Genomic DNA, 288,358 nt, shown 5'->3' with positions numbered 1-288,358 from the left:
GCGGGCAGAACTTGTTACTATTTTTAAGTGAATGTAATTTACATTCATTGAAAAACATAGGTAAGTTCTGTTCACCCTGGTTCATCATGCATAAGAGGTACAGATTTGAGTTTTCGACAAAAGTTGTAGTTAATATCAAAACCTACAAAAGCTGCATACACCATTACATGGAATTCTGTTGATGAAAAAATTTAGAGGCAAATGAATGTAAATGAATGCACGAAATGAATGTAAATAATTTGCCTTGCCTGATGACAACAACAATTCGCCCAATACTATGCGCCTTGTTTTGATTTCCTTAAAAGTGTCGCCCCTTACTTTCATCTTGTTTACATTTCAGCTAAAGATGAAATCTATTTCCGCTTTTTTTTTTGGTAAACAACATTGATTTCGCTCGTTCATTGCGCCCTGTACTATCGTAAGCAAAGAAAAGAGCGTGATCCATTTTAAGCTTGTTTAGAAATAAATTTTGTTTCACCTTTCGCTTTGCACGGATTTTTCAATAGTCGAACATTAAAAAAAAAAATTGTTTGTTGGTCTTTGTTGGTATGTAGATCTTTGCCTGCTCCGTCTGATTGCTGTAAAATCTAACGGAATAGAGCAGGGTTGTTCTCGTTAGTGATTGTTGTCATTATTTCTGTCGAAGCACGCACCCACCACTCATCGGCCCGCGCTTTACTAATACCAACAATCAATATGAAACTATCGATTTGAAATTGGTTCACTACTTGACTAGCCTATTGGTCCCAAGCAAATAGATTAACGTATCCCATTATAGTCAAAATTCTAGTACTACACAATGTTTGTTTTGATTTGCTATGAAAGTTTGACAGATAAAATGAGGGGTTAATCGATTTTCCTCTGTTTCGAGGGGTGAATCGATTAGCTTGGGATCGAAGATAGTACCAGAGCTGAGCCAAAAGTTGAGCACGTTTCTTCGGGACCTACTAGTCTTAGAGTTAACTCTATGGTATAACGGTACGTATTGAAAGGTAAATAAATTTAGCAGTAATCTGTAATAGGACCGTTATTTATTTTGTCAATATCGTTCGAAATATGTTATAGAAATCAGATCTTAGCCCTACATGAGAGAGTGACTTTAAAAGCGCCTTCTTCCGTTTATAAAGCTGCACGAGGGCCCTACGCTTTTCTAGCCGGATTTGCCGGACTCCACAAATACATCGGCATTGTGACCGTTCGAGAAGTAATGTGCCATTATGAAGCAGAAACTTCGTTAACATCCCAGTCAAAAATCTCGATCAACAATTGAAAAGGGTCTATCAGCTTTTGTGAACAAAACATTGTAAGCCTTTTCCTCACAAACAGAAGGCCACCCACGCAAACTAAAGGCATTCTCCTACCCGTACGTAATTATTTTTTTTCGGAGCGGTGAACTTCCTTTTAAAAAAAAAATGATAGGCTCTTTTCAAATGTTGGTCGATAAATGATCGAGAGATGAAGAAACCATGAAACAATAATCAAAAACTAGAAGGGACAGCCCTATGGGGTTGCAGGCAATGGTTACGTAGGACTACGTGGTCTTATATAATAAATGTTATTTGTTAACTGCAGCAGGAGCTTGTGTTTTGTGTAGGAATAGGAATCGAGCGGGGTTCTCTCTGTTTATACTCTTTAGCATGACTATGATTGCCCTGAAAAGAACCTTTTGTTCGTGCAAGCGACATTTACCGCCTTGACCCTAAGTACATTATATCAACCTTAACAATACCACCACCAATAACTGTTTATCTGTAATGTGCTGTCTCTGAATTACGAATACAATAAATATAACACAGTATCATCTGCCTCTGCCATGGCAGGACGGTCGAAATCATTATAGTCTTTTATTTATCAAATCACAACGTAGGAAAGGGTCCTGACCGTGCGCGATCACCTTTTGATATGAATTTTAGTTGGGACATGTTCAGAAACTTTGGAAAATGTTGGTGGCCCTGAAAATGGCCGAAATATTTGCAACTGGACATGGCTTCAAATTCTTCGGAGGCAACTAGTGTTGGTGGATCGTGCGTGGACTTAATTTTCGTTCACAACGTTCGCCTTGACCGGTTAAAAGTACACTTTAAACCATCGCCCAATTTTGTCACTTTTAGAGTTGTAGGCTTTTAACTCAGGGCATTTATCATCGTTGCCAATGTGCACCGTACCGGAGTGTGAGCCCACAGCAAAGCCATGCTGCGTTCTTTAGAACTCATCTGACAAATCAAACGGCCCTTTTCAGGGTCACAAAAGCTTTAAGCCTTAAGAGTTAATTTGAATTTCTATCTTCTCAATGTAATTCTTCAATGCATTACGTGTAATTATTTACATCATTGATAAATCTTAGGTATTCATGACGTTTAGATCTTTGAAAACAACGCGAATGAAGAAAAAAAACCTACTGCGTCAGAATCTGTCATGATTACCTGAGTTTTGTAAAAAAAACGTAAATATTTATGCTGTATGCAGCAAAGAATAAGCAGTTCTGTAGTTTTGTGTCAACCATATGATATGATCACCATAAATACTTCTTTTGACCCGGTGGTTGGAAAGGTAGTGAACTTCGCTACGAGAAATGGGCACTCAGAGAGTCGGCCCAGTTGCTTCAGGATTAGAAGCTTGGTTGCTACCATTTTGCTGGTTCCAGGAATTTCATTCATGCCATGTTTAGTAGAACTCCTAAGCCATCTTTTTTGAAATTAGTTATTGGCCCTGAAAAGAGCCGTTTCAGATAGGGAAAATGAACGAAGCTTAACCTCCGAAACCATACAGGGTGCGTCCTTGACGCTTCAGAGCGTACACTACGTAACGGGTGTTCAATGAAAAATGAGATTTTTTTCAGTCATATGCTAGTAAAACAAAAAAAAAACCCAACGAATTCAGTATTTTTTTTATTGAAAATATTATGTTTATTCTTCAAAAAACGTCAATGAATATTGGAGAAGGGGCCCTGGTCAGCCGTACGACGCAACTTAAAGGGTGATACGGTCAAAATTTGGTCAAGGGAAAACGCGTGTAAATCGGTGAAATCGTTTATTTAAAAAATCAAATTAAATTTCTTTTTCAAGTTCAATTAGTATAAAATTCAGGAAAAATATTCAGTTAGGCTTCCGCTTTTCCAAATCCGAATTGCCGGGCCTTACGCTTGACCCCTGCCATCAGATTTTGTACAGCCACCTTGTCCACCTTCTTCGCCGCAGAAAGCCAGTTTGCCTTGAACTGCTGCTCGCTCTTAGCATTTTTTTTTTTTTTTAACTTTATTATAGAGATTTTTAGCCATAGGCTAGTTCATCTCTTACGCCCTTAGCAGTTTTTTTGGTCTTCTTTAGGTTCCGCTTGACAATAGCTCAGTATTTCTCAATTGGGCGGAGCTCTGGCGTGTTGGGAGGGTTCTTGTCCTTGGGAACCACCTGCACGTTATTGGCGGCGTACCACTCCATGGCCTTTTTACCGTAATGGCAAGATGCCAAATCCGGCCAAAACAGTACGGAACAACCGTGTTTCTTCAGGAAAGGCAGCAGACGTTTATTCAAACACTCTTTCACGTAAATTTCTTGGTTGACAGTCCCGGAAGCTATGAAAATGCTGCTTTTTAAGCCACAGGTACAGATGGCTTGCCAAACCAGATATTTCTTTGCGAACTTTGACAGTTTCATGTGCTTGAAAACATCTGCTACCTTTCCCCTTCCTTTTGCCGTATAAAACTCCTGTCCCGGAAGCTGCTTGTAGTCGGCTTTGACGTAGGTTTCGTCGTCCATTACCACGCAGTCAAACTTCGTCAGCATCGTCGTGTACAGCCTCCGGGATCGCGCTTTGGCCGTCGTATTTTGTTTATCATCGCGATTTGGAGTCACTACCTTCTTGTAAGTCGATAGTCCGGCTCGTTTTTTGGCTCGATGCACGGTTGAAGACGATACACCCAGCTTATTTGCGGCATCTCGGAGAGAGAGGTTAGGGTTTCGCTTGAAACTACCGGCAACTCTCTTTGTCGTCTCAGCGGCTTCCGGTTTTCGATTTCCCCCCGATCCAGACTTCCTGGCTGTCGACAAAGGTTCCCCAAACACTTTAATTACATTTGTAACGGTTGATTTGGCAACTTTTAGCGATTTTGCCAACTTTGCGTGCGAGTAGCTCGGATTTTCGCGATGCGCGAGCAAAATTTTGATACGCTGCTCTTCTTGCTTGGACGGCATTTTGACAACTGAAGAGTGAATTCCAAAATCAAAATAGGAGCAATATTCTACACACACACACCTTCAAAATGGGGGGTGTTCAGGTTTTTTAAATGCAAAATTGAAAGAAATACGTCAAGTTGATATTGACCAAATTTTGACCGTATCACCCTTTAGTCACGATGCTCTCACAAGAGCGCTGGACGGCACTGAAATCATTCTCATTTTTTATTGAACACCAGGTACATTGCGGTAACGGTCTTCCGCTTGGCGTCTTCAGAGTAGGTAACAGCGTGAAAAATTACGTTTTCCAGCAATACCTCCAGCACACCTCGGGTTTCCTCGTAGATCAGACCGGAGATACGCATTATCACGACGAGCCTGACGATGGTCTTGGAAATACCTTGTAAGTTATCATGCATTACCTTACGATGACGCTTGGCTCCTCCTTCACCGAGTCCTTTGCCACCCTTGCCACGTCCAGACAATGTTTAGGCTGTTTAAGCTGTCTTTGGGTACGGTTGACAGGAAATGGATGCGAAAAACTTTCCATATAACTCTAGAGAGCGAGCTCAATACACACTGATCTGCTTGACCATGAATACCTCTTTTATACCTACTCGAAGGAAATTCTTCTAGTAAGTTGTATTTTTGTTCTTTCATCGTTTATGATTGGTTGAACATAACAAAAGTATGTTATTAAATAGAGGAGAAAACGGTTGAAATTTGTATTCAACGTGTTCGATTCATCGTATCTGCACCGTAACTAAGCACAATATGGCTCGTACCAAGCAGACCGCTCGTAAGTCCACTGGAGGAAAGGCTCCTCCTGAAATCGCCCAGGACTTTCTAGACCGATCTGCGCTTCCAGAGCTCGGCCGTTGCAGGAATCCAGCAAGGTAATCTGGTCGGTACCAACCTGTGCGCCATCCACGTCAAGCGTGTCACGTTTATGCCATAGGACATTCAGCTGGCTCTTCGTATTCGTGGTGAACGCTCTTAATTTAGCCATCGAAATCTAACAAAACTGGCCCTTTGCAGAGCCATCAAAAGATTCCACAAGAGAGTTGGGAAGGAAATTTCTGCTGCTTTCACTGATCGCATCACAGTGAATCCTGATCCTGAATCCTGATCCAGGAACCAAAAGCGGTACGATGCTAGTTTTCATTGCTGTGACGACGACTGTAAGGGGCTTACACACTTAAAATTTTTTGCCGAGATTCCAACAGCCGAGTAGTTCTGCAATTTATTTTGCTGAGATTCAGTAAAACAATTGCCGAGGCTCAGCTAACAAATATCATTTTGCTGAGATATCAGCTAACAAACAGATATTTTGCAGATATATCAGCAAAAGTAAATGCCGAGGAAATCGGCTATTGGAGATTTTACCGAGCTAGATTAAGTGTGTAGAAGCAGAAGGGTGAATTGTGTGATCACCATGGCTTCACTAACCTATTTCGCACTATTTCTGCTAACGGGTGTTCAATAAAAAATGAAAAAAATTTCAGTCATATATCCAGTAAAAAATTTTTTTCAACGAATTCAGTATTTTTTTTTTATTAAAAACATAATGTTTATTCTTCAAAAAAAAAAACGTCAATGAATATTGGAGAAGGGCCTTGGTCAGCCGTACGACGCAACTTAGTCGTGATGCTCTCACAAGGGCGCTGGACGGCACTGAAATCATTCTCATTTTTTATTGAACACCCGTTATTCTCTTCTATCATCCACAACAACAATGGTATCAATGAATGTTTGCCGTCGAGTTAACGTTATCCTACCTTCTTAGTTGCTACTCCGTGAATGATCTACTGATCTAATCTACTGGCACTGTGCGGTTGTTACTAAAGACCGAGAATTCCTCAACATCTCCACGGCTGTGTCGGGAAGGATAGTTGTGTTAGTGAGGTAGGTTATTATTAGATCAGGATTCACGTGGTAAGTGATGCGATCGGTTAAAGCAGAATTTGTTTTTATTTAAATCTAGTGGGGATAGGATAAAAGGCAAAGTGAAAATTGCAAGGATGGGGACGGGCCTGGGATTGAACCCCGACCTTCTGCTCAGTAAGCAGAAACGGTAACCACTGAGCTACCGAGCCTCGTCGTAATGCTACATCGACATGTTTCGTCTAGGAATGATTCTCTGATGACTGTGTTGGGAAAGCAGCATAAGCATGTACGTAATTGGTCGATTTATAAGTTAATTCGACGCTTTTGGACAATGCTGGATATCACCAATTTTTCAATAGTTTCTTGTTGAAAATCAAAAGTCGGAAGCAATGCTTTCGATGCGTGGAAATATTGCTGATCGATTGGTGATAATTTTTTTGAAATTGGACCAGGGGCAGCTGAGTTATTAACGTTAAAAATCTTTCACAATTTTGTTTCATGTTCCATTTTTGGTTTTCACAAAGTGTACCCCGATATAGAAATCACAGACGTAGTCCTACGTAAAAAAATCGGTTCTGACGTTGTACAATATCTTATGGAAGGTGTAAACGGTAAAGTGCGGCATTTCAATTCGGAATTGAAATAAAATAGTATTAAAATTACAAAACTCGGTTAACATATGTAATTTCCTTTCCCCAATGTTTCATGGCAATAATTTTGTTTAACGCAATTTTATCGTGGACACCATTATCTCAGGAGATGTTTATAGGAAGGTTGTCACCTTTACCACCTAGTTACACATATTTAAAGCTTCACGTTGTTCTTATAGTTTTTAAACACTTACAGTTCCCAATAAGTTAGTCTCAGTTAAGGGCAGCAAATGGAGCTTATTGCTATGCCTCACTTGGCCCAATCATGTGAAGACAGTGGTAAAAATTTCACCGTAAGTCTCGCATCAATTAAGTAATCCCACTAAATAACACAATTAAAATGTTGAATTTAATTCAAATTCGAGCACAGTACTTTTTTTTACTAAGCTCTTCTCATCCACAGAGTGTGCAATAACTCGCATTCGACGTCAGTGTTTATCATTCAAATAAAACACATCGACCTAAAAAATTCACCACCGATTACTGACACCATCTGCTGCTACAATCGCCATTAATTAAAATAAATTGTAATTTGTAAACCTGTTCGACACCGCAAGCCCACCATTGTCATAATACGATCCGCTGCACTGCTGGCTGGTACCGCACAAAGTAACATGCATACAATTGGAAAAGAAATAAAACAATAGCCTCTCATTTGACTGCACTTCCCGTGCCCGGTCCTACGAGCGGACTGCGAGCAGTGTCACTGCACGGGGATAAATTCACAATCGAAATAATAATTAATAATTTCCCGATAATAAATAAAATAAATTTAATGAAGAGAGAGGGTGATTTTATTGCCCAATGCGATTTCGTTTGCCAGGGTCGGGCAAGACAACCCCTCTCATTGCATTGATGAATGGCTCGAGTGGGTATCGTGCGGGGGTCACCGAGCGAGCCACCACGAGGGTGCAATTTGGTGCATCAACATTTACAAATTATTAATTTGCCAAAGTATTTTTTTTGCTCCGGAACAATCGCTTGTACAATTATGCTGAAAAAATTGGGTTACACACAGTTAATTCACATTTGTGCATGTTTATTTATTTAAATGCACTGGAAATTAATTGTTATTGAAAATTTGGAAAACAATGCTTCTTGGGATGAATAATCCCGGAAAAAAAGCATTCGAATACAGGAGGGGTGTGTGATACTTTAATCACCACCAAGACCCATTTCCAGAATTGACTTTTGTCGGTCGGTCGGAGAATCGATTTGTAGGATGTAAGTTATTTTTTGACTTCGTAACAGTTCACCACTGTTTCCAATTTGGGCACTGGCAGTTTATAAATATCGTGCAGTAACTTCGGAACACACGTGAAGCCCCCGAAAATGATACTCCGAAAATGGACTCACTCGGTGAGAAAAGCATTTAATATTGTGAATAAAATTATACTATTCCTTAATCTATTATTTCCCTGGAGTGCGATAAAATGTATTAGCTCGATTCCTCACTCCTGAGTCAAGGTACGGAGTCTTCTCGTTTTCGGTGGCTTCGTGTTCCGTTTTATCCCGGATATATTTAGCTCGTAACTCTTGTTTGAGCTACATATATGTATCTGTTTTGCGACGCTACAGGTGCGGGGAGCGAATATCTGCCAATAGATGGCTTGCGTGCCCCAATGAATGGTGTTTATAGAGCCCATACCAGAGCATTGTGCTCTTTCACGCGAGTTGTTTTATTTTAAGAAGAGTCTATTTTGGAATTAGAATTCTCGGTATTATGAGTGAGGTTCATTTAAATACGAACACTAGCATTGAGCTACTAGTTTTCACAACAGCTTGCTATTTTGAGCAAAGTTGAAAAGTTTGTTATTTTGATTCTATCGCAAAAAGTGTGGCTTAAAGTATTTGCTGTCTAATTTTTCTCCAAATAGTAATCTATATCTTTAAAACTAAACGAAATTTACCGTTGTGGCAAAGGATCCTCTTATATTTTAAAAAGCACATTACAATCGTTAAGATGAGGAATAATCAACCCTGCTCTGCATATGATAATAAAAGGCAGCTGAGGAAAAAACTAATAAGAGGTCCTATACATTGCAATTTCATTAATTTAGAATGTGCGCTTCACTTCTCTCAAGCCACCTTACAAAATAATAATTTTTCCCAGCACATACCCATCCCATGCATATTTCACAAAACCTTTCAAATCTAATGGTACAGAATGTTTACCCCGAAACGCAATCAAGATAAGACAACAGACAGTTTATCTTCCCAAGCTATAAAGCTAAACTCTCACCTTTGGAGCACGCCCGAAGGAAAAAGTATTATCCACTCAAGATTATTAATCTGATGAATATCAGATGTGAGCGAAACGATTCTGCCAGCGACTGAAACAACTCTAGCAATAAATTTCCCTCCCAGTTCGCCCCGGCTCTACCGTTTGTGCCACGAATGCATCAACAACAATACACCAATCTTGTCTTGCGTTATCCAGTCGTATTTTTTTCTCCGTATCTTGGTATGCAAGGGGAGGCTAATAAATAAATAAAAATAACATCCAATTTGCATACGAAAAAGCAAACCGTCAAGGATTGTGAGCTCCATATACGCGCATGATAAGGATAATGAAGAAGGATGAAATCGCGGAGTTTCCTCCCTCTACCGGGGGTAGGTAAATTTATGCTCTCGGAAGATTTCTCCTGATACCGGTCGTAGCCGTGGCATCTTAATGTATGCATAAACATATTGTCGAACATAAAAAGGAAAAGTCGCGATTTGCGTAGGCACTACGTGTGTGGGCGGGAAAATCACGACGATTACCATTTTCATTCGGTAACTCTTGGGCGAATGATTTTTGCTGCTGCTGCTGCTGTTGTTGATGATGATGTTATACGTTCGTTCTGATTGAGAGCTAACGAAGCATGGGAGGTAAAGTGGAATTATATGGCACTTGGGTGTTTAAGGAGGCTGACACAGGCTCGTATACAGATAATAAAAATTAGCATAAGAATAAAATTGCTACTCGTTTCGGAGTTTTGGCAAGATGAGTATTTGAATGAGAAAACAATGTCAAAGTGCTTGTAATAATTGGATTTGTGCGTAAAATTGCGTAACGAACTGGCAATGCCTGAACAGTCCTTTTTTTTGTGTAGCATCGAAATTTAAATCGAAATTTACATCGTTGTATAGCTGCGCACCATATGCAGTCTGTGTATTGATATTGGTGTCAGTTTTAGCCTCATATATAGAGATTAGTGACGTTTAACGCACGCACACTAGCGGGAGCAACGCCGTGTAAAGTTGTTTATTATTTTCCTCTGGCTAACCTAAAAAATGTATTGAAGTAGATCTGTAAAATGAGTTTGATATCGATTTGTTATGTATTTTCCTCGGATATTCACTAACACGCTCGCACAGTGGTACCAAGGGTATCAAAACGCGCACTTTTTATTTACGCTGAAATGGTTGATTAAAATTACTAGATGTCTTCTGAGAAGTTTCTTGGGTTACAAAACTCCTTCTTATGGTAAAAGAAAATTGAAGATTAATCCACCAAAAAGTGAGATGCTATTTTTGTTTTTAATATGATGAGATACAAAATAATTGTGTCTAACAAAGCTGTAGAGAACATTACTGTGAACAACTTTGCTCAAGACCAGGGCGTCACAATATCAGCTTCAATCGACCAAATCGATGCGACGAAGAGACTGCTGGCTTTCTTTTTCTGTTAAAGTCGAACAGCTTCGCAGCATTCTAGAACCTCAGTCGGCGTGCACAAACAAATCTAGATAGAGCTGGAATTAGGGCGAAACAGCTTTTGTAAACAATGACTTCTATCGATGATTTCTAGGAACTCAAGGCACGCCCACGCAGACCAATATATCCATCGGATAGGGGAAGTCTTTCCCACCTGATGAGGATGTTGGTTTGCGTAGGTGAGCCTTGAATTTCTAGGAATCATCGATAGAAGTCATTGTTTACAAAAGCTGTTAGGCCCTAATTCCAGCTCTATCTAGAAATGTTCAATCGCTTGTCTCTCTTTCTCCCGTCGCTCCATTGGTCGTACTTTCAAGCTTCGGTGAAACGGATGAGCGAAAGAGCGCTCGACTTTGATAGTTTTCTCTTTCATGAAACACATCAACAGAGGTTTCATGACGTATATGACGGAAAATGAAATAACACATTTAAAGCATTTCTCACGTGAAAACACTTGAAGATTACACGTAATGTTTTTAATTTTTCTTCCATCCATATATTTATCTAAAAAAAATGATCGAAAACGGGACATAACGCATTTTAAACAAATTGAAAGAGCGGTGATAGAGTGTTCGTGAAAGGGGATTGAAAGCCATAATGAGGTTTCATTTAACTAGAAAATCGACGTTAGTTACATTGAAAGCGATGAGCAAAGCAACGACGAGAAGTTCCACAGCCAGCCTTTCCTTCTGCTTTTTTATTTTCGTTTCTTGCTGATAGTCTAGCTGGGCGTTATAGAAATGAAGCGTCGAACACGTATGTATGAGAGAAACAAAACACGAGTTCATTTTAGAGCTTCGAAAATGTAGAGACCTGCTCAATACTATAACTTTCTTGCTCTTATAACTGCTGTGATATAATGGTTTGTTTTATGTGGAGACATCGTTAAAATCAGTTTAGTATCTTTTTCGGAGACTGCAAATTGCTATCATTAATATTTGAAAAGCTATTTACATTTTTTGGTTGAAAATTACCCAACTTCCAATACCAATAACTTCTAAACGGGCAGAAACGACCAGGCCGTTATTTGAGCAATTGAAAGTACATGAAAATGCAATGAAATGGCGAAGAAACCAGACCGCCCCCACGTGACCCTTAACCGAAATACTTGCATTGAAACTTGTCACTTTTCAGAATTTGAAATGGCGATTTTCTGAAACCACGGGACTGTTATCGAGTAGGTGTGAAAAGAGGCATACAAATGGACAACCAAGCAACCTGGATTATTTCTAGTGACTAAAAAAATGACCAAATGGAAAACTTACTTGTGTGGTGGGTTCTGTATTGCTTGGTAGCTTTGTTTCTGCTTCCCTGGGCCTCTTCAGTTAGTTGCCCAATGGGTATTAGGAACGAAGAAATCACTTTCGCCCCGTGTATGAACACTTTATGAACAGACACGGGGAGATAGTAACATGGATATAGAGCGATTAGTTTACAAGCCGTTTCTATTCCGGAACTTTCGAGCTTCTCGCAGTTGATTTCGTAGCCTGATAATAGTATAAGAGTTATTAGTTGAATACACATATCAAGCGTAACTACTATTCAAATCGACGTATCTGATTTTGTAAGCAATCACTTCAATCGACGATTTGTGGCAACTGCTAGCTCACATACAGAACCTAACAACACCAGCTAGTAAGAGAAAGACTCCCCTACATGATGATGGTATTTGTTTGCATGGGTGAGTTAGAAGTTAAGACAAATCGTCGATTAAAGTGATTTTTACAAAAGCAGATACGTCGATTTGAATAGTTAAGCTTGATATATCCAAGTATTCATATAATTTATTACCTGACGTTAATTACCAACATGAGGGAACTACCGAAAAACACAAGTGAGGTGTGCTCCGGAGATGCTCTGCAACTTTTGGCCATCACAGATGACAACGGCGAGAACAGTGATATCGACGAAGAGGAAACTGCAAGCGCTCTTTGAGATTCGTACAATTTGAATCGGAACGTAATCTACATTAAACATGAATGATTTTGGTATTGTTTATTGACAAAATCGAAACTTTTTTAAATTACATAAGCGACTCAGTCAAGGGTCGTTTGGGGGTGGTCTGGTTTTGATCCCGAGTCATTTTATTAGTCACTAGAAATAATCAAGGTTGCTTGGTTATTCATTTGTATGCCTCTTTTCACACCTACAAAGGTACCACAGACAAACAGACGTAACTCTTTGAGAAAGTTTTTCTTGAAAACATAGTATCTCAAAACATAGGACCTCAGTAGCGACATCTTTCAGGCTTCTCGTGGAAAACAAGCTTGCTCGCTAACTCGCAAACAATATTGCATAAAAGTTCTATAGAATGTATAGAAATGTCAAAGTGATCCGATGCCAGCGCTGCGGCGAGTAGTTCGCGGAACTGATAATATTCAAATCAACCGTTAAATGCGTGAACGAAGATACACAATAAAGAGTTGCGTCTGTTTGTCTGTGACCGTACAATTGAGTATATAAAGTTGAAAATTTAAGTTGTTTTCAAAACTTTTAAATTTCATTCCTAGTTGAACACTCAGTCGGTTAACAACGTCCCGGTCTCAGTCACGCGGCATCTAGTTTTTTTCGGTGTTTTTTTTCCGCCCGAGCGGTTTTTTCACCCCCCCATTGGGTGCCCCAAGTGACCAGTGTGCAACAGAGGAAGTGGAATTCCATGGGCCGAGCCCCTTGGAGTTGCCATCCAGCTTTAGTTCACCCCGGTAATCCATCCGGTCGTCAAGCCATCATCGTGCCGACCCACCAACACCAATCATCACCACCAGCAGCAGCAAACGGACCATCTAGCTGCAACGGCTGATAGGTTGTTTACAACCGGCATAAGTATTAGACAATACATTTTGCAAGTCCATTGCCTCCCTATTGTAGTTTAATTTTGCCTCGTGGCGCGTGACTCTGTCTCTCACCCCTGGTAGGGGAGTATGGGTCATAGTGAGACAACTTTTTGCAAGTAGATATAAGTTTTTTTTTTTTTTTTTTTGTTTCGATTTTTTTTTTCTTTTTGATTTGTTCGTACGTCGGGCAAAAAATTTAATTACTAGTAATTAAAATTAATTAATTAGTGAAGGTTTTAAATTTTTTTTTTCCTTCTTAAGTGGTTGCGCACCGCTTTTGCGCAACACTTATGGCATCTTCCGATGCCTACGTTACGCGAACCAGATACTATGATCCGTCTTCGAAAGGACCATGGGTTGTCTTTTTTCGGCCCAAAAATAAACCTTTGAAAACTCTCGACATAACGAGAGATTTGCTGCGTAAGTATCCGGGAATCTTGGTACACAAAGAAAGATTCAACAAACTGCGTGTAGAAGCACCGACTTATGATGTGGCAAACAAAATTGCTGATCATGAGCTTTTTAGTGTTGAGTATAACATCTACATCCCTTCTCGAGATGTGGAGATAGAAGGCGTGGTCTCCGACGCGAGTCTGACTGTCGAGGACTTGAAACATGCCTCGGGAACTTTTAAAAACTCGACATTCGCTACCGCGCTAGTGAAGATACTGGATGTAAGGCAACTGCATTCAGCATCTTTGCTAGACGGTAAAAAAGTTTATAAACATTCAGACTCGTTCCGGGTGACTTTCGCAGGTTCAGTTCTCCCAAACTTTGTTAAAATTGATGGTGCTTTTTTTCCCGTGCGGCTTTTTGTACAGAGGGTATATAATTGTACCAACTGCAAAAGGCTGGGACACTCGGCCAGCCATTGCGGCAACAAAACTCGTTGTGGCAAATGTGGTGAAAACCACAAAGAGGATTCTTGCCACAAAGAATCAGTAAAATGCGCTTACTGTGGCGAGAATCCTCACCCCTTGCAGGAGTGCCCGATGTACAAGCAGCACTCCGATAAAGTGCAGCGTTCAATCTCTGGACGCTCCAAGCAGACATATGCTCAAATGTTGAAGGCTGCATCAGCCGTCCAAGATGCAAACCAATTTTCGATTTTGTCAGCTGAAGAATCGGACTCTGACTCATCGGATGAAGGTGATTCTACGGTGGTACACGCACCTTCAAAAATGGACGGATCCTCAAAAAGAAAATGCCCCTCCCCGAAAGTGCGCCGTAAGAAAACTAAAGTCACCTCCAGAAGATTGCCAAATTCCCAGGGTAATGGGGATGAAAAAACAAAACCGAAGGCTCCTGCTGATCCAATCCCTGGATGCAGCAAGAATTTTCCGCCATTGCCCAACAAAGATAAAAAAAAATAAAAAAGCTGCTCCTCAAACTTCTCAAAAGAAATCCAAGTCCGAACGAGGTTTGCTAGCTTTTTCGGACATTGTGGAATTCATATTAAACATGTTCAACATACAAGACCCTCTAAGAAGCTTAGTTTCTGCCTTGCTTCCAACGTTAGAATCATATCTTAAGCAATTGACTGTTTCATGGCCCCTCCTTGCATCAATCATATCTTTCGATGGATAATTCGTCGAACGAGGTTGAAGATATGATCACGGTGCTACAGTGGAACTGCCGTAGTCTAGTGCCTAAACTAGACTCGTTCAAATTTTTACTTCACAATTCTGATTGTGATATATTTGCTCTCTGTGAAACATGGCTTTCTTCCGATAAAGAACTCAACTTCCACGATTTTAACATTATACGCCTGGATAGAGACGATTCTTATGGAGGAGTACTTTTAGGGATCAAAAAGTGCTACCCTTTCTACAAAATTTCCCTTCCTGCTCTATCCGGCGTCGAAATCGTTGCTTGCCAAATAAATGTGAAGAACAAAGATCTTTGCATAGCTTCAGTATACGTTCCACCAAGAACCTCCATTAGCCGTAGTCAACTCTGGAATCTAGTTTCGATTCTTCCATCCCCAGTATTAATTCTGGGTGATATGAACTCCCATGGTACTGGGTGGGGCGATCTATATGACGACAATAGAGCGGCTATTTTTTACGATTTATGTGACGATTTCAATTTGACTATTTTGAACACTGGTGAAGCGACACGTATAGCAAAACCTCCGGCTCGAGAAAGCCGACTCGACCTATCTTTGTGTTCAAGATCGCTATCATTGGATTGTCAGTGGAAGGTTATCAATGATCCCCATGGTAGCGATCATTTGCCAATCATCATTTCAATAAAGTGTGGCCCTCACTCTGCAGAACCATCTCGAGTTCCATTTGATCTTACAAGGAACATCGACTGGCAGAAATATGCAACGGCGGTGACAATCGGTGTCGAATCAATAGATGCGCTTCCACCATTGGAAGAATATCGATTCCTAGCCGATTTGATTTACAAAAGCTCACTGGAAGCACAAAAAAGAAAAGTTCCAAGTGCACCCTTTAAAAGGAGACCAGCCACACCTGGTTGGGACGAAGAATGCACAAAATTGTATGTAGAAAAATCTGATGCTTTCAAAGCTTTTCGTAGACACAAAACCTCCACTTACTTCGAGGAATATTCAAAGCTTGAGACAAAGCTGAAACAATTAATCAAAGCAAAAAAACGCGGTTATTGGCGCAATTTCGTCGAGGGACTCTCACGAGAAACCTCAATGAACACCTTGTGGAGGGTGGCTCGCAACATGCGTAACCGCTCATCTTTCAATGATAGTGAAGAATACTCCAACCGATGGATATTCGATTTCGCTAAAAAGGTCTGTCCGGACTCAGTTCCAGCACAAAATATTCTTCGAGAAGCGTCTCCTAGCGGCGGCTCTCTGGATAGACCATTCTCAATGCTGGATTTCTCTATGGCTCTTCTTTCATCGAACAACTCCTCACCGGGAAGCGATATGATTAAATTCAATCTTCTGAAAAATCTCCCAGATATCGCTAAAAGACGCTTGCTAGATTTATTCAATTCCTTGCTAGAAAACAACATTGTACCGCCTGAATGGAGACAGGTCAAAGTAATAGCCATTAAAAAACCTGGCAAATCAGCGTCTGACCATAACTCATACCGTCCGATTGCTATGCTTTCGTGCATTAGGAAATTGTTGGAGAAAATGATCCTTCGGAGACTCGATCACTGGGTCGAATCAAATAACTTGCTATCAAATACACAGTTTGGGTTCCGCAAGAGCAAAGGAACAAACGATTGTCTAGCGCTGCTTTCCACAGATATTCAACTGGCCTTTGCGCACAAGGAGCAATTGGCTTCAGTATTCTTGGACATTAAGGGGGCTTTTGATTCAGTTTCCATTGAAATTCTGTCAGACAATCTGCACAGATGTGGACTTTCTGGAATTTTAAATAATTTCTTGTACAATTTGTTGTCAGAAAAGCAAATGAACTTTTCCCTTGGACAACTGACAACTTCCAGAATTAGTTACATGGGCCTGCCCCAAGGCTCATGTCTCAGCCCTCTTCTTTATAACTTTTACGTCAAAGATATCGACAACTGTTTGGCAGAACAATGCACGCTAAGACAACTTGCAGATGACGGTGTGGTTTCCGTAAGAGGTCCACATGCCGTGGACTTGCAAGGACCATTGCAAAATTCCTTAGATAACTTGTCTTCTTGGGCTATGAATCTAGGGATCGAATTCTCGCCGCAGAAAACTGAACTGGTAGTGTTTACTCGAAAGCGGTACCCAGCCCAAATGCAGCTTAATCTTTTGGGCAGAAACATTACCCAATCATTGTCTTTCAAGTACCTTGGGGTCTGGTTTGATTCAAAGTGCACTTGGAATGCCCATATTACGTATTTGAAGCAAAAATGTCAGCAGAGGATCAACTTTCTCCGTTCAATTTGCGGCACATGGTGGGGTGCTCATCCGGGAGACCTCATAACGCTTTATAAAACAACTATTCTCTCTGTTCTAGAGTACGGCTGTTTCTGCTTTCTCTCGGCAAGAAAAAGTCACCTAATAAAATTGGAACGAATTCAATATCGTTGTCTGCGTATTGCTCTAGGCTGTATGCACTCAACGCATAACATGAGTCTCGAGGTTCTGGCAGGAGTAACACCCCTCCAGAACCGTTTCTGGGAGCTCTCTCTCAGAATACTAATCAAATGCGGAGTGACGAACACACTTATAATTGCTAATTTTGAAGAAATTCTTGGGTTGAACACACAATCTCGATTTATGAGAATCTACCACCACTACATATCATCAGATATGTGTCTTCCTTGTTATACTCCAGACCGTGTTCACTTCACCAATCGCAGTTCCTCAATTGAATATGATCTGACCATGAAACAAGCAACTCATGGGATTCCCGATCAACTTCGACCTATTATTATTCCGCGTATTTTTACTGAAAAGTACCAACAAGTCAATTGCATGAAAAGATATTTTACAGACGGGTCCCGTCTCAATGGATCCACTGGCTTCGGTGTCTTCAATGAAAACTCTAGCGCCTTCCGCAAACTTCAGGAACCTTGTTCCGTTTTTGTTGCTGAGCTGGCAGCAATCAACTTCGCATTGGGGATGATTTCCAACATGCCCGCAGACCATTACTTCATCTTCACGGATAGTCTCAGTTCGATTGAGGCTATTCGGTCGATGAAACAAGGTAGGCACTCATCTTATTTCCTTTCAAAGGTAAGGGAGCAGATGTGTGTGCTGGTCGAAAGATCATATATGATTACCTTTGTATGGGTCCCCTCACATTGCTCAATCCCAGGCAATGAGAAGGCGGACTCTCTCGCAAAGGTGGGCGCGCAGGAAGGCGAATTGTATGACAGGCAAATTTCACACGATGAATTTTACCATTTAGTGCGTCAGAGTACCCTTTCGAGTTGGCAAACCGATTGGGACACTGGAAATCTTGGACGGTGGTTACATTCAATTATTCCTAATGTTTCTTCGAGAGCGTGGTTTAAAGGCTTGGGCTTAAGTCGTGACTTCATTCGGGTGATGAGTAGACTTATGTCCAACCACTACTCGCTAGATGCTCATCTCAATAGAATAAACCTCGTGGACAGCAGCATCTGTCGGTGTGGAAACGGTTACGATGACATCGAACACGCAGTTTGGCAATGTACGGATAATGACGCCGCCAGAGAGCGACTTTTGTATACCCTCGAGGCCCAAGGAAGACAACCCTATGTTCCTATCAGAGACGTGTTGGCAACCCGCGATCTCTGCTATATGCAGTCCGTTTATGTTTTTCTTCAAATGTCTAGTATAAGAATTTAATTCCTTTTGTCTTTTGTCTCTCTTTATTAGTTTTTGTTTGTCTTGTCCCCCCGTCTCGATGAGTCTCATCGTCGCCCACTGGTCACCATAGCCGGTCGAACTCCGGACGAAGCCAGAACAGCACTACCGTTCATACTGGCGACAACGCTCTGATGAGACAACAAAACCCTACCCCAAGCTCCTCCCCTGATCCTATCCTTTGAAAATGTACCCTTCTAACCTCGAGTAAGCCGCGAGTAATCGGCCCAACTCCTACTAGACATAGAATTAAGTGAATTTTGTTACACACAGTGAACAATGAATTATCGGCTCCGTAAAGCTAACGCGATTGAGCCTTCCAAATAAACGAACTAGATAAAAAAAAAAAAAAAACTTTTAAATTTACGATTTCAGAAAATAAAATTTTTGTATCCTAAAGGCGTTATCTGGTAAGAGGGAAATTGATTGTCAAAGCCACTAGACCTTATTTTTTGCAGTGACAGATTTGACAGATGTCACTGCAAAAAAAAAGAAGAAGGTTAATTACTTAGCAATGGATACGAATTTCTGCCGAATTCAAATTTGTCTACCTCTGAAATCTCACAATCTTTTCCTAGTTCCAGGGAACTCGTCATTCCCAGTATCTCGATAATTTGTTCGGGATCATGCAGAATTTCCTAATTCCAATATCTCGAGAGTTTTTGTAAACCCCTATTTTATAAATTCTAGTTCAAAAGTCTTAGAAATTTCAAAATCCTGATTTTTTATATTATTTAGATTTTTAGATTTTTAGCTGTAGGCTATTTCATCTCCAAGGTGAAAACGTGAATATTTATCATATAAAAATTCAATAATTTAAATGAATTATTATAATATAATTCTAAAGATGTCTCATGATCGAAGAGCTGACAGCAAGCTTATATATCCATACATCCAGTATGCAAGAAAACTGAAAAAAAAAGTTTATTATTATTATGTAAATCTAATGATCATATATTCAAAGAGCTGAAAAAAAACCTTCATTATTTAAAACAATGGATCTAACCTGAGTGAAGGCTGAGAAAAACTTATCATTACGATATAAACCCAAAGATGTTCCGTCATCAACGAACTCAAAAGGTGATTCATCATTGAAGAGCTGAAAATAATTTTTAAATAATATTATTTCTTCGAGCTTGGGATTAAACCCATGATATTCTGCTCATTAAGCAAAATCGATCCGTCTAGGGTTATCGAGCTTCTCAAAACCACAACACTCCACGGCAAAATATGATTAAGTTTTCACTTTGTATGTAATAAACAACAGAGATACGCGATAATTCATATAGATTTAGCGGCTGATAATTAATTAATAAATATACTAACGGTATTGCCTACGGTGACTACGACAAGAAGGTTAAGAGGAAGTTCACGGCTCAATCACCGATGAGTTTTCAGGTTCAAAAATTCATTGCTTTATATTTTGGCGTAATTCATTGTTATTACTATTGTTTGTGCATCAGGGGTTGGAAAACTAACACAACATGCATAGCCATGATATCAATTGACGTTTGAGTGGTTTTTCTGAGTTTAAAGCTGGAATGATTTTTTGGCGTTGTGGGTGTGAGTGCGTGAATATGCATGAGAATCTCAAGCGTGAATTTTGTTTGCCGCATTCGCACGCGAGTTTATTCTCGCAGGGAGGCTCAATGAATGAGATTTGAGAATGATTTTCCGAACACTGGCTGAGGGTTCGTTTTTTTTAATGATGATGATGATGATAGTCCCACCTCTTACCCCTACAAAGGTTTGAGCTGGACATCTTTAAGATAATTAACTTTGAAAATTTAACCAGGTTAGCAAACAAAATCGAACTGGTTACAGTTACAGATATAAATTCCCTCTAGAGTCTACAGAGTCTACACAGCGATATAAACGTGGAAAAGCTCAGACGTCCACCTCTTAGTTCACCTTTTCGTCCACCTAAATATTCATAAGTATTACAAGCTAACTATTGATTTTTAATTAGGTAATTAACAAAGCATCCCATTACACTAGCAACCCCGCAATCTGATGCTATAATAATTTTCAGCAATGTAAGAAATACTCACGAACCTCCGATATTGGCCAGAAAACTTACTACTAACTCTCAAATAAGCTTCAAAATTGCATTTTAAATTCAGTCCTCTATATCCGTAATACAAATGCAAGGCTCAAACCTTTATAGACTATTTTTTTTGACGTAGAACTACGTCTTTGTCGACTATACTGGGGTACAAATCAAAAAATATGTGTGCTGAAATAGTGTTAGGATTTGAACGCTTGTAACTTTGTCATTTATAGATGCAATTAAAATCCAAATACCCCAATCGATAGGATATTACTTAACATATCTGCTGAAAAAAAAAAAATGCTTTTCCATTTTTTTATTAAAAAAAAAACCATGGAAAATGCGCAAATTAAAATTGTATCACTGTTTTATGAACTAAACGTTTTCGCCAAACCCAGTCATCATAAACGAATACCACTTGGTTGCACATCATTCTACTTGAACCTGAAAAGATATAAACAGCGCTGCTTTCCTGACTCTGCTCATTACCGCTTCGGACTGCTCATTACCGCTTATCTTCAACAAATGTTTGGAGCTTTGCTGCTTCCCTGCATGCTGGATGTTAGCCAAAGTATTCCAATACACAAGCCTGGCAAAGATCCTACCAGTGCCAAAAGCTATCGCCTCATCAGCCTCTTGTCCTCCATCTCGAAGCTATTCAAAAAGTTGATACTCAGCCGTCTGCTGGTGTTTTCAAATGATAATAACTTCTTTCTCAAAGAGCAATTCAGGTTTAGGAAAGGCGACTCTACCATCCACCAACTCGCACGGGTTAATAGCATCATCAAGCGGAATAAGTTCGTTTTCAATTCCATGGCATTGTTGGACGTCGAAAAGGAGTTCTACAATGTCTGGCATGATGGTCTAGTGTACAAGCTGCATCGATACAACTTTCCGATCAGATCATCAAAAACTACTTGTAGGGCAGATCATTCCAGGTCTACTTGAACAATGTCCCCTCAGATACGTTCAACGTTGATGCAGGGGTCCCTCAGGGTAGCCTGCTTGGGCCTATCCTATTCATCATTTTCACGTTCCTCCCCTGCCGGGTGGTGGTATCCTGTCAATGTTCGCAGATGACACCTCCATCATATATAAGGGTCGAGTGATCCGTGCCATGGCGAGTAAACTACAATCAGACCTGGATGTTCTGTCCGACTATTTCAAGAGCTGGAAGATTTGTATCAATGCAGCTAAAACACAGACCATTCTGTTTCCACACTCAAATTCACCTCGGCTTGTTCCGCTTGCTAACGTCAAGATCTATCTTGATAGCACTCCCATTGAATGGTCGAGTGCAGTAGTCTACCTTGGTCTCACCCTCGATATCAAATTGCAATTCCGATCCCATGTGGACAAGACATCCATCAAGTGTAACATCTTGATCAGGTCGCTCTACCCTCTGATAAACAGGAAGTCCACCCTGTCCCTCAAAAACAAGCTTGCTGTCCACAAGCAGATCATTCTGCCGGCTATTGAGTATGGTATGCCAATCTGGGAGAATTGTGCTAAGTGCCACCACCTAAAGCTTCAGAGGATCCAAAACAAGTTCCTCAGAATGATCCTTAACAGTCCACCGCGAACTCGTAATTCTGAGATTCATCACCTGGCCGGTCTTCAAACATTCGAGGAGCGAAAGACGTCCACGCTGGAAAGGTTCAGAGTCGCTTGTCTGCGATCAAACCACCAGATCATTCGTGATTTGGCAATCTAGTTCAAGTAGTTAGGTAGGTTCCTGTGCTCAAGTAGGTAGGTTATCAAATTTTTAAATTCAAACGAAAACAATCCCATAAAGGGTATTCTGTAAATTAGCGCTAAACGCAATCATCACATTAGAATAACCAATTAACTAGAACAAAGATGAAGAGCTAAAGGCTAATCAATTGAAATGTTAAAGCAAATGTTGAAACATAAAAAAAACAGAAAATAAACGGTAATTTTACTACTACTGTCTCTGCTCATTACCGCTTCGGACGGCGTGGCACTTGGTCCTGCAGGACCAAGTCAGCGGATAAAGGTGGATCACGGCGTGATCATCTGTCACATAATGAGGAATGAGACTTGGATATGCAAAATACCCCTCTCCCCGTCCCCGCGTTTATAACGTCAACTCAAAAAAGACATGGATTTGACGATCACTATTTTTCCGGGAAATTTTTAAGCAAACTACAATTATAAGTAAAAACAAAAGCCAAAATTTTCAAAACAATTGCTTAAGATGATACATACATCCGATACAGTGTTTTGTTTAGAGTGGCGTCTGGCACAGGCCTTGGCCTTCATGACGCGCTTCACTGAATAAGCCAAGGGGTTAAGATCGGGGCCAATTCTGCGTGTGGTTCGAGGTGTGGCATGGTGCCCCGTCTTGCTGAATGATCAGGTATACGGGATCTTGATAACTTTATGTTTTACGTAACTTCACACTATACTTTTGTTATATTACAGACGCTAATATTGGCTAAACGTATGAGACATAACGACCGTCTAACTATGCAGTCCGGTCTCAAATCAGCTATGAGCAACATGTTGTCCAGGCTCGAACAATTCTTTTCCATGGTGAAGTTTAACATGATATCAGGCAAAGGAAAGACTTGTCTAGTAAACACACATCAACGTGGCAAAGAATGATCTTAATAACGCTTCAAATTGGGCGGCTGCCGCAAATGCGACTCGGCATGCGCAATTTAGATTCGCTGGTCGCCATTGTAGGTCGTTGCTTGATAAACGTGCAGTTTAGGTAGGATGCAATTTAGATCGTCAACTAAAGATTTTGGACAATATGGGTGCTATGATAAAACATTGCTTTGGTGATGAACTCATGGATGCGTTCGAAAAGTGCATAGACCGAAATTCCATATTGTAAAGCCAAAGGGTTCGCCAGGATCGTGGGAAAAAACAACCGAAGCTGTTTATGATGATTTTTTCCAAACATCTTCTTCTTCTTCTTTGCATTTCAAGCTTATTATTTATCACATATTAGATTATTACGTGCTCTCAACTTAGTATTCTAGATGCACTTATTAATTGAGAGCTTTCGATGCCTGTACCAATACCACATTTGTATTAGTATAATTGTGTGGTAAGCAAAATCATACTCTTTGACCGAGACATTTTCCAATCCGAAAAATTCCCAGTCCAGACCGGGAATCCAACCAAGCCACCTCCAGCATGGTCTTGCTTTGTAGCTGTGCCTTTACCGACTGAGCTAAGACAGACCACAGTCATGGAGTAGCTATAAAGTAGCAGAAAATCATGATAAATACGGCGAGAATTTGTTCAAAGCGATGGTATCGTATAATAGTGCTCATTTGAAATAATCTCCTATTCATGGCAGCACCAAGTATTTTTTTTGTCAATCTTATTAGATATTTGTGTAAGGATTGATAAGAATTTATGAAACAGATTGAATTGATATTAGTAGTTAATGTAGAGAGTAAACCATTGTTTAATTATTATTTTAATAAAAAAATGATATCATGGCAAAGTCACGATATCTTACGGTACCGAAGAGGGAATCTTACTGTACCATTGAAACTTAGTATTTTGTCGACTTTAATCACTTTAATTATTTTGAATCATTTTCAGCTGAATGTGTTTCGATCCGTAATAGTTTTGTACCGTCAATAGTCTCTATTCGCCTTCATAAACGGCTAAGTAAACTTCAAAGCGCTTTTTCTAAAAAAAACACAAGTAAAAATATTTAAAAATCTTCACAGATTTAATAGTTGGGATCCATACTAACTCCCTGTGAAGAAAAAACTGAGGTACATGAAAGTTGCAAAAAAAAGTGCCTTCAGACATAGCGAGGGTCATCAGGCTGAATGATTCCAGCTTACCGAGACTCAAATAAATTTTGGCGATCTTCCTTACACAGTTATGTTTTTTTTTTTAAGATTTTAAACACATAGATATTTCTTGAGTCTTGGATTTGTAAAGCTTTTCGTGTGATATCGGATGGTGATTTTTCCAGAACAGAAAGAATTTCATACTTCCATTTGAAATTTGAAAGTTTCAAGTTTGGCACGCTTCTAAAATGCAATGTTTCCAAGTTTTTCCCTTCATTCAAACATGAGCAGCTCTTTTGAGTTTTACTGGCTTTTAGATTGTTGACAACACGAATAAAGTATGTAATTACAATAATTTTACTTTTATCAAAAGCTACTCGTTCTTTTATCACACCAATCTATTTGACTTATTTTTTTCGTTATTGAAGAAATTTTGTAATTTTGTGAATTTGGAATTTGGTAGGGAAACAAAATATTTTTTTTAGATTATTCCTTCTATTTAAAACGTAAGCAGTTCTTTCGAGTTTTACTGTTTTCGTGACGTTTGGTACCATGAACAAAATAAGCAATTATATTATTTCTACTTCTTTTAAAAGCGAATCAATCTTTTCTCACAGCAATCTAATTAACTGACTGATAGTTTATTTTAGCTAAGAATTATTTTCTTCACATGCAATTTGATTATCGCTTATCGAGGTGAAAATACGACGGAGGACTTTTTCAGACAAAGACATTTGACTAATAAAACTTAGCCTGTTCCACCAATACAATGAATCTGTATTCTATTTAAATTACAGAGTTTATAAAACCAGAAAGGCTTAAGCTTTACAAAGTTCTTACAATTTGGATTTCCTTAGGTCTAAAGTGTAAAAATAGATAGAATGAGACGCCTGGGAAGGTGTTGATAAACATTGAACAATTTGGGCTGTTTTGATATACATGTGATATGGGTCACTTTTATTAAAATCACTGGTTCTGCTAGTTCGAGACCTCTCGGCTAGAAATCGGAAACTCAGCAAAACACACCTGGCGTAACATTTAATAACGGCACAAAATACAATAGTTGTATTGGTTTGCGTGGGCATACTTCGGTTCGCGGGAAAATTTCCACCAGTCGATGATGTTGTTGGTTTACATGGGCGTTCTTCGGTTCGCGTTGTTTACAAATGCTTTTGTGCCGTTTTCAAATGTTACGCCTGACATGTTCTATTCGTTCGCTATGTGCAATCGCACCATGCATGCATTTCTGACCATCCTCGTTCGGTCGCGGTACGCGGTACTGTAATTCGTGATTCAATAAGTTTAAAAAGTCTATTAATGGTTGCTTTACAATACTTTTACTAAAACTTTAAAGTTACAGCATTGAATGGTTACATTTCTCCACTTCGAACGTAATCTCGAATCTTCCTCTTGATGGAGCCCATCAGCGCCCGCACAGTGAAAACGAACACGGAATCAGCGCATTTCTTCCATTTTGCCCGCATATGCTGACTGCCCCGCCGCTTCGTCGAAGTCGCTGCTTTGAAATTGCCCAGTATTTTTCAATTGGTCGAAATTCCGGGCAAATTGGAGGAATCATAAGTTTAGGGACAAAATCGATATTTTTCAGGCATTCCTCGATGTAAACTTGGAATGTCATCGTCGAGGATGTGATGAATACTGTTCTGTTTTCAGGCCAGAACTGCAAATCGCTTGCCAAATCATGGCTAGCTTTGCGAACTTGTCGGCAAACACGAACTTGAATCTTCCTGGCATATCCCCACGTCCAGCCGCGATGTAAAGGCTGGCGCACAATGGATAAGTTTTCAGATTTTTTGAAAGTTAGCCCATGCATTATCTGTAAAAAAAAAAACCCGGAAACTTATGCATTGTGTGCCAGCCTTAAAACTTTTGACCGGGAAGCTGGGTAAAATTGAGTTTGACGTATGTTTCGTCATCGATCAAAGTGCAGCGCTTGAGTTTCGTCAAAACACGGTCGTACAAGAGTCTTGCAGAATTGCCTAGCGGTTCGGATGTTTGCTGGCTTTGTACGACTTGTATCCTTCCCTGGCAAGGATGTTTCGCACAGTTTGAAAGCTGGCGTTGTACCTTCTGGCCACATTTCGGACCAAAAGACCGGGGTTGGCTTTAAAGTACCTCAACACCTTGCTGCGCAGATGACGATCCCTGGTTCCAGTATTTTCGTAGGTCCGCTAATTTCTTTCCACACTCAGGGTTTCCTTGTAGATTTTGAGCAATCGACAAACTGTTGTTTTCGGCATCTTCAACACTTTAGCCACCTCCAGATTTTCCAGGTGTTTGTGCACAATATTGTTTCTGCACTGTAGCCTACAGTTTTTATGCTATTTTTATATCAGCATTGACGACACGTATGCGTTAAAAAAATCTTGTGTGAATAATCATTTTTTTTTTTTTTTTATATTAATTTATTTGTACAGGCTCAATCGAATAAACTTTACAGAGCCGAGTTATCATTTGCATTATACATGATTAATGTCTTAAATCTAGAGTTAAAGGAATTGAACCGATTACTCGCGGTCGTCTCGAGGTTGAATAATCATTAATGAAACTTCAATTTTTCAAAATGTATGCCTAATTAAAAAAAATGTAATAAATGTTTAATTCCATCAAGTACGCGCTTGTTGAACATTTATCACGTTCAAAGTGTTTTTTATGTTACTTCATACGCGAAGTTAACGATTTTCAGAGTTGGTTGGAAATGCTAACATGAAGCTTTAGTGTGATGATTTATTAGCTAGAGAATGATCTTTAGAAGAGGGTAGGTGGATAGTTCCGTTAGAGTACGGCAGTATGAAAATTGAATAGAAGTTGAAAATGAGCGAAGGGCCATTAAAGCGACAGTTTTCAAGATAGACGCACATTTTTGCCTAGCCCGTACGATGTACGCGGGGACTTGAAGTATGTCTCCAAGTCCACAGGCAAAAATGTGCGTCCCTCTTGTTGCTCATAAACTGACTGCGGCTGTGGAATAGTTCTAGCGACGTTTTCATCACTACCTAAAGCCCCACGGTGCGAGAGCATTTCCAGTCGATGGTGTGTTATAATGCAGTTCTTCTTTACCCAACTATTGTGTTGCTCCTCTCGTCATGACCAACGTGATCATCTCAGAGAGAAAGCAGTAGGGTGGTTGTTGCGTGCTGTACCATCATCAGCATTGTTGACGGCTACTCCCGCCTTGAGTTGTTACATTCAAAGTGTTTTTTATGTTACTTCATACGCGAAGCTAACGATTTTCAGAGTTGGTTGGAAATGCTAACATGAAGCTTTAGTGTGATGATTTATTAGCTAGAGAATGATCTTTAGAAGAGGGTAGGTGGATAGTTCCGTTAGAGTACGGCAGTATGAAAATTGAATAGAAGTTGAAAATGAGCGAAGAGCGAACTTCTACATAATGTGGATGAAGCATAATTTCACAATGTTTGCATCAGCTGTCTTCGATTTGCAGATAATCGTGCCAAAGAACCAACAACTTTGACTTCAAACAAAATGTTCGTGGATGACGTTTCTGCCACCGGAGTGGATCGACTACTTTGATCAAACGCCAAAGTGGTTTGAAACAGTGGTTTTCCTGGTCCAGAACCAGTCGAAATTAGACAAAGAATTATGCGAGTTTAAAAAAAAAATACTTTTTGAAACTAGTATAAAGCAAAAGTTAGAACACCGGTGCCAAGGCTCGGTTTGGATCTGCTCCAAAAATTTGAACTAAATAAGTCAATTGGACCGCCACTAAAGATGGCCTTAGTGAATTAGGTCTGATTTCGTTCTTACAGCAAAAAGCAAAAGTATGTTCTGCACCATATTATTTTCGTACAGCAACTGACAGCAAAAGTCCAAAAGCATGCTCGGGATCAGACCTATTGTGATGTGAATAAATCTTTCTCCCTCCTGAACACCGTAAGCGACGCCTCCGACTGGACAATAGCCTCGGCCATATTGTGACTACTATGAAGACGAGCACTTGGTTGATGGTAGCTCCTTTGGATCATTGTTATTCTTCAAGCCACCCAGAAAGTGTCGGTAATGATTTTTTATCCTTTATTATTTATCATGTTTCCTTTCTCTAGTCGGGTGGTTGAATGACGAGGTGTTGGGTCTTTTTTATTTATTGTTGGTAAAGGTTAGATAGTCCCTCGGGGGAGCGAAGGATCAAATCGCTTGACTTTGCACCTGGTGGTTTATTATTTTCATTCTCGGTTTCAGTTACAGTTAGGTACAAGAAATTAGTAATTAATGGATATTTGAACATGCATTTTTTTGGTACCTACAAAAAACCACGTTGAGGAATATTTCCGCCATCGAATAATCCAATATCCCAATTGAAGATTATCTCATTGGCTTCTTAAAACCTTATGCACACAAAAGCAGAACCTATAATGCAAAAACAAGGGGGAAGAAAGAATTGGAATTTGAATATGAATTGACAGATGAGCTGGAAATTGATCCAATCTTCGATGAGAGGAATAGACGGAAATAGAGAAAAACAAACGCAGAGAGGGTTCCGGATCGAAATGCATTTTTTATGTCTTATTGATTGAAGCTGTAATTAATGGCATACATTTCATTTGAGGGATGATTCGTTGAATGAGATTGACAGTTTGGAAAGATGGGTTGGTTTGTGTATTTTATTTCCAGTCTAGGAAACTCATCCTAATCGGGCATTTGTTTGTTACGACAAATTTATCCGTTATAGCAGTATTCAAAACTTTTTTTGTGGAACGAAATCCTCAAAGAAGGGGCCACAGATAGCTCAAAACTCGCTACTTAAGCATTCATTTTTACTACTGCAATTCAAAGGCGAAAACGGTGTGACATCCGCCGCTGGAACCCAAGTCTTCCCATAAAGAAATGGCATTAAAAATTTATTAGATAAGAACGCGACTTTTGCTCATCTCTTCATGGTGCCTCATAGGACCAGAGGTCGTTTCGCTGCTGCAGTGCCGTACCGCATTCCCGCATATGTCCAAATACAAGGGGAGGTATCGCGCTCGAACGGTGCCAAGATGATTGTCAACCTGGGGAAAAGCCATCATTCGCTCGAGCCTACGGTTCATATTTTTTTTTACGAACTCAAAATTGTTTAAAGAGCCGTATAATAAATTTGTTTCCTCCAAGGAGTATTTTAATTTCGGGGCCCTTTTCTTTCCACGGGTTTTCTCTTTGCATCAATTGATAAAGAATATCTTTATCAAATGAATATCTACGAGAAGGAAAGCAGGGTGCAACATTCCAAAAGTGAGCCTTCGAGGTATGCATTCCGCGATACGCATTAAAAGTGATTACGCGAAATGTGTTTCCTATTCAAATGAGAAGATATTCGCCAATTTTATAATCGCTTTATGGCGTGTTGCGTAGCGATTTTTTTTTTTGCTCATTCGGTACCAATTTTTTTGCGATAATGATGCTTGTCAATATTTCAGATTCGCGGGGCGTTGTTGTTTTTGTCATCTATTCCCACCGGAGCGCTTCGCTGCGCCGCCGGATGGCGGTGGTGAAAATGTGCTGAAATATTCGCAACCAGAGCGCACGAACCGGTAAAAAGGGGATAAATCGCAGCGTTGAGTTTTCCCGATAAAGACAATGGGTAATCAACAGTTGTGAAGATAAAAGTTTGACAGTTGGTGGTTCGAGGCTGAATCACTGAAGCACCGTACCGGAGACAGGTGTTGTGGGAAGGAGGAACTGATTTTTAGGAAAATGGGCTGGTTAATTAGCTCGATTGGTTTCGTTCGGGACAATTGAAATGTGAACTACCGGGCGAGCTTGAAGTTTGGTTAGACAACAACGGATACGGTGAATATTTTAATGCAAATCACCTCTGAATGTGAAACATAATTACTTTTGTGAAAGGCCACACAAAGCAGAATTATTAGTAATTGTCGCAATAAATTATCTGAACCTTCACAATTATCCACATTTTAATCAATTTTTTTCACTCTTTAGGATGAGATATACAATCAACTGAAAATTTCTTCCAGTACTATACCAGTAAGCATAGAAAAAAAGAAGAGATTCATAACGCGGGAAAACCCAATTAACCCTGTAACGAAACACTCTTCGTTGAATTCACCCTCTTCAGCGACGTAGGCTTTTTTTCTCGTTTGAATGACCGCCCGTAGCGAATTCTGTCCTCACATATGTTAACTTATGCTGCTTGCAGTAGTAGCGAGAGGGACAACCTTTGGGCGAGTGTCACTCCCCTGTACCACTCGAAGCTCCCTGTATGTTTTGCTCAAAGTCAGCCCAAGTTCATTAATCATGAGAACCCCTCACTGAGTTCGGTATTTTGCAATGAGTTGGTAGCAAATTACGAAAAGGATACACGGTGGTCAGATGGATTAGTTAATTTTGCATATTTATGATATTTGTGACTTCCTCACTCACAGTAGACACAGTTGGTTATGTGTCAAACTAACTATCAAAGTTAGAGCCAATCCAGCAGTGCTTTTCTCGTTTTCATTGGCATTGTTAGAGGCCACTTTGTTAGAAGCAGCATGTTTCTAAATCTTCATGCCTCATAAATGGCCATACAAGGTTTGTTTACAAAATGGATTTGAGGCCTTTTCAATTGTTGGTCTTGAAGTGATAATTCATCGCTTATTTCATTATCCTATTATACATTTTAGTTTTTGCTTTGAATTGAAACTGCAAAGACAGTAATATCTTTAGATTTTCTTGTGGAATCCAATCATGCTTTTGCGCTTCCAATCATGGCTCAGCTCGATAACTCGGACATTTAACAAATAAATCCTGTACCATCATATTCTTCAGCAGTGATCCAAATTTATAGATTAGCCTATAAATGGAATGGATCAAGCGAAAACTGGACTGGAATTTCCTGGAAAAGAGTTAATACGGCTTGCGATATCCATTTGATTTCTCAGGAAAGCCCATAGGACTCTTCAAGACAGTTCCAAACTTCCCATGACTAGTGGGGAGACTTCCATCAGAATTATATCCTCGTATAACTTTGGCCTATGTCACTATCTGGCAAGAATTTTCAAGAGTTAACAGACTGCACGCACCGAAAATCTGCTAGCTGCATGTACATAAATAGTAGGTACTGAACAGCTACGGGGAAAGCTCACTACTTTCAATGCTTGGTTCATATACCTCGGTGGCTATATAAGCTTTTATCGTTCGGGAGCTAGAACCTCTACGTGGTGGGTAGTAATTTTGAAAAAAAAAACAACCACTTCCTCCCTTTGGTGGCACATCCATCCTTGAGATGACTAGCTGATCACTTGACGTATTGAGAGCGTCGATAGCGAAGCTAATTAGGCATTGAATTTTGTACTTGGTTAAAATTCGGTTGAAAACGGCCCGAGCTATGGTACCTTTATTTCAAATCGGTCCTGTCTACGCTGATTGTCGGTCGGAAGTTGACGGTTTCAGTTGATGGATTCCTATCCAGCGAGTTTTTGCGAAATCTGGAATCTCGGGGGCCCCAGATATTCCTCATATGCTTTAACGATATTACCCTCGTATTCAGGGTTCCTCGGCTATCCTACGTCGATGATCTTAAGAAATACCTACGGATCCAATTTATCGCTGATGCATTGCGCCTTCAAGAAGAACTCGACACCTTCATAGCTTGGTGCACATTAAATCGAATGATCGTTAATCCTGAAAAATGCTCTGTTATCTCTTTCTCTCGGATTCATCGACCACTCGTTTGCGATTACAAACTTCAAGGTACCGTTATTCAGCGCGTGCACACTTAGAAATAACTAATTCCACACGTGACGGAATCCGTCTTTGAAATAAAAGATGTAAAGTTAACAAACATCCCAAGTAACCAAAAGTTCCACATTCAATACTTCCAAGTTCTATAAAGTTCTAATAAAGTTCCGACAGAACTTTCAAGTTCCATAAAGTTCAAATAAAGTTCTGACAGAACTTTCAAGCCACATGAAGCAATCTGCACAAATCTTTTTTTGTGACAAAATTTAATGTACGTAAATATGAAATAATCAGTGGCCTGAATAAATCACAATTCTTATATTTATGCAACATTCAATAAAAAAAATTAAAAGTAATTTTGAACCCGTGTATTCGGCATGTGATCTACGATTGCTAACCACTGCGCCACAAGTGTGATGGAATACCATGCGGACAAACACCAATTTAAATTCATCAAGGTGTTGTGTTTCGTATTTAAGTCAGTCAGCTGGCTCAGAAAACTCCAACAATAGGCGGGACAACAGCTCACTTTAATATATTTCAGATGACGTAGTGGTTCGTGCTGAGACTCTCACGCAGAAGGACTGAGTTTAATTCTTCAAACAGCTCCATTACTACTACTAATGCTGATAAATCAACACACATTAATACCTGCCTTTAGAAATAACTTTCATAAAAGTGCGAACTAAATATAGAATTGGGGTAGAGGACAAAAACCTTTTTTAATTTATTTTCTAAAAGTTCCGTTCGAGTTCCGCCAGAGGCTGCTTAGAATGCTGTTCAATTATGGTGCCGGAACTTTCAAGTTCTTATAACGACTTAAAAATGAGGCTGCTTAGAATTCAATAGACCACCTTCAACCAAGGTGCCTAAGCCATAAATAGCCTTTTATCAGAACTTTTGGTTACTTGGGATGTCATGTAATATTAAGTGCTCTGAGACTGAAAAGTTCGTTGCTCGACAAAAAGTATTAAGCTATACTTCGCGTCTGATATGACTCAAATTTATGTCAAAATTTACATGATTTTTTCTAAGTGTGTGGACGACATCTCATGTAAATTTAAGCGTGTTTTTGCATAAACTATCAGTGTTGCATACAACTTTGTAAACAATTTCGTTATTTTTGCCGACTTTAGCATAAAATTAAACGATTTGAGATAGGGCTTAGATCCAATTTTGGGCCTACTCTATTTTTCGAGTATATTTTTTTTTCACAATATGGAATGTTTTAACTGCAGATGGCTTCTAAACTTATTGAACTTTCCAAATGTATCGAAAGTTTCCCGCAATTAAGTTTAGTTTAGTTTTAACGCTTGATTATTATTGCCAAAGGCCAAGGAAGAGCTTAGAAAATTTTGTTTACAAAAGCTGACAGAATCTTTTCAATTGTTGGTCGTGAACTTATATATTTTTTAACTAGGATTTAAACATGCATCGTTCAATTTGATAGCCATTTTTCTTAATAGTTACATTTCGGACTTAAGCTCTTTTCAATTGTCGAATTGCAGTGCGTAGGTTTTGCTTTTTGGAGAATGTTTTACGTATCCTTTCTAAATAGCCATTTAAAACTATAGTCGCTATATTCATAGTCTGGCGGATAAAAAAACCTAAAAAATGGCAACCTTGAATTTTGAACAAAAAAACTGGCACCACGGCAAAATATTGGAGCTGAACATGACTCTTTGAATGTTGGTGAAAAGGTAAACAAATCAGCTTTTTGCATCGTCGCAAAAATGAAATGCATCTATAAAAATTGCATCAGCAACTGGCGGATGAACATAAAAAACATTGCTTTATTTCGATTTCCGAAGAATATTATAGTGAAAAATAAGTGGATAGAGTTTTGCGAGTTGCCTTATGATTTTGCGGTGTCTGGAAGTTATCGACTGTGCAGTGTAAGTTAATATCAACATACAGAGCTGAAGCTTTAATTAATTTACGATTCATTCATATTTTCAGTTGCACTTCGATGAAAAGGATTTGTATTTGTCATCAAGTGGAAAAATATTGAAGTTAAGTTATGCAGTTCCTGTGTTGAAATCCGTTCCACAGTTTCGGGAGAAAAAGAAGCTGATATCCTTTACTGATGGTGATGATAAGCAAGTTCCGGAAAGCTTTGATGCAAGTAATCAGCATGAAACAGGGGGTGATTTTATTCCGGTGGACATCGAGTATACCCATGTAGAGTTTCTCAACGAGGCGTTTTTACACCCAGAGGGCCTGGGAGGCATGAAGTTAGATAAGCTACAAGTTGAAGTGAGCAACTGTGAAAATTGCAGCGTTAATCGAAGGTATTTTTGTCTTAAATGTTTTGAAATGCAATGTATCCTATATTTATTAATACATTTTAGTGCATCGGAAGAAAGCAAGGAAGAGAACCTGAATCTAAAAAGAAAGCTCGAGGATATGAAATGTACGACAGGAAAAGATCAGTACCATTTGCTTACCACAGGAATAAAAAAAATACGAAAATGGTCCAACGAGAGCATTGTCGAAGGATTGCGGAGCAGATTTGCTTGCGGTCATACTGCCTATGAAGCTGAACGGAAAAAACGATTTTTACCCAGCAGCAGAACACTTCGGGAACGGATGCAAAAGTTGCATCTCGAAAGCGGTGTTCTTGAAGAAGTTTTCGAGCTGCTTAGTCATAAAGTGGGCAGTATTAAGGATGCAAACAGGCATTGTGCGTTGGTGTTTGATGAGATGGCCATCCAACCCGGTGAAAATTTCTGCAACAACCTTAAGAAGTACGTTGGCAAGATAACCCTCCCCGGCCATGAAGGATTAGCAAACCACGTGATGGTATTTATGCTGGTTGGTTTGCGATCACGTTGGAAGCAAGTGGTAGGCTACTTTTTTACTGGTGATTCGATTCAAGACGGAACAATAAAATCAATATTATATAACATCATCCGAAGAACCGAATCGTGCGGTCTTCATGTACATGCGGTTGTTAGTGATTGTAGTGGTAATTAAATTTTATTGTATTTAAAATTGATAGAACGCTATACTTCCCATAAAAGCATAACCGTCACATGTTCGCTTGAGTTCCTATGATAATGGGACTGTTATGCGTTTATGGATAGTATACGCGGACTAATTAGGTCATCAAAAAAATTATTTTCATTTCCTTTCATAGGAACCAACAAAAGACTTTGGAACGACTGTGGAGTTCAGCATGCAAGAGGAAAAGTGTTGAGTAATAAGCCAATCCCTCATCCGGTAGATGCCTCTCGTACACTCGAACTGCTACCAGATAGTGTCCACGTATGCAAGTGTATGATACAAGGTTGGATTGCTAATCGTATCATCGAGTTGGACGAACAAGTAGCATATGAAAATGGTCTCTTCTCCAGGGTGGCTGACATTACTCATCTACAAGAGCTTGTTACTTACGAGCAAAACTGTGACCTTAAGATGGCTTGTGGACTAAAGCTGGAGGATGTAAATTTCGATCGAAACAGCTCCAACTTCGAGAAAATGAAAGTAAAGAACTCCACAAAATATGTGAATCATGGCGTAGCAGCTGCTCTGAGGGTTTTCGCCGAAGAAACCGGTAGGGAAGAAGTTTTGACCACTGCTTTTTTGATTGATACCATTTCCACATGGTTCACAATGATGAAATCACGATCTATACAGCTATCGTTTAGCAGGATGAATGAAGATGCGTACAAGAGCTCTATCAATTCGTTAATGAAATTTCGATCGATCATTTTCGGCTGCAGAGTCGGTGCGAAAATTCAAAGTAAACCTTGGCAATCAGCAGCAGTAATGGCAACGGATAGTGTATTGCGGCTTCAGGAGTACTTCTTGGAACATGAAAATTTTGACTTTTTCCTCGGTGGAAGGCTGACTCAAGATTCGTTGGAGAACATATTCTCTCAGTTGCGGAGTCGTCAAATGAGACCAAATGCATTGCAATTGAAAGACAACTTGAAGCTACTTACTGTTTCTCAATATCTGAACAGTGTTGAGCAGACTTCATATGAGTGGGAAAATAACAGCTGGCTTCTCGAATTTCCATCGTATTTGAGTACAAAAGCTACCGAGAGCAAATTGGTCAGCAATCGTACAGATCAATCTGTCATGTCAGTCAACAAATTCTGCGAAGAAGATGAGCAATCCAACGATAATGAAGTGATCGAAGAATGTGCTACACTGTGCACTCGATTTTCTGAGCAGAACGTGGTTTATTACTTATCTGGTATGGTTATGCAGAAGATAATGCAACGGTCTCAAGCTTGTAAAATATGCATCAATAATTGTCTGGCTCAGGATATGCCCTTAAGCGACATAACTTTTTTTACTCATCTTAAGGACTATACGGGAAGTGCTCTCACATACGTTAATATGAACACTTTTAATTTCTTCTTAGAATTAGAAGAGATTTTCAAACACAATTTTGATCGTCTTAAGATAGTTAACTCATGCTTGGACCAACAACTTTTCGAATTAATGAATAATGTTCCTGCGTTGCATATTCCAACATGTCATTCTATCAGGGAGAAGATTATTAAAAAATACATTTTATTTCGATTGCGCATTTCCCGTACAATAGTACAACGTGAGAAAAGACAGGACAGTAAATCTATGGCAATATGAACAGTATGCTCAATAAACAACTGATTACCAAAAAAGAAAATCAATTTTTTTTATTCAGATGCATTTAAAAAATACCAATTCCTTCACTTTTTTATTCATGCACATTTGTCATTCATCTATCAAATAAAATATGTCTAAATTCTAATTTTTCTTCTATACAGGGATGGAGAACCTATTCTCAGTCTATGCTTTTAATTTGAACTTAGCAGGCGGTGTGGTGGGGGGTTGGGGGTTAGGAGATTTGCTTCAAGTGCTCCATGTACATCTCACTCCTATCAGTCGGATGCTCATCAGTAGGACGGCAAAATGTTCGCTGCGCAGATCCGCCAAAATCGTCACCGTGTGTAAGAATCCTTGCGCCGTAAGCGGTACAATCCAAGAGGTGAAACCTTCCATTGCCGTGGTGGCACCACTGCCCCCTAAGGTCACCAGCGCTCCTATGAAACCTGCTCCGGCAGTCAGCATCTAAGTCTTGGCTGCGTCCCTCCGGCTGAACCTGGATGACATATGGAAGAGTTGCCTCGTGCGGCATATCGTGCACTGAAACAGAAGAGATCAATAATCAATATCAATACCAATACAAAAGATAGTATTACTACTTACAAAGAATGACGAACGTGGCCAAAACCCCGTGCCGAAAAAAAAAACAAAAACGATCCGGCCGTCGCCAATTCGTTGATAAATTTATCAATTAAATTTGCCATCAGATTCAGCCACCTTCTTTGTCAGTTCTTCTTTCTCTTTCGCAGCTTTCCCCGGCAGGAAGCATCCGGTGGTAGTCTTCGGTATCACTCACTACTGTATGACTGCTCTTTCCGGCAGCTTTTCACCGCTCTACCCCAACAAACAGGTGACAATGACGACGCACTTGGGCTGTGGATTTGTGTAGCCGGAAATTTCTCCTCGATGACAAAGCTGAGTAGAATTTTCAGGGTTTTTGATTCGGCGGGACCTTTGCACTACTTATCCTTGTCGTCGCCGATCGGAATGACCACCAGCGGTAGGATCCACCACAGTTCCGTACCAAAACAAAAATAGCTGTAGCACTCGAAAAAAAAAATACTACCGGTGTCAACAAAACACAAGAGAAAGACAGCATGACACGCTAAGAATGGTTTACCCAAATGTTGGTCAGTTTATCTATTTTTGAGTTCGATTGAATTACATATATTGTTACATAATTTATTTGTTTAGCTAAACAAACTGTTACATTTTTGATTCAAATGAACAAAATTTTATATATTTTTTTTGGTACGATTACAATACTCTAACTGCAAAATTCAGTACCGCTCAATTGGTTCCCCTTTTTGACAGTTCAATTGGTTCCCGAAATTCTATCCGCCAGACTATGAATATAGCGACTATATTTAAAACCTGTATTCGATGAACATGTTTTGTTTATTTCTTATTCATTCTAGCCCAAAATCAGGTATGTTAAACCTCTGTGTAACTTCATGCAAAACTGCGGACAAAAAGTTGATCCCTTTTTTGTGTTTCCTCAGTGGTATAACTGGTATAGTTGGACATCGATCTGTCAAAATTAAATTTTCGTGATTCGACACTAAGTCTTCATATGGGCCAAGGTCGGAAACGTAAGCAATTGTTTTTTTTCGTAAATATCTTGTAATTCAAAGTCAATCCATGTAACCCAGCAATTCTATCAGCTATGGGGACTTTCCCTAGTTCGTGGTGGCTTACTTGAGCGAGTTTTCGTTCTAACGAAATTCGTGGAAAAGTCAGTGTTTACGTTAATGACATTGGCGCTTATGAAAGAAAATCAGATATATGGTTGCATGCTCAGTACACGCTATTTGAAAACTATTCAAATTTGAGTAAAATCTATCCTGATCGGTCAAAACTGAATCTATCAAAAAACGGGTAAACTATGTTGGGAGTGACAGGTTAACACTTGAACAGGTAATGTCTAACATGTTTCTCGCACAGACTGACTTTTGCTTATTAGATTTTACCATACGAATAAAGAGTTACAGAATGACCGAAAAGGCTTATTGCCAAGGTAATGCGGCCATTCGTTTTTAGACTAGCTCTGGGGCACAGGGGGCCTATCAAAGGCTTTATTAACGCGTGCTTTCAAGTCGGTCAGAAGTCAACCAAGCACATTGTTAACCAGTCATACTGTAGCTAATCAGTCAGTAGGTCTTTGTGTTGGGATTTGTGCAGAAACATTCAATTTTACGCAGTTAAACCTTGGGTATTACAGGTATTAATAAGCGCTCGATTTCATTCGTCATCCTTCGCAAAATTCTTGTGAATGTGAAAGATTCAAGGTTAGCTCAAAACACTGCATATTTTACACAATATCTAGAGATTTATATCTGTTTTACGTATTAATTCCAAGAAGAAGAAGTTCCACTACAGCTATCAAATGAACAAGGCTTCAAAGAATCGCCAGCAAATATACTTCAATTTCTCAATGCACACTATGTTTTTTTTTTTCAATATTCAGCTCTTTTTTATACTGGCGGTAGAAGTTTGACAGCTTCTTAAGATTTGCAATACTTATATATATAAACCAGGACACTTGTTGCAAAATGTTGCTGCTTTCAACTGTATGCATCTAACTCCAAATTTGTGCAGTCGTATTTTTCCTCATACGTTACGAAATGAAATCAAAGTTTGATGCAACGAAAAATGTTAATGGAAAAAAATGGTGCATTCATTTATTATCTAAGATTATCATAGAAAGAAAGAAAATTGAAAAAGTGACCCACGCAAATTTGAAGAAGTAAACAAGTATTCGCTTGGAGCTTCCTCAAATTTTGATCATAATTACAGAAAAGCAATACGTATTGCTTTCATAATTGAATTGTAAACAGTTAACCCATGGCAGCTTAATATTACGTTTTTTAGGTGGTCATCGCTTAAAACATCTTCAAAAAATGTCTCAGTTTTTATGCAAACGATAATTTATAATTATAAATAAAGCTACATAACAAGGGGCAAGACAGCTCCTAATCATGAGCAATTTCAAAGTTGCTTTTGAGGCACCTCGAGTAACTCACATTTCTCAGTGAGCAAGATCACTTTCATTTCAAGACCAACAATTGAAATGGCCTTAACTCCATTTTGTAAACAAACCCAAAAAATGGCCTTACAACCATTTTCTCGCGAACCTAAACCTTCATTCGAAAACCCAAACCACAATCGGGTAGAGGAGAATTTTCCCTACCTGTTCATTATGTTGGTTAACCTTTGCGGACTTCGGTTCGCAAGAAAATGGCCTTACAATGTTTGTTTACAAGGCCCAAGGAAGACAACCCTATATCTCTATCAGAGACGTGTTGGGTACTCGCGATCTCTGCTATATGCAGTCGATTTATGTGTTTCTGCAAATGTCTAGTATAAGAATTTAATTCGTCTGTCTTTTGTATCTCTTTATTAATTTTTGTTTGTCTTGTCCCCCGTCTCGATGAGTCTCATCGTCGCCCACTAGTCACCATAGCCGGTCGAACTCCAGCTGAATCTAGAACCACACTACCATTCATACTGGCGACAACGCTCTGATGAGACAACGAAACCTTACCCCCAAGCTCCTCCCCTGATCCTATCCTTCGACAATGTACCTCTCTAACCTCGAGTAAGCCGCGAGTATTCGGCCCAACTCCTACTAGACATAGAATCAAGTGAATTTTGTTACAAACAAAGAACAGTGAATTATTGGCTTCGTAAAGCTAACGCGATTGAGCTTTACAAGTAAACGAAGTAGATAAAAAAAAGTTTGTTTACAAAATGGAGCTAAGGCCATTTCAATTGTTGGTCTTGATTTGCTTTCTCACTTTTCGCATCACAGCAACATATGGAGGTGCGACGACAAAAAGCTGCTGTCAAACAAAACAAAAAAAAAAAAAAAAAAAAATCGGGGGTTTTCAGCCTGGATCTCCAGGCGAGTATGATTGTGATTGTGAACTTTCGGTACCTAAATTTCCATCGCCTCCGGATTTATTATCAAAACGAGCGTGGGCTGAGGACTAAAATCGACTAGTTTTTCTTGGCTTAATATGGTTTGATCGTAGTGACGGAAACGACCAGATCTATTCATAACAACTTTCGGATCACTTTTATCAGTCTTCAGAACAGACCGATCTCCCCCTGAACAGTTAAAAATCACGCGGTGGAGGCGGTCTGATTGCTATCTCAACGAGACTAACCATCAGCTACCTAAGTAACTCGCCCATCGGTCTATTGAAACAGCTCTAAATTGTCGTGGAATTTCCACAAAACATTCTCAGGATAGGCACTGTCTACCTGCCTCCCGACCAAAAAAAAAAAAAAAAAAAAACGATTGCACGATCATCCGTGACCATGAGGAATCGTTAGGCTCGATTTCATCTCAATTGAATCCCCGTTCTACACTACAACCAAATTGGTTTGGAGGGGCGCTACCGCATATGCTGGTGGCTTGCTCTACTCTTTTGTACGGATTTAACTTGCACCGAATTGTCGATTGCTAGATCTCATCCTGCCAAATGATTCCGCATTACCGGGCACTTCTACTTCTAAGCCGCTCTAGCAACTGATCGGTCTAGATATTAATCATCTCTCGTCGGGTCATTCAGGTTACCTCCTCCGATTTCAAATAGACCAGTCTACCTTGAACGATTCTCTTCATCGACTCTCTCTTTCGTAAATAACTCGGCTACATAAACGTTTCCTGTCATCTTTGTCGAATTAGATGTGTGAGAATTCCCTCCCCATAAAGATGTGTGAGAATTCCCTCCCCATAAACTGTCTACGTAGTTAATGAACAGCCCCTAAACGAAGTAAGCCGAGGAGTAAACAGACAGAAAAATTGATAAACGTCAATTACATTTTTAGGTACATTGAGTTACTCGCGTGTTACTCGCTGCAAAAAGGCAACTCAGAATAAAGCTGTCTCACCCCTTGCTATATAATTAAAAATAAAGAACAATAGCTAGGGGAAATGTCTCTAATGTAGGCCTATGGATCTAAGATTGGGCCCATCGCTAAAAATCTGCTATTTATCAATTTTATCTAGATGAACGCGTCATTGGGATGGTACTAATGGATATATTTGGTTGCTATTGAAAATTTAGTCGATTGCTGAATTTATGTATGGGCTCAAATTAGGGACACTTAGGCTGACATTACCTGCATTTCCCCTATATAATTAAGAATAAAGAACGTTAATTATTATGGCAAAAGAAAGACATGAGTTTAAGAATTGGGTTCTTTAAGGGTATTGAGGTAAATTCGAAATCTGCGTTATAGTACGTTCAGACTACAGAGTTATAACATGTTATAGCGCTATCTTGATGGTGGTTTCTGTGTTGCAATTATTTGACAACCGTTATAACATGTTATAACTCTCCAGTCTGGACAGCGTTTTAGAAATGGAACCTAAAACCAAAAATTTCATCAATTTTGGTACACTGTAACTTTTTTTAAATAAGTACGATTACATTTGCAAAAAATACCTTATTAGTGCCCCTTGGTGTCACTTTCTATGAGAGCGAGCTGTCAGTTTGCCAGTTTGGTGTCAAACAGTGAAGTTATTATTTTGCTTTAAATCTTGATTTAAAAATCGATATGACAGTGTGTGGGTTCAAGAAAATTAAAATCGCTCTGCTCAGAAAACGAAGCTCTTTCAGATGGGTACACAGTGTGCCAAAATCAAACATGGGCACACCCGGGCGTCGTCATTGACGCTATTTGGCACCCATGGTTACAATTTTTATGATCTTTAAAGTTAATGGCAACACTGAACTTTTTCTGCGCTTACGCAGTGATACGATGATGTCAAAATTTGTTATTGATGTTGCCACAATATAATCAAATTATCTTCAAAACAACCGTGAAACTCCACCAAGTCTCGCCATGGATTCTCAAAATCGTTACACCCGTGACGATAGTCGCATCCACATTCGTTCCATCGTCCAACACATATAATGTTGGAGGACCGTCTTGGCAAAATCTCAAATAGTTCATCAAATTATTTGTACTCTTCTGCCTTTCTGCACTTCCAACTAAAACAATAAAAAAATATGATTACGAATCATAACATTAACTACACAGAAAAAGGAAAATCCTTTCTTTTCTCAGAAAAAGAAAGCTAACGTGTTTTCGATGTTCTCGTTGCTCCACGCACCGGTCATCTTCTTGGAGGAGTAGAAGCACAGCTTCATAATAAACGGGAATTTTGTGCATTTGTGATCGCGCTGTGGTTGCACTTCATGATGGCGTTCACCGCCAGGGCTACGCTCGGGAACTCAACCAATCCGGAGGAGGGAATTTTCGGTTTCAGCGGGAAGTCCTTGGTGGTGAATGCAGTCAGCAGCAGATCCTCGGACGGCGTATGGGTGGGGTACACGGATAGAAATCTCCTTATACCTTTTGGCAAATTTCCATTGCTGATTATTCATAAATTGTATAAGTCAACTAAAAAGCAGACGCCTTGCAAAAAGTTAATAAAGATCATGTGTCAAATGAAATGTATAAGCGGTCACACATACCTTTTATGCATTCTAATAGGACATATGTGGTTTGTCTTATGGAATGTATAAGGCTGATGCTTTGGCAAAAATGTATAAGTGAAACACATGAATTAAATAATTGATTTTCGTTTCGTGTATTGAAGAAGTGGAGAATGCGATTTTTGCTGGCCTGGGAAGTGATTGTTCTTGGAGGCGCTGTAGACCTTGAAGCTGATCGAATTGTCTGGCAGGGTGTACCTTTGACTACGATGGCGTCTCCCATCTACACCATGTTCTGACATTTCCATACGGGAAGAACAGATTGAACAGCTTATCGGTGTTGGCTGTGTTGTTATCGAGTCCGAAGACCATCATCACTGCGCCCTGTTGCTGTGCCGGTTGAATGAAGTTGACTGGTCCGTTTCGGGTCAGCGGTGCTTTCTTCATCAGTCCCATCATCAGTGCAAATGCGTTTCCTCCGCCGGCTCCCAGAAGGGCTGGTTAACTAATGATTGACGTTCGTTGTTGTCGGTCTTCCGCCGAAGATAGATGTTTTTGAAAACATTGAAAATCAAAACAAAAACAAGATCTGTTCAAATACCGGGTTGCCAAACAAGGCATTATTCACAAGCAAACAAAAGTCAGTTCAATGACTTCTTGGCACTGCCGATACAGCTGCGGCACACTGAGGTACACTGAGAAAAATGTTGGCGCAAAATAAGTGTGTAGAGTGACCACCCCTTGGATGATATATAAAAACCGATATATTTTTCAAAATTAAAGAACCCAATTATAAACCACATTAGAAATATTTTAATAGAATTGACAAAACCCTTGATCTCCTTTATCATTTTAATAAAAAAAAAATAAGCAGTGTCAGCCTTCCTTTTTTTTATGAGTTATAATGCCTTATGGAGTAAAATATTGTTTTAGTTTATGCCGAGACACTATAAAGTCAATGGTTTCGCAGTATTGATTGTAAGAGGTTATCATGCGGTTTAATGGCCCATATTTTGCATAATTTGTGCGATGATGTTTTAAGGCAAATAAATTTCGATTTTGGAGTTGCCCAGTAGGTGCATGGAAATTTAATAATGATAAAAGTTCTGTGGAGTCAATGCGCTTCGAAACGATATCGTTTACAAATGAAACCATTGCATATTCACGACGCTCTTTTAATGTTTGTATGTTTATAAGCATGCAGCGTGCTTCATATGATGGAAGAGGAAATTATGTCCAACCTAATTTACGAAGAGTGTATAATAGAAATTGTTTTTGTACGATTTCTAATCTTTCTTCGTGCGTGATTGAAAAAGAAGACCATACAATGCTGCAATATTCCAGTATTGACCTCACATAGGCAATATATAGTGTTTTAATTGTGTATGGGTCCTGAAAGTTATAACAAAAGCGCTTGATAAAGCCTAGCATGTTATTTGCCCTGTGAATAATTGTGTTGTAATGGTCTATGGAAGTTAGTTTAGAGTCTAAGATAATTCCTAAATCCCTAACTCTTTCACATTTTTCTACATTTTGATTTCCTAGTGCAATTGAAATATTTGAAGTTGTGCTTTTCCTGCTAAATGATATTAAGTTGCATTTTTTTTTACTTTCAATTCTAGTAGACTTTTTTTTGCACCATATGTAGAATATATGTATTTTATTCCGGAATATATTGATGTCTTCTTCATTTCTTATTTCCAAAAAGAGCTTCATGTCATCGGCATAAATAAGCAATTTAAGTTTTTTTGAGAATGAAAGAAATGTCGTTTACGTATAGAATAAAAAGAAGAGGTCCTAAATGAGAGACTTGGGGGGCGCCTGAAGTGACTTGAATTGGACTCGATTTCTTTCCGTTGAATTTAATTATTTGTTGGTGGTTAGTTAAATATGATTCAAGCCATTTTAGGAGCTCTGACTCAATTCCAATTTTTTGCAATATAAAAAGTAGTATTGGTATGTCTATGCTGTCAAATGCCTTGCTAAAGTCTGTATAGAGAGCTTCTACGTGGTTTCCATTATCCATTGCATTCAATGTCAGATTTTGACAGATCGATGTCCTACTATACCACTTGAAATCACTGAAATGGGATCGATTTTTTTTTGACTGAGTTCCACATATGTTATGTGCCAAAACTCAAATGTGTGTATAAAATTGAGCTAGACTGGTTACATTTTTGTGACTAGACTTTGGGCATGCCTGGTTTTTGGATCCGAGTCGTCGTCGCATGCTAGATGCGTTCTTTTGTCAACATTGTAAACAAGACGATTCCTAAACACTTCAACCTCACTTTATAAGTTTACAAATTCCAGTAAAAAAATCAACTATGACCGAACCTTCCATGGAGCAATCTCCACCCCCAGAAGCTGCTTACATACCATTCAAGAGCAAGTATCAATCTTCTCCATTTCATAGTTGGTAATTCCATTTTTAGAAACAATCTACATTCACCTCCTCCAGGTTTGCCCAGGGAGAAATTCAAACGTCTCATATCCTACTTTTCTCCCGACGATGAGGAATCTTTGCGCCAGCAGATTCCAGAACTTCCTCACCGAAAACCGCCTCCAGTTGGACGATTGGAGAAAGTATTTCCGCAGATCGGTGGGGCTTTTCTATTTGGATTTAGTGCAGGCGGCGCTTACGGCATCATGGAAGGCAGAGCGTCCATTCGCAGTCTTCAAGGCAGAATTCGACTGATGCAGTAATAATTTCTGTAACCAATCTTCAACGTTAGTGATCTGGAATTTTTCTTTGTCTATTCTAGGATTTTAAATAACTTTCTGAAACGAGGAAAATCGTGTGGCAATAAGCTGGGAGTGATTGCGTTGCTTTACTGCACGGTGGGAGTGCTCCTGCAATTAACTCGCTCGGGAGAAGATGACGCGTGGAACTCCGTTGCTTCAGGTGGGATAACTGGTATGATGGTAGGAAGTTCCAAAGGACTCCGACAAGCTGCTGCTGGTGGAGCTATCGGCATAGCACTTAGTTCATTGCATGTTCTGATCGATCGAATTGAATGTAGGAAACTTTGATAATTAGCAGTAAAATCGACAGTCCGTTTCACTGAACGATCCGATACACCACTCTTGAATCCCTGTGCCAACATGTGTTAACCATTTTCACACAACTTTTGTGGCCTATGGTCCATCCAGCGTCTCGTTTGTCGCATCACCTCTCATTGATTTGTCTACAGGGTACAAACCAACCGCATCATCGGTTTTGGCGGAAGCTCTTCCAAATTTGTTCCGCAAGCCAGTCGAGACAAATGATTCAATGTAAACGATGCTGACGACGAGCTCCGGCTCGCACCGAACCGGTAACCATGTTCTTCCACAGCATTTGTGGGTGCCACATTCGGTGTCGGTATTTGGGTATTGATGAATTTATAGGTCCCAGCGGGTGGGCCGTTTTTGCGGTCATGACTATCTAATGGGATTAATCAACCCCTTTTTTCAGCCGAACCCATTCCTTGCAGGGTCTGCTGGCCGTTTCCCACAAGAGTTTCACACCTACGGAACTTCGGGAAGCCTTGTCCGGATTGCTTAATCCTCTACAGTTGTGGCTACAGGGGGCTTCTGTTGTGCACACGCGGATGTAGAAAAATACAACTTTGAACTTTCGGGTCGTTGTTTTCTACCGCAGCAGGAGGAGCAGGGGTAGAGCCGGGGAATACTACTATCGCCAGTGGTGATTATCGCTTTAGCTTAGTTTTGTTGTCCTCCCGTGATGGGCCTAGGATGAGATAAATGGTTGTTTTGACGGAGGACGGAGAGGAGAAAAAAAACGGGGGGAAAAGTTTTCCAACCAGAGCTCGGTTTGTGGGTAGTGCGTAGATTGAAAATTTATAGCTCTGGACACAGGCCAAACTCTCCAGGGGTGTACCCGGTCTCACCGGGATGCGATGGATGTACGTGGGCTGACTGACCTAGTGTTGGACGTTTGTTGAGTAGGATTTAGGTTGGAGATGGATTTTTTTTTTATTTTCGAATGGGCAAAAAGAAAGGAAAGGTGTGAAAAGTTTTATTGCTGTTGGGTAGGACTTTTGTTCCGGTGATAATCCGTCTTGAAAAGAATGTAATTCGAAAAAATGTTACACGATGAATGAATCGTGATTAGCTTCTCTATTTTCTGTTTATTCAAAATTGGCAATGCGCCTTTCATTATATTCATATAATATGGAGAAAACGGTCCATTCTATTGGGGGTAATTACCCATTCTCAATCATTTTCCAGTGCAGCCTAAAGTCAGGAAATAATGTGCGATCGAGTTGGGTAAAATAATAAAACTTTCTGTTTTGGTAGATTATAATTATGTTGGTACAATATTGCTATCAGAACACTTTATATCTCTTAGAGCAGCTAACATCCATTTAGGCACAATCCTTAGTGAATTACTGTACTGCCCATAAAAACATAACCATCCTATATCTGCTTGCTTTCCTATTCATATGGGGCATTTATGATTATATTGGCAGTGCAGATCCACCAGCATTAGCAACGGTTGATATAGATCGATGTCGGTTACACAAGGGGGGGTTATTCCGATAGTCGAAGTGATTTTTGTCACTAGTGAAGTGAGAAAAGTCACGGTGTGGTGACGTGACTCTTTGTGCATTTCAAATGGAGAGTCACGTCACCACGACGTGACTTTTCTCACTTCACTAGTTGAAAAAGTCACTTTGACTTTCGGAATAATAGCGAGCTGCCCTTAGGTGGGTCATGGAATTTCAGACAACTTGGTCAGAAGCATTGACATTTTCTTGTACTTATTTTATATTTGATACTCTTAACGTAATTTTACTTCTTTTAATATTTTGGTGTCTTATCATTCACGGATTTCAATGCAATTTTAGCGATTTATGACGATTAGGTGACGATTAAATAAATGCTGAGGGCTGTCCTATCATTAAATTTCCGGATTGTTTTGTTGTTTTCAGGACAACTGAGGGATTTTAAGGCCATTTTGGCATTTCAATGCCAACGTTTAATTATGATTTTATGTGATTGGGTAATTGTTTGCGTCTTTAGGACCATTATTACATTTAAAGATTATTAAAGGAGCTGTCGCCCGTTTTAGCAATTTAAGGTCATTTTGGTCTTTTTAAGCTATTGAAGGCCATTTTTGTAGCCATGTTGGAGTTTTCAAGGTCATTTTAGCCATAGAAAATTTGTATTTGTGGGTCGCGAGCGTAGTACGGATTTCCGGATAAACTGACGAGATTGGGCAAGGCGACGATGGATCGAGTGATGTGCGTTGTTAGAGTATCGGGGACACTCTCGAGCCTATCTCGAAGGGACTACGGCGAGGTGATGGACTTTCGTGTCTGCTATTCAACATCGCGTTAGAAGGTGTGATCAGAAGAGCTGGGATAGATCTTCAGGAAGTCCATCCAGCTTCTTGGCTTCGCCGATGACATCGATATCATAGCACGGAACTTTGAGACGGTGGCGGAAACGTACATCAGACTGAAGGCTGAAGCTAGGCGGATTGGACTTGCCATCAACACATCCATCGAGAGACGAAATACATGAGAGGAAGAGGTTTTAGGGAAGACAATGTTAGCCTCCCACCCCGAGTTCAGATTGACGGTTACGAAATCGAGGTGGTCGATAAGTTCGTGTATTTGGGCTCACTGGTGGCCGCCGAAAATGATACCAGCAGTGAAATTCAAAGACGCATTAAGGCAGGGAATCGTGCCTGCTTTGGACTCCGTAGGACGCTCCGGTCGAATAAATTTCGCCGCCGCACGAAGCTGACTATCTCCAAGACGCTGATTAGACCGGTAGTGTTTTCGAACGGAAGGTGTTGCGTACCATTCTACGGTGGAACCATCCATCGTCCACATTGCAAAAATTGGGCGACTACGCTGGGCTGGGCACGTCGTTAGAATGGTTCTCGAAAACGACCCAACAGGAACAAGAAGAAGAGGTGCGCAACGGGCAAGGTGGATCGACCAAGTAAAAGGCGACCTGCGGACCCTTCGCAAACTACGAGGCTGGCGAAGTGTAGGTATGGATCCAGTAGAGTGGAGACGACTTCTTCGAACAGCAGCATAGTCGATTATGATTTTTAAGATATTCGTTTAATTGTTTGGATAGAATTTATTCAAAAAATTTCGACAGAGCACAAAGTATGCTAATAGGACGATAATTCTTTTCTGTAGCAGGATTGTCAATTTTACCAATAGGAACAATCTTAGCCACTTCCTAGTGGTTATACAAAAATTAAATATGTCTGTGATGTAAGGTAGAGTGACACGTAAATACATTTTCAAAATATGTAGACGATTGAGATCAGTACGCACAGAATCACATGAAGCAGACGCAAACTTTTCCTAAATATCGTTACTAGTAATACCTCTCAATACAAATTAGTAAATATGTATAACATCAGAATTCATTGATTTATTGCATTTTTTTGATTGAATTTATCATAAGTTATTACCTTTGTTACTAGCGTAACATAGGTATTAGAATCGATTTTCACACGTCTTGCCGTCTGCGCCCGATAACCATCCAAACAAGCTATCTCACCTGTATAAAACATTCCCAATCGATAGAACTCGGCGATCTGGCTCGACAGTTTGATTACGACATCGTAGAATCAAATTAAACATCAAAAATCGACCCGGCAAGGTGAAATTTGGTGATGTCTGTATGTGCGTCTGTGGACGCGTTTCATCTAGGCAAGCTTTTTTCGAGATGGCTCATCCAAACAATTTGGTTGATATCTTGTTTGAAAGGCCTTATTGCGCCATTGATCGCTATTGAATTTTTTCTCGATCTGACTTCCGGTTTCGGAAATATATAGGGCAGAATGATTTTAGTTAACGATTTTTTAAAAATCAGCGGTACATTTTATCAACATGATTTCTTCAACAGTAGAAAGACCTCATCTATATGTACTTGAGAAAAAAATTTCATACCGATCTGACTTCCGGTTCCGGAGATTTACAGCATAAAATGATTTTAGTTAACGATTTTTTACAAATCAACGGTACATCCCATCAACGTGAAAAAATTTCATACCGATCTGACGTTTGGTGTTGGAGATTCCACCTTATTACCTTTGTTACTAGCGTAACATAGGTATTAGAATCGATTTTCACACGTCTTGCCGTCTGCGCCCGATAACCATCCACACAAGCTATCTCACCTGTATAAAACATTCTCAATCGATAGAACCCAATCAATTCCCAATTTCATCTATTTAGGCAAGATTTTTTCGAGATGGCTTATTCGATCAATATGGTTGATACGTGCATGTCGGTTAAATACTGTTTTTTTTTTTAAGTCAGAGGAAGGCTTTATGTTTTGTTTGGGCGTTAGCATCAGAAGAAGAAATCCTACGCAAAATCGTGGAATATAGGGGGCCCATAATGCACCCCTAGGGTATAATGGCCCCGTGCAGTTTTTCGTTGCTTTTCCATTACTAATTCTCGAAATATCATGTGCCAAAATATAAATTCAAGCACTTAACTAGCAATGCTAATTGTTATATTCACGAATTGACAATCGGAAAGCCATGAAAAACAGCGCAGGGCCATTTTACCCCAGGAGTGCGTTTTGAACCATCCTACCCTACGTATTCCAATAGACGTTTTCGATGCTGAATCGTCTTTCTCTATCTATCACACATGTATGAATCTACGGTGTATTTTCCCACTAATGTGTTTCCATCTTGCTCGCACTCGTTGGATTTAAATTGTACAGTACACGGTAACCGCAAAATACCCAATAATGACTAAAAAGTAAGCATTTTTGAGGGAAACTGGGACTACCCATTAAATGAGTAAAAATAGTACCCATATATGAGTATTTGTTATTCAAAAATGAATACTAACTACTTGTTTTTATAGTTGTAATTACTCAAAAATGGGTAAAATTTTACTCATTTAATGGGTAGTCCCAGTTTCCCTCAAAAATGCTTACTTTGTAGTCATTATTGGGTATTTTGCGGTTACCGTGTAGTGTGCACCGATTAGACTTCGAGAAGCTCTATAAGACCAGTCAGATGTTGTCCCTTCAAATTTGTGCACGGCCGATGAGATCAACCCAAATAAAAGCCTCAATAATCTGCTGGAAAATGAGGAAAATTTACCAAAATTTTACAGTCTAGTAGTAGTACCAATAGACCAAGAAAATCCAATCGTAAGAACTCTGGCATCCTTGAAAAAGTGCGAAAAAACTAGAAAAACATGAAGTAAATCGCACTTTTTGCGATTTATGAGTAAAGTAAAATCAAATTTGGGTTGATCTCGTTGGCCGTTTGCAGAGAGTTTTTCCACCTAAACAATCCAAATTTAAGTAAGATCTACTCATTTCCATTAGAATTAGAGCTAAACAATATAGAGCGAACTAGATTGTAGCTGACAAGATAACAAATTAACATTCGGATTCAGGTGTTCATTCGCCATCTTGTCAGTCCCAACTTTGTTTATTCAATTTTGGGGGATATTAGTAGATTCTACTCTAATTTGGGTTGTTTAGAAATAGCGTGCATCCTGCAGTGTTTTGTTCGGGATAGTGTAACTGACGCTTTAAACCTTGGTCACCCTCATTTTTAAAAATAGCTATTAGAACTGGTACATCGTGAAACAAATCTGGAAACTCTGACCGATCGATTGATGACGAGTTCACGGGTAAACTTGTGTTCATCTGCTTCATCTGCATCTGCAACGTGGCCCTGTTTACTGTAAATGAATACCGGAATAATGATTGCGTAACATTTGAACAGGACCTATCAACTATTGTAAACAATTTGCTACACTGTTAAATATCGACACCTTTTTATTGGTAATTTTCCGTGTAAAATATCTCATGATTTTCATGTGTCCACACATAAACAGAGTCCACCCAGAAGTACACATGCTATTTATGAGTCAAATGATGTGTACACATAAGAACTATGTGTCCGACATATATAGATATATATCATTTGTTTATCACATTGCAAAAAATCATGTGTGGGACACATAAAAATTCGCATTGAATTTTTATTAGTGTAGGCCCTTTTCACAAGAACCGATGTACACCCTACCCGATGGTGTTGAAAGTTTGCGTAGACGTATTCGATTCACGCGAAAAGGGCTTAACAAGTTTTGTTTACAAAAGTTGATAGGCCCGTCTCAAATGTTACGCAAGTATTATTCATGTGTTCATTTTAAGAAAACAGGGCCCCGCTGTTGTGTCATTTTTTATCGAGTGAGTGAACTCAAATCCATCCGTGCACTCGTCTATTGGGGATGCCGTTGTTTGACCAATTGAGCGCGAACCAATTGAGCGCTAACCAATTGAGCTGTGAAATAGCTGTTTGGCCAATTGAGCTGTCAAATCACGACCAACAACATAAAAGAGCACATCAGCTATGGCGAACAAAACTTTCGGAACCCGTTTTCTCGTGACTTAAGGCTCGCCTACACAAACTAACACCATCTTTGGGGAAAATTTCCTCTATCCGATGATGCCGGTAATTTGCGTAGTACCATTTCAATTGTTGGTCTACAATATATTGAATTTGTTCCGCTTTTTGATAGATTGAAATTCTATCCGCCAGACTATAAATATGGCGACTATAGTTAACTTACGCCTGAATCAATACACTGATTGGGAAATTAATTAACTAGATAAGCCACAATTATATCTTAAAATTATTGTCATGTTAGGAAATTAATGTGAAGACATAAATCAATTGATTACACTAGTTTACAGCATTTTTGAACTCGGTAAGGTGATGATCATTTCCAATGCAGAATCCTACGCTGAATTCAATGCCGTGGTCAGAAAAAAATAAAGTAGAGCCATTTTTGAGATATACAAAAAATTTGATTTTTTGAATTTTGGACAAAAGTACGATTACTAAAATGTCAATATCTTTGGAACTAGTGCTTCAATTTTAAATATTTTTTTATGAAAATGAAGCTAAATAAATTTGCTATCGTTTACTAGAGTATTATGTCCTAATTAAAAATTTAATTTTGAAGTCATTTAAAAATTTACAGCATTTTTTTTTTATTTTTCCTGCGAATTTTCCATAAAAATCTTGTTTTAATCAACATTTTTAATGGGATAAAAAGATTCAAAAAATCATTCCATAATTTATTCTTAAAGTCCATTCAAAACCGGAGAAAATGAGCCTTTAATGGATGAAATCGGTTGGAAATTGTCGAAGTTATGAGCATTTTATTTAACTTCATTTTCATAAAAAAAGATTTAAAATTGGTGCACTAGTTCCAAAGATATTGACATTTTAGTAATCGTACTTTTGTCCAAAATTCAAAAAATCAAATTTTTTGTATATCTCAAAAATGGCTCTACTTTATTTTTTTCTGACCACGGCATTGAATTCAGCGTAGGATTTTGCATTAGAAACGTTGGTCAACCACTAAAGTTCACACTTTGTATGTTGTTTTGTAAACTAGTGTTATTGAATAAGAATTGCTGTTAAATTGAGCAGTGCAGAAACTGAGACCAGTAAAAATAAAGATATCCATTAAGGCCTCGTATATCTATGGATAATATCAAAAACGAGATTATACTGTGTAACAAAGGTTCTATTCACCTGCCCGGTGGATCAATATGGGTTTTTAATTTTGAAATTGGATTTGGTAGTCGGCCCTAACAAATATGATTTTTTCCACAAACATAGTTATTTAGCCTAATTAGCAGTAAGATAATTACAATCCATTAAATTCTGATCGGGAAAACTGTAAAAATATAATATGTAAAAATAGATATGTCTAATTTTACGTTAACGTTCATTTGAATTTCCCATATTTTGAATAATCATTACTTATACACGGTTCATCGTAGAATCAATGTTTTTGCGTTAAACAATAAGATTCCAGAAAAAGGACATATAGAAATCATAGTTGGTTGAAAATGCTATCTAACATGAAGCTTTAGTGTGATAATGTATTAGCTAGAGAATGGTCTTCAAAAGGATAGGTAGATACTTCTGCTAGAGTACGGCAGTATGAAAATTGAATAGAAGTTGAAAATGAGAGAAGGGTCATTAATGCGACAGTACTAGTCAAACTCACACTTCTTTACCTAACTTGTACAATGTACGAGGAGATTTTAAGTATTTCTTCAAATCTACAGGCAAAAACGTGCTCGTTTGATTAGGTCATATACTGTCTGTGGCTGTGGAATAATTCTAGCGACATTTCATCACTTCCTAAAGCCGTTGCGAAAAGTATTTCCAGCCATTTATAAAACATATGTTTTTCATTGACAATTTATCGAACAATGGTTGGTAGAAAAACTTTTACCATTAAAGTAATATGATAATGTACCAAAGTAACTATAGGCACGTTATTTCACCTTTTTGGCTATATACGGGCCCCATCAGAACCTGAAAACACTGGTATAGCCGTTTTTCAGCTGTATATAGCCAAAAAGGCGAAAGGTAATGTCTCTCTCTCTCTCTATCTTGTCAGCTAGGGCCATACCTCTTCCTCAGCCCAACATCCTAGTTATGCATATGCTGATTACAAATATCAAAACCATGTACTACTTTAGCTTCTGACTTACAACAAAATTTTGTTAACAGTCCAAGTCATTGTGAGTTTCCCGAGAAAATTTCATTCTTTTTTGTGTAATCACATTGGTTAAACATAATTTTTAATTCCTGTATTTCAAATGATAGTATCCCAGGAAGCTAAAACACAAAACTTTTACAGTTAATACCGTCGCGTTTCCATGATTCGCAATACAAATTTCATATTTTCAATTCCTGCAAAACCATTTTCATACTGTCAAAACAATCATTAATCATAATTCCCCTTATACCTACATATATCAGTTTACGCGTCACGGATTAACACCTCACTACACACACGCACAGGACTTGGCAGTCAGCCCAAAAATTGTTTCTACTCTCAAGACTGGAAAAACAGCAAACCCGGTAAACTCTTCCTGAATTACTAAGAAGGATTTCTTTTATCCCAGCCTGTCCCCCGTTCCTAAAAAAAATCGACACAACACCCGAAGAGAATGCATGTTTTGGAAATATTACCGAAAACAAGCGAAATCCTCCGTAAATCCCCAGGAGTTTTACCAGGAAGCCGGAGAACTGATTGTAACAAACGCACCACCCGAAATGTAGCATGCCAGCAAAGGCAAAGGTGGTGACGCCTCCACCAAATCGATTTCCCAGCCAACACACTGCTCTGTTCGGTAGATTGTGTTGGAACAGTAAAGCCATGATTTGGCACAAAACGAGAGAAAACAAAAAGTTACCGATAAGGTATGAGAAATTAAACAAATAAATACAAATTATTGGAAATCTACACACGGTGTGAATGGCGGAGAAAACCGAAGGATTAGGATCGGTGCAAAGCCGCCGCACGGAAGCAAAAAAGGATAAATTTCAAAGTCAAATAAGCAAACAAAAACACGGGACGATGACGGTAGAAGTGATGCAGAAAAAAATATCTTCTGAAGAGGTAGCTAGATTACAGCGAAAAGGTAAGTCCCGGCTGTATTTTTCTGCTTCAGCCGAATAATCTCTTGTAATTTGAAGGGATGAGCCGGAACTAAACGGGTTATTTATGGATTTATTACGGTACGTACTGCGGTGGAGATTTTTTTTTTATTTCGCTTTCAAGATTTATGTGGACCGGTCTGGAAAAGTGAATGATTGGCTGAGAGCTTTAAATTCGATAGAACCAAAGGCTCACAGATGTGTAAAAATCACAATTCTACGGAAATTATCATTACTCTATCGTCAATATCATAAATCATCGGACTGCTGCAAGATGAATGTGAATGCGGACGACATGTTTTACATAAGAAATTTTGTGATTGGATTTCACGTTTGCTTCCTGGAACCACACCAGCAGCTAGGAGAAGAAAAAAGGACCAAGTGGACGCAGATTCCCCCGGGACTGACCGCACAGAAATAGAGAAAATTGGATGTCGAAAGTTTGCGCTTGCATTGAAGGAGGTGTAGAAATAATATTCGCAGAAGGTTGGGCAACTGTTTTCGATTGTGTTTTGTTTCAGTCTCTGAAAGTGATTTTTTGTCAATATTACCTGCGCTTAAGATTGGCACATGATATTGAAATTTTCAACTACAACTATCTGGGAATTGACCGAGCGTAGTGGTTAGCATTAGAGATGTGCGATCCGCTTTCGAGCTGTTCTAAAGACTTGAATCACTAAAGTGAGCTGATAACCCGTGGTTTAATTTTTAGGAACCGCAGCTCATCAGCTCACTGATATAACAAATCTAAAACATTCAATCCGTCACTTGCTTTCACTGATATGGCAATTTTGCGTGCATTTTAGTTTACGCGTTGGTTGTTCAGTTGATGCGTTAGTGGCGATTTCAATTGAAAAGTAGAACATTGTTGCAAGCTACGGATTTATTGGTTTAGATTTCTTCTACTTTTTTATGTATTTTTAAGATATAGCTCTATTGGTTTGTGGTCACCAAAACCATTTATTTCTTTTACGATTTGAATTTGTGTCAATGTGAGCTGAAGAGCTGTTCAAAAGAATCAGCTCCCCTTATTGAGCTGGACGGATCTGATCAACTCAGTCAGATGAGCTGTTTTGCCCACTTCTAGTTAGCATCCATGTCTCTCATGCTAAAGTTCATGAGTTCACATTCCATCCCCCAGACAAGTCACAAATGACCTAAAATGTGTTGAAGTGGCGGTAATACAGTCAACTCTTCGTTACTCGATATTCTGTACCACGATGATTTTTTAAATATCTTCAATTTTGCAAGCAAGCTTCTCTCCCTAACTTGATACCTTCTGAATTCGATGTGTTTTATTTACCCCGCAAAGTCGATTGAATACTACTTTTTTCCGATAATTTTAGATATAAAAGGTGTACCGTTTAAAATCCGCACAACTTTTGATCCGTTGGGTAAATATAATTGAAATTTTGCGTTAACATAGTTTAATGTGTACTGTTTACTGTGAGCTGATTTCATCAGGTGCGCAAAAGTTTTCAAAATGGCGACGAAAGCACAGTGCGTGCGCGAAAAAGTTTTGCACGAGTACTTTGAGAATAAAGATCTGTCGCATCGTGCCATCGGAAAAAAAGTTGGGAATCGCAAATTCCACGGTGTCTGGTATCATAAAATGGTTCGAAGAACGATTGACTGCTGATCGGAAGCGAAGATCCGAAAAAAAGCTGTCAGGTCAACGAGAAGGATCTCAAACGCGTGGTTGGGGCCTTTAAACGGAAACCGAACGCCTCAGTTCGAGATGTGGCCAAAAAGTTGCATGTGGGCAAGACTTTCGTGTAGAATATCAAAAATCGAGCTGAACTACGTGCGTTTAAGGTTAAGAAGTCCCCAAACCATGACGAGAAACAGAATACGGTCGCAACAAGTCGTGCCCGGAAGTTGTACGATCAGAAGTTAACGAAACCACACTGCTGCGTAATGGATGACGAGACATATGTGAAGGCGGACTTCAACCAGATTCCAGGAAACCTGTATGTGACTGCCAAGGATAAGTGTGACACCTTTCGTTACCGCAAGCATCATGAATAGACAGGTGTATTTGGAAGAGTGTCTCCAAAAGCGGCTTCTCCCGCTCCTAAAGGCTTACGACGGTCCGACGATCTTCTGGCTGGATTTGGCATCATGCCACTACACGAAGGACGTGCTAGAATAAGGCGAATGATGTCGATTTCATGCCGAAAGATCTGAACCTCCCAAACACTCGGGAACTACGCCCAATAGAAAAATACTGGGCCATTATGAAGGAGCACCTTCTAAAACGACCTAAAACGGCATTAGGCTAAAAGAGTGTAGAATATAGAAGAAAAGAAGAAAGCATGGGTTAATATGCAAAAAATGGTCAATTCTGAGGTCGGCCCCCTATGGCTGGGGCTATGGCCAAGGTTCGCACATTCGGATATAAGGGCGAAATAAATTAAATGAATGATGCCTCCCTGGCGTCGGTAGCATTGGTGCTCAGCACGAAAAACAAGATCGACGGAAAGCAAATCAAAGGAAAAAAAATGCTTTGTTGTTTCTTTTTACACATTGAAAATTTAGGTAGTAATTAAACGGATGAAGGTGGGTCTCCTTCTTAACAACAGTTTGGAGCTCGTACCACCTACGACATTGTGCAACCTGGTTTATGCTACGCTATGCTATGCTATGCTATGAGATTTGAACACTTTAAGTCTATTTTTGAACACTTCTCTCGCCGAGTTACTCTTCAATTTAGATTGGGACGACTTATTGGACACCGTTGACATTGAGTCCGCCCCTCAAACTATTTCCAATGTCTTGGCATATATCACTGACAGACACGTTCCGAAAAAGATTCATCATGATACGACCCATCCACCATGGCATACGAGCGAATTTCGTCGACTGAAATCCAGAAAGAGAGCCACTCTTAGGTAGTTCACCAAGCACCGCACTCTATTTATTTATTTATTTAATTAAATCTTCAACATAATGTTGTACAGATATTTTCTAGGCTAGGTGTCGAATTCTATGTCTGTAAGTAGACTTACTAATGTTAAAATCATATACATCAAACGTTTCATTAAACACACGACAGCACAAAGTCCACAGTTCGTTGAATCCATAGTTGGTCCGATGGGTAGGTTGCCACAGAAGCGTGTAACTACGTAGAACTCTTTGAGGAGCATTGATGTAGATTTGGCTCACAAGAGAGTTGCAATCCACGTCACCGTTAAGCAATCCAAACACGCAGAGTCGCTGAAGTAGTTTCCTCCTTGCTGCCAACGTGTCCAGATCAATCAGCCTGCACCGTTCTTCGTAAGGCGGCAAATTTACCGAATCGTTCCAGAGCAGGACACGTAAAGCGTATCTTACGAAGTTTCGCTGAATAGCTTCGATTCTGTTAGCTTGAATAGCGTGGAAGGGTGCCCACACAACAACAGCATACTCTAGAAGACTGCGGACGAGAGCACAGTATAGTGATTTCAGCGCGTAGATGTCCTGGAATGCGTTTGTGTTTCGTTTCAAGAAACCTAATGTGGCGAATGCTTTAGCAGTTATCATGGAGATGTGCTCATTGAATCTGACTTTAGAGTCGATGATAACACCCAAATCCTTAACTGAAAAAACGAAGAGCAAGCTACTGAGTCCTATCCTATAGTCATGTCTTAAGGGCTCGCGTGAACGGCTAAAAGATATTGCGCAGCATTTTGTGACATTAACCTGCGTACCGTTCAATGTACACCAGCGCAAAAGGGAATCAATATCCTTCTGGAGTGCGCAACAGTCAAGTCTTGACTTAATTGTACGAAAGATCTTTAAGTCATCGGCGAACATAAGTTTCGAAGAACACAGTCGACTACACAGATCGTTCACGAACAGGATGAAAATTAAAGGCCCCAAATGGCTACCTTGGGGAACATCAGAGGGTATCTCGAAACTAGGCGAATTAACACCGTTAATGCTCACATAGGCTGAGCGGTCTTAAGTAAGACTGTAGGACAATGGAGTTGATCAGCGAGTTGACAAACACCATTAAGTTGGTTGTTGTAGAGCGTTTCCTCACGAAGCCGTGCTGATGTTCGGTAATTATTGGCCTAACCGCTTGATATACGACCTCATATACGATCTTCTCCAGAGCTTTTGGGAGGCAGCTTAGAATCGAAATTCCGCGATAATTTTCAACGTTGTGGATGTTTCCAGCTTTGTGAATAGGTGTGATGGACGCAACCTTCCACATTGTGGGGAAAACACCACTAACTAGCGAACGATTGAAGATAATCGACACAGGTGAAGCGAGAGATGCAGAAAATTTCTTAATGAACGATGGTGGCAAACAGTCTGGACCAGGGCCTTTAGAAGGATCTACAGATGAAAGAACTTTCATCACCTTTTCAACAGACGCATCCAACTGCGGCAAATGCAAGTTGTAATGAGCTATGCTGCTCATCCAGTCACGACGATCATCCGGAAAATGAGCGGAAGGGGTAGTCGAAAAAACATCCTTGAAGAATTTTGCGAAGAGATCAGAAGCTTCTTCCGCGGAGTCAGCACGAGCTTCTTTATAGGACCTCCATGTCGTGAAGTAATCGCCTGTTTTCCTCAGTCCGTTGAAAAGACGTTTCCTTGCTTTCCGTAACCTGTTTCGGAGGTTCCTAAGTTCCGTGGTCCACCATGGTAGATTGTAGTGAACACGGAGGCAATGTCGTCGAATAGGAGTATATTCGTGGATGATATCGAAAATGGCACCATAAGCCGAAAAACAGCATCGTCAACGTCACAATCAGTCAAAAGCGTCGTCCAGTCTATCGAGCCTATCCGGGCGTTGATAAGGGGTTCATTGCAGAAGTTGAAATCTTAATAACAGCGGTCCAGCCCAACGTTGTCAGTATTACGAAGGTAGTCAAATTTGATGATAAAAGATTTGTGATGAGCGTCGAGTTTTAAAATTCCACAAGGCGATTCGAAAAGTTCGATTCTGTCAGTATCACTAACGAAAGCCAGGTCAAGTAATCTCTCGTTTACGTTACGTACATCCTGAACCTGATGTAATCCACATGCACGGATCGGCTGGGTCAAAGCCATTTCTTGTTCAGATGAAGTGTTGGTCGGGATGTAAGAATTCATGTCGGCATCAAATTGCCATGATAGTCTAGGCAGATTATAGTCTCCCAAAACTATGACTGTATCGGTAGTTTCAGCAAGCTCACACAATTCTTGAACACAAGATGCATGATTGGAGTACATGGCGCAGTCCGAGTTAAGCCTTAAGTAGACGCAAAATATGTAGACCGACTGCATTGGCAACGAAACACACACGGCCACTTGCTCTAAACAGTTGGCATTAACTAGTGAAACCAACTTACGACGTAATTGCTTTTTGACACCGATCAGTACGCCGCCACCACGTAGCAGTTGAGATGTGGCTGGATTCCGATCGAGACGATAAATCACATAGTAAGACCAGAGTTCAGAGTTTAATATGTCGCTGCCAAGCCACGTTTCGGTCAGCGCAATGACGTCATAGTCACAAGATGCCAAACGAAGATCGCTAGTTTTAGTTCTTAATCCGCGGACATTCTGGTAAAACATTTTAAGGGGAGCGCATCTGGTGGATTCGGACGATGAATCGGACGAATTCGCAATTTTGCCTGCGTTGAAAATCTATTGAAAACTTCTCCGGTGAATTCGTTCGCGCACTTTTCACAATGTATACTAGGTATCTTAAAAACGTCAGGAGTTGAAAGGGTTACACTGGGAAGTTATCCGTGCTCGCCGCTAGATGGGTACAGATGATTGCCAGTACGACGTCGTGATGTATGATGCGCCTTCTGATTTACTTGTGCAGAGGGTGACGGGTATGTGTATGTTTCTTTCGGATCCGGAATGAAAACAACAGCAGGCCAACGATGTTTATTGATGATGTGCGATTAATACGGTACAAGAGATGACTTCTTAGGCAAATGATCAGATGATGAGGTATGCTTTTAGATGCGGCGGCCAGGAAATATGCGACTATATGCGGTACAACGGCTTTTTATGCGGTAGGTAACGGGGTATAATTGTTGAGGCAGGTGAGTGGCTTCGTGGCAGAGCGGTACGAGAGCGTGATGATGGCTAGTGGAGGCGATGGTTGTCGGAGGCAGATGGCGGTTTCAGGAGGAGGTGGCGATAATGATGGCGATGGACGGACAGCGCAAAATAATTTTTTCACGGTAGTTTTTGCACAATCCTACCTCTGTTTTATTCAGGATAGATCGAATTATGCGATGATCGGTGGCAGATCTCAGTTTTAAACGGTAAAACGGCAACTGGTGATAACAATCAGCACAGAATGCGAGACAACTATCAACACAAACAATAGAGGCTTTTATCTATCCCTTCAACGTAACTATGTCAGGATCAATCACGCATACAAACGAGTTGCGAAACGGTGCTTTCTTCAGTACCGACGTGGATTGCAGAGAAAGCTTAAGTCACGTCCCAAGCAGTTTTGTAAGTTTGTCAACGAACAACGCCATGAAGCTGGTATGCCATCGTCGATGATACATAATGGTAACGTGGCCTCATCTACGCAAGATATCTGTTAGCTGTTCTCTGAAAAATTTGCTAGTGTCTTCACGGACGAGAGACTGAGTGACGACCACGCCCGACTGGCTGCCAGTTACGTACCACTCTCTGGTCAAACTATGAGCAGAATTGACATCAATCCCGAGATGTTTTTCAGGGCTTCCTCGAAACTCAAGTCGTCGTACAATCAGGGTTCTGACGGAATTCCATCGGCGTCCTCAAAACGCACTTGGACAGTTTGTTGTCTCCACTGCTGCACGTTTTTCAACGGTCTGCGACCGTCGGTGTTTTCCCATCCTGTTGGAAGCTAGCGCATATGTTTCCAGTACATAAAAAAGGCAACAAACAGGACGTTGGCAACTACCGTGGCATTACTTCGCTCAGCGCTGTTGCTAAATTGTTCGAACTCGTTGTTATGGAACCGTTACTCGCTCACTGTAAGCCGTATATTAGTATCGACCTGCATGGTTTCATGGCTGGTCGCTCCACTGCCACTAACTTGCTGTGCCTTACTTCCTACCCTAGTATCACGCTTGTCACATATCGGTTGTTGAAACTTCTTTACGACTTATTTCAGTATGTCGGATCGTGCTCAGACGGATGTCATTTATACTGACTTATCTGCTGCCTTCGATAAATTGAATCACCGCAGGCTTGGTATCCACAGCTGCCTTTTGCAATGGTTTCAGTCGTACCTCACCGATCGCTATCTTACTGTTGTCATTGGTGATCACCAGTCCCGTACGTTCGCTGCCACATCCGGCATACCTCAGGGTAGTTACCTGGGACCGCTGATTTTCCTGACTTATTTCAACGACGTGAATCTGGTAATTGAGGGACCACGATTATCGTACGCAGATGACCTTAAACTCTACCTCCGAATTCACTCAATTGTAGACTGTTGCTTCCTTCAACGTCAGCTGAATGCTTTTGCTGATTGGTGTATTCTAAATCGTATGGAGGTTAACCCGTCAAAATGCTCGGTTATCTCTTTTTCGCGCAAGAAAGAGACTATTATGTTCAAGTATGTTTTGTTGGGCACTGAAATTGAGCGCGTCAGCCAAATTAAGGACCTAGGCGTGATTCTGGATACAAAACTCTCTTTCAAGCAGCACATCTCGCACGCCGTCGAGAAAGCTTCCAGAATTCTAGAGTTTATCTTCAGGATTGCCAGACATCACGGATATCTACTGCCTTAAATCGTTGTACTGCTCCTTGTCTCGCTTCATATTAGAATACTGCTCGGTTGTCTGGACTCTTCACTACAATAACGGTGTCGAAAGAGTTGAGTCTGTTCAGCGACGGTTCCTGAGATATGCGCTACGTAAACTTCCGTGGACGGATCCCTTCCGATTGCCTAGCTACGAAAGTCGTTTGCAACTGATCCATCTGGAGCGCCTGACAGTCCGAAGAGATACAGCAAGGGCACTGTTAATTGCGGATATTTTGCAAGGACGCACCGATGGCCCTGTCCTCCTTGAGCAAATTGACATCAATGTTCAACCCCGAGCCCTACGGAATAATTCAATGCTGCGCCTGCCCATACAGCGAACTAATTATAGCATGTTCGGTGCAATCGGTGGTTTACGGAGACTCTTCAATAGGGTCTCCGCTCTGTTTGATTTTGACCTGACTCCCCAGCTGCTTCGTCGGAGGTTTAGTTCGTTTTTTTCTAGATATGTTTAGTTTGTTTAGTAATGTTCCTTTTTTTTACGAGATGACTATCTATGTGCTTATTGATGTTTTGTTTTAGTACTTTTCATGTTTAGTTTAAGTTACATCATTGGGGCAAATAACGCCTGTTGATGTTCAGTTATATAAATAAATAAATAAACACCTAGATCATCTCTAGATGTGGCACTATTGCCCTGAGGATGTGTGGCCATTAGGCTGAACGTCATTAGGTTGAATGTACATTAGCCCAGATTTTAATAAATTTTGACAAACTTCCTTACACACTTATGTTTTTAATATTTTAATTATTCATTTAGATACTTGTTCAGACTATTCTGACTTGGACAACTTTCGGAGAGATTTCGGACTTTGATTTCTGTTGTATTCCGGAATAGAATGCATTTCATACTTCCCCTGAAATTTGAAAGATTCATGTTTGGCAAGCAATTAAAATGCTGTTTTAAGTTGTTTTAGCCTCATTTCAAACATTAGCATTTATTTCGAGTTTTACTAATTTTGTGATTTTTGGCATTAGACCAGCTCCACATCAAATAGCAAAAATATAAAATAAAATAAATTGACTTGACCTTCTCTGATTTTCATATTTCCATATTTTAAACATGACCAGTTCTGTCGATTTTTATAGTTTTCGTGAATTTTTTTTTTTCACCAAGAACAAAATATGCAATCACATTTGTTTGTCTTCTTATAAAAGTTGATCATTCATTTCTCAAACCAATCTATTTGAATGACTGATACCTTACTTCGGCTTAGAATTTCATCTGACTACATAAATTTGACTAAATAAAATTCCCTGTGTTTTCCACGTTTTTCCAGAACATATTCGGAAATACCTGGTTTATAAGAATCCTTTTTTAATTTAATTCGTTAAACATATGTTATTTTGACAAAAACAACAACTTGATTGCCTTTACAATATTTTTCCTCGATCTTGTATTCCGTCGATCTTGTATTCCGTGCTGAGCACCAATAAACCGGGGACCAACGGCTTTACTTCCCTTCCAAAGGAAGGTGTGATCAGATATTTTATGCCTCAGAAAATCCCGGCATCACCGACTGGGATTGAACCCAGGTCATTTGGGGTGAGAGACAATCATGCTTATTATTAATCATAATTATTAATCATGCCGCAATCAGCTTTACAATGAAAACTATCAAACGTTTAATTTTTAACGTTTGTATAACTAAAGTATAGTAAACCTAAGATATCAAAAAAATCAATTTCTTAAATTTTCAATGCGCCAGAATCTAAAAAAAAAATATTTTTTTTATTTTAAGTTCACAATTTTCAAAACAAATCAAAATTCTGCAAAACGAATACTTCTACTAGTTTTTGAATTTGAAAAGTTCTCATGTTCCAGAATCTTGGAAATTTCTTCATTTTCGGAATATTTTAAAATAAAACTTCCTGATTGCCTTAAAGATTTTTACCAGGATACATACAATTTTGTAAGCATGAAATCTTAAAATTTATTAATACATTAAATTTTTACAAATCCTAGATCTTGGTAAATTATAAGTCCAAGATTTCTAAAAAAATTCTATGTTGGAATCATCCTGATACTTTTAGAACTGTTTATAGGGTTTCTTCAGTATTTTCTGAAGAATTTCCTTAGAATCAATTCAGAATACCCTCCCGGAGATGAACCAGCGTCTGACCGAAAATCTCCTTAGACCACCCGCACCGGTGCGTTGCTATACATGCTGCTAGTTTGACAACTTTAGCCGTTGCTATTTTAGTTAGCAGCCAGGTTTCGCACCGGTCGTTGCTATCACGATTTTTATTTTATGTTTTTACCTTTCACATCGGTAGTTGCTAAATCTATCGTCAAACTTCGAGCTAAAACTGATCACAGAGCTTCGTGATTATAAGATCCAGAACATCCGTAAAAGTGGTCAATTCTAGAGTCGGTGTATAATGAGTCACGCCAAGAGAAAAACAGTTGAACTCGCATCACGGTTTTCGAAAGATTCCCTTTCTTTTCACTTGGCAACAGAGGACTTCTACATCAACTTCAAATGACTTCTAGCGAGAAAAAAAATAGCGGCTGTAGTAAATCATTATATCAGTGATTTAGTCAAATTATCTCAACCAAAAATAGTAGAAATTCTCATAAGTGATCATTACCAAACGTATCCCATGACAATTTGTTGCTCACTGCGAGTTTATGATCATTTCTTCGATTATATTTTATATTTTATTGCAATACCTTTCGTGGACCTTTCATAGCATCGTAATGTTTGTTTACTCTGCACGATAGGTAGCCGGTTTGACAGCTCAATAGGTAGACTTGGCTTCACTCTTGGCGTGACTCATTATACACCGACTCTAGTCAATTCGTAAAGATTGTCCTGGACTTCCGCGATTTTTTTTAATCACTTGTTGTGGGGCTGTATGGATGGGTTTAGGTTTGAAACCGGCAGGTGTACTCTGCCCTGCCGCGGAACGGTCATCCGGAAGATCTGGAATATCCTTAAAGGTGGTCAATTTGTTGAGAATATTATAGAGCTCCACTGTTTTTTTTTTATGCACTCGTTGTGATGCTGCATGGATTAGTTTGGATCTAGAACTAGCATGCGCACTTTGCTGGCTTTCGGAATATTAAGAATATCCGTAAAAGTGGTAAATTCGTAACAAAAGATGCCAGAGCTCCGCGAATTTTTGGTAATTTTTTGTGGTGATGCTTGACATGACATGAATTAATTTGATTTGATATGATATTTGTTTCAATCCCATTTTTCATATCGATTGTTAAATCAAGATTTCAAGCTAAATAACCACTTCACTGTTTGACACAAAACTAACAAATTGACAACTCGCTCCCATACAAAGTACCAACGAGGGGCGCTAAGACCACATTTACTGATGTTCAGGAGGACCGTCCCGTACATCTTGGTCTCGGATCCGGGTTCATCCGTACAACGTCGCAATAAGTTGTTTCGAAGAATCGCGGAGCTCTGGATTATTTTTTGCGAGTTGACTACTTTTACCGCTTCGCTGTCTCTGGTCCCAGATTCAACCTCATTCATGTATCATCATTGCAAGTGATTTTTAACAATTTTCAAATGAAAAACAAAAATGAAATTTCACTAATGCAACGGTTGGGTCGGTCGCTATCGCGTTATCACACTTGAATAGCAACCCCCCGGTGCGGTTGCTGCGTTATGGTGGAGGTTGCTAAAGTAGCTTTAATAAGGACAACCAACCAACCATAATACCCTCAGAGTTCATATTATACCTCCTTCTGGTATTCCCTTATAGAATGCTCCATAATACTCTTGAAAATCAATCTTTGAATTCACTCTGCAATGCTTTTCAAATTATTAATAATTCTTGCAGTATTACTAAGAACTCCCCGGAGATTTCTCCAGGAAAATTCACGTACAGTTCTCTTCAGCACTCACTTTGTATTCTCCAGAATTTCCTGTGGTTTTTTCAAGAAATTCCTTTTTCACTCTGCTCAGGGCTCCCATAAATTGTTTGAAATGCTCCGCACAAATCCCTTTGAAACTCTCCTTTTAATTCTCGCCGGAATATGCTTGAAATTCATTTGAAATGTTCCTCGAAATTTCGTTGGAATCATCATTGGAATTCAATTTTGGAATTCCCTCGCGATTACCTTGAAATGCTTCTCAGTATTAAATCCTTTGAAATTATTCTCAGAATTTTCATTGAATTCATTGCAGAATGTTCGTTGAATTTTATTCCTACCAATGGAATTCTACTCACCTTGAAAGTTTCCTACGAATTTGTTAGCAGTAAATTAACAAATTCCTTTGATTTCGCATTAAACATTATTTGGCATTCTTGTCAGAACTCGCTTGGAATTATTCTCCGAGTTCTTCTGGAATTATTCTTAGATTTTTTGTAATCCTCCTGCATTATCCCGAAGTATTCTCTGAAAATTATCCTCAGAATTATTTTGGAATTCTTCTTTGAATTTCCTTGGACTCCTCTTCAGAATTCCTTTGGAATTGGCGTTAGAAATTCCTGTGAATTTTCATTAAAATTTCCTTCGGTATTCTCCTCAGTTTTCACATAGAATGTGGAGTTCCTCAGAACTACCTTAAAAGTAGAGTGCACTATTTTTTTTTTCTTCACGGTTCTTCCCATAACTCCCCTAATAGAGCTCCGATGACCCTTATCTTGTAGACAATGGATGTATCATCTGCAAACACAGACAATGTTCCACCATCTGGGAGAGCCGGAATGTCGGAGGTGAACAAGTTGAAGAGAATGGGCCCAAGGATACTTCGTCAATAGCTTTGTGGTGTTTCAACGCTGGACTCATAAGCTTGAAGCCTTCAGTGCAAAGGCTGATGGTACATTTGAGTCCTTTACCAATGTAATAGTCTATTTTCTCCATCAATCCTGGTGGGAACCTTTTCACGAAGAAAGGCGGAAGTTTGATGCTCTAATTCATCTAATTATATTGACAGTTATTATAGAACATAGATAAAGAATATGATGCTTGGTGAAATACGAGAAAATTATATTTAATTTTACCGCAATGTTTTTATATTTGAATTAAGCCGCGTCTGGCTTCAAATCTCCTTAATAAAGACAACCAACCAACCAACAATTTAAAGTAAACCACAAATATAAATCCAGAAATATCGGGTTAAACTCATAGCGAATTTGTTTATTATTCAGTTCCAACCGGGATCGGGTATCAAGATCGGCTCTGCTTGTTTTCTGACAAACGTCAATTTGATCGTTTGTTTTTAAAACCTACCTCAGGTTGAGGTTCGCACTGACAAAAAATTCGGTTTCGCATTGTAAGCCGGCTCTCTCGATCAAAAATGTTATAAGACACAATCCACGTTACAACATTTTTCAAGTTCCGGAATCACGCATCCAGGAAGCCGTTCATCAACGTATCCCATTAATTACTCCGCATTGCTTTCCCGCAATCCGTTCCACCATCTACAGCGTAGGTTCATCCACTAAACAACAAAAGAAGGTGAAAAACAAGCATTCCCTTTAGCAATCCAATCATTTTACGATTGAGAAACGTTCCACCATCGGCCATGCAGAGGGAAAATTGAAACTACGGTCTTTGGTTATTCTGTTCAAGTCCAAGAAACAAAAGTTCGAAAAAACAAACATTTTTTCATTTACCAAAGTGCTTTGCAACGGGAAAAAAAAGCATAAAAAGAAAACTTGCTCACGCCTCCTACTTTGAGGAAACGACGGAAGAAAAAAGAATAACACGAAAAGTGCAACAAGTCACATGGTTTTAGTACTTTTACGAGATATAAACAAAGGCCCAGCTGCAGTGGGAGTGGAGTGAGAAAACTGTGCGCATCGTTCGAGTGAGGGAAAGAGAGCAACGGTTCAGCGGACTTCCCCTCTGTGCGCTTTTGGGTGAGAATATATGAGAACGTACGGACAAGAGAGTGAGAGTGTATGTAAACAGATTATGGCTTGGGGGTGGAGTTTTGGAATCCGATGGTTTGCGGTCGTTTGGAAACAATTCAAGTTTGCACAGTTTAGACAAACCGTTGGCTAGGTCAATAGGATTCGAGGATCGATTGAGGTGGAATTAGAATTGCTTTGAAGCACAAAGGTGACAAAGGTGAATGGATCCAGAGGGAGCGAACATTTCGGAAATTGACAGTTGTACTAAAATGGATCTGCTTTATCGACGGCGCTGTACGCACGTGGTACGAATGGTGAGAGCATGTCAAGTGAGAGCGCGTGACGAGGCGGAGCCTACTGGGACTGAGAAGATTTGACTCCGGAGATATCCTTTTCATACTGCTGGGAGTTCGCGCACAGGGAATTAGTACAGGGAAGTGACTGGAGCGGGTGAAGGTTAGAGTGAGAAGGTTAGTGCAGGAAGCTCAAAGGGATTGTAAATCCGACACAAGATGCTCTCTCCGGTCATGTATCCGGTGTGTATACGCACCAATACAGCTGTAAGCCCCATGATTCGCTCAACAGGGACACACGTGAAGCGCCCTCTGCGTAGAGGAGTGAGCGAGCTGGTGGGATGCTGGCACTGTCCCACTCTGGTGCTCTGGTGCCAGTGGTCGAATGGATGGATGGAAAAACTCAAAAGTTAACGTCAACCGGGGCCCCGGTGTAGTGCTACTGGTGTTCTGCACAGCTCTCTGGATATGTATGTATGTCAGAGAACAGACATCGCGCGGTCGGTTCGCAGCTACAGTAGGTACACCAGCGAGCAGTGTAAAACTCCGATCGTAACTTTGCGCTGCTGATTTCAGTTGGGGTTTAGCAGTCACACGGGACGAACGTTTACACTCTCTGGAGATCTGCCCGGAACAGGAGGGAAACCGTTTTGAGCAAATCGGACACTGGAGACCGGCACCTGTGCGTAGTTGTGATAGAAGAATACATGGTGAAGAAGTGCTATTGGCATAGTAGTGTGGCGACATCTGTGTATCGGAACAAGTGATTGGTGATTTATGTGGTTCGGGGGAGAAATTGGGTTCGATCCCAAGGCGGTTGTGTAAAGTGTCCATCACAGGAAAACCGGAAGTGACAAGCGTGTGTGAGAGGACGTCTATCTTTCGTTTGCTCAATGAAACGTGCCAACTGACGGATCGAAACTGAAGGTGTGAGAAGTGGTGCCGTAATTGTGAATAGATTTTGTGATAGCAGCAAGTGATCGTGACATTTCGAAACTTTTCTCCGTGCGAGCCTAAGTCAACTGCCAGGTTCTGGAAACCTGAGTGTGCGTGCTACTTTTCCTGTAGAAAGCGATCACAATAGTCGTCACGGTGTACGATAACGGACTAAAGCTGCGTTCGGACGAGACAGTGCCGGGCTTCAGCTCGGCATCGCCCTGGCCAACGCTCGAACTAGAATGGGGTCGCAAGCTGTACCCATCTTCGGTTCCTCGCGGGGCCGGTGGCATGATGTTCGGGTTGCCACCAACCGGGGCCGATATGAATCAACCCCGCGGCCCGATGACATCACTCAAGGAGGAGCCGCTCGGAGCTCGAGCCTGGATGCAACCGGCCGTCGATACCTCAAAGTAAATATTTCAAAATCCGCATTTCGACAGCATCTGATAAATCCTTACCTAGGAGAAGAACAACACCATAAAACACCGCAACCCAACAAACACACTATCATCGACTTTAATTGTGCCAAGAATTTACGACCAAGATCGTAAATCATACCACTCTTACCATATTTTTCCGGTGCCCGCCAAACGGGGAGCCTTTCACATGCGGCGGACGGCTATCAGCATGGTCATAATTAAAAGCGGCCAAAAGATCGCTCCGGCACGATAAGGACCGCGAACGAAAGCTGTCAGCAGCGTGCGAATTATCCAAAATATAACCTCTGCTGGTGCGCGCGGTTTCCGCGGATGTCATATTTCACCCCGTGTAAATTGCATTTCGAACGCGACAAACTCTCTAAAATCTAAACCGAGTGCGGTGCGATAAGCGCGTTCCTATAATAATGAAATAGTTATGCGGTTGTAAATTGTTTTCACCCAGCAGGGCACTCTGGTGACAAATTTCCAGAGATTTAAGAACACGTGCTAGGACGAAGAACGGGCCACTACTACTGGAGCGTGGAGCGTGAAAAATTCGTTTTACCAGTTTGTTTTTTATGGTTTCGAATTCGATGATGGTACGGAACGGATGGGGATGATGATGATGATGATGACGATGACGGTGGTAGGGATGGTGGCTTGGAGCGATAACCATTATCGTTGGCGCCTGGAAGTTATGCTCTACGCGATACGAGTTTTGCGATATTGTTCATAGAATAGTGGTTTTGCTGAACACATTAAATTAAAAATGGTTTAAATACGGTTGCAAAATTGCTGAAACGTTTACCGTTCGTATTAAATACCGAATGAATTTTACGTGGTGCAATGTGATTGCTTAGAAATGTATATTAATTGAATGTGGTTTTCAATTAACTAGGGCTTACATCAAACTTTGGCCTTTGGATGGATTTATTTGATGTTCTCTGCTCGATAGGCCCAAAGTGGTGCTCTATCGCCGATGTAGTGCTCTACCCTATATCTAATTTATTTAGTCTTAAATTGAATCGAAGGTATATGAAATAGTAAATTTAATTGATTTTATTTAGTTTGGTTTGGTTTATTTATTTGGTTGATTATGTTTATCCAGATTTAACACCGATAACTTCGTGATTCCCAGACGAAGACGGGAAGTAATAAAAAGACGAAAAATTCAACCACACTGGTGTTTTGCTGCTATAACAGCGATTTCGGATGGATAGGAAAGCGATAAACTTCTGCTAGAAATAGATTGGGTGGGACTGAAAGTTTGGCAATGGTTTGTACTGATGTGTAAGTTGATGCGCTGTGAATTTAAATCCCTTTAACTGTTCATTTTCAGTGAATTATATTTTCCATATTTAATGATCACAGATCTTAAAGATAACTTAAATTTGTCACCAGTTTTATGATTTAAAAAATTGCATCATGGTAGATTTTGAGCACTATCCCAAGGGTATCCAGAGCATGTTCGGGTGTGGCAGATGTGATCGGAAAACAAATTTCACTATTGTTGATAATGATTCAATATAGTGCGATATTTGCATGGCCAGCGGTGAAAACGAAGCAAATTTTATCAAAAGCACTCACAACAAAAATCCAGCTGAAAAGTTCAGCAGTAAGGAATCTATAGTTTCAACAAGCAAGGCTACATAGCCCAAACTCTCATAGATCGTCAACTAACATGTTGGTTATTCATTCTTTTTGCGTGGACGTAGTTTACCAAAATTTGAGTAGGATTATGTGTAAATTAAAGACAAAATTAATTACTCATTCGAGCAATTTTGGGGCGAACTTCTACGGGAGATTTCATGAAAATGACGCAATCACTGGATCACATCAGACGAGCAGTTTAAAAAGACGCTTCCTACCACTCTTACTTTACCGTGGACCAATATATGATTTTTTTCTTCTTCTTGAACCTCAAGAAAATAGAATCTTATTCATACTAAGCTAGCAAAATCTGGAATTTATAGCTCCATTTTCTAAAAAGCGCCGATAGAAGACCATCTCAAAACTGCCTGACAATATGATTAATTTTGATTTTTAGGCTTAGCATATATTAAACCATCTTTTTTCGAAGTTCCCTAAACATAAATCCCGTGATAAAACTCGTGGTGAAGTTCATGATAAAGTTCAATTGGTAGAAAACGTCATTTTAATCGTTATGCACGTGACGGAGTGCCCGGGTACCCAACTCTCATTAGAATAACACGATGTAGAAAAGCGCAAAAACATCCTCAAGCACATAAGGGTTAAACTGCTTGAATGGTGTAATTAATTTATCATATAATCGAGCAGTTTTTGGATGTTCTTTTATCAGTGATTTTAAGAAAATGAGGTAATCAATTTCGATTTTTTTGGCCAATCATGTGCTAATCGATATAATAACAGCGCATGTCGCATACAACATTGACAACTTTGACATGTTGTAACTGTGTGATGTAAAGATCAATTGAGCTGAAACGTTTGCCACAGAACTACATGTACAATTTAACGATTACAAAATACCAAATTTTTGGAAGCACCTAGGAAAAATTGTTCGAAATAATAGCAGTTGTTGATTTGAACATTTATGTACTGCAAATATTTTAAACTATTATGTACATTTGTTAATAGGGTGGGGATTGTTTGAATTTTGAGAAATGTAAAATTTAAAACATGAAAAATTGAGCTGAAACGCAAATTATTAAAACTGCTGTTATTTCGAACAATTTTACCAAACCAAGAAAGGAATACTAATTATAGCTATTTTTATTACAAAGAGAGGATACTTTTCGTTCTGCTTATTGTAATAAACTTCTTGGTAGTTATTGAATATATCCATACCATTTTTGAAACGTTGCATCTTAGAATCATTGTTTAACATACGTATGAGCAGCGCTCGCAATACCACTGCTGATAAAGTTTTTGAAAAGTAAGGAGATGTAATATGTATTACAGAATGATACAAGCTCATTTTAGCAACGAAAAAGTTTAAGTTATTTCATATCAAACGCGGAACTGATCCATACACGATTTTTCTTCTGCGAATATGTTTATTTTTCATCTATTCTAAGAAATGCTACACACCAACGAAAATGGAAACAAATTCGTTTTTTTAGAAAAATGATTGAAAGTAAAATAAAAATTAACTAAATCCACTAGGAAGTTTCTCCACCTAAAAACATTATTTTATGTTTGCGAAGTTCAAAAGAGAACGAATGTTTTTTTTCAGATCAACATAGGGGAAATAACGGTTTTTACACTTGTTTACCTATTATCGAAAGGGGAGTAAACGAAGTCCTTCAGCGCTGATTTGTGTTGATAAAGGTTCATCATATTCCAGAGCATCGTTTTACAAAAAACGAACACTCTAAGACTTCATTTACCCCAAATAGTTCATGATCAAAATAGATCATTGGAGTCTCAGATAGCCTTCTTTTTGTTTTTCTTCTGTTCGGGACATAAAACCACCAGCGACCAGTAATTTGATTTGACTATTGAGAAATGATGAAATATTCGGTATTGATAAAGTTGTGATTCTTGCCTTCATCGCAAGGAATCGATTCTAATTGAAAGGACACGCTATTTATACCCTTCGAAGAGTGAGATCACTCTCCAAAGGCACGCCCCCTTGTTAGTCAAAAATGGATTCCTTTGCAACAAAATTAAGGAATGACTCCGATAATGACCATGCATCAGAACCCTAGTCTTAACCACTTCAAACTAGGGATCATCGAATAGAATATTAGGAATCACATTGATGAAGACTAACTAACTCAATTTTCATGATCATCCGCGGTGGACAAAGCAGAGTCTTGTCACTATCAACAAGGCATAAAAAGTAACAAGGACTAAGATGTGTTCCTTTGCTAACTGAAAAATCCTGTTCCCCTAGTTTGAAGTAATCAGGATAAGGAATGATAGATCTTTCATCCCGTAACGTACCACGAGAAAGGAATCTCGAACTTTTGATAAGGGCTTAGTTTTTAATTGATCTTAAATGACAATATTTTCAAGTCTTTTTCTGCAACATTTACGTACTGTTGTGAATTTTACAACATAGGGTTACGGTATGTAATGTGGGTCTAGTCCTTTCATTCGGCCTATCACGCAAATAAATAATTAATTAAGGAATATTACACAAAAAATAAGGAAAATATTGATCACTGATGATTGATAAATGTGTACCACACACAAATCAATTTATATCACAACATTTCAATACATTTTCAGCTCTCGTAAGTAATAAAACTGGTTGAGAATATCACTCTGTTCGGAGTTTTTAGCCGCCATGACTTCTAAGGTTAAGATGGGAAGGTTGCACTGACGATCATCAAATGGCCTGATTATGGCATTTATTGAATGGAATTACCTGATAATACACACTAGACGTAAAACTCACAGTTACTGTTTGAATATTTTATGTTTATTTTAATTGTTTAACAACGTTTTCACAAGTAAATCATGGACCCAACTTTAGGGACACATTTCTTTTCTATGTTCCTAACTTTGGCCCATGAAATTCATTTGACAGCATATAGCAATAAGAGTAACGTCAACAATGTGGTTTGCATTTGGATGATAAGGAACGAACAGGAAGGGAGATTTTTTCTGCCAAATCTGTATAATGAACATCACAATGTTTTGATTTAGATATTCTGCGGTCGAAAGACGATAAGCGAAATTTTTAATTTTTAATTTTTAACTTGAGTGATTTAATGTAGTTTTCGTAAAATTTTCTCTAAGAAATGTTTTGAGGAATGAAGAGTATTAAGTTAACAGTGATAGTGATAAAAAAAATACATAAGAAAACGTTACCAAGAGCGTTTTTTTTGAGAATCAAACAGGATAGGACGAAGTTGCATCCATAAATAGACCCAATTTGGGGACAATAGACCGATATTACATACATTTCCCTGGTGAGTTTTTGTCTTAAAAAAAGTAAGTTTTTCAACTTTTTGCGGTTCCTGATAGCAAACGACATGATAAGCATATCTAAGCATACCATTTAGCAGTAGAATATCGTTTGCAGGTAAATTAATTGATGAGTTATGATTAAAAACGTAATCTATGGCTGCATATTAGACCGAGGTTAGGGACGTATACCCTAGCTTCCATTTCAATAAATGGTTATATTAATTCGTCTTAGTTTATTTCAGTTATAAGATACGTAACAGAATGAGTTAAAATTTTGGAATTAAAATAACTTTTGCGGGGACGACTCCGGCGTAGTGGTTATCATCCGTACCTATCACGCCAAAGTTACGAGTTCAAATCTCACCCCGGACAAGTCACGAATGACCCAAGAGTGTTTAAGTGACTATAATAAAAAAATAACTGGTAGAAACGGTATAAATTTTATTTCAATTTTTTTTATTGTTTTCTCGATATTGAACATTTTTTTTATTATTCGGCACTGCTATCATCACTAGCAAAATCTTCTTCAACTTCATCGACAGCTTCCATAAGTTCTTCCAATGCATTGCAGTTATCATCGCCGACTGTTGAGCAGTTTTCAGAATCTTCGAATATCATAAAACTTTTGACAATATCGGGATAGCTCAATGCTTTTTTGAATGTCTTCTTTTCTCCATCCAAATGGTATTAATGAATGGATCTGATTCATTCATTGCCCGAATTAAGACATCATGTAAATTTTCGACTCTGGATCGTTTTCTAGCATGTTGAGTTCGATATGTTTTCAGCTGTTTATGCTGACTTACTGCTGCTTCTTCTGCTAATATTCCAAGAGGAGCTGGCGAATGAATTGTTATTTCTCCAGCATGAACAAGTACTTTATGTCCGGTTGCAGGAGTTTTATACCAATCATATAAAGAAAGATAAAGTCAGTATGTGTCTTTGCAATAGGGATCATTTTTTCTGGATTAATTGGCTCCTGACTGTTGACAGTAATTAAAATGTATCGAAACCTCACCATTAATTCTTCGTCGATATTTAAAACGCTGCTTAAAAGATGAGGATTTGCAAATCCTCGTCGACAAACGTTACCTGTAGTGCTCGTACCTGTTCCTGCTGATTTTGGTCGATCAACTCTAACTCCAAATTTTTCATAAAGCTGCGCCGTTAGTTGTTTTGTTCTTTGCAGATACTGTTCTTTACATGGCTGTAAAACTTTCCATTGCTTTATATCCATACGATACGAAATATGCAGCAGACATTCAAAGAAGCGAATCCATGCATGAAGTGGAGACATACCATACATTAGGGTATCTACGTTGGATAGAAATCCTTCTTCTAAGTTGTCTTTGTTGTTCATTACGTTTGGAGTTGCCCCACAAATAGGACAGTTCTGCTTTGATGAACTACCAGAAATATATTAAAGTAATGAAATTGGGTTGTAAGTGGTAGGCTTTAATAACAAAATTAAATAAGTGGAATTAAATGGAAGATAACCTTTTTTGCTGTTTTATTTAAGCATTCCACTAACAACCCAATTTCATTACTTCATTATGAATGTGACCAAGCCTTTGGAATTTTTTCCTTATTAGAGAGTTGTATAGACTTTTCTCCTTTAGTTTACTTAAATCTTTGGTTTTTATTAGTTAGGTAGGTTCCGATTCAACACATTGTAGTTTCATTTTTATACCTGTGATCTTGACTTTTTCAATAGAATCAATTCTGCATATTCCAGGTTATTTGATGTCATAAACTCGTCGAGTTCCTTCTCAATAACTTTGATGATTCGTTGGACAGTATGCTCCAACAGAGCCTGTAGTTTAACTTTTATTTTGGACGCACAAAAAGTGAAATAATACTTTTATTATCCATGTGCACACTTGTGTTTAACCGTCTTCAATGAAACTAGAAACAGCCCATAACAATTTATATACGATGCTGAACGCAATGAGAAAAAATATAGGTAGCTTCAACAAGTCTTGAACGATAGGTAGGAATACTGGAAAGCAGATGCTTTATTCTATCTTGATACATAATAAAGCCTACAAATAATAGGTTTAAATATAAATAATCATATAAGCACCATCACAATACATTCTTAATACGCAATACGTTGTTTTGCTTTTCATATCAAAAATTAAATTAAGTCCGTTGTTCAACAACATATTTCAATATAACAAAACAGTTTCATCGTGCAAATTGAAAATAGGGTAAATGTTGGCTTCGGCACCTACGACTATTCTCGGCAACCCATTTTCTAGCGGTAATTGCACAGCAGCACTTCTTGTTAGATGTATTCAAACGATTTCTTGGTTAATCAGCTACAAATTGATTACATTTTGATGTCTAAACAAATTTGTCATGCCAGATTTTTACATAATGCAGCTAATTTAGATGTGCCGGTAATAGGACAACCGGTTAACACGTAAATCAAATGGAAAGGCTGTCGAAGAAAAAGAAGCTGCCAATAATTGTCGCACTCACCTGGGAAGTTTGGAGCGTTGTAAAAACGATTATAGACCATTTTGGACAATTAGGTCGATTGGAATACATAAATCAGCAGACAGCAAAAGAATGTAAACATACAAGGTCTTCAGTTGTGTGCATGACTGACGAGAATATGTAAATTCCTCTCTTACGCGAAAATAAGGTTATTACACGAAAATCAGCTAATCTAATCAAATTTTTGAAAACGCTCTATTTCCAAGATTTTTCTTCTGATCTCAATAAAATACACATAAAACTCGATCATGGAGCATAAAATTACCTGGGAATGTTTGGGAAAAAAGGCTGACCAACAAAAAATAAATTTTGACGTGGTTCTTGTTATTTTCATCGTTTTTTTTTATTTTATAGTTTTTTTTATTCTATTCCATCATATTATATTGCATTCTCATCGAAAGCTCTCTTTATAAGATTTCTAATGGTATGTTAAAACATAGGAATAACTGTTAAATACATTATAAAATAATATTTAAATGTGGGCTTGATTTTACAGCAAAAAGTGTATGATTTCAGCATTTTTTTAACTTTCAAGTTGAATATCTATGAAAGTACAAATCTTAGACACCTGAAATTTTGGGAACTTCTTAGTCAAAGTATTTACTATTGATAGAGTTTTCCAGAATCTGAGTTAGAAAAAGGAATTTTTTTTTTGTCCGCCTGATTTCCTATAGCGGAATGGTTGGTGCAGCCGAAATGCATCGTTATGGACGACGAGACGTACATTAAAGCGAACGCCAAGCAGATCCCCGGCCTGGAGTTTTTCGTCGGCAGGTCCCGCGTGGATGTTCCGGAGAAGTTTCGGAAGAAGAAGGTCGACAAATTTACCAAGAAGTATCTAGTGTGGCAGGCGATCTGTGGGTGTGGCAAATTCAGCAAGCCGTACACCCGAGCAAAGTAGAATAACAACCTGATATTATCTTGAAAAAAGTCTTATTATTCTAGATATCATTTAGTTTTCAGTTGTTATCGCATTACTAATTTAGTTATCAACCTCGAATAATTTTATTACTAACTTATTAACATGAAAGAATATAAATATGATACAAGGTTAGTTCAAAACTTCAAATATTATCCCCATGGCAAGAACAAAAAAAAACACTGCCAATCATATAGAGGAATTTACGTATTCTGAGCAACCTAAGCAGCGACCATCTTTCTATAGCCTTTCTCTCTCAGAAACGCGCACATATGCAGTATTGGTTTGTTTACAATCTTTTGCTGTCAGCTGCTCTAACAATTTCAGTCGAAATAATTATCGAAAACTGGTTTGAAACGCTTTTACAAAGCTCCAATCTTCTCTAGTGAGAGCGACTATTGTGGGCAACATCTTTTTATTCGGCAATCTTTCTATTTGAGCTGCGTGTTAAACAGCTGTGCTTTCATTGGTAATTCGAAATCAGTAGCATTTTATAGTGCGTGTGTTGCATTTCAAGAAAACCCTGCTAGATTACTTTTTCTCAGTGGTAAAAATATAATCAAATTAAAGCTAAAAGCCTAAACAATCGTTTGAATGCATTCAGGGAAGTGTTTACGTGAGAAAATCCAATGAAATAAGCGATTTAATTTGGGTTGCCGAAAATAGTCTGTCATGTCGAAGCCGTCATTTTCCCTATTACTTATCAGTGTTAGGCTTAAATACCAAATCGATAAATTAATTTGAAGTTTGTTGAAAAAAAAAATTGCATGGATCACAGGATTTGTAATCCAGATGTTTTTAATGATAACTAAATCAGTTATTTTTGTGATATCCAAGGAGTATTCTTTTGTTATATTTTTTTTTTGTTATGTCAATAAACAGCCATCAAACAAAATGATAACATGTTCAGTTATCAAATCTTGATAACCAGATATCAGAACTTGTTATTAATTTGGTATAATCCTTTGCTCGGACATAACGAGTCGTTATTAACGACCGGCACCATCAACTGCCAAAAATATAAAGAAGGATGCCTCCAGAATGTAACAAAACGGTGCTTTTGAGAAATAAGATGGTCATGGACTCTGAGGGATTCTCCGGTAGACCTTAAACATCCGTAAAACGAATTGCATCATATGTGTGTTTGAGAGAATCTTAGGAATTTTCTCTAGAACGATATCAAATTCAATAAGGGGTGGTCATAGACTCTGAGTATTCACTGAGTGATCTAGTGGAGGACACGGAACTTCTGTTAAACTGATAATATCGTGTATTTGGTCTTGAAATAAATGTATTTTTTCACTAGAATCTTACCAAATACAACAAAATATATTTTTCTTGATGTGAAGTCCGTTTCCAACGGAACATCCGTAAAAATAGAGTCGTATCAATAATACAAACGTGCCTTAATTTTTTCTACAACATTATAAAATGCACTAAATTCGCTAAAATTTTGAATCACAGCACATTCTGCATGATGGGCTCTGAGAGATTAGGTATATCCCATTATTCAGCTTCGTATGGCATACGTCAGGTATAGATTGGACTTCGTCTTGTGTATTGATGTTAGTTTAATTAGTAGACACTATTTAAACGTTGGTTCCGGTCGATTGGGAAGATTACCGAAATTACTTCTTTTCAGGTCAATGTCAAAATTAATGCTCTTCTGCCAAACAACGATCCTGTTTGGTCAATTAGTACTTCTATAATAAGCTTTTTAATAGAAATGAGTGTTAATCGATTCTAAACTTTATCTTACTTAACCCAAAACTCACATTTAAAATACTGAACCAATTTGTAATGTGTGTAAGTATGTATCATAAGCATAAAAAAATAGTTAATAATAAGTACCATAAATCACAAATGATACAAATCCGGAGTGATTTGAGATGTGGGCGTAATTGCTTTTGTAAACAAACACGTCAATCGCCGATTTCTCGTGAATAAAACCTCAATCTCGTAAACAAGCTACACCAAATGAAAGAGGAATAATTCCTTCACATAATAGTGCTATTAGTTTTCGAAATTGAGCTTTCGTTCGTGAGAAATCGGCGATTGACGTGTTTGTTTACAAATGCAATTACGCTCAAATCTCAAATCACTCCGGAAATTGGTTTCGATAGACTTTTGATAGGACGACCTTTAATCATATGGGATGAATATCTCTATAGTAGACGGGCCCACAAAATTAATAGTTCGACTGTTCCACGGGCCAATCCCTAGATTTGTGCCATTAGGTGAGAAAAACACTCTCTGAAAATTTCAGTTCATTCGGATGTAACACGAGCTGGCGCTTTTAGTTTGAATTTTGTATGGGAATTTTTTTATAAAATACATGAAAAAATGACACTCCTACACTCTATCGATCGTAAAAAAAGTTTCCTTATTATCGATTTGATTCAGATTTTCAAAACTTGTAGGTTAATTAATGAGTAACAACTTTGTTGAAGATGGCATCATGAATCCAGTCAGTTTTATTGAGATATTCGCTTTTGAATGTATATGAGTATTTTGTATATGAACATTTCAAAGAAATCTGCTATATGAACATTAAACATAAAGCGCCAGCCCGTGTAACGTCAAAAAGAGCTGAAACATTCAGAAATTGGTTATCGCACCAAAAGACACGAGCCTGGATGTTGGCCTGTGGAAAATATGAACTTTATTTTTAGTGGTAATCTAGTTGATTCGTTGCAAAAGCTGCCTGTATTTTGTTGCAATAAATATACGAGCATATGTGCACCAATTATGAACAACTATTTGAGCAACTTGTTGTCTGAGAAATATATGAGCTTTTCTCATGGAAACTCGACAACTTCACGAATTAGTTACATGGGTCTCCCCCAGGGCTCATGTTTAAGCCCCCTTCTTTATATTTTTTTTTGTAAAAGACATTGATGGTTATCTTGATGAAAATTGCTCGCTAAGGAAGCTTGTAGATGATGGGTTGTGTCCGTTATAGAGCCAAGTGCACCGGACCTGCAAGGATCATTGCAAAATACCTTAGGCAATTTGTCTACTTGGGCTATGAAGCTGGGTATCGAATTCTCTCCGGAGAAAACTGAGTTGGTTGTTTTTTTCTAGGAAGCATCATCCTGCACAGTTACAGCTTCAGCTAATGGGTAAAACGATCACTCAAAGTATTTGTTTTAAGTATTTAGGTGTCTGGTTCGAATCCATATGCACATGGGGAAAACATATTGCGTATCTGAAACGAAAATGCCAGCAAAGGATTAATTTTCTTCGTACAAGCCCACCTGCAAGATATGATCAGATTCCTGTCGGTTTTAGAGTACGGCAGCTTTTGCTTCCAATCCCCAGCAAAAACGCACATCCTTAAGCTGCAACGGATCCAATACCGTTGCCTTCGTATGGCGCTAGGCAGTATGCATTCGACTCATACGATGAGCCTCGAAGTACTCGCGGGTGTTCTCCCACTGACAGATCGTTTCGCTGAGCTGTCTTTACGGTTTCTCATCCGTTGTGAAGTAATGAATCCTTTGGTAATAGAACACTTTGAGAAGCTGCTCGACCGAAATCCTCAAACAAGATTCATGAGTTTGTACTATGAGTACATGACGCTGGAGGTTGGTCCTTCTTCATTAGTCTCCAATCGTGATTGCTTTCAAGCCTTCTATAGTTCCTCTGTAAATTTTGATCTGACCACCATTAATTAATATCTCCATAATACTAACTTGAATCGTGATGCTGCCTTCAGCAAAGTTTTTTCTTATAGTTTAAACTACGTGTGCTGAAATTCTGAGCTTAATCGCGTTTGGAATGTTACTTCTCCATACATTTCAACCAATATTCCCATATAAATTTTGAATCAAAAGTGCCAGCTCGTGTTACATGAGCTGACATTTTCAGAGAGTGTTTTTCTCACCTAATGGCTCAAATCTAGGTGTTGGCACGTTGAAAAAAAATGATAAAAAATTTCCCCCATATAAATGTGGGCCAGTCTTCTATATAGTAATCCAATAATCATCTGAATAATGATCAATCTCATTACCACATAAAAATTTCAAGAGCACATATATCAGCTCTCACAAAACATACGACAATGAAACTGGAACTTCACGTTTTCTGCAGTGGGAGTTCCAATTTTATGAGCGATGTTACAACAGCGTCTAGGATTTGTGCTCTAGAAATCTTGAAGTGGTAGGGAATATCAGCCATCATGACGACCATTGTTGGACGCTTCATACTTCATATTTATGATGTCCTGAATTTAACCAAGTTTTACTAAGTAGGAAATCCAAAATATGTACATACGACCGAAATCCTCGGTTACTTCTGCAGTATTTAAAATCAAAATCTAGAAAAAATGCACGAGAATTTCACTAAACAGCTTAACGTAGTCTACGTCAACCATGCGGTTGTGTCTTGTACACAACCCCATAATTTTTTCATAGCGTAACTCATTGCCATAGCAACAACATTATTCAAATTTGACAACGTTTGGACAGCTAGACCCAACATTAGAACGATGTTAGTGAAAGTCTAAAATCTTCTATAGCAATCCCCATTCTAACTTTAAACAATTTGTATAACCGCTAAACCTTCATCAATACAGTCACGTCTCCCTAACTCGATTCAAATCCAAACTACTTCGATCACTTTTACCATACACATTTCCGAAATTTACCTCCATAACTCGATGGTTCCTACAAATTCGAGTCAGTGAAAGTTGACTGTATTTACCTTTTTTTGCACAGGCTCATATTTTGGGGTTATGTATTGATCTGGGGGTAAAAGTGACATACTAGAGGGCCCATTCTAGATACAGATAAAGTTCCCAGCTTCAAAATTTCATTCTTTTCGTTTGTTCAGCAAACCCATCCTCAATTATGTGCCATTCAAGTATTCAGCAGTTGTAGGCACATGAGATTGGCAAGTTCCCCATTCGAAAACCACCTTCACGCTCCTGAAAATCTCCTTCCTTCCACAAGAGCACAACATTTCACTCGCTAGTTCGCTCACCTAGTTTTAAGCTCAAAAACCACGCAGTCAGTCGCTTCAAACAGCGGAAAAAAAAAACACAACCAAAAGCGGCAACAATTTTGTATCTGATACCGCCAATCTGGCGGCGAGGTACCCTCTGCTACCAGGATGGTTTTGCTACCAATATATTATTTTTTTCACTCCACTCTCCACAGTGACTGTAGCAGGAAAAAGCTAACAACGCCGCCAACGACGACGGGGCACACGCTGAATAAATTTTCTGCCCCGTACCCACCGCCGCCCGGTGCAGGCTGCGGCCCAGGTTTGTTGTTGAAGCCTGAACCGAAAGGGGTTAAACGGTTTAAATCGGCTCGTAGTAATCTTGACACCTTTTGCACCTCTTTTCGGCTGTTGTTGCTGCTGATTGTCTGTCTTATTTCTTTTCCGACAGGGATGGAAAAGGCAGGTTTTTTTTTTCATCTGTCTTCTTTTTCTCTGTGCCACATCGTTTGGCGTGCGTATTTTCATTTGTGTTAATTTTCCGTAATTTGTAGCAAGACGTTTTCACCTTGATTTCGGTGTCTGTTTTCCAAGGTAAGGAAAAGGTTTACATTCGGTGTCAAGATTTTGGGGTGATACTTAACTGGTTCGTTGAAACGGTGTTGGATTAAACAACCTCACGAACATGAGATTACATGTGATGATACGGAGGCATATTGTTGGGGATGACAAGATCTGAAGGTAGATAATAGGGATTAATGTCATTATTTGTTTCGGAACTGTTGATGGCGGAAAATTTGTTGAAGATGATTTTAAGAATTCATGCGTTTTATTAACGTAAAACCAATTGGCATTTTTTTTTCGTGTTGGGTATTTTGTTCACTGCGACCAGTGCTTAGATCTATTGTGATATATTCCCCGTTTTAATTTTGCATTATCAGCATGTCGTATCATCATTTTATGAAGCGACCGACATAGACTGACCGAAAGCATTTTCCCAGTCAGGTATTACATTTTGAATGAATTGCTCTACTTGGTTGGGAACTGAATTCCAAATATCAAAGGGTTCTGTCAGCTCCTTATCCAGAAAAATACACCTCTTATTGAAGATTGCTGTACAAGAGCATAGCAGGTGTTCAGAGCCTTCTTTTTCTATGCCACATAATCGAAACATTTCCTCTTGAAGTTTACCTATTAGCAGGACATGAACAGTGTCCTGTTATTAAACTATTGTACATACTGAGATCTTTCTTTGATAGTTCAAGAGTTTTGCTAGTCATTGAAATGCTCGGATTAATAAACCGTTTCGACTGCCTAGCAGTGAAAGTGTTGTTCCAATTGGTATCCACTTTCATTTTTTTTCCCAGTTCTTGAACTCCATTCTAAGAGAGCCAGTAGAAACTCAACAGAATGGTACTGGTTGAATGAATTGTTGAGATGATCCAAGCCTAGCTAGTGTGTCGGCTTTCTCATTCCCTTGAATCCCGCAGTGACCAGGAACCCAAAATTGGTTCACTTGGTTTAGGCAGGCCAATTTTTGGAGTGACATTGCACATTCCCATACAAGTTTAGAATTACATGTTGCTGATTTCAAAGCATTTAGTGCTGCTTGGTTATCAGACATAATGCAGATATTCGAATTAATTTCTACGCAAGTAAATTTTAGAACATTCAAGAATTGCTTGGACTTCTGCTTCGACTTGGAACATTGTAGGCAAGTAGTCCATAGATATTGAGATATTTATTCCTGGACCTGTTACCCCTGCTCCTACACGATTATCCAAACTAGAGCCATCTGTATAAAAGACAATTGATCCTGGACGAATGTTTGGTCCCCCATTGTCCCACAAATCGCGATCCGCATATGCTACATTGTAAAGACGATTGAAGTGATATTTGTTCTTCATCCAATCTTCATTTTGTATCACAAGAGAATCAATATTGAACATTTTTAGGACGCTCATATGTCCTCTAAGATCACCTTCAAGGAAGTGCTGTGACCGTCGGATCCTTGGTGCACTCCTTTCGGCTTCTAATTGAATAAATTGATGCAACGGAAGCAGATAAAGTAGAGCATCTAGTGCCATACTTGGTGTGCTGCTCATTGCACCAGTTATTGAGAGAGTGGCTAGTCTTTGCAGCCTCCCCAGCTTCTTCTGAGCTGATTTTTCATTTGGTTTAGGCCATCAAACCAATGATGCATAGGTTATTCTGGGTCTTACAATCATCAAATAAATCCAGTTGATCATTTTAGGATTCAGTCCCCATTTTCTACCAAAAGTTACCAAGAGTTACCAAAAGTTAGCTTTACTGATGACTTGCTCTAGATGCGAATTCCAATTTAGTTTGCTGTCAAGATTGAGCAAGGCATTCTTTAATTGATTTTTTTTTCGTGGTCGTGGTCATTGATCGTCTAGAAGCACGCGCACAGCTAAAAACAAAAGATTGTCACACTATTAGTCTTTTGCACTAAATTTGTTTGAGAGTAAGAGACCAGAGAAGCCACGCAAAAATTTGAGAGACGTGCAATGATGGTAGGAGCGCACATAAAAAGCACAAGTAGAGCTCAGAATTAGCACATGATAAACAGTTACAAAATCAATGTAAACATAAGTAGCATTTTGGATGCTAGTTCCGTAGCATGGCACAATATTATATTCAAATCAAACTTAAAAAAACTACAAGGAACAGTCCTATGGGGTTGTACGTAATGGTGACGTAGGACTACGTGGTCTGATATAATAAATGTTATTTGTTAACTGCAGCAGGAGCTTGTGTTTTGTGTAGGAAGTAGAATTTGAGCGGGGTTCTCTCTGCTTATACTCTTTAGCATGACTATGATTGCCCTGAAAATAACCTTTTGATATACATTTTAGTTGGGCAGTTAGGGGCAGCCTGGATAGCTAGCTGCTTGGCAGGGAGCCTTTCATTGTGTACTTGAGAACACCATCACTCACCACGCAGTGATTGAATAAACACCGTTCGGTTAAACCGGATGGAATTCAACTTTGAAATCTGTGTTAGGGAAATCGCTTTTCGCAGGCAATCAGTGATAATTTTAACTGTCATAGCAACAGTTGCACATTCGTGCAATTTTCAATAGTGAAATGATAAATTCTTAAATTTAACAGATGCGTTGAAATATATATGATCGATTGGAGAAAAAATTATTGAAATTGGTCGAAGAGCAGCTGAGGTATTAACGTTCAAAATCTTTCATAATTTCGTTACATGTTCCATTTTTTTCACAAAGTGTACCTCATATAGAAATCACATACGTAGTCCTACGTCAAAATTGTTATGTTTTTGAAAATGAGCACATTTTACATGAGCGCACATTTTTCATTCGCACAAGCTCAACGCTTAAGGTGATTCCTTCTAGAATCCACAAATGGCCGCCTCGAAGGCAATACATGCATTACCACTTCGATTTTTCAATTACACAAATCTTGGAAATGAGTGCCTCATTTCACCTGAAATTGCTACTTTATGTATGCTGCAAACGTGGAGTAACAGTTTCATTGTGGTACGTGTCCTGGAAGCTGATATTTGTGCTCTTGAAGTTTCGGACTGATTACACTAGTTTTCAAAAAAAAATGTAAGAATATGAATTTAATCTTTGACCAATTATTCAGATTTACTAAAATTAAAATATCTCCGGTTTTAATGAGACTATATCAATTATTTTAACGCCAAATTAAAGGTAAGAATATTTTTATTCGATCAATTGAACATCAATTGTTAGTTCGATTAGTGGCATTGTTGTTAATTAATAGTTTGTTTATTTTTTATATTTTGCATTTTTTTTAAGAAAAATTGAATTTCTTCTAAGTTTTTAAGCAGTGTAAAAAAAAGTTTGTAATTGTTGTTGTTCATTATTAGTGGCATTTTACATCCTGCGGAGGCATTCATGTCAGTTGAATTGGTTTTTGTGTAAACAGTGTGTGAGTGTGTTCTGAGTGATGTGAGGGTGAGTGTTAGTATTTATGGTACAATTCAAAATTCACTTAACTTTCTTTTCGTTTGCTCGTTTCCTTTCATTCTGATTCATCGTCTGCATGCTCATTAGACTGATGCAAAATTTGACTTTTTCGCTCCACAGTGCTTAAATGGTTTCAAATCGGGTCCTGATTAGCCTCCCAAAGTTACAACTCATTTGGTTAGAAACAGACTTCGCACAAGCCATTTGAAGTTTACATGTAAATTAATAAGGGAAATCTCAACTTTTTGTTCATTGCCTTCTAGTCTTTTTCCATATTGAGCTGCCAAACAGTTCGATAGCCATTCTTATAGAAAATTTTCTCAGTCACAACTTTGCTGGAGATCGTTTCTATGTAAAACGAGACTGTAAAAAGTTATTAATTATGTACGAGATTGTTAAACTTATGACATGATTAAGCAGCTGCTCTGTAGGCAACACTGTATTTTGCAGTGAGACATGGTAGCCGTGATTTTTGTGTCCTATTCAACGCCCCAGAAACACCAATGTTGCCTGCTGAGCAGTTGATTGAGCCTGATCATAAGACATCAGCGCGTTGAACCATTGATAACTTTCGATCCTTCCATTTAATCAAAAAGTGGTCTTGAGCAAAGTTGTAGCTGGGAAAATTTCCTACAAGTACATATGAAAGTTTTTGAAGCTGACCGATATGGTGAATTATTAGATAGATATGAACAAAAATCTTGGTTTTACCATAGTAATTCCCATACAAACTTCTAATGGTTTGTGCCATCTCATTTTCTCACCAAATGGGTTCAAATTTTGAGAGGTTAGTCAGGAATCGTTTAAGTATTGTGGAGCGAAAATTTCAAATTTTGCATCACTCTAATGCTCATCTCATGTTTTACACTTCTTCTCCATATATTTCTTCTTTACTTCTTCTAACATTTTCATTCTTCATAATCTTCCATATATCTTCTCCACATTATTTTAAGATTTCTCCATTCCTTCCTTGCGCTTCATCTTTATCTTCATTCTTCTGCATCTTCATACTCATTCACATCTTCTGTCGTGTTTTCTGCTTCATCTTCATCCTTTTTCACTCCATCTTCTTCGATTTACTCTAAGTCATCTTCTGTATTTCCATTCGGCATCTTCTTCATGAACTCACTTGCTTCCAACCTAAGAGAAGAGGTGACAATACGGGGGCGAAAATGAACCACTTTTCTGTCAAACGTGAACCAGCGCCTGATTGGCCGATTTCATGTGCGTAAGATAGAGATAGAGATCGATAAAGATAGAGATAGAGATAGAAATAAAAGAGTAAGAAGCCAATTGTCACCTCTTCCTCTTAGCTTCCAACATTCATCGGTAACTTTCTTCCGCTGCATCTTCTTCCATTTTCTGTCCTTTATCTTCTTCCATTCAGACTTCGTTTCTTCTTCTGCATCGCTTGCTTTTTCCTTATCCATTATTTCAGCAGTCTTACTCAACTCCGTTTTTTTCCTACATCCTGCCCTTTCCTTTCCTTTCTATCTTCGCCCTTCAAAGCTTCCGATAAAGGTTTGTTTTCATGCAGAAACTTCAGCAACCGCTTCTCAGAATCCTCGCCGCTTTAAATTTCCTGCAGTGCAGAATAATGTGACGAACGTCAACAACGGTCCCACAGCATTGCACATGCTGGTGGAGCTGTTTTCTTCAGCAGAAATTCATGCGTAAACCTAGTATGACCAATGGAATCAATCCTTGGTACGGCGACGTTTATTGGTGGACTGTTTCGTGCTTCACTGGCTAGACGGTCTGCTTATTCGTTACTGCTAATTCCGGCATGACTAGGGATCCAACAAAGGTGGATCGGCCGTCCACGTAATAAGCGCTCGATTTCCTGGATCCACGGATGCTGCGATCTTCCACTCTCTGTGGTCGAAAGGCAGCGCTGGCCGAATCATACAAAATGATAACACATTCGTTTGATGCTCTCGCAGCGATGACGGCCGACTTGATTGCAAAGGCCTCCGCCGAAAACACGCTACATTGTGACGGAAGACCTATTGCTTGCTAAATACACATGCTCCAACTATGTTCTCGCATTTAGATCCATCCGTATAAACAGCCAAAGCACGGTTAAGCCAGCAACTCCTGCACGATGGGACGCACTGTATTCGGGGGATCCCCAGCACCTGCCGTTTCACATCCCAAACAATATGCGGCTTGGGTTCATACCACTCTCGGTTGGCGAGACGTGTCCGTACAGCGATGTTTGGAAGCTCTACATCAACCGCCGCCAGGCGATCGGACGCTCGTTCCACAACTGGAAGATCGATATTCCTGGAATTCTTCTCCATTAAACGAATTGCAGCACGAATTATGGCTTGCATAACCATTAGATCGAACGGCAATGTGCCTGCTTCAGCCATAATCGCTGGCATCGGACTGGTGACGTACGCCGCTGAGGCGAACCGTACCATCCAAGAGTCTGCACCACCGAATTCTTCGCCCAAACTGACGAGCCCGATACCGTATATAAGTCGCGACATGACGATTGCTGATCCGATACACAACAGAGAATCGCGTTGCCCTCGCGGAAGCTTAGCCCCGATCATCTTCAAGATCCGCAGCCTACAGTTGCACGTGGTTTTGACTATCTTGCAATGGTGTTTGAAGGACAGCGACCGGTCAAGGTTGACGCCAACAACTTTCAGTTGATTCGTCCTCGGTACAGCTATACGGTCGATTAATATATCGTTGCTGGGTTCTCGACGGGCGTTCTCGACTGCCGTAGAAAATTTTTGAGTCTGTCGCGGAAATTGTGAAGCCGACGCTTTTCGGCCATATGTCGACAGATTTCACTGCAGCCTGTAGATCTTTATACAGAGAACGCTCCTTACTCCTCCGTACCACCAGCAAAATATCGTCCACATAGAGAAGCACGGTAACAGTATGCGGCACCACTCTGAAAATCGGCTGCATCGCTATAAGGAATAACGTGACGGACAACACTGACCCTTGGGAGACTCCGTTCTCCAATGGCATTTCACCCGATAAATGTTCTTCCACGTTCACCCAGAAAGATCTGTCGGTGAGGAAGCTGTTCAGCACGTTGAACCCATCCACCCACCCATCTACCACTTACGCAGAGTGCGCAAGATACCGTACCGCCAAGTGGTGTCGTACGCTTTCGACAGATCAAGCGATGCAATCAAGCACTGTTCGTCCCGATTTGGCAATGACCTATCCAAATCCGCCAAGTATGTATCGAAGCCTTTCCCAGCTCTAAAGGCGTGCTGCCTCTTGTCCAGACGTCCATTTGACTCCAACTCGAACACCTTTGCGATACAGTTGGTCAAAGTGATAGGTCGGAAAGCAGCAGGTCCAGATTTAGAACAGTTTGGCTTCGGAATCGGCACTATTATTCCGGTTCGCCAGCTGATAGGGTAAACGCCACTACGCCAGACTCTGTTTAGAAGCTGCAACAGCACGATTTTGACGGATACAGGCAGACGTCGGATCATCGGATACCCTACCGAGTCAGGGACCTGTAGAGACACTACGTCCTTTGTCGAGTGCCCACAGAAGCTCATCCAGGGTGCAGTCCGCGTTATATATGTCGTCGGTGTCCGGAAGAAAATCCACACGATCCCGTTCTTCTGCTATTTCTTCTGCCTTCTCCGTGTAGCCATCGGGTCGCTTGATAACCGCCTTACTGTACTCAGGGTGTTCATCGTCCGCCACATGTCTGCCGTTGTGCTGCTAGGTGATATTTTTCGGACAAATTCCTCCCACGAATGTTCCTTAGCTTCCTTCACTACCTTCTTAGCCGCTGCCTTCGCTTCCTGGAACTACTTCAAAACATCCGATGTGTCCGAACCAGCTGTTCTGCTGCGCTTCAGTGCTCTCAGAAGTTTTCGACGCCGCTTAATCGCCGTTTTCACTTCCGGGCACCACCACGGTACCGATTTGGAATCAATTCGTCTTGATGTTCGAGGAATGCTCACCAACTCCAATCTCGTCATCCGGTAGTGGTTGTTCCATTAATCTCACTGAAAAATGTGTTTTAAACGATCGTAAGAAAATATTATCATCATTAATTCGGCGTTAAAATAGCTTCATCACAGTCTGAGATATTTCTATTTTAGTAAACACATTTTGACGTAGGACTACGTCTGTAATTTCTATTTGGGGGTACGCTTTGTGAAAACCAAAATGGTACACGTATTTAACACAATTAGGAAAGATTTTGAACGTTATTTACTCAGCTGCCCCTGAACCAATTTCAGTAATTTTATCACCAATCGATCAGAAATATTTTTATACATCTGTTTAAGTTAAAACTTTATCATTTTTCAAAATGTCACTGTTGAAAATTGCACGAATGTTCAGCTGTTGCTATGATAATTTAAATTATCACCGATTGCCTGCGAAAAGCGATTTCTCTAACACAGATTTCAAAGTTGAATTCCATCCGGTCTCACCAAACGGTGTTTATTCAATCACCGCGTGGTGAGTGGTAGTGTTCTCCGGTACACAATGAAAGGCTGCCTGCAAGCAGCAAGAGCTACTGATTCCGATCAATAGCGGTGCGGCTTCTTCCTACTTCTATGGTTGCTCATGTGGGCTGCACATGAGCAACCATAGAAGTAGGAAGAAGCCGCACCGCTATTGATCGGAATCAGTAGCTCTTGCGCGTCAAACTAAAGAGTATAAACAGAGAGAACCCCGCTCAAATTCTTCTTCCTACACAAAACACAAGCTCCTGCTGCAGTTAACAAATAAGATTTATTATATAAGACTGCGAAGTCCTACGTCACCATTGCGTACAACCCCTTAGGGCTGTCCCTTTTTTTAAGTGAAATTTAATTTTTTAGCTTTATTTCGAAAACTATCGTACTGACATTTTTTGGACAACATTTTTGGATTATGCGTACGATTTTACATGGGAAATGACCAACATCGAACAATGTTCAAATATGCTGTAAACTAGTGTTACTAGAATAAGGATCTCACCGCGAAGCACCTTTCGATCTCTCGATGTGTTTTCCGTCGATCTTGTTTTCCGTACTGAGTACCAATGCTACCGACGTCAGGGAGGCAGCTCCCACCCTGAACCCTAGCTAACCGACCCATCAACTCATGGACCGAGGACCAACGGCTTTACTTCCCTTCCGAAGGAAGGCGTGCCTCAGAAAATCCCGACGGCGCCGACTGGGATTGAACCCAGGCCTATTGGGGTGAAAGAGAGAATCACGCTTACCACTACACCACCGGCGCCGCTTGCGAAGCACCTTAAGTCTCTTTATTTTTGACGTTCATACACACATATTAGGGTTTTTAATCTAATTTTCATTCTACTAAACATAACCAGCACTTAACCTCTCTTTTTCGATCGAATGTGAACCCAAAACTGGAGTGATTCTACCATGGATGACTTCCAAATTTATTTACCTTTGTATACGTACCGTTGGATTTGATAAAGAGTCACACAATATTGAGGTTTATTTTTTAAGAGTTAGAAATCTAACAATTCCGTCCTAACGCATTGAAATGCCATTGGTTTTTCTTCGTTCTACGAAAGAAGGCAGTGAAAATATGCATACAACGCGCTCGTACAGGCCTTGTTTTGTACACACTTAGAAAAAAAATCATGTAAATGTAGGCATGACATGTTTGTTTTCGTCTCATCCTTTATGTCAAAGATGAATTCCGTCACGTGTAAGATTAGGTATTTCTAAGTGTGTAGCTTATGAGCTAACGCATAGGAATAGACGTATTATTGATTTTTGCACGGTGAAATCTTTGATATGATTGATGTTTTCTGCTCAACATAACGGGAATAGGCGATTACGACGAAGTAGCGCTCTACCCTATGTGATTACTCTGTGGTTTGTGCTGTTCGCTGTTTCCTTCTAGATGAAATCGATGAGAAGAATCGATCAATGTGCTGTCGATATTTTATTATATCCCTAGCTGGTGTTTGTGTTCCTAGGATTTGCTTTCTGATTTTAGATTATCTCAACCTTGAAATAATAATAAAAATGAAGTACCTACCAACATTTCAAACAAATCCATGGAAGCAACATCAGAAAAAATACTCCATCAACTATCACCAAGATCAAGATAGCGTCTAACAAGCCTATTTATGAAAGTGTGACAGACACTATAATTATATCGTAATTAGCAGTGTAATAAATTGACGAAATCGGTTAGCCCCGCACATTAGTGCAGTCCGAAGCAGAAGTGCGTGATCCTTTTTGTTTTCGACTTCTGTTTTCTTTCTTCTCATTCCGTAAATGAGCTCACACATATCCTTTTGATTCCGCACACGCATGTGGCCGCCATAATCATAATTACGGATTTCCCCCCACCAGCGAGCGACCATCATTCCGACTGATTCACGGTGGCAGTGAAACAAACCACTATTATGTGACAACAGCCGAACCGAAGCGAAAGGAGTGGGATCTTCATTTATATTGGCCACAAATTCGACGAAAAGCGTCTCGACAGGTTTAATGATAGGCTTCGAGTGATATGAAGTGGCGTGTTTGTGTGTGTGTGTGTATCCAACTGTTGAATGTGAGCCCGATTCGATCAGAGTAGGATGATAAGCTTTAATGATCCGATAGATTTTGCTCGGAACGATACCCTAAGCTGGAAGGGATTACCCCCTCGAAACAAGTCCATCGAATCAACATTTTGTATTCTTCATTAGTCCCGAGCACCTCTCGCCACGTTCTGATTGACCGGTCGGTATCCAATTGATTTTCAAGCATCATTAACTCCTCCCCCAAGGATACCATCATCATCACCATCCCGAACGACGAGGGATGCGACGTGATTTTCTCCCCCACCTCATTATGACGGAGAGCGGACGTGTACTATATCAAAAGAGAGCGAGACTGATCCGAAATTGATCCAACTCGGAGCAACTCTCACCTTTTTGCTTGTGCACCTTGATGTGGGCGAAGCACTCAAGCAGTCAAGCATTCCATTTTCCCAATCAACACTCCCCTCGCCCGGCACCACCGTCGACTTGGTGGAAGCAATTTATATGCTTGCTTACCGGTTGACCACCATCACCATCATCATCATCATCATCGGCATTGCACATGGATGAATGTTCGTTTCATGCCACTTGCTGTGAGGTCAGCCTTATAAACATTAATTGAATTGAATTTTAACCACATGATTATGGACCATAGGTTGGTAGCTCTTTGGTGTGATGTTGTGGCCACCTTGCATCGGGTATTTTGTGGTGAAATGTTAATCGTTTGATATCGGATAGGATGCATTTGTGTACGCTTTTGATATACCCAGGGCTCGGCAGGCAACTGACGACCGAGGAAAGAACATTTCCGCCCACCGACAAATAGGATAACCGTTATCATCAACGGCTCATCATCGCATCGGTATCGTCTCATGCGTCGGTTGGTTGTCATGCATATTCATAGGAGCATGCATCTCGAAGTGGAGTGTAGGGAACTTTGACCATAGCAGGTTATGCTGATGTACCAGCGGGTGGGTACATATCATATGAGCTGATTGTAATATTTGAAAGTGGTAGTTACCATTTAGTGCTCTGATGAATCGTTTCACATTTCTGGAAAATCTAGATGGTCGGATGGTTAAGTGAGTTTTGGAATTATAAGCACTGCCCGAAATTATAATAGCTTTCAAAGTACTGAAACGCTTCTCGCCTAGCCGTCCTCTTGAGAAGGATCTATGAATTCTGCATGTATTCTGAGTCAGGTGTTTTTCGAGATCCAAAAGATTAGAGTTCCATGGTTTATTTTTTTTTTTGAGCACCATGTTCACTTTGATACTGGCGGAACTTCGAGAATTTCCGGATAATCAGAGGTTGCTGGATGTCCTCGCCCAGTCTTCACATTAACTTGCTCAGCCATAGAAGCTCTTTGATGGCCTCTGCAAGTGCCATATTTTCAACTTCGGTGAAAGACAGGGTCACGCTTTGAACTTTCCATCCGCATATTTTGAAAAAAAAAATTACTCTTAGTTTTTTAAATCGTTATAACTTATACGGTTCATTCCAATGAATTTCTGAGAATTTTTATATTTTTTTATAATACGGAAATTTTCGCAAAATAGATCAAAATGGCAGTTTGAACATATTTGTGCAAGTTGAAACTATTTTTATTTGATTTTTAAGATGTTTTTCAATTGAAACCCAAATAAGGTTTATTTTTATCATCACGATTAAAAATGGTGAGAGTTTTACTATTTTTTTGAGTTTTGTGAGAAAATCGCCTAAGGCCCCAACTTGCACTATTCTGCGCAAAATGAAGTTCAGGGAAAATTATTGTTTCAAAGCAATATTCCGTGAGCGTTTATGAAGTTTTCTAAGGTTTAGGAAAATTACGGAAAATTAAAGGCATTTCAATTAACTTCAGTAAAATGGCGGGTAAGTGCCTACTCCTAAAAATACCTAGAAATTCAGAGAGGTCTAGACAACTTTAGGGAAATTTAGAAATCTTTTGAACAGTTTTAATAACATCAAGAAAGTCTAGACAATTGGAAATAATGATGAAATAATTTCAATTACTCAAGGGTAGTTCAATGAACTTCTGAAAAATTTCGAGAACTTCATTGAAAATCTTGAGACCAAGTCTCAAGTGCACAGGCCACACTCTAGAAGGCTAGGTGAGTATGGTGATCGGTATGATAACTTTGTTGAAAATCTATTTTTTTTTATTATTGTTTCGTTTTGATTCCAGAAAATTGGAAAAACTTAAAAAAGTTTCAGAAATTTCATGGAAGCAGAGACATTTCAGAATAACTTCAAAAGCTTCACAGAAGTTCAGAGATCTTCAGAAAAATCTCGAGATCATCAAAGAAGTCCATGGAACATAAGGGTAGATCCGACAACTCCACGGCTGTTTCCTGAACATTAGAAAAATGTGGGAGCCACAGCGAGAAGTGGAGAGAGGAGGCCAGAGCCTTGAGGTTAAATTAAAATTGTATTTTTAAACAAAATGTGGGTCAACTTTTAAACTTTTTCATATGCACAGAATAGAAATAGATTTTAGCAATTTTTGCTATGGACCAAGGGGTATTCAACTGTGCACACCTTACTTTGTGCCGAGAGTTTTAGCTGTCCCATGCGCTATGCCGAACGTGCCGAAGTAGGCCGAAGTTTGCCAATCAAGGTGTCAATATCCCACGAGTTTGGCAACCCTGAAGCTATAATGACATTTGTGATTGTGTTTAACTTTTCATTTTCGGTGCGGGAGGTGAAAGAGAAACCTGAAGTTATCAAACCCACACGGTGTTCAAGCAAACTCGACCGATCCACAAGATTCTGACTCGATTTGAATTATTGATTCCTTTCAGGTGTTCAGAAACGAAGTCCCAACCTGATCGATGGAGACAGAAATGCCACCGTCATCCTTTGAAATCCTCTACAACTAAAGCAAACAGCGAACTCGACCGGACGGAAAGATGAACGACGGTCATTTAATCGACGCGTTGAATTCCTAGCGCGAAATCAGAGCCATCCGTGCAAGAAGATAACTCGTAATTTCTGGATGAGCCAAATTGGTATCTGGGAATCTGTGTTTCACAGTGTAGTTGGCTCATCTGCACGTCTATACGATCTTGTGAGGCTTTGGCTAGACAAAAAATTGCTTAGGGTCGTCAAGTGGTAACAGATAGTCACACAGCTCGTAGAATAGACCTGAATGACAAGCAATAATATCTGAGGAAACGCTCAGGGTAAAACGAGAAAAATTCCATACTGGAAGATCCTCGGCAAAACCGGTATTCGAGCCTGGTCGAAAACCCCTGTGATAACCGTTTCGTCTTTATTGATTATTCGGTGTTGGGTCATTAAGCTGAAGTACGTTAGGCTGGAGGACGTTAGGCTGGAGGACGTTAGGCTGGAGGACGTTAAGCTGATGTACATTTATCAGTTATTATACATAATAAACTGTAGCTGGATTCCCATAGAATATCCTGCCCTATCCTTCGTTCCAAATGTAAATTTGACCATCGCATGATGCAGGATATTATTCGGGTCATTCCAATTTCAGTTATGGCTTTGTTGTACGTTTTGCGCACCTGTGTCAGGAAGATCTCCACTTGTAAGAAATTAACTGCAATGAAAAGCATTATTTTCAAGGGCTGTTCGGAAGAAAGAGTCGAATCTACGTACAGTCACTGCTTCCGGAAGTCTGCTCGACTACCGTTAAAAACATTTCTTGTACAGCCGGCACAATTTAGTCACCGTTCAGAAGAGATTCATCCCTGCAGATACGCACTGAAAACGTGCATAAACTGACGGTTTGTTTTTGAACTCCATGTACTCACCAACCTGTTTACACCAACGTCAAACTCAACGATTTCGCCGATCGCATTCCGAACCAGATCTTCTAGGCATATGACCAAACCTAGTTGGAGGTAACCTGTAACGGCCGTCTTGACAAAACCACAAGCCGTAGGGATTTTCACTGCAAATCAAATTATATGGACTGAGTATTGTTAGTTTGTCACAATCCACTAATATATTGGAGTAAACAAAGGATTCATTCTTAGCAACGATTAGCAAAACGTCAACGCTTGACAGTGATGCCATTTTATATTATATTGTCTTGTATTCTACTTGTCAACGTATGCCTTAATGTGCCGAACAGTGTGCCATACTATGTTTCGGCACAGTGTGCAGAGTTGATTACCCCCTGCTATGGACCACTTTTTGTTCAATCCTATTGCATTTTTTTTTTTTTTGTTTATTAATTTATTTGATAAGGCTCAACCGAATTAACTTAACAGAGCCGAGGATTCTTGGTCACTATACAATACATCTTAAAGCTATAGTCAAAAGGTACAACACAATAAACACTTTATCTTCCGCTATCCAAAAAGCCTCCTCCATCAGAACTGGAGCCGCTTTCAGTAGTTTCATTGTATGGCAAATTGTTGTACACCAACGAGGGTCAGAGCGCGTCCATTGCAGCAATGGACGCAAAACGTGGTCAGCACTCACACACTCATCACGAAACGGTTGCTTTACAAAGTCGACGACGCATCGACCGAAAGAACTGCTGATGAAGAACAATGAGGAGGACCACACAATGGTTGCTGCCGAGTAAACAGACGATCGCGTAGCACACATCGAGAGTGGCCTGCTTTTGTCGACAGCCGAGTGAACACTGCAATCCTATTGTATGAAAAATATCAAATCAGTAACGCTGATAAATCGCCTTTCTGGATGCGTTACTGACATAAGATCTACCTCTGAGCCCCAGTGCTGACAACTTCAAACTAGGGGAACAGAATTTTTCAGTACATACATGCAGTTCAAAGGAAAACATTTTAGTCCTTGTTACTTATTATTCCCTGTTAATAGTAACAACACTCGGAGAAGTAGTTACTATGCCTGATGAATTGAATTGTTGAAGATAATTTAAATAAAATTTAAAATTTCAATGATAATTTGTTAAAGAAGGGATACTTTTCGACAAGCTTCACTGAGTTGAATGTTTAGCGCTTATCGACTTTACTGCTAGGTAAATGTGATTGTTGCTGATATTTCTTAATGAACTTGGTGGCAAGTTGCGTATCAAATAGACTTTTGCCTAATTGTATTTTATAAAATGCTATATAAGCGTCCAGGAATAAAAAAAAGTTGTTTCATAAATTTGATGCTTGCAGATAATTTCGCTGTTTGGAATGTGTTGTGATTAAAATAGTTCGATGGAGATTTTATGGTATTTGGTTTGATATTAGGAAAAGAACCACGTTCACTGTTTATGTGTTTTTATGTGGTTGTGTATATTTGGTAAGCTTGATCCAGTTAACAACAATCCGCTTGTTCCGGTATAACCTCGATCGCGCGTGATCTATTTTGCGGTTTTAGTTAGAACTAGAGAGGGTCTAGTATAAGAGAGGAGCGGACTAGATGGTTTTGAGCCAAACGAATTGTCAAAGCCAAAGCTAATCGAGCAGTGTCTTTCTTGATTGCATTGGCAGTGTTGCAAGAAATCATCTCGGCATAGGTTGCCAAGGCAGTTTGTTTTGAATCCGCTCCTCTCTTATACTAGACCCTCTCTAGTTAGAACATAAGAAAAGCAATACTGTTGGTAAGGTGTGCACCCGAATGAAAGAACATAGTTGAGTCTTGTGGGAGAAAAGACATTACGATGTATCCCAGGCTACTATTGTAGAAACTCGTAACTGATAGATCTTGGGTGGAATGCTTAGAAAAATAGGGTGCACGCTTGATCCAGTTTGTGATACATAATTGACTGCTTTCGAGAACGTAATTTAATTTGCATAGCTTGTTTAAACAGGGCTAAAATAATCGTCACGTCGGTCATAGCTTGATATCAGCATCCAGAGCAAATCGAAACATTGAACGTCACGTGAAAGTGGAACTTAATGAAGGCCTAAGTACTTTTTCATAGCTTTCAGTTTTCGGATTTGAAAGATCGTCGGTTGCAGTGGCTTGCTTTCTGAGCAGAAAAACGTGGTCCCAGGTCCTTTCATATTAAAGAAATTTGTGGTCAAATCGCTTTTTTATCGTGTATTTTGCGTCGTCGTTGGTACCGAGTTTGAATGGTTACAACAACTCGAGTAACGGTATGATGTGATATGAGGGGCTCGGTGGCCTAAGTGCAACCGTTTTTGCTTACTGAGTAGAACATCATGAGTCTAATCTCAGGCCCATCCACATTCAAGATACGGCAACTTTTTTTTTTTTTTTTTTTTGTTAATATGACTGCATGGTAATAACAGCAACTCGATGATTAAAAAGGAGCTGCTTACTGAGTAGAAGACCGTGGGTTCAATCCCAAGCTCCTGTGTGTTATATGATCATTAGGACATCAATTCAGCTTATCGTTTACCAAAACGAACCCTGCTGCAAATACAACCCTCTTACTCAAATTCCCACTGATTCCTCGTGGAAGTGCAAAGGTGTTATCGGCTTCCATCAAAGCGAGTATCACGTCAACACATTCCTACCCATTCTTTTCTTGCCTGCGTTCGGGCGCTGCCGGTGATGGTATTGTCTCGTTGAGATCAGCCAGATGAGCTGTTTTGCCCACCTCTAGTCCCAAGTATCGTCTATTGGTTTTCTGTATAATTACAGCTGATCTGGCAATAACAGAGTAGCAACCGTGGGCGGTCAATCATGCTCATGCTCATGTTTGAGAAGGAATAAGGAAACGCTATTTTCAAAGCTTGGGAACGAGTGCGAATGGTCAAGGTGCAGCACAGATTAACCCATTGGTTCATTCGGTTAGAGAGTCGTCCCAGTACTTTCTTTTTGGTTTTAAACGTTACTGTTTACAGTGATGTTTTTGCACTTAAAAGTTCCTTTTTTGTGATCATGATGGGTGTGAACAGTTACTGAACTAGTTTGGAAATAGCCCAGAAAAGTATTGGAATAGTCTTTGCTAAACAAAAGGGCAGTAGGAGTACAAAATTATGAAATTGGATTAGATCTTTCCTTTACTTCAACTTGTATTTACTTAAATTTATGATATATTCTCGTTCTACTTCTTGCTACTGAAATCTAGTTCTCACCTCTTCGTGTTCAGCGGTGGAAAATTTCGCGAGATTTTATGAAGCACACAGAAGGAAAAGCTTGCGAATCATTGTGAGTTTTAGCGAACTTCTCCTGTAGAATAATTAGAGATCCGCTTTCACTCAGTGTTCGTACAAGGAAAGATAGAACTAGGGTCTCTTCCTCCTTTCTCTCATCCTACGCTCTTTTCTTCCATTCTTCGCTTTTCAGAAAGCGAGTAATGGCGCTGTAACCATAAGCCATATTGAGCTAGGACACCACTAGAGGAAAATAGAGCATCACTTGTACAATACAAGTGATTACAACGGTACGAGATGTCCACGTTTCATCCATTTATTGGATTCCGATGCATCGTGTTTAAATCTTTGATTTAAACAGGCCCGATGTGTCTAAATCATCTTAATCCCTTAAATGCTGCACAGTAGGCCTGGCCGTTTTGATATATTTTTCCCATCTCTGATGACGAGATAGGGAGGAATATCGAGTAATAGAACATTGAGAAATGGAGAGTTGACTGTACACAGGAGTTGGCTTTGACGCGGGGGATATGTACCGCATGACAAACGAAACGCGTTAAAACCGAACAACCGAGTTTGATACATTCCCATGATAAAACATTTTAATTTTTTTGGATTCTGATAGCCATGTAATTTGAGCATGCTGTCAATGTCAATGTACACATTAAAAAAAAAATCTGAATATACACCAAAAATTTTGATTTTTTTAAATTATGCAATTCAATTGAAGTACTTTCATGATGCACGCTGCATGATAGTAGTCTACCACCCATTGTAGCACGAAAACGAAGTCCGAAATCAGTGGGTTCTCTTCTCTGTTTGTCTTAGCTTAATAACTTCTGATTGTCCTCATAATGTCGCTGAATGAAGGATCAAAAACGGATTGGGTAGATCGATAGGCAAAGTCGCCTATACCAGAGTCATTGTTATAATAAGAGTCCCGCCAAGAGAGAAGCCAGAAGTACCGATCGAACTGTCAAGCGGGGTACCAAACAAGCAAAGTAAATAAACAATATTGTTTTCACAGCCAGTGAAATACAAGTATTGCATTCATAACTGACAATATTTTAGTAATTTTAGATGAAAAACATTTCTTCGCTTTATTTAGTACATGGTGGTATTTATAAGTTATACCAAGCACTTGTTTGAACATTTTTCAGGTTCTTTATTTGTTTTTACTTCTGAATGAAAGTCATCCGATGCTAATGCAAAAAAATCTGGGTGCCGTTTACTCTGACGAAAAATTAGTCCCAAACAGTGCTGCTTGTTTGCAACAATTTATCTTGGCGGGACTTTTATTATAACATCGACTCTGGCCTATACACATCAACATGTAAAGAATCTTCTTCCAGCAACATTATCGCACAATTGGTCAAAACAGACGAGCCCCTAAACAGAAAGATCGTGGGGCCATTGTGTGGGGAGAAGAACCCGCCCTTTTCCCATGAAATGTTATCAACAGGGAGTTGGTATTCCCAATCGCTCCGTCCAAATCACTTCAATCGGGTGCCCTGATGGTCCCCCCAATCCCAGCATTGGTTTGTATATATATATACTAGCAAAAATAAAAATTTAAAATTTAAAATGATCTCACCAACTTTCGCTGTTTCTTCAACCTTCAGTCAGCATGAGTTCGACTTGGACATTTAACTTAACGTAGTTATGCTCTAAAATAAAACATTCTATCCACTAATTACGTTGTTTTGTTCTCTGCTTTAGCTCCACCTTATTTTGTTTCCATACCACCCGCTTACGATAAATTTGTCAATGGTAATTTTCCTACTAAAACATATTTTGTAATTACTCCTGACAAAGTCACTACATTCTAACGCTGCAACAAGCGGTAATACAATTGATTTACAATGCATTGCAATCGCCAGATGTGGTGCAAACTCTGCACCAGAATCCAACAACATCCTCCGATACGTGCCAGCTCATAGTGACAAAAATAGCACCATAATTTCGAACACACCCAAACGCCAGCCAGCCGGCCAAAGGCTCTTCCTCCCAAACGCCTCTCGTTTTCAAAACTGCGCTTCAAGATTCACCCAAGTACCGATTGCTACTACTAGTACTATCCAGCCGCAAAACATTAAAATGCAAAACAGTACAAATTTATTCAAAACGTATTCCAATAAAATTTCATCGAAATATTGATAATATCCTTCCGGCATCAGATGCATAAATTGGAACGGTGGCTATCGAATGTTGGTCAGTATCCGTAACGGCCGCAGCAGCAGCAACAACAACAACAGCAACGACCAGCGTTCCGACAGTTGTGTCCGAGGCTCATGGATAGAGACGGACAATCAGACAGACACAAATATTGTATACGACCGGGTGATAGCGCTGCCAAACGACCTGGAGGGTGCCAATAACGGCCATATCCCATGCTCCGGAGTAGGAAATTATAACCGTAATAAACAAAATATGAGTACCGGTCACACCAACCGGGCAATCGTCCTCGTCGCATACAAGTGGACACAGCGCTCACACACACATGCACGCACCTATTCGGTTTTGGCTTTAGCCTGACCGGACCAAACCAGTGGGAACTGCATTAGAAGGTCGTCGTGGACCGGTCTGCCCCCTTCTGCAACATTCTAAAGCAATGTTGCGAAAACCCCTTTTCGGAAACATGCGGAGCTTTACTGGAGGCCCCCTATTGGTAAGATTGGAATTGGGTGCCATACTGCTTGTTCAAATTTAATTGGTTACTAATCAAATTTATTGTTTGATAAATTGACCTAGCAAGAGGACCACGCAAGGAAAACATCTCCGGTTTCTTTGGTTCGATTTAGGCAATTCCAACCTCAGGATCAATAATGCATAGAACCAAGGTCTAATGTTGTTTACTGAGTGTGTGTCCGACTTGGTTTGAAACGAAAATAACAAGAAGTCATAAAGCATTCAAATTGCAACCACTGTACCTACAAACACTGGGATTCCACAGCCAAGCCAAGAGCAAAGGGTGAATAATTCAATTACTCCATTCTCTTGGTACGCCTTCGAAGAAATCAATCTTTGGGGAACGTTCGTCTAAGTCTGGCCCGTTCGGTGCACCACCGATCTGTCATTGTGGGCAAAAAGGGTTCCAGTCCTAATAGGCCACCAGGGTATTGTTGCTGTTTTCGGAAAAATCTAAACGGCTGCCGCAACGGCAACGAGGGTTCATTGATCGATACCACTCTACGACCAGATGCCCGCAGCTAATCAAGCAGGGCTAAACAAATTTCGGTTTAATTTGTCCGCGAGATTTGTCGCGCAGTCATACACTCACACACGGACATAACTCGGTTAAAGTGACACGCGTTTCGCGACATTAATTGCTGCCTCGATTGACAGCTGGTGCTGATTGTTTGTCTAATTGTTGGTGTCTGCTTTGGTGGGCGCTCGTGGAGGTAAATTAGCGCGTAATACACGCGGTTTTCGGGTGGTGATTTGATTTGGTGTGGAATCAATTTGGTTCGTAAAATTAGGTAGCTTCATTTGCTGCTCGATTAAAACGCAACTGTGTCCGATGACTAATTAAGTGGGCTCGGAATTGAAGTGGAGAATGTGTAATGAGTTTGACTTCTATATCTATTTGAATTGAATTTACAGTTTACATAGGTATAATAAAGCTTCCTCGGCTTGAATTTGAAGCCTTTGAACTGATCTTATCTTCAAGGAGCAGTGGAACGCTTTTAAACATTGCACTAGCTTAAGAAGTCTTCTGTACAGTTCTTTGAAAACCCGGAATTCTCTGGACTTGCTTTCCGTAACTCTTGTCTAATGATCCAAGATGGGCTTATGATTGAGGGGGTTAGAAGGAAGGGGGTGTAAGTGACATTGATCGATTCCCTTCATCGACTTTCTCTTTTGACAACCACAGCTTTATAAACAGATTTTGCGCTATTTCTGCCACATAGTTTGATAAAGAAGGTTCTCAACTAGCATCCAGAATGGCACACGAATCAAGGTATGTGTTTGCAGCTAAATTATTAACAAAAGAGAAAGTCGATGACGAGAATTGATCAAAGTCACTTAGGGCCCATGCATTAATTATGTAACGCTGAATGGAGGAAAAATTTACCCCCTCCCCTTATCGTTACGTTTTTCCTATACCTAATGCATTGCTTGTCACAAGATCTTAGACCCAACCCCCTCCCCCTTAAACCGTGACATACTATATGCATCAACCCTTACACCCCTTTCCTTCTAATCCCCTCAATTGAAGTACTTTTTGCGGAAAAAATCTGATACATGTCATCTAAGCCTGTATGTTGCCCGAATTAGGGTCTGAAAAAAAAAATCAATTTTAATCTCAATTCCATTCTGAATTCCATTCTGAATTCTATGTTACTAATAATTAAATTTTCATTCCAATTCCATTCTATTTTAATTCCATTTCCATTCCATTTCCATTCCATTTCCATTCCATTTCCATTCCATTTCCATTCCATTTCCATTCCATTTCCATTCCATTTCCATTCCATTTCCATTCCATTTCCATTCCATTTCCATTCCATTTCCATTCCATTTCCATTCCATTTCCATTCCATTTCCATTCCATTTCCATTTCCATTTCCATTTCCATTTCCATTCCATTTCCATTCCATTTCCATTCCATTTCCATTCCATTTCCATTCCATTTCCATTCCATTTCCATTCCATTTCCATTCCATTTCCATTCCATTTCCATTCCATTTCCATTCCATTTCCATTCCATTTCCATTCCATTTCCATTCCATTTCCATTCCATTTCCATTCCATTTCCATTCCATTTCCATTCCATTTCCATTCCATTTCCATTCCATTTCCATTCCATTTCCATTCCATTTCCATTCCATTTCCATTCCATTTCCATTCCATTTCCATTCCATTTCCATTCCATTTCCATTCCATTTCCATTCCATTTCCATTCCATTTCCATTCCATTTCCATTCCATTTCCATTCCATTTCCATTCCATTTCCATTCCATTTCCATTCCATTTCCATTCCATTTCCATTCCATTTCCATTTCCATTCCATTTCCATTCCATTTCCATTCCATTTCCATTCCATTTCCATTCCATTTCCATTCCATTTCCATTCCATTTCCATTCCATTTCCATTCCATTTCCATTCCATTTCCATTCCATTTCCATTCCATTTCCATTCCATTTCCATTCCATTTCCATTCCATTTCCATTCCATTTCCATTCCATTTCCATTCCATTTCCATTCCATTTCCATTCCATTTCCATTTCATTTCCATTCCATTTCCATTCAGTACTAAAAATTACTAATTTAGATGTTTTACGAAGGAAGTGAAAGTGATTCTTTTGAGTTCAGGAGTAACAAATATTGATTTTTATTTCAAAATACGAATCAAGGATTAATGCTTCTCCAAATATATTCAATTGTGAATTGTGAAATCTAAATCTTATGTTCATGAATGCTTAAGTCAATTTCATCCACGGTTTTATCTCCAACATCCTATAGGGCTTATAAAATACTTTTCAAAAATAACCTCAAGACTCCACCAAACAAGCAATACCACATGTGTGCACTAATCAAACTTCATTATTTTAACACAACAAAACTCAATTTATTTTCAACGGTGATGCTCAGCTGGCAAACCTCCCGACAGCGAACTAATTTAAGATAACACCCATTCATAACGCTACAATATGTAGGCCAAATGCCGGAATCCAAATCCGAATCTCGCTCTAGGATTGTACAAAACCAGACACGCCAGAACCACTGTAGAATTCGATGACGTCACGCTGTCATTGGATTTGCCCGTTTCCCGACCTTGAGTTCGAGACAGAGCGAGCGCTCCTTATCGGATTAGGTTCACTTGCCTCGAGTGTAGTAGGCTGCAACAGAGGCAGATCTCACCAACGTTTGAGTATGCGACGCCGAAAGCATTCGCATTCGAGACTATCTTAAACGGTTATAATTGTTCACGATAAAGCTCTTGCCCGGTTAAGTTGCTGCTGCTGGGTGGTGCACCAGCAACGATGATGTTCATGAATTTAATATGGCCCACCGTTTTCCGATATAGAATATCGGCGCTCGAATCGCAGACAGCGAGCTCTGTTGCTGTTGCCGATGTTCCGCTACGCTCCTCGCTGCGCTCTACAACTGTGGTGGCTGCTGGTCATAAGCTCCCAGGGGACCCTTCTTTAGAATATCGCCACCGTTCATCGAAACGGTGCACTACAGGTTCATAATTTTCCGGGTACCGGGCGATGGTATCCACTCACAGACAGCTGGTACCGGAACGACGGAAGAACCCCCTTAGGCTGAAATCCGTAGCTCCAAGCAGCCGCGTGCTACAGAGGTGTAGGTGTTAAACGCAAAATGCGAAATGGTTCAATAACATTTTACGGCTAGTCGTCCATTGCTCAATTACGGTTCGTTCGATGGTGTGTGAGTGTGTGTGTGTGTAAGTGTGTAGCTTGCGGTTGTTCTTTCGTCAATTTTTCCCGACTCTATCTACAGGCATAATCTAATATAATTATCACCATTGGTTCTATTTTGCAGTCTGGGGATTGGACGAGCTCACTTTGAGAAGCAACCGCCGAGCAATCTGAGGAAGTCGAACTTTTTTCATTTCGTGGTGGCGCTGTACGATCGAGCCGGACAGCCGATCGAAATCGAACGGACGGCGTTCATCGGATTCATCGAGAAGGATCAGGTGAGTCATGACTATAATTATAAGATATTTTGCAACGAAAGCAAATTTCGTCGCTTTCATGGGTACAACTCAACATAAAATTCGACTTTGTTCATTATACTTTAACTAATCATGTTTGTATTAATGCATGCGTGAAGTTAACGATTTAGATAGTTGTAGATGCTTAACGTCAAATATTAGATGCTTACGTCAGATGGCGATTTTAGTCTGAAACAATCGATTGAACTGTTTCCGCACATCGAATGTACGTTAGCAAATCGACGATCATCTATTTTGCCAGTGGTGGCGAGGGGATACCCCTCACCATCCATCCTCAACAGGAGAGTTTGGTAAAGGAGATGATCAACCCGATTCGTACCTTCCTCAAAATTGACCTTTGCTCGCTTTCTACTCTCTATTTACAATTTTCAAACTGCCGAACTCTAACGGAATTATCAACTTTACACTTTCATCTCCTCATCTATCCTATAAAATTACCACTAAAAGTCTGATATTTGACGTTAAGCATCTCCTACTATGTTTCTTTAATATATTTTTATGTACACACTTATAAATAACTAATCTTACACGTGACTGAATCCATCTTTGACATAAAGTATGAGACGTAAACACACATGTCATGTAAAATTAAGGGCTACGAGACTGACTGAGTTCGATACTCGACAAAAATTAGGTTTGATTGAATTGAATTTCGCTTCTGTCATGACTCAATTTTATGTCAAATTGGACGCTCGTATATGCCAGACTCAGAGCATCTAAATTTACTTGAATTTTTCTAAATGTGTAGATTTTATACCTGAATTGCAATTAATTCGTTAATCCACAGCTAGAGAAACATAACACGGATTTGGCTTAACAGACTTGGGAGGATATTGAAAACTATTGTTTTAATCTTTTCCCGACTTAAACATCCATTAGGCCCACCTATTCGGCCAAACTTCTATGAGTTCAAATGTCTTTATGCTCGCATAAATATTGCATCACCTTAAAAAGTTTAGCATCACCCAAATAAAATATGTCAAAGCGTTTGGAATTACTTCGGAAAGCACTGACTAGCTTCAGAAATGTTTTTATTCACTTCACACGGTGATTCGCTGTGTAAACTATATTTTCGGTCCATCTTAAGTATTATCGCCTCGAAATTTCAAGAGCACAAATTTCATATCGCCTCGAAATTTCAAGAGCACAAATTTCAGCTCTCACAAAAAAATCAACAATTAAACTAGAACTTTAAGTTTGGAATCACATTGGACAGTACTGAGTCACTTCTGAAAAGTTTGAAATCACTTCGGAAAGTACTAAATCACTTGAGAATAGCTCGGAGTCACTTCGAAAAGTACTGAATCACTTCATCAAAGTATAGAATCTCAACGGAAAGTACTGAAGCACTTAAGAAAATAATTGAAACACTTCAGAAGTGTTCTGAACCATTTCGAAAACTTTTAAATCACTTCAGGAATGTTCGAAATCACTTCAAAAAAGACAGAATAGCTTCATAAAAAGTTCTGAATCACTTTGGAAATTACTGAATCATTTTAGAAAGTATTGCATCACTTCAGAAAAGTATGGATTCAATTCGAAAAGTACAGATTCACTTCAGAAAGTACTGGATCACTTCGGAATACAGTCAAGATTCCTATAGTACGGATTCGTTCTTGCCGGATTTCTATAGTACGGTTGCCACTGGCATTAACGAATACACATAGCATATGGGATTAATTAATTAATTTAGCTTTATTTAGGAGGCTTTCAGCCTTAGGCTGGTTCGCCTCCAAAGCATATGGGATTAGAGCTAATGGGGACCAAACACTGATTGTACGGCAATTTGAAGAGATAACTTCCTGATGTCTTATGAGAAGTTGTTAAGTAGAAAGTTGGCCACCTTTTGGGACGATTCTATTTCCAGTAGGACACAAGTCTGATCCTGTGGAAGATCCGGAATATCCGTAAAAGGGGTCAATTCATGAAACAGAATGTATTCGGAGTTGTGATCGTAAAAGCCCTGGGGACCACGAGATGGTTCAGTTCCTTTCAGAATGAATTCAGAGTTGTGACTGGAATATGGCCCCGTGGGGACCACGGGATGGTCCACCGAAAGATCCGGAACATCCGCAAAAGTTGTCAATTCATGAGACTGATCGTAGAGCTTCATGAATTTTGCGAAACCACTCATAAACGTTTTATCAGAATGAATTTGGAGTTGTGACCGAAATATGAACTCTTAGACGGAAAATGGACCTTTGGGACCACGAGATGGTTCACCAGGAAGATCCTGAACATCCATAAAAAAATCAGTTCTTGAAACTGAGCTTAGAAGTCCGCTTTTTTTTCGAAACCACTCATTGGCGTCTTATCAGAATTAATTTGGAGTTATGACCAGAAAATTGACTCTGGGGACCAATACACAATGGTCCCAAAGCCGTATTTAGGAAGACAAAAATGTTTGCGTCCAAACCGTCAGTTTTAGGTATATAGTGTCTTCAGAAAAGTTTATTCGTATTTTTTAGCCGATTTGAAATTAGGGTGGTCCTTAAAATTGGTGAATTGAAAATTCAACCTTTTTTTATTACTTGAGATAGACTAACGAAGTGTTTTAAAAAGTTGTAGAACAATCAATTTGAACCAACTTTGCTCATGGTATCAAATTTTTATCTCTTATGGTTCATGACTTATGGTTATTTTAAACGAGTAGGTTGGAGTGGCCCCTAGAAAATCTTTCCTTAAATATTTTTATTGGTGATCAACGCATAAACAATCTTTAAAGGAAGCCAATTTCCTAGAGACCACCCTAACCTCTCGTAGAAATATTGTTCTAAATACTTTTAGAACTGTTTATGACGCATATTTTTGCAGAAGTCACTAATTTGGCATCTCATTTATATTTAAAAGTTATGACTAGCTTTGATAAAAAAAAGATTTTTTTTAAATAACATTAAACATTTTAAACAAAAAACGCTCTCACAGTTTTTTCCACCAATAATGAAAGAAACACGATCTTTCAAATGAAATCAAAAGTTTAAAACTCGGTTTGCTCCATTTAGAGACATTGTCATTTTAATAGAACCATTTTTTTTTTCGAAGAAAATCTTCATTAATTTTCTAATAATAAAAAAAAAGGCTTGCAGCCTGGTTGCTTCAGCAAAGGTATGCGTCATCATAAGTTCTAAATGTAACCAAAGAAGGTTTTTTTTACGAGAAATGAACTTATGAAAAGATATTCGAATTAATTCTTATAACACGTTAAGATGAGTGGTTTCGAAAAATCCGCTGAGCTGCAGGATCAGTTTCATGAATTGACCACTTTTACGGATGTTCCGAATCTTCCAGTGAACCATTCCGTGGTGTCCTCAGGGGTCATATTCCGGTCACAACTCCGAATACATTCTGATAACACGTTAAGATGAGTGGTTTCGAAAAATCCGCTGAGCTGCAGGATCAGTTTCATGAATTGACCACTTTTACGGATGTTCCGAATCTTCCGGTGAACCATTCCGTGGTGTCCCTAGGGGTCATATTCCGGTCACAACTCCGAATACATTCTGATAAGACGTTTATGAGTGGTTTCGAAAAATCCGCGCAGCTCTAGGATTAGTTTCATGAATTGGCAACTTTTACGGATATTCCGGATCTTCCACAGGATCAGACTTGTTTTCTACCGGAAACTGAATCGTTCCAAAAGGTGGCCAACTTTCTGCTTAACAACTTCTCAAAATACATCAGGAAGTTATCTCTTCAAATTGCCGTACAATCAGTGTTTGGTCCCAATTAGCTCTAATCCCATATGCTACGTGTATTCGTTAATGTTGGTTCCTATAGTACGGTCCCTATTAACCGTACTATAGGAATCTTGACTGTATATTGTATCACTTTAGAAATGATCGGAATCACTTCTGAAGGTACTGAATCGATTCAGATAAGTTAGTGATCGCGAACGATAGGACCCTTTTTACTGCGTTGTGTGCGTCAATATAAGTTAAAATCTAAAGACGACCGATGGTGGTTTAGAAACAATTGAATATATTTCACATACGATACAAAATACAAATACACACAATACGGTATAACAGTCATTACTATGTCAACAAGTATGAAAAGGAAAGTGGCGCGTTCCCAAACAGTTAGGAATCTCTTCAGAAAGTACTGAATATATTTAAAAATATTCGAAGTCAGAAATACTTTGGACAGTACTGTAACACTTCAGAAAACTTTGGATGAACGTCGGGAAGTATTAAAACATTCCATACAAGTTTGCAATCACTTCCACAAGTACTAAATAACTTCGAAAAAACCTGATTCATTTTCGAAAAGTTTGGAATCACTTCACAAAACTTGTGATTCAGAACAATTTTGAAGTGATTCAGTACTTTCCGAATTGATTATGAACATGTCTGGATTGATTCAGTTCCTTTCGAAGTGATTCCAAACTTTTCTTAAGTGAATTAGCACTTTTTGAAGTGATTCTGAATATATCTTAAATTATTCAGTTCTTACAGAACCGATTTCGAAAAAAAATGATTCAGTTCTTTCCGAAGTTATTCCGAACATTTATGAGGTGATTCAGTACTTTTAGATTTTTTTCCAAATTTTCCAAAACTGATACAGTACTTTACGAAGTGTTCGGAACCATTAATAGTTTTAAATCACTTCAGGAATGTATGGAATCACTTTGAAAAGGACAGAATATGTTCAAAGAAAGTTTGGAATAACTTCAGAAAGAACTGAATCATTTCTTTGATGTTCGAAATCAGTTCTGAAAGAACTGAATTATTAAAGATATTTTCAGAATCACTTCAAAAAGTACTAATTCATTTAAGAAAAGTTTGGAATCACTTAGACAGGAACTGAATCAATACAGAAATGTTCATAATCAATTCAAAAAGTACTGAATCACTTCAGGATTGTTCTGAATCACAAGTTTTGTGAAGTGATTCCAAACTTTTCGAATATGATCCAGTTTTTTTCGAAGCGATTTAGTACTTGTGGAAGTGATTACAAATTTTCCAAAACTGATACAGTACGTTCCGAAGTGTTTTAGAAATTTTTTGAAAGGAAATGGTACTTTCAGATAATTTCTGAAGTGATTTCAGTATTTTCCGAAATGATTCCGAATTTTTAAAAGTTTCTGATTCAACGTTTCTGAAATGATTCAGTACTTTTCTAAGTGAGTTTAAGGTGTTTCATCGTAGAGTCCGTTTTTCCATCACACCTCGCAATTTTAAGAGCACACATCTCAAGATCTACGAGGTGTATACATCTGAATATTTCAGACATTCCTTGCTTCTCCGCAGCAAACAACAAGTAGTAGTTTCAGCTACGTGCATTCACAGAAATCTTATTATTTTTACATGTGAAATTGCGAAGTGTAACACGAAAAAGGACGCTACAGGGAATCACCTTAAGCATTTCTTAATTGATTCAGGTCCTTCCGGAGTGATTCCAAACTTTTCTGAAGTGAATCAGTACTATTCGAAGTGATTCAGAATATTTCTTAAATGATTCCGATATTTTCAAAGTGATTTCAAACATTACAGAAGTGATTCAGTTCTTTCCAAGATGACTCCAAATATTTATAAAATGATCTAGTACTTTCCGAAGTTATTTAGAACTTTTCTCAAATGATTCAGTACTTTCAAAATTGATTCCGATCATTTTTGAAGAAATTAAGTTCTTTCTAAAGTAGGGTGGAGAACTACATCGGCCTAAGCACCCATTTTGGGCCTATCAAGCAGAAAACATCAAATAAATCCATGATTTCGGCTTTAACAGGTAAATTATGCATTTGCTACGATACTTTAGTTCAAATGCTACCGCACGAAGTCAATAAGAACGCGTGATATGAATGTTTGCTCCCCATATTCTCAAATACAAATGAAGCGCTCTGACAGAATCGATGTTTCATCCGATAGGCCAAAGTGAATTCATTGGCGTTTCAATGGCGTTTGAATGCGTTAGGCCGAGTTTAGAATCCGTAGGTCGAATTTGGTGTCAAGAAGCAGTGTTAGACTTTTAACAATATCTCAACAATTTGTTTCTCTTTATTAAATCTTACGGTACGTACGGAAAGGTAAATAAATTTGGAAGCCATCAGCAATAAAAAACATTTTGTTTGGTGCTAAGCTACGCTAGATTAAGAAAGACTAAATGCGGATTGTGCTTATAAGGCCGGAAATGGGGTAGTTAACGCTACTTCCAATCATTTAGTTAGTACTTTGAAATTCTTCCTTTTTCTTCTTCTTCGCATTTGAAGCTTATTGTTTATCGTATTTTAGCTTATTGCGTGCTCTCAACTTAGTGTTCTAGATGCACTTCGGCAGTTATGAATTGATGCCTGTACCATTTTTACATTAGTATAATTGTGTGGCAAGTACAATCATACTCTATGTCCAGGAAAGTCGAGAAATTTTCCTACCCGAAAAATTCTTAGACCGGATCGGGAATCGAACTCAGCCACCTCCAGCATGGTCTTGCTTTGTAGCTGCGTCTTTACCGGCTAAGCTAAGTTATTACGAATTTATCACAAGTAATTATTGCTTTCCGAAGTGATTTGGAACATTTCTGAAGTATTTCAGTACTTTCAGAAGTGATTCCGTATTTTTCAAAAATAAGTCAACACTTCCCGAAGTGATTTAAAACTTTGCTGATGTTTACCAAAACTTCTTGAAACGATTTCGAACATTTCTGGGATGATTCTGTTATTTTAGTAGTGATTTCGATTTTCTTATGCAGTGCGCAATATATTGCGCTCTCTATCTACAAGCCATGAAACCATAAAATACACAATCATCGTTTTGTAGAATAAAATCCCAATTTTTAGTATCATTATATATTTTTTTTTTTCTAAAATCGATTTTTAATTATTTTTTATTTAATGTTTTGATCTTTGAAACCAGCCCAGTGTTTCAAAATTTATAAATTTTTGAAAACAATCATCTTTGAAAAAAAATGATTCTTTGGGCCACTCTAACATGGAAATGGTCACTCTAAGAATCAAAAGTACCAACGTTTACGAAATTCGGAGAACCACTATATCGTTTTGATATGGAATGGCTTCTATATTATCGATTAGATGAACCGTTTTTGTAATATAATATTATTTTTGGCCTTACAAACACTTGTATTCTATATTAGTGCATCGCGACCCTATGGAACTTCTCAAAATAGATCGCAATCGCCAAAAGTTTTAGAACCAGTAGCGCAAAAACAGAGCGCTAATCAATTCAATTTAAGTTCCCCTGATGGGCATAGGAAGCGACGAAGACTAGGATTCCCCTACCTTAATCAACATTTGTATCTTTGTAAATCATAATCATATCCTTTGCTATTTTTATTTTTGTTTCACAGGAATCAGACAGCACGAAGACGAATAATGGCATCCAGTATCGGTTACAGCTTCTGTATGCGAATGGTAAGTATAGCTGCAATGTTTAATCATATAAAAAAACAATTTAATTTGATGTTTCATCTAATCTAATCCAACACCAACACAGCCAGTTCTTGAAAGCATCCTGGAAAATGATATAGGGGAAATTGATGTATTGTTGGCCTAAATGCCCCATATTTGGGCCCATACATAAATTCAGTAATCGACTAAATTTTCAATAGCGGCCAAAAATATCCATTAGTACTGTCCCAATGACGCGTTTATCCAGATAAAATTGATAAATAGCAGATTTTTAGCGATGGGCACAATCTTAGATGCATAGGCCAACGTTAGAGCCATTTCCCCTATATACCTACATAATTTTTCTTGTCTTTTTGTCATACCTATGTTTCACATCGAAGATGCGTCACACATATCAAAACGGCCAGGACCATTGTGCAGAATTTAAGGGGCAAGATTATTCAGAATCCAATAAATGGATGAAACGTGGACATTTCGTACCGTACGTTCCGATTTTGGTAATTATATGATGGGTTGGTCGTTGGAAGCATCAAAGCTAGAAAGGTTAAGTGATGCTCCATTTTTTTCTGACGGTTGGGACATGATCACTAACTCTCTTGTCCTAGCCTTTCATGACTTATGGCTATAGCGCCATTACTCGCTTTCTGAAAAGAGAAGAGGGAAAGGAAAAGGAGAAGGACAAAGTGAAAAGGATTACAGCTATCCCCCGAAGAACGCGTTACCCACTGAGTTTTCTAAGCGGGGTTTCAACCAGTCGGTCTGATTTTTTGCATGTGAGTAGGGTCAATGGAGAAATAGTCACTCGCAGAAAATCAGAGCGCTTGGTTGAAAACCCACCGAGACAAAGCGGTGGTTGCAACTCAGTGAGTAACACGTTCTTCGGGGGAAAGCTGAATGTGAAATCTACAATATAGAAATGGATAACGGCGCGGTGGTCTTGTCACTATTATCAAGTCATAAAAAGTAACAAGTACTATAATGTGATCCTTTGATTACTGGAAAATCCTGATTCCCTAGTTTGAAGTTGTCACGACTAGGGTTCGGTGGTAGATCTTATACCAGTAACGCACCACAAAAAGGTGATCTCCCAACGTTACTGATTTGAAAAGATAAAAAAAAATTAAAGGGTTGTGTCCTAGACACGACCGCAGTATGACGTAGAACCACACAACATTGATGCATGCATTTTGACTATTATACTTTATCTTAAAATTTTCAAGTATTTCAATGTTTCGGTTATGGTTCACTCAAAACAATTTAAACATTTTTCTTCACAAATATATTAATGTGAAATTCCACATGATTTTCATTTGACCACACATAAACAGAATCCACTCAGAAGTACACATGAAATTTATACGCAAATGAGTATGTGTGGTCACTGGTCACGCATGGTTTTTATATGTACATATATTAAGTATGTGTAGATCCTTAGGATGATCCTAAACAGTCCAGAACCCAAAATTCTGAGGTTCACTGCCTAGCTGGCCTTCAGCCTCTCGAAGAGCGACGAACAGTCTCCTTGGAAAGGTTCAGAGATCAGATCTTCAGATCATACGTGATCTGGCACGTTAGTTAAGTTAGACTCGTAGTTAGGTAAGTTATCAAATTTTTCAATTAAAACAAAACACACCCCCAAGGGGTATTCTGTTAACTAGATGAAACACGCAAATACTAAATTAGAATAGCCAATGAACAAAGATGAAGAGCCGAATAGGCTAATCAATTGAAATGTAAAATCAATGTATACACCATAATCAACAGAAATAAACGAAATGTTACTACTACTACTTTACAGTCAGTGGTGTGTAATTCATCAATATAATATCATCGAATATGTATTTCAAGCTATTTTTTTCTATCAAATTTGAAAGTTTTGGTGCGGGAAGAAATTAAGGGAAAAACTTCTGTTTTTGCTAATAATTGTGGTTTGTTTAAAATTTATTTCCCGGAAAAAAGTATTCGTCAAAGTCCATGTCTTTTTCGGGTTTTGTTGAGGGTGGGGGGAGAGGTTGTTGAGGGGGAGGGGGTTGTTGAGGGGGAGGGGGTTGTTGAAGGAGGGAGGTTGTTGTGAAGGGGAAGGAGGTTTACAAACATTGCTTTTCCTCATTGTGTCGCATTCCTCATTTCACGCCGTGATCCACCTTTAGCCACTGACTTGGTCCTGCTTGCTGCAGGACCAAGTGGCACGCCGTCCGCTGTGACAATGAGCAAAAGCACGACAGCAGCGCTGTTTTATATCTTTTCGGGTTCAGGCAGACCAATTGGCAACCAAACCTGATAGGATTTCCCGCCGTTTTTTTATGAATGGGGCTGAGCAAAAAGTTTCTTTTGTGCAGAATATGTAAAATAGGATGGACTTTGGTTGTTAATATAATTGCATATATAGAGGTACCAGATATGCTTTACAGTCAGTTGTTGGTAATTCATCGAGTGTATGTCTCCTGTTAAGCAATTGTTTTTTGAAAATGTTGACTCTGCATGTAAAATATTAATTGTTTATACATAATTGTGGTTTGCTTAAACTTTATTTCCCGGAAAAAAATGATCGTCAAAGTCCATGTCTTTTTCGGGTTATTGTTAAGGGGGGAGGGGGAGAGGTTGTTAAGGGGGAGGGGGTTTACATGCACGTTTTTTCAAGTATCATTCCTCATTGTGGTGGACACGCCGTGATCCACCTTTAGCCGCTGACTTAGTCCTGCTTGCTGCAGGACCTAGTGCCACGCCGTCCGAAGCGGGAATGATGTGCAACCAAGTGGTATTCGTTTATGCTGACTGGTTTTGGGAAAAAGGCTTATTTCATGAAAACAGTGATAACATTATCATTTGTACATTTTCAATAGTTTAACTACAGAAAAATTGGAAAAATATTCATTTCAGCACGTTCGTAATGTTATATCCTATCGATTGGCGTATTTGGATTTTAATTTCATCTATAAATGACACATTTACAAGCGTTCAAAACCTAACACTCCTTCACCACACATATTTTTTGATTTGCACCCCAGTATAGTCGACAAATACGTAGTTCTACGTCAAAAATTTACAAAATGGAACGAACTAACCAAGTTTAGCCAATTGAACCTGAAAGCTGCCTGACATGTGTTGATAGAAGTCCAAATTGTAGACGAAGCTTGACGAAGATCAACATGAACTAGTCCGGTTTATGGTAGTTGCGCGGAATGTCTTCCTTCGATTTGAGATAAACAAATGTTCGCATGTACATAGTCAATTTTTGATGTTAATTGGCAAGCCTTTTCGTGGCCAATAGTCAGGTTCAACGCTGCGACTCAACGAATGATGGAACTAATGATGGGACGAATGATGGGACGCTTCGTGGAGGTTCTACTTGGCTTCGGAACAGCTTCTCAGCGGCAAATAATACTGAGGAACTAGAAATTGTCTCCTGGGCCTGGTTATGGCCAGAACCGATTATACATAAAATAAAATAAAAACTCCACGGAAAAAACAAACGTCAGGTTCGAACACACGCACAGCCTACTGATCAGAATTCAAACTGATGTTTCATGAAACAAAACTTATCTAACATAATGTTCTTAAAATGTCCTTCACTTTGGAACACTTTCCATGTACACAACACAAACACGAGACAGTGGTGTGACGAAAAAAGTTTTAATTATCATCAGTTTGTCTTGCATAATTTATGCAAATAAAGTAAGATCTCGCATCTCCGGTTGCCTCGCGCTGTGTTCACTACTTGCTCATGCAGGACCATTTAATTAGCATACATGATGCTCAGCAGCAACTTTCTACTAGTACAAGTCCGGCGTCGTAAATCGTTGTCACTGGCAAGTACCTACCTGTGCTGTGTGACACTAGCAAAATTTGTGAAAAATCTAGGTTGTTATGTCACGATTGTCTAGTTTCACAATTTGCATAAATGCATTCTAAGTTCCATGCATGAAGTTGAGAGCAAAACTAAAGGAAATTATCTGAAATAATTTGAAACTGCTTCACATCGTAAACTAAAAGCACACCACACCAGTCTGCTTGTCGGGTGAGATTATGAAAATTATAGCACTTTAAAAAGTCCCTCATGAATAGTGTCGTCTCGAGCATGCTGGTGTATGTATGCACAATACAATGCAGCGAGTGACCAAACAAAAAAGCGCCATCCCTTCATTATTTTTCATTTTCCAAGCCCGTCCATTGCGATAAATTTTATAAATAATCCAACCCCCGGCCCGCAGACCTCACTCCAACCAACCAACCAGGGGAGATTCCTTTGTCGGGTGAGCCTTTCCCGAGGTCCCAACTAAAATCAAACTTTAATAACCAAGCATTATAGGCCTCTATATCATCATCGTTCTCGGTCGGCCCAAAGTGCACCTCATGTATGGAAAAAGATAAAGATTTTCATAATAAATCACACCAAAACAATTACCTCTCTCGCACCTTGCTTCCACCGAACGGTCTTCCTTTCCGGCTCCGTTCGGTCAAAGGGACGACCATTCTTCTTCTTTTGTTCTAGATATCCATACGCGCACGGATATCCATTGGTCAAGAATCTCCACCTCGAGAGTGCCAAACTTTATTAAACTTTGAGTCGGACGACAACGACGACGACGACGACACTCGGATACAGTTCTTATATTATTGCTTCCTTCCCGAAGAACTTCCGGTAGTTGGAGCGTGCCATCGCCGGTCGTTCTTCGTGCTGCGACGTGTGCATTCATAAGAGCATATTCTATCGGAAAAAGGAAAATTTAATAACCGCTGTTCGGTCACCGCCATGGAGTTGCTTTCTTTTGTGCATGGTCGGTTTTTCTTCTTCTTCCGAAAGGGGAGGAGAACATTAGACAAATAAGATTTCGGGGACGGCTCAGGTCCCCAAGTCCCACAGGGGGCAGCGCAGCGATGGTCGTAGCTCATACTTTCACTTTTCAGACTTTCCAACGACGCACTACACTGGTTCATGCCTGGCACCACGAATCCGTGCGAAGAGAGAAGGCTAACTTTTTTATCTTCTTAATTTATCCAATTAAAATTAAGTGTTTTGATTGTTTGTTCCTTGTGAAGTTGAGGCGTTTAGCCGGAGGTTGAGACAACGGAAGCTTCTATGGTTTTCAATTATTTATCGCATGTGTTAAATCTTGCTTCCGTGTGTGGAAGATAGCCGGACACTTTACCTACAAACTGGCACGGAAGCAATAAACTTAATAGTTTATTTTATTGAATTTGCAACCATCCGGATAAATGGCAATTTTAAAATTTTCTTACCGGTTTTCTTTTCCTTTCCGCTTGCCAACAGGTGCCCGCCAGGAGCAGGATATCTTCGTGCGGCTCATCGATTCGGTTACGAAACAGGTAGGTGGAACATTGGTATTTGTATTTGTGGCCTGCGATAAAACTGTCAGCGGTAGCCAGCCCTAGCCTCGGACTATTCCGGTAACAACTGACTGTGCACTAATGGCTGGTGAACATACGAAATCTAGAAGAGCGACATGCCAAGCCATACCGACCATATGGGGTGTGAATAATTGAGAGTGGCGCCCCCCCGGTCCGATGTTGCAGTAAAACAACTGGTTAAATTGCAACAGACTGCACTGTAATAAAGATGGGGTTTCTATCACGTTCGGGTGCGTTTAGCGGATTTGGTTCTTTGAAAACGATGATTGTACTGTGAGGTTTGAATCATGACGGGTAAATTTTCAAAAATTCAATACAATGGTACACATACAGTGCATCTTAATTTTTATTATATATCTTTATGAGGGAGACTTTCAGTCCTGGTCTGATTCGCCTTCCATCTCATCTCAAAATTGAGCGTACAGATGTCCTTAAATTTTAGAAAAAAAAAATTAAAAGCGCAATTTAAAGAGATACGTTTTTGAATTTCTGGCTGCTGAATCATCATAAGTTTATCAATTATTGGTACAGTGTTGGGCTTATTTGGTTGCGTTTATTGAAAGTAATAGCTATTTGAGAAAAACGCCTTTTCATTGAAATGTAATGAACTAAACTTTTTCAAGTTTTTCTCAATTTAAGTCATAATAAAGATCATTCATGTTTAACTAATTGTAATAAAATGCGTCAACTAGGTAAACAGTTGAAAATCGAGCGTTTTACTCAAATAAACCTCACTTCATACAGGTTCTTCCAATAAAGTCCAAAACTATAGCGATAAATCAATAAACATCTGTTTAATCACCAGCCAAGATTTAAAAAAAATATATATATATTCACAATGTTTCGAAAAATGTTCCACTAGGGTTCACACTCAATTTTTCAATTACAGTGTTACATTACAAAAAATGTTTTCTTCTTTAAACTACCGTGATGAATATATTCTGCCAGCAGAACGGTATAGTAATTCTCAGAATTTCGTAAAAATTTGTAGTTTTGTTCCTTGTCGCAACATATTAGACCCGTATAATTTAGTATCTTTGAGCAACATATTGAGGGTGCAATTTCAGGTTTTGACCACCTATAACCAGGCTTGCCTAAGCTCCTCGAACTCAGATTATACCGTATAGATGCTCATTCATCGTGATCGAGTTCATCCCTCACATATAAAGAGCAATGATGTCAAATCCAAAGAGCGCAAAAGAGTTCGAACTCAGATTGATGCTCAAGCTGAACTTTCACAAACACGCATCACGATGAGTGATGCGCGGTGCGTTCTTGAGTAAGGCATGATTTACATCGGCTCTGCTCACCAAACAATATTTTGAACTTCGGGATGGACTCGGTGAAACCGTAAATATAGAGCTTCGTTATGCATTCGGAGAAAGCACGCACGGCCTTCGATTGATGCACGGTTCTTCCATTCAATATTATGATACACATTCGATGGACTATAGGATTATAGGATTTCCAGAGAACGTAACATTTTGAGAGATTGATGTTTTTTTTTAAATTTGAGGACCACTTTTTGGGTTACTCAAACTCAGTCACAAAAATCTTTGATCGTTTTTCCGCTATGTGCTTTATGCGTGGATAGACGAAATTATATTTCTGACTTAGAATGTACAAGGGAAAAACTAGTAAAAGCACTAATTGCTCATCAGTTTATGAATTATCCCTTGGTGATGTTTTCGTATTCTTTTGATGCCTTTTTGACATGTTCATTGTTCATTCATTCAATTCGCTACCCTCGCTGCTCACACGGTAGCTCGGAAACCTTTCTGGACCAACAATTGAAATAGGTGGAACAAACCAACGTAAGCAATGACTTTAAACACAAAATTCTCGAGAATCAAAACACTACCACGTAAACTAAAGTTGCCATTCAATAAAGGAAGTTTGTTCTATCAGATGATGGTATTAGATTGTTTGGATGTGCTTTGATTTTCGAGGAATTTGTTTTTAAAACCATTCTTTTCGTTTGGTTGTTCCGCCTATTTCGATTGTTGAAATCTTAAACGATTAATTCATAACCTTCAGTTGGTTGCAAGATGTCGCAGAAACGCAAATCAAATGTTATGCATAGGAAAGAGTGCTACTTCGTCGTAATCACCCATTTCCGTTCTATCGGGCAGAAATCATCAATAATATCAATGATTTCATCATGCACAAAACATTAATACGTATGATCCGATCCGTTAGTTCATAAGCCACAACATGAAGCATATTACAAGCGCATTGTATGAATATTTACACTCGTTGTGCTCAAAACAAAAGAAGCGCTCCTAGCGAATCCACTTTTTCTACCATAATCAGTAGGACGAAGAAAATCTTGTACGATGAATTTAGAATCAAGAAGCAGTGCTAGATTTTTTATAATATCTCAACATTGTTTGACTCTACAACGGTACGTATGGAAAGGTGAATAAATTTAGAAATTATATTTGATGAAAATATTCCATGTTTTGTTCAATCCTTTTCAAAAAAGAGAGGTAAATTAGGACGGAAATTAGATCAAAAACCCTTTATGCATAAGTTCCATAATATTTTTTTTTTTTCATTTCTTAGTTGTAAACTTCTTTCTCAAATACAATACAAAATCATTAATTCATGCGCACTGAGAGAAGCCATCAAGAGCCAAGCTCTCTACGAACACATCACGAAGCTCCAAGTTTACTGCTTTGCGCGAGCACATCACGAAGTTAAAATTTCTGCTCGGTAGTTAGTGTCGATGTACACCCGAGAACGAGCTTCCCATCCCTCTCAGCGATGCAGGATGACAAGAGCCCAGCTTGAGCATCAAGTATAGCTCCGTGAGAGCAAAATATATCATCATCAAAGTATACTGGAGCTCAGCTTATTGATTACTCTTGATGGAGTTTTTGCCAAGCCTGCAACTCTGTCAATAGCGGATGAATTTTAATTCTAAACGGGAAAATCGATTATAAATTTGTCTACGAATCAGCTAAAATGAACACTAAGTCTTTATCAATTTTCAAAAGGTGACTGTTGAAAGTTACACAAATGTCTAACTGTTGCAATGGTGTTCAAAATTATCACAGATTACCTGCAAAACAGTGCACACTGGGCCAGGAATGCAATCTAGTGGAGCAAAATTAATAACTCCGAAACAAAGCATTTCCGCGAGTTGGTGCCTTGGGCATGTTTCTCATCATAATAAGGATCATCTATTGACATAAACAAATAGTTCAAACTCTTTCGCAAAGATGCCGCCACAACATAACTTTTTTCTCTGACGTTTTGGAGACTTGATGTCTTGCGCAACGCTGTTTATCTTGACAAAATAAACAACTCTTTTGAAGACGTAAAATTTCCACAGCCTACTGGTTCCGAGTTATATGGAGTTAAAGAAAAAAATGTCGAATATATGTTTTTGTTTTTGCTTTCAGCCATATAATGTTATATTTTTCTCTTATGCAAATGCTTAATTACTTTTGTAATATCTCAAATTTTGATATTTTGTTTATCGAGTATTGCTTAATTTTTGCTGAAAATGCCAGGTTGCGATTTTTTGCGCTTTGGGATATAATAAAGTTAAAAAATTGCTGTTTTGTTTTCGTTATTTTCAACAATATCTTTAAAATGTGATGCTTAAACCAGTACATTTCTTCACAAAAGCTTTTTATTTAATGCATTTGAATAAGAGAAAAATATAACATTATATGGCTGTAAGCAGGGTTACTTCCACTCACTTGCTATAAAAAAATGTTTTTCGGAATAATGTAATCATGAAATATTATAATGCTAATTAGTACTTGTAAGTTACAAGAAGAGGTCATGAAGTATATGTTTGACACATAAAATCTGTCAATATTGCTTTCAGTGCGTCACAATCAGCGATTTTACGACTCGTGAGCGCTCACTCTGAGTGAACGCTCACGAATCATAAGATCGCTGATTGTGACGCGCTCAAAGCGAAATTGGCAGGTTTTATGAGTCAAACACATACATTACACCCTATTCCTGTTACTTACAAGTGCAACATAGCATTATAACATCTAATGATTGCATAATTCCAAAAAATATTTTTTTATAGCAAGTGAGTGGAAGCAACCCTGGCTGTAAGCAAGAAAACCGAAAAAGAAAGAAAAAACCATATTTTCGACATTTTTTTCTTTAACTTCATATAACTCGGAACCAGTAGGCTGTGGAAATTTTACGTCTTCAAAAGAGTTGTTAATTTAGGCAAGATAAACAACATTTCCGAAGACATCAGCTCTTCAAAACGTCAAAGAAAAAAGTTAAATTGTGGCGTAATCTTTGCGGGAGAGTTTTCAACTATTTGTTTACGTCAATAGATGGTCCTTACTATGATGAGAAACTTTGTCCAAGACACCAAGTCGCGGAAATGCTTTGTTTCGGAGTTATTAATTTTGCTCCACTAGATTGCAGTCCTGGCCCAGTGTGCAGTGGCCAAATATTGATACCGAGCACGTTATCCTACGTCAAATCTACGGTCGTGTTTTGGATACAACCTCTCACCTCTTTTTTCTCGTTTTTCAGTTATATTTTTTAGAAGTTATCAAGTTTCGGGTTTTCGCTCAATACTCCTATGCGACTAGACTACCATGCGCCTACATTGATACATAGCTAACATAATCACATAAGTCACACTACAATCAATGTTCTTTATTAGAAAATCTCTAAATGGTATTTTTTATTACCTTTCATTTGATAAAGTTATAAATTAAAAAAAAAATCATTTAAAAAAATTTATTTTTGGATAAGGAACAAAACTACCAATTTTTACGAAATTCTAAGAGCCACTATATCGTTTTGCTATGGAGTTTCCAAATACAATGGATCAGATATGTGTCGTACTGCAATTCATAACAGGATTTAACGATATTTATGTATTATTTATGTTTGTATTTTAACAATTAATTCGCATTTAGTCTTTCACTTTTTTGAATATAACAAATAAGATGTAACAAGATTTCAGTGCGGTATGTGCTACAACAGGGATTTCAGTGCGGTATGTGTTACAACAAGTGAATTTGCGTAAGAACGTCCAACTCCATAGAAAAATTGCTTACCTGTGTTAGAGGCCTGTAACCAAGACGAAACGGTTTTCCATACAAGCAGTGATGCCATTGTGGTTAGAACTGGTTTATTAAAAAAAAATAACTCATAAATAATGCAATGTTTTGGAATATTGAAAACCATGGACATTTGAAAATCTCTTTTCATCAAATGCTTAAACTTCTTATTTTTGAAACGTCAAGGGAGCTGGTAGAACTTTATGGCGGTTCCATGTGCTTCAAGAAAACTGCAAAAACATTTCAGAAGTTCTGATATCTTCAGGAATATCCAGAGAACTTCAAGGAAGACAAGGGAGCTTCAGAGATATAGAGACAACTTAAAGTAAATTGTGGTTTCAGAGTACCTTAGAGCAGCTAGGTCTAGAGGCTTTTGGAGAATTACTGAGATCTTATGGGCAATGCCAAGAACTGCAGGAAGTTTTAAGCGTAAGCGTAAGTTTTGTACGCGTAAGTTCCGATAAATTGATAACAGTTTCATGAAATTCAGAAATGTTCAGAAATGTTAGTAATGGTAAGCGTGACTGCTTTTTCACCTCAATGGGTCTGGGTTCAATCCCAGCCGAGGTCGGTGGGATTTTTCTGAGGCATAAAAATCTCTGGTCACGTCTTCCTTCGGTAGGGAAGTAAAGTCCGTTGGTGTGTTGAAAATGGGTGCGATATCCTACGCAGGTGTGGAAGCTGTGTTTCTGCACATTTGATTGCCGTCAATGGCAATCGATGTCCGTTGGTGATTGACACTAAATTGCGGAACATAGACCGACGTTAAATAAAGGAAAGAAAATTCGGGAACTTCAAAGAAGCCTAGAGACCATCAGAAAAGTTTAAAGGATTTGAGTATAGTTCCATTTATTTCAGGACAGTACCAAGAACCAAGGAGAATTCAAAGAACTTAAGGGATGCTCCGAGATCATTAAGACAAATCAAAGAACCTATAAGGGTAGTTCAATAAATTTCTATGAAATTTCAGGAACCTGAAAGTTCCGGGAAACTCAGGGAATTTATGAAGTTCCGAGAGTTTCATTAACATTTTGTAAACAAACAATAGCATTAGGAAATTATGAATTGATTTTAAAGAAATTTCGTGATTTTCATGGTAGTTTCAAGAACATCAAAAAATACCTTGCACCTCAGATAAGATCAGTGGAATTCTGAAAATTTTGGAGATTTTTAGGAAGTTCAGGGTAGTTTCAAGTACAAGAGATCTTCAGACCATTTAGTGTTATCTCGGCTGTCGACAAAAGCAGGCCACTCTCGATGTGTGCCACGCGATCGTCTGTTTTCTCGGCAGCAACCATTGTGTGGTTCTCCTCATTGTTCTTCATCAGCAGTTCTTTCAGTCGATGCGTCGTTGACGTTGGAAAGCAACCGTTTAGTGATGAGTGTGTGAGTGCTGACCACGTTTTGCGTCCATTGCTGGAAGCGCTCCGACCCACGTTGGCGTAACTGCCATACAATGAAACCACTGGAAGCGGCTCCCGTTCTGATGGAGGAGGCTTTTTGGATAGCGGAAGATAAAGTGTTTATTGTGTTGTACCTTTTGACTATAGTTTTAAGATGTATTGTATAGTGACCAAGAATCCTCGGCTCTGAAAAGTTAATTCGTTTGAGCCTTATCAAATTAATCAATAAACAAACAAAAAATCTTCAGACCAGTTCCATAAATTTAAGGAAAATTGCACGAAATTTCATGAAGTCCCAAGGAATTATGAGATATTTAGGAACGTCTTGGATGTCCAGAGAAGTTCAGGAAAGATTAGAATTTTTAGGTGAAGGTCCATGCGCTTTTAAGAAGTTTTCAAAACTTCAGGAAAATTACAGAATCTTCATGGAATATAATGAAGCATCAAGGAAATTAAATTAACTTCAGTAAAATTACGGGGACTTAAAAAATTTATTGATAAATTCAGAGAAGTCTAAAGCACTGGTAGTCCCAATCTGGGAGGGAGAAGCAGAGTCAAAAAATATGAACGTCAAAAGGAGCCAGAATCAAGCTGACACGAACTTTCATTGGGAGCCAAGCAGTCTGATGATGCATTTCTTACAGTATAATATGAATAAACAAGGCGGTATTGAAGTCTTGCGTAAAGTAATGTAACTGCCGTTTTCAGGTGTTTTATTCAATGGGGCAACGTTTTTTTAAATTCATTAATTGAATATACTCAAATCAATATTGAAAGATACCATTAACCAAAGTTTTTGCCAAAATATTTAGTGGCATAATACAATACAATACAGAAAAGTACATTTTCTCTCTGCATACTTAACGATCTTAAACAATAACTACGCGCTTATAGCAAAACAGGTTATTTTGCTATGCTGATTTTGATTTGATTTCAATGGCACAAATTGTCATGACAAGAAGAACAGCTATTAAATAATTATTTGAAATTAGCATCTTCAACTATATAAAATAATGCTAGATAACATTTCAAACCAAATGAATTCCATGTGTGGTATCTGCTTCACCCTCCCAGGTCCCAATAATATAAGGAAAGCACATCAAACATCAGAAAAGTCACTATTTGGCGATATTTTAAAATGATGATGAATTTGTTTTCAAAAGTTTAGGGCATTTTCATGAGCCTTAGGAAAATTTTGACAACTTAATTGAAAATCTTAGCACGACATTTATTATTTTGTTTTAATTTCAGTTAAGTTGTGGGGATTTAAAGAAGTTACAAATATTTCAGGAATTTTAAAAAGAGCTCATGGGAAGTTATGAAATTTCAGGAAAACTGCGGGAACTTCATAGAATTCCAGAGAACGTCAGGAAAGATCAACAAACTTCAGAGAAATTTTTGGAACGTCAGGACATTGCAAAACATTTTAAAAGAAATTCCGAAAGGTTTAGCGCTGATTCGAGAATTGAGGGACCGTTGAGCATGGCAAATCTATTAATTTCAGAAAAATGGTGGGAAATAGTGGGAACTTCCCAGATTATCAAGAAGTCCAGAGAACTTCAGAGAAGTTTGAACTTCATAAATGCTAGAAAACTCATAAGAACGAGATTTTCTGGGGCATAACATCTCCGATCAAGCGATGTAAAACCGTTGGCTCCCGGTCCATGACCTGATGGGTCGATAGGTAGGGTCTAGGTGTGGGAGCTGCCTCTCTGGCGTCGGTAGCAGTGGTACGGAAAACAAATCAAGGAAAAGAAAAAGCGACATTTCAAGTTTTATCAAAGTTTCAAAGCAATCTTCAAGAGCAAATCATGGTATAAAAACTGTAATAAAACCACAATTGTTACTTCTAGTATAGCGAATTGGTTGGAGGCGAGTTGCAAAATTTCCCCGATTTTATCAGCCTCCAGTTGTTATACATGTTATTCTCCTAAAACAAAGATTGCACTTTGTCTTCGAATTGACTAACAACATCGGAGGATTTGAAATAATGTTCTCGTAAGATTTATAGGAGCACATTTTTATGGAGCTAATTTTGTCAATTTCAGGTGTAAACTTCAATTATTAATTTAACAAATTATTTTCTTATTTCTGATCAGCCTTTTATAATTAAAATGATGACAATTTGTGTTTGAGGCAATTGTCACACTTTTTCAAAGAAGCACATCCCAGAAGTACTAAACCTACCCTTCGTCAAACCATCCCAATCGGAAAAGGGTTAACTACTAGCCTTCTCATATGTGCTGCATCCTTCCAGTTGCACTCGCAGCAGCATCACCTCTTCTTTCGCATTTAATATTTAATGAACTTCTAACTCCAAGTCCATAAACATTTCCGATCAGCTTAATTATTTACACTTTCCTAAGCAACTACACAAATATCCACCCCGACACCGAGAGATGCGGCAAAAAGTGCACCAGCACAAAACTATCCAAAGGATATCGATGACTTCCTCCCCCTTGATTGCACTCTTCGCTGTGTCCGAGAACACAGCCAACTTGTCCTTTGCCAGTGTCGATTTCGAACCATTCAGTAATAAATCCGTGATTCGATCGGATTCGGACAATGTGGCCATAAAAACTAACAACTTCACTACCCGTCGCTGCCGCCCAAAATTCGACTTTATTTGTCTTGATGTTGTAGCGACGAACCCTCACTCGCTTTGCCTATTGTAAGAGAGCATTGTAGCTAACATAATCAATTAAGCATTTTCCCCTTTCTGCATTGCTCACGTTCGGTACAATTTGACATTTCTTCCCTGGATGATTTTTGGGCTAAACTCAGGAATCATTCAGTCGAGTTCGTTAGCGTCGCTACGCCATAATTCATTTGCTACACCCTATTTTGAATTTGACATTTCACTTGTGCCTCTTTCACGTTCTTGTTACTGTGCAACGGAAAAACAAACCATATGGCAGTTTGTTGCTGTTAGCGCATGTCCCATCAGGGGAAGTGTGCAGTGCCGGAGAGGTTTGTTTGTTACAATGTGGCTTGACAACTGTTCCAAGTGTGTTGTTGTTGTGCTATTTTCCATCCAGAAGGTAGCAGACAAGTGAATCAAATCAAAAATTAACGCCTCATTTGATACAATTCGTTACCGGGGACAAATGGTTTGTAGTAGGAAAAGAGGAGGCGAGAGGGGGTGGTTCACATTATAGAAGAGATGCAACAATGGTTGTTTTGATTAGAATACGATTCTCCTGTATGGGAGTTCATTATTTGCGATTTATGATGCGACAAGTGGTGGAAATTTCAACGATTTTGATGAAGTACCTGCATCAGTGAGGTCATATGGCGTGTGAAAGAAGAATAGTTGAAGAAGGAAATTTCTTTGGATTAGAGAATTCGTGTATGCGTATTTGTGTATTATTTATGCGTCCATCCTTAATCATAAACGTATGCTTTGGACATTGAAGTGATGCCACCCACAGTTCTCAAATGGCTTCAAATCGGCCTCCCAAAATTTGAACTCATTTGATAAGAAACTGACTTGGCACAAACCATTTGAAGTTTGTATGGAAATTACTATAGGAAAACCAAATATTGTTTTTTTTTTAACTAATCATGTGTGTATTACTTCACGCGTGAAGTTAGCTATTTACATAGTTGGATATGTAAATCGAACGTCGAATATCATACTTAAAGTAGTCATTTTCTACGATAGATGAGGAGATGAAAGTATAGAGTTGATATAACATATGTTCCATTTTGTTTTAATTATCTTCAAATGATTCCTTCGAAGTTCTCTTCAAAATCTTCTTTAGTGTTCCTTTGAAATTATCCTCAGAAAACCCTTTATGTTATGTTTATAAACAAGCTTGCGAATGCTCATTACAGCTAAAATGCTATTTTTCGGATTTATGAAGCTATGAAATATTTAAATGATAATTCTTGTTTACAAGATGCAAGAAGAGAAGGTAAACTGTTTGTATGATACATAAAACCTGTCAATTTAGCTTTCTATGTCTACAGTATTGTCTATGTCATACAGAAACTTTCTTGCTTCTTGCTTCTTACAAATAAAAATTATCATTATAGTATCGCATAGCTCCATAATTCCGAAAAACAGCATTTTAGCTGTAATTTGGGCTACCATATTAAAAACTTGAAAAGGAGGACATTTAATTTGAGGTTTGGAGATTAAGGAGGACAATGATTCCTTTTTGAATTTTCTTTTTTTTTTATTATTATAGTCACTTAGAGTGTTAGGGTCATTCGCGACTTGTCCGGGGGTGAGATTTGAACTCGTGACTTTGGCGTGAGAGGTATGGATGTTAACCACTACGCCGGGGTCACCCCCTGGCCCCCTCTTTCCTTCCTTCCTCATTTCTTAATATTAAAGAAGTCCTACTTGAGTTTGTATCAAACGTTTTAATAATATGTGCACTATGACAAAATTCATGATTTGCAAAGGTTCAATTGAGATTGTTCATAACTTGTAGTCGTTACCAATTCAATGTATCTTCTCGTTATACTTCTGAAAAATGCATCAAATTAGCCTTCATAATTCATTTTTGGTACTTGGAAATGATCTAGTCTAGCCGATTTGCATGAAAACTACACCTTTACAGCCTTAAAACCATCCTAACTTTTATCATGTACAAAAATCAAGATACATTCATCGCTGATTGAATCCAACATGGAACATCTAAGCAACCTGTTAATTTTACCATTTATTCAGCATATATAGGGCTTTAAGACCGCTGCCATAATGGGAGCGAAGAGGAGCGCTTAGCGTTCTATACAAATTACATTACTCTTCACTCTCAGTATACAAAATACCTAAAATTTCATAGAACCAGAACATCAAAATAGAACACACGTTGGATTCAATCTGTGTGGCTGTGTTCCATTTGGTGAATTTTAACTTAAATTTGACAGATCGAAAATTTTCAAATAAACCTGTTATAGAGATTTTCATGCCCGGTTGCATTGGTGCGATATGTGAGAGCGTGTTAGTGAATATTCGAGGAAAATTCATAGCAAATCGATGTCGAACTCATTTTGACAGATCTACTTTCATGCATTTTTTAGGATAGTCAGAGTAAAATAAAATAAACAACTTTACATGGCGTTGGTGTGCGTTCGATAAACGTCACTAATGTCATTGTACTAGACTTATTTCTGGTAGACCCAGAATCAATTTTGACAAACACCTTCTCGAAAATCACACGATCAACAACAGAGAGATTTTCGAACATTAAAATTTATTTTCGAAACGAAAAATTTAAGTAAAAATTCAGAAAAATTGACCACCAAGGCCAAGGGGTAGGTCACTCCGCACACCAATCTTGGGTCATCTTTTTTTGTCAGTGTGCCTCAAGTATGCCGATTGTGCCGGTCATAGAGCAAGCTGCGATTGTTTGTAAAATACCCATCCCGGCAACCCGGTATTTCTGACACCTTGAATGTTTTGGTTTGAAATCGCAAGAATAAATCGGATTGAGGATGACGCGGGAAGTGGCGGGTGTGTGAACTTTCGGTGTTTTGTGATCCATAGGGTATAAAAGTCCTGTGTTTTAGTGTTTTATAATGCCCTCAAAGGCAGACCAGAAATCTAGCCTTTCGGTCGGAAAGAGTTGGAACCGGTAAGGAGCATTGTTAGAGACCGACTATAGAGGATGATAAATAGACTTCTTTAGTTTGTTTTGTGTGATTTGCAGCATTATTTGAACTAAAGATACTAATGAGGTCTGATTAACTGGCTCTTCCTCTTGAGTCCACTCTAGAGCATACATTTAATATTTAGATGTTCCTGAACATACAGTCAAACAGCACGTAAGCACAATGACAGTTGTCCAGCAGTGCCTTGTAGAAAGGTTATGAAGCTCATGTGTCAAATGATATGTATAAGTGGTATATAATTTATAAGTGAAACACATGAATAAAATAATTGATTTTCGTTTCGTGCAGCAAAAGAATCTAAATTTTACTTGTGATGTAAACATTGGTGTGTGTAAACTTATTTTTCATTTCACGCAAACCAGCAAGTTGCAACAAATTTTGCGTACAAAGATGAACGATTGCATACAATATATGCAACATTTCATGAAATTTATCAAAACCTTACACGATTTCTAATGTAAACTTGTATGATATGTGACGCTCCATTTATGTGCATCATATTGTACAATTACTCTACTCTACTTTATCGAACTGAATAAGGCTGTGTTCCATTTGATGAATTTTCACTGACACTTTGAAATAAATTATAATGCTCGAAAATTCCTCTGTTGTTTATCATCCGATTTTCAAGAAATTGTTTGTCAAAATTGATTCCTGGTTTGTCTGAAATAAGTCTGATAGAATAGAATGTATTTGAAAATCTTCGATCTGTCAAATATTAGTTAAAATTCACCAAATGGACCGCAGTCTAAATGTAGGGGGTTGACAGCTGTAGTATACTCCTAGTCCCACCATCGAATGGCATTTGCTAGATAAGATGATGCTGTGACATGATTAAACAAATAAGCTCTGCAAACAACGCTCTTTGAAAACAATTTTATGATTATGTTACTGGAAAAATGCAAGGATTAAAAAGGAGGACATTTTCGGACAAATGGAGGATGTAGAAAAATTATTAAAAAAGGAGGACATGTCCTCCTTTAGGATACCATATGGTAACCCTAGCTGTAATGAGCAATTGCAATCCTGTTTATAAATCTATTTGAATTATCCTAAAAACTAATCTGGTATCCTCCTCACGATTAAAATACAAATCTCTCCAAAATTACATAGGAATTCAATTCAGAACTTCCTGCCTCTCTCTCTCAAAATTATATTGGAATTCTGGTCGGAGCTCCTTTCGATTTTTTAACACTTCAATTCCTCAGCAATTCTCAGCAGAATTGTAAAGACAATATTTAAATTGATAGATCCCTGAAAAAGTTCTTTCAAGTTCTACAGGATTGAAAAAATTCACTGAGAAATTAGGGAACTTGTTTTCATCAAGATCCCATGTTTTGAATATTTTTTTCAGTCCCAGATTAGTTTCTTTCTTAATCTAAATAGGATCACGAAGATTATGTTAAAGCGCAAATCTCAAAAATATGTCCTAGTCTAAGATTCTAAACACATGTCGAAACAAATATTGGAAATTTTCTTAAATCTCAAATTTACTGAATACTATCGCATCATACTGAATATGAACAGCCGGGTGTTTTATTTAGATTTGCACCGGGAAAAACGGGAAAAACCAAGAATTTCAAAATGAAAATTTACTGGCCACCATGACTACTAGAAACTAGAAATAAGTGGCTTCATAAGTTTAATATTGGATAGTGAGCATATTGAATAATACCACCATACCATCACACCAGAAGCGAAATCATCATTGACAAAACTCGTTCAGTCTGGTTGGTATGAGAACACTGGACTGGATGTTTTTGTGTGCTCATTGTGTGCTCATTCATCGTGGGAATAAGGAAACGAATTGAATGTGGTGGTGCTGTCGTAGTCAGTCCTGTTAACCAGTGCTGATAAAAATAATTTCTTCTACACTCAACTGAGCTGAAAATGAAGACAACCCTAAAGGCCCACACGCAATGTGGACAGAAGCGGAACGGAAACGGAAAGTTTGACAGTTGTCACAAATGACATCAAGAAGCCTAACCGATGTCGATTTGGATCTAACTAGTTTTCAATCCGACAAGTAGGCTTACTCAGATCGCGCTTTTCCGCTGCCGCTGTCGTTCCTCTTCCGCTGTCATTGCGCTTGGGCCTTAACAGATAGACCAACTACCTGCATGAACTTGAATTTTGACATAACAATATTTTTTGGATCAAGGCAACCTCTGAGTATCGAAGTCAACATTTCTCGATTACTTTTTCAAAGCGACACAACAGCTTTTGTAAACAATGCATTTGATCGTCAATTTGGCGTAACTGGTAGGTCGCACACGCTTACTAACACCACTATCAGGTAGGGGGAAATTTCCCCTATCTGATGGTAGTGTTAGCATGCGTGGGCGAGCTACCAGTTACGCCAAATCGACGATCAAATTCATTGTTAACAAAAGCTGATACGTCCCTTAGAAAAAGTAATCGAGATTTGTCCATTCGTTCATATTCATTATCGCCTTTGTTGTTGTTAATATTAGTATTCGTCTTCATCTTGGTGGGGATGATTTAGAGGATCAATTGCAAAATGATTATTAGCCGGCGCCGGTGGTGTAGTGGTAAGCGTGACTGCTTTCTAACACCCCGATGGGTCTGCCGTTGGTCCCGGCCCATGTGTGTTGAATGGGTGCGATATCCTACGCAGGTGTGGAAGCTGCCTTCCTGCACATTCGATTGCCGTCAATGGATGGCAATCGATGTCCGTCGGTGATTGGCACTAGATTGCGGAACAGAGACCGACGTTATATAAAGGAAATAAGAAGAAGAAGAAGAAGAAGAGAAAATGATTATTTTCATTTTACACAAATATAGCGCTGTGGAACGTGTTGTGTTGGTTTTACACACAGATCGATGGAAAATTATTGTCTCATCTGATTTGATGATAATATGAAGGTTTTAGACTCTGGGGTCAACAATATTCAAAATAATCATTTTGCCCAAAATTAAATTGATTATTTTGCTTTTGAGGATCGCTTCTGATTTTGACAATTTTGGGTTGGATAATCAAGCACTGATGAATATCAACAAACGCGTATTCGTTGATGTGTAATGAACTCATTTCTCGATAACTTTTTCAAAGGGACGTATCAGCTTGTGTAAACAATGCATTTGATCGTCGATTTGGTGTAACTGGTAGCTCGTCCACGCATGCTAAAACTACCATCAGATAGATGAAATTTTCCCCTACCTGCTAGTGGTGTTAGTAAGCGTGTGCGAGCTACCAGTTACGCCCAATCGACGATCAAATGCATTGTTTACAAAAGCTGATACGTCCCTTTGAAAAAGTTATCGAGATTTGTTCATTTCGCTCGTACGTGACAGCGAAGACTTTCAAAACAAACACAATTCATCTACACTGGGTTGAAGCGCTACTCCTTGCGTGTCGTGTGATGCAGAGTCGATGTTCTCATAAGTGTCCCGCCAAGAGAAAATGTTGCGAACAAGCAGCACTGTTTGTAATTTATTTTTCGTAAAAGTAAACGGCAACCAGATTTTTTTTGCGTTAGCATCGGATGACTTTCATTTAGAAGTGAAAAATTTCTGTCGATAACGGAGCTTCTGGGAGACAAAAACAATTATAGAACCTGAAAAATGTTCAAACAAGTGCTTGGTATAACTTATAAAAACCACAATGTATTAAATAAAGCGAAGAAATGTTTTTCATCTAAAATTACTAAAATATTGTCAGTAATTAATGCAATACTTATAGTTCACAGGCTGTGGGAACAATAATATTTATTTACTTTCCTTTTTTTTTTACCCCGCTTGACGGTTCGATTGGTACTTCTGGCTTCACTCTTGGCGGGACTCTTATTATAATATTGACTCTGGTGTGATGGTAAATGATAAAAACAGACACTGTTGTTAACCTGTCATGAATTTTACGATTCAAGACCAAACACAACTAGGGTGCATCCGCATTCGTGATTTCTGAAAATTAGTGAGGACCAAATCATCCTCGGTAAGATTTTTTATATATTATTTGTGACCACTGTCCTTTAGAAAGAACGTTGTATAGTCAAGTGATAAGGAAATAATCTCAGTAATCCATAAAAAATATAATCATTAAAATGCTTTTCTCAAAAATTGTCAAGTTGGTGGAAAATCGCAAGGAGAATAAGGAAAATACACAATTTTTTCCCTGCCGTACTATAACAGAACTATCAACTCTATACCTTAATCTCCTCATCTATCATATAAAAACTACCACTTTAGTCTGTTACTTGAAATAAGCATCTTCAACTATGCTTTAAAACCGTTTTGAGCAATTCTGTCCATTGGAATGGATAGAAAAGCAAGAAGCAGATAAATATAAACTAACAAATGCGTCATAACATATGTGTACGTAACGCTGAGAAAATACTAATGCAAGCACGGACGCTGCTTAGATTGACGAGAATACATAACTTTGAAAACCCATAACTAATGAACCAAGTTTCGAAGACAACAACTGTTTTAGGGAAATTATAAGTGTCCATCTTGAAGCGGAGCCGGTGGTGTAGTGGTAAACGTGATTGCCTCCTTTGGGGTGAGTGGCTGGGATTTTCTGAGGCATCAAATCTTTGATCACGCCGGGAAGTAAAGCCGTTGATCCCCGGTTGATGAGTTGACGGGTCGATAGGTAGGGTCCAGGTGTGGAAGCTGCCCCCCTGGCGTTGGTAGTATTGGTGCTCAGCATGGAAAACAAGATCGACGGAAAACAAATCAAGGAAAAAAAGTGTCCATCTTTCACAAGCTTTTAAATTAAAAACATCCAAAACATGTTGAAGAGGGAAATTCTCTGTTTTTTCCCAACATTAAATGAATTTTGTTTTATGCATTTTTTTTCTAAAATGGAATATTTTTTCCCTACAACGTTTTATTAGACGACATTTCGATTGGTAATTAGGTACGTTTTCGAGTATTGATTTGTTTAATCATTTTGGAATACGCCATTTTGAATTTTTTGTGAGATGTGTATGATGTGAATAATTAACCATAACATACAATTTAAAGCCAAAAGAAATCAAAGGAACGTAATTGCTTTTGTAAACAATGGCTTAAACCGTCGATTTCTCCCGAATAAAATCTCACCCCTCCCAGTTAACAATGCTAGCCAAAAGAGGAAACATTCATCTACCTGTTTTTGTCATTGTTTACACGTATTTTACTTCAACAACAAATTTTTGTATCGGGAACAGAATTAGGTAATAAGCCATTTATACTCTTTAGTGACACGCTTGACATAGATGGCCCACAGCAACTCACGAAGAGCTACTGATTCCGATCAATAGTTGTGCGGCTTCTTCCACCTTCTATGGATGCTCATGTGGGCTGCATCTCGCTGCTTGCAGGCAGTCTTTCGTTGTGTACTGGAGAACACCACACTCACCACGCGGTGATTGAATAAACACCGTTTGGTGCGACCGGATGGAATTCAACTTTGAAATATGTGGTAGGGAAATCGCTTTTCACAGACAATCGGTGATAATTTGAACTATCATAGCAACAGTTGCACATTCGTGTAATTTTCAATAGTGACGTTTTGAAACATGATAAGGTCTTAAATTTAGCAGATGCGTAGAAATATTTCTGATCGATTGGTGATAAAATTATTCAAATTGGTTCAGGGGCAGCTGAGTAATTACATGTTCCATTTTTGGTTTTCACAAAGCGCACCCCCCATGTAGAAATCACAGACGTAGTCCTACGTCAAAAAATGCAACACTTTCTTTTGTGTATAACTTATTATTGCATGGGTAAAAAATGATGAAATTTTGAGTAAAACTAGTTTAAAGTGTAATGTTTTCATGTGAAAAATCTCGTCACAATCTGTCAAGTGGTTATCAAGATGGCTTCCAAGCAAGAAGCGCTTCGAAAAAAATATGGGAGCGGTTGTGGATAATCCAGGCCAGTTCCGCAGGTGGATCGCGAAATAGTTTGGAATCGACAATTCCACCATGTCCCGTGTAGTAAAATCGTTCAAGAAGACCCAGACGACCCAGCGGCGAGCTGGCAGCGGTAGAAAAGCAAAGAAGACCGACCCCGGGAACGCAAGGAAGGTGATGGATTACTTCAAGCGCAATCCGAACCTTTCGATTCGGGACGTGGCCAAGAAGGTCAATTCTTCCGTCTGGTTCGTCCAGCAGACAATGAAGCGGGCCAGACTTCATATATTCAAGGTAAGGAAGGCGCCTAACAGAATCGATAAATAGAATACGGTGGCCAAATCCTGCGCCAAGAAGCTGTACCGCGAGTGGTTGGTGCAGCCGAAATACATCGTAATGTACGACGAGACGTACATTAAAGTGGACGCCAAGCAGATCTCCGGCCTGAAGTTTTTCGTCGGCAACCCAACTAACATTTTCAGCTTTATAAGCCAAATTTTCCAGCATTGTGCTGTAAAGAAGCTGAAACAAAGTTGCAGATACAGCTACAAGCAGAAGCTAGCAAAGTGGTTTTAGAGAGCGTTTTCTCAACTTTCTCACAACCATTATTCAATTTGTCAGTCGCACTGAATAACATCAGCCAACAAACGCTAATGTCACTTCTATACACACACTAATCAACTTTCAACTTGTAGCTGCAAAACAAAGCTAACAAAGTGAATATATTACTCATTTGATGGCTTCTACACAACCAACCACTCTTGCTGAATAACATAAACATCAAAAGTGCTTTTTCAACAACTAAACAACCTGTACTCAGCTAATTTACTGTGGAAGCATTTTTACAGTCAACAAGGTTTATTATTAGACGTGTGCAGTTGTACAGCTTTTACTCTGCTCCTTTTCAATGCTGAAGTAACTAGTCGAGAAAAGTGATTCATGTGCACTATTAGACAGCCTCTACTCAACGGTATTATTGTAGAAAGTCATGTATATTTGTTTACCTCAGTTCAACGTGTTGGCGTAGCGAAGATGGTAGTGTCAAGGTTTGCCAATACGGTCGTCTCGAGTTCGATTCCAGGTTCCGGTGCAGGGTAAATAATTTGGTGGTGTGCTTATAACTAATTTCGAATAATTTGATTCTCGCAGTAAAATAAACTCAATCAATTCCTCCAACAAAAAAGCGTAGATATAATATTTAACTCGGCTTCAAGAGAAAGCTGTGTAGTGATTATTGCATAATCGGGTAAAGGTTGAGTAAGCGCCTTTCAAGTTCACACAACTAAACAGCAGGATAGCAGCTATATAGAAGCGTAAATAGATATGCAATAAGAGCTTGTTCCAATCGTCACAACAACTAGAAGTAGCTGACTAATAGCGAATTCGTTTATCATCGGGGTTGAAACCAGTGCGAAACCGAACTTTTTGTCAGTGCGAACCTCAACCTGAGCTAGGTTTTAAAAACAAACGAGCAAACTGACGTTTGTCAGAAAACAAGCAGACCCAATCTTGATACCCGATCCAGGTTGGAACTGAATAATAAACGAATTCGCTATAAGTTCGCCAGATTTGCTTGTATAGAGGTTGAGTAAAGGTTTCCGCATATTATATAACATTTGAATACAGCTTGAGGCTGTATAAATGAAATGAGTAAAGCGTTTACATTGCGAAAATTGTTAGTTGGGAAGTCCCACTTGTGGATGTTCCGGAGAAGTTCCGGAAGAAGAAGGTCGACAAATTTGTCAAGAAGTACTTAGTGTGGCAGACGATCTGTGGGTGCGGCAAATTCAGCTAGCCGTACATAACGACCGGCACGATCAACGGCCAAATATATAAAGAAGAATGCCTCCAAAAGCGCCTGCTGTCCTTTTTCCGGTCCCACCAAGCTGACACTTTGTTTTGGCTGGATCTGGCATCGTGCCATTACCCGAAACCGGATCGAGTGGTACGAAGCCAATGATGCTGTTTTTGTGCCGAAGGTGGCAAATCTGCCAAACTCGCCGGAACTGCGCCCAATAGAAAAATTCTGGGCGATTATGAAGGGCAAGGTCCGGAAAACAGGGAAGGTCTTCAAAAACGACAAGGGTTTGAAGGAAGAATGGATCAAAAGTGTGTAAGAATGATGGCGCAAGTGTTGTACAGAATTTGTTGGGTAGCGTTAAGTCCAAGGTGCGGACATGTAGCCCAGGAGAAGAGGTTTAATAAACCAATTTTGCAAAAATATAGCTAATATGTGTTTATTTATTCCCTGAGGGTTTCAAATATATCCGACTTTAAATGATTGGTGATCATTTTTGTCTGTTGATCTTTTTTCGAGTACAGTTTTTAATCAATTGCCCACTCCTTTGCCTGCCTAGGAGATTTTGAGGTATTTCCCCAAATTTACAGGCAAAAGAGTGCGTATTTGGCATATTTATTTAACAAACCAGCCTACATCTAAACCCTGAATAATGATTGTGTATGGCCGTACATTTTCGGTGTTTCTAAACCGAAAAATTAAACGATATTAGGAAAACTGATCTAATATTTGACATAGGGGAAATGGATGTAATGTCGACCTAAATGCTCCTCATTTGGGCCCATACATAAATTCAGTAATCGACTAAATTTTCAATAGAACCCAAAAATATCCATTGGTACCGTCCCAATGACGCGTTCATCTAGGTAAAATTGATAAATAGCAGATTTTTAGCGATGGGCCCAATCTTAGATTCATGGGACAACATTAGAGCCATTTCCTATTTGAAAGTTTGAAAAACTTATTTATATACCGAAAAAAGAGGTGGTTTTTCTACGATGTTAACATAAAAATGATCAGGATTCAGTGTTAAAGATGATGAGGAAGTTTTTAAGAAATTGCTTTTAAAAATGGAATCAGACTGTAATGAAAGATAATACAGGGCGGACTCGATTATCCGAAGTCTTTAAAAAAAATTTACTCCGGATAATCGAGCCCTCCGGATAAACGAGCCATAAAAAAAAATTTTTTTTTTTTTTGGTCTTATGTTCTCTTTTAATGCATTTAGTGGTCCCATTGAACGCTATTGAAGGATTATAGAATCGGACCACTGGTTTTGTAGATATGGCCGGAACAAGTTCCGGCATTTATGGGTCATGAGGCTAAATTTGACTTGAAAGGAACAAGACCCATTAAGCGACACATCAAATTAAATCAAAATTTGATATCATGATCAATGGTGGCAAAAATTAAGTACCTTGGACCATATTGGCTACTTCCGGGCAAGTTCCGGGTGCCTCCGGAAAAGTGGCCAGAACCAGACTTGAATAAAAACCTATCATGCGACACATCAGATTATATCAAAATTCGATAACCAGATCAATGGTGGAAAAAAATAAGTACCTTGGACCATATTGGCCACTTCCGGACAAGTTCCAGGTGCCCCGGGAAAGTGACCAGAAACGGACTTGGATAATAACCTATCATGAGGCATATTAAAATACATCAAAATTCGATAAGAAGATCAATGGAATTGAACCCATGGACCATCCACTTGAGAAGCGAACGTGTAGCCAACCACGCCATGGGACCCCTCAACTTGAGAAAAATCGTAGTCTCGCGACTCTCACGAGTGTGTAGAGACAAAGTTGAGCTTGACTAAAAATCACGGCTACCGTGAAGGCACCATATTTGACGCGGTTCCTAACTTGACGCACTCGATCAATTTCGACCATTTTCCATTAATACTTTTGAAATGATAACATTGCAAATATTAGTTCCAGTGCTCTAGGGATATAGCATATGCGAGAAGTGTACATGTATACTAAAGCCACGTGGTGAGAAAATTATTAACTACTGTTTATCAGCCAAAAAGTCTTGACCCCCTCAACAACTTTGCCGAAGACAGCAACTTTCCAGCTGATCAAGATCTCGAGCTATTGAATATGGGAGAAAGGCACGTATATACTAGCACCATATAGTGAGAAAATTCTAAACTATTGGCACCCAACAAAAAGATCTTGACTTTCTGAAAAAAATTGCCGAATACATTTACTTTCTATCTTGTCAGGATCTAGAGATATTTTATATGTAAGAGTTTCACATCTATAGTAGCACCGCAAAGTGAGAAAACTCTGAACTACTGTCCACCTGCGAAAAAGCCTTGACATCCTGAACAACTATGCCGAAGACAGTACCTTTCTATACTCAAGATATTTTATATGAGAATTTCACGTGTATACTAGCGTCGCGTAGTGAGTAAATTCTGAACTATTGAGCACCAAGCAATAGGCTTTGATCTCCTGAAAAACTTTGTGAAAGACAGTAACTTTTTATCTGGTCAGGATCTCGAGATATATTACATGCGAGAATTTCACTTGTATACTAGCGCTACGTAGTGAGAAAATTCTGAATTACTATCCGCCAGCGACAAGGCTATGATCTCCTGAACAACTTTGTCGGAGACAACTAACTTTCTATCTGGTCAGGATCTCGATATATTCCATGTTGTAATCAGTTAAGTCAAATCCCACGTAGTATAGTCACAGTTTACGCGGTTTCCATTTACATGTTCCCTATTATCCGCATTTTTTAGGTGTTTACTGTAATCAAAATTAAGCTTGTTTAGATCAAAACAAGTTTTTTGAGGAATACTCGTTGGTTTCAGATCGATTGGTAACTCAGCAACAAAATGGCAATGGAAAACTCATGTGTGTTGTACAAAGTACAACAGCGCGAGTAACGGAGGGTTAAAGGCCCTTTGGTACATTTTTTTAACGGATCTTCAAAATTTTTGTTCGGTTGCCGTTCCCCGCCCCCCCCCCCCCTGAAACGTGACGTAATTAGTGAACGGAACATCATCGGATTCAGTTTTTGTATGTTGTTGTGGCACATGATATGTTTGATTCCTTTCAGGTCAAAGGTAATCCAACACCCCTTAACGCCGGATTTTGTAACAAGCACACAAACACTTAAATATAGTCATTTCCCGATCTTGTCAGACTGAGTCGAACGATGTATGTTACTCGTCCTCGGATCGAAAGTCGGTTTTCCAAGCGGTTTATGAAAAATAATTTGCAAGATAGGTAAAAAAAATATTACTCCGGATAATCGAGCCATTTTCTCCGGATAATCGAGTCCCAGATAATCGAGCCTCCGGTTAATCGAGCCTCCGGATAATCGAGTCCGGCCTGTAGCACGAATTACGTTCATTCATTTTAAATTCTATAAGGTACAAGTGCACTAAACTGCCAAAAAGTGAGATTAATTCTTTGCATTCAATACGTTATGGCTAGTAGCTATATAGTTGTACTCGAGCGAACACATTTTCACCTACCCTCTTCAAGTAACCAAAACAACGTATTACCATCGTAATATCCTTAAATCCAGACATCTGTAAATCAATTAAATTCAAATAACATGCCTTGCCCAACACACATGCATCATCCAGTGGAAAGTATTATCCCGCCGGTCGTAAGCCCTAGACCGCCGAGATCCCTAACCTATACCAAAATTCCACTCAATAACACCCTCCCAGGTCTTTCGACGACCGACGCAAGTACCGACCTACATTCATGAACAGTGAGGCTGCTGCAGGAATAATATCTATTAGCCTTTGGCAAACTCTCCGTTGATCCTCATCCAAATCCGGAAGGATAACATTAGTCTTAAAAATGTTGCTGCGTAAGAGTGCCAAAATTATACCTCACACTCCTCGCAGAACCAGGAACGGTCCTGGTCCCTGTCATGACATGGGATCCGACGAAGCCACGTTAGATCAGCAACAGCAGACGGAGGAAATCCCGAAAGGAGATAACGATGAGCGCAAAGAGGGATAATAAATTGGGTTCTAATCATCGTTCCGTCGTTCGTGCGCCCACCCGTTGCCAGTGTGTCTGTGCCGATGGAGGATTCCCTTCTATATCTCTTTTCTGCGAAGGTGCAATAACTCGGTGAAATGGTAACAGTTGGTGGATTACGATCTAACCTTCATGGTGAGATGTGGTCGTGCTTTGACTTCCTTTTTCTTTTAGCTCAGAAGGTCATTGAACGCGTTGAATGTGATGTGGCAAGATTCGTAGTTGAAATTTTACTAACCAAACAATAAATCATAACCCACCGGATACAGCTAGTGTACTCATTGACCTGTCACACTACCTGCATAAATTAGCAATAACGTTCAAACAACGTGCCGCCACTAAACGTACAAGAAGTACAAATTGAAGGCAGGCAGCAATTCGATTAGGAATAATTGGAATAAATAATCCTGTAAGTCCGATCCAACACAACATCAGGACCCCTATATTTCTGACATCAGCCGGTAGTCCGATAATTGTTAATTTGACAGGGAGCACTCGATTCCAGAACCGAAATCCAAATGAGCAATGCAATGCTGCTACAAGCTACATTCACTCAATGATAAATTACCCTCTCGATGCTTCCTCAATTTTCGCCCCTCTCCAGACACATAAAAGTAACGTTATGTATCACAATCATCATTCAGCGGGAGAGAGATGTAACAAAAAGGCACACTGCCTTCTAATAGGATACCCGATACCTTTTGAACCGAGTGCGCGGCGAACGCGTTTCGGAATACGGAATTGTAATTTGAATCACCCCTTTCCCTTTCAAGAACGTTGTTGTGCTAATGTTTTTCCTTGCATAATTGCCTCGCTGGGTCGCTGAAAAATAGAAACGAAGAGGGGATTTTCTTGCCGCACTACCAACACGAGACTGGCAGCGTGCCTGGTGCGGAGATTGAGATCTTATCACGCTGACCATATCTAAATGGATTCTTCACATATCCAGTTCGGGTAGTCAATGCGTTCAAGTGAGGGTTTTCCGCTTATCATGGAATTTGAATCGCTGAAGGATTTAAACTTGCTCAGGAGTGGGTGTTTTTAATCCTTCGCTCTTGAGTGGTGGCAAACTGACGGGGCGTTGCAGCGGGTGGTGAGAAAGCACGCGTTTGATGATGTAATCATGTCAGTGCTTTTTGCTCAGAACAGATTTGCAGATTTGCAAGGAAAAGTCTCTCACGAAGATTACGGTATCACTGTGAGGATGTGATTTGAACGATGTTGACTTAATGACCAGTTGTTTTCTTATTTTATTTTCTAATGGAGATTCAAGCCGCAGCTTGATATGCTTCAACACGATATTTGATCGAAAATCAAAGGATTTTGGGCTCCTTTTAGGGGAAGCGTGCCACCTCTAAATAAAAATAAAAAACACATTCTGAATACTTTGACTATATGTTTTGTACTACTTCTCCGTAAAGTCAACGATTTACATAGTTGAAGATGCTAATTTCAAATAACAGACTAAAGTGGTAATTTTTATACGATAGATGAGGAGATGCAAGTATAGAGTTGATAGTTCCGTTAGAGAACGGCAGTGTGAAAATTGTATATAGAGAGTAGAAAGCGAACAAGGACAACTTTAGGAAGGTACAAACCGGTTTGATCATCTCTCTTTACCACACTCCCCCGATAGAACTGTTTTAAACACATCGTCGGTACATGAGCGAGTCGACGATTATCTCTTTTTGCCAGTGGTGGCGGGGGGAATACCCCTCACCATCTCTCTTCAACGGGGGAGTTTGGTAAAGAGAGATGATCAAACCGATTTGTACCTTGCTAAAGTTTTCCTTGCTCGCTTTCTACTATCCCGTGAACTAGCCAACGGCTAAAAATCACTCTAATAAAGTTTAAAAAAAAAGGTCCCGTGAAGTTTTGGCCAGATTTGGTGAGTTGCCACTACAGCCGGGAAGTCATCCAGTGGTACCGCGATAATAACGTAGATTTCATCGATTAAAACATAAATCCACCCAACTGCCCGCTGTTCCGGCCCATCGAGAGATTTTCGGCAATAATGAAGCGGAAGCTTAAGAATAGCGGAAAAACGGATCGGGACGCGATTCAGATGACCAAAATGTGGATCAAATGTGCCAAGGAAGTTGACTCCGGAGGTGTGCAGCGTTTAATGGGAGGAATAAAGAAGAAAGTGCGAATTGTCATTAGAAACGAAGAGAAATGATTTGTATTGATATTTTTTCCTAAAAGTAAAGTGAATTGCCTTTGTTTTGATGTATTAACGTCAATCCATTACCGAGATACAGATGATTTTATTATTCCGAATTCTAAATGGACATAGCTTTATCATTTGCGATCTCATTGAAAATAATCGGTCGAACGTTTTTATTTCAATGAATAACTTTAGTGTGCAAGTTGGCAACAGGTTTGCTTTGTTTCAATTCAACGTGTTTGTTTATAATTTTGAGTTCATTTGGGATTGCCTTGTCGAATCCAGTTCGCTTTTTAGATATACATGCAGTTGGTTATAAAAGTGCTAAAATTAAACCAAGAAATCACGAGGAAAATCAGGACATAGTTTGTGATTTATGCCTAAAGAAGACTAATTTGGGAAAACTAATCGAAAAATTGGTTTGCCTAATTAAACAACGTTATCTCTCGGACATCGACGCAAAAAGTTGGTACTATCAGAAAAAAAGATGTAGTCGTTGTTCCTTCTCTCTAAGTGATCAAAATCAACTCATAGAAGTGCAGTAGTGCAGTATCAACATGATGAACGTGTTTCAACGAGGAGTGGAATGAATTGCCAATGTGACGTATGTATAGCTGCTCGTGTAACATTGCGGCTTACCGAATAAGGCGAAGAAGCGTGGGAGGCCTTCAGTTCAATAATGCAAGAAATAATGACAATTCCAATGTAATTACTACTTATGTCGGGTTTTTTGCCTTTTCTAAACATAGGTACTAGATAGGAGCCTTTCCATGAGCTGGGGAAGCTGCCGGATTCCAGCGACATATTAAAAAGCCAAAAAAATGGATCTGTAAGGCAAAATTTTTGATAAATACAGTTGGGATCTCGTCAGGTCCAGAGCCTTTGGAAACATCTAATTTGTTTAAAGCTTTCATAAAGTCCTGCACTTTGACTTGATTGACACTAATGTTTCTAGTAAATTCTGGGAGGAAATCAAAATATTCACGATTGCAATCTTCTTCAGAAAATGCGGTAGGGATTTCTTGACAGAAAGTTGCAAAGAGATTGCAGATTTCTTCCTAGGTAACACCAACATTTTCGTTCAGATGCATTCTTGGTGGAAAATTGTCCGATTTAAATTTAGTTTTATCGTAGTTAAACCAATTTTTGGGCATGATTTTATTTCATGTTCGGTTTTTGAATTGTACTCCTCAAATGTAATATCAATAACTGGTCGAGATGGTCGCAAACGTCCAAATAGTGTGACAAATTATTGTTGTTACTAGCCTCTGGGTCTGCCTGTTCCATCCCATCGTAATGTGGGCCGACCCACCTCCACTTACCTTCTCGAATTTCTGTTGATATCGGTTTCTGACAAGGATGGAAAATTTCATTCACTTGCATTCTTCTTGCCGACTGTATGCTTTGCTTTGACGTCTGTAGATTGTTTATACCGATGAATTCAGGAATCAGCAAACGAAGCGACTGAATGACTCTAACAAAATGACATACGCTATATCAACATTCATTAGGAATCATTTGAGTCATAGGATTGCTTTCTAAAAAATATTCGTGAATCAAATTTCTGTACCCATATGAATGCAAGATTGCATACATGAATTTGTGTGTAGAATGGAATAGAAGTCATTTCGCAAATGCTATTCTTCTAGGCTTGCAGCTGTTTACGCTTATTTAGCAAGCTTTTTTTTCGGTCCGTAACAAAGTGTTCTAGAAGCACTTCTTATCCGTATTCTAGAATTTTTACGCATCTGTAGGGAGCGCATTGCGAACTCGCAACATACTATTTTAGATGGGCTTTCACAGCTATTAATTGAGAGCTTTCTATGCAAACCAACGCATGAATTTTTATATTGTGTGGCGAACACAATGATACTCTAGAGAAGTCGAGAAAATTTTCAACTAGAAAGATTCCTTCGACCGAACCCGCTGCCTCCGGCTTGCTAATATCGTGCCTTTACTGACAAGGTTATCAGAGACCCCTGCAAGACGTAAAATACAAAAATCTATAATTTCGCGATATCAAGACATAAGGGATGCTTGAGAAACTGCTCTGATAACAAAACAGTGTAAGTGTGCTAGTTATGGTACTATTTAAAGCTTCATGTTGTTTAAAAAAGTGCCGTTTGAAATTGCTGGTCATCAGTTTGTCCTGCTTGTATCCGCATGATTTCACAGCCTTGCAGCAGAACTACATACTTAGAAATAACTACTTTTACACGAGACGTAATCCATATTGGACGTAAATCATGGAACGTAAACAAACATTTCATGTAAAATTAAGTGTTTTTAAACCGAGACATGAGCAACTCGACGAAGAGAACGTTTGATTGAATTGATTTTCTCGTTTCTTTCAACTGATTCTTATGTCAAAAGGGTCGCTTACATGTGTCGGTCTTAGGGAACCGAAATTTACACGACTTTTTCGTAGTGTGTAGCCACCCTCCTGCTGAATTACCTGCAGCATGGTTTTATTTCTGAGTGCATCATCGTTTCTTTCTAAAAATGTAAAAAAGTATCAGTTTAGCTCAGTTTCACCCCGAATAGTACTTACCTGTGATATCACACTGGTATCAAATAGCACCTTGAAATCGCAAAGTTAATCCAAATAGTAGTGAACAAAGCCGAGATAAACACAACTAACTTTTGAACGATCCAGGTGAATGTTTTGTACATAATCTTTGTGAATCAATGAATGCATTCATAAACGATTCTTCTGTCTGCCTATCATAGAACAATGAATGCATTGTAGGAATGAACCAACGCATGAACAAAAACATCAATGAACGCTGTCATATGTTTATCTTTCCTTTGCTTTCTCTCAGTCATTCACGGGAATGCGTTACTCTCCATAGAGATGGTTACTTAGATTGAAATATTTCCAAGATCATGTTTGTAAATGATTTGAAATTGAAAATTATGCGATATGATTTTGTCCATCACTGGTTTCTGATGACATCGACGATGGAGTTCAGCATTCGAGATCCAGTGGTGAGGCCACCAGGCACGAATTATATACCGCAGGCATCGGTTGATGAAGACCTGCAGCTTTTGAGTGCTCTCTGTTGATACACACCATTTCTCGCTGGCGTAATACAACACAGATTTCTCGTTTGAATTGAAGATTCGAATTTTGGGACGGTGACTTATCTGGTTAAATCTCCATACATTTCCTAAACTCGTATAAGTAGCCCTAGCTTGCTTGATTCGTGCACCTATGTCGTTCTTGGTCCCGTTGTCTGACGCTATTTGGCTGCCAAGATATTGAAAGCTTTCGACTTTCTCCACTGCTTACCCCGCTACCGTAAAGATGAAAGGGTTGCCCGTGTTGTCATCCAACGATTTGGTCTTGTTGACATTGATGGTGAGATCTGCCGCAGAGGAGCGTTCGGCTAGGTCGTTGAGCTTATTCTGAATATGAGTGCACCGTTGTGCTAATAGCGCAACATCATCAGCCAATTCGAACTCGTTGAGGTGCTCCATAGTGATAGGCTTCCAAAGCAGCCCACGGTTCGGTACACGGTCAATTGCACCTACCATGATCTCGACGATTACGATGAGGAACAGTAGCGACATTCTTGTCTCACACCTGCGACTACGCGGATTGGGTCGGACAAGGCTCCGTTATGCAGGACTTTACATGTGAAATCCTTGTACTGCGTTTCGATGAGGTTGTCGATTTTATCCGGGACTCCTTTGAGTCTCAGGGCGTCCCACAGATTTTCGTGATTGAGTCGGTCGAAAGCTTTTTCGTAGTCAATGAATATACAATAGAGAGACTCTTGGAATTCGTTGACCTGCTCCAGAATGATGCGGAGCAGGACAATATGGTCCACACAAGATCTTCATTTTCCTGTATCCGATTCAGGATAACTTTGCACACAACTTTGAGAACAACACATAGTAACATGATGCACGCAAAAAAAAAACCGTTCCTTTATTCGTGAAGAAAAAATCATGACTCCGTGAACTGCTAGTTCATCTGAATTCATGACTTTATTCCCGTAAACGTGATCATAAAATTCAAGAACATAGTTCACACCTATTCAGTGCAACCAAAAAAATCGTAACGCTATTTAAAATTCAAAATGAAATCATGATTTCGTGAACCATGAACCCATAAGCGTGATTTCGTTCCTGCTATCGTGAACTTGGATCACGAGCAGTTGTTATGACCAGTTGTTTGGCAGGCAAGGTGTCCCGGTGCAAGGTTCGAGTTCACTTATATCAGCTAGATATGAACTATTCCGGCGGTGGCAGCAGCGAGCGGTGGCAGTAGAATTGGTAAACCAACGAGTGCTGAATTCACCAATCAATATATTGTATACGGCGAATGATTGTCTAGTTTACGGGCAGTTTACAGCAGCAATTTCGTCTAGCTTCGGAGTGAACAGTGGAGCCAGCTCCAGTGCAGGTGTTTTGGGCGCTAGCTGCTTTGAAGAGTTTTCTGGATTTTTTTCCCCGGGACTGGCTTTGTCCTATGCTTCTTCTTCTGTATCGATGACAACCTTGGCAGGATCTGGTCTTTCGTCGTCGTTTTTTAGCTGCAGATTTTTCGGTGGTTCTAACGGTAGATCTTGGTAAACTACCGGCAGTGGTGCACCGATTATTTCATGGTCAAAACATTAACAATAATATTTTGTTTACATTTTGAAGCTCATGAACCATGCTCCTGTTTTCTAGAACAGGTTCACGATATCAAGCACAACAGAACTTAAATCACGTTTACCAGAATTGAAAATCAAACAGAGTTCACGTTTCTATGACTTCTATTACCATTGCTGGTGCCTGGTGCAACATAACGCAGGCGTTACGATTATTTTGTGGAACAATGTTCACGATTCCATGAATTTTATTCATGGTGTATATTCGAAAACGAAAAATTTACTTGTTCCGAAATTCGTGACTTGAGGTTGACGGATTTCAGAACGGATTTTTTACCGTGTGCCTCTCCAGTTGTCGCACACAGTGAAATCCCTGTTCTTAGGAACTTCTACTAATACGCCCTGCATCCAGTCGGCCGGAAAAGTCGCACTGTCCCAGATATTTCAAAATAGTTGATGCAATATTTGTGCGGATAGCATTGGGTCAGCTATGAGCATCTCTGCTGATATGCGATCAACCCCGGGAGCCTTGTTGGATTTCATACTTCGGAGATAACTGCTTCGATCTCCTGCAATGATGGGGTCTCGGAGTTGACGCGAGTAATACGCCATACCCTTGGCAGATCATGCCGAGATGTTGATGGCTGGTTGGACGTCGAAACTTGAAGAAGTTCTTCGAAGTGCTCAAACCAACGTTTTAGCAGCACATTTAGAAAAAAAAATCATGTAAACTTAGGTGCTGTGAGACTGACATATACGAGCGTCAATTTTGTCTGAAAATCGAGTCATAACAGACGCCAAATTCAACTCAATCAAACGTACTTTTCGTCGAGTAACGAACTTTTCAGTCTCGGAGCACTTAATTCTACATGAAATATGTGTTTGTATTTGTCAAAGATGGATTCCGTCATGTGTAAAATTAGTCATTTCTAAGTGTCAGTGGGGTCGGTAAGTAACTGTCCAGTCGCGTCTTTCTCTGGCATCTTCGGATTCATCGTTGCTCCACTGCTGGATGCTTTGAATTACCTTGCCACCTTATTTTGTTCAATGGCACTTGTTCAAGTATTATTTCAAATAATAATTTGTAAAATATATCAACAGAAGTTTCGATATTTTCTTCAATTCTAAAAATCGTTTGCGATTCTATTCTGTTTAACCTAGGTCTTATGTTGTCATAATATGCCGAATGATATTGATAAACCTCTTCAATTCTGTGTGAAACGCCCAATTTTTACATAATAGAGTTAATGATTCGATGACACAGAAATCTTCATGGATATTAGTGAATACAGAATGTTAGCAGCAATTCTGCTGATTTTTTTCCTTGATTTGTTTTCCGTCGATTTTGTTTTCCGTCGATTTTGTTTTCCGTGCTGAGCACCAATGCTACCGACGCCAGGGAGGCAGCTCCCACACCTGGACCCTACCTACCAACCCATCAACTCAGGAACCGGGGACCCACGACTTTACTTACCTCCCGAAGGAAGGTGTGATCAGAGATGTTATGCCTCAGAACATCCCGGCGGCGCCGACTGGGATTGAACCCAGGCCTGCTGGGGTGAGAGGTTATCACGCTTACCACTACACCACCAGCACCGCTGTATGCTGATTTTTAACATGATTGATTTCATTGAATTTTTACTTCTGGGGGAAGCTCGGACTTAATTTCAACGCAATATGAAAAAAACTTTAATATGCGTGTTAACGTGCATTGTTTGGAGTTAAATATAACGAGACAAACACATGTGTTTTGCCAGCCACAAGTACTTTAACCCATACTTGTTCAAATTATATAAATTTTGTAGCCTTGGGAAGTTCTAAATTAAATGTTAAAGCAATTAGAACATTGCCTATATTTTATTTTATCTTTTTTCATTTGATCTTTTGTCATAGATTCAATTGATCTATTGTGATCAGGGAATACACAATATCTTTATCACTTGCGAATGACAAACGAGAAAGGAGTCAAAAGAAAAAACAATTTGTATATGTATTTGTACATACTAGTCTACATCGGTTGATGAAATAATATAAAGAAAATAATAATGGAAGATCAACGATTAAATAAATAATAATGGAAGATCAACAACAGGATTCAATTTTTGTCAGCAACATACAAAGTTGTTGATACACTTGAAGTAAAGTAAAGTTTTTTGATGTGTTATTCCATCGTTCCGATCACGTCGTGTCGGTGTCACAGATATAGTTTGTCACATTGCCAGTGATGTTGCTTGTTCTCCATTACCACGATATCGTGCCAGCACCATATTTGACGCGTCCCTAGTGATGGCGTACTCGTCCAATTTTTATCGCCTCTCGATTTTTACAAGATATTTTTAAAAACTTTGTTACACCATCATGCCTACGGCACAGGAACTAATATTTGCAGAAGTAACATTTCAAAAATAATGATTGAAAATTGTCGAACATTATTGAGTTCGTCGATTTAGGAAGCGCTTTGCATCGTGCCTCCACGGTACCCTGATTGTGGTATATCCCGTGTCCTTGGTTTAGCGCATGTTGTATTACTCCATCACTATTGAGAAATGATGAAGTATTTCATTTTAATATGTATGAAACCTTGACTTTATCACAAGAAACGGGTTATATTTGTAAAGTTTCGCTATTCATACACTTCTAAGAGTGAGGATACCCCGCAAAGGTTCGACCATTTTTGAATCCAGATTTGATCGTTTATGGTAGTAAGCTCCACCTCGGATTAACTTTTAACACGAGCATTTTTAATAGGGATTTAATCCGAGAATAATACCGATTGGAACTTTCCACCACTAGTGGTGCAAACAAGCGGCGACACGATATTATCCATGCATAAGAAGCCTATCCACTTCAAACTATGAATACCTAAAATATTAGGAACCACTCATAAGACTAACCCATTACTCCGCTTGTTTCAAGATCATCCTCAGTGCAAGCGACACGAGTTTGTAAGAAGGACTAATATGTGCATTAATACTGGAAACCCAATCACCCTAGTTTGAAGTAAATAGGACGAAATTTCGGTAGATCTTACACCTTACAGCGCCACCCAAAGGTGTCTACCCGCGTTAAGGATTATCGATATTTTACGTTATCCATACATTTTGAATTGTGAATAGCATGCAATTTGAACGCCCTTTGGTTTTACGCATCTCGCTTCTTAAATAGCAATCTTTCAATAAAAACACATTCCTTGAATCAAACAAAATGTTTGCACTGTAAACGATTTTCAAACATCATCGCTGTTAAAACCGTTGTCCCCAAATATATTGACACAAATTATCAGGTTATTCACAAATCGCTAACCTCCAGCCAACAAAAAAAAAACTTCTAACAACAATGCAAGCATGAAACTCAGCAAAAAATATCCTGACGGTGGGATGCTGCCACGCTCACGTGCACCGTGTTAAAATTTCGCACAGGACTCTTCGCAAGCTCGATAGAGGCGCTCGCGTGAGCACCGAGTTCCGTTTTTGTTTACATTTCAAATCCGTCTCTTGGGAAAATGGAAAACGATGTTTCGCGCGTAGCAACTTCCACCCAATTCCACAAATGCTCTATGGTTATGGAGTAAGGCTCTCCCGCATCGCACACCGCTAAAGTATAGAGTATGGTCAGTTCTTTTCTCGCCCCTGTCCCGTGGCTGCAGCTTCTCCCGAATACACACATCCAATAAGGGCTGTTGCCGCCATATTCTCGCTGGCAATGCGAAGAGGCTTACAATTAGATTGATTGAATGAATCTGGCTTTGTGCTGTTCCGTTGAGCGGAGGAAAAAATCGCGCGCACCTCCTGGCTAAATCTCCGGTGCAGGAGACGGCTTTTCCGGTGTGTCAGAAAAAAAGAGGCTCACCCTCTCGGCCCGATTGGAGCGGACACACACAAACGTTCTCTCTAGCCTGGCGAACAACAAATAATTCATGAAATTTTTATTTATGAACTAAACGGTGTACATGAACAGACATTCAACGGGGCAAGTGTAATCGGCATAAATGGTGGCCTTTCCGTGTCACTCGTTTTTGTGACTTGTGTCGCCATTTCGGTGGATTACAATGTTTTGTTTATAAACATTGACATGCAAGTTGAACATTTTATCAGTTATTCATGGCGTTCGTTCGGGCTGTGATGGCAAAATGTGAACATGTGTATAACCATTCCGGTGTTTGCACATTTTCTTTTTCACTTGAGGGCTTTCACTCAGTTGTAGGTATCTGATCGACAACAACGCGCTGCTCCGTATTCAAACAAAACAACCATTTGACAGTTGTAAACACACAAACCTATAGCGAGCAAAAACCGAATCCAATTGCCCTAAAATAGCTTCCTTCCTCCTTACGGTATCCGGTTTCCGGGAAAAATAAAGAAATCAAAATTATTAATTGTATTTATTTACCGACTGCCGACGATGCTCACCCCTCAGCATCGTCGACCCAACACGTGGTTTACTCACTCCCCATCATCGCAGTCGCCGTTGGCAACGGGTACGACACGTGGTCCTTTGGTCGCGTGGCATCGATAATCAGCAACCGCCAAGGAGAATGATTAAAATTTACGCAATCGCTTCCAGACGGTCGACTTTGCTGGGACAAATAAGGGGGCGTTACGAACTCGATACTACTTGTTTCTTCATTACATTGCAGTCAGCCAGCCAGTCCGGGGTAGGGAATTGCGAGAAGAGGAAATAATCATTTAAATATCACTAATCGGATCGACGGGGGCTGGGAAATTTATGCTCGACCGACGTAGAACTGATGTGGTAATTGTTGTACATATGTTGAGCTAGGGCGTTCGGTTGTGCGATTCTCCACTGTTATTTGTTTTGTATTTACGATAAGTGTGCTCGTGTCTTTTGTCAGCTAGAGATTTTTTTTTGCATACGAAGGCGCGTGTCCAAACGGGACTTCTTAACGTAATGTGACACTGTTTTGTTTGTAGTTGAACAATGTAATTTTACCCGTCCAACACAGGGGGGTAAGCATCCTCTTAGATTTTTTTTAAGTTTTATCTTTCATTTGATAAAACTATTTATAATTGAGTTCTGAATTTTCCACAACCGTGTGTATGGTTTAGAAAGCCTCCCTTAAGCTGGGTTTAGACAAGGCTAATGAGTAGAATTCAACTCACTCCGTACTAGTGGTCGACGTTCATGGGACTTGAAAGCAAATACAAATAGTTGGACATCAACCAACTTTCTAGTCATGTCAAATTAAGTGCTCCGTGACTGAAATGTTGGTTACTCAACGAAAGTATGACTCAATTTTATGTCAAAACTGACGCTCATATAAAAAAAGATCTTTGATTATTTTTAAGTAGTTAAAGAAGAGATAACATTCTTGGACAACTTTTTCACAAACCAACGTTTACGAAAACGAAGTCATAAACATGCATTACGGTAATCCTCGTTTGTCAAAATGGACAGTCTCAAATTAGGCAAATTGTTCAAATAAACTCCTCTTTTCAATTAATAACCTCATAAATCTCCATCGTCCGTTGAAGATCGTAAATACATCAACTTAATCGCTGTCACTGTGCACAGCATTTCATCTTCATCTACTGGCGAGCGCAGGATGGATCAATTCAATAAAACTCAATCGACACAGTAGTTCATCTACAAAAATCCATCAAAAAAAAAGATGCACCCACCAGCATCGGCAGTCATTGGCCTCCCTGCGCTGGCCAAGAGGACTCTTAAAAAAATGAACCATGCCTCTCCGGAGGGAGCGATTTACCGGAAAGCGGTGTGCACTGGAACGGGGCATGCATTATGAAACAGGTAAAATCTCGTCCTTCCGTTTTACTACTCACACTGACCGGCTCAAAAAAAAACTGACCAAGCCAAATATGTGCATCCACAGAGAAATACCCACCCGCGTAAAGGATACATGGGGAAAGGCAATTCGGGTTAAATTCCGGCCAGCGAAAGGAAAATAAAGCATCAAGGAGAAAACAAAAGCTCATCATAAAATGCTACCGTTTTTTTTTTTTACTTTGTTTTGGACCATTTTTTTCCCTCCTAACTGGATGTGTATGTTCCGATTCCGCTGATGCTTTTTTTTTGTCAGCCCTGTGTGGCGGTGTTTACTGATAGAGCTGCGAGCGGGCCGAGAGCTGCGATTATGATGTGTGTTGTGAATGTGATCTGGATGTGTTGTCTGTCCATGTCCAGTCCGGGGTCGGGAGATGCCGGCATACACGGATCAAATGGAGAAAGAAGTGTAAATAAAAATAACAGGATCACAACCGACTGTAAAATAGCAACGTGGATAAGGTTGAACGAATCAAAAAAAAAAGAGAGTAACATGTGGAAAGGGAATCAAAGCGGATAACTCTGTTCACTGTAATTGCTGTATAAACAATGAAGGGAAGTCATTCATTGACTGAGTGAGTGTATAGGTGAACTATTTGTGTCTACTGGCTGGTGATTGTTACAGATGGAATCAGTGTAGCTATCGCTTTGCAGCTATTAATTTATTCAACAGGCTTTTAATTTTCAGCTTGCCCGTACCCCAAATTGGCGATGTGCTGTTTTGGAACTTGGTGGAAAAAAAAAGAATAACACTTGGGAAAAGGATAAATCTCTTTATTCTATGCTCCATCATTCACTATAATAAAAACAGAAAACAGCGATTAAACCTCCATTTCATAAGTAGGGTAGATGTACTACCACTCAGGGCTAAAATTAATTTTACAGTGTGTTCCAATAATGGCCTACGGAATTTCCATAGGCCATTATTGGAACACACCATAAAAGGAACTCATAGACATCACTGGTACACCTGCTCCATGATCCTTCGAAAAAACGGCTAAACCCTGTAGAATGTAAAACCAATCGAGACCTAACTTTATGAGTTATAAAATGAGTAGTTTGTTTTGAGAATTAAATAAATGCGATATGAGATATGAGAAGTTATATGCGAGGAGTAAAAAAGAGAAACCTGGCTGAAATTATCCTCAATAAATTGATTAAAAAATAAAAATAATTTGTGAGTTACACGGCCACTGAGAATCTTTTCTACTCATTTGTATGACATTTTTTTAAAACAGTGCTGTCGCATTAATAGCCTTTCGCTCATTTCCAACTTCCATTCATTTTTCATACTGCCGTACTCTAGCGGATCTATAAACCTACCCTCTTTCGAAATGTCTCTAGCTAATAAATTATCACACTTAAGCTTGTTAGATAACATTTCCAACAATATAAGAGAATATTTTTTTCTAAACATGCACAGCTAAAAAAAAGTAGTGTAAATTTCCGTTACTATGATGCACATAAATGGAGCGTCATATATCATACAAGTTTAGATTATAGATCGTGTAAATTTATGAGACATGTCATGTAATATCCCATATATTGTATGCAACTGTCCACTTTTGTTTGCAACATTTCTTGCAAGTTGCTAGTTTACGTGAAAAGGAAGTTTACATGTATGAATGTTTGCATGCATGGATGTTTACATCGCCAGTAAAATTCAGAATTTTTTGGTGTGTGTCCATTACTATGACAATATTTTTTACGTTTTTCTTTTTAATTTTCATCCTCCATATAAATCTTCGTAGAATGTTTGTTTTATATTTCTGCGATAATTTCGTTATAACTTAGCTAAGTTAATTACGAAAATCCTTCAAAACCGGTATTAAATAAAATTCAAAATATGTTTAAACTAAGAGGCAGGCATATTAAGAAGGGTTTCAAATGTCAGAGAAAAAATCATTTTGATGAATAATCAAGGTTGCAAAAATAGCCTGGGGTCAGATTGACTTCAAGATACACAGATAAAAATTCTGAATTTTAATTGTGATGTAAACATTCATTCACGTAAATTTGTATTTCATTTCACGCAACCAAGCAACTTGTAAGCAATGTTGTTTACAAAGATGGCCTTTTGTATACAATATTTGCTACATTGCATGAAATGTGTCTGAACTTTACATGATATATAATGTAAACTTATATGATATGTGACGCTCCATTTATGTGCATCATGTTGAACAGAAATTTACACTACTTTTTCGAACTGTGTACAGACGAAGGGTTAATTATACAGCATGTGATTTTCGAGAAAATCAGAAAGGATTGATTTAAATTTTGCGGGAAAATTTACCAGATTTGTATCTTATTTTCGCTCAAACAACTATAAACTCCACACAGTTCGAAGAAGTAGTGTAAATTTCTGTGCAGTATGATGCACATAAATGGAGCGTCATATTTCATATACGTTTACATTATATATCATGTAAAATTCTGAGACATTTCATGCAATGTAACAAATATTGTTTACAAAAGCCCATTGTTGTAAACAACATTGTTTACAAGTTACTCGGTTGCGTGAAATGAAATACAAGTTTACGTGAATGAATGTTTACATCACTATTAAAATTCAGAATTTTTATCTGTGCACCCTTGACAAAATTAACTAGACGACTTACTATCAAATACACACTTTGGGTTCCGCAAGAGCAAAGGAACAAACGATTGTCTAGCGCCGCTTTCCACAGATATTCAACTGGACTTTGCGCACAAGGAGCAACTGGCTTCAATATTCTTGGACGTTAAGGGGGCTTTCAGTTTCCATTGATATTCTGTCAGACAATCTGCACAGATGTGGACTTTCTGGAATTTTGATTAATTTCCTGTACAATTTGTTGTCAGAAAAGTAAATGAACTTTTCTCTTGGACAACTGACAACTTCCAGAAATAGTTACATGAGCCTGCCCCAAAGCTCATGTCTCAGCCCTCTTCTTTATAACTTTTATGTCAAAGATATCAACAGCTGTTTGGCAGAACAATGCACGCTAAAACAACTTACAGATGGCAGCAATCAACTGCGCATTGGGGATGATTTCCAACATGCCCGCAGACCATTACTCAGTTCGATTTAGGCTATTCGGTCGATTAAACCAAGTAGTCTTCTTCTTCTTCTTCTTCTTCTTATTATTATTATTCTTTTAATTCGCATGTCAAGCTTATTGCTTAATGCATATTAGTTTAATGCGTGCTCTAAATTTAGTGTTCTAAACGCACTTCCACAGTTATTAGTTGAGAGCTTTCGATGCCAATTACCAATGCATGAATCGCCCAGGGAAGTCGAGAAAATTTCCAACCCGAAAGATTCCCTCGACTGGACCGGGAATCAAACCCGCTGCCTCCGGCTTGGTAATACCGTGCTTTTACTGACTAGGCTATGAGGCTCCAGATAGGCACTCATCTTATTTCCTTTCAAAGGTAAGGGAGCAGATGAGTGTGTTGGTCGAAAGATCACATATGACTACCTTTGTATGGGTCCCCTCACATTGCTCAATCTCTGCACAGCAAAAAATTTTGAATTTTAATTGGGATGTTAAGATACATTCACGTAAACTTGTATTTCATTTCACGCAGTCGAGCAACTTGTAAGCAATGTTGTTCACAAAGATGGGCATTTGTATACAATAATTGCATCATTTCATGAACTGTCTTAGAACATTACACGACTTATAAAGTAAACTTATGTGATATGTGACGCTTCATTTATGTGCATCGTATTGAACAGAAATTTACACTATTTTTTCGAACTGTGTGGTGGGCGGACTCTTTCGCAAACATTTTAAAACTGGAAGCGTGTTTGTAATGCTACACAGTTCGAAAAAGTAGAGTAAACTTCTGTTCAATATGATGCACATAAATGGAGCGTCACATATCATATAAGTTTTCATTATAAATCGTGTAAAGTTCTGATAGATTTTATGCAGAGGCGTCACGTGCCTCATTTGTTTACCTGTGCACCAAGCTTTGTTCGTTATAGTTTACCACCACATGTTACTTTTTGTTTTATTTTTCAATGCTCCATGAATTCGAGGGACATGTTCTCCATCACTATATAAATCACTACCTTACGTAACATTTGAAGAACCTATCATCTTGTATAAACAAAACTTGTATGGTCCTTTTCGCGCTAACCGAAGTAGGAGGAATTGCAAAATTTAACTAATTCCAGCTGAACAGTGCATTAGGTTCTAAGTAATATTGATCGATTCTCTTCGTCGACTTTCTATTTCGTTAATAACTTGAGCACATAACCATTTCTTGTTGTGTTCGTCGTTTTAGATGCTAGATAAAAGCTTCTTTTATCGATCTGTGTGCTGAAAATACTTGAGAATGTATTTACATGGCGGTGGAGATACAAAAAGAAAGTCGACGGAGATAACCTGTCAATGTTACTTAGGACCTAATGCAATGTTCAGCTTGAATTCTCGTTTTTATCAAAAGGCTAACTCTTTCGACTGAAGTGTAATAAAGAATATCCGTCAAACACTTCCGATAACATTTTTTTATACCAAACGAAATTCATAGTCCCCTGGGTAGCGAACTTGAATTAATCAGCTCTTTATTCATCAGAATCAGAATGAACCAGGGGAAGCTGATGAGTTTTGACAGGCGCACCGGCGCAACTATCGGTAATTGAGAGATTCACAACTGACAAGAGAGCCGGCTTTTGCGCTCTCTTTCTTCATTACTCTCTTTGTCTGCAATCAGATATCCAAGTGCACAGCGAGAAATGCACACTTTGGGCACCCATACATCACAAATGTTCTTCTAATTTAAACTCACACATTCAAACCGGTCTGCAAGTATGATAACGTCCAAAGCGTACCAGACTGCTGTTTCCGTGTTGCTCCCGTTTGACGCGTGACTGCTGAAAGCTTCAATTACAACTAGTGGTTCAAACCGCCATGTATTGTGGAAAATTTGTGGTGTGTTTCAAGAGGTGATAGAAGGTCTGCTTGGCTTACATCATGCATTTGACCATTCACAAACTTACCACCCGCCACACAAAAAAGCTCGCTTTTATGTGCACTATTGTCATGGTAGTGATATCGAAATGCTTAGAAATCAATGCATTAGGGATTAGGCAGACCATCCGAACTGAATTTAATCCTTTTTGAAGCAAACCAAGGTCGAAGATTCAATTGAGCCACACTATAAAATAGTGTTTTAATGGACACTTGTGGTCTGGAGTAAAGAAGTACAGCTATAATGTGATCATAAAATCTATAAAAATCTAAACGCATTTTTTTAATTGTTTACACCTGTGTCGTGCACAGGTTGCACATGTGGACGCGACGCCACTGATTTTATGAAATGTTGCTTATAACGGGTGTTCAATAAAAATGAGAATGATTTCAGTGCCGTCCAGCGCTCTTGTGATAGCGTCGCGAGCCCATATTTGTAAACATTATTGCTTACAATTTGCTCATTATTTGTAGGTGAAAGTAACCTCGGAATGGGCGTGACTCTGCAGACATTCTGAAATGGGTTGCTGGATCTGCAATAGAGCTACCACCTTCTAACTCCCGGACTAAAGCTGTCTACAATGACCATAAATGCGACTTTGTAGAGAGAGAGAGAGTTTTTTTTCCATAATAACACTGCCAGCCAGTGGGGGATAGAGGGAAAACACACATACACACAAACTAGACGCACGTATAGCAATATTTTGTAATTTTCAACTACAAAGGGTCTGTTCACAAACTACGTAGACCGATTATCAGAGGTTTTAAACCCCCCCCCCCCCCCCCCCCCGCGTAGACAACCGTCCATACATTTTATTGTAAATTTGTACGGACCGTAGACATTTTTTATATCGCTGTTCGTTGAAAATTCCATTGATTTCAATTGAACTTTTCATTGTCATGTAAAACACAGATGCATGTAAAATTCGATGCAAAATTATTGATTACTAAATACTTTCACGTAAAATACAGGTTTCATTGCTGTGCAGCCTAAGAGATGAACTAGCCTATGGCTAAAAATCTCTATAATAAAGGAAAAAAAAATGCTGTGCAGTCACAAAGCACCTAAATTTACATGAATTTTTCTAAGTGTGTGGGCACTCGATATAACCACCAATGAACTTGTTTATAAGTTCTCATGTAATTTGAGGAGTCGCATGATGGGTTTAACACGTTTTAGGTAACCTCCATTCTCAGAACATATACTCACCGGAACATTTTCTGGCCATATCTTCGGAACTAGTTTACTAATTAAAATATAAAATCAAATGCGTTCTACACAGTTCGAAAAAGTAGTGTAAATTCCTGTTCATTATGATGCACATAAAAGGAGCGTCACATCTCATTTAAGTTATCATTATAAATCGTGTAAAGTTCTGAGACATTTCATGAAATGTTGCAAATATTGTATACAAAAGACTAAATTTGTAAACAACATTGCTTACAAGTTGCTCGTTTGCGTGAAATGAAATAGAAGTTTACGTGAATGAGTGTTTACATCACAATTATAATTCAGAATTTTTTGCTGCACAGTTCGAAAAAGTAGTGTAAATTTCTGTTCAGTATGATGCACATAAATGGAGCGCCACATATCATATAAGTTTACATTATTTATCATGTAAAGTTCTGAGACATTTCATGCAATGTCTTCCTTCGGAAGGGAAGTAAAGCCGTTGGTCCCGGCCCATGTGTGTTGAATGGGTGCGATATCCTACGCAGGGGTGGAAGCTGCCTTCCTGCACATTCGATTGTCGGCAATGGATGGCAATCGATGTGATTGGCACTAGATTGCGGAACAGAGACCGACGTTAAATAAAGGAATGGAATGAGGATTTTCATGCAATGTAGCAAATATTGTATGCAAAAGCCCATTGGTGTAAACCACATTGTTTACAAGTTGCTCGGTTACGTGAAATGAAATACAAGTTTACGTGAATGAATGTTTACATCACTATTAAAACTCAGAATTTTTATCTGTGTGTGTATGAAGCACACTAAGAAAAGTGGATGTAAATTTAGGTGCTCTGAGACTAACATATACTAGCGTCAATTTTGACATAAAATTGAGTCATAATAGACGCGAAATTTAGCTAAATCAAACGTACTTTCGAACTTTTCAGTTTCGAAGCACTTTATTTTACATGACATGTTTGTTTGCGTCGCATCCTTTATGTCAAAGATGGATTCAGTCACGTGTAAGATTGGGTATTTCTAAGTGTGGGCCTTTGATTTGATGCTTATTGCGTCCAATGTGGCTCAGTGGCTGAATAAAACATTACCTTCTTTATTTCATTACACACACATACACACACTGACATTTTCCGATCTCGTTGAGCTGAGTCGATAACCTCCGGGCCTCGGCTTGAAAGTCGTTTTTACAATCGGTATGTAAACACATCAAAAAAATAATTTAAATATCACATCAAAGTGGATGCAGTTCAATTGTGTCGAAAATATAGTTGCCGAAAAGGACGAATTTATCAGGGCATGAGCTGAAATTACGCTGCTTTTACTGCATTTGTTTATTTTTGCTGACATAAAAATTACATGAGATTTTCGACATGATTGAAGTGCATCCTCTTGGTTGTAATATTAAAATTTATTTTTGGTGTGTACCCTTCTTTGTAAGAATGGTAAAATGAGAAATCAGCTATGAAAAATGAACTATTTAGTGTAGTGAAGTGTAGTATCCCAATAGATTATGCCAATATTTATGCCAAAACGTAGTGGTAAGCCACTACTGTTGTAAGCAATTATCTCAACCAGGTAATATAATCCTTATGAAATTTATTACCTGATTGGGAGCAGCAGCCCAGATTTCCCAAGGTCTCATCAGACCCTTATCAAGATATCTGCATCGTTTATGAAATAGTGCAACACAGTCACACAGCAAATGTTCAGAGCTTTCACTGTTTGAGTTACAAAAGCGACATTTATCTTCATGAAGTTTACCAATGATTTTCATGTGATATTTACAAGGACAGTGTCCTGTTATCAAACCAGCGTATGTACTCAATTTTTTTTTAGGAAGATCAAGTAATTTGTGTGTATGCAAGCGTTCGACTTTATAAAACGTTTAGATTGCCGAGAATTTAAGGTACTGGTCCAGTTGTACTGTACCTTTGTTTTTATTTTCCAGTTTTTTAGCTCCATTTTTAAAGCACAAAAAGAAAGTCCAAAAAATGGTTCAGGACCAATGAATTTCGTGGATGACCCATTTTTGCCAATTGATCAACTATTTCGTTCCCTTCGATTCCACAATGACCAGGAACCCAATAAAGGTTGACCGTATTTCGACAGGACAGTTGCTGTTATAGTTTAGTACATTCCCATACCAGTTTTGACGTGTAAGTTTTTGATTTCAAAGCATTCAGCGCCGCTGGACTATCTGAACAAATGCAAATATTCGCATTTTTGTAGTTCCTTTTTATGCAAATCGTTGCACATTCTAAGATGGCATATAATTCGGCCATTTTCCCATGGGCACCGAGAAGTTAACCGCAGGGCCGTTTCTTGTTTCGAGCCATCTGCATAGAAAATTACTGATCCAGGACTAATATTCAGTCTTCCTGCATCCCAGTCAACGCGAGTCACACCAGGAACTTGGAAATTATGGTTCAAATAATGTCGCTTTAGCATACAATCTTCGTTCATCAATATTAGTGGAGTTATCTGAAACTCTTTTAGAATGCTCTAATAAGATTTCCATCGAAGAAATTCATGGACCATTTGAGCCTTAGAGCACTTTTCACTGCATCGAGTTGAATAATTGATGAAGAAGAAGGATATTGAGTAAAGCATCTAAGGCTGTAGAGGGAGTACTACGCCTTGCTCCAATTATGGAAATAGTAGCAAGCCTTTGTAGCTTGTTTAATTTGACTTGTGCCGTTTGTTGCTTAGTTTTCGGCCACCATATAAGTGAGGCGTAGGTAATCCTGGGTTTAACTATGGCCGAGTGTATCATATTCCCAACAAAAATTAGAAGCAGAATAAGAGCTTATTCAGGCAAAATTATGCTTCTTCAGCTAAAAATTGCTATTCAGCCTTTAACAAGCACACATTGTTTGTTGGGTTTGGCTTCAGATCCCATTTTTCCCAAACGTTCTTTTGCAGGTCCAAAATGCATTGGTTGCTTTTCCTATTTGTTGATCAATATGTTTGTTCCAGCAGTGTTTACTATCTAAAGTTACTCCTAAAAACTTTACTTTTGAAGACAGCTTTACGTCTCCTAGTTTAAAATCAGTGATAGAGATTTTACCTCTTTTAGTAAAAGGTACAATAGTTGTTTTTGTAGGATTTGCATTCAATCCCTCATCTTTGCACTAAGATAGTGTGAATTTTAATGCTTTTTGCATTCTGTCGAAAACAACTTTATCGGATTTTCTACGGACTATGATGACAATGTCATCGGCAAACCCAATTATTTCGAATCCTTGATGTTTTAGTTTTAAAAGAAGATCACCAACAACTAGAGACCACAGAATGGGAGATAGATCAACTCCTTGAGGACAGCCTTTTGCAGCTGTTACTTTCACTACTGAATCTCCTAGATTAACTGATATTTCTCTTTTGGATAGCATTTCTACAACCCAGTTGATTATGTTTTTATTAAAACCACGATTTCTCATGGCGCTTATCATCGACGTGAAAGATGCATTATCAAATGCACCTTCAATGTCAAGAAACGTTGCTAGTAGAATGTCCTTAGCCGCAAAGTTCCATGTTACCAACAACAATATCTATGATTCTACGAGAAGCTCCAACAAAACACACCAATCGTGGCGTGCAACTAAACGAAAAAAAAATGGTAGACTTCTTTTCCCAAATAAATAAGGGGCAATGAAAAAATGAACCATTTCAATTCCCACAAGACTAACAAAACCAGTAAGAATTCCATCACAACTAAGTCGAATAATCTTTAAGCAAAATTTCATAAACGCCATTCAAAATTGGGGCTGTCCATAAGCCACGTAAACATTTTAGGATGAGTTAATAAGTGTATACGACTTAGTGTCCGAGTTTATGTTGGTCACTTTCACCCATTTACCTGATATCAAGGGGCAACACAACTTAGGTATATTCGAAAATATCAAGTATTTTCAAAAGCTAGTACTTGTAAAAGATTAAGCTTTTTGTGCTGAATAATGTTTGATCCAAGTTTACTTTCGTTTTCAAGTCTAATGCAAGGAAATTAAAATAAGGGAAAATGGATGTAATGTCGGCCTAAATGCCCCTAATTTGAGTCAATACATAAATTCAGCAATCAACTAAATTTTCAATAGCGACCAAATATATCCATAAGTACCGTCCCAATGACGCGTTCATCTAGATACAATTAATAAATAGCAGATTTTTAGCGATGGGCCAAATCTGAGATGCATAGGCCAACATTAGAGCCATTTCCTCTATATAAAAGTATTTTGATATATTCAACCAAGGAGTCCCGCCCCAAGTCGGAAAAATCAATAAAATCTTTACCAGGCCTTCAATAAAACCATTTCTTCAACATAAAAAAACTAAACATGGCCAAAATTCCATCTGACGATTGTCAAAAATTTGTACATAATTCTTCGTCCAATAGTCCAACTATCTCCACCTTTCCTACCACCAACGGTGACCCGAGGCTAGAACACCGCACACACGACAGCATGTTATTAATCGTGTGCAAACAACGTGCGACTATCCCAGTGTTGACACACAGAGAGCTCACGTAGCCAGCGTATTTGACCTCTGTTAATGCTACCCCGGTCGGCAATCGATACTAATCTCACCGTACGTTTTTATTTTCCTATTTACTTACAGGCCATTGTCTACGAAGGCCAGGACAAGAATCCGGAAATGTGCAGGGTGCTACTAACACACGAAGTGATGTGCAGGTGAGTGTCCCATGGCCTACTAAGCCCAACCAACCTGGTGAGCTGATAACGTCAAACCAACTGACAGCACTGACAGCACGGTGATTTAAGTCTCTCTACACACAGAAATGAAGCTCGGTATAAAGCGGGACGCTTTAACTCTGTCAACATCTGTCTGTCTGTCTTTCCGTTCCCGCTCGGGACCGGAAGACTTGAAACCTTCAACAAGAATGTTTCTTGCAGCAAACATGCCATAGATATGAGGATGAAAATGAGCAACAATAAAATCGAAAGACAAGGATATCTACCTCTACCCCCGGACAGGAAACTATGTAGAACGGGTGCAATATTTTTATGTTTGATGCTTGGTCGGTTTTCTGCTTCCTGATCACGCTCTGTCACTGTGTGCGTAGGCGTGCGTGCCTATATTTATACGCGAGTTCTATTTGGTCCTGGGCAGAGAGTGTCATACATTCGTTCTTGTGTGTATGTGCACGACTTCAGCCAATTCCCAGTAGAGCACGCCTTTTTCCTCAAGAGGTTTTCCTCCAAAGTCGAGTCGAATCCCCTTGGGAGATATCGGAAAAAATAGAGCGACTGAATTGTGGTAGGGGGGGGGGACTATAGTAGGAAGGGAAGCGATTGGCTGTGGCTGTTCTAGAGCCAAGAGGGAAAGAGCAAAAATCGAACCTTGTTGGAAGGAGAGGGTCCTGCTGAGCTACCACCAGCACACGCCGGACCAGATTCTATTTGTAAGTCGGTTCCGTGTGCTAGGCCTACTCTATGCGAAGACGGAGGGAAAGAAGCGGCTATTTATCCTTATACGCTGTCGTAAAAACGGAGACTCTGGAACGGCTGGAGCGAGCCGTCCGATGGAGGCCAAGAACATCGATTTACACACTCTTTTTTTTCTGAGCCCAGCCACTGAATTCAGAAGCGTGCACAGATTTTAGGAATTCAAGCCACTCGAAAAATATTGAAATCCTGCGTACGACCTTGCTTCACAAAAAGATCCGAGGGACAAGGCGACCGTCGACGGCGTGAACGGAGAACAAGGAGCTACAGACACATCCACGAACGATGACGGAGATTTGGAACGGCAACATACAAATCTAGCATAAAAGGCCAATGAACATAAAATTCAGTTTTATTGTAACACCCGGCGAGCGGTTCCATATCGGTATCGATTGTGCCGATACGAGCCGATATGGCCGATCGGAATCAAACGAGATTAGACTCTGGTGAAGACGAGTCGAGCGAAGGATTTTGGTTCGGTAAGAGTAATGAAATTAGAGCTGTTGAATAATGAGAGAACGAGTTAAACTTTTGCCATTGCACGTACTTTTACACACAGTTCTAACTTATTAGCTCACATCGGCGTCGTAGTCGTCGGTGCTGACAGTTGAGTGGGACGTTGGTAGCTACCTAGTCGTTGCTAATCTTGTTATTGTACAATTAATGCGCTCATATCCGACGTATAATACTCATTTCCAGTTTCCATGTTCGCTAATGTGCATTATTACACGACCGAAAATTACCCCATCAAACAAGCAGTAGTTCGCAGCTCCAAGCAGTAGTGGCAAAATTTCTAAACTCAATTTTCCCTTCAACTGTACAATTTCAGCCGATGCTGCGACAAGAAGAGCTGTGGCAATCGCAACGAAACACCGTCAGATCCTGTGATTATAGACCGGTAAGTAATCGAATTATGATTGTTTTATGTATTCGGTTCGGGGTGGGTGCTTGCAGCACGGTTGTTGCGGAATAATGTTTTAGCCATAGCGTGGTCGATAGTGAAGATCAAAACTAGCTCTACGAAGTAATAACGGGTAATTGTATTTACTATCCGAGTGGGAAGGGCTTACGCTCTAAAATGGATGAATTTAGATGGTTTGCAATGAATGATAGCAGTGTTCAACACGGAGTTTAGTTAAGCGAAAAATAAGTTGAATACTCCTATCTAAAAGAAGCTTCTACACCAAACCGGGGAATGTAAGATTCTATTACAAATGTACATGAAAAGTATGCTAAATTTGCTATGTTTCGCAACATGAACAGATTCTGTAATGTGGTCGCCGGAAGATTTTTTAAATAATGTTGTAATTTTTATGATAACTTATTTTTTTGACGTAGGACTACGTCTGTGATTTCTATATGAAGGTGCACTTTGTGAAAACAGAAAATGGAACATGTAACAAAATTATGAAAGACTTTGAACGTTAATAACTCAGCTGCCTCTGGACCAATTTCAATAGTATTATCACCAGTCGAGCAGAAATATTCGCACCTGTTAAAGTTAATGCTTTATCATTTTTCAAAGTGTCACTATTTAAAACTGCACGAATGTACAACTGTTGTTATGATAATTAAAATTATCACTGATTGCTTGCGAAAAGCGATTTCCCTAACACAGATTTCAAAGATGAACTCCATCCAGTCTCACCAAACGGTGTTTATGCAATCACCCCGTGGTGAGTGGTGGTGTTCTCCAGTTCCTTGCGTTAGCTGTCAAGGCAAGCAGTTAGCTGTCAAGGCTGGCCTCAACCGTTGATCGGATTCAGTTCCAATCACCGTGTGTTCGGTCGTCGGCATAATCAGCAGCAGCAGTGCTTTCGGCACGAGCCGTTGAACATTGTTCTCCAGTACACAATGAAAGGCTGCCTGCAAACAGCGAGCTGGAGCCCACATGAGCATCCATAGAAGGAGGAAGAAGCCGCACCGCTATTGATCAGAATCAGTAGCTCTTCGTGAGTCGTTGTGGGCCATCTATGTCAAGCGCGTCATACTAAATAGTATGAACAGAGAGAACCCCACTAAAAATCCTATTCACAAGCTCCTACAGCAGTTAACGAACAAAATTTATTATATAAAAGAACGTAGTCCTACGTCACCGTTTCGTACAACCCTATAGGGATGTCACTTGTAGTTTTTTTTTTTTAATTTTGATTCCCTTAATGCATTGCATCTAGAAAATCATATCGTGAAGGTTTTATTAAAAAAAGAATAATTCTGGAAAAACATTCTTGTGCGCTTGCAGTCCATTGAAGTCTTGAAGCGCTGGATCGGTTTGAGTCCATTTGCTTTCAGTACTACCGACAAAGTTTTGGTTTCCTTTTTTTTATCTAGTTCGTTAATGTGTAAGACTCAATCGCGTTAGCTTTACGGAGCCGATAATTCATTGTTCTTTGTTAGTTACAAAATTCACTTAATTCTTTGTCTAGTAGGAGTTGGACCGAATACTCGCAGCTTACCCGAGGTTAGAGTGGTACATTGTCGAAGAATAGGAAAGGGGGAGGAGCTTGGGGGTAGGGTTTCGTTGTCTCACAGAGCGATGTCGCCAGTATGAACGGTAGTGTGGTTCTAGATTCGTCTGGAGTTCGACCGGCTATGGTGACCAGTGGGCAACGATGAGACTCATCGGAACGGGGGACAAGACAAACAAAAATTAATAAAGAGATACAAAAGACAAACGAATTAAATTCTTATACTAGACATTTGCAGAAACACATAAATCGACTGCATTTAGCAGAGATCTGTTGGTTTCCATGTCAGGACCACCTTGAGTAGCTTCTTGGGCTCGATGTCGTGGGAGAAGAACTCCGCTTTTATTTCGTTCAGCATAGCTTTTTTCCCCTCTGTTCGGGACATGAAACCACTGCGAGCAGTTATTTGATCTATTGTAGTTTATCCCGTGTCCTTAGTGAAGTGCATGTCGGATTACTCCATCACTGTTGAGAGATGATTTTTTTTTTTTTCTTTCTTTATTTAGGAGATTTTCAGCCGTAGGCTGGTTCATCTTGAGAGATGATGAAGTATTCGGTGTTAATATAGTTGCCTTCATCGCAAGGGATTGATTAAATGAAAGGCCTCGCTATTTATACCCTTCGAACAGTGAAAGCGCTCCTTTGTCAGTCAAAACTGGATTCCTTCCCAAGTAACATTTTAAGTTTTATGAAATACTACAAAGCAACTATAAAACAACATGCATAAAACCCTGGTCAAGGCTATTTTGTCATTAATGCATCCACCAAAACCTCATTAAGACTAGAATATGTCTAGTTGCCCCACCTTGGAGAAGATTCTGAAGGGTGTATTCTCGAAGCTCTTCAAGATTGATTAACTGCAAAAAGTTGTATGACGAACGCATTGAGAATCATTTGAAAGCTACAATAAAAGCTATTTAGCAACAATAAAAACCCTTTCCGACCCATTTCCCCTAGCCGCATGCTGAATCCACTAGGAAAGCATCAATCAAGATAGAAAAGGATTTATGAATCCGATCTTATCAAAATAATTAAAATAGAAACTGATGGTATAAAAATCTTGTTGAATATCCAAATTTATTACAAAAGTTCTCATTAAGTGGCCTAGTTTTAAGTGCCATATTAAATTTTACGTGAAATTTACGTGAAAACATCGAAAAAACTAAGTCCACCCCCGTAAAACGTCGATTTGACTTATTATTTAACATTGAAAACAAAAAAATATATTCTTCAGATCGAGCTTGGCCGAGATTTCTTTTATTAGTTATTTTTAAATATAGTTATATCTAAGGAAATATAGATTGAAAATTAAAGATTGTTAAAAACAAGCAAACTAATTGTAACATGGCGGTGGCATAAAAGTTGATTTTTATGGGTCATTTGTGAAAAAGTTGTTTTGCTTTCAAGAATTCCTTAACAAATTAATAAGGTTTTAAAATGGCTTTTATGAAGAAAACTTGCAGGCTGAATTGTATTTATCTAAAGCCATTTTGCTTGATCCTAACCCGTTCAGATTTACGGCAGCATTTATGGAGGCAAAGTGGCCTGCAAAAACTTAAACGTCAAAGTTTGTTTATTTTTCGATAGTTGCGCTGTGGGATCCAGGGTTCTTTCAGGTGGTTTTCTCCCGATAGATTGAGAGATCGGTTACTCAAACAGTTTGCGATATTGTTTTACAACATTTCACATTTCGAACAGCTGAAAGCGCAATCGTTCCCGAAAAAGATCCCCTTTTTCCGGATGATTACAGAAGTGCACCATCCAACGATGCAGGAATGTACGCTTGAATGAAATATTTTCGAATAGTTGATTATTTCGCCGAATAAAATCGCTGCTATGGATCGGAAACCAGCTGATCTCCGCTAACTAACAGTTTCAGTGGTTTGCTGTCGGTTGTCATCTTTTCGCAAGATCTGGAGAAGGCTGGTATGTTTTTTAAACTTTCGACAATGTTTTATGATGGTAATAGTCGTTAATGGTGTGCTGGTTCTTCTAAAGAAGTAAATTTTGCTGAAATCGACTTGAATTTTTCATCCTACTTCGTCTATCCTTCGAGATTTCCTTGTCATAAATTTGGCATTTATTAACTATGAGGAATCATCTTTAAGCTCAATTTGTAAACAGAGTAATTGGTGCACTTTAAAAAGCCTAAAAAGCAACAATAAATGCTTTTTGCTCTAATACAAAACGCTAATGACGTTTATGCTTGAATTACAGAACAGTTTTAATAGAGATGAACTAGCCTAAGGCTAAAAATCTCTTAAATAAAGAATTAAAAAAAAAAAAAAAAGAACAGTTTTAAGGAGGGATTGATAACTGTTTTAAATTTATTTTTAAAACAAGACAGTTTTTTACTTTCTTGCCAGACTATAAAAGGTTTTTGAAACAGCAAAAAGCTGGATTACTAAGCAGGAATGTTTTACACTTTGAAATGCTATATTTAAACTAAATGGATTGTTCATTGCCCTTATAAAACCATCATTAATCAGAGTGGATGCTAAATCGTTACTGAATTATTACTTGGGTTAGCAACAACATTAAGCAATGACACCGAGCAGGGAAACCAGCATAGCTTGATTCACTTTATTTTGGTTTTAAAGGATTGTCTCCCGCAAGCCTGTTGAGAACCCGGTTACCTTATTAAAATATAAAACGACTGTTCTTGAGTATGACTCTTTTTGCTTCCTCTCGGCAAGTAAAAGCCACCTTATCAAATTGGAACGTATTCATAGAGTATTGATCAAATTTAGTGTCAGTAACAACCTTGTGATTGAAAACTTCGAAGCAATGCTCGAATTGAGCACCCAGACTAGATTCGTGCGAATCTACCTTAATTAAATGTCATCGGATATTAGCCTTCCGTGCCATTACTTCATCTTTCCGGATAGTCTCAGTTCGAATGAGTCGATTAAACCAGGTAGGCACTCATCTAATTTCCTTTCAAAGGTAAGGGAGCAGATGAGTTTGCTGATCGAAAGATCATACAGGATTACCTTTGCATGGGTCCCCTCACATTGCTCACTCCCAGGCAATGAGAAGGCAGACTCTCTCGCAAAGGTGGGCGTACTTATGATAGAAGAATTTCACACGCTGAATTTTTCCCATTAGTACGACAGAGTTCTCTTCTAAGCAGGAAAAACGATTGGACAAGTAATTCTCTTGGGCGGTGGTTACATTCCATTACTCCAAATGTTTCTTCGAGAGCATGGTTCAAAGGTCTAGATGTAAGTCGGGGATTCATTCGCGTGATGTCAAGACTTATGTCCAACCACTACTCGCTAGACGCACATCTCTACAGAATAAACCTCGTTGACAGCAATATATGTAGATGCAGAACCGGTTATGATGACATCGATCACGCAGTTTGACATTGCCCGGGTAATGACGCCTCCAGAGCACGACTATTGTATACCCTAGTGGCCCGAGGTAGACAACCCTTCCGTGAAGTAAGAGGTGTATGGGGAACCCGTGATCTTCCCTACATGCAGGCGATCTACGAATTCCTTTGATGTTAGAGTTTGAGGTGACCATTCCTCCTTTCCAAACATTTTCCAGCCATTGTTTCCCAGTCTTATTATCCACCTGTTTCTGTGCTACTTGCCCCTGCCCAGCCAGCATTTGGTCAACCGTTCGAGAGTACTATCTGAAGGAGACTTCAGAAACCTGTTTCCTTCCTAGCACCTTCCAATCGAAATTGTTACCCATTAACCTCAAGCCCGCCACGAGTAATTGGTACCCAATACTAACCTAGATTACTGCTGTTTAAAATGTTGAATAAAAACATACGGATTTTTGGCTCCGCAAAGTGTCACACAGGACTGAGCCTAGTAAATAAACAAACTAGTTTTAAAAAAAAAACCTGTTAGAAAGCCCTGCACGAAGAACTTTGAAGTGTATCCACATTTTCCAGTTCATCACCGTTTTCCAGTTCGTACATAAAATTCTTCACTAACCTCGAGACGAATGCGAGTATTCGGTTCAATTCCCTTATCTCTAGTATTAAGATTATATAATGAAAAAATTGGTGGGGTTGTGTACAAGACATGACCGAATGGTTAAGGTAGACTACGTTGAGATGTTTAGTGAACTTTTAGTGCATTTTTCTTGATATTGATTTAAAATACAGTGGAAGTAACTTATTTCCTCAATTTACTCCATTCCCTCTCCTTGATATGTCAATTTCCTCACCCTTATTAGTTATTTATCTGTCTGTTTCTGAACTTGCTGTTAGGGACATTTCCGCATATGAAACACTTGTCTTTAATTCTTCGTTATAAAATATATTCCCCGATCACACTTCAATGCCCATCCCATCTCCGTTGAACGTTTGTTATGGATAACACGTTTACCCGAACACTTGATCGCAGTGGGATACCTCCGGTGGGAAATCGTTCACAAGCATGTATTGCACATCCCAGCCCAAGTAACATTGTAAGTTTTATCGAGGTTTTAAAACACTCTACAAGTATAAATCATGGTCTACAGTACCCTCATAAAACCCAAATTGTTATTTGGGAGGTAACCAATAAGCCCGCTAATTTGGATTTTTATATAAAGCAAACATACGACTAATACAGGGCGCATTATTGGTCGGATCATTACTAAGTAGGCTTGTTGGTTACTTGGGATTGCCCCCTCACTTTCTTTCCATGAGCATAATCGAAAATTTGATATTCAGAATTGTGCTTCCACAAAATAAGAAAGTTTGGTTCATGTTCAATATTTAATCATATTTTGCTACTTCAAGCAATCAAAAATTTGTCCATCCAAGCATGATTCATTGGATAGCTTAACGTAGGAATTTACCCGCCTCTTAAGCACATAATGAGGAACCAGAACTACAAGTATTCAGAAATATATCTCTTAGCCTTTTGCCATTCTTGCATTTACACAAAGACGCTCCAACCCATTTTCAGAATTTTAATATTTGTTGGACCGAACTAAACACAGCACCACCCAGAAACTCGCTAATCCACTTGGTGCATGAATTTTGTAACAAACAACACCTTTTCCTGATTTGCTCCTGCTTCTGCTTGCCACGCCGTCCGAAGCTTTAATGAGCGGAGGAACGACAGCAAAGTTCTTATATAGTTTTACAAGTTCAAGCAAAAACTATGCGCAACCAAATGGTACTCGATTAAGACGACTTGGTTTGGGGAGAACGTTTATTTCATTGAAGCAGTGATTAAATTATCACTTTTTATTTGTACTTTTTTCAACGATATTTTTTAGAAAATTGAAAAAGCATCTATTGTAGCAGATTGCGAGAGTTATTTCCTATAGGTTGGTGTATTTGGATTTTAATTGCCTCTATAAATGACAAAGTTATAAGCGTTAAAAACCTTACACCTTTTAGTGACGGTCGCAATTTTAGATTTTCGATTTACCCCCAGTACCTTCCCGTAAGACGTAGTCTACGTCAAAATATTACTTGGCTCTGTAAAGTTTCTTCGATTCAGCATGTAAAAATAAAGCAATTTGCATTAAAAAAAATTATTCCTTTGAGGAAATGGATCATTTCAATGAATTGCTTTCAATTTTGTATTCGACGAATTCAACTTTCGCACTTTACACTACACTCTTCAAACTAGTTAACCGGCTGTCCATATACATTACAGTCCACATCCAATCAAAATCCAACAACGCCGACACATCCCCGGATCTCGGAGCACGACGACAAATTGCTTCGGGCCGTAGAAATTTGCACCATCATTCGAAAAATTTAATACGTTCGAATTTGCATATTTTCCCGTTGACGGTTGACTTGAGGCAACTCTGTATCGTCCTCCGTAGACTGTGTGTGACCACCCCAGACAGAAGTTGTGACACATTCCGAGAATGTGTCCAATATCTATGCTCCGTATGTGCCACTGACTGGTGTGTACGCAATAAATAAATATTAGCACATATAGAATGGCATCCGGATCCGTGCGGTACCATACACTGTAACGCCGGAAGGTTTTTCGGGAGGCTTGATTTGGTTCTTACGATAGGACGCGACCATCTGACATACTCTGCAAGGACGACGATTTCACATATGTACTTATACGACTCCTACATGACGGCGGCGACAACGACGACGACGACGACTGGCGTATGCTAATTTGAACAGATGCGTCCATGGCGTGAGTGTGTGGCTTTTCGTGCACCACGAGAAAATCGATCATGGAAATGGAATTAATTTCGGATGCTCCTTCCAGCTCCAGGCCAGTTCCGTGCATAGAAGATTGACAAGCGTGACCGTGATGGCTTGACTTACATACACACACAAACACACGTCAATTCCGGGAGGACCATTTAAGTGTGATTCCTCTGCCTAGAGACATTATGGTCTCGACTGTAAATATGGAACTAATTTTCCGTAATTACCGCAAGGGGGTGCCCCTCGACAGTGTGATAAAGTCGCTCACGTGACCTGTCATTAGTGGGGAGAGGGAGGAAGATGAGCAGTTCTCAGTTTTTTCTAGGTTAAGAGCTCGTAAAAATGATGAACATATGCTCCTCAGCAAATGTGTCTAGGTTTCATAGATTGTGTTTCATGGCGGGATCATACCACTAATTGGTTGCGTGCCAAGCGTGCTCGCATGTGAACGATGATTAAGGTTATGCGACTTGGTATATTTTTGGTATTGTCAAACCTATTCTCTAGTTGGAACAAACTTGTTCGGCACTGAGACTAGATTTATGTTCAAAGTATGTTATGTAAACAACGACCTCCCCCTCAGAACGAACAAGATTTTTGACATTTACACAGCTTCTTGTTGTTTGCTCTTCCGCAGCCGTCGAGCCACGTGCCCAACCCCCGTGTCAGAATCGATCAGCAATTTAATTCTAATCCAATCTTCTTTCCCTGTGTATTTACCTTTACCTAGCGAGCACGTGGCGTTTAAATTGTCAAACAGCACGCGGTCAATCTTGGGCTCGGGTTCTCTCTGTCTCTCTCCCCCATGCCATCTTCACCGTCATAAATCATCTGTCATCGTGCAAACAAGTGTCGTTAAAATTCTTCTCCACCATAAATCATTAAATTAATTGAATCTTTTCGCAAAAACGGAGCCCACCGACGATCGCCTGAAAGAGGTAGAGCTCCTCTATCCAGTAGGTACGTATTCCTACTTAGCATAAAACTTGTCCTGGCCATTTCTGGCCGCGCACGGCCGGCGCGGTTTCTTCATTCGTCAGATGTCGCACTCGTGCAACCGAGAAGCACATTATTGATTGAAAAGTCAGTGCGGTGAATGATGATGAAAAAAAAATCGAATCCGAGAGAACATGGACAACCATGATCTACGTCAACACGTGTGTGCGCGCTGCATTCTCTCCGTAGATCTCAAATTCGCTACCTTGGAGGTCCGGCGAGCAAAAACACTCAACTTACGCGGAAAATGTTTTATTGTTCCAGGAGAAGAGCGATCAACGAATCAGTTTGGAAAAATGGATGAAGGAAGAGGAGGAAACGAAAGAGTTATTCTGGAACTGCCGACGACGTCGTCGTCGTCGTCGTCGTCGTTGTCATCGAAGCCGCAAACGGTCAAACGTCTTTCTTGATTTGGAAGTGTGCGAGTTGACCCGGTTTGGATTACATTATAATAAATGTTTAACAAAGCGGAGGAATTTTTGCGTCGCTCGACGAGTGAGGACAAAGCCGGTAGGCGGTTGTGGACAATATTGGGATTGATTGATATTTTTTTGTCGAATTGTGATGCGAAAAAAAGGTTGTGATTTCGTTCAGTGTGAAATGACTTTCAATTGTTATGCAATTTTAACAGAAGAGCGGTAATGATGATAATCAGTGCGATCGAAATAAGATCAGAATTGAATGTTAAATGATTATATTTTATATCAAAATTGTCAAATGTTTTTTCATAGATAAAACAGACTCGCAAGTTGTTTATCGAACACGCATCTAAAGGTTTTTTTTTCTAAGTTGGTAGTACCACATCCTGTGGCACGCATAGTAATGTTTTATGACTACACACTACCGCCATAGAGGTAACTCTAAGACTAGAAGGTTCCGAAATAACGTGCTCAACTTTTTGGCTCAGCTCTGGTACTCTCTTCGGTCCCAAGCTAATCGATTCACCTCTCGAAACATAGGAAAAACCAATAACCCCTCATTTTATCTGTCAAACTTTCATAGCTAATCAAAACAAACATTGTGTAGTACTAGAATTTCGACTAGAATGGGGTACGTTAATCGTTTGCTTGGGACAAATAGGCTAGTCAAGTAGTGAGCCAATTTAAAATCGTTAGTTTCGTATTGATTGTTGCTACCGCCATCTGTTTAGCGTACTACCCGTCACAGTGTACTCAACAGATGGCGATAGTGCTTTAGCGACGATGTTTTACAGTGAGAAAAATTCATTGTGTTATGTCTATTTGCCTGTGGTTTTATCAGAACTAGAAATACTCAGAGGGAGAGATAGGTGAAGAAAAAATGCAATTCGGCAGCAGGCTTTTGTATGTAAAGGCTGGCTAAAAGTAAATTGGTACGCCCCTCGCGCGCCGCTAGCTCGCCTCTAGTGTTGGGAATCGAAAATCTTTGGCAGTGGTTTGTTTACACTTCTATAGAGAACAACTGGTGCAAGTTTGATCAAAGTAGTCGATTGTGTTCAGAAATAACGTAAAATGGAACTCGAAAGCAGAAAAAATATTGTACACAAACAACTGGAAAATCCATGAAGTGCTGAAGATGCCTAAAACCGAGGGGGGCGACACATCTAAATCTCAATTCTAGATGCTCAAAAAATCTCACACTAGCGAATCAATCTTCGAAAAATCATCTTTCATTTCTCGCATCTACTTGCATCGTGCTTCATCTTTTTGCAGGAAATCTTCAAAATCGACATAAATCTTCCTTCTATCTACTCAGCGTGCGTGCAGCTAGCCACAGCAAAACACAATCTTTTCTGCATCGTAGATAGAGTCGTCCCCCTCGCCTAAAACAACAGTTTGTCGAGTGCCCAAAACCTACAAGGAAGCCCTGAGTGTGGAAAGGAATCAGCGGACCTACGAAAAAACTGGAACCAGGGATCGGCAGCTGCGCAGCAAGGTGTTGAGGTGCGTTAAAGCCAACCCCGGTCTTTCGATCCGAGATGTGACCAGAAGGTACAACGATAACTTTCAACCGGTGCGGAACATCCTTGTCAGGGAAGGATACAAGTCGTACAAAGCCAGTAACCGAACCGGCACATGAAGCAGATTTCCGTGGCCAAAAAGCGTGCAAGGCTCTTGTATGACCGTGTTTTGACGAAACTCAAGGGCTGCAATTTGATCGATGACGAAACATACGTCAAACTCGATTTGAAGCAGCTTCCCGGTCAAAAGTTTTTCATAGCGACTGGACGTGGGGATGTGCCGGGAAGATTCAAATTCGTGTTTACCGACAAGTTTGCGAAGAATGCCATGATTTGGAAATCGATTTGCAGTTGTGGCCTGAAAACGGAACCATTCGTCATATCATCAACGATGACATCCCAAGTTTACATCGAAGAATGCATAAAAAAGCGTGTATTTCCGTTCATGCGAAAACATAGGGGCAAAGTCATCTCTTGGCTAGTTCATCTCCGAGATTCAACACTTTTTAAGATTGTGTGCGTATTGTGGACGCTTATCTAACATTTTGGTTTAAGAAACGTCGCGTTTCTATGGTTGAAAAATTGTGATTTCCCTTTCACAGATTTCAAAATTCAGTACCTCGCCCTGAAAAAACGAACGGTACCCTTGTTTATGCGTTTAGAATACAATTGTAAGTCCCTCCAAAAAAGACTTCTTAAAGGGAAGTTGACCACCCTGAAAATATTTGTTTTTTTTTGGCACGTTATTTGTCTAAAAATTGCGTAAGAATTATTAAAAATCAAAGAAAATCAGTATTATGCAGAGATCGAAATTTTCGCCTATTTGAGAAGAGAAACGTCATTTTTCACCTGCTAGGAGAAATAGATGAGAATCTGAAAAGCGAGAGAATATTATACGCTCACAGCAGTTTTCACGAGAAAAGCAACAACGGTTTATTTATTTTCGGAGAGCATGAGCGGCAGATAAATCATTTCTCTTTCAGTGATTCTTGATGCCGATAATTATTTTTCCCTTCTTTCATACACCTGAAAATTCACTTTCTGCACGCAAACAATGATCCGAAATTGAGAACCAAAACAACAGTTAGGGCACATCCATAAATTACGTAGAATCTGAGGAGTAATGGAGAGGGGTTTCAACATTTGTAACGGACCATGCATAAGGTATAGAAAATGCCACGAAGGGGAGGGGAAGGTCTAAAATTGGTAAGAAATTTGCATCGTCATTTATGGATGACCCTTATGATTTGACAGAAGGTATAAAGAGGAAATAAAAAAAACCGGTGGACTGGTTGAAACCAATGAAATACAAACAGGTGAGGCTATGAGAAATCGTTGTCCGTTTCATTCTGCCGCTGTTTAAATGGATAACACAGTATGACGTCACACTCCGTCAACCATTTAATCAGCGGAAGAACAAAAGAGACGGCGAATTCCCAAGCCTCAACTGTTTACATCACATTGGGTTGGAACCGAACAATTTGGGGTGGTATTTTTTTTGCTCTTGGTAGTTTTCAGAGCCAAATGGGTGATGAAAAAGTATTTTCATTGGTTTTTGAAGAGAGATATTTTTGGATTATGTCAAGGGGCAAGACAGGTCCTAATCATGAGTTGCTTTTGAGGCACCTCGAGTAACTCACATTGCCCAAAGAGCAAGATCACTGTAATTTTCTTTCTCACTTTTCGCATTATAGCAACATTTGAAGGTGTACCTTCATGCGAAGCCGAAAAGCTGCTGTCAAACAAAACAACATTAAAAGAAAACTCGTTTTAAGAACTCAATAGCTCAGTGAAACTCGGAGACACTTAAATTGATCGATTTGATCATCCTGCATCATCTCAGCTTAATAATCTTCGTTTAACCCTTACCAACTGTGAAAGTGAAAGGAACTTATTTCTGCTTAGCTGCCTTACCCTTACCAAGGGCGAATGCTTGTCCGGCTTGATATGGTGGAAAAACTCGATCTGCCTGACCAAATACTCAAAATCCGGCAAATTACGTACCCTGCACGTACTACAATACTCGTCGAAGCAATCCCGTTCCCATGGCTTGGAAAACTGCCACTGGATGAAACTGCGAACCGAGCTCTGAATTACCACTGTGTCGTTCTACTGACGGTGGACATTCATCCGTCCTCTTATGGTGCTATGTGTTTCTGCGATACACCACCGTGATTTTGCTGAGGCCGTCGACGGCAGTCTCCTTTAAAATAGAACATCACTACATACGTGTGTTCTTCGGTTTCTCGTTGGCTAAGTCCATAGCAGCACAGGTGTAGAATTTGTTGAATTGGTAGCGATCTTGTGAACTTGATCACGTCTCATGACGATCCTGTTGGTCTTAACATGGCCGTGGGAATGCAAAGATAAAGTCGACGAAGATAATCCGGCAGACTGATTTGTTCTTCGTCTTCCTGACCGGTTTTCACTTCGATTTCGTCCGGTTGATCGTTGATGGGTTTGAAGTCCGGACGAGGATCGCACTCACCGGAAAAATTGATAGCGGTTACTTCAACATCCTCCTCCTCTTCGGCTTCGGAAATGACGGCGGCTGCTCTGACTGAACATTCCGCGGGGGTAATGGATGGTAGCGTTGCCGTCGGAGCTGGAATTGGGTGTTAATCGGTTGTTGCCCCACCGGGGAGATGATTTCTATATCGGAAACTATAGCGGCGGATTTTATAGGAGGGGCCACGGTTGGAATATTGCTCACCACGCTATGTTTGATGTGCTGTGATGGAATCTTCACGCTGTAGCTAACGTGCATGGTACTAACAAGAAGGGGATCGGAGCTAGTTATAACCATTTTCAATGGGACTGCTGTTACGACTACTGGATCAAGCGATGCTGATGGGATCGTTGCATTATAGGTGAAATTCCAGCTGTTTACAAGAATAGCTGTTTGGAGAGCTTGTTTGATCAGCGATGAAACTTCTGTAGTGACAACTGGGACTGACTACTGAGGAGGAAGAACAACTGCTGAAAGCTGGCAGGAACTGTAAATTCTTGCTGGTAGTAAGCAGGCACCGGCACAGGTTCTTCCATAATATTCAAGATATACGAAAGCCTCAGGATACACTTGGGTTTACTTTGTTTACAAACAAAACTGACGTCTTACTTATATGAGAAGCATATTCTTAAAGGGAGTTAACGGTGTAAGCATAGAAAAAAATCAAAGCACGTCGATTTAATATTGACCATCATTAGATGGTTTTCACTGGTGGTACATAGGCCATTGGTTTTGATTGGTGGTACTTTGTGGAAGGTATCACATCTGCAAAGGATCGTGAACTTCATAGGCTTGAACGTGTGTAATTGGTTGATGGTAGGAGACATCACTGGTCGATCAGAACTGTTTCGAGGATGTTGTTTCTAGGGTGGGAGTGAACTTTCGTTCGTTCGAGTTCTGGGTTTGATTTTGTCGGGGATCATTTTACTGGCAGCTGGTGAAAATTTCGTCCAACGTCCGTTTCTTGTGGACGGGTCGTATAGGTTGTATTGCTTCCAGTTCCACTTCCACTGCCCAATCCGCTCTCATTTTAATGAGAATGAAGGCTTATATTTGCCATGAACCATGGTCATGAATTAAATAAATTGAAAATGTAAATAAAATCACAAAAGTCTAACTTCAGGGTTGCCAAACTCATGGGATATTGACACCTTGATTGATACACTTCGGCCTACTTTGAAATGATCGGCACAACGCTTGGCAGAGCTTTCGGCACTGCCAAAACTCTTGGCACAGATTAAGGTGTGTAGAATAGAATACCCCTTCACGCAATCTTTAAAAAAAATCAAAAAAATTGTTTTTTTTTTTGCTCAATCGGTAGATGAAAAATGTACCGAGAATTAATTTGAGAGACTTATCGTTAAAATGTTCTGATCGCGGGATATTCGCGATCAATTGCAACAATTTGATTTAAAAAAAGAGCATAATTGTGAACCCAATTTTTTTTTTTGCTTATTTTCTAGCGTCAAAAACAAAGCCCTACCTTAAGTGATACTCAAAATAACCACTCACCATTTTGCATCCACGAAAATCCCCAATTCAGTGCAATGATCAAGTTGTCGCATAAATTGTCCTGACTATCAAATCTCTGTGGAGCGAAACCAGCCAACCTCATGGGCTGCAATTAACTTTCCGTTATTTAATCAAGCAATTAAAATTGATCAAAATTGGACGGGAAAAATTCCGCCAGCTTTGGATAGCGCGCAAAATCCCGAAACGGTTCGGCTCTTTCACTGCGTCGTTCGTTGCTGTCGTTCGACTGAACTGAATCAGAATTGGTCGCCGCCGTTCGCTCGCGCTCCGTTTGAGCGCAACCAGCGAAGAACGGTGACAAATGCCGATCACGCCGTAACTTCCATCATTGGCCGTCGCCGTCGACTCTCGGTGGATTCCGATTACCATTTCGATTGCCGTGTCCGTGTACAGAGGTCTTATGCTGCGCATGGTTTGGAGAGATTAATTGCATCTAAAACGGGACACTCACGTCACGGATTGTCGCAACCGATCATCGACTAAGGGATTGTTTACATTTTCACACCTGGTTGTTGACCAAAATTAAGGCCCTTGCCAGAGGTGTGGCTGCTGGCTGCTGCCTACTACCGGCAGTGCGATGTAGAGCGAATATTGATGAGCTCTCGCCATCTCTTCTGTTCGAACGTGACAGGACAGCCTCACAGAAATTGCGGTCCACATTCTGGGAAAACACTTTTCGTGCTGGTTACAATTAATTCAATTTTATGCCATGCCAATTTATGTTCCGGGAAATTTGAGAAAAACTCCATCTAGGAATCGATATCTTTCTCCCGGAAAAAAAAGAAAGCCGATTCTATCAGCAAGGACGACATCGACAAGAGCGACAAGAGAAACTGTCATCGCAGGCGAAAGCCACCGCCGCCACCGCGAACTTTGTACGACGACGACAAGGAAAAACTGATACGAAAACACGAACGAAACGATCGGGAACCACACGGACGGTCACGCGGAGAAGGTCTGCTCCTCTAATTGAATAAAAATAAAGACGGTCGATGATTGTGATGCCAATTTTGTAATGTTTATTGTTAAAGTCAAAAATGGCACGTGATATGGATATTGAAGGCAGGACGGGCATGATACCCTTAGCCTCCGGTTCACCACCGCGGCTACAACTGCTGACTGCTGCTGCTGCTGGTGGTGGTTCATGATGGTGAGTGATCTGGTTGATGAAGATGAATTATGTATCGAGATGGGCTGTGACGGATGCCTTGGATAATAGGGTAGGTTGGTTGAGATTTATTCGGGAATCGAACCTGAACAGAGGTTCTAGAACATGATCGACAATAGGTAGGTTTTTAAAATGACGAATTTCATCCATACCACACACTATCGAATGCCTTTTCTATGTCTCCAGTTGAGCAGCCTTCAGATTTGTTTGAGCGAATTAAATTGGTAACTCTTAAGAGTTGATGAGTAGTGAATGCCCATGGCGAAATCCAAACTGCTCATCTGCAAAAATTGAGTTCGAATTGATATGAAAAGCCGGCGCCAGTGGTGTAGTGGTAAGCGTGACTGCTTTCTCACCCCAATGGGTCTGGGTTCAATCCCAGCTGAGGTCGGTGGGATTTTTCTGAGGCATAAAAATCTCTGGTCACGTCTTCTTTCGGAAGGGAAGTAAAGCTGTTGGTCCCGCCCCATGTGTGTTGAATGAATGGGTGCGATATCCTACGCAGGTGTGGAAGCTGCCTTCCTGCACATTCGATTGCCGTCAATGGATGGCAATCGATGTCCGTCGGTGATTGGCACTAGATTGCGGAACAGAGACCGACGTTAAATAAAGGAAAGGAATTGATTTGAAGCATCATTCTATTCAAAATTATCTTTTCAAAAAGTTTACTTATTGAAGAAAGCAAACTTATTGGACAGTAGCTAGAAGCTTTAGCTGGATTTTTATCCGGCTTCAAAATTGGAACAACTTTTGCATTTTTCCATTTATCAGGAAAGTATGCCAAATGGAAACATCTGTTAAATAATTTTACCAAGAAAGACAAGGTACTCTCTGGGAGTTTTTTGATGAGAATATAGAAAATTCCATCATCACCTGGAGCTTTCATATTTTGAAACTTTTTAGTTATAGACCTTACTTCGTCCAAATCAGTCCCCCAGGAATCATCAAAAATATTTTCCCGAGAGAAAATATTCAGAAAATCCCGAGCAACCTGATTCTCAATTGGACTAGTAAGACCCAAACTGAAATTATGGGAACTCTCGAATTGTTTAGCAAGTTTCTGAGCTTTTTTCAAATTTGTGATCAACATTTTACCACCTTCTTTAAGCGCTGGAATTGGCTTTTGAGGTTTTTTCAAAAATTTTGTGAGTTTCCAAAAGGGTTTGGAACTCGGGTCTAATTTAGAAACATTATTTTTAAAAGTTTTGTTCCTCAGGGCAGAGAATCGCTTTTTAATTTGTTTTTGCAAATCCCGCCAGATAACTTTCATGGCAGGATCGCGTGTTCTTTGATATTGTCTCCTACGGACATTTTTAAGACGGATCAAGATCGTCGTCTATTATAATTGAATCGAATTTAACCTCGCATTTTGGTACTGAGGCAGCTCTTGCTTCAACTATAGAAGTAGTCAGAGATTCAAGAGCATAATTAATTTCATCTTTGGTTTGCAAAGGAATGTTTGGATCGAAGTTATATTCCATAAATGTTCGATACTGCTCCCAATCAGCTCTATGGTAATTGAAAGTAGAGCTGTTGGGATTACAAATTATTTCTTGGGATATTTTAAAAGTTACTGGAAGGTGATCAGAACCGAAGTCAGCATGGGTAACCAATTGGCTACAACGTTGACATGAATCAGCTACGACCAAATCAATTGTGGAGGGATTTCTTGCAGAAGAAAAGCATGTTGGGCTGTTTGGATATTGAATAGTGTAATAACCTGCAGAACAATCATCAAACAGAATATTACCATTGGAATTGCTTTGAGCATTATTCCATGAGCGGTGTTTTGCATTAAAATCACCAATAATGAAGAATTTAGACCTATGACGGGTAAGTTTCTGGAGGTCACCCTTGAGAAAATTCTTTTGCTGGCCTACGCATTGGAATGGCAAATAGGCAGCTATAAACGTAAGTTGTCCAAATTTTGTTTCAACAGAAACTCCCAAAGTTTCAAAAACGTTGGTTTCAAATGAAGAAACAATTTTATGTTTGATTCGTCTATGAATAATGCTGGCAACGCCACCACAGGGTCCATCAAGACGATCATTTCTATAAATCAAATAATTTGCGTCCTTCTTAACCTTATGGTCAGGTTTAAGGAACGTTTCAGTTATAACGGCAATATGCACGTTATGAACTCTCAAAAAGTTAAATAGCTCGTCTTCATTATCTTTAAGAGATCGAGCATTCCAATTTACAATATTTAATGCTTTAAAATCCATTACTGAATTTTAAAGTCATGAAAATATTATTTGCAAATTTTACTCCAGATTGAATAGCATCAAACATGGAGTTAGATTTAAGCATATCAGAAATCATGTCAATTAATGATTTCTGTAAAAATTCCATTTTAGGGGCAGTCATGCTTCCTAAGTCAAAATTGTCAAAATTTCCGTTAGAATTGCTTTGGTTAGTATTTTGATTTCTACCCGCTGCAATAGCAGCATAGGTAACTCCATTAACTTGCTGAACATTGTTAGCAGCAAGGGGAGTAGGTACAGATGAAAAATTTGAAGCAGGGGTGATATTTGTACCTACGGGTACGAATGTAGAATTTGTTCCTCGCTGACCGTTGTTAGCAGAGGAATTTGTACCTGGTCGGAAACGTGGAGCGTTTCTTACCTGACGGTTAGAACGAGATTGTAGGATCGCTTTGCGAGTCTTACATTCCCAAAAATTGGATTTGTGGTTTTCACCACAATTTGAACTTTTAAATTTCTTAGGATCTTCCTTCACAGGACAATCGTCCTTTGCGTGAGAGGAATCACCACAATTCATGCATTTAGCTGGCATGTAGCAATTTTTAGTTCCGTGACCTCATCCCTGGCACTTACGGCACTGAGTGAGTTTATGGAAATTTCCTCCAGTCTTCCTGAAGTGTTCCCACTTCACTCGGACATGGAGCATAAGGCTAGCTTTTTCTAAGGCCTTAAGGTTGTTCAGTTCACTAGACTTGAAGTGAACTAAATAAAAATCATTAAAAATCCCGTTGCGCGAATCGCCAGGACGGGATTTCATTTTCATTTTGATTACTTGGAGTGGTACAACTCCAAGTAATTTTGCCAGTTCATCTTTGATCTGATCCAGGGATTCACCACTGGGCAGTCCTTTCATGACAACCTTGAACACACGTTCAGTTTTGGTGTCGTAAGTAAAAAATTTGTGATGCTTCTCAGTGAGATACTTGAGCAGTCCAAGGTTTCAGCCAATACACGGCATTCACCCCGACGTCCAATTTGTAGTGAAAACGTAACTTTCACGAAATTCAAAAGTTCCATGCGAAGAGCATGGAAATCGGAAGTGGTTATCACAATAGGGGGAATCTTTTCCTTCTTGGCATTAAGCCGGGAAAGTTTACTAGAATTTTTCTTGGATGATGGATCATTCTCATCATCCGTGAGCAAATCAAATTGATTACTTAATTAATTTCATCAGAAGGGGGGTCAAGAGTTTGCCCCTTTCTTTTGCGTTTAGGCGCCATGGCGGCAGTAAATTTTTATCCAAATCGACTTCCAAGCAGATTACTATAAGAATCTGAAGGATCGAAGAGGAATTTTCCAAATCGATATCCAAGAAGGATTACCTCGGGTAGGGTCCAAACAAGAATCGAAGAGGAATAAGAGTTGAACAAGGTAGAAAATTTTTACAGGTTGAGCACTGAAAAGTGCTATTAAAATTTGTTGTAGCGTTAGGTAGTAGTAACACTTCCTTCAGCAAAAAGCAAATAGATCCGCACGGCAAGAGAGCACGATGCGGACTGTTTGTGATGCACAGTGAAATGATGACTCTGATAATGATGATGATGAAGATGATACTAGACTACCACCTATTGTAGATAGCCGCCTGCACATTGCTCGGAACCAGTAGGCTGTGGAAATTTTACGTCTTCAAAAGAGTTGTTTATTTTGTCAAGATAAACAACTTTGCGTAAGACATCAAGTCTCCCAAACGTCAGAGAAAGAAGTTAGATTGTGGCGCCATCTTTGCGGAAGAGTTTTGAACTATTTGTTTATGTCAATAGGTGGTCCTTATTATTATGAGAAACTTTGCCCAAGACACTAAGTCGCGGAAATGCTTCGTTTCGGAGTTATTAATTTTGCTCCACTAGATTGCATTCCTGGCCCAGTGTGCCGTGGGAGTGATACAGAATCTCCTTCCAGAAGCGAATTCATGCAACCAGAAACCAAATCAAGTCATGGTGTAGAAGAACGTCTCAAACGGTGGGTAGAAGAGCCCACCCTCTATCCACGAAATGTCAGCAACAGGGAGTTGTCAATCCCACTCTCCCGATCTAAATCGCTTCAACCGGGTGCCCTGAGTGTCCCTCCTGGTATCCGATATATTTTAACTAATTGATTGAGCAAGCAGCACCCAGCTGTAGGTTTTGCAATATTTGTAACATATTTACTATGACTTTTTATTGATTCTTCCAAGAATTCGCTAAACATCTCTTCAATTCTCCTTAGAATTTTTTATAGGATTCACTGCAGATAAGTCTTGAAATTGTGCTCAGAGTCATCTATGTTTTTCTCGAAATGCCCTTAAAATTATCCTTGGAAATCTCTTAAAAATCATCTCAGCATTTCTATAAAACTTTACCCTAAAAACTTGATTCCCCGGGGGTTTCTTCTCAGTCTCTTGGAACTTTCTTGAGGATTCATTTGAAATCATTTACGTGTGTATTCAATCTAAACCCCACTGGCCGGCAGTGGTATTATGGAATTTCTCATTTGCGGAAAATGCAGGCAGCTTTAGTTCGGGAGTTAGAAGGTGATAGCTCTATTGCAGATCGCGCAACCGATTTCAGAATGTCTGGAGGGTCATGCCTATTCCGAGGTCACTTTCACTCACAATAAGCCCCACATGTATGCATCACCGTTATCAAATGGATATTTGTATTACATACACACTTCTAGGTTCGAAAATATTCTTTTCAAACCTGGTAGTTATTTAGTTTAATTTTGATTTTTAATTCGTAAACAATAATTGGAACGGTCTCACAATGTTCCGCTCGTCCGCCACTGTTGATTGCTGATTGCCGATTGAAAAATAGGCCCAATCTTAGATCCATAGGCCAACGTTAGAGTCATTTCCCCTACATTTCATTTTTACCTAGGTGCTCCAGATACTTACCAGCCTTAGTGTTTTTACATTGTTCCTACCTTGACAATTCAGTATTTTAAACACGTTTTCTACATCTGCATGTCAGTACAACAATTGACATCTTCAAACTAAAAACCACAGACAAACAGACATAACACTCGCAAGTTTTTCATTGGACAAGCATTTAACGGACAATTTAAAAGTATCGTAGTTGGTAGTACCGCCACCTGTGGCGCGCATAATCAATTCCCTTGCGTTTGACGTTTACACACTACCGCCATCTGTTCAGCGTAGTGCCCACCACAGTATACTCAACAGATGGCGGTAATGTTTTAGCGACGATGTTTTACAGTGAGAAATATTCAATGTGTTATGTCTGTTTTTCTGTGTAAAAACTATAACTAAATCTTATCTTTATTTTTTATTTGGAGCTTTTGTTTGGATTTTGACTATAATATTTGAATCTTGGATTTATAAAAATCAATATTTCAATATGGAGGAATTTTCCCAATTTTGGAATGTAGAAAAATCGAAAACTGTTCAAGATTGAAAACAATAAATTGAGCTTCTGAAAATTGGCAAGGCTTTGAATCTAGACAACCACTAAGAATTTGAAGTATGTTCGTGATATTTTTGAGGATAATTAATTAGATTTTTAAATAGAATTTTAAAGTACCTGTGAATATTGAGTTACCTTAGCAGTCTGAAATGCTTTAGAATTCTGATTTGCATTAGATTTCAGAATTTTAAGGTAATTCTGAAAATAGTTTACAGTGAAGTGTAAATATGCAGTATGTGCAACCTTTGATTAAAGTGAAGACGGTATAAATTGTCTTTTGCAAAACTCTGATGACAATTGCATGGAGATTTTGTGAAGAAAGGAAATAGTAAGAATTCGGAAGAGAAATCATAGAAATTCTTAAGATGAAACATAAAGAGAATGCTGATATGAATCGTGAGAATAATGTGAATGGTCCATGTTTCTATGGAGATTTGGTTTTATCAAGTTTTAAGAAATCTGGCAATTTCAGGGAGACTTTCAAGGCTATTTTGGCAAAGTATTTGAGTACTTAGAGTAAACTGAAGAGAATGAGCCTGAGAAGAATGTGACGGTCATTCTGAAGAGCGTACCAAGGAAATTATTAAGAATATTCTAAGGGAATTTCATAGAGAAAAATGTAGGCAAAATTATGCCAATTCTTGGAAATTATTACCAGTTTGAGGGAATTGTGGAATCAGAGAGCGCTTTATAAGGAATTACAAGAGAGCACTCTAAGCACTCTTAGAATGTTACTGAAAAAGTTTGGATATTATCAAGATTATTTTAGGGGAATCCAGAATAGGAGCTGTCCATAAACTACGTAGACAGTTTAGTGGGTGGGGGGGGGGGGGTTGGAAATTTTCCACTTTATTTTAATTGGACGATATTTGGCCGGTTTGAATTTAGCGTGTTAGAGTAACTCAAATTGCCTACATAATTGACGATAAATAAATAAATAAGCTAACAGAAGTCGCTGCAGACTAAATATCTATATAAAATTACTAAGTAAATACGAAGATTCTTTACAAAAATAAATGATAAAAATGCCGAACAGTGGAATAAGTGGCTTAACCATTTTGGGATAGCGGGGTCATATATGGCTGCTTCCTATGATTGGTTGAATACAATTATAAGTTATAGATAATTTTCTTCAGCAAAGAGTTATGTTAAAAGATAAGAGTTATGTTAAGAGTTAAGAGTTATTAATATAGATTTTAAAAAGTAAAGAATTTAGTATAAAATTGAAAGGACAGGCCTATTTGACGACCTAAAATGCCGAAACCATTTGTAAAATTGATGGCGGAAAAGCTTTTTTTTTTCATTCAATAGAAATGAACGTAATGTCAAATGAGATCTAAGTAAGATTTGTAGATCCTCTTATCAAAACTCCACGACAATTTGGAGAACCTAGAGCCTTATTTTCATGGAAATAGATCATAATTGATGCGCATAAACTCAATGACTATGATTGGACATGTTTTGTTGAAGTCGTAGTTGGTATATTATTTTACCTGAAATCTAGAACAATGTGGAAAACCTAGAGCATCCGATACACATGAGAATAAATCGTGTATGGTGCACATTGGCTATATTAATCTGCTGTGGTCTTGATTGATCTTTTTTTCCCTTGATTTGTTTTCCGTCGATCTTGTTTTCCGTACTGATTACCAATGCTACCGACGCCTGAATCCTACATATCGACCCATCAACTCATAGACCGGGGACCAACGGCTTTACTTCCCTTCTGAAGGAAGGCGTGATCAGAGATTTTATGCCTCAGAACAGATTGAACCCAGGCATTTTGGGGTGAGAGGTAATCACGCTTACCACTACAACACCGACGCCATTGATTGATTGATCTAGCTAAGTTTATATGAACTCAAGGACGATTTGAAGTACCTGAACACCTTATATACGTGAGAATGGATCATGAATTTGTTTTTGCATGTTTAGTTACTACATATGTATACTTTCCCAGACGTGTTTGATGAACTAGATCAGTTGATACGATCTTCATAACAATTTGGAGAACCTAGAACACCTGGTATACATAAACAATGGATCGTGCGTAATGCAAATAATTATGATGAATCTTTTTGGGCATATTTCGACACTACAGACATTGTCCCAGACTTCGGTGATCTAGTAGATCAGATAATTTGAGCCTCAAGATGATTTGGAGAACCCACAGCACATGGTATACAAGAGAATGTATCACAAATGGTGGTTTATGGCAATCTACTTGGATATATTTGCTTGAGCCTTGGTTGATCTAGATCATGAATTTAACCTAATCTCTAGGACGATTTGGAGAACCTTCTTCTTTTTTTCGCATTTCGAGCTTATTGCTTGCGAATAATGCGCATCTTGTTATTTGTTTGGTCATATTTTGACGCTACAGATACTGTCCTAGTCTTGGTTGATCTAGGAGATCAGTTGATGAGAACTCCAGGGTGATTTGGAAAACCTGCAACATCTCACATACATGCACTCCGTGAATCAGTTTGATCATATTTTGGTTTCGGTTATTACTCCAGAGTTTTTTTTTGTTTTTCTCCAGAGTTTTTAACTAGGGGAAATGGATGTAATGTCGGCCTAAATTCCCATAATTTAGGCCCATACATAAATTCAGCAATCGACTAAATTTTCAATAGCGACCAAAAATATCCACTAGTACCGTCCCAATGACGTGTTCATCTAGATAAAATTGATAAATAGCAGATTTTTAGCGATGGGCCCAATGTTAGATCCATAGACCAACATTAGAGCCATTTCCCCTACATATATAGTCAGCAGAACAGCAGTTTTTAATACCATGCGCTCTTCTCCACTGACTTTCCTCTTTTAAATCGAGGAAAGCCTCTTCAATTTGCAAAACAAACTAAGTAAATTACATTTTTTTCTTCTCTGAGAAACTTTTTGGCTTGATTGAATCAGTTGATGCGATGAGTCTTTTTACTTGGTTTTTATCTGAGTGTGCCAGCAAGCGTCGCTGGACTAACTGGATAAATACTTGCCTTTGGATCCCGGAATCCTTGGTTCGAATACCGGTTGAAACATTTTTTTTATTTGTCTTTTGCTACTTTTCTACTTCGTTCGCCACCGGGAGCAAATTCAAACGCTTCTCTTTTAAAAAGCACGTTGAGAAAAGTAACTTTTACCTAAGCGCACCACTTTTTTCGTTTTGTGTTTTCCTCAATGTGAATGTATTTTCATTAAGCTTTGCAATCGTTCTCCTCAATGTGATAAGCCGTAAAGTTTGCTCTTTGCGCTCAATGTATGAGGAAATAAGAAGCCAGTAGTCAATTACTAGTACTTAAAAATAGTTTGGATGGTCTAGAACATCCGTATTTTTCTTGCAGGTTGTTTGTTTTTTGATTGATTAGATCTCGATTTTGACAACACGACACGACCTAGTAGGCATCTCATATTTCGAATTTCGACTCACTCTCGGTACTGTAAAACGGGATGAAGTTGATCACTACACCGTTCAATTTTCGTTTCTCAACAGACACATTATACCAGGATGTATCTTCGTTTTGACTGATTTTTTGACAGTTTTTGTACTGTAACTGGGAAAAATAGTAAAACCAAAATATTATTGCAGATTTGGAAAGTTCATTAAATTATTATGAGTTTATGATTTGAATAGCGCTAAATGATTTGGTGAGCAACTATGTTGCGTGACGTTACACTACTTATTAACTACTCACCAAAACGATTTGAGCTACTCAAATGAGAAACTCTTGATCAATTATTATAGGAAATTCCAAATATGCAATAATATTTAGGGGTTACTTTTCATTTTTTTTTTCTGTTACAGTACAAAAACAGGCAAAACCGTTGTAAAGTCACGTAGAATGAATCAACAACTCTTTTTTCATGATATTGTTGTAAGATGATTTGTTTAGTATTTCATTAAGTAGCTTAAAATAGTGCTTTTGAAACTTTCGCCTTACAAGTGATGCATTCTACCACTCTAAATTCACAATTTTGTGGAAGTGATAAAATATGCAATATGCTGTTTCTAAACATCCTATCAGAATCAGCATTTATTCTTGTGCGGTGTACGGTGAAATTACCTATTTTAATTAATTTTTTGGTCGCTGAATTCTAAACTGAAATAAGATTTTCTTAAAATAAATGATTTTGTATCATAAAAATGATTTCATGTATACTTTTTACGTTGTTCTTTTGCATCTATGTCTACTACTATTGTATCACTTTCACTAATTTATTTTCACTATCTACTTTCACTATCACTTTGAACTATAACTGATACGTATTTCGTTTCCTACTTGCAAATTTCTTCAGTGTCTAGTGATAGACTTCTGCCTCTGGTCTATAACTAGACACTGAAGAAGTTTGCAAGTAGTAAATGAAATACGTATCTGTTATAGTTAAAAGTGATAGTGAAAGTGAATTAGTGAAAATGATACAATAGTGGTATACAATTATTCTACTAAAAACGCTCATCAATTAAATTAGATTTCATGTGGAAAAGCGCAGCTTTTCGTCAACCACAACTTTTGTTGAAATTTTAAAACCAGATCCTTCTCCAGCAAAATATATATGAATGCTAAGGGCAGGTTCATTAACTACGTAGACAGTTTTTTAGGATTCTTGACCCCCACCTTTCCCTGCGTAGACAATTGTCCACACATTTTTTTAAAAATATTCGTATAGATTGTGGACAATTGCAAACCCCCTCCCCCCCTAAATTGTCTACGTAGTTTATGAACAGCTTCATAGAAGTATGATGAAATCCTAGGATGATTAAAATGGAACGCTTTAAATGAAGTACATTCAGACTAACAAAAAATTTCATGATCTGGGACCCAGGAAAAATATAAATTCCAGAATTTAGAATCATTTCAAGATCCTGAGACTTCAAAAATGACGCTTTCAGACTTTCATTTTAGTTATATAATAATATTATTCTTTGGCATAAAATTATTTGTAATGGTCATGTGGAGTAACCCGTAGTTTAGGTAAGCTGTGCGTGAGTACCACGATGTTAGGCTTTGATTCTCACTTCAGCCAAGAGAATTTTAGCTTGAAATAAAATTGGCTACCCAGTCAACACCTACCGAGTCAACACCTACCGAGTGTTGTGAGTTGAATGATGTCAAGAATGAAATTGGAAGTCTGATCAATCTCAGAGTAATATTATAATTATATAGAACTAATAAAATCTTTACGACATATTCTGGTACTGCATCAAATAGTAAGGACTAAATCGACTATTAGTAAAAAAATCATCCCATCAAAGTTGCTTGAATCTTTGCTGCTTCAGAATCCTAAAAATATTTTCTGTAGTATTTTACCAAAAATTTAAATCGATTTTGAAATGCTGCGTAGTGGATATTTCAACATTTTGGGAACACTGTGTCAATAGTTTTCTTAACTTTTGGATGATTTTAGCAATGCTCACAAGTTGGCTTTATATATTTTTTTAAACATGGATTTCATACACATTCTGGTAGACTTTGAATAAATTCCAGATGATCATACTGACAGATTTTTACGGGAGATTGACACATCACTTTGATTTCAATAGCATTATGTTAAAAACAGGATTTTTTGGAGCATTCCAGATTTATCTCCAGATTTTATATTTAGATTGGTCCAGATTTTTCAGAGAATGACCTGGCAACGCTGTTTTCAACACTCGTTGTATATTGTTCTCAGAGTTTGTCACCGAAATTCGCAAACATGATTCCTAGTTCGCGTCCGACAAAGATGAACGAGTACCCACGGTACGGATGCGAAGACTTTTTCTAAGCTCGTTGTGGGCCGTACGATGGATAGGCCTGATATAAACAAATATTCAACCAAAACTGGATGCATACAATTTAGATCACACTATGTGTATAAGTAACATAATAAATATGTTCTCAAATCTGTGAGCTCGATAAAACTGACCTACTCTATTCAGCCACCGATATAGTGACCGCACGTACCGAACGCGCGATGTTACATTTTATAAGAAACGACAACAACTGTTTTCCTCCCAGAGCGAGGTGGAAAGAAAAGGCATACCTTCCGCCCCTTCTATCCCGGTATCCCGCGGAATCCCATTGGATGACGGTTCCGTCATCGTCTCGCGATTTTGTTTTTCTTCTCCTGCTCGCCTGCTTACCTACATATAGATTGTCTTCGGGGGCCTGTGGCTCATTATTATTGACGATATAGTTATTGACATCGCGCGCTGCTGCTGCTGTTGCTCAAGAAGGCAACAGCAAGCCTCCGGGAAAGAGCACGGGCAAGAGATTAAATTAATAATAATTCGAGAAATAAATCCATTTCTCGTTACAAATATAGAATTTATTATACGGATGAATGTGCTGCACGTTCCGACGCGCCCGCACTGACAGCGGAACACGCGCGAGCGGCCACTTTGTTAGCATTCAATCCCACCGTCTGCTTTTCCTATTTTTCTATTGATTGTTATTGATCTTTTGTATTTCGCCCGGTGGTAGGTTCCTCCGAGATAACGATTCAAGCATATTTTCATCAGTTTCATTAAAACAACCAGTTATGAATGCGTGATTGAATGTCCGGGAATCATTTGCCCATAAAGCACACACCGCTCGACCGCGAGACGGGCTATTGTTCCGTGAAAAATGGAACCGTAGGTACCTGATTACCAGGAAGGAGTTCCATTTCGGAATCCCGATCGTTAGGCCGTGACCAGAGTGAGGTTCGCTGAACCGCTTGCAGGTCATTTGTAACTTCGCCGCCACCGTTACCGTTTTGGATTGAAAGTTACCCCGAACGGAACAAAAAAAAATGCTGTCAGTTGCAATTTCTACCTCAAGGAAAAAGCCTTGTCACTTGTACAAATGCCGCGGATCGTCAGGTTCAGAAGAAACCATCGCCGTCAATCTATCAAAAGCCGATTCGCAAAAAGTCACCTTCTTTTTGCAATGACAAATCTGCCGACGACGACGACGACGATGACGACGACGATGACGACGGCGATGGTTGAATGAAAGCAAGGCTTGGAGGCCGTACATGAAATTGCTACTGAAAGATTTATGAGAGATCTTATCGCGACGATTTAAAGGTATGGATCTGGCGATCGATCCTCGCTAGTGTCAAATAGATGAAATATATGACGTTAATGAGCTTGGCTGATCTTGATCGTCTGTCATATTTCCGCAGTCGGTTCGAGACGCTGACAGATTTCACACGACAGTTATCGGATCTGCTAATTTAGTAGAAATTTCCAATTTACGACTACCTAGAACAAGGGGCAGAACAAAAGCGTTGCAAAAACACCCATTCCGGCGTGTGTGGTCCGAATCAATCAAAAATACCTGTTCTGCTGGTGGATCTCAACTTGGTAGGAGTCCGTTCGGTGAGCTGTGATTTGCCGTGTCCCCTTGCATCGCCCTCGTCTTCGCGCTTATTGTTTTGAAGCCTTATGGCGATCGCACACGGTGGACGGACGACCAACGACGACGACGACGACGTCAGGCGGTTGTGGAATTTCAATGAGACCTCTCTGAATTGTGCTGACCAAAGCAGAAAAACACCAAAAACGGCATCCGAAGTATTTACAAATTTCATTTTCCTGGCAAATGTGCAGGTAGGTCGGTAGGAGCGCAGCTCTGTGTGGTATCAAGTTGAAGAGAAGTTGAGCAGCGTGTGCTTACATCTTATGTCTCTGCAATGTTGGAGGTTTAAATTCGTACTAATTACCACCAACTACGAGGAGCCACAAGCTGGTATAAAAACGAAAATGACAATTCTGCTTAAATGAGATTGACGGAACACCCACGCTGTTGGGGTTGATTTGCTTCAATGTATGTGAGTGTGAGTGCTTGTACAAGAGCGAATGAATTAGCTGCTTTCAAGAATGTTTCACCTGTAACTACATCAATTATGGATAAGCAAAAAACAATTATTGATCAGTCAGTCTAGCGGGTAAATCGACCCATAATTGTGGGGTCAATGTACTATCAAATATTGCATATAGTAGAAATCTTTAAAATTTGTTACCCTATCATTCGCTCAATTCCTACAGAAAGACATCTGCCTTTTCGCATTAAAAGGTTGACACATTTCGTTCTCAAAGTGTCATACATGCCAAGAGTCCTTCGTCGCACACAACCCAGCCACACATTTCCATGAAAATATAAACGTCCTGTATCTTATGACAAATTCACCGTAATTCCTTGTAACAACTTATCGCAACAAGCTGTTGCATACTCTCCTCTTCCGGTAAAAATAAACTTTCTACAAACTGCTCCATCACGTGATGGCCCGGTCCCTTTCCAACCAACATCGCACCGCGTTAGAGTTCCCAACATGAATTTCCTTTTTCTGCAAGTACTTTTCCCAAAAGTTGGCAGCATTTTTTTTTTCATCCCAAACTTGCACCATCTTCTTTCTGTTTCCGTCTGTCCAACTGATAATGTCAACCTCCATCCAGACATCCAAGCTAGAGCGCTTGCCAGCTAGTTAAATGCTCCGATTAAATTATTCATATGCCACCAAGTCGGGGGTAGGTTGAGTGCACGATTACGTAAGGCCACCACCGACTGGGTCCGTGTCTTCCATTCCGTGTGGATCATCATCGCCATTTACATAAACGAGTGTGGCTGCCTTCTTTCCCGCTGCCACCGGCGCCACCACTACTGTCCAGTAGTCCATTCCTGGAAATTGAACTTACACGCCACGTACCCACCGAGTGTGTGTGTATTTCTCCGACCAAGGCCAATCGCGCGTAGTGCATTAGGAAAATTAGAAACCGAAAGTGGAGGAAAAGTTTGGGAACTAAGAAATGAGCAGTATTAAATTGCTTACATATGTTTCGGGTCGAAAATAGTTTTCGAATATAAAGAAGTCGAAACAACCAAGCTGATGCCATAATGTTCGGTAACAAGATGGATTTGGGATTGATTGTTCATTACTGAAAGAGTGGTAATGGCATGGTTGCGTTTGATGTCGACAATGAGAGCTTGTTAAAGGTCAGGAACAAGGCTGGTAAATGTTGCTCTCAATGAATAATCTCACGCGATTTTTACAAAGGTAACTCTGTCACTATCATCAGATGAAAAAACGGTCACAAAGACATCAATTTCTTTGTGAATGTTTTGAGTTAGTTAGTGAGAAACGTTAATCATATCTAATTATCGTACCGCTTTAGGATTGGCTATAGGAAAATATGCGTGCAAGCTTCTGAATCAAATTAATCCAAAGGTGGTGCACTTGGAATTCATAACGTATTGGTGATTTGGTGAGTTCATTCCAGTTGAAACTTCTTATAAACTTATTTTCATTATTATTGATTCCCATCCCAAGTAACATTGCAAGCTTTATAGAGGTTTTATAGCGTTCTACAAGTCTAAATCATGCTCTTCAGAACCCTTATAAAACCAAAATTGTTACTTGGGATCTCCCGTCAGGATAAACTCGATGGCGCGTGATCTATTGCTCGGTTGGTACGGTTGGGTACGTGCGGCGAGCTTAGGTCTTCATTTATTGTACGAATCCGTAGATCTTCTTAGTTCCACATGTTATAGTGATATGGGAAATGGAGCTCCATAATATCATGTAGAATTTCAATTGTTACGACGAAATATTTCGGATCCTACAAATAATCCTGAAGTTAAGATAGTGAAGTTCTATAGACAGCACCGTACTCAGCAGGTGGCAGCAGCATCGTACTGAGAGGTAGAAGAATTGCTCCAAGTTCCATCAACTCTGTCCATGTTCTATAATTATTTGTTTCCAAGTTTTCTCATCAAATTACAGGAAAAACCTTGAACCATTTCTTAGAATTTTCCAAAGCATCTGAGTGAAACAAAGTTCCCAAAACTTCCAGCATGTTTGCAAATAAAACCCTGAAGCTCTAAGAAGTATGTTGAACTTTTACAATACTCCTTGAGCTCCTACAATATTGGCAGAACTTCTAGTAATTCGTTTGCCCTTTAAAAACAAATCCCAGCACTTCAATTAAGTTTTACGAAGTTCCTCGATTTGCTACATAATTCACTTGACTTCTAAAAAGGTCTCAGATGAAGTTCACTGAACTGATTTTTGTTGATTTCCTGTGAAATTCCCTGAAGTTCTACAAAGTTTCCTGAATTCACATGGAATATCCTGATCAGTGGTGTGCGCAAGGGGGGGGGTCAGGGAAGGCCATGGCCCCTCCAAATGATTTGTGTTTCTATACCCCATGCGCCCTCCTGATTCTCTTCATGCTAGACCTTTACTATTAACGCCCTCCTATTGTTGCATACACATTAGAAAAAAAAATCCATAAACCTAACACACACACCTTTCTTGTAATGTATCAGCAAGTTGAATAAAAAATCTAAGTTCTCTGAGACAGCCGCCATAGGAAGTCATGAAGTGTTTGACAAAATTGTAATTTTTAGTTTAAATGCCTTCACACAAAACAATATTTAAAAACTTGATTCATTTTCTAATTTTTATGCAAAATCAAATTCGGCGGAGGAATTAAAAACGATGATTTTATTTTTAAATAACAACAAGCTACAGGGGGCGTTAGGAATCTTAGTTTGATTTTTTTTTCATGCTCGGATACTAATGCAATTGGAAAACTTTTGAATTACGAAATTGTAATTGTTGGATTTAATGTAACTGAAGCAACACAGCTAGGGGTCTTTAATTGAATTTATTTTTTTGTTTTTATTTTGATAATTAGCATGCTCGTGGGGGGCGTTTGAAAAATGGGGAAATTGGATGTGTGGTTTCAAATATATCTGCTGCTAAGGTCTTTAATTGAATTTGGTATTTTGTTCACTTTGGTGATATTAATGAAACTGAAAAGTGAATGTATTATGAAATTGGAAATGTTGGTTTTAATGTCCCTGAAGTAACAGGGGGTGCAAGTGATCTTTAATTGAATTTGATTTAATTTTTTATTTTTGGATTCCTGAAATTGTAATTATTGGTTTGTGACAGGGTGCGCTAGGAGTCTCTATTAAAATTCTTTTTCGTATCTTGATGATACTTATTTAATTGAAAGGCGCTTGTAATGTCTGATAAAGTTGTAAATGCTGGTTTTAATGTCACTGAAGCAACAGGGGCGCTAAAGGGTCTTTAATGGAATTTGATATTTTTACTTTGATGATATGCATGTTTCTGCAGGGCGTTACGATTTTTACAGAATTCAGCATTGTTGGTTCGCAACAGGAGGTGCTAGGACTCTTTGTTTGAGTTTTGTTTCATACTTTGATGATACTTATGCAACAGAAAAGCGTTTGTAATTTTTGATGAAATTGTAAGTATTGGATTCAATGTCACTAAAGCAATTGAATTTGAATTGAATTTGATTGCTTCTTGTTTACTTTGATTATATGCATGTTTCTGGAGGGCGTTTGAAAAATGAGAAAATTGGATGTGTAGTTTCAAATATCTCTGATGCAACAGGGGGCACCTCAAAACAAAAAGTTAATTTTAATATCACATCAAAGTGGATACACTTCAATCGTGTCGAAAATATGGTGTAAAGGGACACAATCATCATCATTACTAAAATTTATGTTTTGCTGTGCTGCTTTTATTGAATCTGATATTTTTTTAACTTTGGTTATACCAATGCAAAAAGAAAGCGTTTATGTTTGATGAAATTGTAACTACTGGTATTAATGTCACTGAAGCAACAGGGGCGCAAGTGGTCTTTAGGTGATTTTGATTTTATTTTTTAGTTTTTGTTTCCTGAAACTTGAATTGTTGGTTTGTAACAGGAGGTGCTAGGGGTCTTTATTTGAATTTTATTTCATACTTGGATGATACTGATTCAATTGAAAAACTTTTGTAATGGATGACGAAATTGTAATTGTTGAATTTTATGTGACATCAGAGGGCGCTAGAGGTAATTAATTTAATTTGATTTTTTTTTACTTTGATGATATGCATGCTTCTGGAGGGCATTTTAAAAATGAGGATATTGGATGTGTGGTTTCAAATATCTCTGATGCAACAGGGGGCCACTAGGGGTCGTTCATTGAATTTGATTTTATTTTATTTTTTCGGGGCCTTGTGGTCTTAGGGCGTTTGATATAAATGCTGCTTGTTTGTCACATTCGAGGCACACACACTATTTATGTCTAAGAATCAGTTGTACCTGCAGCAGTCATCCACAACTGAAATTTTGTATACCTGCTAATCTATCTGATTTCAACGTACTTCTTAAGCACGTTTTGGCTGTATCCCATAGGAACGTATTTTTCACTTTTAGGACAATAATTAAATTATGGACAGAAGTTAATAAATGAGGTAGTCATGATTTCATATAACGAGAATCCAGCCCAGAAAATGTGAAAAATACCAAAAAATATTATTGTGCCATCAGCGTGAAGGAATTCAAGAAAAAAATAAATTATATTAAAAAGCATTAATTTTTCACCAGAAAAGCTCAAAAATACCTCTTACTATATCTGGTCATATCTCAAAAACTATTTGTCCAAATCATTTACCCTTGGAAACACATCAAGTAGAAGAAATTTTCCAAAGTGTGGTGAAAATTTGAGCCCAAAATATTAAGAAATAAAAATCCCGCCCATGTCGAAAATTGGTATTTTTTTTACAATTTCGATACCTGCCGGTAACTAGCCTGTTTACTATAGTTACTATAACAAAAACAAAATGTGGGTACACCTATTAGAATTTGCATTAAAAAAAACCTTCAAATTGACGTTCTAAGATCACGATTCACGAATAGCTTATCTGGTTCTGGAGTAATCTTTTCTGAAAGATGAAATTAAAAAAAAATCTTGAAAATCCAGGGTTGTAGCCGAGAGGGATCTAGGCACTTAAGAGCAAAATAAAAAGGTCTTTGTTTAGAATGCAAAAATCAGCGTTTAAGCCAAGTTTTGCTCAAATCGGTGACATAGACCACAGGTGGTGTACCCACTTGAGCTGGAATGACCCATATTAGAACAGTTAGAACCAGCAATTGCTTTTAAGTTTTATGACTATTTCGTGGAGAGCGTTTCACTTATCAATCAATCTATTTAACTGGTCAATGTACCGGACGAAATAAAATAGCCGATTAATAGGAACTATAGATTTGATGGTTTTCACCCAATTACATTAGATGAACTTAAAAATATTTGCTTTTCTTTACGAAAAACGGCTGGAGTAGATAATGTTAATGCAAGAGCTATTCAAGAGCTGGACCTCATTAATCAATCATTGCAACCTGGGCACGTGCCGCAAATGTGGAAAGAATCTTTAGTTCCTATACAGTTCCTACGATTAAAGCCGAAGAGTTTCGTCCCATCAACATGTTGCACACATTAGAGAAAATTTTGGAACTTGTTGTAAAAGGCCAACTGTGAGAATATTTAAATAGTAACTGTTTGTTGATACCGGAACAATTGGGATGCCAGGAAGGTCATTCTTTTGAAACCGCGTCAAACTTAGTGTTAGCTAAATGGTTAGCTTTTGATGCATTGAAAGTTTCAAAGCTGCATCTAACATCTCTTGTACTTGGACGTGGAGTTCAAAACTTAATTCAGGGGATGAATTATTTTACAGAGATCTTCGTCTCAGCTTTAAATTATTTACTTTGTAAACTAAATTTTTAATAAGATATGAACAACACAGCAAAAAATAAATTTGAATATTACATCCAAGAGGATGCACTTCAATCATGTCGAAAATCTCATGTAATTTTTATGGCCACAACAATAAACAAATGCAGTGAAAGCAGCGTAATGTCAGTTCCTACACTATATTGATGATAATTTTGTTCTTTTTGGCAAGCAATATTACACCATATTTGCAACACGATTGAAGTGCATCCACTTTTTTTTTTTCCTCTGTTCGGGACATAAAACCACTGCGACCAGTAATTTGATCTATTTTAGTATATCCCGTGTCCTTAGTTTAGTGCATTTCGTATTACTCCATCACTATTGAGAAATGATGAAGTATTCGGTTTTGATACAGTTGTCATTCTTGCCTTTATCGCAAGGAATCGATTCTAATTGAAAGGTCCCGCTATTTATACCCTCGGAGTGTTGAAACACCCTCCAAAGGCGCGCCCCTTTGTCAGTCAAAATTGGATTCCTTAGCAAAAAAAACAAGACATGACACCGATAATGACCATGCATCAGAACCCTAGTCTTAACCACTTCAAACTAGGAAACAACGAATAGAAGATTAGGAATCACATAGGTGAAGACTAACTAACTCATTTTTTCCTTGTTTCAAGATCATCCTCGGTCCACGCAACCCGAGGACTTATCACTATCAACAAGGCATAAAAAGTAACAAGGACTAATATGTGTTCCTTTGATTACTGTAAAATCCTGTTCCCCTAGTTTGAAGTAGTCAAGACTAGGAATCGGTGGTAGATCTTACATCCCGTAACGTACCACGAAAAGGTGATCTACCCACGTTACGGGGCAAGTGCATCCACTTAGATGTGATATTAAAATTATTATTTTGCTGTGAACAGTTTTTAAAAGATTTCGTTAAACCTCGACATTTTTCAAAGGAAATCGTGAAAATCTGGAAAGCAAGGAAAATGTAAGTAAGTAAACATTAACTCTTTAAAATTATTGGTGCCCGTAAAGCTATGAAGCGCCCCCTTTTGGAAGGCGGGCCTCTCCAAATGAAGAGGGCTGCACACGCCAGTGATCCTAATTTATTTTGGGTTCACTAAACTTTAACAAAATGTGCTGAAGCTAAAAGAAGAACTTCTATGAAGTTTCTTTTAACTTCAATGAAGTTTACCAAGTTTGTTATTGGTTTCCAATTTTTCGAACCAGAAACTTTACACACCACCGTAAATTTCTTAAAAAAATTTCGGAAGCTCTACGAAGCTCCCCAAACTTGTACTGAATTGCCTGAATTTCTACCATGTCCCTTAAACACAAAGTCACTAAAGTTTTAAAAATTCTAATAAAATTTAGAAAAAAAAAAACCCTGAACTTCAACGAAGTTCCCTAAATTTCCACAAAATTTTCTAAATTTCTCGAAAGTTTGCTGATTTTAAAATTTGATGAAGTTCTGTAAAGTTCTCTGAACTTCTAAAAAAAAACTTGCTGGAGTTTTACAAAATTATCTGAAGTACCATGAAGTTCATTGAGCTTCTACAAGGTATGATGAGCTTTCACATCACGGGACATAAAACCTCTCCTATCAGTCATTTGATCTATTGTAGAATATCCCGCGTTCTTAATTTTGTGTTGTATTACTATTGAGAAATAATGAAGTATTCGGCTTTGATACAGTTGTCATACTTGCCTTTATCGCAAGGGTCCGACTATAATGACATCCCAACAAACAATTTTAGCTGCAGACTAGCTTATACAGGCAAAAATTAGCTGTATAAGCCAATTTTTTGCTGTATAAGCTAATCTGCAGCTAAAATTGTATGTTGGGATGGTCGCACTATTTATAATCTTCGAAGAGTGAGAGCACGCCGCTTTGACAATGATTTCTTGGTAACAAAATCAAGCAAAGACACCGATATTGAACGTACTGAACTTCTAGAAAGTTTCCAGAACATCTACTCAGTTCAATGAATGTTATCGATGTTTTCGAAAGTTCTACAATGTTTCTTGAAGATCTATGAAGATCCATGAAATTATATAACGTTTCCTTTACTTTTTTAGAAGTTCGGCTAGTTCGCGGGCCGCACGAGGTGCTTGGATCTCTATGATGCAACAAACTCAGCTTGAAATTCTTTTGGCATTATTCAACTTTAAATAAGACCATCGAACAAAGATATAGCTATTGAAAAAATAGGCCTGAGCAACGCTGGCCCAGAAGCTCGAATTTATCTGAAATCAAATGATGTTCTCTTAACTTTTACAAATTGCCTAGACTTCTAAGAAGGACCCTGAACTTCTTGGAAGGCTCAGTTTTGTTGAATGCATGGGAGCAAAGTGCAAATTGATCACAATATAAAATGATCCAACTCATAGCAATCATTGATCACTGTTCAAACATGTTGCATTGGTCTTGAACTTGAAGTTCTTCCATAGAACTTGAACGGTTTTCTTGAACCGTAATACTATTGGGAAAGGTTGATAGCCATTTTTTCATGGGATTATGTGAATTGTTACCAACTTTAGCAAGTTGAAACTTCGAATTCAAACGTTTATTTTAGAATAGTGCATAGAGTGTAAGCTCACTAAAATCCAAAATCTGTTTCTATGTATGTTGTTTCATGCGATCTGCATGCTTTAGATGTGCGAAGTTCTTTGAGACATGGCGGGTACTCAGATCTAACTGTATGGGGCTGCTATTTATGAATTTAATCAGCAAATTCTGTTCGGAAATTTCGGAAAAGTGTCTGTACATGTACCGGAACCGTACCAGTAGCATCGTAACTCATCGGACTTTGTCATCCAACGCATTCCCAGGACGCGTTCAGATTGTTCCTTTTCGTCGAGACACATTTGCTTCACCGGATGCTGTTGACTCTCCCCTAAATGCTGAAGGACCGTTGGGCTATGAACACCAGTTCCAAATCTCGATCCCTCCTCGTTTGTGAATCTCTCGAACTTCAGACGCAACTTGTTTCATTATCGGTGGAAAAGCTATTCAGATAGTCGTCAACATAGTGATTGAGAACTTTCCCTCAGCAGCTCGTGGTAACTCCTTTTCGAAAGATCTTGCGTTAGCGTTCTTGACGTACTGTGCGATGGCTGGTGAACACGTCGCACCAAATGTAGCACGTCTGCATTTACGGCTGCAGTATATTGTCGGAACCGAAAGACTACGAAGCACGGTGGAGTTACCATGTCGGTTCCTTTTAATAGAACCGAGTTTAAGGATATGGCATCCATTTATGCGGACGCATCCCAGATTAATCGAACTTTCCCTGAATTGTTCGGGTTGGTCACCGCTCCTCGTCGTACATGGTATCTCCCCTTTGGAGCGGTGACCAACCCGAACAATCCAGGGAAAGTTCGATTAATCTGGGACGCGTCCGCAAAAGTGGATGGCATATCCTTAAACTCGGTTCAACTAAAAGGAACCGACATGGTAACTCCACCGTGCTTCGTAGTCTTTCGGTTCTGACAATATACTGCAGCCGTAAGTGCAGACGTGAAAGAGATGTTCCATCAAGTCCGTACGAGAGGTGCGGATCGTTCTGCACAAAGTTTCCTGTTCCGTGACAATCCATCGGAGAACCTCGAGTGTTCCGATCCGTGAAAACAGCGCTGACGGCAGCCTATGACAATGAAAAACTAGACGATGGTGTTCTGCCCACAATCATTGTAGAAGCAAAATCCTACCTTCCGCTGGACTCTGCGTAGCAGGAAGCAATCACCCCTAACAATTTCCTTCTAGGGAGCTCATTCGGCGTCAAGCAACCAGTCGTTCAGTACGAAGATAACAATGCACTCTTGAAGCGATCGTGGGCCATGATCCAAGAACGGTACATACCCACGCTAACTAGAAGAACGAAATGGTTTGGCTCGGAGAGGAATGTTGCAGCAGAGGACCTAGTAATAATCATAGATGATACCGGAAGGAACGGATGGACGCTTTGTCGCGTTCTGGAAGCCATAACTGCTGCCATAACGAATGGAGGAGTACTTAGAAGACCGGTCTCGAAGCTTGCAGTTCTTGATGTGGTCAAGGAAGATGGAACCAAGAAGGAGGCTCACTGGTTCCACCCGGAGGAGAATGATTCCACAAAGACAGACCAGCTGGGATCCCGGCCACGCAATGACGCGAAAGAGCTGCGTTATTCATGCGTGACGGTTGAACCTGCTGTAGGACGAACTGTCAACGATGAAAACACATCAGCAGCAACATTGCAGGCACCATCAATGAACACATCTTCAGCAGGCACACACGCATAAAATAACCAAACCAGCTCCATCCATAGAGTAGGAGTGAATATCGGAAAACACAAATTAACAGTGAAACTACCAATAGCAAGACATAAGTACTAGCAATAGGTGATATTGGATCGAAACACAAAAGATCGATTCTTTTGTTACGATGGTTAATCGATCCCAAACACGACAAAAATCGACTGGATCGATCTTTTTCATTCGATTTTTCTTTTGATCCAAATAGAAAATTTCGGCGCATTTGCATTTGCAATTTAATAATGTTTTTTTTTGTCTTCACCTTTGCATATCACTTGCCTTGAACATGGATTCTGCAAACAACTAGTGTGGCAGTTCAGTAGAAACATTCACTTCTTATGACATATTTCAGGTTCATCAGTCTTCTGCTATGTTAGAACTGGATTGCCATGGGGGCATATCGGCAGAATTACAAAATTTCTTGCATCAGCCTGTTTTCCCACGTTCTGTCGATCCTTTTCAAGCATGAGAGAAAATCCGTGGTCTGTTGCTGCGTACGTACTACACAATTTATTTCTAAATTATATCAATCATCACACTAAATGACTATTATAAGTGAAATGTCATAACAAGATAGTTTATGTAACGTAATATCAACTTTAGAATGAAATTGGCGTTAATTTGCACCAACTTTCTTATGATCCGTTATATTTGAAACATTTTTGTGCCATTTTGAAAAATGATTCGATTCAAAAGATCGATTCAAAATGATTGATTAAATCGGTGAATCGATTATTTAAAAAAAAATTAATCGTTTCACTAGGATCGATTCTTGCCTCAAGATCGCCCAATGCTAATAAGTACTCGACGTTCATTTTCCGTTTTGGCAAAGCCTCATCGTGTTTTTTTCTTATGAACTGCTTTTGAACGCTAGTTCAGATCTCGAATTGATCGTGTTCAAATAGTCGCGTTTCACATGACTTTTCATTTCGATTCGATTTACATGCAAAATAATGATTGAATAATGCTGTTATTCAAGCATCAAAGATCAATCAATCAATTGAGTTAGGATATTATTTTTGATTCCAAAAACTAGTTGAATTTGAAAAGCGCACGAGAAATAAAGGTGATTGTATTTCAATTAGATTGCAATACTCTCTCATTTGATATAGACAGAATTAGAAATCCTATTAATATATTTAATGGAAATGTTGGTTTGATAAGGTTTTGACATTGGCTCAAAAAATTATCTTCATTCATCTCTTCCTCTGAGGATTTCTAATCAGAACCATTGAACCATCTCCTAACAAAAAAAAAATTGGCTACAAGAAATTTACCAATGTTTTTTTAAAATACGACCAACGTTATACAAAACCTAAAAAAAATATGAAATGAGAAGCAATTACCGATTGATCAAAAGCTGTTTCATCATGCTTGGGTACGCAAAGGTTAAAAGAAAACATGTTCAATTGATACGATGGGGTGTTAAGGTCTTCGTGAAAATTCCATTCAATATTTTTTCTTAAAAGTTGACGTATTGTAGGACACATTTGCAAAATAATGTATATGATTATATCTAGAAGTTTATTTTTGACAGCTGATTTTGTGTAGGGTTTATGACCCCGTGGGATTGATAGAAACCAAATCAATCAAACTCGTGGGATTGAATCGGATAAACCATTTGTGTAACCTCTAAACCTTCTTCAATCATCATCATGTTTTGCACAGGTTCATATTTTGGAGCTATTATCAAGCTGAAGGGTGGTGTAATTATTGCAAATGCTGTTTTCTACATGAAGAACCGAATTATTTCATGATTAAAGAAACTTTCTGAATAGTTTATGGCACCAACGTATTAAAACACATGAACTTTTTAATTCAACCTTTAAAATCTATCAAATTAGTAATAACTGGTAAACGGGCATAATACGCTCCTTAAAGAAAAGCAGCTATATTTTTACCTTTTCCCTTTTTTTAAACTCACATAGGGGAAACGGCTCTAATGTTGGCCTATGGATCTAAGATTGGGCCCATCGCTAAAAATCTGCTATTTATCAATTTCATCGATATGAACGTGTCGCTATTGAAAATTTAGTCGATTGCTGAATTTATGTATGGGCCCAAATTAGGGACACTTAGGCCAACATTACATCCATTTCCCCTATATTTGTTTCTTTTGGAATAAGAAATAACCTGTAATCATTTATTTTTCTTCAGTGGCAACTTAGATGTAAAGATCTTATATTGAAATTTTATTACACATTATACTCCCACAACAAAGACACTGTATGCTCTATTCTAAACTTTCTATAATATGGAAATTCATATTGGAATATCATATAATATCATATAATTCATATGGAAAAATCAGGCATTGAGAAAATGGCAGTTGAAGTTAGGAAGTTCAATTTCCATCTAAATATTTTAAAAATTATAGTAAATTAATCGATAATTTTCTCAAGTTAAAATCAGTTGCCATGAAGCTTGCATGTTTTGTTCTATCAGCGAAAATATGACGATACAAAAAGCAGAACTGTAACTTGACTTCTGGACGGTTGAATTTCTGGAAGGGACTTTTATGCGATTACTTTGCTTGATGGGACAAACTGACTTGATGTAGTTTTCACATTTTTCATGATCAAAGTCCGTAGTTTTATCACGTAACATGAAAGTAGATGCCAATTGATAGTGGATATCGTAAATATCTTAAAATTGGCGAAAATCCATATGGGAATGAAATGCGTTTATAGGCAGTATACCACTCATCAAAGGTGTGACATGCCCAGAGCATTAATTGTATGTGTTTCACAAAGCACAACAGCACAAAGATGGAACAAACACTTTCTTAAATATGCTTACTAAAATGACGTAAAAAATTACACCAGAAGGGTGCTTTTAAGGATTTCGTTTTTATTATTTATTTGCTACAATTGACAGCTGTGAAACTTTCACGGCAGAGTTGTCCCATGAAATCCTTGGAATGCCCATCAGTATTCTATTTATATTAAGCCTGAATTCGTAGAAATGTTAAGGGGCGTTTTAGACCTTACTACCCTAAATAGTTTGCTTAAATTTTGCAGAACTCCATAAAGTCCATATTCTCTTTCCCCCCAAAACCATTCAAATCATGTGCAATCCGCCATCAAAAAATCTGCATCCAACCACCATTTTCCGAATGTCGAACACGTATCGGCTCGGATACATTTATTTCCATTTCTGATTTCCATCCCTTCTCCTTATCCGCAAAAGCGTTGAACCCATTCTTCGCATAAAACACCCTCGCCAAGCCGTTCGTTCCGTTGTTGCCTGCCGGTGATGGTGGTACGATGTGTGCGAGCAAGGGTTGAAAGAACAAGCGTGTAACACTTAACAACGACAGCAATAATCTCCTACAATAACTACCTCGGCCATGCTTCGGTTCCTCACTTCCGCCTGCTTCCGCCTGCCGACTCTGGTGCGAAGAAAAAGAATCACAATTCGACAAAGAAAACCCTGCTGGAGGACGCGGAGACGACGACGACGACGACGACGCACATCCCCGACTCCCAGGGGATGAGCTACCCCGGAAAAGTGCGTGTCTAGAGAGCTACACATACCAACACCAACATCGCCCGACCGAACGGGACTGCTGGAGATCCAAGTCGTTCGTTCCACCAACACTGCTACCGGGAAATCATATGATGCCCCCTATTCGGCCGGGCTTTCTGCCTGCCTGTCTGATGAAGGCCAACATAACAACAAAGGTATCGGAAAACGGAGCTTGGATGCACTCGATGAAAAAGGGGGAGATCCTGATGCTTCTGTCTGGTAGGCAATTTTTCCTGACACCACCGTCGTCGTCGTCGATGCTCGGTTGTTGGTTGCAAAAATGGGAGATGCAATGTGCGATGACGCATCGAAATGGCGTGAAAAAACGTTCGGTTCTCCATACTGTGGATGCAAGCAGGATGCAAATGCATGTATCGACCGATGCGGAACAAATGGTCCTGTACGGAACGAGCTATTTGTTGATGAATTTTTTTTTCACGCGAATTTCGGCTGTTTAATCGATGTTAATTAATTCAGGGCGGGCGTTTAATCTTCCAGATGTTTTCATTTGTAGCTGCCACATTGGAAGGTAGTGGACATCAGTTAATGGTTATTTTATAATTCAACTAGTAGGCTACGTTTCGAATCCGGTACCCATTTTGGGGATTTTTGCGAAAGGTTCTCCAAAGAATAGCCATTTCGCACTGCGTTAATCGAGAGTGAAAAAAAAGGACGCTGAGAAAAAAAATCAGCCGTCTTTGCCATCCAGCACCAATACACCGGTGTCGATGGTGTAGGAACAAAAGTGTGTGTTATTTTCCTGATGACCCGATATGGCCAATAGAACCGGAACGTAGCCGATGCATGACAACACACAATAAATTTGTCGAACCGCTTCCCCTAGGAAGAAAGTTCACCCAACTCCTTCCCACAAGACGATAAGAAGGACAACGACGCGTCCGTGTATGTTGCTATGGACACCAGAGAGCATGCCGATTTCTTTTTCTTGTTCCTTCTTCTCGGTCAACGTCTTGTTCTTGCGTTGCTTTGTTGGTTGTTACGCACCAAAGAATGAATGCTCTCCTACCTTCCCAGTGTTTGGATTATAAAGCACCACCACCAGCCATCCACCCTAACGAACGTTGAGAGTGTACCACCCAGCAACGCAATGGAACGTGGAAGGCATCGAAATAACACAAATCGTCCTATAAGACGATTTACTTTATGATTGTATGATTTCTTGCCATTTTTAAGCATCTTCTCCAGCTCCGTCCCAGCCCACGCAATTCAACGGAAGAAGAAGTTCGCGTCTGACAATGTCTGTGTGGCAGCAATTTTGCGACCTTCGGTACCTGGTACCGTAACTGTTATGACGAGGATTAGCTGGCAATGCAAGGGCCATCGTCGTCGTCGTCGGTCGTAGCACTAATGGCGGGAGCCAACGATGCCTCCTTGGCGTCGTCGAGTTGAAGGGATATTGGGTGGGAGGGGAGGCTTGTCTTCTGTTCTGTTCCATGCGAAGACGGCGACACGTAGCATCTTGTAAGACAATGTGGTTTGGTGTTGTTTGGATCGAGGGGTCCGGTAGCATAATATTTTGAATTTTGTATTATACAAAAATATTGATTTTTAAACTAATTCTGATTTTTTTAAGGAGATCGTCCATGAAAATGAAGCTAATATAGAAATTACACTGTAAACATATTTTATCGTTAAATATCACCTTAAAATCATTATCTACCATTTGTCGATCATACTGTGGTATGCAGAGCATTCATCAGATGGCGGCAGGGTACAAACGTCAAACTCTATACACGACCGTAGAATCTGGCATCAAAATTTCGTTCCATCTACTCAGTTTCTTAGAAGTCATCGAGCTTCAGTTTCTTGGCAGAAGCCCACTGAGGCTCTGCAAAACTTTTCTAAGCCTCTCCAGTGGCTATCTGACATTCACAGAAGTTGTTTAACAAGATTTCAGAACTTCAGATTGCAAATAATCAACTTGTTGCAACGAAATACCAACAGAAAATATTCAGTATCAGAAGACTTAAGGAAACCGCAGAGTGACGACATCACAGGTCATCTGCTCGATTGGAATGACGTTTTCCAAGCCGTTGACGGCTCTAAATTTAGTGTTCTAGATGCACTTCCACAGTTATTAATTGAGAGCTTTCAATGCCGACAAATGCATGAATTTGTATATTGTATGACAAGTACAATAATATACTGATTCCCAGGGAAGTCGAGAAAATTTACAATAGAAAAGGAATTCCTCGGCCGGACCATGAATCAAACCCGCTGTCGCCATGTGCCTTTACTGACTAGACTATCTGAGGCTCCAACACTGACTAGGCTTTCTGAGACCCCACACATGAATCCCTTTACGAGTTTAGGAGAATTTAAGAGGTCTAAAGATCATCGGAGAAGTTCAGAGTGTTGAAAAAGTGCTGAGAAATAAGATAAATTCTGGAACAATCTCAGAGGTATTCTGAAACCACAGGGAAGTTTCAATAATTTTAAAGAAAATCAGGTAACATCACAGAAATTCAGAAAAAAAGCTCTGGTTAAAATTCAGAAAAAAAATCATGGGAAGCTTAAAGAAGTTCAAAGGTAAAGAAACCTCAGAGGTGATTTGAAAACCTTATTTTAAATCTAGAAACCGCGGGTTTCAACGAAAATCAGGGATCATCAGATATATTAAAGGTTCTTGAGAGACGTCCAGGAGTTAAGAGAGCTTCACAGCGGTGCCGGTGGTGTAGTGGTAAGCGTGGTTACCTCTCACCCCAGCAGGCCTGGGTTCAATCCTAGTCAGCGCCGCCGGGATGTTCTGAGGCATAACATCTCTGATCACACCTTCCTTCGCAAGAGAAGTAAAGCCGTTGGTCCCCGGTTCATGAGTTGATGGGTCGATAGGTAGGGTCCAGGTGTGGGAGCTGCCTCCCTGGCGTCGGTAGCATTGGTGCTCAGCACGGAAAACAAGATCGACGGAAAACAGATCACCCAATTTTTACGAAATTCTTAGAACCAGTATATCGTTTTGCTATGGGATGGCTGTATTAAAAGCTTATTTTAAAAGTTTATTTAAGAAGTTTATTTTAGAAGCTTATTTTAGAAGCTTATTTTAGAAGCTTATTTAAGTAGCTTATTTTAGAATCTTATTTTAAAATCTTATTTTAGAAGCTTATTTTAGAAGCTTATTTTAGAAGCTCATTTTAGAAGCTTATTTTAGAAGCTTATTTTAGGAGCTTATTTTAGAAGCTTATTTTAGAAGCTGATTTTAGAAGCTTATTTTAGAAGCTTATTTTAGAAGCTTATTTTAGAAGCTTATTTTAGAAGCTTGTTTTAGAAGCATTTTTTAGAAGCTTATTTTAGAAGCTTATATTAGAAGCTTATTTTAGAAGCTTATTTAAGAAGTTTATTTTAGAAGCATGCCGTCGCTCTGCTCCTCTGATTAAAAAAAACATGGGCAGGACGTTTTTCCAAGACATTTATAAGCAGCACTTCATATTACAAAAACCACTTTCTTGTTCAGAAATCCAGAATTTTCGAACATTTCTGGAAATCTCAAAACAAACATGCATAAATGACGTAACCTATTTGACATCAATTTGAGACCCGCCCTTAGTGTATTTTGCTTTTCCTAGAACCTGATTGTTCTTAATTTCTACAAACCTCCTGTCCCCCTAAAATGCTACACCATTGATGGATGGTCGCAAAGAAAATAAGCAAACATTAAATCTGTTTTAAAAGCCACAGACGTAGTCTGGAAACAACGGACAAGTTGCAAAATCTTAGAAGATAAGCTTCAGAATCAAAACCGAGGGAATCTCAAAGAAATTCAGAGTACCAAATACGATAATAGAAATTCATGAAATATCAGGGAACCTAATATATGCTTTGGAAATATTAAGTAAAATCAACAAACTTCAACGGAGTCTGAAGTACTTCACAGAGAAGTACCAGGTACATAAGAGAAGTTGAAGGCATTTTCTATTTTTTTTATAATCCATTTATTTGTCAAGGCTCAAATGCGTTAGCTTTGCGGAGCCGAATATTTTTTTTATTGTGTTTACATACTGGTGATTTTTACAGAGTGAATATCATTTCTTACAACTAATGTTAGTAGAACGGGGGCCGAAAACTCGCGGCTTACTCGAGATAAGGGATTACATTTATTGATCATTTGGAGGGAGGACAAGGGAAAGCATTTTGAACTAATTTAAAACCTAAACGTAAAGGATGACTAAAACACAAAACATTTAACACATACATCAACAGCTTTAAGAAAGTCGTAAATAAGCTTCATAAAGTCGATATCACGACAAACCAAGACGTCTCTAATTGGCTTAAAGGGTTGTTTTCCTCGGACCCTAAGGGAATCACACAGAACGAATCTCGCCTCATGATGCAAGGAACCAAACAACATGCTCGATGTCGTGATAACCGTTTCCACAGGTACACAAGTTGTTGTCGGCAAGCGTAATACGGAAGAGGTGGGCGTTTAACGAACAGTGTTTGGACATGAGCCTGGACATTACACGAATAAAATCACGACTCATATCCAACCCTTTGAACCAGGGTTTGATCGACACCTGTGGGACAATAGAATGTAGCCATCTTCCCAGATCACCATCATTCCACTTTTTTTGCCAGTTGACGAGGACTTGCTGACGAGAAATCGTGAAAAATTCGTGGTAGGCGATTTGTCACTCGTAAATATTTCCAGGAGGAATACTCATTGAACGCATAGCACAGGAGTGGAACTTCGGATCAGAAAGTGGCTCCACTTGTCATTTGCGAACACTAGCGCACCTAGCGGTAGAAGGCATATTCAGCCTGCAGTTAAGATAGACAGCATGCTATGATAGTGTGAGTGTACATAGAAAGCCCGTGTGGAACGCTACCCAAACACATCGCTTGTTGAGCAGAAAAAGGAACCACTTTTTGATTCACCGATTTGTTTGCACTTCCCCTTCTGTTCTGTGCGCATAGCCTCCAGGGAGCTTAGGCTATCCGTAAAAATGAAATAATGGTCAGGTGGAAGTGAGGCAATACGCTTTAACGTGTACGATATAGCTGCTAGAAGCTTGTATGAGGCGCATCTGTGCAAAATCTCTTCTCGGTGGGGACGTGGCGGTATTTGTTCGCAAAAATAGTTGGGACAATCAGGAAACGGTGAGGCTCTAGAATTCCTTGAATCTCCTACCTCATTGTGAGATCGAATCTCACGGAAGAACAACTGAAATGATGGGAGGCAGCGCGATTGGGGTTGAACGAGGAGGGGCCGATGTCCAGAGTCATGTACTCGTAGTACAAGCTCATGAATCGTGTTTGAGGATTCCGCTCTTGCAGCTCCTCAAAGTTTTCGATCACCAGCGGGTTCATGACTTCACAGTGGATGAGGAACCGGAACGATAAATCCGCAAAACGATTTGTTAAGAAGAGGACGCCCACAAGAACTTCAAGACTCATGGTATGCGTCGATTGCATACTACCTAGCGCGATTTGAATGCAACGATATTGAATCCTTTGGAGCTTCAATATGTGCGTCCCCGCCGCCGATGGAAAGCAAAAGCTACCGTACTCCAAAATCGAGAGAATGGTGGTCTTATAGAGTCTTATCAGATCTTCCGGATGGGCTCCCCATGAAGTGCCGGTAATGGAACGAAGGAAATTGATTCGCTGTTGGCATCTCTGCCTCAGATACGCTATGTGTTTTCCCCAAGTGCACTTGGAATCGAATCAGACACCTAAATACTTAAGAAGAGCAATTGAGAATTCTACCATCGAAAACGGGGAGTCCAAGTCATTCTTTTCCAGCGGTGGATCGCGAGTGTTGCATCGAACCGGAACCGAATCGGAACAAACCTTACGCGTGAAGACGAAAATCCACTTGTTAGAGTACTTCTTGTCCTCGTTGACCGACGATGCCGCGTTACGCATTCTCCTGCTGACATTCCAGAGCGTTTGCATAGAAGCCTCTCAAAATATTTAAGAACTGGGGAAAAGTTCAGGAAATCAATAAAAAAAAAAGGTTTGAAAATATCAAAGATGTTCAAGCTTCAGATAAACTCACATAGCACTACAGAAGCTCAGGGAACTTCAGATGAATTTTGTAAATATTAATAAAATGTTCCAAAAACCTCACAAAAGCTAAGGAAACATCAAATAAGCATCATTATTCTTTTTGGCTCTTGATACCTCAGGCGAACGTTTTGCTAGCTATCTTCTTAGTGCCCTATGCCATTCAATACATGACTTTGTATATTGTGTGACATCACAATGCTAATCCATGCACAGAAATTCCCACTGCCACCACCTCGCAACACAACGTCTTATCTCACAAGGCTATCATTGGCCTCATCAGAAATGCTTCGGAAACTTAAAATATCCTCAGAGGAGTTAAGGAAAACATAGAGAAGTTTGAATAAAGTCAAAGAATTTCGGGCCAGAGAAGTTCAGGCAACTTCAGAATAGTTTAAGTAATCTCATAGAAATATTTAGAGAATCTCAGAGAATCCTTGGAATCATTAAAAAAAATAGTTTTAGCAATCTAAGAGAAGCTCAGAGAGCATGCAATCGTTAAAGAGAAGTTAAAATAAAACTCTCATGAACGTTCAGGGAAAGTCAGAGTAGCTTTGGAATCTTTCAATAAGAACCTCAGCGAAATACAAGGTTGGGTTTAGGTTTAAGTTATTAGGGAGATTTTCAGCCTGAGGCTGATTAGCCTTCGAGAGAAATACTTTTATCTAATTTAGGGAATATCTGCGTATTTCGGGTTCATAGAACATCAGATAAGTCCAAGGCCCTTATGTAAGCTTTAAAATCTTTAGAAAAGTTTAATGAATCACAGAGAAATTCAAAAACTTTATAAAAATACTGGGAACATCAAAAAAGTTATGTGCGTATAGTTAGATTCCACAGACGCTGGGAAAAGCTGAGAAGTCCATACGATAATTCGGATGGTTTGAAAGCTGTCGAACTGTAGTTTTTCATGCAAACAGCTTGCCAAATAATGCCACTCAATTAGCAAACTTCCAAACAAAAGCATCCCCGCGACAAAACTCCCAACGAGCCAACGCTCGTACTACCGAAAATATTTCCACTAATGTCAATTTCTGAATCAAACGATCCAATGTTTCAGCGTCTGATCCAGAAATTGACATTTAGTGGAAATATTTTGTTTAGTAATGAGCTTGAGCTTAAATGAGCGCACCTAAACATTCTTGCCGTTCAAGTTTTGACAGCTCATATACTTGGCCGAATAAACCAATAATGAAGTCGGCGGTCATGAGGAGGGGAAGGAATGTTATTTCTGTCACCGTTGTTACTAGAGATCGAGTATACTTCTGCATCTCCACGGTTGTCACGTGAGGGATTATTGTTCGTAGGAAGAGTAATATCTGGATTAGAGAGGGTCTAGTATAAGAGAGGAGCGGATTCAAAACAAACTACCTAGGCAACCTATGTATGCCTAGGTGATTTCTTCCAACACTACCAATGCAATCAAGATAGGCGCTGCTCGATTGGCTCTGGCTTTGACAGTTTATTTGGCTCAAAACCAGCCATTCCACTCCTCTCTTATATTAGACCCTCTCTAATCTGGATTCACTATGATAAGTGATCGTTTGTTTCCATCGCAACACTTATTGATCTATAATACGAAGGAGCCTGGAACTGAATCCATGATCTTCGCTTAGTAGTCAAAGGCAGTACTCGTTAGGCCATCGAGCCCCTTATATCACAAAAAAACAACGAAGACAATTCCGTCACGCAATAACTAACCAAATGGTAAACTCAACTCGAAATTTAAGGATTTAACTAATTTTCGTAAAAAGTGTGGTTGTCAAAACTAAATAATTGGTGCTCAAAAATTAAACTAACGATGATACTAAATGTTAAATTTCTATGGAAAAATGATTAATTGTTACCCACAAACAAACAAAAAATACTCTTTTGTGCGAGAAAAGTTATTCATTTGTTGGTTGAAATTTTATGTGAATATGTGTTTTTTTTTTTACAGAGGAGTGGCGTATCGTACAATTTTATCGAACAAGCTTGCATTTCTAGCTTGTATGCGGATTCATCCAAGATACAGAAAACAAATTTGTGCAGAGGTTTCAACTACCAGCTCATCGCACCACCCCTCGGTGGCCCAAGTGAAAAATAACTACAGGGGAAGTATCAAGACGATGAAATAAATTTAATTTCATTTAATTTTCTTCAGCTTGTTTTGAGTTGTGCGTGGAAAGCTTAAGGCTGTGGTTATTATTTATTTCTTCCCTACCGAGTGGCAAGTGGGATAGCGGGGCGATACGGTAGGCTTCTTAATGTTTTCTCTAGACCAGTTCCTTATCGAACATGAATCGATATGGAGCCATAATCACCATTATATGGTTATTACCCGATCTCATCTTCAATGCCATCCATAATGGGACGGTTAGTCTTCTACTTCCATGGCAGTGCCAACCAGTGCCAGTGCAAAGGACAAAGGGGGACCAAATGTAAAAAGTTTCCACCAAGATTTATTTCTCTGCTAAATTAGCCTTTACGCACATCGTGATATCCTCTCCCCGCTGCTCAACGTGACACCACCAGCATTGTTCCGCTAGTCGTTTTCCGGCTGAAGGAAACCAACTGTCAGCTGTGCCAGCCAGCGCCATACCACATTGAGCGAATCACGTGCTGTCTCCACCAGCAATCATTCCGCACTCATACAACTTCACACTGGAACCCCCCATTCACAAAAAGAAAACAAATAAAAGTATGTTTTCCTCGCCATTTAACAAAATGTTTTCGATATTGGTTTTCGGGTTTCGTCGAGAGTGCTGAGGGGAACCCTCTTTCTATTTCTCTCGGCGAATCGAGCATGTACGAAATTCTGTGTGAACGCAAAAGAAAACCCCGGGCATCGTCTTTGTTTTCCCTATTTTATTGCTTTAAGTCTTGACCTTTTTCCTTCGATTTTTGGCGGCCCAGTTTGAAGAGTTTAAGAATGTTGCAAAGTTTTCCGTTTTCTTTCCTGTTCGGGAGGTTTGACGAGGCGAGAAATCAATATTGCAAACACGGGCTCAAAAAAAGGACCAGGCCGTAACCATTTGTGCTGATCATCATCCTTTGACGATTGGGTCGGTCGACACTTTCGCGTCCTTATCCTTTTGGATGGTTCGATTCAATCGGGGGAATTAATTTGGATTCCTACGCGGGGAAAGGGTGGCGAGAGCAGTTAGATAAAAAAAAAGGAAATCGGAATACAAATCTTCATCGTCAGGAAGCGTAAAAAAGAAAACGATTGGCGGTGGGTTCCGAATAGGTTTTTCCTACTTTGACCGATATAAAGATCAGAAGACGATGGCGACGACGATGACGTCGATGACGACGACGAAGGCCGTCGTAGTTCGGTCCTCTCCAATACAAACGTAATCTCGATTGGGTGGCAATAATAAATATCGATTTATACTTTTTACGACTTTAATAAACACACATATCGACAGCTTGTGGCCAGGTATTGATTTTGGCCGAATAAGTTTACGAAATTTGATTAGCAGAATTTTGCTGACTGTTTTCCCTGTTTCCAATTGTCCCACAAATTGACAGTAATATGACAGTTGACTGCGTTGGCAGTGTCCTTGATCCCGTGCCTAAAATAAACGCTAAAGCTTTAATTCAATTAGCGTTACGAATTTCTCACTCGAAGCAATTTGCTCCAAATTCTGTATAAACGCCGTCTCAGCGAGCGCCTAACAAGTGCTAATAAAAAGTAACTGCGTTTAGCACGCGGATTATGGTCGTAATACGCGTGGAATCACGATAACAACCGGGAAGAACCCCGCAGATGAAGACGACGTCGACGGCGCTAAAGGTGATGAAGACTTGCGACAGACATTAGGCAAAACGATGAGCAGCCTGAGGTACAAAAACTCTCGCTTGCAAGACGGCAAATACCGAGCGACATCAAGACAACAAAGTTGTAGCAATTCGCAACAGCCCTCCGGGAAAAATGTGTATGTCTTAAAACCTAACCTACCCTCTCCCCTTCTGCGGATCCGTTTGGGTTTGGATAAGGTTACCAGGATTTCTGAAAGGGGAATGAATAATTATTGATTTAAGATGAGATATTCCGAGCTGCGGTCCAATGCAAGTGAAATGAATTGTGACAAAAAAAAATAGAAAAAAAGGTTGCCGACTGGACTCGAACCACGAACGTTGCGATTATCAGACCTTTGATTTCTTCACTGCTCTCTTCATGCTTCGAAGTATGGATAGGTTTAAAGCAAATAAGAAGTGCTCATAGTAGGATAAGTTGATTTCGTATGCTTTTTCTGCTGAACGGGAATTGGAGAGAGTCGTGGCAAGTGTGTGCGTCGTTCTACTATGTTAGACAAATGCTTCCTATGACAGACGAAAGCATAGAGAGAACATGAAATTTAAAAAGTCAAACAATCATTGCATCGTCTGCAAGGTCAAATTATATCATTAGCTGCGGAGGATGATAGGAAATGCATCTAACATGAAATGTTATACATTGTTGGTTTGCGTGTACTGATGTGGTTTAAAAATGTAAGACAAAACATAGTTTGATTACAAATAATACTCTTTGAATGTATTGTCTTTATATAAAAAATGCAAAGTTTGTATGAAACATTTGTTCGTTTTTTCTACATACAGATAAATTGTGGCGATGAGCAATGACATGTAAAAAATGAAACAGCGTGAAATAAGCCTCTGTCTTAGTACTTAACCAAAAATTGGCTAGCACTTAAAACGAATGTTTATGCAGCATTAAAAACGAACAGGCAATAGACGAAACTTATTTAACCGAGGATATAAACCTTCAGCTGATATCGGTTGATGGGGTAACTTGAAATTCGAGTGTAACTTATGATGTTCTTGAAGTAATTCAGAGGAGTTCTAAACTTTCCTGGAGATATTTGAACTTCCCTGAAATTCTCTGAACTTCTTTAAGGTTTGCGCAATTTTCCTTTATAAAAACGGAATAATTGATAAGAACTGCATCATTGAATTTTCATTGAAGTTTGTAGTTCTGTCACACATTTATTGGAACTAATTCTTCAATATACCGATGGTCCAGATGGCGTACCGTCGTTAGTCCTCAAACGCTGCCTGACTGCTCTCACGACACCTCTTGCGACGACCGTTTTCCTAGCTTGTTGGAAAGAGTCTTTCGTGTTCCCAATCCACAAGAAAGGCTGCAAAATGATTGTTTCAAATTACCTTGGAATAGCTTCGTTAAGTGCTACTTCCAAACTTTTTGAGTTGATTATACTCGAAAAATTGGTTCAAAGTTTTGCACACTGTATCTCGACGGTTCAGCATGGCTTCATGTGTAAGCGTTCCACGACGACCAATTTAGTTACGTTCACTTCGTTCATCATTCATGAATTATCTACACAGACCTCTCCGCAGCATTTGACAAAATGAACCATGACATTGCGTTGACTAAATACGACAGGATAGGTGTTAACGATGGCCTGCTTACTTGGCTCTACTCATACCTGACTGGTCGAAACATGCCTGTCAAGATTGGAGACTATGTTTCTTCATCCTTCTCCGTGACATCCGGCGTTCCTCAAGGTAGCCATCTTGGGCCATTTCTGTTTCTGTTGTACATGAATGACGTCAATACCATCCTGAAATGCCTTAAACTATCGTATGCGGACGACTTGAAACTCTACTTCGTGGTAAAAGAACCTAGTGATATCATTTTCTTGCAGAAACAAACTTCGCTGAGTGGTGTCGTATAAATCGCATGTCACTGAATGTCTCGAAATGCTCTGTAATTTCCTTTGGCCGCAAGCGTTCGCTTCTTCACCATGACTACACCCTGACGGGCATAACTTTGAAACGTGAATCGACTATCAAGGATCTGGGAATACTGATCGACTCCAAGCTCAGCTTAAAGGATCATGTTGCATACGTAGTATCCAAAGCTTCCTCACAACTCGGGTTCATATTCCGCTTCGCCAAAAAATTCAAAGATGTATACTGTCTCAAAGCATTATACTGTTCGTTGGTGCTACCTATTTTGGAGTATCCGACGGTCGTGTAGTCTCCATACTACCAAAATGAAACCATGCGTATTGAAGCTATTCAACGGAAGTTCATCCGGTATGCTTTAAGGGATTTTCCCTGGATTGACCCTAGAAATCTGCCTAGCTATGAAAGCCGTTGTATGCTTATCAACTCAGAGCTTTTGGATGCGAGACGTAACGTAGCAATAGCGAGCTTCGTCGGTGATCTTCTTCAGGGAAACATTGACTGTTCTACACTGCTGAGTAGTATCGACATCAATACCCGCCGCCGTAATATACGATCGCATGCTTTCCTGAACAACCGCCTCTCACGAACCAACTACGGATGTAGTGAGCCCATGCGGAGGATGTGTCGCATCTTTTACATATGCTACAATGTATTTAACTTCAACGTTTCCTGTTTTAGAAATAAGTGCAATTTCAAGAATATTTTATGTTAATTTGTCTAGAATAAGTATACTGTCATTGGGGTGAATATTTTACCTGTTGACCATAACATAAATAAATACATAAATATATATCGTTAAACTTCCCTGAATTTCCCTGAAGTTGTCTAGATTTTAATTAACGTCTCTAAAATGTTTAAAATTGCCCGCAATTTTCCAGGTGTTTTCTTAACTACCATAAAGTTCTTTGATCTTACCTGAAGTTACTTGAAGAAGCAACCATGAAGTTCATGGAACTTCCCTTAAAAATCTCTGGACTTTCCTGAAGTTTTAATCGTTTCCTTGAAGTTTCCGCATCTTCACGCATGTTCTGGAAATTGGTCTGAAGTTTTTGGACAATATCTGAAATTCTCGGAATTTTCCATAAATAATTACTCAAAACTTCTCTCGACAGAGATTGTTATTTTCTTGAAGTTAATGGAACCATAGAACTGCTCTTAAATTTATCTTATCGATCTTTTCAATGGTCACTGGGTTATTCGTGACTTGCCCGGGATGAGATTTGAACTTGTTACTTTGGCGTGAATTCTCTGATCCACCCCGAAATACACGGAGCATCCTTAAAATTAAATCATTAAACTTCTTTGAAGTTTTCCAAACTTCCCTGCAGATGTTGGAAATTGCAATTGGCACTGGCTTGAAGTTCTTCTACCTTTGCTGAAGTTCTCACATTTTTTTTTTTGCTGAAGTTCTCACGTCTATAGAATTTCCCTGAAGTTTCCGATTTTTTTTTTCAGCAGCCTGAAACTGAAACTTTTAAAAATTACCTGAGGATTTCTGAGCATCCATGAAATACCTGCAATTCATAAGGAGTTCATTGAACTACCCTGAGATTGTTTGATCATCCCTGAAGTTCTCAGAGCGTTCGCGAAGCTCTAGAAACTCTCCGGTCGTTTTTGATACTGAAGTAAATGACTTTGGGCTTGAAATATTTCTGGTTTTCAAAACTTCTCTCCAGTTATCTGGGCTTCATGAAAACCGAGAAAAGAAAGAACAACTATCCACGAAGGTGGCCACAGGTCGTCCGAGGTCAGCTCGGGTTCCGAGGGTTATCGCTGCTATCAAAAGGAAGATTCGGATGAATCCAGTGCGTTCAATAAGGAAAATGGCAAAGGAACACGGGATCAGTGACTTTACGGCACGGAAGATCGTAAAGGAAGATTGCGAGGCGAAGTCGAGGGCACGGGAAAAAAACTCACATGATTACCAACCGCATCCGGGAGCTACGAGTCGAACGATGCAAGACAATCTTGAACTTCCTTAAGCGCAAAGAATCCGGTAATCATGTTCACCGACGAGAGTATGTTAACCGTCGATACCGTATCAAATTCCAGAACCGACCGGTATATTAGTTCTCTTCCGGTAAAAGACGTGGCCGACGAGCACAAGAACGTGTATCTGACCAAGCATCCTGCTAGCGTTATGGTGTTTGGATTGGTGGCTTCCGATGGCAAAAAATGGACCCGGTGTTCATTCCAGAAGGCGACAAGGTCAACACGGAGGTCTACATCGGGATTTCAAGTAAGTATGTTCTTCCGTGGATCAAATAACAGTACGGTCCGAGGCCAAAAGTTGTAGTTCAACAAGATGGGGCTCCGTGCCACACCTCGAACCGCACTCAGAAGTGGTTGCAGGAACATCTTCCGTTCTGGGCGAAGGATATGTGGCCGCCATCCAGCCCCGATCTTAATCCGCTGGATAACTCAATATGGCGCGTCATGCAGTCCAAGGCATGTATTAAACGCCACCCGAGTACAGCCTCAGACAAACATTGACCCGTACCTGGAAATAAATGGATCCAGACTACATTATTAAAACCTGCCGTGCATTCCGGAAGCGTATGGAGGCCGTAATTGCAGCAAGTGGAAACTCGATCGACGATTAACATAGTTTAAGAAACATCCCCTCTTTGAATAAATAAAAAAAACCTCGAAAACGAAATTTTTTAGATTTTTTTTTAACTTTGACATTACTCAATGGTGGAAACATTATCACGCATACGGCAGCTGTCACTTTGCCGTAATGCGTCAGATCTGGTGAACCATGTGAGTGAACCATTAGAGTTTCCCTTAAGTCGTTGGAATATACTTAGAGATCTCTGAGCATCCCTGAGGTTCCTGGAACTTCTTTAAAGTTCCCACATTTTTCTTTCTCTGGACTTCCTGATTTTTGTTGACTTCCCTGAAGTTTTCTGGATACCTCTCAAACTCACAAAACATCTAGAACGTTACCACAATATTATTGAAGCTAATCGAACCGCTTTGATAATCTCCTAGGTTCCCTGAAAGCCCTCGGATATTTCCAGAAGTTTTTGGATGTTCCCTAATATGCTCGCAGGTTGTTCCTGAAACTTCCTGAATTTTATTTTAATCCTCGGAACTTCTCGAAACTTTAATCCTGAAATTTACTTGAAATTTAAGAGACTGCACTTAAGTTCACGCAGATCTCTTGAAATGTTCCTGGAACTGCTCTCATATAAACTGAATTGCTCAGTTTGTTCACTGAAGAAATCTAAACTTCCATTAAGTTCTATGTACATCCGTGATATTCTCTGAAGTTTCTGATATTTGTGGAACTGCCCTGAGCTTTGAGAACCGTCCTGAAGTTCTCTGGATATCCCCGAAATTTACAAAACTTCGGGAAAGATACCACAATATTATGGATGCTAATCGAACCACTCTAATGATCTCCAAACTACACGGAAAGTCCTCGGATATTTTCAGATGTTGTTGGAAGTTCCCTAATATGCTCGCAGCTTGTTCTTGAAACTTCCTGGAACTCTATGAATTTCATTTTAATTGTCGGAACTTCTCGCTGCTGCAATCTTCTTGAAATTTTTAAGACTGCACCTAAGTTCACGCAATTGTCTTGAAGATGCTCCTGGAACTGCCTTCATATAAACTGAAGTGCCCAGTTTGTTCACTGAAGAAATCTAAACATCCCTTAAGTTCTATGTACATCCGTGATATTCTCTGAAGTTCCTGATATTCATGGAACTGTCCTGACGCTATGAGAACTGTCCCAAAAATCACATGACTTCCCTAAAGATCTTTATACATCCCTGAGGTCCAAGCAACTTCTGTAAAGTTCCTGCAAAATTCCTTAAGTTAATGGAACTGCCCTAAAGCTCTCTGATCTTGATTGTAAATTTCGATTTATGTTTTTTTAAATTTATGAAACTACCCTGAAATTATCGGAACCTACCCGTAAAGATCTTCAAACTTCCCAGAAGTTCTGGAAGATCTTGAAGTTCTTGGACCTACTCTGAAGCTTTATGAAGTTCTCAGAACGTATTGAAGGTTCTTGTAATTTTCCTTAAGAAAATGAAACTACCAAACATTTCTTATGTTTTAAAGCTCTTGGAACTTCCTTAAGGTGTTCCCTTGTAGAGTCCATTTTTCCATCACACCTCGCAATTTCAAGAGCACACAACTCAAGATCTACGAGGTTTATACATCTACAAATTTCAGACATTGCTTGCTTCTCCGCAGCAACAAGTAGTAGTTTCAGCTACTTGCATTCACAGAAACCTTAATATTTTTACATGTAAAATAGCAAAGTGTAACATGGAAAAGGACGCTACACGGAATCACCTTAAGTGCTCAAATGTTTCCTGATGATTTCCCAAATTGCACATAGCTTCGCTAAAAATCTCTATGCTCTATGAAGTTTTCTGGACTTCCTTCTCCTGTGTTCTTGCAATTTTTCTTAAATTATTAAAATAGACCTGAAGTTTTCACATCTTTCCTGAAGTTTTCGGAAGTTCCCTACAGTCCCCACATTTTTTTATGATGTTCATGGAACTTCCCTGAAGTTCTCTGATTGTTCATTTTCAATTAAGATTCAAGAGCGCAGCTCTTTTATGAATGATGGCAAGTTTTTTTTTATATGTATGCAGCGCAACTTTGCTCACATGAGTGTATAGCTATCTGGACGGGCGTTCAAAAATGTCCTTATGCATTTTAGTCGACAGTTTTCATAAGAAGATGTAGACCGAAATTTCAGTGCCCGATAGTTTTTTTTAAGTCAAATTGATTTTGGAGCGGTTACCCACGGAGTAATCATGAGTTAACAGAGTCCCTCTGTGTGGACAATAATTCATACAGTTTTATATATTACAATGGAATGTGGACATTCACCAACATTATCGAGCCATCGGATTAATAGTGGTGTGATACTGTACTAAACATAGTTGGCAAGTTAGTAAGCTAGTGTTTCAATTATGCGATTAACTGATAATCTGATAATTAATATTCAAAGGTTCGCTTTTGACTGTTGTCGAAACTTTCAACAGCAGTTGCACCTCTCGGTGTGGATCAAGCGTACACATATAGTAGGTAGAAGCAATTGTTCCGGGGTGTTCAGCGGGGGCAGTGAGCGACCCAAGGCTCTATGGGGAATCTCCATACAAGGAGGAGACAAGAAGTATTTTTTTGCTTATTCTGCATAGATGCATGATAAATTTTATATTAGTATCCCAAGAAACATTGGAAACAGAATCAGAGCTTATTCAGGCAAAAATATGCCTTTTGGGATCAAAAATAGCTTATTCAGGCAAAAATATGCCTTTTGGGATCAAAAATAGCTTATTCAGCCTTTAATCAGCAAAAAATGTTTGTTGGGATGTGCCTTGATTAGTTACTAAACATTTTCTTCAAGAGCTTATCTTATCTTCAGACATATGCAACACATCATCAGAGATTTGAAATTCTTCATGATAACATGCGCATCATGGAATAGTATAAGTAAGATATTTAATACTCTCCTAACTATTCTGGAATTAAAATCTTGAAGATCTATTTGCTCAATAAAGTATTAAACAATGTTTTGATAATATGTTTAACTCAAAAAGCTCAAGAGAGGCTCTTGGCAAAACATTCACATTATTTAAATTAAATTATAGGGGAAATGGCTCTAATGTTGGCCTATGGATCTAATATTGGGCCCATCGCTAAAAAACCGCTATTTATCAATTTTATCTAGATGAACGCGTCATTGGGACGGTACTAATAGATATTTTTGTTCGCTATTGAAAATTTAGTCGGTTACTGAATTTATGTATGGGCCCAAATTAGGGATATTTTTTGTTTTTATAGATTGTGTTTTGTTTGCGTCATTTGAAAAGTGAAAAATGTCGGGAAAGCAGATGGAAAAAGTACGAAACACGAGGAATTGTGAGGAATTTATCCGGACAAGGACGTCATCGTGCGACAAGTAATCGTGATGACATCAGAATTGTTCGAATGGCTAAGCAGAATCCGAAGTATTCGTCGAGGCATATTGTGGAATCGATGGATTTCAATGTAAGTCGACGTACTGTTCGCCGGCGACTTAATGAGAGCGGTTTGAAAAGCTGTTTGGCATCCAAGCGTCCTTTTATCAACAAGCGGAACCAACTGAAGCGACTGAAATTTGCTAAAAAGTACGCCGGAATGACTGTGGACTTCTGGAAACGAGTTCTGTTAACGGATGAGAGCAAATTTGAGTTATTTGGACAGAAAAGGCGATCAAAGGTTTGGCGAGGTTCCGGTGACGCTCTTAAGGAACCATACATTCACATACATTCAAAAGACGGTTAAACACGGAGGCGGAAATATCATAGTATGGGGAGCATTTGCGTGGTCTGGTGTTGGAAGCTTGGCTCATATAAAGGGAATAATGACTGCAGATATGTACATTGACTTGTTAAGTGAAATCTGGAAGTTTCGATACTGAAAACTGGCCTGGAATCCAATTACAGTTTTCCAACAAGATAATGACCCAAAGCACAAGGCGAAGAAAACAACTGCATTTTTCAAATCAAATCGGATCAAAACGCTGGAATGGCCTCCCCAATCTCCCGATCTCAACTCAATTGAGAATGTGTGGTCTTACTTGGACAACAAAGTGGATAAAGCATCGGTTTCCAACAAAAACGTTTATTTTGAAGCACTTGAAGCAGTGTGGAAGAATATCAATTCAGGATATCTACAAAACTTCGTCGAAAGTATGACAAGACGGTTGGAAGCAGTGTTGAAAGCAAAGGGTGGTCATACCAAATACTGAGAGTGTTAAAATGTAAGTTGAAAGTTGAATTAAACAAGAATTTTCAATAAGAAATCAGGCGTATGATTTATTTTGTCCAACTCGAAATTCTCCTTCTACAACTTATAAATGATGATTGAGAAAGTCATACAATATATTGAATATTCTATATCTGCACAATTTTAGCGAAAAACATAAGAAGTATTGCAGAACAAACCATTGTTTGAATCTACCTGATATATTAAGCTCCAAAGAAAAATTATATGGGTGTATGATTTATTTTGTCCAGTACTGTAGGTTGCCAAGGCAGTTTATTTTAAATCGGCTTCTCTCTTATACTAGACCCTATCTAATTCATACTGGTGGTAGAACTCTACGGTAGCTGCCAGACGGATATTTTTATTGAGATGCGCAATACTAATTCGATTACTCGAATACTCGAATACTTCGAAATTCGAAATTCTAAAGTTCAAATAGTTCATCAGAAAATATTTCAAACTTCATCTGGTAGTCCTATTCATAACACGCTTTGTTTGTTTACTTTATGTGCGTGTGTATATCACTACACCACCACCTCCAAACAGCAACACCCCACCCACCGCCAAACAACAAAAACAACGCTGACGAAGGTTTCCCCAAGTCCCAACAGCATGGCATCCGAATCCCAAAGCTTCCCTCTATCAATTTACCACCCGCTCACCCCATTTTCGTTGCCGGCAGCCATCATCGCAGCGAGAGAGTGTCAGCATCATCATCGTCATCATCCCTTTTCCGGGGTTTCCCCCTTTTTCCACCGTCGACGACGTCTCGGCACCGTCTTTCGTCGTCGTCGTCGTCACATCTCATTGACCGTTTGTTGCAAAGGAAGAACACCGAGGAGGGTTCCGTCTTCGCCTTCTTTTTTTTTTGTTTCTTCCGTTTTCGCAACCCCATTTTTTTCCGGCCTAAGAAATACACGCATCAACACCCACGCACCAACACACAACTAGCTACCGTGTCTTTTCCGATTCAGACAAAACCGTTTTCAAATCTATACAGTCCCTTCTCTGGCCACCACCGCCGCCCACCATCATCAAAACAAAAACAATCGCACGCACACAACTTGGCAATTTTTTGGCGAATTTCTTTGTGTTGACTACCTACTTTGTGTTTGGTAGCTAGGTATGCGTTTGTTTGTTATTCAGCATCGGGGGATGGGGATGATGATGGTGCGTTGACTACAAAAGAGGGATCATCGACGAGAGATGTTATCATCGTCGTCATCGCGTACCCATGCCGGGGGAAAAACTCCGGCCATTTTTCTTCACGTTCCACAACACCCACCCCCCAGACTTGCCGCTTGAACGCACTCCCTTGGAGAGTAGGCTTGGGAAGGACAGCCGAGCGGCACGATAAGGAAGTGAAAACTTATGCTTTCTTGATGTTATTATTGGGACGTAAACAGTTTGCTTGATTTTCGTTTCATGTGTGGAATATTTTTTTTTTTAGATTGAAGATTGCATGCTGTGATTGGCAATTTTGTTGCAAAATTCAAATCTGCATTCCCGGGATCGTTAACAGAAAATGTTACGATCGGTCAAGTAAATTGTATTGACATTTTCAGTTCTAGTTGGGACGTAATAGACCAGAAGAATTTTCACATGCATTATATTCCATAATATGTAAAATTATAAATATTCCAATACGTAAAACAAATGGCATGAAAATCAAATATAAGGGTCAATTTCTTACATTCTCTGCAGCTTTTCTTACAACGAATGTTATGACACTTCTTACAATGGACTGTAGCGTACTAACAAGTTTATCCAGGATTTTAATTTTCGTATAAAACATTCACGAGATGATTTCCAACCCGCAGTGCATTTGGGGAAAGTTTGCTTGTTATTCGAAAATTTAACAAAAAATATAAATTGCAAAATTATTAAAATAAAAAATCCGACTACAACATTACAAAATCTGTATTTGCGGTGAAACATTCGAAATTCTGCTTGCTTTTTATGCAAATCTGTTATATAATCTTCCATTTCCCGGTTGGGTGAAGTATTGTACATAAATACCACAGCTTTCATACAATTTACACTACATTTGTCTAAACTTCCAATTCAAAAAAAATCTCCAGTCATTGTTTGGATTCCCCTCCACCTGTCAAACGGTGCATCTCTCATGTGTCTTCAATTCGCACCATATGATACAATTTACTTTATCAAAGCGCACCACATTAATCATATCAAGTTTCAAATCGACCGATTAATCACAAGATCGCAACCCGGCGTGACACAGAGACCGACAGTGCTGCACTGCACATACACACTCGGCAATCTGTCACGTCTCGAATTGGCGCATTCGAGGGAAGGGTTCTTCGGGGCTGCGCCGAGCCGCTCTAAACTGTATTCAATGTTCAAGTGGCCACTCGAATAGAATAATGTTTGCTCTTCCGATTACAGCCAAGCACCACTCAATCATGTAATTACTTGTACACCACTTGTACTAAAAGCCAGAAGGTAGAGTACTAAAAAAATCTTCCCCTTGTAAGCCCGCTTCCAATGTTCCACCAAACTGCAGGAAAAGCGGAAGTGTTTACCATTTCACACTTCATCAAGCCTGTCAGTAATGGGCGTTTAAACCTCAAAAACCGAACAAGCAGTATAGATAAACATCTATTCCGAAGACGCCACTTTTCTCAGCTTGTCTTTTCTCTGCTGCTCCTACCGCTGTACAACAAACGTGCAGTAGTCTCAGTCGCAGTCGCAGCCTCAGTCTGGATGAACCCAATGAACGATGATGGCATTTTACGAGTCTGTGGTAGCCGGAGGCAGTTGGTGTAATAAGACGCCCTAATTTGTTAAGACATTAGGATAGCGTTTACGAGGTTGTACTGCTTCGCAGGAAAACTAGACAACGAAGTTGTAGAAGGTTACGAGACAGACGTGTGAGAACAACACGCTTTTTTTCTTCTGCCCTGCATGTGTTTGACATTGTGGGTCTATAAGTTATGACCCTCGGTTGCAGGAAATTCCAGGAATGTTCAATATTTGGACATGACTTGAGTGTCGTTTTTCAGGAAATCCAAACAAATTATTTACCGGTCCATTCTTCATCTGACAAAAACGGCAAAACCAACGTGGCTAATTCCATCCGTCCATCCAGAAGTAAGTGCGGTTTTGATCCAAGAGGCATAGGCTTCTGGCGTGGGCAATTATTCAAATCCCTACTTCCATTGTATTCAAAACTGAAGGTACAGCTAGCTCCCTGCAAAACACACGGGAAAGCGACGCAAAGTCAATTCGACAATGCAAGTTAGGGAGAGAAGTACCGACATCCGTGATATATTTGATACTCCATACATGTAACATACATTAGGGCACATTGACGGCGGCAGTTGGAAAACATGACCTGCTCTCGAGACCCTCTTTTTATGTGTTAGAGGAAAAAAAATCCCCCGTTGTTTCATGCCCTTTAAAATCATAAAGAAGCGCAAGTATAATTGAGAAGAGTCCCTTCAATTACCAGTTCCAGTTTTTTTTTGTTGCTATTGCCCATCATCATGATTTCTACTGTCAGGGAACACCTATCTCAACCCAAGGCTGGAGAGGCACGGAATGACATGAAATAAATATGTTAATTTTTGTGTTTCCTGATCCTGAAGCAGAGCGGAGTTTTTCCTGGTGGCGTTATTTATTGGCGCGATTAGTTTCACGTGGCGAGAAGTGAGTTTATTTATTGCCTCTTGAAATGTCACTTTGTTTATTTATACTTTGGGACACGGTAGAACAATTAAAATATAAAAGAAAGCTTGAATAGTTTGACAAGGTGAGGATTTTCGGCTGCATTGCGCTGTCACACTGAAGACTGATATTGAGCATTTTTGGTTCTCAGCCGTTGATGATGCATTTTACAGTTTAAGATATCGGAAATCTTTGAATTAAATAATAACTCAATAGATTAAATTGATGCGCCCCGCTCCGATAGACAATACAGTAAAAATATGGTATTACCAATCCGGAGGCTGTCAGCTCGATTTGCTGGCCGATCTAGAAAATCTATCGTGTTGGAAATTTGCTCGACTTCCTTGGGCATAGAGAATTGCTGTGCTTGCCACACAATACACAAATGCATGCATTGGTTGGCAAAGAAAGCTCTCAATTAATAACTGTGGATGTGCATTTAGATCACTGGAAAAACGATCACGTAGTACTACGAGATTATTTTTGCTGCTCCATTCAATAATATAAATATATAATTAATTAATAACAAAATAAATGGTTTGGAAATTTAACTCCAAAATGAACAATTGATATAATTTTTTTTTTAATTTGGCAAATTGTTGAATGAATCTTTGTTTTGCAAAAACAAAATTTTTCACGGTTCATAATATTTGAACGGGACCCAAGAGAGAAATAATATTGTAGTCTTACTGAACATCGGTCAATACCGCCGATTTAATCCAGGAATATAACTCTTTCTGTAAAAATGTTTGGTCCTGAGAAGGACCGATTGTTCGATCTCCACCACGTTATCCACTGCGAAAATGAGCTTCTGTACGATATCGTTCTTAACTTAAAGCTCATACCACACCTGCCCGATATCATCTGGTCGGCTCTCCACAATTGAGAGATAAATATGGGAGTTGGATAAATATTGGAAACTATCAGTCGAATCGGATAATATCGGGTAGGGAGGTGAGTCTCCTTCCACCTCATCGCTGGTTGTCAAGGTGATCACGCCGTCCGCTGTGAGGAAAATGTTTCTGTACGACGGCAGAGTGCTTACCACGCCGTCCGAAGCGTAATTTGTACTTTTTTCACAAGATTTTTTCATGGAAAATTTTAAAAGTATTTATTTCAGCAGATAGAGTTATTTTCTATCGTTTGGTGTGTTTAGATTTTGATTTCATCTATGAATGACAAAGTAACAAGCATTCAAAGTTTAACACTATTTCGTCACACTTTTTTTATTTGCATCGTGTGAATATCTCCTTTTCGTGGTACGTTATGGGATGTAAGATCTACCACCGATTCCTAGTCCTGACTACTTCAAACTAAGGGAACAGCATTTTTCAGTAATCAAAGGAACACATCTTAGTCCTTGTTACTTTTTATGCCTTGTTGATAGTGACAAGACTCGGCTTCAGGCTGATCTTGGAACAAGGAACGCAGTTAAGTAGTTAGTTAGTCTTCATCTATGTGATTCCTAATCTTCTATTCATTATTCCCTAGTTTGAAGTGGTTAAGACTAGGGTTCTGATGCATGGTCATTATAGGTGCCATTGTTTAATTTTGTTGCTAAGGAATCCAATTTTGACTGACGAAGGGGCGCACCTTTAGAGGGTGCTCTCACTTTGCGAAGGTTATAAATAGCGTACTGTATCTGTCAATGCCTTATTTCGTCGATTTTCTTTTAATTTTGGAAGATCAAGCATATTGAAACATTCTATAATTTTGGATACCTAAAGTCTGATCAACTTAGAATCCGGACACTTTTGTGTTGTGACAGCGATTTGTTTTGAAAGTTCACGTGTTTCACTGGTGAAAGTTTCGTCTCGATACGTGCAGTATTAAAAAAGTAAGAGGTTGTATCCAAGACACGACCGTAGATTTGACGTAGGATTACGAAAGGTAGTTATGATGTCACAGCAAAAGTATGGTAAATATTTAATTGATTTCTTAACTCGTTATTAGAGAAAAATATCAATAGGTTGAAATTCGGAAGCAATTTGAGAGTTCTGTTTTTGAGGTGCTCTGTCTGTTATTTGAAGTCTTTAGTAAACTCTTTTATCAATCATTTGTGGTCCTGAAAAGGACCGATGGGTTGGAAGATTGAAAGCCAGTTTAAAACAATGCTGTGGAATTTTTTCCTCGATGTTCTTGGAGATGATAGCGGTGCTCATGCGTTGGACCTGGAGCTATTGGTGAAGGGCATTGGCATAGTAGTCATAAATTGATGTTCTTGGAGAAGGTGGAAGCAGTGTTCATCCGTTGCATACAGAGGATTGAGATTCTTTCAAATGATTGAAAGAATATTTATATACTAGTGTTTTCAAAATTTTGTGAACTATTAAGGTATATTTACCAAATTATTAATTTTGGTTGTACTGTGACTGTATGTATAGCAAATAATAAATTGATTTTGTATTGAGCTACTAGTGGCATAGATATTGAGCTGCTTGGTTTGACAATATTAAATTAAATATCATACTTTATAGGCACAAGTTTATCTTGTTTTGTACAGCATGTTATGTATCCTGAACACATGATTATGTATCTAATATATAAACGAAACCTTCAATCAAAAGGTTATGAATTCTTCATAAATATACCATACAATTAAAAATACAATCCTATAACAGTTACTCTTTTATATGACTGGTGGCTATGCAGCCTAATGGTTTTAATTTTAACTTAAAGGTGGTTTAAAATAATTGGACACAATGATTACACAGTGGAATAACATTGATCGACCAACAATAAAGAATAACTAAACAAAAGCTTATGTTTGATTCAGCTTATGTGTACAGCAATAACTCGATTTTATCACCATCGTTTTTGAAAATCATTTCTTATGTTCTTCGAAAACCATGCGCTTGTCCAGTGGTGTAATTTCACCAAAGTGCACCTTAAACATCCATCTTTAAGACGAATGAGAAAGATTTTAAAATTACGGTTATGTGTTATCATTGAGAACTAAACGTATGATGCACAGAGGGGGCGATAAAATCGAGTCATCACTGTATCCTTATGTATAAAATTTAAAATCAGCAATAACACTTTTTTACTGATGCAAATATACAAAATGGCCTGCACAACATTATCGCAATGCAATTCCGCAAAGCAAACAACAGGTTTACTCATGTTGTTTACCAATTTATTCTTTTGAAAAGTATTTTTATAGAAATAATCGAGAATTATCACTTACCTCAGATGCGTTACAAACAATGTACATCTTTAGTTCAAAGGAATATAGTCAAATGTCGTACCTTGTCTTGAAGACCCTTCGCCAACATCCCAACCAGTAGATGTTGTCTCTAGCCGTTCTGATCCTGTCTCGGTAACACCGATTTGTCCGCTTGCTCTTCCTTTGCGCGCTTACGTGATCGGCGCTTGTAGTGTGTAACCAAATGCTGCGACATGGCTTTATCGATAAACTCGCAAACAATCTCTCAATTATCAATTACTTCGTACAATTGTAGAAATTTGAATAGATTGAACTGCCCATCAGTTTTGGTATTCGGAAATTAAATCTGCATACCGGACGGTACTTACCTTTATGCTTTTAGATGCAAATTTTAAGCCCCTCCTATTAAGAGAATTCGGCAAGATTTGTTTTTGGCATAATTCGCTTAATAAGAGGGGCTTGAAATTTGCATCAAAAGGCATAAAGATAGGTACCATCTAGCATGCTAAATATCACGGTGTCATGGAAAAGCCTCGTTTTATGATGACGTTATTACGTATTTTCGTGCACAAAATGCATGGTATTTTTGGATTTTCCATAAATAAAAACCCGAATTTATCCACCTATGGTGTGATCAGACCCTTCTTACTTATTCAAGTTTATTTATTTTATTGTCATTATCAGTGACCAAGCTCCCCACCCCAGTGTCATCCAGTGACGCTACGCCACTGCCTGGGGGTACCCGGAATATATCCGGGTGTAGTCTATTTGGTGAGGCTACCAATCACCTTATCATCGTATTCAATACATATTCAAGCATCTTCCCCGGGGTACCCGGAACATTTCCAAGTGTGTCCAATGTGGTCTGGAAAACTTAACACGACTTGCATTGATCTTATTTTTGAATTCTGTAGTAATTTGATGCGTCGCATGATGGTTTTGATACGTTTTCCGTTAAATCCAGCGTGAAGGCCCATATTTACCGGATCTTATTCCGGTCATATCTCCGGAACCGGTTCACCGATTCCAAAACCGTTCAATAGCGTTCAATGGGACCCCAAGACCTATCATTTGGCACCGAGTTTGTCCAAATCGGTTGAGCGGTTGCTGAGAAACGTGAGCGCATTCATTTCGTTACATACACACACACATACACACATACACACGTACACACACACACAGACATGTTCCGATCTCGTCGAGCTGAGTCGAATGGTATATGACACTCGGCCCTCTGGGCCTCGGATCGATAGTCGGTTTTTCAAGTGATATCTATACCCTTCTTTGTAAGAAGGGTAAAAATATGCGAAAATTGATTGTAGGAATCTAGGATGAGGCTGTCGAGCTGTATGTTGTTTGGAGCGAGGGTGACAAGCTTGGCATAGATGACCGACCCGCAGTGACTCACGAAGAGCTACTGATTCCGTTTCCTGGTGGTGGGGCTTCTTCCTCCTATGGTTGCTTATGTGGGCTCTGCAGCTCGCTGCTTGCAGGCAACCTTTCGTTGCGTACTGAAGAACAATGTTCAACGACACGCCGAAAGCATTGCTGCTACTGCTGATATCGACGACTGGAAACCACCACACACGGTGATTGAATGAGCACTGTTCAGTGAGACAGGATCGAATTCGATTTTTAAATTTGTGTTAGGGAATGCGCTGTTTTCAGGCAATCGGTAATAATTTTGATCACCATTGCAACACTTGGACATTTGTGTATTTTTCAATAGTGACCTATTGAAAATAAATTAAGAATTCATTTTAGCAAATTGTTAGATAAATTTCCAATCGTTTGTCTTGTATAGAATTAAAGTCCATCTGCTATTGACAGAGTTAAATGTGTGTGGTCAAAACCTGACCTATTTTCGTAATAATTTGATTTCGATAATTCAATAATCAATCAATAATATCAACATTTAGTGGCAGACCATTCATAAATTTCGGTAACATATAAGAAATTCTATAATCCATATTAAATTTCCTATGTAAGCGCCGATCGAAACAAACGTTATGTTGTTACAACAAGCGAGACTACAATGGTGATTGAGTAAACGAAAGAAACTAATCGTGCGAAGCGGAATGAAAGCCGAGTGAAAAACGAATTGCACCAACACATTTAGGCCTTAAATTCCACACTTTCTATAGATCAGGTTGAGTCTTGATAAATACCTGCTTGCGGGAACTGACATCCGATTGATGACCTTGACCAATATCCAAAACATACTCTTTAACAAATTTTATGGTGATCCTTAAAAGGACCGTTTTGTCGTGATGGTTGACTAATGCTGAGCTATTAGGGTGTTCAACGAAGATGAGACTGGTGAGCTGTATGTTATTTGGAGCAAGGGTGACCCACGAAGAAACTTATTTCGATCCATAGCGATGCGGCTTTTTCCTCCTTGTGTTGCTCATGTGGGCTCTGCAGCTCGCTGCTTGCAGGCTGGCTTTCGTGGTGTACTGGCGAACAATGTTAACGTCACACGCTGAAAGCACTTCTGCTCCTGCTGCTGCTGACACCGACGACCAGATACCACCACACACGGTGATTGAATGAGCACCGTTTAGTGAGACAGGATCGAATTCGATTTTTAAATCTGTGTTAGGGAATGCCCTGTTTGCAGGCAATCGGTGATTATTTTGATCACCATTGCAACACTTGAACATTTGTGTATTTTTCAATAGTGACCTAATGAAAATTAATAAAGAGTTCATTTAAGCAGATTGATAGATAAATTTCCAATCGATTGTCTTGTTTAGAATTAAAATCCATCTGATATTGACAGAGTTATATGTGGTCAAAACCTGACCTACTGTCGTAATGCGGTCGATTTTGTTTTTTTTTTTTTTTTAATTGCTCCCCCAATATGTTGCCGAAAGACGTAATCCTACGTCAAAATATGTTTCTGGAAATCGATAATCCCGAGAATGTAAATACTAGTTGTTTGACAAATTTCTTAAACGCTGAGTAATCTAGCGATGAGTGTCCTGTATTTTTAGAAATGGCCGAATGAAATTTGACCGAATTCTGATTATTTTCAACAGAACTTCTCATGAGTAAAATAATGAAAACATTTCAATCATCCCAAATAACCAAAAGCTCCGCATTCAACGATAAAACTCACTTCCAAGTTCCATAAAGTTTACATAAAGTTCCGACAGAACCTTCAAGTTCCATAAAGTTCGAATAAAATTCTGACAGAACTTGCAACTTCAAATAAAGTTCCGACAGAACTTTCAAGTTCCATAAAGTTCAAATAATGTTCCGAAAGAACTTTAAAGTTCAATAAAGTTCAAATAAAGTTCTGACAGAAGCAACCAAAAATTCCGCATTCAACGTTAAAACCCACTTTCAAGTTCAATAAAGTGCATATAAAATTCCAACACAACATTCGGGCTACTTGAGAAGCTATAGAAAGCACACGAGGAACTTCAGGCTCCAAAAAGTTCCGATGCGTACTCCTAGCAACTTGAAGTTCAAAAAAAGTTCCAAAAAACATCCCCAAGCTCTTCTTAGGAACTTCAGGCAAGGCTGAAAACATGGCCACAACAAACTACCCAACAAGTTCCCAGCAGAACTTCTTAGCAACTTAAAAGTATCTTAAAAGTTCCCTGTGGATCTTCTAAGGAACTTGAAAGTTTCTAAAAAGGTCCGTCATTGCCCACATGAAGCAATCAGCACTAGTCTTTATTATTAACAAAATGTAATGTACGTAAATATTTAATAACTCAAATAAATAAATCATAATTCTTATATCTATGCAGTGCCTCAATATTGTATCAAAACATTAAAAACAATATTAAAGAGCAATTACCTGGATTCGAACCCGTGCCACAAGTGTGTTGGAATACCTGGTACTGAAAACTCCAACAGTAGGCTGGACAACATCTCACTTTAACATATCTCAGATGACGTAGCGGTTCGTGCTGGGGCTCTCACGCAGAAGGACTTTGTTTAATTCTTCAAACAGCTCCAATACTACTACTAATGCTGATAAATCATTACACGTTTATATCTGCCTTTAGAAATAACTTTCATAAAGACCTGACTTTAGAATTAACTTTCATAGAAGTGCGAACTAAATATAGAATTGGTGTACAGGACAAAAACCTTTTTTTTTACTTATTTTCTAAAAGTTCCGTTCAAGTTCCACCTGAAGCTGCTCAGAATGTTCTTCAATTATTGTACCGGAACTTTCAAGTTCTTATAACGACTTGAAAATGAGGCTGCTTAGAATTCTATAGACCACCTTCAACCAAGCTGCTTAAGCCACAAATAGCCATTTATCAGAACTTTTGGTTAGTTGGGATATGTGATTTAAAGAAGGAAAAAAACATTACGCATTAAAATTAAATTTATAAATAACTCCATAAATTTCCAATCGTGGTTACAAATTACGTGGCAAGTTTCATAACTGACTCCTAAAATATATGGAACAGTGCATCTCCAAAAAACTGCTCATGGTTAAAAGATGAAAAAATCTGAAATTATCAAATCATATTTTGTCTTCATACTTTTGAAACCTCAATTCTCATACATATATTTTTCAAAACTATTCGCATTGTCAAAAATAACGAGAGTAGGAAAATTCGAAAGGACTGCTAAGATTATTAGAAGGAAAAATCTCATAAAAGTACTAAGGGCGGTATCGATTCCGACTGCAGCTGTAAATATTGATGGATCTTCAAAAATGTTTAAGTTTCGGATTGTAAAATTCCAGTAAGCTCGAAGTTTTGAATCTCAAAAAATAGGTTCATGTTCCAATTCAGGAATCTAGTATTGTTCGAAAATGTATGAATTCTTCTCAAGGATTAGACCAAATGACCCTATGCTAACTGCTAAATATTCCATGGGATCGACTCATCTAACCGCTATACCGCTGTAATCCAACCTGCGACAGATGAGCTCTTAACAAACCGCGTCATCCCTGACAGACAATCCGCACTTCAAATCGCCTAAATATTCACCAAAGCGCAGATAGCAATACGCTCGTGCTCATCTGTTGCGGAAATCCGATACCTGGCGTTTAGTCCTGTCCAAAATTAGCCCATATTTCCCATTGACTACCATACATCGCATCCCAAGTCGAGCGCGGCGGGCGCACTCTGCTCAAACTTGAACAAGTGATAAACTAATTATTTTCCCTATTCATAACAAATATCACCCATAATCATTTGCCCACGGCGGGTGGCGTGGTGCTCGACTAAACTCGACGCAGCTTCTCAAGTATCGTCGAGCAAACACTTCAGCAGAGAGCACCGAAAAAAAAACTACACCAAAAAGTTCCCGATAATAGAATTTGTTTGCTCTCCTCCTCCGTTATCCCTGCTTCGAGTTGCGAGTAAACGTAGCGAAAAACTGCTCACTGGTAGTGCATATGTGGTTAGGATTTAGTTTCACTTTCCTCCTTGCTGATGCAACGACCCCGGGGGTGGAGGAAGTCAGGAAAAACGACCGAACCGAAAATCCAACAGATGTTTGCCTCCGGCCAAATCACATATTAAATAGACACTCAGCGGGTAGCCGCCAAGAGAACTCTGGAAGGGATGCTGCCGGGGTTGGTCGTAAGCACACAGTAGCACAATTCGCGCACAGAGCGATCGGGAGGAAAACGACCAGAAGTTATTAATAAATAAAAACAGTATAGAAATAATAAAATATTTACAAAGGAGCCGTAATTGAGTTGATATGTACCTACGAAGCATTACATTGGTACAGGTTTGTACCAGCATCTAGAGTCGGTGGCAGTCAGTGGTGCATTCGATTTTTTCCGGAGGGTTTCCGAAGGGTATCACTATCCACTGGTGCGGTGGCCAGGTTCTGTTTTCCAGCAAGCTTAGGGGTGCAAGAAGTGCTATCAATCATTAGCACCACCAGCTAGCTAGCTAGCGTTGGTCTTCGATTAGGGGTGGGTTGTTGGATTGAAAAGTGGGCTTTCTGTTTATGCTTGGGAGTAATCAGGTTCCACTTGTGCTTCTCGCAAGCCTGCATTGGTGCAGGCTTGAATGGTGATTTGGATTTGAATGGTAAAAAATATGCTATGATTTTGATGTCCTTGTATCTTAGATCTGATATTATTGCGTACTATTTGTTTAGCATACTCGTTTAGAGATATTTCACTTGTAATCTCTGCTCACAAAATTCTATTTCTGGTTTCAAATGTGGGTCTGAAAATTTAAATTCTCAATCAGTATCATTGCTATAACTAGTAGGAAAAAGGAACCTGCCGCCCACAAAATGATACATAGTTGTTTCACGCACATGCTTAATTACTCAAAACAAAATACAAGTGACAAATTTTCAGCGCATTTCTCAAAAATCAGTCATTTAAAAACTGCACTGAACCACCGTAACTGCTCCCATAAATCACGCTCACTTTGTTGTGTTTACTTCTTAATTGTCAAACTCCAACCCCGGTGGGTGCAATATCCAGCTCACTCGAGCAACTCATCTGCTTTGATCTGAACGGGTTGTAAAATTCTTCCCGGTTCCCGGTCGTCAGACTAAACGTTATCACGCGCTGGAACAACTCCTACGATGCGATGGCTGAGCACCGAGCACCACCGTCAGGCACTCCTCCGTTTGTGATGACATTTTTTACAATACCCACGAGAACACCTCGTTCGGTCGGGAACATCATCATCGCTTACATGTGATTATATAGGTTATATGTACCGTGTGCGCTCGCACTCACCGCCTGCTCTGTTGTTTTAGCTCGTAAAGTTTAACCACCACCGTTCGGTCGCCAGTTTGTTTACATTTCTCCATTTTTCCATTTTTCGTTTCAGATTTTTCCTTAAATTCTTCCTCAAGTGCAACCAGAACTGCTTGAAGAATGCCGGCAATCCGCGGGACATGCGACGGTTTCAAGTGAGTATTAATCGCCATCTTTATGCTCCCTGCCTTCCCTCTCATATACGCCCTACCCCGTCCATTCCGTTTCACTACAAACCCATCTCGTGGAATCAGGAGGAAGGGGTTTAAATTACTCCCGCTTAGTGGCTGGTAATTTGTAAAATTGTTCGTCCGTTTCTTTCGGCTTCTTGTCCTTGGTGCGATGGACGGTTGCTCGAAGAAGGAAGATAAAAAAAACGAAGAGGGAACGATGAAAACCAAAGACAAGCGACATAAATTAAAAGCCAACCAACGGCCGCCGCCTGAAGAGCGGTTGGAAAATGCAGAGTTAACTGTTTTTCCTATGGAAAATGTAATAAATTTCCAAGTGTAGGGAAAAAATGGACCCAAAATAGAACTCGAAATGTGTTTGTGTGTGTAATCCGTGCCCATTGTCCTTGGTACCGTCAAGTGGAGAATGTTTGGTGTGAAATTGAAATATGTTTGACGGCAGCTGTAGAAATGGAATATTAAAACGATTAAATGCTCCTTGGTAATTGGATAACCTTAAAATGCTCTTTTCTGCGTATCTACTCAGATTAACTGTCCTGCCCGTGTATATTTTATTCAGAGGAGTTTAGCAACAAGCAAGTGTCCAGAATGAGATTCCAAAAGCAGCTTCTTTTAGAATCTTTTTAAGAAACCTCTTCTAGAGCTTATTTTAGTAGCTTATTTTAGGAGCTTATTTAAGCAGCTTATTATAGAAGCTTGCCCGTCGCTCCGCTTCTCTGATTGGGTAACTACGCAGTAAAGAGCATTTTTCCAAGGTTTAACGAACATTTCATCGTTTGAATATTGCAAAACTTTGTTCTCTATGTCTGTCTGACTAACTAACAGCCAAAGTAACCATAAGGGAACATGCACACATGATGTACAAGGAGGGGAGGGGGGGGGGTTTGTTCAGAAGTTGTGATCGGCCAAGTCTAGATAGAGCTGGAATTAGGGCGTAACAGCCTTTGTAAACAATGACTCCTCTCGATGATTTCTAGGAATTCAAGGAAGTCTTCTCCTACTCGATGGTGATGTCGATTTGCCAGGGAGAGCCATGGCTTTCAAGAAATCATCGAGAGAAGTCATTGTTTACAAAGGCTGTTTCGCCCTAATTCCAGCTCTATCTAGAAGTATTAGATATAGCTAAATACACTACGAAGGGGGATGGGGGTCTAAAATTGGTCAAACATATGCTTCGTATTTTATGTATGGCCCCGAAACAAAGGTTTAAATCAGCTTGATTTTAACACCTCTCAAGTGGACCCTACACGATTACTTTTATTGACAATAATCGTATTGTCAATACATTCTATATTGACGTCAATATATCGAGATTGACAATATTTCTGAATTCACATCATCAATATTATTGTCAATAATTCCCCTTCGCGTCAATATATTGATGCGTGTGGGGTTTGCTTCAGTGTTCGAAAAATCTTTCTTAAATCGCGCTTGAGATTCTCATGCATATTCATGCACTCACACTCACAACGCCGAAAAATCATTTCAGCTTTATAACCCGTACTATTGCTTATATCATGTAATATAGGCTGTCTTGCAATGAGCACTCATACATATAGTTTTCACTGGATAATCCTATTTATTACATGATATAAGCCATGTACGGGGAATTAAACTCATAAAAACCACTCAAACGTCAATTGATAGCATGTTTATGCATGTTGTGTTAGTTTTCCAACCTCTGATGAGCAAACAATAGTACTTAGAATTAATAATGCAGACACATAAAGAAATTAATTAATTGAAGCTCAAAACTCATCGGTTATTTTTGCATGATATTCGATCGGTTATTCATGCATGATATTCGAGTTTTTAAGTTTTTCCGAACACTGACATCTATTACTAATAAGCCTTAAATTATCACTGACTGTCTGACTGGATGATTAACTAGCTGACTGTCTGACTGTCTACCACCTGTTTGTATGATTCAACTTTCAAACTATCAAGAACTGCTAATAGTTGACTATATCGCTTAAAACTAGTGATATACCGAATAGTAATATTTTGTATGGTATCCGGTGTTTATATTTTTTGGCTGATATTCGGCCATTTTTTTGACGTAGGACTACGTCTATGATTTCTATATGGGGGTACGCTTTGTGAAAACCAAAAGTGGAACATGAAACGAAATTATGAAAGAATTTGAACGATAATAACTCAGCTGCCCCTGAACAAATTTCAATAATTTTATCACCAATCGATCAGAAATATTTCTACGCATCGATAGCCGACTGTTGATTTTTAACAAGAAATTATTGAAAAAGTGGTAAATGTCAAGCATTGTCCAAAAGCGTCGAGATAACGAACTAATCCACCAATTACGTACATGTATATGCTGCTTCCCCAACACAGTCATCAGAGAACCGTTTCTAGACGAAACATGTCGATGTAGCATTGCTGCTTCCCCAACACTGTCATCAGAAAGTCGTTAGTAGACGAATCAAGTCGAAGTGGCATTCGCCTCCGATCTTCGGGCGTGTGCGAATAGGGAGGATGCAATTGCATAACATTTTGCATACTCATCGCCATATTCAGAACCACACGCCCCCAACGACCACACAAAATGCTCTACAGAGTTGTAATCTTGTATCCAAACTTGGAAGCAGGGGTGCAAGTGATTTTGATCGATTCTCTTCATCGACTTTCTGTTCCGTTAATAACTCGACGGCAAACTCATTCATTGATACGTTTGTTGTTCTGGATGATAGAAGAGCATAGCATAAATAGTGCGAAATAGGTTAGTGTGAAGCCATGATCATCAAAAGAGGCAATCGATTAAGATAATTGCCTCTCACCACTTTGCTTCTAAGGCCCTTAATTCAGTCGTCGTCATAGCAATGAAAACTAGCATCGCACCGCTTTTGGTTCTTGGGTTATACTTGCTGGTTGCAATTTTGCTGTTCGACATTCTCGAAGGACCACAAAAAAAAACATGAAATTACCCTATTTTCTAGGGATGCCTAAAAGTCCAGTTATTCGATTAACGATTAATCGTAAAGATTTTTCCAGCTATTCGATTAAATATTTATCGAATTTTCAATTATTCGAGCACGTAACCGATATCCCTTCTTATTTCTACTCGTTTGATTTAGCGCAGTAGAGAAAATAAATAAAAGTACTAATCGAGAAGAACCATGACGTGAAGCAGGATCATAAATTCGCCGCAAAAAGTGTTAAGCGTCTTTCTGCTAAAGGTAAAAATTTACCAACTTCTTGAGAGAAGGAGTTTAACGAGAAAAACTAAAAAGGGGATTAGCTTTAGCTGGATGGACACTGATATTCTGTGGCCTTCCAACTTGTCGCAGACACCAGTTCAACCCCTGTCCAGCAGCAGACGGGCCGAGACTCTTGCGAGTGCCCAATCATTGAACCGAAGAATATGGGATTGTCCGGTCCGATTTGCTGATCCAGCTGCCTATACGTCATCATCAGCTTTCAAAGGCTTTAAGTCTGTACTACCATCGGCCCTTTTCAGAGGCACCAAGATTTTTTAAAAGAGTTAAATTTCTAAACATGTCCCAACTAAAGTTTATATCAAGAGGTTCTTTTCAGGGCAATCGTAGTCATAAGACTGATGCAAAATTTAAATTTTCGCTCCACAGTGTTCAAACGGTTTCAAATCAGGTCCTGATTAGCCTCCGAAAGTTTAAACTTATTTGATAAGAAACTGACTTGGCACAAACCATTTGAAGTTACTATGGAAAAACAAAATTTCTTGTTCATTGTCTTCTTGCCTTTTACATATTGTACTGTTAAAAAATTCTATTTCTATTCTAATGGGTTTTTTTTATCAGCTACAACTTCACAGAAAATCGTTTTTCAGCCAAACGTCAAATTAAATAGCTATTAATTGTTTAAGAGATTGATAATCTTATGGCAAGATTAAGCAACTGTATTGTGAGCAACACTGTATTCTGCAGTGTGACATAGTAGCCCTGATTTTTGTCCTCTATTCCACGCGCCATAAACACCAATGTTGCCTGCTGAACAGTTGATTGAGCACTATCATAAGACATCAGTGACTCGAATCATTAATAATTTTTGTTCCTTACATTTGATCGAAAAGTGGACTTCAACAAAGTTGTGGCTGAGAAAATTTTCAACAAGCTCAGCTATCATTTTATAAAGTAGAGTGAACTGGTGAATTTTGAGATCGATATGAACCAGAATTATGGTTTCTCCATAGTAATTCCTATATAAACTTCAAATGGTTTGTGCCAAGTCAGTTTCTCACTAAATGAGTTCAAATTTTGGGAGGCTAATCAGGGCCCAATTTGGAGCCGTTTGAGCGCTGTGGAGCGAAAATTTCAAATTTTGCATCAGTCTAATAGTCATACTAAAGAGTGTAAACATATTCCTATTCCTACATAGAACACAAGCTCCTGCTACAGTTAACAAATAACATTTATTATATAAGACCACGTACTCCTACGTCACCATTGCGTACAACCCCATAGGGCTGTCCCTTGTAGTTTTTCTTACAAGTGATAGAATTAGAGGGATATTTTGCATGCTCTAAATGCATTATTCGGCCAAAATATTCGACCCGATATTCAGTGCATTACTACTAAATACGGTACATGCCCAATAACGATCATAAAACCTACACAGTTTGAAAAGTAGTGTAAAATTCTGTTCAATATGATGCACATAAAAAGAGATTCATATCTCATCTAAGTTTACGTTATAAATCGTGTAAAGTTCTGAGACATTACATGAAATGTTGCAAATATTGTGTACTAAAGCCCATATTTGTAAACAACATTGCTTACAAGTTGCTCGTTTTCGTGAAATGAAATACAAGTTTACGGGAATTAATGTTTACATCACAATTATAATTCAGAAGTTTTTGCTGTCATTCAAGATTAATGACCATCAAATCTCGACTTTTCTTTCATTAGAGCCAATGTCACAAAAGTAAATTCTCGAGAATGAAAACTCGCCCAAGTAAACCACCACAATGATTGTGTAGATACTGAATCCCCCTATCCGATAGAATTGCTGACCAGCGCTGCCATTTATACAGATTTATCTGTATTATACAGATTTTTTAATCTTAATACAGACCCGATACAGAATACAGATTTATCACAGATTTTTAAATTACAATACAGATTTATACAGATTTTTATAAAATGCTTGAGAAAAAAAAATTCAAAATTTATAAAAGCAAAATAACACCTCTAAATTAGTTAACCATTTAATTTGAGTGGTAGTTTTATCAAATATCCGAGAGTTTTTGCCCCTACAGTGGTTGGAAAACTGTTTTTGCAGTATGGAGAATATCACAAAATTCGCGACTCTCTACTAAATATAACTTCACAGAAGGAAAAAGGCGAACATGAAAGAAAACGAAATCCAATTTGGCTCAGAAGACTAGAAGAAGCTTACTCGTCGCTATGCTCCTCTAACATAAAAAAAAAATTAAAAAGTTTATGGAACATTTAATCGATTCCACTGTGCGTTTATATAGGTAGCTGCCTTTTAGTAACTCATGATGACATCAAAATTTGATGTATTTTTATTTTGTTTTTTCGGTATGCATGCAATAACATGTTGATAACTAAATTTTTAATCTAAATAAAATATCTATATCAAAATAAGTTATCAAGCAGTTCTCACTATTATAATTTTGATATTCTTCGCATATCTTTTAGCTCTCATTTTTGTTCTGTTAGCCATCAATTCCATCAAAATGAAATCAATTTGAGTTATCAGGAATAATGAAAACAACATAATTCTTGTTTTCATTTTGTTCTCACCCTCTGCTCGGGAACCTATCAACTTTCCATCGACAATTAATCATGTTATGGTGTTTTTGACAGCATTCACAACCAGAGGAACAACCGCTTTCGGATGCATATGGAGCTGGTAGTAAACGATTTGAGATTGTATGGGGATTTACAGTATTAATTGAATATTTCCAATATAAGCATGTATGTTAAATACAAGAAAAGTGCCCGAGCACATTAAAATGGTACAAATACAAGTACTCGTAAACATTTTACTTGCATTGAAAATGTATTTCGTAAGAAATTGCGGATTTTCTGATATTCTCCATACTGCAAAAATGATTTTACCAGCACTGGCGGGGCGACATCTCTCGACTTTTCGGTGTAACTACCACACAAATGATGTAATTAATTGTATTCATCTATATTAAAAATATCAAATAGTAATGAACTCGTGCACTTTTTTGCATTTAAAACTGCTTATCAGGAAGATAATGAATAGAAACTAAAATCTCCATACATTTTCAAACGGCTTCATATCACTCTTATAAATAAGTACGGACGATACCACAAATGGCGCAATTGTATCCCGTATGGTTAGTACGATAGCCCGAATAGGTGGTTAAGCACTTTTTATGGTTATTTTGTATGCACTGTATTTGTAAAACAACAAAACATGATTAATTAAGAAAAAAATCGTCAATACAGAAAATACAGATTTTTTAATAGAGTGGATACAGATTTTTTAATAGAGTGGATACAGATTTTTTATAAAACCACCTGGCAGCTCTGTTGCTGACTCACATAGATCTAGCGTTCAGAATCATATGGGCCTAACTGCGTTGATCGATTCTCTTCATCGATTGTTATGTTTTGTTAATAAGTCGGCTGTATTAACATATCTCGGTGCGTTTCATAATACGTTTGCCAGTTAATAGTGTCGGTCAAGTTGAACACCGGAAAACCTTACACGAGACATTCGATTTTACTCTCGTTCTGTAAGTTAAGCATTGTGCGGACATAGTGTGCATTGATGCGCGTCATTGTGTGAATACAGCGCACTATTTCCGACAATAAGTTTAAAGTACTGAACAGCAGTAGAATCGATTGCGGCGTGTGGGGTTTTCCGTTTTTCAACTGTACCGATAATACAACCTTTCACTACACTGTATTTTAATAATTTTCGAAAATTAGATTACTGCACTGTGGTAATGCGAAAAGAAAATCGATGAAGAGAATCGATCATTGCAGTTAGCTCAACCAGTCAGCACTCGTATTTTTTTCAGTTTCCGTGGGAACATCATTTATGATTAGCCCCGGTCCCTTTGAAATTGTCTCATTATTTATGAACGGCCCTAATATTTTACATCGACGTTGGATGTCAAAATTCATCTAGTGATGTCAGATTTTCATTCAAATAATCATTAGTAAGCCAAGTAAACATTAACTGGCCCCGTAACGTAGGTAGATTACCTTTTCGTGGTACGTTACGACCGTTACGACGTTACCACCGAACTTCAAACTAGGGGAACAGGATTTTTCAGTAATCAAAGGAACAGATCTTATACCCCGTACAGACTATGGCTTATATCATGTAATATAGGCTGTCTTGCAATGAGCACTCATATATCTTGTTTTCACTGGAAATCCTAAGTATGAGTGCTCACTGCCTATTTTTCGTGATATAGGCTGTAATGTGAGCGGGGTATTAGTTCTTGTTACTTTTTATACCTTGTGAGCAGTTCCACACAGATTGGCAAATCGTTTCGGATCGATGTTTTTTGCATTACTTGTTATTTAACACAGCTGTTTGTTATTGTCCAACATGCCATTTTACATATATGGTTCCCTAGTTTTGTACACGACTAGCTCTTAAAAAGAGCTTATGCAAAAATGATACGCATCAATAGAAAAAACATATATCTCACGAACGATTTGTTTGATCGAGATGGTGTATTGGAAAAATCGATCGGCGTGCAGGGGTTTTTGGGACCGGGAAAAGTTCTTATGATGGTTTGAGACCCCTCCCCCTTTTGTAAGGAGGGGCTTCCATACAAATGAAACATAAATTTCTGCATAACTCGAGAAATGATCAAGCAAATCGAACCAAATTGGGCATGTAACTAGAGGTATAAGGAGATGGTAATAGGGGGTAGCCCTTTAGATAAAAGGAAGAAGCTACGTACAATATAGTATCCTTTTTTTAATCGGCGCATAAACTCAAGCTAATATTGAATCGTGAGCAAGGCCGGGCACACTCAGTTAGTAAAGGGCGAACACGAAATTATTGCGACACATTCAACAGGGCATAACTTTTTTACCATTGGGTAAAAATCAACCACATTTTGCACCCTTTCTCATTGATGTGTATTGTGTACATGCTGTCAAACTCGAAGTCGTGTTTTTCGATTCAATGAAAATGGAGGTGAACCAACGCGAGTTGAGAGAACAAATTCTTTCCAAACACCTGGAATTTCCTGACCTGTCGCACCGGCAGATGGGAAAAATTCTTTCCAAACACCTGAAATTTCCTGACCTGTCGCACCGGCAGTTGGGAAAAATGTTGAACATTCACCATTCAACCGTCTCCAGAGTGTTGAAGCGGTTTCAGGAGCGATTGACGTTGGACCACGCCAAAGGAGCTGGAAGAAAACCAGGACCGGAGAACAAAAAGACGGAGGGAAAGGTGAAGCGGATGATTAAAGCAAATCCCAACGTCTCAAGCCGTGATTTGGCTAAAAAGATCGGCATGTCGCAGAGCTACGTCCAGAATGCAAAGAAGAGAGCTGGACTACATACATACAAGGTACAGAACTTCCCAAACCGCGATGAGCGGCAACAATCGACGGCTAAAACTCGGGCACGGAAGCTCTACGAGAAGATGCTGACAAAATATGGCTGCTATGTGATGGACGACGAAACGTATATAAAAGCCGATTTTAAGCAAATTCCGGGGTTGGAGTTTTTCACCGGCAAGAGCAAGTTCGATGTGGACGACAAATTTAAGAAGAAGAAAATGTCGAAGTTCGCCTCCAAATATCTCATTTGGCAGGCCATCTACTCTTGCGGACTGAGGAGTGAGCCTTTCGTGACAAAGGGCACAGTAAATGGCGAGATCTACAAATCTGAGTGCCTCGAGAAGCGCCTTTTGCCGTTCTTGCAGCAGCACGACGAAGCTCCGCTATTTTGGCCAGATTTGGCATCATGCCACTATTCTAAAAGTGTCCTGGAGTGGTATGAGGCCAATTCTGTTCATTTTGTTCCAAAGGACATGAATCCGCCAAACTGTCCGGAGCTGCGCCCGGTGGAGCAGTACTGGGCAATAATGAAGCGGGAACTTCGGAAGAGCAAGAAGACAGTCAAAGACGAGAAGGACATGTTAAGAAAATGAAAAAAAAAAACTGAGAAACTGGTACCGGATGACACTGTAAAGGCTTTGATGGAGGGCATCAAGCGAAAATTTTACACTCAAGGCTCCATCGATTAACTTTTCTTTTGATTTTTGAAGTAAATATATGTATAAAACTACCCTAAAATTTTGGTTTGATTCTAAACATTATAAGAAAATTGGCATGACATTTTCGGTGTCGCAATAATTTCGTGTTCGCCCTTTATGTATATAAAAATGAATTTCTATCTGTCTGTCTGTCTGACCCTTATAGACTCGGAAACTACTGAACCGATCGGCGTGAAAATTTGTATGCAGGGGTTTTTGGGGCAGGGAATGGTTCTTATGATGGTTCGAGACCCCTCCTCCTATGTAAAGGGGGGCTCCTATACAAATGAAACAGAAATAAGGGGTAGCCCCTTTAGATAAGAGGGGGTACAATATAGTATGCTTTTTTTGATATGAAGCCATCGACCACCTGTGATGTTATGTCCTCGCTATATTGAAATGGTTAATTTACGATTTTCTTATTGTAAAAGCCATCATAAGAAACGTTTGCCTAACCGATCACTAGTGGCTGAAGCTGCATTTTATTTATTTCTCATCCATTCTGGGCTTAAATTCATAATGCATTGCTGAGATCCAGAGATCACGGTTTAGAGGACTGAAAAATACACCATTGTATTACAGTAATGACTCGATGCTGGTATTCCCTCCATCATGCTTGGCATGCACAGTTGTACACACCAACTGCTCATTTGGTAATAACTTTTCACTCAGATGTTGAAATTTATTTTTCTTTAAAGTAATTGATAGATTAGGCTCATAGTTTACTATTGATATGCAAAGAGTAGGTAAAGCTTAACATTTGAATCAACACTAATCAATTTAACACTTAAATTCCGAGATGTGAGAGAGCATTTCTCACCTCATTTTTACAACGCAAAAACAAATACAGTTTACTACTTGCATTAAAATCTACTTTATTTATTTATTTATTTATTTTATTCTTATTTCATCTGACTTTTTTCAGTGTTAATGAAATCTAGGATGAGGAAAAGCCTCTTTGAGTAAACCATTCAGTTGGCTCAAAGAGGCATAAAAACGCCATGTCTTTTCATACATATAACAATAAACAAAATTACAAATAGTCAATACACAGAATACGTTGAATACAAATGAATACAAATGACAAACAAGTCAATAATCTAAAATAATTAAACACAACAATCTGCAAATGCGTCGCAGCTCACGCGTCGGAGGGTTGGAAACTCGGCGTAGTGTTGTAGAAAGATCATGTAATAAAAAAACAGCAGGTAATACACACTTTCGAAGTAGCAGTGATTGGACAGATACTCACCGCTGTGCATTGAGGCGGCGTTGAAAAGTGGCAACAGAAACATTGAAGTCAAATTGTCCACTAGAATCGTTAAACCGAGAAGACATTATCCTGATAGGATCGTGTTGACCATAACGGCTGTTCCGGGTAGCAAGGTGCAGGAAATTACGTTGCCTCAAAGGTCTTTGCGGCGCATATACGTGCAATTCAGCAAGAATATCTGGGGTATCGATTTCATTGGTCATTACCTTAGCGACGAAGATGGCTTGCAAATTGGATCTTTGCTTCTCCAGAGTATCGATGCCTAACAGCATACAACGATGTTCATATGGAGGAAGATTTGACGAATCACGCCAGGGTAAGTAGCGAAGAGCGAGGCGCACAAACTTTTTCTGCACCGCCTCGATACGGTCAATCCAGTTTCTGTTGTACGGGCACCATACCAGCACGGAAGATTCCAAAATAGATCGAACCAGTGCACAGAAAAGGGACTTCAGGCAGAGAGGATCACGAAATTCATCAGCAAGCTTAAACATGAAGTCGAGCTGTTTATTGGCTTTTGCAATCACGTCTCGTAATGCGGTCGGAAAGTGAGTTCGCGATCCAATATCACACCGAGATCCCTAACCTGATACAAGCGCTCGAGAGTTTGTCCACACATGCTGTAGTTGAAATTGATTGATTGTCGCTTCCTGCAGAATGATATTGTGTTGCATTTGGCTATGCATAAATCGAGTAGGTTTCGCTTGCTCCAGTCCTCGAACAAATCTAATAACCTCTGCAACTCCAGGCAATCCTCAGTGCACGTGATGATCATAAAGATCTGAACATCGTCGGTATAGAATATTCGCTGTCTACGTGGCAACACAAAGGCAATGTCATTTATGAATAATGAGAAAAGCAGCGGTCCAAGATTACTCCCTTGCGGTACGCCAGAAGGAATCATAAACGGCTCCGAATGTGACGAACCAATCCTTACTCTCACGGATCTTTCAGACAGATATGATCTAAAACAGCTAACAAGCGCGGAAGATACTCCCAGCTTCTCGAGTTTTTGCAACAGGATATCATGATTCACACGATCGAATGCAGCCTTGAAGTCCGTGTATACGGCGTCCACTTGTGAACCAGCGTCCACAGAGCGTATGCAGAGTGAGGTTAGTAGTAACAGATCGTTTCGGGTAGAATCCATGCTGGGCACATGAAATGTAGTTTTTGGTGGCCTCAAAGAGAGCGTTGTTTACAATTATTTCAAAAACCTTAGAGCAAGCGCTCAAGGACATTATTCCACGGTAGTTGACGACGTTACATTTGTCATCCTTTTTGTGAATCGGTGACAGAAACGAAGTTTTCCATCCAGCAGGAAATTTTTGCTGTTGGAACGAGAGATTGAACAGTTTTACTAACGGTGTCATCAGAGTACTCGAGCAGTTTTTCAACACAGATGAAGGAATCCCATCAGGACCGGGTGACACGGAATGTTTGAGCTTACGTAATGCATTTTCGACATGTTCCTCGCTAATCTGGAAAATTCCAAAGTCGATACTGTCTAGCGGCGTATCACGAACAGCAGCCTCTATCTGCGATGGCGTAGCAGGCGTATTTGAGAAGACATTCTTGAAGTGTTCAGCAAAGATCTCACATTTACTAGAGACTGAACTGTTTGGGATGTAGACGTAAATTTCTCTGCGTACGATCAACGTATCGAGCATACAATAGACGGTTATACCGTGTGTACTTGTTACTAGCCATTACAAAGCTATGTTTGGAGTGCTGCGAACGACTCCGACTATATGTTCGAAGTGCAGATCGCCTACGGCGCTTCAACTGGCGGAGGCTCCTGTTCGTCCAAGGAGGCTTCAGTGGAGGGCGCTGAAGAGGCAGGTGAGCTTCGATGACTTGACGTATCTCCGTGTTGAAAATACATACAATATCGTCCAGATCCTATTCAGAATCCAAAAATTGCCAACCGATTGATAATAGCGCATCATTCATCAAACTATCATCAGCCCGACGAAAATCGAATCGGCAGTCGTCTAGAGATGGTTCAAATGACACTGGTACCGAAATAGAAACGGTGACGTCAATAGTAGGATGTGGAGTATCGATTTCTACGAGCGATTCAGCCGCTTCGGATACGCAACAGCTTGATAACGCTGAGTCATTCACGAGTACTAAATCGAGATTTTACATATCTATAACAAGCTTACAGTCTATTCTATCTACTGCTTCAAAAAGAACTTTGTTCCGTCAACTGTGTGCAAATGAGCAGTTTGTGACCAAAACTGTGTATGCCAAGCATGCCCTCCATGCATCATACTTTATCTTTCAATAATTTCACATAGTCGTAATTGACGTAAAATGTATAGTTTGGTGCAATAAAACCACTAAAATAGTGCATGGGTTAAATAAAACAATAGTAATATTTTCAAAACTTGCAAAATCGGGTATTCATACTGTATTCATATTTTTTTTTTAGAAAATCAACTTTGTCCAAGACTAGAATCTTAGAGTAAACAGTCAGATTTTAGCGCCATCTATGTAGATAAGTTTCGATCTATCTGTTTATTCCAATAGATGGTTTAATTTTGCAGGAGACACCTAACGGAAATGCTTCGTTTTGGAGTAATAAATTGTGTCCCGCTGGATTGCTTTTCTGGCCCACTGTTTGGAGTGCTTTCATTGCTGTGCAGTGCTGGGAATGCCGTTCTGCTTAAGCGTATAATAACCTCAATCTCCAAAATTCCAAAGGAGCCCCAAACCAACCCCCCTTGACGGTACCAAATTCAGCTGACTTGAGGACAAGAAGAAAAAATGCAGGCAAACACCATGATCGTCGCCGCCTACTTCACACTCGTGTGCCGGCACTTCAAACCAACCGACTAATAACGATGGCAATAAATTCCTCCATCTTTAGACTCCGGCAACACGAGTCTTGGTTGGCCTTGTTTGTCTACCTTCGTTTGCTCGTTGGTTGGTTTTACATGTAGACCATAAATTAAAAGCTTGTTTCTCCTACCACTACCACTCTTGGGCGAAGGAGGAAAAAAAAAGGTGTGCTTTACGTAGACCACACTAGCCACACCATCCCATGCCCCGCTTCGAACCTTCAGACAGATTTTAAATGGTCTCCATCTTTTCCGAACCTTCTCATTTGCTCGGCTGCATTGCTTGTCTATACCTCTCCCTCTACATAGCTCTTAATCAACTCGTCGATTCAATTAATTATATTTCTTCTCTTTCTTACCCCGCACTCTGCATGAACCCCAACCAACCGCACCTCCACCTCCAAACCATCCTTTCCCCATATATTGCAGGTAGTGATAGCGACCCAGGTCGCGGTGGACGGCCCTCTGCTGGCAATCTCCGACAACATGTTCGTGCACAACAACAGCAAGCACGGTCGCCGGGCGAAACGGCTCGATCCCGAAGGTACGGGAGGTTCTCCGTTGGCCATTTCCGGCCATCCGCTGGCCCCGGACAGTACGTACGACGGTCGGTTTCAAAATTCTTCTTCTTCATCACCACAAATATTTCAAAAACAAAATATCGTGTGTGTTGTTAGACATAGTTCTTTCGTTTTTAGTTCGTTTAGTTAGTTTCATTGGATGATTTCAGTTTTGGTTTTCTATTATTGCAATTGGCCCAGAAACGAAGCCCGAAGGTTGCTTCCGGAAGTGGAAAGGATTCCCATTCCCATATTCTGATCTGACTGACAAAGAAGGAACTTTTCCGCATCGGAAGCAAACTGCCAAAGCTCTATCGTCGTTCGTACTGGGGAAAATTCCCAGCAGACACATGCACACACACACACATTCCGCCCACTGTCTTACGGTGAGAAACTATGGCAATCGGAGAAAGCGCGGAGCTCATTAAAAATGATTCAAATTGCACCGCTCGTTGGCCGCGCTGGCTGTGGTGCTTCCGTTCGTTAGTATGGTGAATGCACAAACAACCGTGTGGAAATTGCAATGGAGGATAAATCAAACGTTAAACAATATTTTCTCTGATTTACTTCGTTTCGGCAACGAAGTGGAAATTGAATTTATGATAGTCTTTGTTGAGAAATGAATCTGTTTCCAGTTGCATTACTGTAGAATTATTTGTCGCTCTCGCTCCACTTATTTGAATGTATTATTATCGGAAATGAATGATAGATTTCAGGAACTGCTTTATTCAGGTTGCCCGGTTTACCCAACATTAATTTTTTTATTAAACGTATGCTGTGATTCTGGTCCAAAGTCAATACATCAACTCTTGAAGAACATTTCAGTGATTCCTTTCAAATTGAGTTTGAAAAGTCTTTTTGAAAATTGTGTGCCACGTTCATAGTTAACTTCTCATGCCCACTGATGTAGACGGTCTAAAAAATAAATAAATGCGCTCAATTCTGTTTTTAATCCCACCATATTTTTTCACTGATTTTTTTAGATTTAAGAAACAAGTTGCATTAAATTTGGTGTTCCAATTTGAGATCAAAAATGGAGGCGAAAAATAATCGCGTAAATATAGAATTGAGTGTTCTTAGAAATAACAATTTTTAAACGTGACGGAATCCATCTTTGACACATGGGATGAGACATAAACAAACATGTTATGTAAAATGATATGCTCCGAGACTTGAAAGTTCTGTACTTGACGAAACGTACGTTTTGTTGAGCTAAATTTCGCGTCAGTTATGACTCAATTTTATGTTAAAATTGACGCTCTTATATGCCATTATTACAGAGCCTAAATTTACATGAATTTTTCTTAGTATGTAAAAGGGGACGTTTTTTTCAAATTTTGAAAAAAAAAATCCTAACTCTTGTATACTTCGGAAAATTGTCTATTGTTGATTAATCTTAATAATTCCCTTTTCACATATTTTAAACTTTTCTTAAGGATTTTTGTCAGATAATTCAAAATTATATTGAATGACCTAAAAATTCTTTTCATATATCTCCCAATTTATTATTGGGATTCTCTATTACCTTATACAGTGCCTTCCCATTTTTGGTAACATGACCTCATCAACTTCCCCCAAATTTGTTCTACTTCGTTCTGGACGTTTTACATGAATTACCAGGGATAGAGAAAGAACCCAAGTAACATTTTAAGTTTTATTAAATACTACAAAGCTACAATAAAACAACATTCATAAAACCCTGATCAAGGCTGTTTTTCCATTGATGCATCCACTAAAACCTCATTAAGACTAGAATCTGTCTATGGATTGCTCATTTCCGTTATTAAACTATCATAAATCAGAGTGGATGCCAAGTAGCTGCTGAATTGTTACTTGGGAATGGTCTAGTGAAATTAGAATTGAAAAAAGGCCATAGAAGTATTTTCTAGAAAGCAAAGAAGATAGAAATCGTGTGATTACAAAACCCGGAAGGTACTATCATCTATAGAAGAGTCTCGAAATTCTTTTTAGAAATCTCCTTGAATTTTTAATCGATCTTGAAAGATTTTGCTTGAGTTTCCCTCCATAATTTTCCTTCAAATATGTCCCTTTTTTGTATTCCGCTGTTCGGAACATATCACTACTGCGACCAGTAATTTGATCCATTGTAGTATATCCCGTGTCCTTAGTTTAGAGCATGTCGTATTAGTCCATCACTATTGAGAAATGATGGAGTGTTCGGTTTTGATACAGTTGCCATTCTTGCCTTCATCGCAAGGAATCGATTCTAATTGCAAGGTTCATGATTTGATGGGTCGATAGGTAGGTTCCAGGTGTGGGAGCTGCCTCCCTGGCGTCGGTAGCATTGATGCTCAGCACGGAAAACAAGATCGAAGGAAAACAAATCAAGGAAAGAAAAAAAAAGAGTGAGAACACCCTCCAAAGGCACGCCCCTTTAGCAGTCAAAATTAGATTCCTTAGCAACAAAATTAAGCAATGACACCGATAACGACCATGCATCAGAACCCTAGTCTTAACCACTTCAAACTAGGGAACAACGAATAGAAGATTAGGAATCACGTAGATGAAGACTAACTAACTCATTTTTTCCTTGTTTCAAGATCATCCTCGGTGTACAAATTCTTGTCACTGTTAACAAGGCCCGGAGGCAGTCCAGCTCCGGGCTGAAAACCTGCTTAATACAGAAAACTAAACTTAACAAGACAAGACATAAAAAGTAACAAGGATTAAGATGTGTTCCTTTGATTACTGAAAAATCCAGTTCTACTCGTTTGAAGTAGTCAGAACTAGGAATCGGTGGTCCTTGGTATAGACCATCACAAATGAGCCTTTAATCGAAGACAACATATCACATATGGTCATTTTTCTATACGTTGCTTCCACCTTTGCTCGAGCGCAGTGCTACTGTGCCTGTCGCTTGGATTCAGACAAAGTTGCCAGTCTTCTTGATATGTTGTCTTCGCTTTAATCTTAAAAAAGGCTTGATGATGCAGATTTAAAATTTAGCACGGTGAGGTATGGATTTGAAAATTTAAAATGCTTCCATTTCTCAATTAAAGCTTTTATTTTATTTTTTCAATGATTCTACACACGGGGGATAGAAACACAAGGGCTGGACGATTATATTAAATATTTAAAATTTAAAACAAAAATTATGTTTGTCCACATCGACTGATACTGAGTGGTTGCGGTACAAACACATATCGACGATAATAGACGATTGTTGTGTGGAACGCTTGCACAAAAAGACTAGGGTGGGAAACGGATTCGAAACTCAAATGTCATTTGCCAAATACATCCATAGACCATATAGGTCCACCGTTGTATTGGCAATTGGCAATGCACCCGTGTACTGAACACTCACACACACGTCTCTTACCGATGATATGTGCTAACCTCTCAGTATGTTCAAACTTTCTTATAGAAAATTATATTTATGAAAGTGTTTCAAATAGGTATATTTTGACATTTCCCCAACAGTAACACTCAATTTAATTAAAAGTAGAGGAAATGTCTCTAATGTTGGCCTATGGATCTAAGATTGGGCCCATCGCTAAAAGCCTGCTGTTCATCAATTTTATCTACTAATGGATATTTTTGGTTGCTATTGAAAATTTAGTCGATTGCTGAATTTATGTATGGGCCCAAATTAGGGACACTTAGGCCGACATTACCTGTGTTTTAAAACTTCTCTCCTATACCTTACAGTTCAAAATTTTGAAATCTGCATCATATAGCCTTTTCTCATGCAAGAAGGTCGGTTTAAAGGCGTATATCCTTCAGAATTACCTTAGAATCAGTCATTTCTTCGCGGTGGCGGCGTAGAAGCTGTTTTAGCCTAGGCGGTGGATGTGTCGTGGCGTGACGCCGTTGACTTTGGTCGGCGGCGGCGACGTGCATCGGCATATCATTTTGGTGGCCATAAAAATAGCGCATTTTCAACTTGAATTCAAGAAAGGTTACATAAATGAAACGCCATTTGAAATTTACTACCGACACACCATCGTATCCATAAATGCAAAATATCATGAAACTCACTCGACACTCGTCAACGCATCAACCGACTATCACTGACGGAACGTTTTGTCAAGCAGTGAGAGGTAGAGCCATGGCAAATAGCAATCACCAGTAATGGTCGCTGCTCACAGGCAAAACGTAACACTCGCTGCTGATGATGTAAAGCATAACGAAAACAGTGAAGAGTTCTGCAGTACGATGATGAGAAAAAGGGAAACGACAGGAGAAAATGAAAACAATGCCTACGCATTCCAAGTTCGTCTCGGCACGCGTGACTGTGTGAGTTACAAACAAAGCTGGCAAAATTAAACGGAAGCTGTTGGGCTCACGCACCAACACACTCACATAATCAAGCAAAGCAGCAACTGCTTCAAAACGAGCGCAAATGAGTGTCGTGATGGTCGGGAATGACTAGATCGGTGATGGATCAACACCGAAGACGACATTCACCAGTTGCTTTTTACTTCTTTCGTCAACTTGATGGATGGTCATGGAGAGTGCTTCTACAAGCACATTGATAGGAATGTACTAAGAGCAACCGTACCAATGAGTAAATAAGGCACATTTACCAACCTCTACCATAACGCTACTTGCGTACCGGAGGTTGCTATTCAGGTGGGGGAAATAGCAATCCGCACCTTGGTAAGCAGGGTGCCTTCCATTTATTTTGCCTAAAACAATGTTTTATTAAATTATAGAATAGTAAGATATTATAATGATATTTTGTATGTGTAAATAATAAGAAAAGATTGTAATGTTTGTGTTTGACGCATAAAACCTGCAAATTTAGCTTTGGCAGAGTCACAATGAGCGATTTTCTAATCGCCGCTTCGCGAAGAGTGAAGAGCGAAGAGTGGGTGAGATAAATCACAAAATCGCTTATTGCGACACTCGTGTAGCAAAATTGGCAGGTATTATGTGTCAAACACAAACTTCACAGTCTTTTCTTGTTGCTTACACAAACAAAATACTACTATAATATCTTATTATTCCATAATTTAATAAAACATTTTTTTTATCCAAAATGAATGGAAGGCTCACTGGTAAGTAGTGAGTTCATAAATTTAGCAACCCGGTAGCAACGCATCAGACGGTTGCTATTTTGAATAAACGTCAAAATTTTGTTTTGCCGGTGTGGAAAACGGTAACTTAAATTATGACTCTTATAGCAACGACCGGTGTGGAGAGGACTGATCAAGCCAAAATGGAAACGCTGTGCGTAAGTAAAATAGTGCCGCAAATGGCAACGACTGGTACGGTTGCTCTAAGCGTTACTACTATCAGCTGTTTAACGATCGTGATTGTGATAGGTCGCAACTCTGGTATCTTTTCGGAACATAATCGGAATTAAGTCTAAGATTGTTTGGATGAATGCTCGATCTTTGTGCAGCAATTCCATAGAAAAAAGTTAGAATGGATCTTAGAATTTCGTGACAATTGGTAATTTTGTTCCTTATCGAAAAATATTAGATTCGTATTTTTTTATATTTCGTCATTAGGGTGGCCCCTTGCGCGTTAGAGTGGTCCAAAAAAACAGCTTTTTTCATATTTTTCACGGACCGATTCTAAAAGTTTAAAAGGTCAAATGAAAGATTATTGTTATTGTTTTTAGGAAAAATATTAACATGGACTTTCTTCGTGGTTTTACATTACTCCACATTGATTATAATAGGTTTTCATGGTTTTCATAGTCTCGGGACCAAAGGAACTATTCCATGTTGTATTTTTTTTTTTTCTAGAAAATGTGGAATTTTTTACGCAAAAAATAAAAAATTAAGCAATGTACGATTTTTTCGTTTCCCAGCTCATTTTTTTTTAAATAAAAAGTTTTTAGTTTTTAATCGTAAATTAACGTGAGCCTTCTTATTAAAAACTTAATATTTTTAAAAATTGAAGATCAGAAACTTAAAAACATGCATTGCTAAGTTTTTGATATTTTGTTTAAAAAAGCCCAAATTTTTAAGAAAAAAAAAACATACAATAATGTTTATGGTCCCGAGACCATGAATACAGGGGTTTCCGGAAACGTGTTTGATAATTATTATTATGGTCCTAGGAACTTTTTGCACCAATGAAAAATATTGTTTTTGAATTCTTATGCATCTTAAAGTTTAATATGCTTGTTTTATTTTCCAATTCGGTGCAGTTTGCGAGAAATACTTAATATACAATTTAGAAGCTTATTAAAGCCTTTGCATCGTTGGCGTATTAAAAAAATATAACGGCGGCGTGTCAAAAATGTTCACACGTCAAAACCGTCGGTAGCGGCGGCGTATGGAAAAGTGTTGGCGGCGGCGCACAGGTCTACTCAGAATTATTATGGAAATCTCATCAGAATTCTTCTGATTTTTTTCGTGGAAGTCTGCTGAAAATTTCCTCATGAGCAAATCCTCGCCAAATAGCAAAATTAAGATAATTTTCATATTCAACCTTCTCCGAATTCGCATAATTGTTGGCTACAGGTTCTTAAATTAGTGTTGTGAATCGGACATTTTGACTCTTACCTCACTATTCAATATTTTTCAATCGAACTGTCGTCTGAAAAAGAGACAAAATTAATTACATTAAAAACCTTACAAAATTAATTACCTTGGATAACGTTAAGATGTTAAGTGAACTTTTCGTGCATGTTTCTTGATATTGATTTAAAATAAGGTTTAAGAAAACTATTTTTTCGGTCCAACGGACATATTTTGCATTTCATACTTAGTAAAACCTGGCCAAATTCAAGACCTCATAAAAATTCGAATACATAGTCTATTACATTTGGTACAGATATGAATAATCAGATTAAAATTAGACCTGTGCGCCGCCGCGCCACGCCTCCACCGCCGACAATTTTCATACGCCGCCGCCAATGAAATTGAGTCGGCTCGCCGCTGCAGTAAAATCTTTCACGCCGCCGAATAAATTTATGTCACGCCGATGAAAAATCCACAGCACCTTTTCGGTAAAATGCATCTTGAACGCGTTGAAATTAAAACTTGTGTGTGATGCAGCGATTGTCATTTAGTTTTTTGACGTTTGTTCGTACTTTATCGATCTAGAACTCAGGAATGAAACATTTGGATCGGATTTAAATAAAAGTGAATAAGTGACTATTATTAACAACACGTTGATATTTGACCTCTTACAGGTCCAAGTCCAAGCTTTAACAGCATGCTGTGGCTGTCAGTTGCGTCGAATTATTTCCTCTGAAACGGTAATACATCTTCTTCAAATACATAAACATAATATTATATGACATAATCAAATATGTATCAGAGTAATACAAGCATATCATTTCAAGAACAACATGTGAAAAGGGCATATAAGCTTTTTGTAAACATCTCTTCTTATGTCCTTTTTTTCTCGTCACCCATATTACACTAACGCAACCCATCAACATCACCGGGTAGGGGAAACTTTCCCTTTCCCAGTGATGTTATTGGTTTGCGTGGTCGACCCTTGGTTGGCGAGATAATGGCATACAAAGGTTTGTTTACAAAAAGCAAGTATGCTAATAACGTGTAATGCTCAATAAATGAAATAATTCCTAGGGCCCATTAAAATGTTACGTAAAGCATCAGATTGCTTTTAAATACTATCCAACCCTACATAAAGTACTTTTCTTATACTTTATAATAGGGTTGTAACAGTTTGCCTTACGACTCCACTCCCTGCAATCTTAAGCACTTGACATACTTTTCTAAACAAATTCCCCATGCTCATATTTGCGTTCAGGTTACTCAAATTCGCGAAAACGTAGCTCACTCATAGAATGAGAGAGGAAAACTTCTTGAATATGACGAAAACTGATTGTGGTTTTAGTCTGCCTACACTTCTAACCTATTCACATTTTTTTCCATGTTCGAGAAGTTTTCCCTGGGAAAGTATCGAAAAATTTACTCTGATGAGTGACCAACATTTTAGCGATTTTGAGTAATCTGAACTCAAATGTGAGTAACATTTTTTGTCCATGTGCGGTTGGTTTGGAAAGTATTTTTATCTAAATCATTAAAAATAAACTCAGTCCGACCCACGCCGCCACGCTGCCACCGCCGAAAGCAAACGGCGTGACGCCGCCACGCTGCCGCCGAACATATTTTGATCGGCGCACAGGTCTATTAAAAATAGGAACATATGAATACAAACAAGTTCCTCTACTTAATTTTAGATTTCTGGAGGGTTTTTCATGGAATTTATTGAATAAAAAAATGTTTCTCTAATACCAGTGAACCTCTCCGCCATGCATGTTATGGGATAAAACAATTCCCAAAGATGTTATTTTTTTCTAGTAGCTCCACCATTAATTTTAAATTAGGTCTCTGAAGCAAAGAAGAGAGTTAAATTTGCATTTTATGACGACGCAACAGGCAGTTGTGTTTTCCTTATCAGAAGACGGTACTTTCAATATTGAACAAAATGTTGGTTTATATGTCAACGAAGTGTAAGGATCATACGGAGTGATTTAAGCACCCCTTTGTTGGAGTACACAGATCAGCTATGGCAGATTATGCACGAGTACGGACTTCCGGATAAACTGACACTCTCGAGTCCCTTTGAATCTCGCAATGAGCAAGGTGATGGACTTTCGTGTCTGCTATTCAACATCGCGTTAGAAGGTGTGATCAGAAGAACTGGGATAGACACGAGTGGCACGATCTTCAGGGCCATCGTACTCAATACCGCCAGAGCCATTGTTCATAGCCGACTAACCTACGGAATTGAGCTCCTCTGTGCGTCCAGCGATTCGGTCGTCACCCGACTAACGCCGATATATAACCAGGCAACACGAATTGCGGGTGAACTTCTGCCCTCAACACCAACCGATACCGCCTGTATTGAAACCGCCTGTATTGAGTGCTCCCTTTCCGATATAACATTGCGGAAACAATCTGTACCAGAGCCGTGGGCCTCGACGAAAAATTAAGCGGAGACTGAGAATTCTATCTCCTCACAGAAGGGAAACGAATCCTCCAGGAGAGCGCTCACCAGGAGCTCCCCCTGGTGGCCCAGCTCCACTGGAACGGAGCCAGAGAGTGGGATTCTTCCCCCATCCGAGTGGACAAATCCATGGCCAAGCAGTTCCGAGCAGGAGACAACTCTACGGCAATGAGATCCTGCCTCACCGAATTACTACAAACACGGTACCTACCAAAACTATGAAATCCGTTTCAGAGACGGCTCCAAGGCAGGAGGCAGGGTCGGCTTTGGAGTAACTGATGGACAGACCTCACACTTCTGGAGACTCCCCGATCAATGCTCGGTCTCCTCGGCCGAGACTACAGCCCTTCATTACGCAGCTTCCCTACCATCCTCCTCTCCGCTATGTGTACCAACCGACTCTGCTAGCGCCTTCGCGGCACTGGAATCCGCCACCGCCCGCCACCCCTAGATTCAGGCCATACAAAACCACACCCCCTGGCACCAGTTTCATGTGGATACCGGAACACTGCGGAATTGCTGGAAACATAGAAGCAGACCACCTCGCAGCCATTGGACGAAATGACCGACTCGCCAACACTTCGGTTCCCAGACAGGACCTGAAAATTTGGGTCAAGTCAACCCTCAGGACGGCATGGGACCGCGAATGGTTCGCCAGGAGAGACCTCTTCATCCGGAAGACCAAAGGGGTAGCCCTTCCCTGGACGGATGTCCCAAGGTTTAACGGCCAGAGATTCCTGTCCCGGTTAAGAACCGGCCACACCCGCATCACCCACATCATGGGGAGCAGCAGCGGTGGAAACTTCCGCCAAAGATGCGACACCTGCAGAACAATAATGACGATCGAGCACATTCTAATAATCACTGCCTAATGCTAATAACTGCCCTTGCTTCCACGGACCATGAGAACTTTACGGGATCCCGGACCACATCCGAGACGCCCTTCAGAACGACCCGGTAGCAGAGGCACAACTGATATGTTTAACGAAGGAGGCCGGAATCTACAAGAGAGTTTAACCCATATATATTATTACAGTACGCCCGGCATTCCATGCCGGTAGCGGGTGCCAGGTCTCTCCAGGCTTCTACCGGTGGGGCTCCACTGGGGCCCTAAAAACAAAACAGAAAACACAAAAGATGACAGCAACATAGATCAGTAAGGCAAAATAAATTCCCCTCTGGAACCGCAACCACCATTCAACTCCTTAAAATAAAAACTCTGTACCTTCTCTCCCTTTGGGATACCCCCTTCTGGGGTTCCGGAGACGAACCAGCCCAGGGCTGAAAGTCTCTTTAATAAAGATATAAAAAAAACGATCTTCAGGAAGTCCATCCAGCTTCTTGGCTTCGCCGATGACATCGACATCATGGCACGGAACTTTGAGACGATGGTGGAAACGTACATCAGACTGAAGGCTGAAGCTAGGCAGATTGGACTTGCCATCAACGCATCGAAGACAAAATACATGAAAGGAAGAGGTTCTAGGGAAGACAATGTTAGCATCCCACCCCGAGTTCAGATTGACGGTGGTGAAATCGAGGTGGTCAATGAGCTTGTGTATAGAGGTGTATAGAGCTTTTTGACGTTTAATCGGCGCACACCACTGCACCATATAAATCGAACGAGTGCGCGCAAGAGGGAGATTAGTGGAAAAACAAACCGTCCATTCATCCATGTGTGCTAGATAGAGAAAGACGATTAAACGTCAAAAAGGGCTATTTGGGCTCACTGGTGACCGCCGAAAATCATACCAGCAGTGAAATTCAAATACGCATTATGGCAGGGAGTCGTGCCTACTTTGGACTCCGGAGGACGCTCAGGTCGAATAAAATCCTCTACGGCCACGAGACCTGGACTATACTCGTGGATGATTGGTGATTTGGTGATTTCGAACGGAAGGTGTTGCGTACCATCTACGGTGGAGTGCAGATCGATGACGGAACGCGAATGAACCACGAATTGCACCAGCTGCTTGGAGAACCATCCATTGTCCACATTGCAAAAATTCGCCCGACTACGGTGGGCTGGGTACGTCGTAAGAATGCCGCACGACGACCCAGTGAAAATGGTTCTCGAAAGCGGTCCAACAGGAACAAGAAGAAGAGGCAGACAGCGGGCAAGGTGGATCGACCAAGTAGAAGGCGACCTGCCGACCGTTCGCAGACTACGAGGCTGGCGAAGTGTGGCCATGGATCGAGTAGAGTGTAGACGATTTCTTCGGACAGCAGCGGACAACAAAGCCTTAGCCTGATTTGTAAGTAAGTTGTTGGAGGACAATCCTCAACGTCATCATTAGGTACTTTACAGCAGGTTCGTAGTATCATGAAAAATATATGTAGAATATGGTATCTGACCAATCACCGACTCAAGCGACTGAAGTCATCAAAACGAGCTGCCTTGAAGAAATTTTGTAAACTTCGAACGGATGCATCGAAAAGGAAGTGCAACCTCGTTAACAAACAGTATAAGCGGCTCAGGAAACAGCTTTATCAAGCCCATCAGCGCCATCTACAAGCTAAACTCAAAACTAATCCCAAGAGCTTCTGGAAACATGTGAACGATCAACGGAAGGAATCGGGCTTACCTTCTACCGTGTACAATACGGATCGAGAAGAGTCAGCTACGGAGGGAATCGCTGACCTGTTCATGTCACAATTCAGCAGTGTCTTCGTCAAAGAAAATTTACCTAACGAGCACATTAGACTGATGCAAATTTCGACATTTTCGCTCCACAGTACTCAAAAGGTTTCAAATCGGGCCCTGATTAGTCTCCCAAAATTTGAACTCATTTGAAAAGAAATTGACTTGGCACAAACCATTTGAAGCTTATATGGAAATTACTATGGGAAATCCAAACTTTTTGTTCATTGTCTTCTTACCCTTTTCCATATGGCACTGTTCAAAAATTCAAAAGCTATACTTATGGAAAATTTTCTCAGCTTCAACTTAGCAGAATATAGTTGTTGAGCCAAACGTCAAATAAAATAGTTATTAATTGTTTAAGAGATTGATAATCTTATTGTATGATCAAGCAGCTGTTTTGTCAGCAACACTGTATCTTGCAGTGTGACATAGTAGCCATGATTTTTGTGCTCTATTCCAAGCGCCAGAAACACCAATGTTGCCTGCTGAACAGTTGATTGAGCATAATCGTAAGACATTAGTGACTTGAATTATAGATAACTTTTGATGCTTACATTATATTGAAAAGTGGTTCAGGACAAAGTTGTAGCTGAGAAAATTCTCTACGAGCTCTGTTATCATTTTTTAAAGCAGAGCGATATGGTAAATTGTTAGATGGATATGAACAAAACATTTGGTTTTCCTATAGTAATTTTCATATAAACTTCAAATGGTTTGTGCCAAGTCAGTTTCTTTTCAAATGAGTTCAAATTTTGGAAGACTAATCAGGACCCGATTTGGAACCGTTTGAGCACTGTGAAGCAAAAATGTCAAAATTTGCATCAGTCTAGAGCACATCGTAGCCGCCGTAAGTGATGTTCCAGTACTTTCAGCTCTTGGGTCGCATCCGCCTATCTCGACCAATGATGTTCGTAGAGCAGGCCTTCGTTTGAAAAATTATTTCAGCACTGGCCCTGACGGAATCCCTTCCGCGGTTAATAAGAACTGCATTGGAGTGCTGGCCGCACCTTAAGTATCCATCTTCAACCTCTCTTTGGATTCTGGGATCTTTCCCGACTGCTTCTCCCTGTCTTCAAAAAAGGCAATGAGCAGTTGGTGTCCAACTACCGTGGTATCGCTGCTTTATGTGCAGTCTCAAAACTCTTTGACTATTTAAAGCACACATGCTCTAGTTACATCGTGACTGAACAACACGGATTTATGCCGAAGAGGTCAACCGCTACAAATCTCGTTCAATACACATCATCAATCATACGCGAGATAGAAAGAGGTCATCAAGTGGATGTTATCTACACCGATCTTTCTGCTGCTTTTGATAAAATCAATGACAAGATTGCAGTGGCCAATAGACTCCACAGTGCTTAACCGGTTTCAAATTGGGTCCTGCCAAAATTTGAACTACTTTAGTAAGAAACTGACTTGGCACAAACCATTTCAAGTTTATATGGGAATTACTATGGGAAAACTTATGTTTTTGTTCATATCCATCTAACAATTCACAACATCACTATGTTTTTAAAAATGATAATAATGATTGTAGCCAATTTTCTCAGCTACAACTTTGTTCAAAACTACTTTTCAATTAAATGTAAGGAACAAAAGTTATTAATGATTCAAGTCACTGACGTCCTATGATTATGTTCATTCAACTGTTCAGCAGGCAACTATGTCACACTGCAGAACAGCTGCTTGATCATGCCATAAGATTATCAATCTCTTAAACTTAAATCTCTTAATAATAATTTAATCTGACATTTGGCTGAAAACGATATTCCGTTAAGTTGTAGCTTAAAAAATTTCCCGTAAGAATAGTTATCGAAATTTTCGAAAAAGCAATATGGAAAATTGGTAGAAGACAATGAACAAAAAGTTTGCTTTTTCCATAGTAATTTCCATATAAACTTCGGATAGTTTGTGCCATGTCAGTTACTTACCAAATGAGTTTAAATTTTGGAAGGCTAATCAGGACCTGATTTGAAACCGTTTGAGCACTGTGGAGCGAAAATTTTAAAATTTTGCATCAGTTTAGTGACCAAACTAGAGTGACTTGGCTTTCACGGTTCCCTTCTTGATTGGCTTCGTTCATACCTCTACGGTCGACATATGTCAGTGATGATTGGAGATCATTTTTCTCAACCGTTCGTTGTTTCTTCTGGTGTATTTCAAGGCAGTCATCTGGGACCGTTCATATTTTTATTGTATTTGAATGACGTTCTCATTTCGATCAGTTGCCTGAAGCTGTCTTATGCTGACGATTTCAAACTATACTTTGTCATCAAAGATCGAAGTGATGCATTGTTTCTTCAGCAGCAGCAGCAAGACGTTTTTGCTGTTTGGTGTAACAAGAACAGGATGGTATTAAATGCTTCTAATTGTGTCATTATAACGTTTTCCAGGAAAAAAATCACCTATCTGTTATTCTTACAGACTTAGGCGTCCTACTTGATTCACAACTCACCTTCAAGGACCATGTGGCATATGTTTCCGCTAAGGCATCTTCTCAAGTTGGTTTCATTTTTCGTTTCGCCAAAGACTTTAGGGACATTTTCTGTTTAAAAACACTCTATTGTTCGCTAGTCCGCTCCACATTATAGTACTGTTCCGTAGTATAGGCTCCTTTTTACAGCAACGGGGTGAATCGTATTGAGGCCATTCAGCGAAGATTTGTACGTTTCGCCCTTCGTTGGCTACCCTGGAGTGATCCTTTCAATCTCCCTAGTTATGAAAGTAACTGTAATTTGATGTACCTACAAATCTCCGGCTATAATGAAGCCATATAGGGAAAATGGATGTAATGTCGGCCTAAATGCCCCTAATTAGGGCCCATACATAAATTCATTAGTGGACTAAATTTTCAATAGCGACCAAAAATGTCCATTAGTACCGTCCCAATGACGCGTTCATCTAGATAAAATGGATAAATAAAATATTTTTAGCGATGGGCCTCATGTTAGATCCATAGGCCAACATTAGATCCATTTCCCCTATTTGAATACCAAATTAAAGGTGAGAAAATTTTATTTCGATCAGGAATATGTACGCATAGATATTGGTAAATTTTCAACAATTCTTAAAAATAAGCTCGAAGCATCATAATCGCATTCGACATTAATTTGTAAATCATAATCCAAGAATTTGTTTCTTATTCGCTTTCAATCGCCTTTTATTCCCTCAAGAATCGAGAGCGCTAGGTGCAAGCCTTCCAATCATTAAGTCCACGGTCACATTTGACTCGTTCTACTAAAATTGTCGAACAAAGTATCCGACAAAATCCAATTTCAAGCATCTACTGAATCTGAATCAACGTACGGTCCCTGGCACTGCTGCCTAGGTTCACGGTCACACGCTCAGTTTGCGTCATTCTAACCGAGGAGGAGAAGCACGGCCAACGAGTTCGAATCGGGATGGCATGCGAGCCGCCCAATTAAATTTTCATCCCAGCTATGAAATATAGTGCATGAATGTATGCATAGAGTCACTTTCTAGCCACGACGACGTCCGGTTGGTCGGTTAGTTTCACCGGATTCACAAAGCTAGCCGCGTGCTAACCGACGACCGAAGGCGCCTGAGGACGACGGCGACGACGACCAGTCAGCAACAGTAGTGGTTAGTGGTTAGCAATCAACACGTGGTGGTTGAATTTTTAATTTGAATTGCGTTTTTTGTTACACTCGTTCCGTCGTTGTCGCAGTTGACAGAGAAATGACTTTAAAGCTAACCGCACGATCCGCTGGAATTAAGTCCTCGCTAATAGAGCCACAAATTGAGTGTACTGTGCAGCCAACCGAAATACGTGTGTGTGTATGTGTGTCTGCTGTGGTTGTAGCTATGATTCCTATAATCGGATTATGTCAACCATCTCGTCGAAAGCTGGGGCAACCGGAGAGAAAATAAATCCTTGTTCTTTTTTTCCTGTGCTTCCGATACACGGTTCGCTCTTGCAGGCATCTATCCGCCGCTACCAATGGCAACCCCCTGTATCAAGGCGATCAGCCCCAGCGAGGGTTGGACGACTGGCGGTGCGCAGGTAATCATCGTGGGCGATAACTTCTTCGACGGGCTACAGGTGGTTTTCGGCACCATGCTGGTGTGGAGTGAGGTAAGCCTTCGACCCAATCTCAGATTTGGTTCCGAACTTGAAGATGGTTCTTTTGTTCTAATTGACAGTTGATAACGTCGCATGCCATCCGGGTGCAGACGCCTCCCCGACACATACCAGGAGTGGTGGAAGTCACGCTGTCCTACAAGAGCAAACAATTCTGCAAGGGCTCACCCGGTCGATTTGTCTATGTCTGTAAGTTTTCCGTTGGATTGGATTGATGTCGTATTCGTGTAATTAAAATCTATTCTCATTCGTCGCCACAGCATTAAGTGAACCCACCATCGACTACGGTTTCCAACGGTTACAGAAGCTGATTCCACGGCATCCCGGCGATCCGGAGAAACTCCCCAAGGAGATAATTCTAAAGCGGGCAGCAGACCTCGCGGAAGCTCTCTACTCCATGCCCCGCTCCCCGAACGGTTCCTCCGGATTCAACTCCTATAGCGGACAGCTGGCAGTGAGCGTCCAAGATGGCACAGGCCAATGGGCGGAAGGTAACAACCAGTTTGACACATACCTCGCCAACACCTATTTCATCTTTCTTTTTTTTTTCATTTCTTCAGCTGACGAATACACTCGGGCACAGAGCAGCAGCGTGAGTCCCCGGGGAGGCTACTGTAGTAGTGCGTCGACACCGCATTCCTCCGGTGGGGGATCGTACGGAAGTAGCAACGGTTACGCAACCGCATCCAACATGAGCGGGCTAACTTCCTCACCCGCCAGTGTCTTCAACACGTCGTCAAGTAAGCGAACTTAGCCGTCGATTTGTTTGTTTATTTATTCGTAATCGACATTAACACATGCAATACTAACAACAACGATTGGACTAACACATGGTTCCATATTTCGAATTATGATCACGTGAGAAATAATCCGAACCTAAATCGCTACAGAACGATGCGCCGAATTAGCCCTTTTGTTTTGGATCCCAAAATTTAACACTGACTCAAACATAATCCACTCAATCTAGCAGGCTATGAGGCAATTCGTCAACTGACAGATTGAGGTTAGGATTCTGTTTGGGTCCTAAATTTTTCGCAAAAACAGAAAATCGATGAACACGCTGCCGTTAGTACTGCATGTGACCGTCGATTTGTGCGTCCTACCACCAACCTCTATGTCACTGTTTTTGTATCGATGTACCGTAATGATTGTTTGTTTTGGCTGTCTAAAACAACGAATCCCTTATTTCTCTACATCACTTCTTCAGTTACATCGTCGCCAAACCTGTGGCACTCGCAGCTCGTTCCATCCCACGGCTATTCAGCCACGGCCGGTACGCATCAGTTTTGGCACGCTTCGTCATCGTCTGTAGCGACGGCAGTCTAAGCTCAGTAAACCAAACTCCAATCGATCTTTGCTGTTAGTACCACTTGATTCTCGATCTGCACCTTCGAATAGACACTTACCAATTCTCTTCTCCACCCGATCAATCAACAGGAATCAACGGCTTGATGGCTGGTGGCAGTGGCTTTAGCCCCTACTCGATGACCACCTGTGGATCACAAGGTTACACCCCTAGCCCGCTGGCAGCGGCCACCACGACGTCCAAATAAAACGCAACTCCATAACGAATGATAATCTTCGTCCGTTGTTTGTTGAAAACTTTCCTCTGTAAATTACTCAACCCTCTTTCTGAGTTCACGTATCTATTTATTACCCATCCCTTCCCATTTTTTTCGGTTTAAAGTGCAATAATGAAGAAATACGGTGAATAAGCTGTAAAATTGTAAACTTTGTAAAAAGTCAGTTATTTAAACTAATATTAAAAAGCGCAAGATGCTTGATAGTTAAAATTTTGCGAACTCTGATGGAAAAAAATCAACGAAGTAATTTAAAAAATAGCAAAAATACATTCACATATCTTTGAAACGAACAAAAATCGAAAACATTTCACCCAAATCATATCTACATGTGTCAGTAAGAGATTAAACAAAGCATGCTACATAAATAGTTGTTACTCAATAAAAAAAAGCGAACATCAAAACATGCCAACATATTAAAGAGATTAAAAGGAACATCATTCTAAATAGAAAATCAGCTGCAACCAACGGACCCAGCCGACATGACGCTAAATTTGTATACGAAAAATGCCACCCCCTTATGCAAAATTTCAATATCCTTTCCACTGCTCGTTTTATTTTCCGTCCTTGAAGCTTTCAAGCTTGCCTCCAAGCTTACTGCAAAGTTTGCTATGGTAACGCTTCCATGGCTGCGTACTTGAGTTACTTGACATTTGCTTTTAGCAGTACACAACACATTGATCTCACACAAAAGCAATCACATGAGTAGGTACCTACTAATTAGTTTTGTTTTTTAATTATTTTAAAGTTTATACATTTTTATATATTCAACGAAGTAGATCACTCTTTAGTTTTATTCATGCGGAATATTCCATTGACATTCATATCCCCCAAACAGCGTCATCCAATCTGCAACTCTGCGTAGAAGTGAAGCAAGTAAACTTTTAACGGAAATCAATTATTGTTAAATAGGTTCAATTTTTGCAAAAAGGGTAACAAATCTTGAATAAAAAATAATGATCAAACAATAGAATCAGCATCAATGAAAAGGATCGAAAAGAGCTCTTCGGATAAGAAGTGATCTAAATAGGAAATTAATCAATTATGGATCAAAAAAGGCCAAAACGTCGATACTATCGGCGTAAGTTTCTTTCTCCGATTAAATATACCTAGAGAATGAGGAAAATAACCAGTGAACCAGTGGCAATTACAAGAAAATATGAGAACATAGTGAGGCAAAACAAAACTCAGATCAAATAAATATTGGTGTGAAAAGTATACGTCTTCAGTTGTTTTGAAACTTTCTGGCTATCCGAACCTTTTGCAATGCTTGTTAAATGTTAACGTGTTCTTTTACCGAATTTGTTTTTGGGTCTGTTTCAATATTGTGTCTGCCATTTTCTGACAAACGTCAGTTAGAAAACCTGGATCTGGCGAAGACAAATCGCAGTCACCTTCAAACTGCTGCGATGGATGCCAAATTGATAATCAAATAAAATCAATGCGTGACTCTCTCGCCTACCAAAAGGATAAACGTTCCTGAGACTACGTAGACAGGATTTTGGGATTCTTGACCCCCCCCCCCCCCTGCGTAGACAGGATTTTGGGATTCTTGATAACCCCCCCCCCCTCCCCTGCGTAGACAATTGTCCATACATTTTTTTTAAATTTGTATGTGCCGTGCATAATTGCCAACGCGACGCGACCAATTCAAGAGAATCTTATTATTTTTTATTAACGTCGCTTAAGAGTAGAATTTAATGAAGCCATAAGTGCTTTTTCGTTGCTTTTTGTCTCCAGGTTTAAAAGATCATCGGTAGTAGAAGCTTATTCTTGTGTAAAGGACACCACCGTGGTGTTTGAGTTTGAATAAAACCCAGGTCCTATTATATTATTATTATATATTCAATAATAAATGTTTATAACAGGACCAAAACACAACTGGAAAAAGCAACGTAACATTGTTTGATTTTCTCTAATGTATGTTTAACGTTTATATGACAGTGCAATTAACCATTTAATTTTTCCTTTCCAGGAGAGAAAAAATTACATTACTGTTGATATATTTATTTGTATACTTGTAAATACTTATTTAATCAAATTCGGAATATGATTGATGAGGGAGCTTATTGTGTTCGCGAGTCCTTCGTTTTGGCTGGATTTACTGATTTAAATCTTTGAGTTTATTTTCAGTTCTTCGATTATGGAACATTTTTAGAATAATATCACCGACAAACCGACATAACACTTAATGCTGACTTATGCCCGAAAATCGTAAACGGCCGATTTAAATGTGCAGTGATCCGAACTGTCAAAACCATAGGATTTTTTTATCTAGATAAAAATAATTTGTCCAGCATAGATCAGACACGGACCAATTCATAACTTTTGCATGCGGGTTCATGGCTTAGCTAAATATTTCCCGCAAACACGGAGCCAGATGTCAGTAGTGTGCTTTGGTCAGAAATTTTATTGTATTTACTATGGTCATTCATGTCGGTTTGTCGGTGATAATATTATAATGGTTCACTTTTTTCAGCCTTCGTTCAGGAAAATACAAAAACATTGTAACGCATGGTAACAAGTGCATGAAAACTGCTAACTGTCCAAATAACCTCGATTATTCTGACTATTGATTCATTCTTAAAGTTTACAAATATTTTAAAAGCATTCCATATTGCGTTAAACAATTCCATGGTGCATAATAAAGTATTTGTTTCAATTTCAATAAAAATATCAAAAGTTGAAATCAGTTAAATGTACTGAGGTTAACTAAAATCGAGCTGTTGTAATCAATGGCCAAGTTTCGGATTGGTGGCAGAGTAAAATAAACCGTGTAACTTGTGCGGTTGTTCGTATCACACACAAAATAAACGTTAATAGAATTAAAAAAACCGTTGGTAGAATTAAAAGTTTGCATTGGTTCTTTTTGGTAGAAAGTCAGAAACTTTCAATTGCAAAAGACATGAACAGTTAAAATAAAAATGCTGAATCCTTTGATTTTAAAAGTCACAACTTTTATGATTAAATTTTATAAATGTCAAATTAAAAGTTTCTACTTTTGAAATGAAATTGTAGAACTGTCAAATTAAGAGTAGGCTAGGTCAAAATAAATTTTCTCTTATTTCAAAATGAGAGCGTAGTTAATCAAATAAAATTTTATTTCTTTTTAAACATAAAGTTCATTGTTTTGATTTTTACGTATATATATATTTTATAAATGTAAAACTAACAAAAACAAAATTAAAAATATTGAATTGTGGAATTGTTCACCATCCTCGTCAGCATCTGTTGAGCCGTCCATGCAATCCACTCCCCCTGCTTCAACCTTAAACTGTGGTGCTACCGTTTCAGCCATCTGGCTCAGAGTCCGGTGTGACCCAATCCGGAACGATGATCTTACTTTTGACTGATGCTGAAATTTCCGAAAAGAAAGCGATTCTATTATCATAAAAAACTTTCTAGTCTGCACAAGGCATTATCGTAGATAAACTTACCATATTCATCCTGTGGTATCACCGTATTTTATTTATATTTTCAGCCGGTCTAGCTCACGGATGATCCGGTAAATGCAGCAGGGATTTGTTTTGAAAACTGGTCGAATAGAAATTAATAAAGCAAGCAAAGCAAGCTTTTCAATTCTCGTTTTGCGCGTTTTTATTTTTATTTACTCACGTTATTCAAAAACTAACCAGAAACGAGTAGAAAACTACCCCCGAAGAAGTTGTTTTGACAGTAAAACAATTTTTGATTTGAAAATCTGCTTTTTAAAACTACAAGTTAAAATCAAAACATCTACTTTTGGATTGAAAATAACCTTGTTGTTTCAAATATTTTCATAGTTCAAGTAACAAATTTTGGGGTACTTTTAAATTGAAAGGTTAATATTTTTACTTAAAACAATTTTCGTTTTTTGTGTGTACAAAAGTGATGTTTATTTCTCTAGCGTTTCTCACCTGACTGTCAATGACATTTTAGAGTTATAGACCGGTATGCTTGCCGGTATGTAAATCAGCGTTGCCAGATATACCGATTTATCGGTATTTATACCGATTTCCGAACTAGATACCGATATACAGATAAGGTTCCTCAGAATACCGATTTTTGAGATTTTATACCGATTTATACCGATTTTAATAAAACTATTATTGCCTGCCCACGCTCGAATTTCGAAGAAAATTTTTGTGTGAGACTTGTATCTTTTTGAATAGGGTACAGCGCTACTTCGTCGTAATCGCCCATTTCCATTCTATCGATCAGAAAAGATCAATAATATCAATTATTTCTTCGTGCACAAATCAATAACAGGTTTGTTCCAATGCTTAAGTTCATTAGCTACAACATAAATCCTATTAGAGCGCATTGTATGAATATTTACGCTCATTGTTCTCAAAACAAAAGAAGCGCTCCTAGCGAATCTCCTTTTTCTACGTTTATCAGTAGGACAAAGAAAATCTAAAGGCATTTCAATGCGTTTGGACGGAATTGAAACTCTCCACTTCCAAACTCGTAGGACGAATTTAGGATCAAGAAGCAGTATTATATTTTAAACAATATCTCAATAATTTGTGACTCTTTATCAAATCCAAAAATACGTATGGAAAGGTAAATAAGTTTAGAAGTCATATTTGACAGAAATATTTCATTTTTTGTTCAAACCCGTTCAAAAAAGAGAGGTAAAACGCGGGTTGTGCTTAGTAGGACAGAAATTAGATAAAAAACCTACCTCATATTTATTGAGCCTTGAAAATTCTAAACAATCATCTCTAAAGATGCTTTATGCTTGCTACTCTTTCGACTAATGTTTGCATTTCCTCACCGTTTTTGGCTACCCATCAATCGAGAAACAGTCGATGGCTCTTTCCGGTAGTTCCTAGCGAATCGAGAAATATTTTTAGAACATTATTTAACTTCCGGAAGTTTTTATTCACTTTTAAACTTCCTGAAGTTTCATCCAACTTTCGCTGGAATATTCTTCCACCTTACCTTCGAAACTTCTTCAGCCTTCGCTCGAATGATTCTTTCATCTTCTCCCGCCAGTTTTTTCAACTTTTCCAGAACTTCAAGGATGCTATCAGATTTTTATTGCGGATCCACACTAGCTGCAGGTACATTTAAGAAGTTCTGAAACTTCTGAAAAGTCCAGAATTTTGCGTAAATTTTGATAAATTAAATAAAGTTTCATTAACTTCTGTTAAAATTTAAAAAAAAACCGGAAATTTCAGAAAAGTCCAGCGAACTCCAGTGAACTTAAGGAAACATCATAAATATTTTGGAAACTTCATAAGAGCAAAGAACTTCAGGAAAATTTAATGGCTAGTGACTTAGTGAAGCTTAGAGAACATCAGGACAGATCAATTAATTTCAATGAAATTGCTGAAATTATAAAGGATTTCCGAGAAACTCAGGCAATTTCCGAAAACTTCAGGAATGTCTTGAGAGGCTCATGCAAATTTAGGAAACGTAAGGGAAGTTACATGAACATAAGAACATTGTGAGAACATTTTATGGGAAGTTCTATACTGCCATTATAAAGTATCTATAACTTTTAAGAATTAAAAAAAAATCGGGAAGATCAGATAACTTCAATCCTGATGTTACAATAAAATCAAGAAAATTGTGAGAGCACTTAAGAGATTTCGTAATCCTCAAGAAAGTCAAGAGACCTTAAAAGATGATTAGAGATATTCCGGTAGTCTTATTTAAAGAAGTTCCGAGCACTTCGAGAATGACCAGAGAACTCCTAAACAGGCCCTAATTTCAGGAAAATTACAAGAACTTTTAAGGAATTTCGAGAAATAATGTGCATTTCAGGAATGTTCCGAAACCTTCAGGGGAATTACGAAGTCTTCAGGGATGTTTTATGAATATCAGGAAAATTTTCTGAATCATTAGAACATCCACCAGGAATCTCTTTGTTCCGGAACTATGTCCTTGTTTACTTCGACTATTCCGTAAGCGCTCTGGCTTCCGACTTTCTTGAAATGTTTCTTTCAATCTGCCTTAGGAAGTTTCTGCCAGCGTCTCCAGGAAGTTTCTTTCGTCTTCTCCAGAAAGTTCAATTAATTCTCACAGAAATTTCTTTCGTCTTGTTCTGGAAGTTTGACCATAAGCCAAAGTTTTTTTTTTTCTGTTCGACTTCTATTGGATGTTTTTTCCGAGCTTCTTCTGGTTTTCCCTGGAAATGGCTTCTTCTTGAAATTTTATTTCGATCTCTTGAACTTTTCTGGCTTCCTTTGGATGTGACATGCGATTTTTTTCCGATAGTTTATTTAAATTTTCGCAACAAGTTTCTCAATTCGTGTCTTGGAAGTTTTCCAGATGTTTTTCCAACTTTTCTTAGAACTTTCCTCCAACTTCATCCAGGAGATCTACTTTCGTCTTTCTCTGGATGTTTTTTTTTTTCAGCTTCGTTCAGAAGCTAATTCAAACATTCTCCGGAGTTTTCTTCCGGAATGTTCCAATCATAGTTCAAAATTTAAAATTTTGCTTTGATTAACGGCTTTCTCAGTCAATAGTCAATAGTTTAGTCCTTATTGTGGCTGATTTCCACATTTTTGATAATGATATCTAATTGAAAAAAAAACTACTTGGTCGCAATTTTGATCACCAGGTGGAGGACAACGATAATTTTAAAAATTAAATAAAAAAATATAGAGTGTTTTAAGACTGAAAAAGCTGTTAAACAAAAGAATTTCCCTCAAGTCCCAGTGGTCACCATCGTTAAAATTTTCACTTTCAAAAACGACCAAAATATAAAATTAATTAAATAGTAAATACCGATAAATACCGATTTTTTAAAACCTTTGATACCGATAAGCTTTAAAACAATCTGGCAACGCTGATGTAAATGCAAGTTAGGTAAATTAGGGTAAATCATAACATCTCTTCCCCCCTTAAAGAGAAATAATACCCTAACAAATGTTTAATACGATAATCGTGGTTGGTATTGTTAGAAATTATATCAAATCAAAGATCAAGCCTTTTTGGGGGATTTCTGACCCTAGTGGATCGCCTCGGTGTATCTACTGAAATGTGAGTAGGTATGTTGATTACCTTATCTCCTGACCCTAACCTTGACTGGCCTTTCTCTTTGCTAGCTACCCTTGACTCGATAGTATCCTGAGTAATAGAAACGGTACCTGTAGTTGTCGGAGTAGTCCAAGTTGTCTGGTTGTTTTGAACGACAGCTGCAAGGTCTGTCTGTTTAGTCGGCAGCTGTCGTGTTGGTGAAGCTAAAGGATTTTCACAGCGGTTACGGTTGTAAATATCGACGTTAACAGAATAAGGATCTGCTTCAAAAACTCGCTCTACAGGACCGGACCTCAGCTGATCAATATGTCTCTTCCAAATGCGTCCATCATCTAGTTCTACCATATAATGTAACTTTCCGAGCCTTTCGGTGACGATACTGAATTTCCACTTCGAAGAACTCAGAAAATCACGTGCAGCTACTCTGTCATTTACCGCGAAGCACCGTACATCACCCTCTTCCCCACGCTTAACCTTTTCTTCTTCGTTCTTAGGAACAATCAGATCGAGCCGTGACTTAATTTGTCGACCAAAAACCAACATTGAAGGAGACTTACCCGTTGCGGGATATACTATCCGTCTATAGGCCATAAGAATCTTATAAAGCTCAAATTGAACATCCATTCGGTTGCATTTCAACGTTTTTAGTTTGTCCTTAAAAGTCTGAACGAATCTTTTCGCTAGTCCATTAGTGGCCGGGTGATATGGTGCACCCATTTTGTGAGTAACACCGTTTTTGTTTAGAAAGGATTGGAATTGGTCTGAAGTAAATTGAACGCCTCTATCGCTAACGACTACTGAAGCAACACCGTAATATTCACGCAGTTTATCGATCGTCGTGTCTGTAGTCATGTCGGGTATTATCTTCACTTCTGGCCATTTTGTGAACGAGTCTACGATAACGAGAAAGTTTAATCCAAGAAACGGACATGTGAAGTCTATATGGATACGTTGAAACGGTTCCGTAGGCCTTTCCCAACAGTGGGTAGTTACTTTTGGAGGATTTTTCCTCACCCTTGCGCACTCGCTACAATCACGCGACAAATCTTCGATATCACGATCTACGCACTCCCACCAACAATAGGACCGTGCTAATGACTTCATCCGCGAAACGCCAAAATGACCCGTATGAAGCTCATCTAAGACTCGTTTACGCAAATTCTACCGACTTTCAAACCTTCTAGTAATTTACGCACATTCGGGTCCTCTTTCGTAAATTTCGCCAATTCATCCGCGGTTACCGGTAGCGTCTCAATTAGGTTTATTTCAATCACATCGACCTCTTCTAAACGATTTTTGTTGTTCACATCGTCAATTGGAAGTCTTGACATTGCGTCCGCGTTCGCGTTTTCTTAAATATAATCGCGTATGCCTCTTTATCGACTTGCATATAGTTCTGTTGAGTCTTTTTTAATGTTTGTGAGGCGTATTGTATCGGTTTATCGGAACCATCAGGATACACCTGACTCAATACCGCGCCGACGCCATAAGGCGATGCATCCGTTGCGAGCACGAGAGGCAATTTAGGATCATAATGCACGAGTATCTTATCCGATTGCATTTCTTTCTTAATCCAACGGAAAGCCTTTTCACACTGATCGTTCCAGTCGAACGGTACGTTATCTTTTAGTAAGTTATTTATCGGGTATATATTTGTGCTAAGATTGCTCATGAATCGTCCGTAATAATTAATAAGACCGACAAACGCGCGAACTTGCTCTCGATTACGTGGCCTAGGCATCTCTTGAATAGCATCAAACTTCTTCTTCATTTTTCTTATTCCTTCGCGATCGATAACGAACCCGCAATACTCTATACGATCGGCGAAAAAGTCGCACTTCGACACATTTACACGCATACCGTATTTGTCAAGCCTTTGCAGAACCATTTCCAACCTTTTCAAGTGGGTTTCCTCGTCAGGTCCTGTAATTTTTATGTCGTCTAAAAAGACCGACACACCTGGAATATTTCCCAGTACCTGAGTGATTTCACGTTGAAAAATAGCTGGTGCTGACGCTATACCAAACATCAGCCGCGACGGTTGGTATAACCCGAGATGTGTGTTCAACGTAAGAACTTCGCGATCTTCTGGGCGTACTTCTCTTTTCTGCATTAAGTCCCCTGGCGCCTAAAAGTATGCAATCAATAGTCAATAGTCAAACACTCAGGCGAGGCGAGAGAAGTCCCCATCAAGTTTGCCTTGGTTTGGTTTGGGTGGACTTGTCTTTTTTTTTGTCTTGTAACAATTCCTTTGCACACAAGAAGGTACGTGCGTACACTCACTACATCAAGCAAGTCCACAGGGGGAAGACAGGTACCCAGTCAGTCCGTAGGGTGAGCCATGGCGCAAGACCCGGGGTAGAGTGTACAGTCAGTCAGTCAGTAAGGCTCGTCGGTCATACGGCTACCACGCTATGATGGAAGGATAGCGCCCGTAGCAGGTATTAGGACAGAACACAAAACACCCTAGGTCTAACTTCGAAAATTTTTGTCCACCGGCCATATTCGAGAATAACTCGTCAATTGTCGGAAGAGGATGTTCGTCAATGTTCAGATGTTTGTTAACCGTAACTTTATAATCGCCACACAGACGAACACGATCCGCAGATTTCATTACGGGAACTACGGGAGTGGCCCATGCGCTATGATTGACCTTCATTAAAATTCCATTATCCACTATGTTGCGGATGGAAAAGGGCAATGTACTTACGAGCTTTTAGAAATACCGGATTTGAGTTCGGTTTAAGACTTAACGACGCCTGGATGTTTTCTATTGTACCAACTGAGTCCTCAAATACCTTAGGAAATTTTTCAAGCAGACCCCTAACCGCTCCCGACAGAGGTGTACGAACCGCGATAGTATTTACAGTAAAATCCGAATTACGAATAATTTTGTTCCAATCATAATGCAACTCACGCATTCACTCACGGCCTAACAGTGAATGTTTCTTCATATTCACGACGAACAAGCGCAGTATGCTTGAACCACATGCCACACAGGCCAATGTTTTTAAATTTTTTTACCTTTGCAGAATTATTCATGGATACTTGATTTTATAACTCTTGTGTGCTCAAATAACCTCGATAATTTAGCAAATTGATTCTTTACTTAAATTGTGAATTCATTAAATAGGCAAAGTTGAGTTCAATCATATCATGCAATTAAAATGTTCATATATAGCTTGAGTTTAGAGAAATTGAGTGACTAAAATCGAGGTTTGTATTTTGTTATATTTTATTAATTTTATATCGACGAGATGGATCCGGAACTTTGGCGTCTGTGTTTTAAGGAGATACCTGCGATGGGTCGAAGAAAGTCCCCGAAGAGGCCAGTTGCTGTTGGTGCAGCTTCACTTGGTTATTGGAGTGAGATCATTCCTTTTTATTTATTTATACAGTAACCCCTCCCTATCTTAAGGACGTCAATTCAGCTTATCTTTTACCAAAACGAACCCTGCTGCAAACCCTACCCTCTTATCCAACATTCCAGTGATTCCTCGTGGAAGTGCAGAGGATTTCTCGGCTTCCATCAAAGCGAGTGTCACGTCAACACATTCCTACCCATTCCTTTCTTGACCTGCGTTCGGGCGCGGCCGGCGCTGGTATTGTCTAGTTTGAGATCACCAGTTTATACACATTGAGGATGATTGCTAGTCCCAAGCATAGTCTATTGGTTCTCTGTGTAAGTACAGCTGATCTGGCAATAACAGAGTAGCAACCGTGGGCGGTCAATCATGCTCATGCATGCTCATGCTTATCAAGTTCGATGTTACAAATCTTTTTTTAAAGTCCTCTATGTTGACTACTTTTCTTACGTTCTGGACTAGATGAAGCAATTTTGATTAATTATATTATAACGATATTTAATCGACGGCATAATAAGACGTCTACAGGCCCTACAAATTGGTTATGAGCCCAGGGATTTTTCTATAACTTCTGGGAACTTCGTAAAACTTCAAGGACGTCTAAGAAGTTCAGGGAACATCGTAGAAATTGAGGAAACTTTATAGAAATTTTGGGAACTTCATAGATCTACAGAAAAAAAAATCGTAGAAACTAGGAACTCGGAAAAGTGTTGGAAACTGCGTAGAAGTGGACAATTTATTTAAGTTTGAGAGCTTCGTAGAAGTCAAGGGAACATTATTTTATTTCAGGGAAGCTCATTATTGATTGGGAACCTCTATATAATTTCAGGGAACTTTTTTGAGGCCTCATGGTCTTGGAATAGTTGTGGAAATTACGTACAAATGCAAGAAATTCCGTTCGTAGAACTTCGCGGAAAATCACCGATAAACGTAGAAGTACAGCAAACTGTGTAGAAATTTTGCAAATTTCGTAGCATTTTGAGGAGTTGCTTAAAACTTCATATAAGTGTATGGAATTTTGAAAAAGCTCAGGGAATTTTGTAGAAGATCTACAGATAGTTTAATGAACTTCTTGGAACTTCAGGGATCCCCGCTTCAGTATAGGGAACTTCGTTGCAGTTTGTCAGAGATCTTAATTCGAAAAAGCTCCATGAACTTCGTGGCGGTTTTGAGAACATCGCTTAATTTCAAGGAACTTCCAGATGTTCCAGAATATTTGTAGATGATAGGTGCCTTTTCAGAAGTGCAAAGATGTTCAGAGAAAAAAAAATATAGAGATTGACAAAATATGGAATTTGGAAAAAATTCAGGGAGCCTCGTAGAAGTTAAGGAAATTTAGTTAAACTTAAGAGAGTTTTGTAGATGTTCATAAGTTACAGGATATTCTTTCAGACATCTTTCCTAGACAGCAGGAAATATTCAAAAGATCTCCATATAGACAAAGTTTCTCAATATTTTTCCAAGACTTCAGGTTGATCAAGTTCTGAGTGTCGTGAACTGACCGAAGTTGCAAGTCTCGGCCATTTGTCGCAACAAAGACCATCCGGAAAGCAAATGCACAACCGTACGCAACAAGATTGGTAATGACTAGTTCAGTCATGCAGAAGCCGAAACACATAAGCCTCGGGTTCACGCGTGCGTATGTGTGTGCGTATGTGTGTGCGTTTATTTAAATCATCGTATTGACCAATGCACGGAATGAACTGCATGAACAAATTTGACGTGTGAGCGGTGCCGTGTTTACTAAAAATGAACACATGAATAATACTCGCGTAACATTTACAATGGCCTATCAACTTGTGTACACAAAATTTGTTAGGCATTTTTCCCGCGAACCGAAGTACGCTCATGCAAACCAACAACACCATCGGGTAGGATGAGTTCT

The 288,358-nt window shown here is 39.2% G+C and overlaps 3 protein-coding genes and 1 pseudogene across 6 annotated transcripts; 3 read left to right on the top strand and 1 right to left on the bottom strand.

Moving 5' to 3' along the window:
- The first annotated feature begins 34,765 nt into the window (after positions 1-34,765).
- LOC135706376 (uncharacterized) lies at positions 34,766-35,834 on the top strand. Its single transcript, XM_065227987.1, has 3 exons — positions 34,766-35,030; positions 35,202-35,618; positions 35,788-35,834. Exons 1-3 carry the CDS (start codon positions 34,766-34,768, stop codon positions 35,832-35,834), a joined length of 729 nt encoding a protein of 242 aa, XP_065084059.1.
- A 1,076-nt stretch (positions 35,835-36,910) lies between these two features.
- LOC135706375 (zinc transporter ZIP13 homolog) lies at positions 36,911-43,572 on the bottom strand (annotated as a pseudogene).
- Positions 43,573-45,443: 1,871 nt separating this feature from the next.
- On the top strand, positions 45,444-46,715 carry LOC135706374 (mitochondrial import inner membrane translocase subunit Tim23-like). The gene is made up of 5 exons (XM_065227986.1): positions 45,444-45,504; positions 45,578-45,818; positions 45,882-46,135; positions 46,311-46,392; positions 46,574-46,715. The coding sequence occupies exons 1-5, from the start codon at positions 45,444-45,446 to the stop codon at positions 46,713-46,715; spliced, it is 780 nt and encodes a 259-aa protein (XP_065084058.1).
- Positions 46,716-70,217: 23,502 nt separating this feature from the next.
- On the top strand, positions 70,218-277,135 carry kn (knot). 4 transcript variants are annotated; one of them, XM_065227941.1, is made up of 14 exons: positions 70,218-70,830; positions 108,112-108,265; positions 115,607-115,670; positions 120,940-120,995; positions 168,137-168,210; positions 169,814-169,882; positions 244,879-244,960; positions 258,773-258,887; positions 274,396-274,550; positions 274,619-274,745; positions 274,817-275,047; positions 275,117-275,296; positions 275,764-275,915; positions 275,994-276,080. In XM_065227941.1, the coding sequence occupies exons 1-13, from the start codon at positions 70,709-70,711 to the stop codon at positions 275,880-275,882; spliced, it is 1,548 nt and encodes a 515-aa protein (XP_065084013.1). In that variant the 5' UTR covers positions 70,218-70,708; the 3' UTR covers positions 275,883-275,915; positions 275,994-276,080. The 4 variants fall into 4 exon arrangements, with proteins under 4 accessions (XP_065084013.1, XP_065084011.1, XP_065084014.1 ...); XM_065227939.1 differs by having other exon boundaries at positions 258,773-258,950; XM_065227942.1 differs by lacking the exon at positions 275,764-275,915 and having other exon boundaries at positions 275,994-277,135.
- Positions 277,136-288,358: the final 11,223 nt, after the last annotated feature.

Source organism: Ochlerotatus camptorhynchus, unplaced genomic scaffold, assembly GCF_037179485.1.
Source record: "Ochlerotatus camptorhynchus isolate MF236.1 unplaced genomic scaffold, CSIRO-AGI_Acam_v1.1 ptg000277l, whole genome shotgun sequence".
NCBI lineage: Eukaryota > Metazoa > Arthropoda > Insecta > Diptera > Culicidae > Ochlerotatus > Ochlerotatus camptorhynchus.
Note: the sequence above shows the minus strand (reverse complement) of the source record. Positions and strands in the feature narration are given on the sequence as shown.

What these genes read in the sequence shown, in the direction of transcription:
- LOC135706376 (XM_065227987.1), top strand. Translation starts at nt 34,766, where the DNA reads ATGGCCATCCAACCCGGTGAAAATTTCTGCAACAACCTTAAGAAGTAC. An exon ending in GGTTGTTAGTGATTGTAGTG is followed by an intron (nt 35,031 to 35,201) that starts GTAATTAAATTT and finishes TTCCTTTCATAG; the next exon opens with GAACCAACAAAAGACTTTGG. An exon ending in GGTTTTCGCCGAAGAAACCG is followed by an intron (nt 35,619 to 35,787) that starts GTAGGGAAGAAG and finishes TTTCGGCTGCAG; the next exon opens with AGTCGGTGCGAAAATTCAAA.
- LOC135706374 (XM_065227986.1), top strand. Translation starts at nt 45,444, where the DNA reads ATGACCGAACCTTCCATGGAGCAATCTCCACCCCCAGAAGCTGCTTAC. An exon ending in TGCTTACATACCATTCAAGA is followed by an intron (nt 45,505 to 45,577) that starts GCAAGTATCAAT and finishes CACCTCCTCCAG; the next exon opens with GTTTGCCCAGGGAGAAATTC. An exon ending in GGCAGAATTCGACTGATGCA is followed by an intron (nt 45,819 to 45,881) that starts GTAATAATTTCT and finishes TGTCTATTCTAG; the next exon opens with GATTTTAAATAACTTTCTGA.
- kn (XM_065227939.1), top strand. Translation starts at nt 70,709, where the DNA reads ATGATGTTCGGGTTGCCACCAACCGGGGCCGATATGAATCAACCCCGC. An exon ending in CCCGGACAGTACGTACGACG is followed by an intron (nt 258,951 to 274,395) that starts GTCGGTTTCAAA and finishes TCGCTCTTGCAG; the next exon opens with GCATCTATCCGCCGCTACCA. An exon ending in CGGTCGATTTGTCTATGTCT is followed by an intron (nt 274,746 to 274,816) that starts GTAAGTTTTCCG and finishes TCGTCGCCACAG; the next exon opens with CATTAAGTGAACCCACCATC.